This window comes from Lepus europaeus, chromosome 18 (assembly GCF_033115175.1).
Source record: "Lepus europaeus isolate LE1 chromosome 18, mLepTim1.pri, whole genome shotgun sequence".
Lineage (NCBI taxonomy): Eukaryota > Metazoa > Chordata > Mammalia > Lagomorpha > Leporidae > Lepus > Lepus europaeus.
This window is the reverse complement of record NC_084844.1, coordinates 45296726-45584046: the sequence shown is the minus strand read 5'-3', so window position 1 is coordinate 45584046 and position 287321 is coordinate 45296726. Positions and strand designations below refer to the sequence as shown.

General features: G+C 47.1%; 4 protein-coding genes and 1 non-coding gene across 7 annotated transcripts; 2 read left to right on the top strand and 3 right to left on the bottom strand.

Moving 5' to 3' along the window:
• The first annotated feature begins 68750 nt into the window (after positions 1 to 68750).
• Positions 68751 to 69476, top strand: BHLHA9 (basic helix-loop-helix family member a9). Its single transcript, XM_062175763.1, has one exon. It carries the CDS (start codon positions 68751 to 68753, stop codon positions 69474 to 69476), a length of 726 nt encoding a protein of 241 aa, XP_062031747.1.
• Positions 69477 to 74707: 5231 nt separating this feature from the next.
• Positions 74708 to 92938, top strand: TRARG1 (trafficking regulator of GLUT4 (SLC2A4) 1). Its single transcript, XM_062175095.1, has 4 exons — positions 74708 to 75091; positions 82291 to 82423; positions 89172 to 89263; positions 92600 to 92938. The coding sequence occupies exons 1-4, from the start codon at positions 74708 to 74710 to the stop codon at positions 92936 to 92938; spliced, it is 948 nt and encodes a 315-aa protein (XP_062031079.1).
• A 14664-nt stretch (positions 92939 to 107602) lies between these two features.
• On the bottom strand, positions 107603 to 159404 carry GOSR1 (golgi SNAP receptor complex member 1). Of its 3 annotated transcripts, none has more exons than XM_062175486.1 (9): positions 159304 to 159404; positions 155077 to 155197; positions 149220 to 149307; positions 148781 to 148888; positions 144857 to 144948; positions 144017 to 144091; positions 122982 to 123011; positions 115607 to 115689; positions 107603 to 111767 (listed from the first exon to the last, which is right to left on the bottom strand). In XM_062175486.1, exons 1-9 carry the CDS (start codon positions 159332 to 159334, stop codon positions 111643 to 111645), a joined length of 753 nt encoding a protein of 250 aa, XP_062031470.1. In that variant the 5' UTR covers positions 159335 to 159404; the 3' UTR covers positions 107603 to 111642. The 3 variants fall into 3 exon arrangements, with proteins under 3 accessions (XP_062031470.1, XP_062031471.1, XP_062031472.1); XM_062175487.1 differs by having other exon boundaries at positions 155083 to 155197; XM_062175488.1 differs by lacking the exons at positions 107603 to 111767; positions 115607 to 115689 and adding an exon at positions 121905 to 122010.
• Positions 114906 to 115070, bottom strand: LOC133747419 (U1 spliceosomal RNA). The gene has a single exon (XR_009864368.1). It is a non-coding gene; the product is annotated as a U1 spliceosomal RNA (small nuclear RNA).
• Positions 159405 to 170325: 10921 nt separating the features above from the next.
• Positions 170326 to 247467, bottom strand: CPD (carboxypeptidase D). The gene is made up of 21 exons (XM_062175423.1): positions 246700 to 247467; positions 241620 to 241867; positions 213772 to 213914; positions 212599 to 212768; positions 210779 to 211128; positions 210055 to 210246; positions 208499 to 208666; positions 202970 to 203079; positions 198731 to 198833; positions 196494 to 196636; positions 193611 to 193780; positions 191983 to 192306; positions 188344 to 188539; positions 183494 to 183629; positions 180919 to 181050; positions 180029 to 180124; positions 179869 to 179933; positions 176855 to 176986; positions 176125 to 176310; positions 175722 to 175821; positions 170326 to 174475 (listed from the first exon to the last, which is right to left on the bottom strand). The coding sequence occupies exons 1-21, from the start codon at positions 247446 to 247448 to the stop codon at positions 174249 to 174251; spliced, it is 4140 nt and encodes a 1379-aa protein (XP_062031407.1). The 5' UTR covers positions 247449 to 247467; the 3' UTR covers positions 170326 to 174248.
• Positions 247468 to 287321: the final 39854 nt, after the last annotated feature.

Below are 287321 nucleotides of genomic sequence, written 5' to 3'. Positions count from 1 at the left end.
TGCTTAAGCCACTTTTTCGGGGGGTTTTGCCATACGCAGCAAACCAATACCAGGTTCTGTGGAAAAGCCAGGCCTTAAAGGAAAGGTTGGCGTTGGGACTGGGGAAGAGGAGGTGGGAGGGCTTCTCCGGCACCAGAGGAGCACAGGACAGGACCCTGGCAGGAAGGCACCTTGGCTGCCAGCATGTCAGGGGAGAGAGGGCTTGGTGGGGGCAGGCCCAGGGACCACAAAGGAGCAAGAGAGCTGCTCTCCCAGAGGATCTGTGGGAAGAGGAGGGGAGGGTGCTTGGGAGCTTCCCGATGAGAAGAGAGGCCAACATGAGCGGCGGTCTGCTCCTCCAACTGGGGGTTCCTGGACCTGGAACAGTAACAGGCCTCACGCTGTCTGGGATGTATTCCACACCGTGCACCTGCAGCATTATCTCATTCAGGTGTCACACCAGGTCTGTGAGACAGTCCTCGTGCTTTCCCCCATTCTGCACACCAGGAACCTGAGGCACACAGAGGGGCGCTAAGTCACCCTGCAGAAGCCTCACAGGCTTCAGGCTGAGTGAGACCAAGCCCCTTTGCAGGGAAGGAAAACGCTCGCATGATTATTTCAAAGCCTGGAGAAAGGAGAAAGGCCCTGACTTTACAACATAAAGATCCACAGCCAAATGCAAAGTCTATGGCTTTGGGAATTAACCAGGGGACAACCAAAAGGAGACCATGGGGACAGAGTATTTTTTCAGGCGCCAGTGTTGCAGCGCAGCCAGTTAAGCCGCCACCTGCGATGACAGCGGCATCCCATACTGGAGTGGGGGTTCCTACTGCTCTACTTCCTATCCAGCGCCCTGCTAATGAGCCTGGGAAGGCAGCAGAAGGTGCTTGGGCCCCTGTCACCCACGTGGGAGACCCGGACAGAGTTCCTGGCTCCCAGCTTTGGCCTGGCCCAGCCTGTGATGTTGAGGCTATTTGGGGAGTGAACCAGCAGCTGGAAGATCTCCCTCTGTATCACTCTGCCTTTCAAATAAAAAAAGATTTTTTTTTTTTTTTTAAAAAACGACTTGGTTGCATTTACTACTTGTACAGGAGAGAGGAATTGTTAAACAAACCCACTTGCTACCCTCTGGCAGGCCATAAAGCGTTCACGAGGTGCAGATGGTGGGAGTGTGGTGGGGGAGGGGAAGGAAGGCAAACACGGAAGAGCAAAATCAACTCCAGTTACAGAGGAACCACAGCAAAGCTCCGGCTCGTATGTCTCAAATCGTTTTTTAATCTCTCTCCACAACAGGGTTTGAGAAATAATTATTCCATCACAGTGAAGGTTTAAAATTCAATACTTTGAGTTAAGCTATTCGGTCACATCCACCGAGCACAAGGAATTCTTCCTGGAGCAGCGATCTCATTATCACTGACCGGAAGGTGAAAATAAATCCGCCAGGTTACAAATGACCCAGGTAACGTGAGTACCCAGTTGGAAATGCATTTCCCATGAAGATGAAAATAAAATTCTCCTGGCAGCCTGGCAGAACCTGACGGTGGGGCCTCCCAAGGAGGAGAGAAACCTGGCATCCTACGTCTGACTCAGGACAGTTCCACAGGCTGGAAGCTCACAGGGTCGGCTTTGCAGACTGACCCGAGTCCACCACATGCTAACACGCATCACCCTGGGCAAGTTTCTTTACCTCTCTGAGTCTCAGCACCTGCACCTGTGAGACAGCATGAAGGGCAGGCATTTGGCGTAGAGGCTAAGATGCTGCTTGGGAGGACTGAATCCCATCTTGAAGTGCCTGGTTGGAGTCCTGGCTCTGCTTCTGATTCCAGCTTCCTGCTAATATGCACCCTGGGAGGCAGCATAAGAGGCTCAAGCATCTGTGTCCCTGCCACTCATGTGGGAGACCTGATGAGGTCCCGGGCTCCTGGCCACAGCCTGGGCCAGCTCCAACTATTATGGGGGTTTGGGGGAATAAACCAGCAGATGGGATCTCTTTGGATCTCTCTTTCTTTCTGTTGATCTACCTTTCAGATAAATAAATAAATAAAACTTTAAAAGCAAAATGTATTAACTCAAAGGAATGACACAAAAGCCAGGAAACGATGCTGTAAGGTTGCAGGAGACAACCTGCTGCTACTGTCACTGTGGCTGTGACAGCATTCACATCTTCAGTGTTCTCTGCTCCAAATCTCAGGAAAGAGGCCGTGGGACACAACGAAAACAGCCTAGATCCAGCGTCGAAGCCCCACTCTTGAGGGTCATGAGCATGTGGCCTGGAGGTTACTTCCAGGATTCCAGGGTCCCCAACTGGAATGCAGTGGCCTCACATTAACTCCAAGATTTCCTTCCACTGCTAGGCTCCTGAATGTCTGCGAGGTTCCAAATCATATTCATTTACTCCTCTCAGGATTTTTTAAAAAGATTTTATGTATTTAGGGGCCAGTGCTATGGCTTAGTGGGTAAGGCCATCATCTGTGGCACCAGCATCCCTTATGGGCACCAGTTCCAGTCCCAGCTGCTCCATTTCTGATCCAGCTCTCTGCTGTGGCCTGGGAAAGCAAAGGAAGATGGTGCAAGTGCTTGGGCCCCTGCACCTGTGTGGGAGACCCAGAACAAGCTCTGGCTCCTGGCTTCAGATTGGCCCAGCTCTGGCCATTGCAGCCATTTGGGGAGTGAACCAGTAGGCAGATCTCTCTCTCTGTAACTCTGCCTTTCAAATAAAATAAATAAATCTTCTCAAAAAAAAAAAAAAAAAAGGAGATATTTCATGTATTTGAAAAGCAGAGCAACACAGCAAGAGAGTGGGAAACAGAGAAAGAGATCTTCCACCCACTGTTACTCCCCAAATGGTCACAATGGCCAGGGCTGGGCCAGGCGGAAGCTAGAAGCTCAGAACTCCATATGGGTCTCCCTATGGGTGGCAGGTGCTCAAGCACTTGAGCTGTCTTCTGCTGCTTTCTCAGGCACATTATCCGGGAGCTGAATGGGAAGCAGGGAGCTGGGACTCTTAAACCATTGTTCCAATGTGGAATGCCAATGTTGCAAGTGGCTGCTTAACCCCCTGGGCCACCATGCCAGCCCCCTCATTTCAGGATTCAGTAAGTTGTTTCTTTATTTAAAAAAAACCATTGGGCCATCTTCCACTGCTTTCTCAGGACCATTGCAGGGAGCTGGATCAGAACTGGAGCAACCGGGACACGAACTGAAGCCCACATGGGATGACGGCATCACAGGCAGTGGCTAAACCCCCTACGCCACAACGCTGGCCCCTAAATCTATAGTTTTTTACCTTAAGGGCAAAGAATCTGGTGAGGGCCGGCGCCGTGGCTTAACAGGCTAATCCTCCGCCTTGCGGCGCTGGCACACTGGGTTCTAGTCCCGGTTGGGGCACCGGATTCTGTCCCAGTTGCCCCTCTTCCAGTCCAGCTCTCTGCTGTGGCCCGGGAAGGCAGTGGAGGATGGATGGCCCAAGTGCTTGGGCCCTGCACCTGCATGGGAGACCAGGAGAAGCACCTGGCTCCTGGCTTCGGATCAGCGAGATGCGCCGACCGCAGCGGCCATTGGTGGGTGAACCAATGGCAAAAAGGAAGACCTTTCTCTCTGTCTCTCTCTCTCTCACTATCCACTCTGCCTGTCAAAAAAAAAAAAAAAAAAAAATCTGGTGAGAACCCTGAAAGTGGGTGACCAACCTGTGCAGTCTTAGCCCTCAACATGACCTGGTATGATGTTAAGTCCTCAACAAATGCTTCCTGAGGAAGGCTGGATTCCAACACCAGCAAGCATAAGGAAAACATGTCGCCACTGAGCAAAGTTTAAAACAAGGAGTACGTGTTATCTGCAGTAGTGGCTCACACCATGGGTGCTTAGGAGGAGCCAGGACCTGTTTCAAGCCCTTCATAATAGTACCCCATGTGTTCCTTCCAACGACAGTGGAAGTAAGCAGTGCTTTCAGCCCCAGATGAGGACACTGAGACGCAGGAAAGTCAATAACTTCTCTCAAGGTCACACAAAGCAGCCTAGCTTCAGAGACCACAGCGCTAGTCAATGTTTTCAAGCCTTTTACCCAACCCATAGCAAGAAATACACTCTGCATCAGCACCCAGTGTACACACACACACACACACGTAGCTGTGACTGAAGCTTTAACACTGAAGAATACCATTTTGCACTCTGATATTTCCTCTTCTCTCCATCCCACTAAAAAATGTACCATTCAGCAGATATTTGTGGAACACTGCATATGCATTAGACACTGTTTGTAGGTGTTGAGGCCACGTCGGTGAATGAGACAGACAAGTCTCTCATCTCCTGGGGCTTGCATTTTACTGGAAAGAGAGAGTGAATCATGCTCCGAGAGGATAGTGTGTGAGATTGTAATCCGCTGTGCACGTGGAGAAAAAGAAAACAGTGCAGGCCGGGGAGGCCACGGAAAGCCTCAGAAGGCCTTCCCTGCCAGCCGCGCTGATCTGGGGGGATGGGGGGAAGAGCAGTCAGCCTCTGCATGAAGACCCCTGCCCAGAACCACCCCACTCCAGGTCTCCCTGTGTGTACACTGCCTGTCCACTCCCACTCACTTCCTCCCTGAGGAGGACTTGGAGACAGGAGGCAGGGCTCCGATATGCACCTGTGCAGGGGTTCCCTACACAAGCTGGCCCTGCAGAGGGGGCCTGGAATACAGCTTAGGTACCACTGGCCGGAGCCACGGGTGCCAGCCGTCTGCCCTGGCTACAGTCTTTAGTCCAGAGGAAGGAGAACCACTGGCACACCCAACCCCTTAGCTCAGGGGCAGTGCTGGCTAACAATCTGCTCGGGTTCCACTGATGGAGAGGAGACCATGCACAGAAGTAAAAATCATGCCCTGGGGAAAACACAGAGCACTGGGTACACCTGGGAGGTGACTGATGTGGGTCTCTGGGGAGGTGGCATTGCAGCCAGCTCTACCACTTGGGTAGCTTCCACCGAGGGCATCTGGAACTTGGCATGGGAGCAAAGCCTTCAGGCGCCTGCTTTAAGTTAAAGAGGCACATAAAAATGCTACTAGCATGGCAGCAAAGGCACTACCTATGGGAACTGCAGCCAATCTCTGCTAATGAATAAGTGTAATTGATCAAAACAGATGACTCGGAGGACCCTCCAAATGTGCTACTTTAGCAAAGTGGACAGTTTTTCATTCAAATGCAAACTTGTCCAGATCAGATCTAATAATGGAAATTTTGGAACAATCCCAGCACCAGTGATCTCTCTCTCTCTCTCTCTCTGTCTCTCTCCCTCGATCTCACTCTCACTCTCACTCTCGCTCTCCCTCCCTCCCTCCTTCACTGAGCAAGAAGGCATCTGAGGTTCCAGGCTGCAGCCTCACCCAGCCAGACACTAACATATGCTGCCCATGTGGCTGAGGGATCTCTGATGGGCCCCAGATGCAGCAAAGGCACAACCCCAGGCCACCCCACAACCCCTGCCTGACCCTGCTCTTCAGCCGCACTTCCACTCCTCAGCTTGGGAAGAGCTGCATGGACTTGGAACACCATCGACTTGGAACACGATCACCCGCCGACCTGGCCAAGCTCACTGAGCACTGACTACCTTCAAGGTACCTGGAGACCACCTCCAGGGGATTTAATGCTGCCTAAGACGGGCCCTGCCCACAGAAAGGACTTCAGATGTGAAGGCCAAGAGCAGCTGGCAGAGGCCCCGGGCCAGGTCTCAGCTCCCCCCCATGCCCGGAGCTTCAGTTTCCTCCTTTATCAGATGGAGGCACCTGGACTAGGCATGATCTCAGGGCACCGGGCCAGCTGAAAACAACAGGATCCCAAGCCTCCCAGGCAGCCAGCTGAGGGGTGCAGCTTTCTAGGAAGGGGAGAGTGGGCAGAAGGGAGGTGTGGGGGGTGAGGACCCTGTCCCTTTCTGGAGGGAAAGGCTGTTACATTTCAGCCTCAGCACATGGCACAGGCTGGAGATGATGAGTTCAGAAAATTAAGTGCAGGATTTAGACTTGCACACCAAAGAATGTGGGGGCAGTGTGGGGGCACTGGGGTTTGTGTAGAGAAGGATGCTCTCTGAGCGCACCTGCGGAGGGTGGCTTGGAGGGGTGGCACCGTGAGGGACATCGCAATAGAAGCCTGAAGTGAAAGGTTTTCCACATTTGACCCTGCTGCGGCCACGCTCCCAACGTTACCTCCATCAATTCGCCCAAGCCCCAAATCACTCCGCACTTTTTAGAGTGGCTTCAAGGTAAACAGGTGAATCTCAACCCCCTTCCTCCCAGGCGCTGAAGAGCAAACAGGACAACCTAGGTCTATCAAGCAGGGGGTGCTGGAAGGGCCACCAGCCCGGGCAGTGTGCGGGGCAGGGGTCTAGAACCCGACGCGCCTACCTGCAGAGGAGCCGTCCTCGTGGTCCGAGCTGTTGCGACTGCCGTCGCTGCCCCTCTCAGGCGAGCTGTGGCTGGGCGAATCCCGCTCGGGCACCCGCAGGAACCTCTTGCGTCGCCACGGGGGCAGGTGCTCGCGGGCCCCGCGTCTAAGGGGCTCATCCTCGGCCAGAGGTGAGCCCCGGCCGTCCTTGGCCTCTGCCTCCGCCTGCTCCAGGTCGCGGCTTTGGCGCTGCTGCCGCCGGCCCCCGGGGATCAGGTGCATCCAGCGGTGGGGGCTGCACGCCCGCGCCCGCTTCTCGGCCTCCTCGCGGGTCCCGAAACGGCAAGGGGCCATGAGCAAGTGGCCGAGGACAAATTTCTCGTTCAAATCTACCATCTCGAAGTCGTGGTCACTGCTGTCTCCCCACTCGTCAGCGCCCGAAGCGTCCGGCTCGCCCTCCTCCGAGCCCCGCCCCGCGCTGCTGCCGGAGGACCGCTGCTCTCCAGGGGCGCCCGCGCCCGAGCCATCGTGGCCGGGGGACGCGCTGTCCTCCCGCGGTTGGAACAGCAAGCGAGGCTGCAGCAGCTGCTGGTGGATGGCGGCGGTCAAGCTGCGCACCGCGCCCCCTGCGCCAGCCGCCCCGGGCCAGGCGGGGAGGTCCGGGAACGCGCGTGGGGGCGACTCGGGCGGCGCCGCCACCTCAGGGTCCGCGCGCGCAGGGCCTTGGGGTCCTCCGCCGCAGCGCGCTGCGCCCTCCTCCTCCTCCTCCTGGCGCGGCTCGGGCTCCGGCTCTGGCGCCCGGCCGGCCGGCTCTGGCTCTGGCTCCTCGGCCGGGGCGCCCCCGCTGCCACCCGCCGCGCGCTCACAGCCGAGGTCCGGCGTCTCCCCGGCCAGGGCGGCCTGCAGGTAGGAGACTTTGAACTTCTCCTCAGCCAACACCTGTTGCAGCCGCTTCAGGTTGAGTTTGCAGCGCTCCAGCTCCCGCTCCATGTCCAGGACCGAGTCCAGCTTCATGACTGGTGCCTCCTCCCCGGGGAACTCGGCCTGCCAGTGGCGCGCGAATTCCTGCGGGTCCCACATGCCTGGCGCCCCGTCGGGCCTCCGGGGCCGGGTCCTGAGCGCCTGCCCTTCGCCTCAGCCGCTGAAGAGAAAACGACAAAAAAATAAAGTTTTTCCCCTTCCGCTCCAGTGCCTTTTTTTTTTTTTTTTTTTTCCTCTTCTGCTTCTGGTTTTCGCCTTCCTGACGTCAGCAGCCACCCGCGGCTGAGGCGGACGCCCGGTGGCCCTGCGGCGGCCCCCCGGGCTGGACGCGGAGCCTGCAGGCTGCAAGCGCCCGCCGCCGTGCCTGGCGCCCCCTGGGCTGGGGCGTGCGGAGAGCCGCGGCGGGGCCGGCTCGCAGTTTCCCTGCTCCGCGGACTGCGCAGCTCCGGCAGCAGCAGCGCGAGGTCCGGCCCGCAGTTCCCTGCAGCCCAGCGCGGGGCGCGCGGCCGGCAGGAGGCGGGAGCCCCGGCGAGGGAGCGCGCGGGGGCGTCCTGGACCTGAGCCAAGCTCCGGCTCCCGGCTCGCCGCAGCCTCGCCTGGCCGGGCCCAGCGCCGCGCCCTGGACCGACGGGGAGAGGCAGGCGAAAGGACAGGTGTGGGACCTGCGGTTTTGCGCGTGGCCTGGGCGGGGACTTGCTGAGCGCCGTGAACTGACAAGTCCACGGCTGCAAAGCACTTTCGTCCACAGCTGCGGACAAAATTCGGGGGTTTTGCTTGTGTGGTCCCTTTAAACGTTTGTTCTGCCGCCTGCTCGCTGGAGCTTTTCCGGGAGAGCCACCGGCACAAGCGACCTCCAGGCTAAGGGATCGCCTGTGACTGAACTAAACCCCGGCCCGGGCGGCCTAGACCCAGGAGAGGCCCCGCACACCGCCGCTTCTGCACCCCACTTTGCTCTTCCCAGGGTTCTGGGTGAGCTCCCCCGGCCCCCCGCGGAGAAGCCCTGCGCCTCCCGCGCCTGCTGGGAGAGGGGCGGGGACCTTATCAGTGATTCGCGGTTCCTTCATTCTCGGGAGGAGGAAATTGATACTCCAACAGGCTGAGAGACTTGGCAGCCGGAAGTCCTTCCTTTGCCAGTGCCCTCTGGGGACTGGGGCACAACTCGATAACCCCCAGAGCCCCTGGCCCTCAGCGCTCCCCTCAGCCGCGCATCAGCCATCCGACCCCCCACTTTTCAATTCCGTTCATGCCAACCTCTAAGGCTGCAAGGAAGATGTTTCTTCACCGAACATGAGACAGCAGGGTGGAGTCCAGATCTCTGGGGTCCCTGGGGGATCCGCAGGAGGTCTCTGCCTGCCTGCCGACTCCCTGAGGTCCCCAGAGACCTGGCACCAGTTCTGCTTCCTTGAATTCTTGCTTCCCCTACAAACACACGGAGCTCCCTGCTGTCTGGGGTCTCAGCCCCAGAAGCGACTTTCAGCTCCTCCCCATCTTGTTTGCATCCTCACTGGGTCTTGTACCTGCCTGTATCACTTTTTCTCTTGTTCCACTTTTTTTGGTTATTACTGATGACTTGTTTCTCCTGCTGTCAGGACTCCTTCAAGGACAGTTACTCTATTCCACTTTTGTATTCTAGCTGCTCCATGCAGAGTGGGGTATAGACATGAGTGGTGTTTTTTTTTTTTTAAGTTTTATTTATTTATTGGAGAGATACATAAGAGTTCCCATCCACTGGTTCACTCCTCACAAACACTGGCAACCACAGGCTAGGAGCCAGGAATTCCATCCAGGTCTCCCACATGGGTGGCAGGGACCCAACTACTGGAGCCATTGTCGCTGCCTCCCACAGGCTGCATTAACAGGTAGCTGGAGTCCAGAGCTGGAAATTGAACCTAGGCTGCTCAGGGTGGGACACTTCACTGCAAGGCCAAGTGCCCACCCTGATGATAACGGTTGAAGGAATTCCTTACATGAGTGAATGAGCCAACATGAATGAATCCCATTCCTCGGCTTCTCCCATTGTGAATCACTCCGGACTGTGACACAAGTGCTTTCCTCTCAACTCTGGAAGTTTCTTGCCAAAGTCTGTGCTTACTCGTGTTACTAACACCCCTTCTTCCTTCTCATCTGCTTTTTTTTTTTTTTTTTTCAATTCCGTGTGCCACTGGCATGAATCATCAGCGCTTGTCTTCATGCCAGACTGCTGTGGGGGAACGGATCGTTTTTAAAATCCACAACTTCTGCATTCCCCAGTCTGAGCGATTCTCAACACTCCACCCAGCTCCTCAGCCGGCTTTCCCTCCCACTTGGCTTCATCCAGAGGCCACCAGAGTCTCATCTGTCCGGATGTCTACAACCAGCCAGTGTGGGTTGCTCTGTCCAAGTCCACAGGCACTTTGGCCTCTGTGAAGATGTCAGAAGGGGAGAGAACATGCAGCACCAGGGTGATGGATGACCCCGGGCCACTGCGTATCGATTGCACGATCTTTCAGTATGGGTATTTAAATGCACAAAGAGAAAGAAAATTATATGTTACTATAAACATCAATTTCAGAATGTGTAAGTTCCCTGAGAGGATAGTTTCAACTCTGTCCTTTAATTAAAGCCATAGCACGATTCCCTTCTGGCCCAAAGAAGTTGTTACCAAAACCACTAATTTTTTCCACCAGGACCAATATAGCTGGAAATGCCGGCATACATCTCTGTAAACAGATCCCAAGAGCCGCTTTGTTGTGCCTGGCTGGTGGATAGCTCAGCTTTATTGCTGGGCTCCAGGTTATTGTGGGGACAGGGGTGGGGTGGCTGACGTTTATTGAGTCCACAATTCTGGTTGCCATGTCTCTGATATCACCTAATTCCTCACACCAGCCTTTTAAAGAAGGTATCATTGTCACCACTTCAGAGAAGCAGGAGGCCAGAGAAGTCAGAGGTCGCACAGCCAGGCTGCTGGATTCTGAAACCCAGCAGCTTTGCAAGGATGTGGCCCAAGTGCATCTGTCATTGCAATTCACTCAATCAATACATATTTCTTGAGTATCTACTAGGTTCCAGGGCCTGGCAAAATAACTTTTTTTTTTTTTTTTTTTGGACAGGAAGAGTGAGCTGTGGCTCACTTGGCTAATCCTCTGCCTGTGGCACCAGCACCCCGGGTTCTAGTCCTGGTTGGGGCACCGGATTCTGTCCCAGTTGCTCCTCTTCCAGTCCAGCTCTCTGCGATGGCCCGGGAGGACCGTGGAGGATGGCCCAAGTGCTTGGGTCCCTGCACCCACATGGGAGACCGGGAGGAAGCACCCGGCTCCTGGCTTCAGATCGGCGCAGTGCCAGCTGTGGCGGCCATTAGGAGAGTGAACCAACGGAAGGAAGACCTTTCTTTCTGTCTCTCTCTCACTGTCTCTCTCTCTCTCTCAGATGGAAGACCTTTCTTTCTATCTCTCCCTCTCTCTGTAACTCTACCTCTCAAATAAATAAATGCATAAATCTTTAAAAAGAAATAAAGCAAATGCCTATTCCTAACCCTGGAGAAGGGAAGGAAGCAGATGTAAACATACTTAATGACTTAGAAGAGACTCAAAAACACTATGCTTAGTTTCAACATACAGCCACTCACTAAACATTACACACATTCATATAAACCTATAGAAAAGACACAAATGTAGTTGATGAAGTTGTAGAAAATGATCCCCATCAAGGGCTGGGAGTCAGGGTAACAGATTGGCTACAGAGGGGCAGGAGGAACTTCTTGCTGGGATAAAAACCTTCTACATCTTGATGGTTGTGGAGATCAAATGATTTTAAAAAAAAAGATGTATTTTATTTATTTGAAAGAGTTATGGGGGTGGGGGGTTATCTTCCATCCACTGGTTCACTCCCCAAATGGCCACAACAGCCTGAGCTGGGCCAATCCGAAGCCAGGAGCCTGAAACTTCTTTAGGGTCTCCCATGCAGGTGCAGGGGCCCAAGCACTTGGGCCATCTTCTGCTGCTTTTCCAGGCCACAGCAGAGAGATGGATTAGAAGAGGAGCATAGCTGGTGCTGAAGCTCACTAGGCTAATCCTCCACCTGTGGCACCAGCACACCGGGTTCTAGTCCCGGTCGGGGCACCAGATTCTGTCCTGGTTGCCCCTCTTCCAGTCCAGCTCTCTGCTGTGGCCCGGGAAGGCAGTGGAGGATGGCCCAGGTCCTTGGGCCCTGCACCCGCATGGGAGACCAGGAGGAAGCACCTGGCTCCTGGCTTCAGATCGGCACAGCGTGCCAGCCGCAACGCACCAGCTGTAGCGGCCACTTGGGGCATGAACCAACGGAAAAAGGAAGACCTTTCTCTCTGTCTCTCTCTCACTGTCTAATTCTGCCTGTCAAAAAAAAAAAAAAAAAAAAAGGAAGAAGAAGAAGAAGAGGGGCAGCCAGGACTAGAACTGGCACCCATGTGGGATGCCAGTGCTGCAAGCAGAAGCTTAGCACACTACGGCACAGCATCCGCCCTAGGTATGGACATTTTCATGTACTTTATTGCATTCAACTCTCATTAAAATTCTGTGACAGAATATCCTTGTCTTCATTTTGCAGATAAATAAATTGTGCTTTCATGAGATTAAGAATCACTAAAGCTTGCATAATACTTTCCTTTTTTAAAAAAATATTTTATTTATTTATTTATTTGAGAGGCAGAGCTACAGACAGTGAGAGGGAGAGAGATAGAGAAAGGGCTTTGATTCACTGGTTCACTCTCCAAATGGCTGCAAAAGCCAGAGCTGGGCCAATCCAAAGCCAAGAGCCAGGAACTTCTTTGGGGTCTCCCACGTGGGTACAGGGGCGCAGGGACTTGGGTCATCTTCTACTGCTTTCCCAGGACCATAGTAGAGAGCTGGATTGGAAGAGGAGCAGCCAGGACTAGAACTGGCACCCATATGGGATGCTGGTGCTGCAGGTGGAGGATTAACCTACTGTGCCACAGCGCTGGCTCCTCCTTTTAAATAAAAAAAAAAAATTATTTTGGGAGCCAGCTTCATGATGTAGTAGGTTAAGCCTCTGCCTGCAGTGCTGGCATTCCACATGGGCACCAGTTCGAGATCCAGCTGCTCTAGTTCTGATCCAGCTCCCTGCTAATGGCCTGGGAAAACAGCGGAGATGGCCCAAGTGCTTGGGCTCCTGCACCCATGTGGGAGACCATGAAGAAACTTGGGCCTCCTAGCTTTAGTCTGACCCAGCCCTGGGCATTGAGGCCATCTGAGGAGTGAACCAGCAGACAGAAGATCGATCTCTCTCTCTCTCTCTGAACTGCCTTTCAAATAAATAAAAAATAAGTCTTAAAAAAATTATTTGGACAGGCAAAGAGAGACAAAGATCTTCCATTCACTGGCTCACTCCCCAAATACCGAAGCTGGGAGCTGAGAACTCAATCCAGGTCTCCCATGTGGGAGGCAGAGACCCAACTCCATGAGTCGTCACCCACTGCCTCCCAGCAGGCAGTAGAATCAGGAGGGGAGCCAAGACTCAAGCCAGGAACCCCCAGGTGAGACATGGGGTCCCAAGCAGCATCTTAATTACTGAACCAAATGCCTGCTCCAGTTCTTTCCCTTTTATTGCTGAGAAGAGTTGCATCATTTGTAGACCTCTGTTTATCTTATTTTCCACTTGATGGTTATTCAAGTTCTCTTTGTGTGGATGAGTGTTCTCCATTCATCTCAAATAAAAAAGCATAGGAACAGGATTGCTAGGTCATAAGGCATTCCATTCTTGCCAACAATGTATGAGAGTCTCATTACTCACTTAGTATTGCAACACTTACTACTGTCATTTCTTCATTTTAGACATTTTAGTGGGTGTGTAACAAAATTTTTTTAAAGATTTATGTATTTACTTTAAAGGCAGTTACAGAGAGGAGGGAGAAACAGTGAGAGAGAGATCTTCCATCCACTGGTTCACTCCCCAAATGGCCACAACAGCCACTGCTGGACCAGGCCAAACCCAGGAGCCAGAAGTTTCATCCAGGTCCCCCATGTGGGTAGCAGGGGCCCAAACACTTGGACCATCTTCTGTATTTCCCTGGCCATTAGCAGGGAGCTAGATTGGAAGTGGAGCAGCCAGAAAACAAACCTGTGCCCATATGGGATGCCGACACTGCAGGTGCACCTGCTGTGGCACAATGCTGCCCCCCTTATTGTTGTTTCAGTTTGCATTTGCCTGATGATTAATGATGTAGAACATCTTTTCATTTATTTCTTGGCCATTGGGTATCATCTTCTGGGAAGTGTCTAAGTCTTGTCCATTTTTTTTTTTTTTTTGACAGGCAGAGTGGACAGTGAGAGAGAGAGAGACAGAGAGAAAGGTCTTCCTTTGCCGTTGGTTCACCCTCCAATGGCCACCGCGGTTGGCGCGCTGCGACAGGCGCACCACGCTGATCCGATGGCAGGAGCCAGGTGCTTCTCCTGGTCTCCCATGGGGTGCAGGGCCCAAGGACCTGGGCCATCCTCCACTGCACTCCCTGGCCACAGCAGAGAGCTGGCCTGGAAGAGGGGCAACCGGGACAGAATCCAGTGCCCCGACCGGGACTAGAACCCGGTGTGCCAGCGCCGCAAGGCAGAGGATTAGCCTAGTGAGCCGTGGCGCTGGCCAGTCTTGTCCATTTTTTAATTGGATGTTTGTGTTAAAAAAAAAAAAAAAGATTTATTTATTTGAAAGCCAGAGTTACAGAGAGGCAGAGAGAGGGAGAGGTCATTCTTCCATCTGCTGGTTCACTCCTCAGATGGCCACCACAGCTGGAGCTATGTCAATCTGAAGCTGGGAGCCAGGGGTTTCTTCCAGGTCTCCCACACAGGTGCAGGGGCCCAAGGATTTGGGCCATCTTTTACTGTTTTCCCAGGCCATGGCAGAGAACTGGATCAGAAGTGGAGCAGCCGGGACTTGAACTGGAGCCCATATGGGATGCCAGCACTGCAGGTGGCAGCTTTACCTGCTACACCACACGCCAGCCCCTGCTCCACTTCTGATGCAGCTCCCTATTAATGCCCTGGGAAAGCAGTGGAGGATGGCCCAAGTCCTTGGGCTCCTATACCTGAATGGGAGACCTGGAAGAAATTCCAGGCTCCTGGCTTTGTTTATTTTTTTTATTTTTATTTTTTTCCTTTTTTGACAGGCAGAGCTAGACAGTGAAAGAGAGACAAAGAGAAAGGTCTTCCTTCCGTTGGTTCACCCCGCCAAATGGCCGCTACGGCCGGCACGCTGCGTCGATCTGAAGCCAGGAGCCAGGTGCTTCCTCCTGGTCTCCCATGCGGGTGCAGGGCCCAAGCACTTGGACCATCCTCCACTGCCTTCCCAGGCCACAGCAGAGAGCTGGACTGGAAGAGGGGCAACTGGGACAGAATCCGGCGCCCCAATCAGGACTAGAACCCAGGGTGCCGGCGCCACAGGCAGAGGATTAGCCTAGTGAGCCGCAGCACTGGCCCAGGCTCCTGGCTTTGGATCAGCCCAGCTCCGGCCATTGTGGCCATTTGGGGAATGAACCAGTGGACAGAAGACCGTTCTCTCTGTCTCTCCCTTTGCCTGTAACTCTACCTTTCAAATAAATAAATAAAATCTTAAAAAGAGATATTTGCCTAATACAATGTCACAAAGATATCCTCCCGTGTTTTCTTCTAGAAGTTTAACAGTTTCAGGCCTCACATCCGGGTCTATAATTCATTTTTAGTTAATTGGGGGGTGTGGTGTGGAGTAAGGGTAGAGGTTTTTGGTTTGTTTTCCATGTGGATATCTAGTTTTAGCCACACATTTAGTAAACATACCATCTTCTCCCCTCCAAATTACTTTGGCAGCTTTGTCAAATGTCAACTAAGAACAGGAGTGTGGATCTATTTCTGGACCTGGTTCTGTCCCACTGATGTCTGTCCTCATGGCAACGCCATGCTGTCCTAGTGACTAAGGCCGTGGGAGGCCACAAATCAGGTAGTAGAAGTTCTCCATTTGTCTTACTCCTTAAAAATGGTTTTGGCTGGGGCCATTGTGGTGGTGCAGCAGGTTAAGCTGCCACTTTTCGACACTGGCATCCCACGTGAGAGTGCAGTTCAAGTCCCTGGCCTGACCCAGCCCTATCTGTTGCAGTCATATGGGAAGTGAACCAGCAGATGGAAGACCTCTCTCTCTCTCTCTCTCTCTGTCACTCTGCTTTTCAAATACGTGTCATCATTTTAAACATTGTGTGGCTGCTCCTAACTCCTCCTTCGAGACCCTTTGGAGGCCAGCTGCAAACAGTGTGCCCACAGCTCTGCCCGGGAGGCTGCAAGTCTGGGGTTCCCCTTCAGCTAGAGAATCCTCAAGAACCACTTGCAGACCTCAGAAAAGCACTCTTCTTACGATTACAACTACTACAAAGGAGACAAGCGAGCAGCTGGGTGAAGAGGTCCTAAGACAGGTCCCCAGGGGTCCGAGCACAGCAGCTTTGACCCTGCGGACTTGGGTTTCCCTGCTCCCCTGGCACGGGGATGTGTTCACCACCTGGAGGTCCTCGGAGCCCCTACCTGTGGGGACATCTGTGTGGGTCTCATGATGCAGGTGGCTGATCAGATCATGGCATTAGTCACTGGACTTGATCTCCAGCTCCTCTTCCTTCTCTGCAGGTAGTGTAGAGGGAACAGGGATGGGGCTCTGAAAATTCTGAACCTTTAAGCTCTTGCTCGGTGTTTCTGGCCACCAGCCCCCTTCCCCTGAGACATCTTATTAACCTACAATAAATAGTAAATTCCAAGGGGTTCAAGAACTAAAAACAGAGACAAAATATTTATTTTTTTATTATATAGGCTGGGATCTTCCTCATTTTTTAAAGGATTTATTTATTTGAAAGTCAGAGCTACAGAGAGAGATAGAGAGAGAGAGAGAGAAAGGTCTTCCATCTGCTGGTTCACTCCCCTAATGGCTACAAAGGCCAGAGCTGAACCGATCTGAAGCCAGGAGCCTCTTCTGGGTCTCTTGTGTGGGTGCAGGGCTCAAGCACTTTGGCTATCCTCTGGTGCTTTCCCAGGCACATTAGCAGGGAGCTGCATTCAAAGTGGAGCAACTGAGAATCAAATGGGCGCCCATATGGGATGCTGGCACTGCAGGCCAGGGCTTTAACTCACTGTACCATAGTGTCGGCCCCCCTTGTTCTTTCTAACAGCTTCATGGCTTCCATTGTACCATGATTTATGTTTTTAAAAAGATTTATTTATTTCTTATTTGAAAGATGGTATGACAGGGAAAGCGGGTGAAGTGGGGAGAGATCTTCCACTTGCTCTTTCACTCTCCAGATGGCCTCAATAGCCGAGCTAGGCCAAGCTGAAGCCAGGAGCCAGGAGCTCTATCTGGGTCTTCCATGTAGGCAGCAGTGGCTAAAGCACTTGGGCCATCTTCTGCTGCATTCCCAAGGTGTGTGTTATCAGGAAGATGGGTTGGAAATAGAGCCAGAACTTGAAACAGGTGCTCTGATACAGGATGGTGTGTGTGTGTGTGTGTGTGTGTCCCAAGCAGCAGCTTAACCACTGTGCTAAACACTTGCCCCCTAATACAGCAAATTTTAAAACATAACAAGGGCTGGCACAGCGGCTCAATAGGCTAATCCTCCGCCTGCAGCGCCGGCACCCCAGGTTCTAGTCCCGGTCAGGGCGCCGGATTCTGTCCCAGTTGCCCCTCTTCCAGTCCAGTTCTCTGCTGTGGCCCGGGAAGGCAGTGGAGGATGGCCCAAGTCCTTGGGCCCTGTACCCTATGGGAGACCAGGAGAAGCACCTGGCTCCTGGCTTCAGATCAGCGAGATGCGCCAGCCGCAGCGGCCATTGGAGGGTGAACCAATGGCAAAGGAAGACCTTTCTCTCTGTCTCTCTCTCACTGTCTAACTCTGCCTGTCAAAAAAAAAAAAAAAAAAAAAAAAATTAGTTCTCCTTCCATTCTCTCTCTCTCTCCCTCCTCTCCTCCCGCCCCTTGTAATTTGTTTACTGAAGAAATAAGACTGCTTTCTAGGCTGTCCCACAGTCAGAATTCCACTGACTGCAAACCCATGCTATCATCTGTTGTGTTCTCTGCACATTGTTGGTTGGATCTGCAGTCTTGACCAGTTTACCTTGGGAAGAGGTGAGACACTTAATCGGTGAAATTGTGTTCTATTTCTGTGATGTTGGCAGCCACTGGTGACCATTGCAAAACAGTGCAACTCCACCATTCTGTCCTCATTTAACAGCTGGTAAAGGTCCATGAAGATAAAGCTCACCTTCTCATCTATCCAGTTACCCAGAGGCATGGTTCATACGGGAAACACATGACTATTTGTATTCTCTACTTTTCAAAATAATGAGTTGGGGGCAGGCATTTGGCTAGCGGTTCCGACCCAGCTTGGGATACAGGCATGCCATGTTGGACTACCTGAGTCTGAGTGCTGACTCCGCTCCCCAATCCAGCTGCCTGCTCTCGCACACCCTGGGAGGTGGCAGGTGGCAGGTGATGGCCTAAGTCCTTGGTTTCCTCCCACTCATGAGGAACACCAGATTGAGTACTGGGCTCCTGGTTTCAGCCTGATCCAGCCTTGTCTGTTGTAAGTACTTGGGGAGTGAACCAGCAGTCAGAAGAGCTGTATCTCTGCCTTGATCTCTTTCTAAATAAATATATAAATAAATAAGCAGATTCCTTAGAGTCCTTGAAAGGTAACCACTGAGGTTTTCTTTTACTTTGAACTGTTTTCAGTTTGGGGATGTAAATCTATAAATGCCTTTTGTTTCATTGTGGTTTTATCTTTACTGATGTTCAAGTTGTCCCATCTTGGGCCAGTGAGAGGCTCTTTAGTTGGTTTTTGGTTTTCCAGGTTTTTGACATCAATCTAGTGGCCTCTGAGAGCTTTGCTGCTTGCTTTCTGGCTTGACAAGTTTTGACAAGGTGTTCTGGGCTTACCTTACATTCTTTCTGTACCAGACAGAATAGCAGCTGTTTCTCCAGGAAGCCTGATCCCTCTCAATGGGAAATGACATATTAGACCTCATTCAGGGCCTTAGAGACAATTATTTCTACTGTGTTGGTCACGGGTCTACGCATTATTCTTTTCAGTGGACACAGTTAGGAAATGTGTGTGTGTGTGTGTATACACTAAACCATGAGTTTATAAAGAATTCTCTAATACGCGGGGCAACATAATATACATATATTAAATATTTATTTATTTGAAAGGCAAAGTCAGAGAAAGAGATATCTTCCATCTACTGGTTCATTCTCCAAATATCTTCAATGGCTGGGCTGGGCCAGGCCAAAGCCAGGGGCCAGGAACTCCACTAAGGCCCATGTACTTGCTCCATCTTCTGATGCTTTTCTAGGTCTTGAACAGCTGCTCTGATATGGGATGCCAGCATTACAGCAGGCGGCTTAACCTGCTGCACCACCATGCTGGCCCCAATATTTTTTGTTTGAAAAGCAGAGAGAAGGGGCTGGCACTGTGGCATAGCGGGTAAAGCTGCCAACTGCAGTGCAGGCATCCTATATGGGCACCGGTTCAAGTCCCAGCTGCTCCACTTCCAATCCAGCTGCTCTCTGCTATAGCCTGGGAAAACAGTGGAAGATGGCCTAAATCCTTGGGCTCTTGTACCTGTGTGGGAAACCTGGAAGAAGTTCCTAGCTCCTGGTTTCAATCAGCGCAGCTCCAGCCATTGTGAAGAACTGGGTAGTGAACCAGTGGATGAAAGACCTCTCTCTTTCTCTCTCTGCCTCTCCTTCTCTCTGTGTGTAACTCTGACTTCTAAATAAAATAATTAAGTCTTAAAAAAAAAAAAAAAGAGAGAGAGAAAGAAAAGGATATGGAGATGGAGATGCTCCAGGGCCAGTGTTGTGGCACAATGGGTTAAGCTGCTGCTTGTGACACCTGAGGGCAGGTTTGAGTCCCAGCTGCTCCACTTCAGTCCAGCTTCCTGCTAATGCACTCGTAAGGCAACAGATGATGGCCCAAGTACTTGAATCTCTGCCACCCAAATGGCTGACCTTAATGGCGTTCCTAGCTCCTGGCTTCAGCCTGCTGAGCCCGGGTTGTTCTGGGTATTTGGAGAATGAACCAGTGGTTGAAAGATACCTCTCTCGCTCTCTCTCTTCCCCTTCCTTCCTCCCTGTTACTCTGCCTTTCAAATAAATAAATAGAGAGACAGAGACAGAGACAAGAGCAGGGATTGGAGCAGCCTGGAGTCAGGAACCCAGAACTCAGTCCAGGTCTCCTACATGGATGTCAGGAAGCCACGCTTGTGAACCATCCCCTGCTGGGTGCCTGTTAACAGAAGCTGCAGCATGAGTAGAGGAGCCAGGACCAGAATGCAGACATCCTAAGTGGTGTCTTACACACCTGCCCAGAACAGCATAATTTTCACTTAATCTCACTTGTCCCTCCTCCTTTATCCTGCTAAAAAAATAAAATAAAATAAAAAACAAAAACAAAAAGCCCCTGTTCTCCACAGCACACAGCCTGGTGGGATCTGTCGTTAATTTGCATGTCATCCAGGGACGGTGTTAAAACTCTCTGTGTTGCTCTAAATTTAGTACACGCACTGCCAAAGTGAGAACACGCTCCATAACCTTTACCAATCAGAGAGGCAGATGTTCTTAGCTCATCAAAAGCTACCCAACACTTAGTAAATGTGCACGACCCCGTCGCCCACGGCCATGCTAATCGTCTCTGTGGCTCAGTGTGTAAGCTGCTGACAGGAGCTCTCCTGGCAGTTTTATTCTGTATTTCCTTGGTAATTAATGAGGCTGGCGGTATCTCTTTGCACAGTGGGCAAGTCCTGATTTAAGCCTTTTCCCCCAAAGTGGGTGTGGTCTCCAGAACACTATTTCCCAAACTTCAGTCATCTGCATCGTATGTTTTCCGATCCACAAATCCCTCCTGCTATTACTGCATTTACTGAACATGTTTTTTATGTACAGAGCATCTCCTAAGCGGTCCTGTTCAAACATAATAGATTTGAGGTCTACTTAAATGCTTCTTTGGTTACTACATTAACATAAATATTTTACTCTTTTTTTTTTTTTTTTTTTTTTTGGACAGGCAGAGTGGACAGTGAGAGAGAGAGAGAAAGGTCTTCCTTTTTGCCGTTGGTTCACCCTCCAATGGCCGCCGCGGCTGGCGCACTGCAGCCAGCGCACCGCGCTGATCCGAAGGCAGGAGCCAGGTGCTTCTCCTGGTCTCCCATGGGGTGCAGGGCCCAAGCACTTGGGCCATCCTCCACTGCACTCCCTGGCCACAGCAGAGAGCTGGCCTGGAAGAGGGGCGACTGGGACTAGAACCCGGTGTGCCGGCGCTGCAAGGCGGAGGATTAGCCTAGTGAGCCGCGGCGCTGGCCATTTTACTCTTTTTTTAAACATTAGTGTATTTGTTTGAAAGGCAGAGTTACAGAGGGAGAAGGACAGATACAAGGGGAGAGAGAGAGACAGACAGACAGAGAGAGAGAGAGAGAGAGATTTTTATCAGCTGTTTCACTCCTCAAAGGGCCACACCAGCCAGGGTTGGGCCAGACTGAAGCCAGGAGCTTCTTCTAGGTCTCCCATGTGGGTGCAGGAGTCCAAGCACTTGGGCCATCTTCCACTGCTTTCCCAGGTACCTCAGCAGGGAGCTGGATTAGAAGTAGAGCAGCCGGGACTCAAACGGGTGCCCATGTGGGATGCTGGCAGTGCTGTCAGTAGCTTAACCCGCTGCACCACAATACTGGCCCCCAATATTTTACTCTTAAAATTTAAAAAGTGATTGGGTTGGCATTTGGCATAGAGGGTAAAGTCACCACCTGCAACATTGGCATCCCATATGCCAAGGGAGTCCCAGCTGCTCCACTTCTGACCCAGCTCCCTGCTAATGTGCCTGGGAAACCAGCGGAAGATGACCCAAGTCCCTGGGCCCTTGCACCCACATAGGAGACATGGAAGAAACTCCAGGCTCCTGGCTTTGGTCTGGACCAGCCCCAGCCACTGAGGCCATTTGGGGAGTAAACCAGTAGATGGAAGCACTCTCTCTCTATATATATATATAATTCTGCCTTTCAAATAAATAAATCTTTTTTTTTTTTTTTTTTTGACAGGCAGAGTGGATAGTGAGAGAGAGAGACAGAGAGAAAGGTCTTCCTTTTTGCCGTTGGTTCACCCTCCAATGGCTGCTGCGGCCGGCGCATCTCGCTGATCCGAAGGCAGGAGCCAGGTGCTTCTCCTGGTCTCCCATGCGGGTGCAGGGCCCAAGGACTTGGGCCATCCTCCACTGCCTTCCCGGGCCATAGCAGAGAGCTGGCCTGGAAGAGGGGCAACCGGGATAGAATCCGGTGCCCCAACTGGGACTAGAACCCAGTGTGCCGGCGCCGCAAGGCAGAGGATTAGCCTGTTAAGCCACGGCGCCAGCCCAAATAAATAAATCTTTTTGAAAAATTAAAAGTGAATGCACCCCAAGTCATCCTACCTTCTTGTGGAATTCTATAGCTGAAACACAGCGAGAGATGTCAGTCACTGCTCTGGGCTGGTGTCTCACAGGAAAGGCTATGTTCCAATGAAAGCCAAAGTGAGTCCACATCCTCACTTGGGGCAGGGGGCAGCTGTCCCACTTGACATGGAAGAGAGGACCTGGAACTTGCCGTGCTACTGTGAACCTGCCAAGCATCGTGGGGAAACCATACCACCTCTCTAGCCCTCGACTTCCTCATCCATACAATGGGGAAGTTGGGGTCCGTGACTTGTAACCTCTTCCAGGTTTGAAAGCAAGGTTTACAATCCCTTCCATCTTCATGCACTGAGAGGTCCCAGTTTAGAAGTGAGAACACTGGGGCTGTGTTGTGCAGTGAGTTAAGCCACTGCCTGTAATGCTGGCATCCCATATTGGAGTGCTAGTTCAAGTCCTGGTTGCCAATTCAGCTCCCTGCTAACATGCCTGGGAAAGCAGTGGAAGATGGCCAAAGTACTAGGGATCCTGCCACCCACGTGGGAGATAAAGAGGGAGTCCAGACTCCTGACTTCAGCCTGACCCAGCTCTGGTCCTTGTGGCCATTTGGGGAGCAAACTAGTAGATGAAAACCTTTCTCTTTTTGTCTTTGTCTCTCACCTTCCCCCACCTCCCCCCCGTGTGTATTTGTGTGTATGAGAGAGGATGGAGGCCAGCGCTGTGGCACAGTGGGTTAAAGCCCTGGCCTGAAGCATCAGCATCCCATATGGGCACTGGTTTGAGTCCTGGCTGCTCTACTTCCAATCCAGCTCTCTGCTATGGCCTGGGAAAGCAGTAGAAGATGGCCCAAGTTCTTGGGCCCCTGTACCCGAATGGGAGACCTGGAAGAAACTGTTGGCTCTTGGCTCCTGACTTCGGATCTGCTCAGCTTATTAACAAATAGAAGACCTCTCTTCCTCTCTCTGTCTCTCTGACTCTGTGTGTGTGTGTGTGTGTCTACCTCTCTCTGTAACTCTTTCAAATAAATAAAAATAAATCTTAAAAAAACCCATAAATACACGAATCTTAAAAATAAGAAAAAAAGAAGTGAGAACACCCCTCCCACCTAGCTACCCATTTTCCCTTATCTGGGACCCATGGCAGGCCTGGTGGCAGGGGCTCCAGTCCACAGCAGCAACCCCAGCTCTGGCATCACTGACACAGAACACAACAGATGCCAAGCACAGGAAGCAGCACAGGGCAGCTGAGGAGTCAAAGCAGCCCTGCCCAGTTCTGGCGGAGGAAGGCCAGGCCAGGGCTAGCTGTGTGTTTGTCACTAGAAGCTGGGACCTGCCACCAGGTAGGCCTGGACGGCCTGGGGCAGGGGCAGAGCCCAACAGGAAAGGACATTCTCAAGGCCAAAAGAGACCATTCCCACGACCCCAGAAGCCCTGATCTTCAAACACCCGACCTCCCTCCAGAAACCAGGTCCAGATCAGTGAAGATCGAGATGTATGTGTGTGGGGTGTGTGTGTGTGTGTGTGCTTGTATACGTATGTATGTTAGTATATACGTATACTGTGTATGTGTGTATTTATTTATGTGGGTATCTATGTGTGTGTTTGTAAAATGTTCAAAGAAGCAGAAAAACACAGTGGTTATAAACCAGAGACCCTGGGATGGAACCATCTTTGTTGACACTAACTATGTGGCCCTGGACCAGTCACTTCATAACTTGGGCCTCAGTTTCCTCGTCTGTAAAATGGGGATAACGATATTCCCAACTTCCTACAATGACGGTGATAAGGATTAAAAGGGTTAACATTTGAAAAACAGAGTGGCCACAAACATCAGTTTCTGTGTCTGGATCTTTCTGGGAGCTAGATCTGGATCAGTGAGGACCAGGGCCTGTGCATGTTATCATGGGCTGGAACACCTAGGAAAGCAAGTAAACACCTGGAGGCTGCCGTTGCTCAGAGTGATGCCTTCAGAGAAAGGCACAGATCGCTCTGGCACGGGGCCAGGTTGTCTACACAGTGTTAGGTTCAGTTCCAAATGGTCAGGGCTGGGACCCCTCCTCCCACAGCACCCTAAGATCAAGCAATGCTGCTGACCCTGGCAATGAAAATCTCTTCCAGATGCCATTCCTGGTGAAGATCCAGCTGTCCCCGATTGTACCATGTACTTAGAAGTTGCTTATTTATTGTCATTTTATGGGAAAGGTAGAGAGTACAAGAGTGCATCCATCTGCTGGTTTACTCCCCAAATACCTGCAGCAGCCAGGCTGGGCCAGGCCAACGCCAGGAGCCTGGAATTCAACCCAGGTTTCCCACACAGGGGTTGGGGGGGGGGGGGCTCACCTGCTGCCTCACAGGGTGCACATTAGCAAGAAGCTGGAAGTGAGAGCAGAGGTGAGACCCGAACCCAGGTCTGATAGGGGATGTGTGCGTCCCCAGGGATATCTTAAGAGAGAGAGAGAGAGAGAGAGAGAGAGAGAGAGAGAGGGCCTTCCTTCGTCCCTTTCCTCCAGTGCTGGAGAAGGTTTGGATCTGGACAACCCTCAGCTGTTTCTCTGGGATAGTTTACTGCCATGGGCACCCCCCTCAGAGCGTCCACCACCCCAGAAGGAAGGCACACATGTCCTACAGTCTCTTCAAAGCCTCAGGGGACATCAGGAAGTTGCTTTGGGAGGGGGCAGTGGGCGTGGCTGTTAGAATGCTGCTTACAGCACCCACATCCCACCTTGGGGTGCCACGGTTCTAATCTCAGCTACTCTGCTTTAGATCAGCTTCCTGCCAATGTGCTCCTGGGGATGCAACAGGTGCTGTCTCAAGTGTCTGTGCCCCTGAAACCCACATGGGAGACACGGATGTAGTGCTGGGCTCCTGGCTTCGGCCTGGCTCAGCCCTGGGTGTTGCAGACATTTGGGGAGTGAACCAGCAGATGGAAGATCTCTCTGTTAGTCTGTCTGTCTCTCTCTCTCTGCCTTTTTTTAAAGGTTTATTTTATTTACTTGAAGGGCAGGGTGGGGGAGAGAGAGATCTTCCATCTGCTGGTTCACTCGCAAATGGTGGCAATGGCCAGCGCTGGGCCAGGCTTAAGCCAGGAGCATGCATTCCATATCTGGGTACCTAGGTTCAAGTCCTGGCTCTGGTCCTGATGCCAGCTTCCTGCTAAAGCAAATCCTGGGAGGTAACAGGTGATGACCCAAGTGGTTGGGTCCCTGCTACTCATGTGGGAGACTCAGGTTGAATTTCTGGCTCCTGATTTCAGCCTGGCTTTGGAGAGTAAACTAGCAAGTGGGAGCTTCCTTGCTCTTTCTCTCCCCTTCTCCAAGTCATATATATATATATACACACACACCCACCTGCTGCCCAGGGTGAGTAAAAACAGGCCAGGACACCAGCAGGCAGAGCTCAGCGACATCTGGCCACAGTTGCCAGTGCCCCTGCTCAGAAGCCCTCGCAGAGGTCAGGGACAATCAGCAAACTACTGAGCTCCCAGGCTTTCTCAGGGGCACATTAGTGTCGCCACAGGCACCTGCACCGAGTGCCAAACACAAACACAAAAGCCCCACGTCAACCTGCGATGTTAACAGGCACAGCTCTGGTTAGTTTACCTATGAGCAGGTGGACACTGCAGGCCCATCTGTTCCTACAGGGGTGGGGCTGGTGAGGTGCCAGCTGGCCTTGAAGTCTGTGGGGCCCTGTATAAGCCTGGAGGTAGACACAAACACACAAACCCAACTGTGGATCCTTTGTGGAAACAAAGGAGAGGGATTAACCCCTGTGGCCCCTGGAAGGCCTCACCTTCCTGTTTCACTCTTCCACTTGTGATGAATTTACATCTGGAAGGCGCGAGGCTGTCTGCTGTTTCATTGTTTGTATTTTAACTTTCTTGCAAATTTTCCTCACAGTCAAGGTTCTTATCCAGTTAATCTTAGATTAATTTAACCTTAGAGGAATGTTGCTCTGGGTTAGTTTGGTTAGTTTAAAGCCAAAATTAGAGTAATTCTATTTCCAGCGTAAGTACCCAGGAGAGAGGTGGGTGTTGTGGTGCAGTGGGTTAAGCAGCTAGTTGGGCTGCCTGCTTCCCAAATCAGAGAGTCTGGTTTGAGGGCCAGTCCTCTGTTTCTGATCCACTCCCTGCTGACGCACTCTGGAAGTAGCAGGGTGGTGACTCTTGAGTTCTTCCCACCCAAGTAGGAGACCTGGATTGAGTTCCTGGCTCCTGGCTTCAGCTTGGCCCGGCCCAGCCCAGCTGTTATAGCCATTTAGGGAGTAAACTAGTGGATGAATGATCTGTCATTCTGCTTTTCAAACTTCCTGATATTTATTTATTTATTTATTTATTTATTTGAAAGGCAGAGTTAGAGGCAGAGGCAGAGGCAGAGAGAGAGAGAGGTCTTCTACCTGCTGGTTCACCCCCAACTGGCCACAACGGTCCCAGCTAGGCTGATCTAAAGCCAGGATCCAGCAGCTTCTTCCAGGTCTCCCACATGAGTGCAGGGGCCCAAGCACTTGGGCTATCTTCTACTGCTCCCCCGGGCCATAGCAGAAACTGGATTGGAAGTGGAGCAGCTGGGACTCAAACTAGTGCCCATTTGGGATGCCAGCACTGCAGGAGACAGGTTTACCCATTATGCCACAACACTGGCCTCAATAATAAATATTTTTTTAGATGTACCCATAGAGCCTGAAAGCAGGGACTCAAATACTTGTGCACCAAAATTCACACCAACAGCATTCACAATAGGCAAAAAATAGACAACCCAAAAGTCTGCCCATGGATGTATGAGTGAATAAATAAAATATGGTATATCCATACATATTCATTCAATGGGAGACTATTCAGACCTAAGAAGGAATGATGTTCTGCTACGCACTACGCCATGGATGAATTTTCAAAATGTTGTGTTAAAATGAAATAAGGGACCGGCGCTATGGTGTAACAGGCAAAGCCGCCACCTGCAGTGCCGGCATCCCATATGGGCGCCAGTTCAAATCCTAGCTGCTCCACTTCTGATCCAGCTCTCTGCTATGGCCTGGGAAAGCATTAGAAGATGGCCCAAGTCCTTGGGCCCCTGCACCCACGTGGGAGACCCGGAGGAAGCTCCTGGCTCCTGGCTTTGGATCAGCGCAGCTCCAGCCGTTGCGGCCATCTGGAGAGTGAATTAGTGGATGGAAGATGTCTTTCTTTCTCTCTCTCTCTGCCTCTCCTTCTCTCTCTGTGTAACTCTGACTTTTAATTAAATAAATCTTTTAAAAATGAAATAAGTCAGCAGCTGGCGCCGTGGCTCACTAGGCTAATCCTCCGCCTGTGGCGCCGGCACCCAGGGTTCTAGTTGGGGCGCCGGTTCTGTCCCGGTTGCTCCTCTTCCAGTCCAGCTCTCTGCTGTGACCCGGGAGTGCAGTGGAGGATGGCCCAAGTGCTTGGGTCCTGCACCCACATGGGAGACCGGGAGGAAAGCATGTGGCTCCTGGCTTTGGATCAGCGCGGTGCGCCAGCCACAGCGTGCCAGCTGCAGCGGCCATTGAGGGGGTGAACCAACGGAAAAGGAAGACCTTTCTCTCTGTCTCTCTCTCACTGTCCACTCTGCCTGTCCAAAAAAAAAAAAAAAAAAAAATGAAATAAGTCAGGCACAAGGGATGAATACTGAATGATTGTACTCGTGTGAGATACTAGAATAGTCAAATTCAGACAGGAAGTAGAGTGGTAGTTAGTAGGGACTGGATGGGGCAGGGAGAGGCATGGGGGCAAGAGCAGTGGCAAGTTACTGATCAAAGAGTTTCAGCATTGAATGATGAGAAAGTTCTAGGACAGGCATTGGGGTTGCCGGTTAAGACATGGCTTGGAATGCCTGCACCCCATATCAGAATGCCAGGGTGTGCGTCTCGACTGCACTTCCAAATCCAGCTTCCTGCTAATGCACACCCTGGGAAGCTGCAGGTGATGGCTCATGTGTTTGGGTCCTTGCCACTCACATTTGAGACCCAGATCGAGTTCCTGGCTCAGCCCCAACCGCTGGAAGTATTTGGCGGAATAAATCAGCAGATAGCAGATCTCTCCATCTCTGCCTTTCAAGAAAAGTAAACACACATACATACATAAATAAAAACGGTAAATTTTAGGATATAAGGTTGTGGTACTATGGGTTGAACCTCAGTTCATGGTGCTGGCATCTCATGTCTGAGTGCCAATGCCAGACCCAGTTGCTCTGCTTCCAACCAAGCTTCCTGCTAACACACTTGGAAAGGCAGCAGCAGATGGCCCAAGTACTTGGGTCCCTGCCATCCAGTGTGGGAGGCAAGGATGGAGTGCCTGGCTCCCGTCTTCAGCCTGTCTCAGAACTGGCTGTGCAGTCATTTGGGAGTGAAGCAGCAGATGGAAGATCTCTGTCACTTTGCTTTTCAAATAAATGAAGAATCTTTTCTAAAACGCCAAAAATTTTATTATATATATATATATATATATATATATATTTTACTGCAATTAACACACTTTTTAAAAAGTGCAAGTTCAGGGAAATATTTAAGCAGGGGACACTTAGGTCCATTCCGTCTCATAAATCATCCTGGCCCCCTCTGAAGCCCAGCTGGTGATTAGAAAATCAATGCCCTAGGGCCTGCGCTGTGGCGTAGCAAGGTATAGTGCCAACATTCTATATGGGCACTGGTTGGTATCCCGGCTGCTCCACTTCTGATCCAGCTCTCTGCTGTGGCCTGGGAAAGCAGTGGAAGATGGCCCAAGTCCTTGGACCCCTGCGCCCGTGTGGGAGACCAGAAGAAGCACCTGGCTCCTGGCTTCGGATTGGCGCAGCTCCGGCCGTTGCGGCCAAATGGGGAGTGAACCAGCGGATGGAAGACCTCTCTATCTCTACCTCTCTCTGTAACTCTGTCTTTCAAATAAATAAAATAAATCTTTAAAAAAAAAATACTTTTCCAGGTTTATCGTGTGTCTTTTCCTTTGCTGGCAATCTTCGTCTGGTCTGTGCTGCTGTTACAGAATGTCTGAGCCTGGATAACTTATGATGCACAGAGATCTGTTGGTTCACAGCCCTGGAGGCTGCAAGGATCCGGTCATCTCTGGTGAGGGCCTGGCCTCAGGCGCCTGGACGCTGCAGTCCCTACAGGGGAAGAACTCTGTTCCTTTCATGGCAGAAGAGGAAGAGGCAAAGGGGCCAGGACTAGTCCTCTCTTTTAAGATTTATTCATTTATTTGAAAGACAGAGTTACAGAGAGGCAGAGAGAGAGAGAGGTTTTCCATCTACAGGTTCACTCCCTAAATGGCCGCAATGGCCAGAGCTGTGCCAATCTGAAGCCAGGAGCCAGGAGCTTCCTCCAAGTCTCCCACATGGGTGCAGGGACCCAAGGACTTGGCCATTTTCTACTGCCTTCCCAGGCCACAGCAGAGATGTATCGGAAGTGGAGCAGCTGGGACTTGAACTGGCACCCACAAGGGATGCTGGCACTGAAGGTGGCAAATTTACCCACTACACCACAGTGCTGGCCCTTACTAATTCTTTCTAGAACAGCATTAATTCTCCCCATGAGGGCAGATGACTAACCTCTTTTTTTTTTTTTAGATTTTTTTCTTTATTTATTTGAGAGGTAGTTACTAACAGTGAGAGAGAGAGACAGAAAGGTTTTCCATCCATTGGTTCACTCCCCAGTGGCCGCAAAGGCCAAAGTTGCACCAATCTGAAGCCAGGAGCCAGGTACTTCTTGGTCTCCCATGTGGGTGCAGGGGCCCAAGGACTTGGGCCATCTTCTGTTTTCCCAGGCCATAGGAGAGAGCTGGATTGGAAGTAGAGCAGCTGGGACTAGAACTGGTGCCCACATGGGATGCTAGCCCTGCAGGTGGAGGACTAACCTACTGCGTCACAGTGCTGGCCCCCAGGGTGACTAACCTCTTTATATTGCTAAATGGCAATTAAATTTCACTATGAGTAAAACTACTACTCAAACAGCACTCTATACTTTGTGTGTCTGTGTGGGTACAATCTGTTGAAATCTTTACTTAGTATATACTAAGTTGATCTTCTGTATATAAAGATAATTGAAAATGAATCTTGATGAAGAATGGGATGGGAGAGGGCGTGGGAGATGGGATGGTTGCGGGTGGGAGGGAGGTTATGGGGGGAAAGCTGCTATAAGTCAAAAGTTTTTCTTTGGAAATTTATATTTATTAAATAGAAGTTGGAAAAAAATTTCACTATGAGTTTTGGAGGTGATGAACATTCGAATTATAATGCATATGTTATGATTTTCCTTGCAAATTTAAAGCAATTGTTTGTTTGAAAGGCAGACAGCCAGGGAGGCACACTTGTAGCAGCTGGGGCTAGATCAGGACAAAGCTGAAAGCCCGGAGCCCAGTCCAGGTCAACCACATGGCTGGCAGGGGCCCAAGTATCAGGTCACCACCTGTTGCCTCCAAGGGTGTGCATTAGCAGGAGGCTGCAATTGGAAGAAGAGTCAGGACTCGAACCCAGGCACTTGGCTGTGGAATGCTGTAACCAAATGCCTCCCAGACTTCTCCGTGTAGCCAAATTTATCCACTTCTTTTCAGTTACATTTAGCTTTTATGACATAATGAGAAAAGTCTTACTCTGAGGTTATAAAAGAATACATCCATATTTTCTTTCTGCCTTCCTTTTTTAACTTATTTAAGAGGCAAAGAGAGACAGAGAGAACACCCAAAGGCTGGTTCAGTACCAAATGCCTTCAATGGCTGAGGCTGGGCCAGGCTGAAGCCAGGAGTTGGGAATTAACCTGGGTCTCCCACATGGGTGGCAGGAGCTCTTGCACTTGAGCCATCACCTGCTGCCTTCCAGGGTGTACACTAGCACGCACTGGAGTCAGGAGTAGGTGTGGAACCCATGCACTCTGCAACGGGATGTGGGTTTGTTAATATTCGGCCAAATGCTCCATATTTTCTTCTGTTAATTTTGTGGTATTTAAAAAATTTTTATTGTAAACTGTGATGCAATTGGCATTTGTCCTGACATGCAGTGGGAAGTACGGCTCTTTGTTTTTCCAGTGGCCACATGGCTGTTTCAACACCATCCTTTGGGAAATCAATCTATCCCACCCCTCCCCGTACTGGTTTTAGGTTCTGTCTGTATTAAATACTAATGAGCTAGATAAACTTTCTATTTTTCCATCAGTCTATGTGTTCAATTCAATTATTCAACAAGTAATACTGACTGCCTTTCTGTATTAAATGGCATTCGAGGCACTGGGGATTTAGTGGTGAACAGAAGAGGGGAAAATCTCTACCCTGGTGGAGATTAGATTTTAGCGCAGAGAAATAGAGAAAAACAAGGTAAATCAATAAAATGTATGAGATGGGATAAGTGTTAAGGAGAACAAAGACACAGGGAGGAGAGGAGGAGAGAAGGGAAGGGGAGGGAGCAGAGAAGGGAGGGGCGAGGAGGGAGGGGCAGGAGAGGGGGGAGAGGAGGGAGGGGCAGGGGAAGGGGAGAGAAGGGGGGGAGGGAGGATAGAAGGGAGGGGAGGGAGGGAAGGGGGGGCAAGGAGGGAAGGGAGAAGGGAGGGGCAGGGGAGGTGGGAGAGAAGGGAGGGACAGGGGAGGCCTCTCTGGGAAGGTGCTGTTTGATTATGAGCCAAAGGCCCAGGGCTCCTAGGAGAGATCCCTGCAGGCAGGCAGAATGGAAATGCAGACGCCTGGAAGTCCAAGTGCAGCAGGCAGATTTGGGGAAGAGCAAGGGGGCCTGTTCGGCAGGAATGCAGAGGAAGGATCCTAGGGGCTCAGGTCTAGCAGGTGAGGGCGGCAGACCTGTCCTACACGGTGTCATTGTCATAGTGTTTTAGGTAACAAGGCTCAATTTTTATTTATTTATTTTTTGGAATTAATTTGAAAGGCAGATTGACAGACAGGGATAGACAGAGTAAGAGAGATCTTCCATGTGCTGGTTCGCTCCCCCAAGTGTCCCCAGTAGCCAGAGCTGGGCCAGGCCAAAACCAGGAGCTAGGAACTCCATTCAAGTCTCCAACACAGGTGGCAGGAGCCCAAGCACTTGAGCCCTCATCTCCTGCCTCCTAGAGCACATTGGCAGGAAGTCACATAGGAAGCAGAGCAGCTGGGCCTGGAACTCCACAATGGGATGCAGGTGTCAGAAGCAGAGACGCAACCTCAGTGCCCCAACAACACCCCCCTCCCCGCTCCCAGCTCAGGCTGGTTCTTGTCTTAGTTTGGGTTTCTCTGAAGCAGTCTGAGACAAAGACTGTCATCCAGGAGACTTGTTGAGTTCTTGCACCCAGGTAAGGGACAGGTGGAGGGAAGGTGGAGAATCTGGCCATGACTGCAAGCCGCTGACACTTGCACCTGTGGGACGCTTTGTGGCGCCGTATAAAAATGGGTCTCAGACTGCCTTGGTGACAAAACAGGGAAGGAAGGCTTTCTCCATGGGGGCCCTTCCCTCATCCATGAAGGCGGCAGCAGGGACATTGACCCTGCCAGCTCTCTTTGCCACTCTTCTCTTTCAGGTGTCTTGGATCATTTTATTTGTATAAATATTTTTTTAAAGATTTATTTATTTATTTCAAAGTCAGAGTTACACAGAGGAGAGAGGCAGAGAGGTCTTCCATCCAATGGTTCACTCCCTAGATGGCCTCAACGGCCGGAGCTGCGCCGATCCGAAGGCAGGAGCCAGGAGCTTCCTCCTGGTCTCCCACATGGGTGCAGGGGCCCAAGGACCTGGGCCATCCTCTACTGCTTTTCCAGGCCACAGCAGAGAGCTGGCCTAGAAGTGGAGCAGCCAGGTCTCGAACCGGTGCCCATATGGGATGCTGGCTCTTCAGGCCAGGGCGTTAACCCACTGCGCCACAGTGCCTGTCCTGTATAAATATATTTTTAATCATATGAACTTTGGATAGCCTCACTCTACAAAAAAAACGTTATAAGTGCTACTTAGCTGGGGCCGGTGTTGTAGAGTAGCAGGTAAAAGCATCCCATATCGGCACTGGTTCAAGTCTCAGCTGCTCCACTTACAATCCAGATCCCTGCTAATATACCTGGGAAAGCACCAGAAGATGGCCCAAGTGCTTGAGCCCCTGCACCCACATGGGAGACCAGGAAGAAACTCCTGGCTTCGGACCAGCCTAGCTTTGGTGCTGTAGCTTGGAGTTCACTAGGGAGTGAACCAGCAATGAAAGATCTGTCTTTCCCTCTCTTTCTCTGTAACCCTGCCTTTCAAATAAAATAAACAAATCTTTTTTTTTTTTTAAGTGCTACTTTTTGCCCATATAGGATGCCAGAGTTGCAAGCAGCGGCTTTACCTGCTGCACCACAGTTCTGGCCCCCAATTTCTGGTTTTTACACTTCTAGCCTCTCTTTGTCTACTGAATTAACTGCTACCTTTGATATATAATAGTGGTTGTCTTGTTCCTGATTCTTGTGGGGACGTTTCTTGTGTTTTCCTGTTAAGCATGATGTTGGCTTTCGGGGGTCAAGTGTTTGGCACAGTTGTCAAAATGCAACTCAGGACACCCACAACCTAGGTTCTAGTCCTGGCTCTGCCTCCAATCCAGCTTCTTGCTTTATGTGCAGCCTGGGAGGCAGCAGGTGATGAATCAAGTACTCGAGTCCCTGCCACCCCCGTGGGGGACTCTGATTAAGTCTTGGTCTTCTGGCTTCAGCCTGATCCAGCCCCAGCTCTGTGGGTGTTTGGGGAGTGAACCAGAAGATAGAAGATCTCTGTGTGGCTGTCTCTGTCCCTCTGCTTTTTTAGTAAAATAAAAATAATAAAGTTAATGCTTAAAAAAAAGTTTCATATATTCTACCTCTTTGCACCTTTATCAGGAGTAGATGCTGATTTTGTTAAATGCTTTCTCAGTATATATGAAAATAACTATATTTCTTTGAAGATCAATTTAATAAGAGAGTCTTTCTGTAGATTAGTCTGATTCTCTATTTTTGATCGGCTCCATCTATTTTTGATTTGCCTCTTTTGAGATTATGTTGGGTGCATACACTTTATAACCATATCTAGTAAATTGAATTTGTATCATTATCAACTCACTCCCCTTTTCTCCTTAACTTGTTTTGTTTTAAATTATATTTGGTCTGATAAGTTGTCTATGCCCACTAATGTTTTGTAAATGTATCTTTCTCCATTGTTTTAATCTTTGGTGTTTCTGAGTCCTTAGGTATTGTTAGGTAGGAAGTCAGAAATGAGCTTATGTGTATGACAAAGGCCTAAGGAATTGACATCTACAGAGGTATAGCATCCGCATCTCAAAGTCATCCCGATAACTTTCCAGGTACAGCCCAGTATCTGCCTGGATCCTGATGACCTTCCTGGGGGTCCTGCCCCTTCTACCTGATAAACATTCTTCCTCTAAGGCAGGGCGGCACCCGCCAGGCTACGCCTGTCTGGTAATTTCAATGGGAAAAACTCAGAAAGGAATTTTTTTGTATTTATATCCTTTGTTCCAGGAGGAGAAGAGGAGAGGGGGAGGGAGGAAAGGCAAGACCCATCCCTTTAAAAACTGCAGCCTAAATGTGAACTACTCTCTCTCAGGTGCTGTCTGGAGAGGCACCCATCCGTTCTTACGGATGTCCCGGCCCTAATAAACCTTGCTGTGTTGCTTTCCCCTGCTCTCTGTCTCACACCTGAATTCTTTCTTGCGCAAAGCAAGGACCCTTTGCTTCTCCAGTAACAGGTATAGGTCTATCTTTGGTAAATAGCATATAATTGAGATCTGTATTTTACTCCAGTTTGACAATATTTGTCTTTTAATTGGCCCATTCTTTTTTTTTTTTTTTTTTGACAGGCAGAGTGGATAGTGAGAGAGAGAGAGAGAGAGAGAAAGGTCTTCCTTTTTGCCATTGGTTCACCCTCCAATGGCCGCTGCAGCCGGCACATCTTGCTGATCTGAAGCCAGGAGCCAGGTGCTTCTCCTGGTCTCCCATGCAGGTGCAGGGGCCAAGCACTTGGGCCATCCTCCACTGCCTTCCCGGGCCATAGCAGAGAGCTGGCCTGGAAGAGGGGCAACCGGGATAGAATCCGGTGCCCCAACTGGGACTAGAACCCAGTGTGTTGGCTCCACAAGGCGGAGGATTAGCCTGTTAAGCCATGGCGCCAGCCCCCACTAATTTTTTAAAGATTTATTTATTTATTTGAAAGTCAGAGTTACACAGAGAGAAGGAGAGGTAGAGAGATGTCTTCCATCCACTGGTTCACTCTCCAACTGGCCACAATGGCCAGAGCTGTGCCGATCCAAAGCCAGGAGCCAGGAGCTTCTTCCTGGTCTCCCAAGCAGGTGCAGGGGCCCAAGGGTATGAGTCATCTTCCACTACTTTCCCAGGCCATAGCAGAGAACAGGATCTGAAGTGGAGCAGCCGGGACTTGAACTGGTGCCCATATGGGATGCCAGCACTGCAGGCAGTGCCTTACCCACTATGCCACAGCGTGCTGGCTCAGGTCCACTCATTTAATGTAATTGCTGATAAACTTTCAGATTTAAATCCATTTTACTATATATTTCCTACTTATTCCATTTATTTTTTCTTCTTTACTTCTTTAGATTTATTCCATTTTCCTGACCTATTAGCTTAGAAATTATGCACTCTTTTAATGTTATTGTATTCATTACCATAAAATGATACCATGCATATTTATTTCAGAGACAGAGACAGAGAAACAGCTCCCTCTGCTGGCTCACTTCCCAAATGCCTGGAGAGGCCAGATCAAAACTGGGAGCCAGGAGCTCAATCCAGATCTCCTACATGGGTGGCAGGGACCCAACTCAACCCATCGCTGTTGCCTTCCATGATGCCCATTAGCAGGTAGCTAGGATAGGGAGCAGAGCCAGGACTCAAGCCCAAGCATTCTGGTGTGGGGTCTGGACGTCTTAACTGCTCGGCCAAACCCTATCCCCACAATGCAGCTTTAACAGACCAAAGGCTAATAGTAATCAGTACTCTATGATATTAAATCAATACTTGTTATCACCTATTCCCTGTATATCTACATTTGAAACGCTTCAAGAAACCATTGTTATTGCTTTCCATAGTCAATGTTCAGTTAGATTTATCCTGTTTATCATTTTCATTGTTCTATATTGATTCTTGCATCTCTGGTACGAAATCCTCTCGTTTTGTTGTCTGAAAATGTCTACTTTCACCTTTGCAGGATGTTTTACTGGCTGAGGACTCTAACTTGGCAGTTATTTTCTTCCAGCACATTAGAGATAGCATCTCCCCAACATCTGACTTCTTTATCACTGTTGAGAAGTCCGTTGTCAGGCTTGGCCTTTGCCTCGTGGCCAAGACGCTGCTTGGGCTGCCTGAATCCCATGTCACAAGCCTAGGTTTGCATCCTAGCTCCAGTTCCTTTTCCAGCTTCCTGCTAACACACACCCTGGGAAGCAGGAGGTGATGACTCAAGTGCTAGGGCCCCTGTCACTCATATAGGAGATCCTGATTGAGTTCCAAGCTCCCAGCTTCAACCTAGCCCAGGCCTGGCTAAAGTTGCATGCCTTTTGGGAGTGAACCAGCAGAAAAGCTCTCTCGGTCTGTCTGTCTTTCAAAAAATAAAATTGACAATTCAATGTTGAAAAAAAAAAATCCCATTTGGGGTCTGCGCTGTGACGCATTGGGTTAAAGCCTCAGCGAACATCCCATATGGGTGCTGGTTCACAGCTGCTCCACTTCTGATCCAGCTCCCTACTAATGCACCTGGAAAAAAGCAGCAGGGGATGACCCAAGTGCTTGGGGCCCTCACCCATGTGGGAGACCCAGAAGAAGCCCCTGGCTCCTAGCTTTGGATTGGCTCAGCTCTGGCCATTGCAGCCATCTGGGGAGCGAAACAACAGATGAAACACCTCTCTCTCTCTCTCTCTCTCTCTCTTTCTCTGTAACTATTTCAAATAAGTAAGATAAAAAAAATTTTTTACATTTATTTGACAGGTAGCGTTACAGACAGTGAGAGAGAAAGAGAGAGAGAGACAGAAAGGTCTCCTTTCCATTGGTTCACCCCCCAAATGGCCACTATGGCCAGCGCTGTGCCGATCCAAAGCCAGGAGCCAGGTAATTCTTCCTGGTCTCCCATGCGGGTGCAGGGGCCCAAGCACTTGGGCCATCCTCCACTGCCTTCCCAGGCCACAGCAGAGAGCTGGACTGGAAGAGGAGCAACCAGGACTAGAACCCAGCGCCCATGTGGGATGCCAGCATCGCAGGTGGAGGATTAACCAAGTGAGCCACGGCGCCGGCCCATCATGCCATTTCTAAAGTCAAAGAATTGTAAGCTAGGATCTGCCTGTGTATCTCATGTCACCTCCGCTCTCTCCCATGTTTTCAATCCTTTCGTCTCTCTATGCTTCACTCTGAACATTTTTGACTTATTTTCTAGTTCATTTATTTTTTATTCTGTTGTGTCTGTTATCAAATCTTTCTGCTGAGTTTCAGATTTAATTGATTTTTCAGTTCTTGGATTTCTGTTTGGTTACTTTTGCATCTGCTAAGCTATGTGTATGGTTTCCAGGTCCACAGTGATATTTTAAAACTTGACTTCTACTGCTCTGAACACAGTAAGCCAAATTGTTTTAGAGCCATTGTCCAGTCATCCTGTCATCTGGACCTATGTGGTCCTGTTAACTGTGGTTTCATTGTTCCTAATATTGTTTTATTCTTCTTATGCCTAACTAGCTTTGATTTCATGTCATATTTTTTAAAATAATTATTTATGTATTTGAAAGGCAGAGTTACAGAGAGGCAGAGGCAGAGGCAGAGGCTGAGGCAGAGAAAAGTCTTCCATTCGCTGGTTCACTCCCCAAAGGGCCTCAAGGGCTAGAGCTGTGCCGATCCGAAGCCAGGAGCCAGGAGTTTCTTCTGGGTCTCCCACGTGGGTACAGGGGCCCAAGGACTTGGGCCATCTTCCACTGCTTTCCCAGGCCATAGCAGGGAGCTGGATCGGAAATGGAGCAGCCAGGACTCAAACTGGCACCCATATAGGATGCCAGCACTACAGGCAGCGGCTATACCCATTATGCCATAGCACCGGCCCCAATCAGTTATTATTTCTAAAAAATTATTTGTCAAACCATGTTGAGGCCCAGGATGTTATCTTCCTTCAGAGTGGCTCTTCCTCTGCCTCGGCCAGGTGTCTTGCACCTTCTGACACCAAGTTCAAGGTCTGAGATGTCCTGGGTTAGCCATATGACTGGGAGCAGCTGCAGTATGAGGGAAAGCTGGTTTGTTTTAGGATTATCTGTACTCTTCATCACTCGCTGCCCAGGCCACACCTAAAGCTTTGAGAAGGGGTGGTGTCTCACCACTCCAGCTTTGTCCCCCATCCCCTGTGGGACTGCCAAGCTCACATCTCAGATTCTTACTAAGTCTGGGAAAAGTGACCCCAAATGCTTTGCTTGCCAGTCTGAATTCCCATCTCTCCCAGATCTCATCTGGTAAGTGATCACTTTTTTTTTCTTTAATTATTTACTTGAAAGGCAGGGAGAAGGAGAAGAGGGAGCCGGATCTCCCATCCGCTGGTTCACTCGCCCAAATGCGGCTGGGAGGCTGAAGCCAGGAGCTGGCAGTTTAATCCAGGTCTCCCATGTGAATGGCAGGAATCCAGGTACTGGAGCCATCACTGCTGCCTCCAAGGGTTCTCATTAGAAGGAAACTGGAGTCAGGAGCCATTGCTGAGAACGAAACCCAGGTTCTCTGACATGAGGTGCAGGCATCCCGAGTGGCAACGTAATTACTGGGCCGGATTCTCACCCCTGTTAACTCTGTGATGCTTTAAAAATCCTGTTTGTTGTATTTTGTCCAGCTTTACGTTTTGTTTTCACACAAAGCCTGGCTGTAAACTGCCGTGGTCAGCAGTGCTACGACAGGGAGTCCTGGGACACGGCAGGGAGCCCCACACGATGAGCCACCTTCAAATTCTCTGTCAGCAGCGGTGATTCTGGTATGCTATATTCTGCTCATTAAACTTGCATTTGTCCTTTTTTGCATTTCTATTAGTGAAGTGGATCTATGTTTATATTTTTAATAACTTTTTATTGGGTTTGTTATAATCATGTGCTGATGTTTTTAAAAAGATTTTGGGGAGCCCGTGCTGTGGCAAAGTGGGTAATGCCGCAGCCTGCAGTGCTGGTATCCCATATAGGTTACTCCACTTCTGGTCCAGCTCTCTGCTATGGCCTGGGAAAGCAGTAGAAGATGGCCCAACTCCTTGGGTCCCTGCACCCATGTGGGAGACCCGGAAGAAGCTCCTGGCTCCTGGCTTTGGATCCACCCAGGAGTGAACCAGTGGATGGAAGACCTCTCTGAGTTATGGAGAAGCAGAGACAGAGAGAGAGGGGTCTTCTATCTGCTGTTTCACTCCCCAGTTGGCTGCAATGGGCGGAGCTGTGCCGATCTGAAGCCAGGAACCAGGAGCCTCTTCAGGGTCTCCTACGTGAGTACAGGGGCACAAGGACTTGGGCCATTTTCTTCTGTTTTCCCACACCATAGCAGGGAGCTGGACTGGAAGTGGAGCAGCCAAGACTCAAACTAGTGCCCATATGGGATGCCAGCACAGCAGGCAGTGGCCTTACCCACCATGCCACAGCACCGGCCCCAGTACATCTTTAACACAAAAAAATTTTGGAACTTTTCCTTCTTTTCCTACAGTCTGTAACAACTTAAACAGCCCTGGCATTGTCTTGTCTTGAAAGGTTTGGTAGAACCGCCCGCCTCCCACCCCCACATCGTGAAACCATTCAGCCCTGTGGCTTTAATCGTGCTCTAGGGGACCCTTGCTGGGGGCTGTGGAGGAAGAAGCACACTATAAATGACACACAGTATTTGATCCACACGAGTGCACACAGCTGTAGCTGGAGCAACTGTGTGATTAGAAAACACCAGGACAGCAACAAAATATCGAGGGCATTTTTAACACAAGAAATTATAAAGGTTAGACTTCCATTTTTGATTGATGCCACAGTAAAACAGCCTTAACGCCCCTTACTCATTGCATGGCCTAGCCTTTCTGAGACCAAAGTCTGTGCACTGAACCACGGCGAGAACATTTGTGCTGCCATCCAAGCTCTGGAAATGCATCTCCATCGCTCCGGGCCATCCCTCCCCTCCCCAAAGCTCATCCATAAAATTGGCATTTGCTCATCAGAAAAACAATTCCTGTTTCCCGGCTTCTTATCTCTGCTGCTGTCCCCCGTGGGGAGATTGCAGTCACTGTGATCCATGAAGCTCCTGGATGTTGAACGCAAGGGGAAGCAGAGCATCAATTCCAAACCCACACCTTGCAAAACAAACACACGCAAACCAACCCCGCTGACGCGGAAGCCCCGGACGCCTTTAGAACGCACTGCTTCCGGTTAGTGGCTGTTTTCTCAGCCGTCACTCGGTGTTCCTGACGCAAGCCGGGCTGGTTTCACAAGGGCTGGCGGACAGGGAGTGTGTGATCTGGGAAACAGCACCGGGCGCCGGCACTGGGACGCTCCTCGCCTCCCCGCCCCCACTGCTAAAGTCAGCCCAGCAGGAACACCATCCTAGCAGCTCACTGCAGCTGCTGTGGCCTCGTGGAGTCATCAGTCGGCCACTAACTTGGGGAAGCTGGGAATCCTGATCGCCTGGTTCCCATCTCTTACTGCAGAGACGGTTTTCTGACTCCATGGTGGCCGGCACCGCGCACGCTCAGCTCAGGAGAGCATGAGCTCGCCCAGACGGTGGTTTGCATAGCTGTAGCAATCCGGTCAGGCGTGGAGCCGCAAGCGCTACTGCGCTACTGGGTGCCCACCATCCGCGACCCTGCGGTCCCCAGCACAGGTGTGGCAGCCCCAGGGGCGGGAGGCACGAACCCATCCCACCTGCGAGGGGAAGGACCACAGCAGGGCTGGGGGTCCTGGGGGATTGCCCCGGATCCCGGGGCCTCTAAATTGCACTCCACATACATTCCCTCCACAGCGAGCAGCTCTGCTTGGGTGTACAAAGATGGATGGGTCATGTGACAGCCTGACAGCCCAAAGCACGGAGGCTGGGATCGGCCTGCCTGGGTCCTGTGGAAGACACAAGAGCCCAAAGGAGGCAGGAACGTCCCCGCTGCTGGATCCAGCGCCACGGCTTGGGCAGATGTCAGAGAGGTGCTCAGACCCAGGATCCCGGAAGGACCCTTCCACTGGCAGAAACCAAAGCCCCAAAGGCGCAAAATCTGCCAAGGTTGATTCCAGCACCTTGTTCCCATCTTCCTCATCTTCCAATGGGAACCAGGGAAACATCGGGAACCAGGGAAACACCAGCAGTCACATCTAGGGCACCCGCTGTGCTGGTCCAATATCCAGCGCCCCCTATCCCACCCAGTTCCGGTACTGGACCCACCCTGGGAAAAAAGTCTATGGACTAAGGCAAGACACCCCTCGCCCGCTCTTCCCAGGAGGACTAGGTTGGGGAGGGGTGTTTGTGCATCCCTCAGCTCACCCCTCCCCTGACAGCAGCTAACTGGATGATTTTCCTAAAAGAAAGGCTTTCACACCCTCAACTGATCTGCTCCAAACCGATAATTATAAATTCCAAACAAAAACTCAGAGGCCTACACGCCTCTCCGGCTTTTCATTTCCATAGATCCGCTAATTAAAAGCTCTAATTTAACAAATAATGACCTAAGCATCTCACTTTGAAATCAAACAGAAACCTACCACGGAAATGCTGGACCGGATAAGGATAATGGATCCAGGCACAGTCGGGCTCCTGCTGGGTCCGGGCTGGCGGCCTTCCAGCCGAGGGCCTGCTGCCTTTGATTAGCAGCAGTGGTTTTCCAAGCCATTTGGAGCAAGCCCGCCACAGGGAGGGTAAGTGAGCAATTTCTGCGGGGCTAAGTGCGTTTTTGGCCCCACTCCCACTGCTGATGGAGCTGGATGGAGAACTCGTCTCTCTTGTGCCTCCTTCATTGTCACTTGGTCAATTTCATTTTCTTCCCACCCCTCTTTGGCCCCTGGGAGAAGATGCTGTTGCAGGAAGGAATGAGAAACAGGAAACCAGGTAATGCTCACTCAGTGCATCCACACCCCACGTGGTAAATAAGATACTACAGGAGGGGACCGGCGCTGTGGCTTAGAAGGCTCCGCCTACAGCGCCGGCATCCCATATGGACACTGGTTCGTGTCCTGGCTGCTCCTCTTCTCATCCAGCTCTCTGCTGTGGTCTGGGAAAGCAAGATGACACAAGTGCTTGGGCCCTTGCACCTAGGTGGGAGACCAGGAAGAAGCTCCTGGCTTCAGATTGGCCCAGCTCTGGCCAATAGGACCATTTGGGGAGTGAACCAGTGGATGGAAGACTCACCTCTCTGGCTCTCCCTCTCTCTGTCTGTAACTCTACCCCTCAAATAAATAAAAATCTTTTTCAGAAAAAGATACTAAAGGGGGCTGGCGCTGTGGTGAAGTGGGTAAAGCCACCTCCTGCAGTGCTGGCATCTCACGTGGGCACCAGTTCGAGTCCCGGCTGCTCCACTTCCGATCCTGTCTTAGGATTGGCACAGCTCTAGCTGTTGTGGCCATTTGAGGAGTGAACCAGCGGATGGAAGACTCTCTCTCTGCCTCTCCTTCTCTCTCTGTGTAACTCTGACTTTCAAATAAATAAATAAATCTTTATATATATGTAAAAAAAAGATACTAAAGGAGGAAAGCAAAATCACTTCCCACCCTCCTGGCCCCCTCCCTCAGCTAGGAATTGGGCATCTGTGCCAGGCTAAAAATAGCCTAGAGTTCTGGAGCCTCCCCCACAGCCCAGCTCCCATTAGTCCCCTCTGAGTCCACCAGCTGCTCTGTGGGCACATGTATTCTGTGGATACAGGAGGACCTCAAATGCCTGCCTCTTGCCAGAGTCCTGGAATCCCGGGAAGAGACAGGGTGCTGAGGGACACCAGGGAGTAGTGCAGGGCTCCCTGTGGGCCCCAGGCAGGAGGGGCCGACACCAGGGGGAGACCCCAGGGCTGGGACACTGGACCTGCTGTGGCCTCACAGGAAGGAGCTTCAGGTGTGTGGAGCTCACGTTTCCGCCCGGAGACCTCAGCTGGGGCATTTACATCCCAGGGAGCTGCTCCTGCTTGGAAACCTTAGGCCCCAACTTCCCCCTTTCTGAAGCACAATTCCATCTTTCGATCTCCCTATCATCCCACCTGTAGCACTCTTGGCCTCAAACAGCCCTGCAGACCAGTACCAGCTATCATCATCGTGGTCGGCGTCCTCAGTGCTATCACACGTCAAGGGCTTCCTGCGTGCCCACCACGCTGCCGAGGGCCACGTGTGGACTGGTTCAGTGGATCCTCCTAGAATATGTAAGCAATGATAACAGATTTTTTTTTTTTAGCCTTTTCCCTCATTTTCTCCCAGGCTTCCTGGGTTCCTTTTCTAATCACTTGTACTGCACAAGCTGAAGAGTTTGAGTGCCTGCTACATTCTGGTTCCTCCTCTGAGGAAGGTGGTGACAGGCATCCCCTGTACGCATGGGGACTGCTTCCAAGAACCTTTGGGGACACCAAACCCTAGGATGCTCAAGTCTCATACAGATGGTGTAGTACTCACATGTAACCTACACGTCGCCTCCATATACTTGAAATTAGCTCTAGATGGCTTAGAACATGTAACATAACGTAAAAACTGTAAATCACCATTACATTGCATTGTTTAGGGAATCAGGGAGGAAAGTCTGTACATGGTTGGAACTTTTTAAAAAATATTTTCTGTCTGCCACTGTTTCAATCTGTGAATGCTTTTCTGGGAGCCGGGATTTCTCACATCACTTTGTGTCACATGACTGGTGCCATGTATCGGTCTGGGATGGGGGCCCAAGCCCAAACTGGCTACAGAAAGTGGCTACAGATGGACTGGACGTTACAATGACTGACACCAGGATGGAGCTGTGTGAGTCTGTGCAGTAGGCACGATCCACGCTGGATGCTGCTGGCATCAGCCAATCAGAAGCTCTCTGCAGGTGTGGCTGGAACACACAGCCAGGACAACGGAAGGGGATTTCCACAGAGACGGCAGCAGGATGTCAGACAACCGCAGGGCTGTTCCTCCCCACCCTATCCCACCCCCCTGCTGTGGGTGTTTGCCCCATGCCAGGTGCTGTGCTGAACGCTGCCCATGTCTTCTCCTGCTGACTTTTTCTGCAGTCACAACTCGGGTATTCCAAGCACCCCCATTTTAGAGATGAGAAAAGAGACTGAGGCAAGGGAATCAACCTGCCATAGGTCACACAGCCACGAGAAGAGGAAGATTCAAGCCAGGCACTGAGACGCAGGAAACTTTTCTTTTGAAAAAAAAATTTAAATGTTTATGTTTGGAAAGAAAGAGTCACATGGCCCAAATAGTTGTTTTTTTTTTTTTTTTAAGATTTAGTTATTTATTTGAAAGAGTGACACACAGAGAAGAGAGGCAGAGAGAGATAAAGAGAGATCTTCCATCCGCTGGTTCACTCCCCAGTTGGCTGCAACAGCTGTGCCAATCCTAAGCCAGGAACCAGGAGCCAGGAGCTTCTTCCTGGTCCTCTTGGGCCATCTTCTGCTGCTTTCCCAGGCCACAAGCAGAGAGCTGGATCAGAAGAGGAGCAGCTGGGACACAAACTGGTGCCCGTTTAGGATGCTGGTGCCACAGGCAGAAGCTTAGCCCATTATGCCACAGCACCAGCCCCTGCCAAATTACCCTTTCCAAAGGGGTAGCTTCCCGTCCTGGTGGCCAGGCCTGGCCCCTGCAGAGGGGGCCTGTCTCCTTTACCCTCTCCTTGCTGCTGCTCTGAGCCAGCCCCTCCACTGAGGCTGCCAACAAGGCATTGCTCTAGCTCTCCCTTGTCCCCGGCACCTTGTGGCTGCCAAAGGTGCTGGTTCTCACACATGGTATAGCACCACCTGGGAACCTGCTGGTAATGTGAATTCTCAGGTCCTCCCAACCCTGGACCCACCACATCACACTTGGGGGCTGGCCCCAGACCCATGTTTTACACAAACCCTGGCTGGTGCTGATGCATGCTCAAGTTGGAGAGCCACTGTCCTCAAGTACACTGGGTCCTTTCCTTGGTCCTGAAAGGCACCTCCCGGTCCAGCCGGTGGTCTTGCTCGGTGGCCCGGGGCCTGTGGCTCCCTCAGTGGCCCCTGCCACCGTCTTCACTGGTTTCCCTAAGGCTCCTCCCGTGCGTCCCTCCTTCAGCTTCCTCTCGGGGCTCCTCGTCGACTCTCACTACAGCGCTCTTAGTGACTCATTGGACATCCCTGTTCTTCTCACCCACGGGCTTGCCCTGGGCAGTTCCACCCACCCAGCAGGTCTGTCGGCTGCCAGCGCCTGCCGGCCATGCCCCACTCCTGCCCTGGAACTTCCTGCCTGTGGATGTCTCTGCACACCGCACAATTGCCTTGTCCTTTTCTTCTCCAGGCTCACTGCTCTTCCAGGGCTGCCGCGGCTATCCCTTCAGCCCCTACTCAAACATAAGGATATGGAAACAGACACAGTCCTGCACCACGTAACCACTCTGAAACCCTGGAGTTGCTCTAGACTCTTCCCTTGTCCCAGCTCTTCCACCCCATCCAGCACCAAGACTTTTGTCTACATGGGAATCAGTTCCTCTTCTCCATCCGTGCTTCCTCCCCAGGGTCCCATGGCAGATTCAGCCTGCCTCGTCAGTATCTTGTGCTTGAACTACTACAACAAGCCCTTTGTCTCCAGCTTTCTCCACTCACAGACAACACGGTTTTCAGAGTACGGTTCATATGACCACCTACCCCATTGCTTAAATGTCCTCAACAGTTCCCACCACTATCCTCTGGGATAAAGGCTGACCTTCCTGGCCTGGGCTCTGGGATGTGCGGCCTCATCTCTCCCTGTACCCAGCCTTGAGCTTCCCGTGGCAGGGCTCTGTACACTGCATGCCTACACTCCTGCACGCCTTTGTGCTGATCACTCTGCCCAGAATGCCCTCCTAGCCTTTCCCACGTGGCTCACCCCACTCATCTTTTTCTTTAAGATTTATTTACTTATTTGAAAGTCTGAGTTACAGAGAGGCATAGGCAGCAAGAGACAGAGATAAGTCTTCCATCTGCTGGGTTACTCCCCAAATGGCCATAATGACCGGAGCTGGGACCATCCAAAGCCAAACACCAGGAGCTTCTTCTAGCCTCCCACGTGGGTGCAGGGGCCCAAGGACTTGGGCCATCCCCCACTGCCCGCCCAGGCCATAGCAGAGAGCTGGAGAGGAAATGGAACAGCCGGGACTCAAACTGGCACCCATATGGGATGCTAGCACTGCAGGCGGTGGCTTTACCCACCACACCACAGTGCCCCCCCATCACTAAAAACTCATCTTTTGGGGCTGGCACTGCGGTGTGGTGGGTAAAGCTGCTGCCTGCAATGCCAGCATCCCATGTGGGTGCTGGTTTGAGTCCCGGCTGTTCCATTTCCTCTCCAGCTCTCTGCTATGGCCTGGGAAAGCAATAGAAGATGGCTCAAGTCCTTGGGCCCCTGCACCCATGTGGGAGACCCGGAAGAAGCTCCTGTCTCCTGGCTTTGGATCAGTGCAGCTCCAGTCATCATGGTCATCTGGGGAGTGAACCAGTAAATGGAAGGCCTCTCTCTCTACCTATTTATAACTCTTTCAAATAAATAAATAAAAATCTAAAAAAAAAAAAGAAAGCCTCACCTTTCTTGTCACCCCTTTAGCAAGGTTCCCCGAGCTCCCATTCTCTGCGCCCTGGAGCACTTGGTGCAACCTCCCTAACAACACTCTGCGCAGGCTGCGCAGGCCCTTCCCGTGGTCAGGAGTGCTCCTCTGCCTCACCACCCTTCAGCTCTCTGCTCAGAAGTCCTTGATCCTCCAGGCTGAGAACCACCATGGCACCTGTGCCTCTTTGTACCACCCACCCCGTATTTATACAGATTTTCCCCAGGAAAATATTCAGTCCTTGGAGGCAGGAGCTGTCTTGCTCACCACCAAGTACCCAAGGCTTGGTGCACAGAATCACTAAATATTTATCAATGCTGAATGATGAGCAGGTGAGCATGGGTTAGGTTTCTAGGGTTGCTTAAAAGACGTAAGTATTGTTCCACAGTTATGGGCGTGGCAAGTCCAAAATCAAGGTGTTGGCAAGACCACGTTTGTGGCGATCCTCGAGACCCCTTGTAGCCTGCAGATGCTCCCCACCAGGCACACGCCCCTCCCTGTGGGTCTTCACCTCCCCCTCCCCGGTGCAGGTCTGTCCTGGGGCCCCAGGCTCCCTTTTATAAGGACACCCGTTATGTCGGATCACAGCTCCCTGTAATAGCCTCGTGGTTTAACCTGACAACCTCCAGGCCCTACTTCCAAATAAGCTTCCGTCCTGAGGCTCTCAGGTTAGGGCTGCCACATACCTTTCAGAGGGCAGGAGTGTGGTGCAGTAGTTAAGATGCTGTGTGGGATAGCAGCATCCCCTATATCAGAGTGCATGGATGTGAAATCTGGTTCCAAGCCTGATTCCAGCTTCCGGCTACTGCACACCCTGGGAGGTGATGGCTCAAGTAGTCTTGTCCCTGGATTGAGTTCCTGGTTCCTGGCTGTGACCTGGCCTGGCCCAGTGCCAGCTACTGAGGGCATCTGGGGCGTGAGCCAGCAGGTGAATGATCTCTGTGCCTTCTTCTGTGTCTCTCTGCTTTTCAAGTAAAATAAATTTCTAAAAGCTTTTAAAAATCTTGTTGGGGAAACACCAATCAAAAGGAGTGGTCTTTTTTTTTATTTAACATTTTATTTATGTATTTGAGAAACAGAGTTACAGACAGTGAGAAGGAAAACAGAGAGAGAGGTCTTCCATCTGCTGGTTCACTCCCCAAATGGCCACAATGGCTGGAGCTGAGCCGATCTGAAGCCAGGAGCCAAGAACTTCTTCCTGGTCTCCCATGTGGCTACAGGGGCCCAAGAACTTGGACCATCTTCCACTGCTTTTCCAGGCCATAGCAGAGAGCTGGATCAGAAGTAGAGCAGCTGGGACTCGAACCGGCACCCATATGGGATGCCAGCACTGCAGGTAGTGGCTTTACCCACTACAACACCCCACCTACCCCCTCTTTTTTCAAATTTTCAACCCCCACGTGTTAGCACATGACTTTTTAAAAAAAATTTTAATTTTATTTGAAAGAGTTATAGAGAGAGGGAGAGATAGAGACAGTGACAGAGACAGAGAGAGAGATTCCATCTGCTGGTTCACTCCCCAGATGGCTGTAAATGGCTGGGACTGGGCTCAGGCTGAAGCCAGGACCTAAGAATTCCATCCTGGTCTCCCATGTGGGTGGCAGGGTCCCAACTACTTTGGCCATCTTCCGCTGCTTTGCCAGGCACAGTGCTGGATCCAAAGTGGAGCAGCCAGGACTCGAACTGGTGCCCATTTGGGATGTCACATCACAGGCAGCAGCCTAACTTGCTTACTTGCTCCGCCACAATGCCAGCCCCTGCATGTAGCCTTTTCTTTCTTTCCTTTTCTTTCTTTCTTTCTTTCTTCCTTTCTTTTTTTTTTTTTTTTTTTTTTTTTTTTTTTTTTTTGACAGGCAGAGTTAGACAGTGAGAGGGAGAGACAGAGAAAAAGGTCTTCCTTCCATTGGTTCACCCCCCAAATGGCCACTATGGCCGGCGCGCTGTGCCAATCCAAAGCCAGGAGCCAGGTGCCATCCTCCACTGCCTTCCTGGGTCACAGCAGAGAGCTAGACTGGAAGAAGAGCAACTGGAACAGAACCGGCACCCCAACCTGGACTAGAACCTGGGGTTCTGGCGCCGCAGGCGGAGGATTAGCCTAGTGAGCCGCGGCACTGGCCTGCATGTGGCTTTTTCAACCGTATTTGTCTTTCTTGTTATTAAGACCCAGAGCCCTGTAAGTAATGGTAGTTTTCTAAGTTGCTCAGATGTTTTCCAACACAAAAGGTTGGGAACCACCAGGCGGGTGAATATATTACCAGCTTCCCTCGGGTCACATATTCCAGGTGCACGGCAGGATGGACAGAACGCAGGCTGAATAGAACGTGACTGAGGGCTGGGACCAGGCATCAGCTTTGACCTCTTCAAGCAAATTCTGTGCCTCAAGTTCATTGTCCTTTCCCACCCTCCACAAACTGCCTGCAGCAGGCACCTCTCTGGGTCTGGCCCTTTTTCCTAATCAGGATCCTATCTGATGCTAGTTAACTGGCTGTCTGAAAGGGAGGGCTGGAGGGGGTGGGGAGGGATGGGGAGAGGCACAAAGAAAAGGGAAGGAAGGAGGCAAGCAGACCACCAATCTGTTGTTGAGCTCATGATGCAGGAACATGAGCAAAACTGTAGTGCTCAGGGATTCTAGCAACTATGTGACATTATTCTGTACACTCCAGCCAGGGGGAACATACCCCCACAGCCCTTATTTGATGTCTCCTCTTTTCATAGAGTGTTTCTAGGATAGAGAAACATCTGATCCCACGGAGCTGGAATTGTTTTTTGAGGCTGATTTTTTAAAAGATCAAGTCAGGTCAATCTACAATGACAGCTTGTCTTATGTCCTAACTGCCTCTGTTTGATCACACCAGGTGTCGGTTGTGGGTCGATGCATTTGATCGTGCTGTTTAGCAAGGTCAAATGTTGCAGCTTTTAGGTGCAAAATTGGAAGCTCCTTTAAAATAAAAAATAAAGCTTTGCTGACCACATTCAGTGATGTGGGATTTGAGTTTTCAAAGGGTGCTATATTGCTGACAGACACATTGATTTCCTGATCTCAAATCCTTAAAGCAAAATGATCAAATATTAATTCTTGGTAGCCCCTCCAGCAGTGACTGACCTGAGACAAGGCTACCAAGGGTGAGTCAACTAATTATAGGATCTGCAGGGTCCCTTCTTAGGAATATTTGCATTTCAAAACAGGCAGAGTTCAAGTTCAAGCCATCCCTGCATTCTTTCTTCCTCTTCTCCTGCAAAGGGGCTCTTTAAATACAGAATTTCATCATCTTTGTTTCTGTACCTCCCCAGCACCTCCTGCAAAGCCTGATGATCAAGAACTGGCCCAGGTGGGGGGTGGGGTGGGGAGGGAGCGGAGGGAGGCAGGAGACAGGGGACACTGGTGCACTGGGCTAGGCCACAGCCTGTATCCTATATGAGCACTGGTTCAAGCGCTGGCTGCTCCACATCTAATCAGCTCCCTGTTAATGTGCCTGGAAAGGCATCAGATGATGGTTCAAGTCCATCCTTGTGGCAGGATGGAGTTTCAGGCTCCTGGCTTTGGCCTGGCCCAGCCCTGGCCATTGCGGCCATTTGGGGAGTGAACCAGCAGATGGAAGATCTCTCTGCTTCTCTCTCTCTCCCTCTCTGTAACTCTATCAAAAGAAGCGAGAGAGAGAGAGAGAGAGAGAGAGAGCGAGCTATTAGGGCAGGCATTTGGCAGGCATTTGGTAGTCATTGAGGCCACTCAGGAGCTGCATCCCACATTGGAGTGCCTGGTCCAAGTCCTGGCTCTGCTTCCAGTTCTAGCTTCCTGCTAATGCAACTGGGGAGGCGGCAGGTGATGGCTCAAGTACCTGGGTTCCCATCACCCACTGGGGAGACCTGGATTGAGTTCCTAGCTTCTGGTTTCAGCCTGGCCCAGCCATGGCAGCTGTGGCCATCTGAGGAGTGAACCAGTGGGTGGAAGACATCTGTCTGTCACCTGCGTGCTCTCTGTAAGGCTGCCACAAAACACACCAAACACGGGAGTTAGAAGAAAGGTTTACTGTTGGGTCGGGGAAACCAGACGAGCCAGGGGAGAGGGCGAGAGAGTAGGAGAGAGGGCCCGCGTGCAGGGAGCAGGTCCTATGATACCTTTGCAAGGGGCAGGGAAATAGGAGCAGCAAATTCCGTTAGGATGGGGGTGGAGCTGACACCTGTGGCTGGGCCACATGGTCACCTAGCTTCTAGCAATGGCGGCGAGGGCTAGAGCTGAGGATGGTGTCCAGGGCGTAGATCGCGCCACAGATAAGACTGTGACATTTTATTAGCACACACTCTCTCTCTGTCATTCTGCCTCTCAAATACAACTAAAACAAAGTTTTTTTTTTCCTTAAAATACCCATTAAATGGAATCTGTATTCACAAGACTTCACACATCACAAACAACAACGAACACAACAGCTAAATACACTGCTAAAATAATAGAGAATACAAGGGGACTTCAAAAAGTCCATAGAATTGAAAGATAATTGTATTTGGGTGCAAAAATTTTGAAATCCACATGTACAAGAGGTCTTTGAAAACCTCAGGATAATGTGTATTAGGAAAAAAAAAACTACATATAGATCTCAAAAATGTTTGCACCCAAATAAACTTACCTCTTAACTCCATTCTTGCATGAGCTGTTTGAAGTTCCTTCCTAGTTCCTAGCTCTGTTTCGGTACTGGCTCCATTCTCCGGCCTGCCCTCCCCATCACAGCTTCCAGATGAAAACGGCCAGTTCCCAGAGCTTGAGCCTCGCTCCTGGGGGTCCAGCAGGTGAGAGTCTATTCGGGCTGTTTCCACCCAGAGGGAGGCCAGGGATGCTGGCTGCAGCTCCCGGGACACAAGGAGAAAGCCTCCGGCCACGGCTGTGGCTGCTGTGCGGTGCAGCTCCAAGTTGGGAGCAGCGTTTCCTTCTGGGCTTCTTGGTCCCTGCTGACTGCCACAGCTCCAGGTGGGACAGTCGGGGCTCACATGGCCCTAGGTCCCCCACTGCTGTCTCTCTCTCCCCTGTCCCAGAGGCAGCTTTGGTGTCTTGGATAATATCCACCTGCCACAATTCCAAGCACATGGGGAAAGTTAACTGATTCCTTGCAGGCCTGGGGCTCATTTGCCTACTTTGGAAATTTCTGTAGCACTTCCTGAATAAAGAGCCGAGGCTTCATTCCTGCTCAGTGAGGCTCCACCACTGAGACACCGGGGCTCGTGGCAAAGGCACAGGAAGGCCGGCACAAATGGCATCCAAGCAAGGGAGATGAAATAGAGGTGGCAACCCAGGGCAGTGCCTGTCTGACACCGGATCAGGTGGAGGAAATGTGTGGCTGTGGGGGTGGCGTTAAGCCTGGTGGGTAAGACAGTCATTAGGATACCACATCCCACACCAAGTCCCAAACTCTCATTCCCAGCTCTGGCTGCTGATACCAGCTTCCTGCTAATGTGGCCCGTGGGGAAGCAACAGTGATGGCTCATTGCCATCCACGTGGGATTTCTGGTGCCTGATTTCCACCGAGCCCATTCTTGGCTGTTTCGGTCAAATGCAGGGTTTATCAGTCGATGGGAGCACTCTGTCTCTTGGCCTCCCAATTTTTAAAATTCACTTTATTTATTTGAAATGCAGAGATACAGAGAGGGAGGGAAAGAGAGATTGTCAGTCCTCTGGTTCACTCCCCAAATGGTTGCAATGGCTGGGGCTGGGCCAGGCCAAAGCCAGGAGCCTAGAACTCTATCTGGGTCTCCCATATGGGTGCAGGGGCCCAAATACTTGGGCTGTCCTCTGCTGCTCTCCCAAGCCATTAGCAGGGAGCTGGATTGGAAGTGGAGCAGCTGGTATTCGAACCAGTGCCCATATGGCATGCCAACGTTGCAGGTGGTGGCTTTACCCACTACACGACAACACTGGCCCTGGTATAGTGGTTCTGGCAACTTATACTGAGATTACGTAAGAGAATGTCTTTATTCTTAGGAAATACACACTGAAATTTTCAGGAGGAAAGGAGTGTGATATGTACAATTTTAGAATTGCTCAAGAAAAGTGTCCACTTACCCAAAGAACAAATGGTGATAATGCAAATAGGACAAAGTGTTCCTCACTGGTGGATCTGGGTAAAGGTTACAGCAGGCCTAACTGCCCGGGTTTGAATCCCGCCTCCTCTGATTGCTAGCTAGCTCTAAACGTAGCCTCTCAAGGCCTCACGTTTCCTGTCTGTAAAATGGAGTGACAGTAGCACCCACCCCATAGGTTTTGAGGGAGGAATCAATGTAATAATCGATGGAAAGAGCTTAGCACAGGATCTGGCTCAAGGTAAAAGCCTAATAAATATTAGCTATTTGGAGGGCTGGTATTGTGGTACAGTGGGTTAAGCTGCTGCCTGCTATACCAGCATCCCATATGGGTACCAGTTCAATTCCCGGCTGCTTCAGTTCCAGCCCCCTGCTAATGCACTTCGGAAGGCAGTGGAAGATCATCCAAGTATTTGGGCCCCTGCCACCCACATGGGAGGCCTGAAAGAAGCTCCTGGCTCCCAGCTTCAGTCCAGCCCAGGCCACTGTGGCTATTTGGGGAGTGAACCAGAGGATGGAAGATCTCGATCTCTGTCTCTCCTTCTCTTTGACTTTCAAATGAATCAGCCTTTTAAAAGTTAGCTACTTATTATTATTATTATTGCTATCCCACACTTCTCACAGGGCCTGGGACAAAGAGGTATAAATAGAAACTATTCCTTCTGGGATCACAGCTGGGGCTACATTTGGAAAAGCCTGGATTGGGGCCGATGTTGTAGCATACCAGGTAAAGTCACGGCCTGCCCCATACCCATATGGTGCCAGTTCGTGTCCCACCTGCTCCCCTTCCAAATCCAGCTCCCGGCTAATGGCCTGGGAAGGCAGAAGATGGCCCAAGTGTTTGGGTCCCTGCTACCCATGTGTGTGACCTGGATGAAGCTCCTGGCTTCAGCTTGGCTCAGCCCTGGCTGTTGTGACCATCTGGGGAGTGAATTAGCACATGGAAGATCTCTCTCTTCCCCCTCTCTGTGACTCTTTCAAATAAATAAATAAATCTTTTTTTTTTTTTTATTTGACAGAGTTAGACAATGAGAAAGAGAGAGACAGAGAGAAAGGTCTTCCCTCCATTGGTTCACCCCCAAATTGGCCACTACAGCCGGAGCTACGCCAATCCGAAGCCAGGAGCCAGGAGCTTCTTCCTGGTCTCCCATGAGGGTGCAGGGGCCCAAGGGCTTGGGCCATCTTCCACTGCCCTCCGGGGCCACAGCAGAGAGCTGGACTGGAAGAGGAGCAACCAGGACTAGAACCCAGCGCCCATATGGGATGCTGGTGCCACAGGCAGAGGATTAACCAAGTGAGCCACGGCACCAGCCCCTCAAATAAATAAATAAATCTTTCAAAAAGAAGAAGAAGAAGAAGAAAAGCCTGGATCAAACCTCACACTTTGTTTACAGATGGTAATACGCTTGCTGTGTTTTTCTGCAACTTGCCTTTTTCATTCAGCACACATTCTTGGAGATCTTTCTATAATAACACCAATAATCGTTAACATTCATTATTATTGAATAATAGTCACAAATAATAAAGGCCCTGAAGCTCTGCACAGTCCTGAGTGCTTTGCATGTATTATTTAATCCTCACAACAATCTGGCGAGATCGATTCTCTTGCAGACACCTTGTTATGGACAAGGAAACAGAGCCCCAGAGCCCTTAAGAAACGTAGCCAAGGTCACAGCACCAGCCCTTGAACTCAGCCGGTCTCCAGAACCCGTGGTCTTTATCCCAGTATCTTCCCATGTCAGAATGCAAATACTGCCCTCCCCGACACACAGCTGGTAGGGGGCAGAGGGGAGCCACCCAGTATCCCACACAGTGGTTACACCAAAGCCCATTTAGCTGCTGCACCTCCAGGTTATCCTATCTAAAACAATGCTGCAACAGGTATCCCTGAGCGGGCCTTGCTCATGGTGTGACGGGTATGAAACCAAAGAGCTGGTTAAAATTATTGGAGAACAATTTGAGCAACCAAATCAATATAGTTGTGGATTCTAACTGAAAATTATATTAAACTTACATGAAATAAACACCCGTGAGTCCATAGCGATATCTACACAGATGCAGCTAGGTGACTGAATAAGTCGACAAAGGCGGAGAAGAGGCAAATCGCCAATGCGGAATTGCAGGCCATTGCTATGGCTCCCTGCCGCCAGAGGGTGCAGTGTCAGCGAGGGCTCTGCCAGGCGCAGCAGAAGGAGCGAGCCTGCCGCAGGGAACCGGGCAGGGCCATCAGCAGTGATGGGCGGTGCAGACAGCATGCACTCTGGGAACGCCACTATGAAAACAACGCCTCGTCCCCGTGGTCTCTTCCCCCAACACCAGGAAAATCAAGAAAAAGAAAAAAAGTTCCAAGAGTGGAGCCAACACTTTTCCATGGTGACAAGATCATGAAAAACAAGGGAAGTCTGAGAAATCGTCACGGCCAGGAGTCCCAGGGGACAAGACGGCTAAATGTAGTGTGATGTCTTGGATGGAAGCTTGGCCACCTGGATAAGGAGGTCTGAATAAGCGAATGATGATGTGTCCGTATTGTAGCAACTGTGCTGAAGTCGCCGGCTGTGTTTAATGAGGGAAACTGGGTTCAGGGTACAAGGGAGCTCTGTACTGGCCTCTCAAATCTCTTTCTTGTTAAGCCACCAGCTATGAAGCAGGCGTCCCATATGGGCTCTAGCTGCTCCACTTCCGTCCCAGCCCCCCGCTAATGCACCTGGGAAAGCAGCAAAAGATGACCCAAGTGATTAGGCCCCTGCCACCCACATAGGAGACCTGGAAGAAGCTCCTGGCTTCAGTCTGGCCCAGCCCCAGCTGTTGCAGCTACTGGGGGAGTGAACCAGTGATGGAAGATCTCTCTTTCTGTCTGTCTCTCCTTCTCTCTCTATCACTCTGCCTTTCAAGTAAATAATTAAAAAATTATTTGAGAGCAAGAGTGAATGAGAGAATCACAGCAAGACAAAGCTCCCCTCCCCTCCACCCAAATGCTTGCAACGACCCACAGTCCAGATCTTCCATATGGGCGGCAGAAGCCCACCCACTTGGGCCATCACCTGCAGCCTCCCAGGGTCTGCGTTGGAGTCAGGAGCTGGAACTGGGTAATGAGCCGTGTTCTGTGACGGGGACAGGGGCATGCTAAGTAGCACCTTACCCATCACACCGCACGCCACCCCGGCCTCACAGCTCTTCTGCATTTCTAAAACCATTCCAATACATAAAGCCTATTTTAAGGAGCAAAAATTAAAAAGAAAAAACCACGGGAGGCGGGGAACAGAGGCCAGCTCGGGAAAGGGAGGCAGCGGCACAGTGGGCGCAGGCAGGGAGCTGGGGGTCTGCGGCCGGCCACGCAGTATCCGCCGTGACTGCGAGGCGGCTACAGGCCAGGGCGGGAGGCCTCTGACCAGAGCCAACAGCTAGCACTTTGCTCCAAGACCACCGCTCAGCGGCCCTGCAGCACGGCCCAGCCCCGGGGACCAGCGCCTCGGAGTTCCGCCGCCCGGCCAGCAGAGGGCGCGAGGGCACCGCGCCTCTCGGCCGCGTCTCCACACCCCAGAATTCTCTTGCCGCCGGGTGGAAAGCGTTCTTTTCTGAGGTAGCCTTGTTTGGGGGACGAGAAAGCCCTTGAAAACAGTCCAAAGCAACACGGTGGGATCGAGCTGGTTTCCGCCTTTCCCTTTCGTGAGCCGGCCCTGGAGAGAAGGCGGCCTCCATGACAGCACCTCCCGGTGTGCGGCGGGTTGGTCCCTGGGCTGTCTCAGGTGGTCTCCACGACCACCTCTGGGGTAGTCGTTAGCATCACCTCCATCTTACAGACCGGTAGGCAGAGCCTCACCGACAGACAAGGAGTTACCCAGACAGCGCCTGGCGGAGAAGCGTCTGGGCTGTTTGGTCCCGGCCATTAACTACAAATACCCAGCAGGTGCGGTGGGCCACACCTGTCCCCGGAGGTGCCCGCCAGTCTGCACAGCACTGCAGACCATCGCCGATCCTGAGAGAAGGCAAGGAGTCAGGGAGCAAACTCATTGTTTCCCAAATCTCCCATAGGGCCCAACAGGGGAACGCCATGAGAGGGAGAGCAGGAGACTGGAGAGCGACCAGGATGTACAGGCGACAGCTGTGGGGGCTTGGGGTTGGGCATCCGAGGGAGGTGGCAGCCGAGGGTGGGAGGCCTGTGTAACGCATTCTGGGTTCCTGGCTGAACCCACCGAGTAAACGAGGGGTTGTTTATTTGCTCATCTTGTTGAGAGGGGAGTCTTAGGTTGAGGGGTCTGCAGACCCCTGGAAATGAGGAGACTTGGACAGGGGCTGACAGGGAAGGGGTTGGTGGAAGAGGAATGGGAAGGAACCCGGAGGGAGAGAGCCCAGTTCTGGAAGCACTGGCCGGTGGCTCCCGAGTTGTGGGCTGAGAGAGGAGGTGGAAACGGAAGGAGGGCACTGCAGCGGCAGGTTGCTGAGGGAGCAAGGCCGAGCCTGGATGACTTGGGGGGGGGGGGGTCAAAGAGCAGGGGTTGGAGGAGGCAGGAGGGGGTTCCTCGGGTGAAGCGGGATCAGAGGGATTCAGGACTGGACACTTGAGCCAAAGGTCACCCCTGCAGTGCCACCACGCAAGACCTGGAGCCCATTCGCGTCCCCTTCCATCTGCACGGCCTTGCCGCTTGCTCTGCCTGCTCAGTTGGCAGAGTGATACATTAGTTGACTTCTCATCTCATAGCAGAATGCCTGGGAGGGGCTGCTCGGGAAGGAACGAGGTTGCTTTTGGCTCATGGTTTTGGAGGCTCGGAGAGCAAGATCGGGCAGGCCCATGGTTTCAGTGGTCTGGTGAGGCTGGAGGAAGGTGCTGGCATGGAACACGCGCGGAGGGAGGACCGCTTCGTGAGCCACAAAAGAAGCGGTAGCCGCTGGGCAGAGCTCTTACAACCCAGCCTCTCGAGGAACCACCTCTGGGGCACACCCCCGATGACCTAAGGACCTCCCCTAGGCCCATCTCCTAGAAAGCATGTTTGGATTAAATTTCCGCCATCTTGGGGGTCGGCACTGTGGCACAGTAGGTTAATCCTCCGCCTGCGTGCCAGCATCCCCTGTGGGTGCTTGGGAGACCCGGAAGAAGCTCCTGGCTTGACCAGTGCAGCGCTTTGGAATTCCAATGGCCATTTGGGGAGTGAACCGGCAGACAGAAGACCTTTTTCTCTCCCTCTTACTGCAACTCTACCTCTCAAATAAGTAAATAAAATCTTTTTTTTAAAAAAATTCAAACCCTGGCAGAGGTTACAACTTGTGCTTCCTCCCCTTGGAAGCCCAGGCTGTCCCGCTGGAGGGAGGCCCTCAGGGTAGGAGGCCGCATGACCAGACGGGCTTCCTGGGCTGTCCGGCTTCAGCACGTGGGCAGACAGGAGAGAGCCAGGCCCTGGCAGAGGGGACATCACTGATGGGAGGGTGGTTTCCAGGAGGCTGCAGGATGGCCTGGTGGTGGGGAGGCAGCCTCTGCCTCCGACTTCAAAACAAGGAGACGAGGAGTCTGGATGGTTGGCGCTGTGATGGGGACAAAACAGGAGCACACAGGGCGCCTGCTGGACTCGGCAGCCCTCGGGTCAGTGGTGCGGTAGACAGGGTGACAACGGGAAGTGGGAGATTCTGGTTCAAGTCCTCGCTGATCCCCCTTTTAGGGGGATTGGACTAGATTAATGACCCTTAGCCTGGAATTCCCTCCTCCCCTGATATAAGCCCACAGATGTAAATTTCAGACACAAGACACTGTCTCTCTGCACTCACTGGAGGGTGAATCGTCACGGTGGCAGGGGTTTGTGTGTATTTTAAAATTTGTTCTTAAGGATTTACTTATTTATTTGATGGGGCAGAGAGACAGAGAGATCTTCCATCCTCTGGTTCGCTCCCCAAATGGCAGCAATGGCCAGGGCTGGTCCAGGGTGAATCACGGGCTGAAGAGGCCTCAGTGCTCGGGTCGTCCTCTGCTGCCTTCCCAGGTGCACTAGCAGGGAGCAGGCAGGATTCAGCCAGCCCTCTGCTATGGGATGCTGCCGTTGTAAGTGCTGGCTTAACCTGCTGCCCCACAGCGCTGGCCCCGTTTTGTCTGTTTTGTTCACTGCCATCAACTAATACAGTGCCAGGGACACAGCAGCTGCTCCACACCCCATAACACAAGTGAATGGAATGGGGGAGGGTTCAGAGCCACACACTAAGCCCCAGTTCTGAGTCCTGGAATAACACACCATCTTCCATCCCAAGTCCCAACATAGGCCCTAAAGTTCACTCTCGCAAGAGCACAAATGGAAGATGTTTGTTCTGCAGCTCCTGGGCGCAAGGTGGGCGGAGTTGTCTAAAACGCAGTCCCCACTTGACCTTATTTAACCGCCACACCACCCTAAGAGGAGGATTTTGCTACCCCATTTTTTTTTTTTTTCTTCAAACGGAGAAGCCAAGGTTTGCAGAGGTTGAGTAACTTGCCTAAAATTTCTCAGCCGCTCAGAGGATTCCAGGATTCCAGCCCGAGTCTGGCCGGCACAAAACCCACTGAGAGGGCTTCTTTCCGCACCCCACGACCCCGAGGGGAGGGTCACACTCATTCCTCCCGGTTCGAGGAGAGCCGGCCCCCCTGGGTGGCCAGAGCCCCCAGGCATCTCCCCAGGTAGGCTCAGCTCTGCTCCCTACAGGCCTTCCCCTACCAGCAGCGCACACCAGGCCACCTACAGCCGCTTCGCCCCTGGGCGGTGCTGTCTTCAGGCCTGTGAAATGGGCCGAGCAATGCTCTGGGGGAAGAGTTTGTCCCCACTGGAGCCAAGTGAGGCTTCTGCAGGGTCCGGGGAAGCGCCAGGAGCCGGGGGGTCTGCGAGGCCGACTTGTAGCAGCGTCTACGCAGGTGACGCCCCGTGTTTCTCGCCTCAGGGTGTCGCATCGCTGCCTGCACCTCCGCAGCTCCCGGTCTTAGCTCGTAAATCTCCTTCACACAGAGGGCCATAAATCAGGGGGCCTGCGGAGGGACCCCCCAGCTCCCGGGCCCTCCCTTCCCTTCTGAGAGGGCGGGAGCGCAGGAAGCCCCTGGGACCCCCCCCCCCCCCACGGCTGCTTAATTACAGGTCCCGGGCTGATTTACTGCGGCTTGGCCCCAGCGGCTGCGGGCGAGGTGGTGGGGGCTGGGCACGTCTCCATGGGAGCCTAGAGTGGGGGTCGGTGCGAATCCAGAGGCCCCAAACGCTTGGGCCCCGATGAAATGACAATCTCAATAGCAACAAGCTGTAGTGTGTTAACACACATGGGAAACATAAACCTAACAAGGACAACAGCTAACATTGGTTCCGACTGTGCCCGACTAACCCTTCATTAACTTGTTATCAAACAATTACTGAATTCGGGGCCAGCCATCTTGCACCCTTGGTCCCTTGCACTTTCCTCAAACAGCTCTCGAGGTTGGCAGTTAGGGTTCCCACCTCGTTGATGGAGAGAGGCCTGTTGCAGGGAGTGGCTTCTGCTCCTGCCTGGCCTCCAGGCTTACACTTGTTGCCTCCGTCACCCTGCCTCTTTGCTGTCACTGGCTGCCCCATCTTCCTGCTCCACTCAAGAGCTGTGCCACCTCCCCACGCTCCTCGGCCTGAGCCTCAGCTCTCCCCACTGGCTAAAGAGCACAGGGCCCTGCCTTCCTCACCAGTGTTAGGAGGAATCAGGTGTACAGGAAGCTAATCAAAGTGCTTTTAAAACTGAGCTGTAGGGGCCAGTGCTGCCATGGGGCCGGTAAAGCCCTCCACTTGTCATCTGCAAAATGGGGACCCAGGAGAGATAGCAAACAAAAATGTAGGAGGCCAGCACTGTGGTGTAGTGGGTAAAGCCGCCGCCTGCAGTGCCGGCATCCCATATGGGTGCCGGTTCTAGTCCCTGCTGCTCCTCTTCCAATCCACCTATCTGCTATGGCCTGGGAAAGCAGTAGAAGATGGCCCAAGTCCTTGGGCCCCTGCACTCGTGCAGGAGACCCAGAAGAAGCTCCTGGCTCTTGGCTTCGGATTGGCCCAGCACCAGCTGTTGCGGCCATTTAGGGAGTGAACCAGCAGATGGAAGACCTTTCTCTCTGTCTCGCCCTTTCACTGTCTGTAACTCTACCTCTCCAATAAATAAAACCTTAAAAAGAAGAAACCCTGGGGGGTTGAACAAGTTTTCCAGAAAGACACTGACAACAGTGGAGTGTGAAACACCTACTATGTGCCAAGTACCGTGCCAAGGGCGCCCTGTTCTGGTGTCAGAAGCTCTCCCACCTCCCTGAGGCACAGCTCCCACTCCACTTGGCAGACAGCAAAGCAAGGGCCAGGCAGGTGCTCTCGGAGCCGCTAAGCGGCAGGTGCAGGGGACTGGTCTGGGAAGAGGAAGGTCGCGGACTCCGTGTTGTCAGGATTCCCGTTTGTAAACAAGACCCAACCGTGATCACTTAAGGGGAGGAGGGAGCTAGAGGGCGGCTGAGGTCACCCACAAATCAATGGAAAGAAAGGCTGGGGAATTAGGCCGGGGAAACTCACAGGGCTTACAGGAAACTGAGCGGCTGCAAGACAGCCTGGCCTGCAGCCACCTCTGGGTGTGCCCCGGGCACACTGATGGCCACCGGCCGTGGTCCTGGCAGAGCCGCTTCCCCACTGCTGCCTGTTTCTTTGGAACACCTGTTCCACATTCAAGTCAAGGAGTCAAGTGCCTGGACTCTCTTATCTGTCCCACCTGCCAGGAGCCTGTGCCACTCCACCCCAGAGGCGCCCCTCCACCCAGGCAGAAAGGCTGATGCAATGCCACCTAGCAGGGACCCACAGTGGCACAGGGGTTAAGCTGTCTGTGACGCCGGCATCCCCTATGAGCATCGGCTTGACTCCTGGCTGCTCTGCCTCCAATCCAGCTCCCTGCAAATGCTCCTGGCAAAGTAGCAGAAGATGGTTCAAGTGCTTGGGCCCTTGATACTCATATGGGGCACCCAGACGGAGTTCCAGGATCCTGGCTTCAGCCTGGCCCATTCTCTGGCTGTCGTAGCCATTTGGGGAGTGAACCAATGGATGGAAGAGCTTTCTGTCTCTCCAAATAAATACATCTTTAAAAACAGCAAACAACAGTAACAAAGCCCCCCTTCCCTCCTGGACCCTCACCTCATAGCAGGATTCGGTCTCAGACCCGTTCTTCATACTGCTCGGGGGAGCTCTCCCTGCAATTCAGAGAGGAGCGTGTCACTGCTCAGCTTAATGGCCTTTTGTGCTACTCAGCTACCTCATGGATGAAACAACCTCACAAGCTTTGGGGCTGATGCCTCGTGAGCCCTGGCCTCATCCCTCCTCACTCCCTGCTCTCACATTTCAAGGTCTGGCAAAGCCAATTTACTATATACTTTTTGCATCATTCTACAGTGGTTACAGGTTCCAGCCTTGACACATGCCGTTCCCTGTCTTCAGTGCCCTTCCACTCTGTGATTGGCAAACTCCTATGCAAACTTTTGAACCTGGTTAAGCTATAGTCTCCCCTGTAAGATGTACCCTGGCCCTCTAGACAAATTCCTACTCCCTTCTGTGTCCCTTCCAAACCTCAAACATACTTTTTACTTTAATTGACACGATGGTCTTCCCGACCAGAGGTGAAGTTCCATGGGGCAGGAGCCACATCAGTTCTGTTCATCATTATCTAACCCAAAAACTGGCAAACACGAGGTGCTCGATAAAGATGTAACTTAATTGACTAGACAAAGCTTACTGAGGTCACAGGGGATGAATAACTGGAAGAGAGTTTACCTTTCTCTCTGTCTCTCCCTCCCTCTGCCATTCTGCCTCTTAAATAAGTTAATCCTTTTCTAAAATGGGCCTGGTGGTGTGGCATAGCAGGGTAAGTCACCGCATGTGATGACGTCAGCCTATGTGAGCATGGGTTCAAGTCCTGGCTGCTCCACTTCTGATCCAGCTCTCTGCTAATGTGCCTGGGAAAGCAGTGGAAGGTGGCCCACGTCCTCGGGTCTCTGCCACCCACTTGGGAGACCCAGATGGAGTTTCTGGCTCCTGGTCTCAGCCTGGCTCAGCCACGGCCATTGTAGAGTTTCGGGAGTAAACCAGAGGATGGAATATCTGTCTTTCACTCTGCCTTTCAAATAAATAAATACGAAAAAAAAAAAATAGAGCTTCAGGGGCTGGCGCTGTGGTATAGTGGGTAAAGCTGCCACCTGCAGTGCTGGCATCCCATATGGGCGCTGGTTCGAGTCCCAGCTGCTCCACTTCCCATCCAGCTCTCTGCTATGGCCTGGGAAGGCAGCAGAAGATGGCTCAAGTCCTCACCCGCATGGGAGACCTGGAAGAAGCTCCTGGCTTCAGATCAGCACAGCTCTGGCCATTGCAGCCAATTGAGGAGTGAACCACAGGATGGAAGATTGATCTCTCTGTCTCTCCTTCTCTCTGTGTAACTCTGACTTTCAAATAAATAAATAAATCTTAAAAAAAAAAAAATAGAGCTCCAGTAGCCAGGGCAGGGAGGGGTAGGGCGGAGGTGGGGGTAGGCAGAGCCAGACTTGAGGGGTGAGACGTGGGGCGGGAGAGGAAAGAAAGGAGGAGGCACAGTGCCAGAGCGCAGGGAAAGACTGACAGTGGGTGACTAACAGAGCACGTGTGTCCCCAACGAAGGAGGCAGTGGGAGGGAGAGCTGTCAGACCTGGGAGAGAGGCAGTGCAGGCAGACCCCAGAGCACGGGTGGGGGACAGGAGAGGAGGCAGGACACTGAGACAGAAGGGGGTGCTGCCTGCGGAGGGGGGGAGGGCTCCTCATGCAGCAGTCAGAGGAAGCAGCCGCAGCAGGGATTTAAGATCCATGAAGCGAGGCAGGAAAGACGTCAAGGGCTCCCCTCTTTTGCCAGATGCTGCAAGGGCCCACAGGACCACACAACGCAAAGCCACCAATCCGACCAGACCTCCTACTCAGTCCCAGCCACGCGGGGCATCTTGCTGTCCCTGCAACTTGTAGAAGGGACTTCTAGGCCGGCGCCGCGGCTCACTAGGCTAATCCTCCGCCTTACACCGCCGGCACACCGGGTTCTAGTCCCGGTCGGGGCACCGATCCTGTCCCGGTTGCCCCTCTTCCAGGCCAGCTCTCTGCTGTGGCCCGGGAGTGCAGTGGAGGATGGCCCAAGTGTTTGGGCTCTGCACCCCATGGGAGACCAAGAGAAGCACCTGGCTCCTGCCATCGGATCAGCACGGTGGCCATTGGAGGGTGAACCAACGGCAAAAGGAAGACCTTTCTCTCTGTCTCTCTCTCACTATCCACCCTGCCTGTCAAAAATTTAAAAAAAAAAAAAAAAAAAGAAGGGACTTCCAAGAGTCTGTGGAAAAATGAAATCAAAAGATAAGCTTCTTTTGGCACAAGAGACTTAGAAATCCGTGCACAGGTTTTGTCATACATCTTCCGTGAACTTTCTGAAGACGGCCTCAGGCCCTTGGCCCTTGCTGCCCCCTCTGCCTAGGCGGTCTCCCCCAAGTTAGCTGCATGCCTTGGTCTCCTTCCCAGCCCTGCTCAGGGTCAGCGCTTGGGTGGGCTCTCCCCAACCCCTCCCCCCTTATCCCATGCAAGCATACCCAGACATTCCAGCTTTATGGTGTCTGATTTTCCTGTAGTTTTATCATTGTCTAATATGCTTTTTTTTTAAAGACACCTTTTTTAAAATAGAAGACAGTGGGTTTTTTTTTTTTTTTTGGTTTGTTTGTTTTTGTTTTTTTTTTTTTTCAGGTTTTTTTTTTTTTTCAGTTTTTTTTTTTTTTTTATTTGAAAGGCAGAGAGAAAGAATCTTCCTTCAATCTCTGGTTCACTCCCCAAATGTCAGCGAAGCCAGAGTTAGATCATACAGAAGCCAGCAGCTCCATGTGGGTCTCCCATGTACCATCGCCTGTGCCTTAACAGGAAGCTGGATCTGAACGGGGAGCGGGGAGCCCAAGCAGCCCCTAGATGGCTGGGCAGTGAGTGCGGGCAAGGGCAGAGCCTGGAACCGAGCCCACGTCCGCCGGCTCCAAGTCCCGGCCTTGCTCTCCAGGGTGAGACGTGTGCGCTCCCTCGGGGCGGCGACACCGGAACTCGCCGAGGAAGAGCAGGAATTTCTGAAATCCAGGCCGGGGCGCGGTAATAGGTACCTTCGCGGCCGCCGGCGGAACCGCCCGGCCCTAAATCACGGCCGCTGCCCCTGCGCGCCCAGCCCGGCTCGCGGGCGAGGGCGGACCCCGCCGCCGCAGGTGCCGCGGAAATGCCAGCGCGCTCGCCTTTGAAGTGAGGCCGGCGGACATGCGCGGGGTCCCGGTGTTTTGAATCTGGGGTCGTGGCCGATTCCTGTCCTGCGCAGGGCAGGGCGCGGGAGCCCGGGAGGAAGAGCTGAGTGGGAGGCTGGGCCGGGGCCAGCACCGGACACCTCCTCGTGAGGTTGATTTGAGGGCTCCTGTGAGGGGCCCGGCGCAAAAAAACGTGCGGCTCAATTTCACTTTGTTCCCACGGATTTTCTATTCCTGTCGTTCCTTCTGAGCCCCACAGCGGTCTACTTCCCTTCTGCCCGAGGCACGGCTGGGGATCGAAAGCCAGTTGGCAGCTAGGAAACCGTACCCCAGAATCACCCTGAGATGACAGCAGGCGGGGCCTCAAGTATTTAACCCGCAACGGTGTTTTGCATGCAGGCTAAAATGTGGTCATCACTGAGCCAGGCTGCAAAATGTTCCTGCACAAGCAGAATTCAAAAACAACTTGCATTTGGGGGCAGGGTTTAGCCTCGTGGTTGAGACGCTAGGGTTCGGAGTGCCTGGGCTGGACGCCTGGCTCCAGCTCCTGACTCCTAGTGCCTGCTAATGCAGACCTGGGAGGCAGAGGTGATGGATGAACTGGGTTCCTGCCACCCACTTGGGAGACCCAGATGGAGTTCCAGAGGGAGACCTGGATTGAGTTCCTGGCTCCCACTTCTGCCCAGCCCAGTCTGGGCCTTTATGGGCCTTTGGGGAGTGAACCAGCACATGGGAGCTCTCAGTTCCTACATCTCTCTTAAAAAGAAAGATAATATGCATTTCCTAGGATTGCTCCGAAAACCACGCCCCCACCGTGTGTGTGTGAGTGCATGTGCACTGTACATCTTTGTGGGCGTTCAAACCATGTTGCCATTAAGACAGGCTTGGATCAGTAGATCCGGTGTGGAGCTCAAGAAGTTCTTGCCTGATACTGCTGCCCCTAAGACCACAGCTTTGAGACAATGACCGAATTTCCCCCAGCTGACGGCGCGGCTGGGGAATGCTGAAGCATCTCTAGTTTGGCTGCAGGTTTTACCTCCTTTTTTTTTTTTTTTTTTTTTTTTGACAGGCAGAGTGGATAGTCAGAGAGAAAGGTCTTCCTTTTTGCCGTTGGTTCACCCTCCAATGGCTGCTGTGGCCGGCGCATTGCGCTGATCCGAAGCCAGGAGCCAGGTGCTTCTCCTGGTCTCCCATGCGGGTGCAGGGCCCAAGCACTTGAACCATCCTCCACTGCACTCCCGGGCCATAGCAGAGAGCTGGCCTGGAAGAGGGGCAACCGGGACAGAACCCGGCGCCCCGACCGGGACTAGAACCCGGTGTGCCAGTGCTGCAAGGTGGAGGATTAGCCTGTTAAGCCACAGCGCCGGCCAACCTCCTTCTATTTGAATACCGGCTTCATCCATGTATCTGCGGTCCCGCACCAGGCACTGTGCTAGGTCCAGAGGTGACACAGGGCTCTGGCTGGGACATGCAAGTGCAACGTGCCCCAAGCTGAAGCAGAGACGTGGAGGAGCCGTGTTGTGGTGCAGCCAGTTAAGGTGCCGCTTGTGACCCTGGCATCCCATATCTGGGTGCAGGTTTGAGTCCTGGCTGCTCGGCTTCAGAGCCAGCATTTCTGCTGAGCGCCTGGGAAGGCAGCCGACGTTGGCCCAAGCACTTAGGCCCTTTCCACTCATGTGGGAGACTGGGATGGAGTTCTTGGCTCCTGGCTTCGGTCTGGCACAGAGATGGCTGTTGTGGCCACTTAGGGGCGTGAACCAGCCAATGTTCCTCCCCTACCCCCCTGTTGTCCCTTTTAAATCAGTAAATAATCTTGCTGTCAGAAAGCACAGACAGGGCACCTGGGGGCGAGGCCTCAAGGCGGGCTTCACAGAGGAGAGGTGACAAGCAGCTGAGGCTGTGACCCACCTGAACTCAATCCGGGACTCCGGCGGAGATGGGCCTGGCACCTGCCCAGCAGTTGCAGCTGATCCCCAATCCCCTAAGAGCCTCTGGCCTACAGTGGCCTTGCTCACCTGCTGCAGAGGCCAGAGGCTGGGCCCCACCCGTCACTTCTGCTCTCTGGTGCTTTCCTAGGGGCCCAGAGGTCATCACTTCCAGCCAGGGTCAGAGTTGGAGCCCCTAGGTGCGAGTCTCAGTCCCAGGAGGCTGGCACGTGGCTGCTCAGGCCCCCTCCTCTATCTCCACCTGCCCCTGCCTTCCAGATTTGCCACCAATCAGCCCTCTGTATTTCTCATGCCTGGCTGAAACTACCTAACCATTTTGATGTGTTTGTCTCCCAGGGCAGGTGCCAGGCCTCTAGTAGCTGCAGGTGCGCTCAGCAGGGGCTTTGGGCACTGAAAATGCAGGCTCAGGCCAGAGGGGCTTCGAGGAGCTCCCCAGGGGATTTAGAATCCTGGCTCAGCCACAGCTTACCCCTCTGCCTTGGGGTAAGTCACTCAGTTCCGAGTCTCAGTTTCCGGCCTGTAAAATGGGTATTACAGCAATGGGCCCTGCAGCTTGGGCTGGTGTGAGGCTAAGCTAATGCATGCTTACAGCACTCAGGAGGAGCCAGCACCCATACTATTAAGGTTGCTATTGCTAAGCGGCACCGTGCCAGCGCTGGACCCCGGAGTGCTGGGGCCCTGGAAGCAGCCTGCCCATCCCCCACAGGCATCCTCCCCACACCCTCAGTGAGCCTGCCCCGGAGGTCATCGAGGAAGGAAGGCTTCCTTGGACGGGTCACCTCCACCCTCCTATGGAGATGGGGGGTGCTCTGGGCTTGCCCGTCTACTGCCTCCTGCTCCTGGGCCAGGGGCTCCCTGGAACCCCCCCCCCCCGACATGTGAGGGCGCTCCCCTGGGTGGAGAGGTGCAGCATTTTGTGAGGTCTCCAGCCTTTGTGGCCATTTGGGGAGTGAACCAGAGGATGGAAGACCTCCCTCTCTCTCTCTCTGCCTCTGTCTCTCTAACTCTGCCTTTCAAATAAGTAAATAAATCTTTTTTCTTTTTTTTTAAAAATGACAATAACGCGATGACCTCAATGACGCAAGTAAACACACTGCTTCTGTTCCCTAGTGCCCTGTTCTTTTCCTCTACAGAGAAATCCACAGGGTGAAACAAAGGGGTTACAGTCGTGCTTTTTTGGGAGAGGGGTGTGAACTGCGTACCCATGTGGACTGCTGTCACAATGGGCGGTGGCGTTGGGAGGTATCTGGATGGTGGCCAGGCACAGATGGACCCAGGGTACTCCCAATAATGCACCCCTGGGCTCCTGACGTTTCACTGGGGTCTGTCTCTCCCAGTCAGCCCTGTTCTCCCCTGAGACTCAAATTCAACTCCCAGGCAGGGCCATGGGGAAGTTGTTTGCTGAGTTCCAAGCGCTATGTGGGGAGATAGGGCTGCCCCAGAGTCCCTGACACCAAAAGACTCCACCCACCCACCCCTGGCCCAAACCTGCTCTGCTTGCAGAAGGGGAGCCAAAGGGAGGGAGTGGGAGTCAGGGCCAGTGGAGACCCAAACCCAAACCCAGCCAGCCTCTCTCTGGTAGCCAAAAAGGCCCCAAGCTCCGGGTTGGCCTTCCCTGGCAGCCCGGCTGAGCCCCATCTGCCCCCCCCCCAATCCTGCCCCGACGCTCAGCCCCATCCCCAGGGGCACCTCAGGGGCCGCCCCAGGACTGGGCAAGAACTTTCTCGGGTCTTCACAGGCACGCAGTCCACCACCGCGTCCCTTGGGAGCCTGAGAGCTCGCCAGCCCCCCGTCAGCGGCCCAGGAGTGAGGCAGCACCGGTCCCAGTGGTGTGGCGGCTGGAGCACTGCCCCAGGCGTGGCTGGGCTGCCTCGTTGGTCCCCATGCAAGAATCTGCACGCTTTCTTCCTCACTTCCTTCCTCCGGTTCCTCCCTCGCCAACCTACCTGGGGGCAGGTAATAAAGAGGCGCAGGGAGATGGATGGGGAGGGCGGGGAACCACGTGGGGCCATAAAGCCCAGCGGCAGAGGGCCGGTCCCGGGAGTGTCCAGCCTGCAGGAGCCGCTGCGCGCAGAGGCTGGCCCGTGGGCCTGGCGAGCCAGAGCCGGAGCAGCCGGGCCCGGGAGAAGGCCATGCTCCGAGGTGCGCCAGGACTAGGCCTCAGGGGCCTGAAGGGGGCCGAGGGCTCTGTGGAGGCCCCAGGGGGCTCTTACCCGGAGGCCGGCAGGAATTTTGGGGTGCTGAGGGAGAACGGCGCCCCACGCAGCCTGGGTGACGCAGAGGAGGCGACGGGCCGAAAGCGCGCACGACCGGCGCGGTCCAAGGCGCGGCGCATGGCGGCCAACGTGCGAGAGCGCAAGCGCATCCTGGACTACAACGAGGCCTTCAACGCTCTGCGCCGCGCGCTGCGCCACGACCTGGGCGGCAAGAGGCTCTCCAAGATCGCCACGCTGCGCAGGGCCATCCACCGCATCGCCGCGCTCTCGCTAGTGCTGCGCGCCAGCCCCGCACCCCGCTGGCCCTGCGGCCACCGGGAGTGCCACGGCCAGGCCGCTCGCGCCGCCGGGAGCGCAGGGAACGCGGGTGCCAGCCCTCCGAGGCCCGTGTCGCCGCCCGCAGGGCTCGGCCTGACTCGCTGGGACGCCGTCGGCCCCTTCGTGCCGCCCGCACCGCGCTGCGCCTCGTGCATCCCGCACGCGCAGCTGGGACGGCCCCGCACCGTGGTCCAGGCGCCCTGCCTGGCCCAGGCTTCCGGAGGAGGCTGGCGCCGGTGCCCGGGGGCTCCCTCTACCGGGTCGCTTCTCTGGCCGCGGGACCACCTGCCAGCGGGCGCGGGACTGGGCTACCAGCCCTCTTGACCCTGGCGGAGCGCACCCGCGGGCCTGCAGGGAGGCCGGGCGGCCCGATGCCAGCGACAGAGGAGGCGAGCACACCGCCCTGGACAGAGCCCAGCAGAATGGGCTGGGACCCGAGAGGGAAGGACTCTGGGATCCGGGGCCGCTCGGGGGAAGGCAGCAGGACTTTGCTCGGCTCTTCCGCCCGCCCGGACTTGCTGGACTCCTCCTGCGCGGAGGCCTTTGCGATCCTGGGCGATCGATTCCTGTTTTTCTCTGGCGGCTGTTAGGAGAGCCAGGGCTTTTGGACTGAGGACTGGTGGGTGGGAGTGTGGGTGGGCGCCCGGCGCGGTCTGATGGCAGCCTGTGGGGTCCTCTCGCCCCCTGCCTGTGCCGCTCCTCCGCGTCAGATCCGGGAGAGGCCGCTGGGAGCAGCCAAATAAAAGGGAAAACTCTATCTGTCCGCTACCAGGCTCCGCGGGACCCTGCGTCCCAGCGAGGCAGGATAGCCTGCGGGCCCGGCGCTCAGCTTGGAATGCTGGGCCCAGCCTGCACCCTGCGGGAGGCAGCTGGGGCGCTGGTTCAGGCTTCAGAGGGGAATGGCGCCACCTCCCTGCAGAGCTGCTGTGTGTGGGACCCCAGTGAGGGCTGCCGGGAGGGGAGTCTGGACCAGGCTCTGGGAGGCTGGATCAAGGGTTGGGGTCACTCAGTCCTGCTAGACTGGAGCTCCCGGGTAGAGGGGCCAGGGTCCCTGTAAAGAGGAACAGGCTCACTTGGGGAGGATGCCTCGGGGGGAGGGCCTGGAGGCACAACCAGCTCGCTGTCCCTGAGAATTCTGGGGGGCTGCCCTGACGCTCAGATGAGCTGGTGCCTGGCCTGGCTCAGGCTGACGGGAGCAACGTGGCAGGTGCTGCTTTCGGGGACAAGGACCCACGTGTGCCAGGGTGTGGCCGAGGGCTTTCTGATCTCCTGGGAGAGCTGGGCTCTTGCCAGTCGAGGGGAGGGTTCCACACAGCCAGCTGAGAACGGGGGACCCACAGAAGCCAGAAGCCCTTAGGCCAGGGCGGAGTGAGGCCTCCCCCAGCAGGCGAGGCGGGACTCAGGACTTAATTAAAGGTGCCTGTGCTCTGGGCAAGCCCTGACACCAGCTGGCACCCTTGGCGTGCACACGAAGGCCAGGAGCAGAATGTGGGGCTGTGGCCCCAGCCCAGCCCACCGAGCCTGACAGTGGAAAGGAAAGGGCCAGACTGCTCCCGATCCAGCCCCTGCCCCCAACAAGGATGAGGATTCCCCCTGAGGGGGGCGGGGAGTCACATTGGTTAGGGTTGCTGCAGCATCCTTTATGATCTGGGCTGCAGCGTTGTCTGAGCCCCAGGTGTTTACTCCCTGGAAACCTAAAGGGATTGGTGTCCTGCTTTCCTGAATTCCAGGATCCAACGACATATGGGTTCTGGCCCAGACCCCCTCTGAGCCCAGGACCAGCGAGGGCATCTCTGCAGACATACGGGTTCTGGCCCAGACCCCCTCTGAGCCCAGGACCAGCGAGGGCATCTCTGCAGACATACGGGTTCTGGCCCAGACCCCCTCTGAGCCCAGGACCAGCGAGGGCATCTCTGGCAGACGGAGGCCTGCTGAACTCAGCAGGCGGATGTAACTCGCCAGCTGAGTGTCCTTGGGCAATTCACCTAGGCTCTTTGAGCCTTGATGTTCCCATCCATAGATTGGAACAAAATAAGTACTTCCACGACGGGCTGTTGTGCAGACTGAATGCGATAATGCATTTGAAACACTTTGGACAGTGCCCAGTCACTTGCTGAGTGGAAGCTATTAAGGCATAGTCTAGTCACCAAGTTGTTATTAGGAGACAATGCATGGGAAGGTGTTTTATAAATTGTAATGTTTGCAGTATGGTAGTAATTATTGTTTTCTAAGGGCTATGCATTTGGGGACACACATCCGGAATCAGACGATCCTTGATTTTTGCTGGGGTCACTTTTTGATAAATCCATCATCAAGTTGAAATATTGTACATTTAAAGTGCATTTGCTGAGCATATCCCATCGAGCATTGCAGGTGCCAGCGGCTTCCCCTGGTGATCATGTGGCTGCCTGGGAGCTGCGGCTCAAGCCGGATGAGAGGTGGCTGTGCTGCACATAGCCCGGAAAAGCCCCAAACTCAAAATTGGGAGTCTGATTTCTTACGAGTGTGGAGAACTGTACCATTGTAAAGTCGGAGGCCGTCCGTGTGTGCTCCCAGATAAGTGTTTGTCTGGCATTCTGAGATGTTTTGACCTGCCCACATTAGATGCATGTTTCTACAGGTGTGTAGGTGTCACGGGAACCTAACAGATACCCCTTGGTCTCCCTGGTTCCCCGATGCTTTAGGGACTGCCAGGCCACAATAGCCTAAGTCATGTCCCTTGTCTTCCAGGTTTCTTCCCTGCCCCAAAGGACCCCAGTGTGCAAACCCCCTCCTCCCCACTAACCCCTAACCTCTCTCAGCATCCCTCATGCTTAGGGTCCGTGGTGAGCAGAGGAGTTAGTGTCAGAGTGGACACGGCCTGGGCACTGGCTTGGTGCTTTCTTCTTCCTGTGGGCCATACAGCCTGGCTCACCTGGCAGCTTGGTCCTGGGCTAGGGAGCCGGGGGTACACCTGCCCCTTCCAGAGTTCACAGCCCTGCGGGAAAGAGCCAAAGAGAAAGGCCTACCATCTCCAATCCCCTGTGTCCACGGCAGACAGCAGCAAAGCCAGCCAGCTGCGGGGCAGCAAGGTGAAGCCCTGTCTAGCTAGGTGGGCTCCCTCTCAGCCCCCCACCCCCACCCCTGCCGCCAATCCCCGCCCATTCAGGCAATTCACAGCAACAGCTGGCTTGCTTTCGGCAGGAGATTGGCTCAGGTTTCCCAGATCTCCTTAAATCCTGAGTTTCATGTTAAATGAATTTTTAAAAAACATGTATTGGGGCTGGTTTTGTGGCACAGGGGCTTAAGCGGCCACCTGCAATACTGCAATCCCATTCTGGCGATGGTTGGAGTCCCAGCTGCTCCAGTTCCCATCCAACTGCCTGCTGATCTACCTGGGAAAGAAGCTGAGATGGCCCAAGTGCTTGGCCCCTGTCACCCAGGTGGGAGACCCAGATGGAGCTCCTGGCTCCTTGCTTCTGACTGCGAGTGAGCCAGCAGGTGCGCTCTCTCTCCCTCCCTCTCTGTAACTCTGCTTTTCAAGTTAATTCATTAATTAATCTAAAAATACATTCCAGATTTATTGTATCAACACTGAGCAAACCAAACCCACCCAGCAGGATGAATACTGTGGTGGGTCTGTGTGCGTGACCTAGATGGGGAACAGGAGCCCTGGCTGGGTTGGGCTCACCAGCCTCGGCTGCTTCTCCCTCCTTCCCCACTAGGTGGCGGTGCAAAACCAGCATTTTGGCGGAGCAAATCTGGGTCCCCAACCCCAGCCCATAGAGGCAACTTCCCTCCCACTTACTACTCAGGGGACTTCTTGGATTTTTTTGTCTCTCTTTTTATTAAGTCAACAAAGCCTGTTTATGTCCGGTTTATTCTTTCTCGCCAGTGTGCTGTGGTCTTCAGACCATGTGTCAAGAGTGTGCATTATCTTAGTTCCATGAACCTCCTAAAACGTGAGTCACGTTTTTCCTTTTGAATTTTCTACTAACTGCCCTTTTTTTGAGCTTTAAAAGAAACAGTTGAGATTAATTTCAATGATGTTTTATCTAGCCCAATAGATCTCAAATGCTATCCTCTTATGATACCATCCATATAAAAGTGGGAACGAGATGTTTAGCATTCTGCCTTTTGGTACCAAGTCTTCCAACTCCTGTGTGTTTTAGACTGGACAGCACATCACACCTGCGTGAACCATACTTCAAGGGCTCCACAGCCATGTGTGGCTGAGGCTACGGAATTGGCCCCAACACCTGTTTAGCCCCAGAGAAGGCCTGAGCCCCTCCTGCCTGGGGTCAGCTCCCAGGTGGCAAGGTGGAGTTCTGTCCAGCATGGAGCCCAGGGGTCTTGGGGACTGGACTTGCCACGCTCGGAGGGGTTTCCTTGTTTATAAAGGCCATGATGTATTTCAAACAGCCAGCATCATGACCCTGGATTGAAAATTACTTTATGCACACGCCTCATCCTGATAAAACAACGAGAGGAGAGAGGAGGAGAGAAGAGAGAGGAGAGAGGTGAGAGGCGCAGAGAGCAAGAGATGCCAAGAAGAGAGAAGGAGGTAGAAATGGGGGCGGAGAGAATTGGAGCACACGGGCAGGTCCTATGGAGGCACCTGCCCCTGGAGCAGCCGATCACGGGGCTCTTGGCTGCCGGTCTTCAGCCTGGGGAAAAGCTCTAATGGGCATGAAGTGGGACTAACACTTCCTGGGACCACTTCCCCACCTGCTGCTCAGCTGCTCGGAAACAGTCCCAGGGCCCTGCTGGTCCAGGCAGGTTCTCCAGAGGCCACACAGGTGCCCATGTCCCCCTTCCCTCCTGGAGCCGGAGGCCCTGGGCACCTCTAGGGGCTGGGACCAGAGTCTGAGTGGGACGAGATAGCCCCAGGGCCGGGAGCACAGGCCCTCGCTACGGAAGAGAAGCCGCTTGAGCAGAGTCCCCGGGACGGCTGCTGACACAGCCCCATGGGACCCACCGGGTTTTTTTCCCATCTAGAACCCCCCGGCCCAGAGGGGCAGATCTTGGGGCTGTGATGGAAACCAGAGACTGGCCTGAGTCCCTGTGGGCTGGGCTGGGCTGGGGCAGAATGCACTGGGGTGGCTCTCTGGGGAAGGGGGGAATTGAAAAGGAAGTGCGTCTCTGAGGAGGGCGGAGAGGGAGGGAGGCTGTGTGGAGCACACGCGCATACACACACACACACACACACACACGCCCTGCTCTCGCCTAAGCCTCACTGGGAAGAGGCGCATTCTCCTCTCCACTCTCCGTTGCTTCCCCGCCCATCTGTGCTGTCAGCAGCGCCAGCAAAGTTGGCCTTGAACTTGAACGGAGCTGAAGGCTCCGGCTTCCTTCGAGCTCTGCCGGGGCAACTGCAGGCCGCAGCCTCTGACCTCAGCTGGCCTTGAGAAGCCCACCAGAGCCAGCTCCACGCCCAGCTGGCCCCCGGGGGCTCCCAAGGCATGCGTCTGCCCCGGCCCTGAAGCCCCCGTGCTGGGCTGGGTCATGGTGTGCTGACGTCCCTCTAGAGTCCCTCATCTGCACCAGGAGCCGGAGCAGCCCAAGGCCCAGCCAGCATGGCCAACCCCGTGCAGCCTCAGTTTCCCCTTGTGCAGGAGGCGGGCTCCACCTCACCCTTGGAGCTGCCGGAGATGGAGAAGCTCCTCACCAAGGTGGCGGACAAGGACGACAAGGCTCTGGGTCTGTCCAGGTCCCTCTCAGGGGCTCTGGACTTGGAGAATGGCCACAGCCTGCCCTTCAAGGTGATCTCGGAGAGGCACCGGGAGGCCTCCCTGCCCCGCTCCCCTTCCCGGGCCAGCTCCCGGAGGGCATCCTCCATCGCCACCACCTCCTACGCCCAGGACCAAGAAGTCCCCAAAGATTACCTCATCCTCGCCATCGCCTCCTGCTTCTGCCCGGTCTGGCCCCTCAACCTCATCCCTCTTATCTTTTCTATCATGGTAAGCACTGTTCCTTGTTCCGGGGGCAAGGGCTGGCCTGGGGTGAGTGGCACCGACCTCACTGCCCAGGGTGCAGAGGAGAGAGCCGGGTGCTGGGTGCTTGGGAGAAGACTCACTTTCTTGGCTGTCCTCCTGCTTCCCCTTGGAGATGGGGGCCAGGGCCCCAGAGAGCTTCTGTCTGCTCTCCTCGTGGCTCCCTGTGCCTGGCAGTCACAGCATGACTTGCACCTGCTCTTGCTGGGGTAAAGGGACCCAGGAGACCCCCGGAACGACATCCTGCAGGGCACCAAGCCAACCTGGGGTCTGCCTGCTTGTGAGGTGGAGTGGCTTCTCAGAGAGTCATTCCTAGGAGTAGGCAGAGGCTGCTTCCAGAAGGGGGTCCCAGGAGGAGAGCGGGGCCTCCCGGGCCACCTGGGCATTCTACCAGCCTCTGGTTTCCAGGAGCTGACAGCGGCTTCCCTGCTGTGCGCCAAGGGCCGGGTGTGGCTCCCTTGGGGCACCCGAGGAGTCTGCAGGCTGTTCCTGGGGGAAGGAGTGTGTGGGGTTGGGGGGGGTGGTTCTTGTTGGCACCCCTGACCTTGGTGGTTGCAGTGACTCCAGGGTCTCTTCAAGGCAGGGGAGACACTTTTTCCCAATGTTAGAGTCAGGGGCGCGGTCAGCCTTGCCAAGGGGGCTGTGTGGCTGAGTCTGCCCCTTTGTTGTGTTCGAGTGATTTGTCCCCACCCATGCCATCTGGCTGGAGACACTTTCAGGGGATCTCACAGCAACTGTTGGTGAATTCTGAGAAAGGAGAGACATTGAAAGACTGGGTATGGCAATGACTTTGGGGATGAGGTTTGGAGCAGGTAGGCATGGACTGCTGGCCCCAGGCTGGTCAGGGCCAGGACATGGGGCATGGGATTGGGGACATTGCCTGCTTCCCGCTAAGGGCCCCACTGCTGATTCAGCCACTGCCAAGCCCCTGGAGCGGGGGTCGTCCCACAATGTGTCCCCCCGGGAAAGCTCATTTTTCCTCAAACATCTCTGTCCGCTTCATTGAGGACTGGTGGCCAGCGAGAAAGTCTGCCCTGCCCCCAGCAAATCCAGGGCCGCCTGCTAGGACTTCAGGGGGCGCGGGCAGCAGTCCTGACTCCCCGGGACTTGGCATGGGCTCCAAAGCCAGGGTGGGGCAGGGCCCAGGGCAGGGCCTTCTGAGGAGCTTCCTGTGCTGCCCACTGCACCCAGGGACAGTTGGCGGTGGGAGGGGGCAGAGCCAGGCCCCAGGGTGCAGCCAGTGGTTCTGGACGGGCGGCCAGGAGGGGAGGCAGGCCCTGGGGAGGGAAGGCACAGGCGGGCTCAGGAGAAAACAGTTGCTGGAATCCATGGTGGGGGCGGGAGGTGAGGGCAGGCTGGGAAGGAGTTGCCTTTGTTATGGGCCTGAGACTGGGAGAAGGCCACCCCCCCCACCCCCCCCACCCCCCCCCCCCCGCGCAATTCCACAGCCTTCCCAGGCTCCTGAGTCTGGTCTGACAGTTGCTGGGCTGGGCACAGGGAGAGCAGTGGCCAGGCCAGACCCCACCCCCAGTTCCCATGAGCCTCCAGAGCGTGAACAGGCCCTTACAAGATATTCCAAGAAGTGCCCATGCTACACAAGGGAGTAATGGTGGCCTTGGACAAGTGGCTCAGATCTCTCTTTTCAGTATTACTGTCTACAAAATGGGTATGACCATCCTGCCTACATTAGAGGGTTGTGAGAGCGTGAGAAGACATGAGCCACACACAGCACTTGAGAACAGCGTTCGGCACTGCCTGGGTGCTGCTTCGTGGTCTCAGTCACTTGGCAGCGCTGGGAGTCTCCCCAGTGCGCCATGGGGTCACCATGGGTCTTTCTAAACAGCTAACTGAGTTCTAAGCCATACACCATAGAGCTCACCCAGCTACGGTGTACACTGGTTTTCAGGACACTCAGACACATGCGACCTGACCCCAGTCCATCTTAGAACATTTGCTTCCTCTCCCAGAGACCCTGGCCCCTTTACCTGGCCCCCACCCCCACCCCCAGCCCTGAATCCCTCAGTCTCTAGGGCTTGGAGCCCAGAGGAGGGTATCAGATTTCAGTCTTGGGAGCCCAGCTTGGTGCAGGTGACATGGAGGGGCTGACGGGGCTGGGACTGACCATCAGAGAGGGGCCTGGATGGGAGGTCTGGACCAGGTCACGGCAAGCACAGAGGGGGCTTCTGGAACCTTGTTAGAGTTTTTCACTCATCTTCCAGGTGTCGTGAATGGCAGGCTGTCCTTCTGAGGGATGAGAGTAGAGGGTGACCAGGCCCGTGTAAGTGAGAACGCTTCTCTCCGACCTGGCACTCAAGGCGCTGATAGATGAGAGGCGTGGATGATGTGCCTGGCGGGGCAGAAGGTGCGGGTCTGGAACAGGGAGGGAGGGAGGCGGCTCCCTCCAGGAAGCTAAGTCCTATGCTAGCAGCTCTGAGAAGCCCTCAAAGGCGTGAGCAGACTCAAGATGGGGGAAGTCTGTGTTCTAGAACCAGAGTCGGCGTGGGCGTGTGGCCTGGTGGTGGAGCCACTGGCTGGGACCAGAACATCCCATATCAGAGCGTCTGGTTCCCTTACCAGCTCCTGGGTCCAGCTTCTGGCTAACGCAGACCCCAGGAGGCAGTGGTGATGGCTCAAATGGTTGGGTCCTATGTGAGAGGTCTGGATTGAGTTCCTAGCTCCTGGTTGTGGCCTGGCACAGACTTGGCCACTGTGGGCATTTGGGGATTGTACTGGTGGAGGGCAGCTCTCTGTCTGTCCCTCAAATAATAAAAATAATTTAAAAAAATCCTCCATCACATTGTAGGAAATGGTCTAGAACAGGGAGACCGCAGGGGTGGTGCAGGTATGAACCCAGCAATGGGCTCGGAAGGCAGGGCACTGCTAGGGGCTGTGGGGGTGGGGCTGAGCTGGCCTCGGGCTCCCGGCCGTCCACAGTGCTCCAGGGCGGTCAGCAGGAAGTGGGCAGAGGAGGGTTCTCGAAGTGAGATTCGAGGAGGGTCTGAGTAAGCAGGGAGAAGTCAGGGGCTGGAGAGAGGGTGGGGGTGTCCCCTGGCTTGGCCACTTGTACAGTCCTGGTCCCCTAGGAACATAGAGGCCCAGGCAGGGTCCCTGAAGAGGAGGAGATGATGTCTGGGCATGAGAAGGATCCGCTCCCGGGTAGAGGCAGGCAGGCAGTGGAGTGGGGCTGTTTGGCCTGCATACCCCTGAGCATGGGCAGGGCAGGGTCACTGAGACACAGGGGCTGGGGGCAGAGGGGAGGGGATCTGGGAACAGGCAGGTCAGGGGTAGTCCACAGCCTGTGTGATGCTGGGAGCGCCACCCCTGGAGCTGCGGATGGCACACATGGGCGCCGGGTCAACCAGGACAGGGCCACAGTGAGATCAGGACCAGGTAGTTCAGAAGATGCTGGTGAGGGCCGCTGAGGGGCTGTACTGAAGGCCTGGGCTGGACTGGGGCGGGGGTGGGGACTGGGCCTGGGGAGGTGGTCACAGCTGGGGCTCAGGGAATCCTAGGGCAGGTGCAGCACGAGGGGGAGACTGAGATGCTGGGGAAGAACTTTCTGAGGAGGAGCCGCATGGGGCGAGGCCAAGGGCTGGGGTGCAGCTGTGGAGGTGAGTTTAAAGGGGACTTCAGGGCCCAGGAAAAGGAAACGGCAGGGCACCCAGGGCGTGCGGTGTGGAGGGTCCATGGGTCCACGTTGCCAACCATCACCAAGCGCCTGCCGCATGTGAGGCCCAGAATTTTTTTTGCCCCGAATTTCTCATCTAGTCCTGAAGGAGCCCCCATGGATCTGGGCATTGTTGTCACCTGCATTTTCCAGCTTTAAAAAAACCTGAAGCGTGCACGAACAGAGTCTGGTGCGTAGTAAGTGTCTAAGAAGCGGAAGGGGCTGCTGTCGCTATCATTAGCGCGAAGCGCAAGTTTGCAATGTCAGAGGGAGGGGTGAGTCCCCAGTTCCGTTTGGGGTCGTCCCACCTCTCAGGGCGCCCCCTGGGTGTAGTGGGCAGGTAGGGGACTCAGAGCGGCATGTTGTTCCAACAACATGTGGGAACTGGGAACACTTAGCGGCTTTGACGCGTCCTTCCCTAGGTGTTTTTGGATGGCCTGATTATGTAAGATGTGTTGAAGAGGGTGCGTTTTTGTCACACTCCCGTTCATTTACATATCCTCTCACTCAGCAGGTGCCAGGTCCCAGCCAGCGGCACATGCCGCTAACTCTGGCGTCTCTGGGGCTCGAAAGCACACAGGTGTCTGAGATGTGAGGACGCAGCCCTGTGCATAAAGAAGAGAGTGGACTTGGACTTTCTTTCCCTCGCCCCTCCCTGCTCTCCTAGCCAAGTCAGTGTGCCTCTCTCCATGGTCCTGAATCACCATGCCACCTGCAACTGCTTCTCTGGCAGGTGCGGGGAGGCCCCATCCAAGTCCTGCTCCTCCCCCTGCACGCCTGGCTCACAGCCGAGGGTCCCCGGGGGGGACTGATTCAAGGCAGCCCCAGGACATCGAGAGCTGAACTTGTGAGAAACCCCTGAAGGCTTTCTCTTTTTGTCCCCTCTTCCTCCTGATGCCTGGTCATTGATTTCCTGAGTTCCGTGCCCCAGGCTGGCGATGCAGGGAGCTGGAGGTGGTGTCCGATAGTGGGTGGGCAAACCCACATGCCAGGTATCTTTCCAGTGGGGCCCACTGCCCTTACTTCTTTGCTGAGTCTTCTATGAGCTGTGAACTTTCCACTGGCTAAAGCAGTGTTTCTTCTCATTCTTTCCCCCCTCTTTTTTTCCTCTTCTTCCTCAAGCATGTATCGAGAACCTGCTGAGGCCTGGCCCCAGGTTGATGTGGGGGATACCAAGATGGGGTTCATGGTCCCTGCCCTCAGGAGGTCCCTGTCTAGGGAAGGAGAGTGAAATAGGAGAAACAATGACGGGGGGGCATTCGGTCAAGTGCAGCAGCTTAACTCACTGCTTGTGATGCAAACATTCCATATTGGGGTGCCTGGTCTGAGTGCCCGTTACTTTGCTTCCAATGCAGTTTCCTGCTAATGCACACCCTGGGAGGCAGCAGGTGATGGCTCAAGTCCTTGGGCCCCTGCCACCCACGTGGGAGACCTGGGTGGAGTTCCTGACTGCTGGCTTCAGTCCAGCTCTGGCTGTTGTAGGCATCTGGGGAGTGAGGCAATGGATGGAAGATTTCTCTCTCTCTTCTCTCTGCCTTTCAAATAAAAATGAAAAAAGGAGAAGGAAGCAATGACACAAAGTGGTAAGGGAGCAGGGGGCTGGCTAGTTGCTATGGGAACCCAGGGAGGTTCTTCCGCAGGTGACTCTTGAGGGATGAGGAGCTCAAGGAGGCGACGTGGTGACGAACCCTATGTGCACAGGCACTGGGGCGTAACGTGCACCCCTCTCAGGGGGTCTCATGACTGGGTTGGCCCAGGGACAAGGCTGTGAGATCGTGCAATGAGACAAGTGGAGGGCATGGGCTAGGGCAGGGGAGGTGGGCACAGACATGAGGGACATTAGAGAGGTGGTCAGGAGCTCACACTTGACTGTATTTGCAGGTGGGGGGGACAGAGATGAGGCCAGGAGGGGAGATGCAAGGACTCTCTCCTGGGCATGGGAGCTGCAGGGAAGAGGCCTGGGGTTCCCACTGGAGCGGACAGCCTTACTCCTGGCTGAGGCTGGGGTCAGCGGTGAGGATGTGGGAAGCACAGTGCTCCAAGGGGACATGGACACCAGGGGCCTCCCACGTCCCCCTCTTCCATTGCTGCCACATCGAGTGGGCAAGAGGGCAGAGGAGGAGGAGGGAGGACAGAGAAAGGTGGTGTAGTGGCTTCCTGGACATAGAGTGAACTTGTGACTGACAGCCCACCTGGGGCGCCTCCGACAGTGCCAGGGACACCATTGTAATCTCACCAGGACTTACCAGACACGGTCCCCTCTGGGGTCGATGCCTTGTGCTTCTCTCCCTTCTCGGACCCAAAGCGGGGAAGAGACTCCCCTGATAGGATACGGACACGATGCTGCAGCACTCGCTGGAGGCTTAGCCCCCATCGTAAGCTCTGCCGTATCCCTCAACCGCCCCAGAAAGTGGTGCTGTTGTCATGCTAATCACACAGACAAGGAACCCCAGGCACTGGAAAGGTGAGCCACTCCTCCAGGGTGGCGCAGCTAGGGACCCACGGTGGCCTGGCCGCAGAACCTCTGCTCCACTCCAGGCGGCTCTGCCGGGAGCTGGCGGCCACACCTGCTCACGCGTCCAGGTGGGCTTGGGAGCCTCAGGATGGGCTGTCGCACCAGTCCTCAGGCCAGACCCACCTTCTCCCTCCTCCCTGTTGACGACATTGGTCCCGGAGGCATGAACATGGACAGCTCCCTGCCCAGAGGCACCTGCAGGCCTGTCGCGGTATGAGTGTGAGCCCGCCTGCACCTCCTTGTAGCCAGTCCCCCTCCTGTCCACACGCCCCCTGGGGGCTCGGGTCCAGGCCTCGCCCCGCCTCTCTGCCACCCCAGCCACTGTGGCACCCATCACTCCTTGGCCTCGACCCCTCCCCTCCCTCTCAGCTGGATCCTTCCCTCCCCCATCAGGAAGAACCACCGGCCGCAGCTACTCCGTCATCACCTCCGCCATCCACAGCCACACTTCTCACAGCCGCCTCTACCCGCTGCTAAAGTTCCTCACCACGACCTGGTCCTCACCCGCCCCTCTGCCCCCTGCCTTGCACCCGAGCTCACTCACCAAGGACACGCACGTGGCCTCCCTGCATGAGATGGTACCATGGGCCGCTCCTTCCTTCTCTTTAAAAACTTCTATGTATTTAAATCCCCTTATTCTTCTTGCACTGTGTGGATTTGGCCCAGGGCCTCAGGCCAGGCGATGGTTATTTTCTGATTATTTGAGACCCCTGCGACAACGATGTGTTATTGAGCCCTTACTTTGTGCCAGGCTCTGTTTCCAGCTGTGCTTGCTGTAGGCTTGCTGAGGGGCCCCCACAAGAGGCCAGGCCATTGCTCTGGGAGGAGTTCTCTCCTCCTGCCCGAGGAGGGCTGCTGGTGTGGGGGCTGCACTGGGGACAGGGCGTGTTGGGGGGCCCAGGCGAGGGGCCGCTGCAGGGCTGCCGAGGCCCCTGTGCCCGATGGACAGCCGTCCTGAGGTCCCCGCCTTTCCTCTCTCTGCAGTCTCGAAGCAGCGTGCAGCAGGGGGACCTGGACGGGGCCCGGAGGCTGGGCCGCATGGCCCGGCTGCTCAGCATCACCTTCATCATCATGGGGATCATCATCATCATCGTGGCGGTGACTGTGAACCTCACAGGTGAGCCCCCTACCTGCGGCAGAGGCAGGCAGCTTGCCCAGTGTGAGCAGCCAGGGGTAGCCTGGCCCCCCGGGGTGGGGAAGCGTAAGAGCCCCTGTGGGGACCACAGCCCTATCCCCTCACTTCAGAGAAGGGACCCCAGGGGGTCCCTTCTGCCTGGCAAGGGAATCAACAGGAAAGGCTATGGGGAAAGCACAGGACGGGTGCCCGGGGCCCACGTCCGGCCTGGCTGAGCCTCAGGGTTTTAACCCAGGCAGTGGCAGGAAGAAGGCTCCCGCCTAGGGGCCAGTGTGAGCATCTCTAGGGCAGCGAGGTCACTGTGCCGTGTAAAGTGTGGCTGGACCTGCCAGAGCACCACGCATGGTGGGGATGGCGGGGAGGAATGTGTCTGTGTCACCCTGGTGACGCCACGCAGGCAGAGGATCCCATGCTTGCTTCGCTTTTTTTTTTTTTTTTTTTTTTTTTTTTTTGTGACAGGCAGAGTGGACAGTGAGAGAGACAGAGAGAAAGGTCTTCCTTTTCCATTGGTTCACCCCCCAATGGCCGCTGCGGCTGGTGCGCTGTGGCTGGTGCGCTGTGGCCAGCGCACCACGCTGATCCAAAGCCAGGAGCCAAGTGCTTCCTCCTGGTCTCCCATAAGGGTGCAGGGCCCAAGCACGTGGGCCATCCTCCACTGCCCTTCTGGGCCACAGCAGAGAGCTGGACTGGAAGAGGGGCAACTGGGACAGAATCCAGCGGCCCTGCTGGGACTAGAACCCGGTGAGCCTATCAAAAAAAAAAAAAAAAAGATTTTGCTCCATGGGGGCAGGTGCTTGGCATAGCATTTAAGACTACTGCAGTGCCAGCATCCCATATGGGCACTGGTTCGAATCCTGGCTGCTCCACTTCTGATCCAGCTCTCTGCTATGGCCTGGGAAAGCAGTGGAAGATGACCCAGGTCCTTGGGCCCTTGCACCTGCATGGGAGACCCGGAAGAAACTCCTGGCTCTTGGCTTCAGATTAGCTCATTGCAGACATCTGGGGAATGAACCAGCAGATGGAAGACCTCTCTCTCCCTCTCCGTAACTCTGCCTTTCAAACAAACAAAAAATAAATAAATAAATCTTAGAAAAAAAATACTACTTGGGACACCTGCCTCCCAAGTCAGAGTGCCTGAGTTCAAGTCCCAGCTCTGCTCCTGGTTCCAGCTCCCTGCTAATGTGCACCTTGGGAGGCAGCAGGTTCAAGTGGTTGGGTCTTCTGCCATGCATACGAGTGACCTGAGTGAGTTTTAGGCTTCTGGCTTTGGCCTGGCTCAGCCCTGAGCTGTTTTGTGCATTTGGGGAGTGAGCCAGTGGACTGAAGATCCATCTCTCTCTCTCTCTCTTTCTGCTTTTTAAATAAAATAAAGAAAACTCGCTCCATGGATGCACCAGGGGCCTCACCCGGGATCCTGTCAGAAAGGCAGAGCCTCAGGACTCCGTCCTTCCCGTCAGGGAGGCACTGGTCTCCAGTGCTCAGAGGGCGGGAGAAAACCTGGGATTCAGCACTGGGACCAAGGGCAACCTTGGCCACTTGGGAGAGAGAGAAGGGTCCGGGTTTGTCATCAGCCTGCCTGGTTTCACAACCCGGGTCCTCTGCTTTCTTGCTGTGCGGAGTGAGGTTGTTCCATAAGCTCTCCGAGCCTCAGCTCCTCCTGCCAGCAGCGTGTGGTTGGCGTGCAGAGAGGCTGCAGCTCACGGGCCCAGGGCAGGGGCCTCGGGTTCCTTCGTCCTGCTGCTGCTTGTCAGCTTAGCCAGGGTTCTTTGGATGGCAGGTGACTGACACTGAACCAACCACTGAACTCAAATTGAGCTGCACCCAGGTGCTCACGCCACGGCGACAGGACTCTGTTGGGGTGGCTCAGGCCTGGGCAGGGTGGCCACCGGCAGCTCTAACAGTGGCCCTGACAGTGGCACACATTTTAATCAGCCCAGAGACTAAGCAGGAAAGAGAAATACCTTTTTGTTAAAATGGTACTGCAAATGTCCCAGGGCTGATTCTGATTGGCCCCATTAGGGTCACAGGCCCACCTCTGAGCCAATCACCAAGCTGCAGTTCTCTCACTGGCTGCAGTTCAGTTCCTCTTTGGTTTGAACTCTCCCCTCCCCCAGCCTGTACCTTATCTCTGTTATCATTTCTCACTAGGAAACAAAAACCCAAATCCTTCAGCCAGGGACTTGACGCAGTGTTCTGAGCTCTGTTTCTTTTCTCTGCAGTTCATAAGAAACAAAACTAAGCAGGCGCCATGTTAGCAGAGGCAGGCCCTGGCCAGCTGCAGCCTCTGACCCTACGCACCCCCCACACCGCAAGAGGACAGCACGGTGACTGCCAAGTGACTGTCCCCAAGCTCCAGAGCACACACTCGGAGGGACACCCCCAAGTCACCCCACTGCCAGCCCACATCAGATGGGAAGATCTGGAGGAAGAAGGGAGGGAAGGAAGGAAGGGAAACGGACCGTGCGGCCAGCGCACCTGCTGGCTCAATCTCCTGGACACTCCGCAGCGTCTCGACCCCAGTGCCTCGGCTTGTTGCTCATCCCCACAGTTTCCTGGAATCAACCACGAAGCCTCAACTGCCACAAAGAGGGGAAACCAGCCCCTACCCCCACAAGACCGCTGGGGTGGGGAAGGGCACAGAGCAGCTCCTCCCCCGGCTGCGGGCCTGGAGCCAACACCGGGGACTTCATCTTTTGTATTTTCCTGGAGAGGGGAAGAGCAGACAGTTTGTGTCTGCTGATCTCAGCCAGTGCCTGGAACTCAGAGGCGGGGACGGAGGCGACAGCCCCTCCTAAGTCCTCCATGGCATGAGGGACACAGAAGCATCTCTGCCAAGGACGCTGACCCCGGCGTGGGCCCCTGGCACGAGCCAGTCAGCTTCTGCTTCCCACCTGCGCTGGAGCCTGGGACCCAACCTGGCCAAGTGGGAAGGGGAGGTCCCTCCACAGCCTGGGGACAAGTCAGTGAGCCCACCCAGAATGGCACAGGGCCTGGCTCAGGTGGACACAGCTTCAGGCCCCAGGTCAGCCCCGTCGGAGGCTCTGTGTGTGGCCTGGTGTCCCTGGCTGTCCACTAATGCCAAAGGCTTCCCCTGGAGGATGCTTTGGGTCCACCCCCAGGGACCTCTCATGGGCTCCCGGGCCCTTAGGGGCATCTGTGTTGCCTGCTGAGAATTGGGCTGGCGCTCTTAGGAAAGTTTGCTGTTTCTTGGGTCTGGAGAGCCCCGAGAGAGAGCAAGGGCTTGGCTGAAGGGTCCCCGGGTTTGGGCCTCCGCCCCAGTGCCTGCAAGCAGGGTCTAGGTGCCGGGATCTCTGTCTCAGGGCCCAGGGGACAGCTGAGCAGAGCCTGGGCCTCCCCCTGGTTTTCAGCCCCTCAACACCTGTCTACAGGGGTGCTGGCGGGGATCTCTCTGGGCTGAGGGGTCTGTGTCAGTGCCCAGGCCCCGGGGGGCAAACACCAACATCCCCTGTTCCTGAAGCAGGGCCTGGCTAGGTTTGTTTGCCAGGAGCTTGGGACCAGAATACAGACCCTCGTGTCTCACGTGACCTTGGGGTGTACTTGTCACTTGTGAGCTCCCTGGGCTCTGGCAGGAGGGGCCCTGAGCAGTGGCTTCAGCAACCCAGGGACAAACCCTTATGATTCAGGGATGGTCACACAGGGAAACAAGGCAGGCCCGTCTGCAGCCGCCTTCCCTCGCCACAGTCCACCCACACATTAGGCACCCCTGGGTATGCCCTCCCCTCCACAGTTGGCACCACTGGATACACCCTCCCCCCAACACTTCACTCTCAAGACTCCTGCTTGGGTAAAAGCACCCGACAGGCACCCCAGGGAGTGCTCAGCTGGAACCTTCTCCCACTCAGCAGAAGCAACCCAGAGGCCCCGGCCTGCGTGGAGGAGAGAGGAGCAGAGGGAGGCAGGGGCCTGCTGCCCTCAGGCCTCACCAGAGCTGGGAAGGACAGTGGCCCAGCTGCCAGCTGCATGAACACAGGGGTCCCTGGCCCAGGGCACTATCCCCTCCCCCCCCGCCCCCATCACCCCAGTGACTCTGCATTTCGTGGCATGGAGAGAAATAAAGCTGCACATACATGCTCACTTCCGGCCTGTGTCTGTGCTGTGGGGTTCAGGGGCCCGGGGTCAGGCTGGGAGGCACGCACTGGGGAGCCAGGCACACGGGAGCCACAGCCCACCCAGGCATTCCTCTGGCCAAGGCACTCCTCCTGTCCGGGCCTCGGTTTCCCCAACTGTAAGATGCGTGGGTAACACCAGTCCCATCTTCTCTCAGTTGTCCTTTCTATGTATGAGCGTCCTCCAAAAAGTTCATGGCAAATGGAGTTAAGTCTCTTTGGGTGCAAACAATTTTGTGGGGAGGGTGTTTAACACAGCAGTTAAGATGCCACAGCCCATACTGGAGGGCCTGGGTTCAAGTCCCAGCTCCGCCGCCGATTCCAGCTCCCTGCTAGTGTGCTCCCTGGGAGGCAGCAGGGAGGGACGTCGTTGAGTCTCTGCCTCCCAGCCTCAGCCTGACCCAGCCCCAGTTACTGCAGGCATTTGGGGAGCTCTGTCTTGAACATAAATTTTTAAAAAATGTGAAAACCACACATCTAAGGGATCTTCAAAAAGTTCGTGGGAAATGTGTATCACAAAACTCTATGCTTGTATTTCAAAAGTTGTTGCACCAGATTAAGTTTCTCTCTCTTTTTAAAAAAATTATTTATTTCATTTGAAAGGCAGAATTGGAAGAGGGGGAAGAGGAGGAAGAGAAGAAGGAGGAGCTGGAGGAGGAGGAGAGGTCTTCCATCTGCTGGTTCACTCCTCAGATGGCTGCAATGGCTGGGGCTGGGTCAGGCCAAAGCCAGGAGCCAGGAGCTTCTTCCATGTCTCCCACATGGGTGTAGGGGCCCAAGCACTTGGGCCATCTTCTACTGCTATCCCAGGCACATTAGCAGGGAGATGGATCAGAAGTGAAGCAGCTGGGACATGAACAGACACCCATATGGGATGCTGGCACTACAAGTAGCAGTTCAACCCACTGCACCACAATGCTGGCCCCAAGCTTATCTTTTAATTCCATTTCCATGAACCTTTTGCAGCCCCGTTATATGAACAACCATCTTAGGCCTGGAGAGAGCAAGGCAGGAAAGCACCCTGGCTGCCTGTACACGCTCTGGGCACGTCCCACACGGATGAATCCACTCGCTGTTCTCTGGGGCGAGCAGGGTCTTCACCCTGGGTTCACACCAGTGAACTGAGGCTGAGGCAGGCTCAGGCGCTGTCCAGGGACACAGCATGGCCCGGAACGCAGAACGGGCTGAGCCAGGGATGGGGAACTGCCCTGGCCCCTACACCTCCGACCCCAAAGTGGACTTGTGGCCAGCACACCAGGGGAGGAAGTGGGGCCCGTTCTGCAGCCCACAGAGAGGAGGGCGGGCTGAGAGGCTGTGGGCAGCACGAGGGCAAGAGGCTGGGATGGGGCGCAGGGCAGGGTGGACATGGGCGGTCAGCTTGGGAGCTGGGACACACTGCTTGGGTTCCAGTCCTGCCTGGCCACTTTAGCTGAGCCCCCTTGGGCAAGCTCCTTGCCCTCTCTGTGCCTCCCTAGATCTGAACGTGAGGCTGGGATGAGGCCACCCAGGTAGCTCTCCACCCCCAGTTCAGCTGTCGACTCTGACCCACTTCCCTCTGTGGCCGGGGAAGACGTGGGGCTGATGCAGGAGGGTCACAGAGACAATGGCTCGGTCAAGCCTGGGTGCCTCTGCTCCCTGCTCCTCACCCAGCACTGGTCTGGCTGCCAAGGCTGAGCCCCTCCCTCCCGGTCCGACCACGTATGGTGCCGCAACTCTGGGCCTGCCTCCTCAGCTTGCACACACGGCCCGACAGGTCTGGGGGAAACTTGGCCCACTGCTGCCCCCACCCCCACCCCCGGAACCCAGTCCTCAGGACCTGACTGGCCACTGTGGCCCTGGCTTTGCCAGCTACGTAGGGTTAAGGGGGGCAGCAGCACCTGGTTGCCCCTCTGAAAGGTCAGGAGGTGACCATGAGCACAGCCGTCCCCTCTCCTGAGCCTGATCCACAGCACCCTCGCTGCACAGTCCCTGCTCTCCTCGTTCCCGGCCCTCCTGCCTGCTTCCCACCCCCGACCCATGCCGGGGACAAGCCCGCGTGCCCAGGAAGGCAGATCACCCTCCCCGCCCCAAGCCTCTCACACACCGGCTATGTGGTCTTGGGCAGGTTTGTTCCCTGGACTTCAGTCTCTGCACAGCAGGAGTGAGCCGGCCCAGAGGAGGCTGTGCACCTGCCACACACAAGGACCACCTGAGCTTTACAAACCCCACATCTGGGGCCGGCGATCGGCAGTGGTTATGGTGCTGCCTGGGATACCTGCCTCCGGTATCACAGTGCCTGGGTTCGAGTCCCACATGTGGCTCCATTCCAGCTCCCTGCTATCGCGCACCCTGGGAAGCAGCAGTGTTGGCTCAAGTCGTTGGGTCCCTGTGACCCACGTAGGAGAGCTGGGTTGAGTTCCCGGCTCCTGACTTTGACCTGGCCCAGCTCCAGCTATTGCAGGCGTGTGAGGAGTGAACCAGTGAGTGTCTGTCGTCTGACTGTCCCTTTCTCAAAGAAAAACCGAAACCAAGCAGCTCCAGAGAGCAGCACTTTGGGCCCTGCCCTCTCCAGTGGGTCTCTGCCCTTGACACAGAATGATTTGCCTTCCTCTCTTTCCTTCAAGGGTTTCCTGTAACAGACAGAAACTCCGGATGTCTTGCCTTTCGGCAACCCTCCTTGAATGAGAAGCAGAGGGAGAGGACGCAAGCAACCCAGGTAAGTCGGTGCGGGTGGGGCGTCTCGCAGACAGGCCTACACTTACTTTTTTAAAATTTCATTTATTTGAAAGGCAGAGTTAGAGAGAGGGAGCGACAGAGATGCCCCACCCACTGGTTCACTCCCCAGATGGCCAGGGTGAAGCCAGAACCCAAGAGCTTCTTCTGGGTCTCCCACGCGGGTGCAGGGGCCCAAGCACTTGGGCCATCTTCTGCTGCTTTCCCAGGCCATAGCAGAGAGCTGGATTGGCAGTGGAGCACCCAGGACCAGAACCGGCATGCATGTGGGATGCTGCCACCAACTGTGACCCGAGGCCTGCACTTTCTAGCACGTTCTCTCATGAGGCCGAGGCCCAGGCCCAGGGGAGAAGGCAGCCCTAGTCTGGACAGGAGGAAGTTGGAGGGTCACAGTGGGTGTGTCCCTAAAGTGCAACTTCTGAGGAATCGTGGACCTTCTGGAACCTTCCGAGGGATGGAGCAAAGCCAAGCAGGTGTGTCAGAGCTGCGTGGATGGGAGCTTCTACTCAAAACCAAAATGAACACCGGGGGCTCCTCTGGGTCCCCATCCCCCGGACCCCAGGCCTGGAGGAGGAAGGAACCCGGAGAAGCTGCGATGTCTCTTGCTGTCCTGTCCTGGGGCAGGGACTCCTCCGTCCACAGCCAGCCCAGCTTCAGACGTGGGCTGAGGAGGTGCAGAAACCACAAGAAGCCCCCTTTCCTTAGGGGTGTGCGCGGCCTCGGCACCCAGCCCGGGGCCGGCAGCTGGCTGCCCCAGGCACAGCCCGAGTGCATGCCGCGGGGCTCCAGGAGGGCTGCAGGCAGCCAGGACCTGCCAGGGCTTCAGCCGCCTGCATTATTCATCTGCTGCCTGGCCGTGGGCGTGAATAATTCATGGGGGGAAGGAAGCTCCGAGCATTGCAGGAGGCCTCCGGCTCCTCCCCAGCCCCGCTCTCAGCCTTTCCTCCTTTTTGCTTAATGGGCTTCCCCTGCTCAGGGCCCGGCAGGCCCAGGAAAGACCTCACAGGTCTGGAGCTGCAGGCAGCCCCGGGGCCCAGGGTGCCCCTCCCCCAGCCCAGGCTTCTGGTCATCTGGGACCCTAAGTCCAGACGCCCCTGGGTTGGGTGGCTGGCTCATTTACCCGCTCTGGGCCTCCACTGGGGGGCCTAGGATTAGGAGGCATGAGAAGGACCTGGCACTATTCTGACAGGCAGCGTGCACTCAACAAACACCGGCTGCTGTTTTTGAGGATATTTATAATACATGAAGGCTCCCTCACTGCTGTTGAGGGCCTTGGGAGGAGCGGACGCACCTGTCTGTGCGTGGTCAGAGCTTCAGAGGAGTGGGGGCAGGCGAGGGTGAGTCAGGCTCCAGCCGGGGCCTCTGTGTGTGGGGCTGGCAGGGAAGGAGGACGTTGAAAGAACGATCCAGAATCCTACACGGACTCCTGATTAGCTGATTCCTTGATGCTGTGCATCTGGTTGAACTGCTACTTACTACTCGGCACCCACTTACACCTTCTTCCTCCTAGAACCTGGGTTTTCCTTGGGGCATCCGTGTTTGCGGCTCACAAGGCTGTTTCCCAGGCTCCCTTGCAGCGAGGGGATGGTCACGGGACACAGCTGTGGTGGAAGCAGGTTCAGCTGAGTATCCCCAGCAGCCTCCTGCAAGCTGTCTACACAGCGCCAAGGGCAGAGGGGTGTCAGCACGCCGTGGGGGGGGGGTGTCTAAGAAAGAGGAGCAGGGGGTGCTGGCATCTCCTGGACTGAGTGGGCAGCCAAGCCCCTGCTTAAAGGGCCATTTTCTTGTAGACCGCCTGCCACGCACTGCTTTTTTTTTTTTTTTATTTTTGACAGGCAGAGTGGACAGAGAGAGAGAGAGAGAGAGAAAGGTCTCTCTAGTCCCGGTCGGGGCACCGATCCTGTCCCGGTTGCCCCTCTTCCAGGCTAGCTCTCTGCTGTGGCCAAGGAGTGCAGTGGAGGATGGCCCAAGTGCTTGGGCCCTGCACCCCATGGGAGACCAGGAGAAGCACCTGGCTCCTGCCATCGGATCAGCACAGTGCGCCGGCCGCAGCACGCCTACCGCGGCGGCCATTGGAGGGTGAACCAACAGCAAAAGGAAGACCTTTCTCTCTGTCTCTCTCTCACTGTCCACTCTGCCTGTCAAAAAAAAAAAAAAAAAAAAAAAAAAAAAAAAAGAAAGGTCTTCCTTTGCCGTTGGTTCACCCTCCAATGGCCGCCGCGGCTGGCGCGCTGCAGCCGGCACACCGCGCTGATCCAAAGGCAGGAGCCAGGTGCTTCTCCTGGTCTCCCACGGGGTGCAGGGCCCAAGCACTTGGGCCATCCTCCACTGCACTCCCTGGCCACAGCAGAGAGCTGGCCTGGAAGAGGGGCAACCGGGACAGAATCTGGAGCCCCAACCGGGACTAGAACCCGGTGTGCCGGCGCCGCATGTGGAGGATTAGCCTGTTGAGCCACGGAGCCGGCCATGCTGTGCATTTCTAAAACTCCGTGTGAACTCCATTTGCAATGGCTGCACACCATGACTCCTCCCACTGCTGGGGATCTAGGTGTCCAGTTTGCCCTCTAAGTTTCACTGGCTGTAACTTTAAAAATTATTTATCTGAAAGACAGACACACATACACACACACACACACACACACCTTCCATGCACTGGTTCACTCCCCAGATGCTCACAACAGCCAGGTCCGGGCCAGGCTGAGGCCAAGGTCTGGGTTTCCCTCATAGGTAGCAGGGACCTGAGTTCTTGGCAGGAAGCTGGAATCAGAAACGGAGCCGGAGCCGGGACAGCAGTGTGGGATGCAAGCTTCCCAGGTGGCGGCTTAATTGCTGTGCCAAACGCCAAGGCCTGGCTGAGCGCTAGGGTGGCGGATTCTGATCGGGCTGTGGGAGCAGCTCTTGCTGCTGAGGCCCTGCTGGGCTCTGTGACTCCCTGAACCAGACCCTGTCCCCAACAGGGTCAGCTGACTAGGTCGCCGTGGCAACCACGTAGGTCTGGACCAGGGAGGCTGCTCGTGGATGGGCTAGAAGGGCAGTACCAGGGCCCAGCGTCCGGGAGCCTGGAGCGCTGAGGCTGACCTGACCTAGGTCCCCAAGGACAGCCAGGGCCCCACACCATCTTTGCTTTCTTCAAAGCCCCAGGGGCTGTCAAGCACCAGGCTGCCAGGGGGCTCTGCTGGGGTGGGGGGAGGGGGTTGGTGGGGGAAGGTCAGGCTGGAAGCTGGGAGGCGAGGGAGAGACCCCCTCCATTCTGGTCTCAGTGTGTGCCACACGTCCAGAGGTTCTCGTTTTTTTCACCGCATGGAGAATTTTCTTCTAGAAATTTCTCAGTTTGGTCTGGGTTCCTCAAGGAAGCTGTAGCAAGGATTCCGAAGCTTCTGGGAGAGAGGAGGCCCTGGTGCCCTCAGGGCACTCCTGGGCAGACCCTGGCGTGGGGACCAGTGCCCCTGAGGCCCCTAACAGCTCAACGCTCGCCCTGGCTCTGGCTGCCCTCGCCCGGCCGTGTGCAAGTCATCCTTCAAACCCCAGTGAGTTACAGGCACTGTGCTCTGCGTCGTCGCCCGCGGGCTGGGGAGCCGGGGATGGAGGTGATGGAGGCAGCCTTTCGGCTTCTATTCCGTATGCCCTGTATCGCTGGAATCTCACAACAAACATTTAGGTCCGCATTACTTTTATAACTTAATTTTAAAAAATAGATAAATGTATGAGGGGGGAAAAAATTATTCCCCGTAATCCATTAGCTGAGACAATCAATGTGAATATCTGAGCATTTTGCTTCCAGGCTTTTAAAAAGCAGTTTGTTTTGAATATACGGCTGCAGGCGCTTTATAGTAAAAGGTTTGCCTAAGTGCTCCTTGCATGGCAGCTGGATGCTGCGAAGCTGTTCCGTGGAGGGCCCTGGGCAGTAGGCCCTCCAGTCTCCCTGGGACCTGGCCCTTCAGACACACCAGCCTCTCCTGCCCGTGCAGCCGAAAAGCCCAGAGCAGCTCTTAGCTCCGCCCCCCTTCCCAAAGAGCTCCTGCCCTGTGCACCACCTCCAGGGAGCTCCCAAGGGTAGGAATGGATACTCCAGTCTGGCTCTTGTCTCCAGAGTCTCCCTCAACACCCCCCCCCCCCCCATTAAGGGCTGGTGGGAGGTGGGATCTGCTCTCACCCCTAAAACCAGACCCCCACAGTCCTCCCCAAACTCATCCCTTGGCTGGGGGCTCTGGGAGGCCCCAGGGCACAGAGGCCCCAGCTGGCTCCCTCTGGCTCATTGGCTGGTAGAGACTCCTTAGGGTCTCAGGATGTCCCACGAGAGGCAGGCGGGGCTGCCCTCCCAGAGGATCAAGCTCATGTTTTGCTCACGGCCTGGGGGAGCTGTCCTTGGCTGGTTGAACAGGGAGGAGGTAAACATACTCCAGGCGACCAGGCCTGCTGCTCTGGCTCCAGCTCCGGCTCGTCTCCAGCTCCGGGCTTCTGCATAAACCCACCACCATGACAACAGGACAGAAAACAGGGGAAACAGGTGGGGGCATCTCCCTCCAGCCTCTACATTTCCAGTGCCTGGTGGGGACCTGCTTGCTGCAGGGTGGCTCTCCCCAGGATGTGAAGGGCTGTTGTTCCCTCTTGATTTCATTCTAATCACGACTTCAATCTGGCAAGCTTGGAAAATGCAAAAAGCATACAGAAAAAAACCAAAAATCTCCCCAGGGCCACTCAAAGCAGCCATATTTCCATCACAGCACTGCCAGCAGGAGAGCCCACGCTGACTGATTTACTGATTGTTTCTCCTCCATCACAATCCTTTTTTTTTTTTTTTTTAAGATTTATTTATTTGAAAGACGGAGTTACAAAGAGAGAGAGAGAGTGTGTGTGAGAAACAGAAAGAGAGAGAGAGAAAGAGAGAGAGAGAGAGAGATCTTCCACCGTCTGGTTCACTCCCCGAATGGCTGCAACAGCTGGAGCTTCATCCGGGTCTCCCACGTGGGTGCAGGGGCCCAAGCACTTGGCCATCTTCCACTGCTTTCTCAGGCGCATTAGCAGGGAGCTGGATCAGAAATGGAGCAGCTGGGACTTGACTCGGTTCCCAGAGGGGATGGCAGCATTGCAGGTGGCGGCTTAACCCACTATACCACAACATGGGCCCGCCATCGAAACTTAAATCCCAGGAAAGCAGGGCCCTTGTCTGTCTGTACACACTTAAGGCCCTGGCCCAGGACAGGGCCGGGCACACAGTAGTGCTTTGCTGCATGTTTGCTACCAGGTGGATGCAGTGCTGTGTGTACTGGGCTGTGATCACCTGGTTCCTGCTGTTTCACACACCGATTTCTATACCTGAAATGTGCCAGGTGGGGCTGATACGGGGCAGGGAGGGAGTGGAGAGGTGGGGGAGGGCAAGGGACAGGCACAGAGACGGCAGATCCCGTGAGGATGACATTAGAGTCACACAGCGCTGCTGAAGGGGACAGAGCGAGGAAGAGGAAGGGCTCTCAGGTCGGGCCCCCACCCCGTGGACATGACATCCTGCTGACACCTGGGGCTGTGGTACGCAGGACCTGGCAGCTGCTGGCAGCTGAGTTAGAACGACAACTGCAGATACAGCCACAGGAGCTTCCTCCTCCAGAAAAGCATCCAGTCAGAAACACAGTGACTTTTAAAAAAAATTATTTTATTTGAAAGGCAGAGTTACAGAGAGGCAGAGAGAGGGAGAGAGGTCTTCCATCGCTGGTTCACTCCCCAGATGGCCACAATGGTCGGAGCTGCGCCGATCCAAAGCCAGGAGCCAGGAGCCAGGGGTTTCTTCCAGGTCTCCCATGTGGGTGCAGGGGCCCAAGGACCTGGGCCATCTTCCACTGCTTTCCCAGGCCACAGTAGAGAGCTGGATCGGAAGTGGAATAGCCGGGATGCAAACCAGCGCCCATATGGGATGCCAGCACTGCAGGCGGTGGCTTTATCTGCTACACCACAGCGCTCGTGTGACACAGTGACATTATCAGGTTTTCAATGCGCCACATCTTGGGGAACCTAAGGGTCCTTTTCATTTGGAAACTGTTCTAAAAAAAGTTTTCCTCTGTGCTGGTAGGAAGACAGATTTCACAGGATTGGCTTCAACAAAGAGACTTGGCTGGTGATGGAGGAACTGAGGCACAAATCTCCTGGGAGCACAGACCTGGACAGCCATTCTCACTCAACACAGGGAGACAAGGACTCTTGCTGCCCAACTGGTTTAACAGTGGAGCTCACCTTTATCCATCAGAAATGTACAGGAGGGCCGGCGCTGTGGTGCAGCAGGTAAAGCCTTTGCCTGCAGTGCTGGCACTCCATACGGGCACCAGTTTGAGTCCCGGCTGCTCCACTTCTGATCCAGCTCCCTGCTAATGTGCCTGGGAAAGCAGTGGAAGATGGCCTAAGTCCCTAGGCCCCTGCACCTATGTGGGAGACCCAGAAGAAGCTCCTGGCTCCTGGCTTTGGCCTGGCCCAGACAAGGCCATTGTGGCTGTTTGGGAAGTGAACCAACGGATGGAAGATCTCCCCCACCTCCCCCATGCCTCTGCCTCTTTCTACTCTGCCTTTCAAATAAATAAATAAATCTTTTTTAAAAAAATTAATTGTAGTAAAATATGTATAAGTTAAAACATAGTTTTTTTTTAAAAAGAACAAAAATGTTAGCCATAGATATTTACCCAACAAAGGAAAGTTGATTAGAAAAAGACAGATAGTCCCAATTAATAGTTATGCAAAAGCTTGCAGGGGCATTCCCTGAAAGAGACCATGCTGATAGTGAGCACAGGAAACCTCTCACCCTCATGAGTCATCAGGGAAATGAAACACCAAGTGCTGGTGAGGACGTGAAGGAACTGGAACACTCACCCACCGCTGGTGGGAATGGAAATTGGCACACTTTGGAACACTGTTTGGCAGTGTAACCTAAAACTGAATATTTGCATGACCTATACACCAACAACCTTACTGCTAGGTATATAAACCACCAGAACAGTGTCCATATGAGTGTATGTCCCCAGACCCATGTTCAAGAATGTTCAGAGCAACCCAATCTATGATATTATCCAACTAAAGATGAACGTTATCCATCTATAACAGACTGTCTAGTTGGAATGTGGTCATGCATACAGAGGAACACCACAGATAGTGGATCTCAAACTTCAGCATGCTACAGAACCACCTGGGAGGCCTGAGAGACTTCTCATTGCTGGGCTCCCCATCTGCACATCCACACGGAACATCTTCCCCCTTAGCTACCCTTGTGATTGGAGACGACTGCTGCTCAGCTCTTGAGAGCTCTAGGGCACTAAGGAGGCATCAGAGCCTTGGTTTCCAGATGCTAACACAACACACAACTCTGTTACGTCAAGTCAGTCCTGCAACCCTAACTTGGTGGATGGATACTTAAGAGCACTCCCGCACAACCCTGACAACACAGCTAGGGCACACCCACGGCACCACGTCGTAGAGAAGGAATCAATCACTCGCTGGATTAGCTGCAAAGTCACACTTCTAGGCAAAGTGGAGAGGAGATTCTAATCCACACTCTGACCCTGGGCCTGATACTCCTGCCTCCTGGGCTGGTGAGCTCTCCAGGATCCAGGCATGGCTTGTCCCTGTTCTCCACCCAGCCAGGTACTACCAAGCTCCACTTCCAAGGTGAGGCGCCCTTTCTCCTGAAACTGAATACTGCCACCCAGAAAGATGAGCTGTTGGTCTGATGTGAATATAATTTAGCTACACAGTGTGTTTCTGGGCCTTTTAGGTGGTGTCTGCTGTTGCTCCGGCTAATTGGCTGTCTGGGGGGCAGCTGCAGCGAAATGCTGATCTTTTAGCCTAACCACTTGGAGAGAGCTGGGAAACCCTGTACCTCCAGGCATCAGCATTTCTGAAAGAGCTGCCCAGGGCTTTGGCAGAGTCAGGTGGGAAGTGAGGCTGCTTTGTGAGCAGCCCCGTGGGCTGAAGATATTCAGCACCAAGGCCAGAGACTCTGGTGGGGCTGGAGGCTAAGAAGTCACAACGGAGAGGTTCTCTATCAGTCTTGGCTGCACTTTGGAATCATCTAGAAGGCTTAAAAACAATTCCAATGTCTGGGCTCCATCCTAGCCTAATCAGATCAGAACCTCAGGGAATAGATTCTGGCACTATTGTTGATGTTTTTTAAACCCCACTTTTGCAAGTGATTCCAATAGGCAACAAGGATTGAGGCCAACTGCAGTAATGAATCTACACACAGGGGCTGGGCTGTTCTAAAGAACAGACGGCACTGGGTTGCAAGGAAGCTTGCAGGAGGTCATTTAGTTCTGGCCCCTCAGCACACCTTGTTTGCTGGCTCACTCTACATGAATGAGAGCCTCTCTCTCTACTCTGGGGTCATCCTCCTTGGCTGCCATTCTTTGTATGGCCACAAGTCTCAGAAATGCCCAAATATCCCTCTTGGCAAATTGGAAAGTTCAGCTAGGTCTGATTACAAAGCAAACAGGAAAACACCATCCAGAAGGGAACCATGAGGCTACAGACCCAGAATGCAAAATGCTGCCAGAATGCATCTTGCTTGCAAATTTGTAGAAAGAAAAATTCAGTATTGCTTGGTTATTTATAATGGGATAAAAATTAAAAACTACACTTAAAAATAGGGTGTTAGTTATTTTTGTAAATAGAAAAATTCAGTATTGCTTATTTATAATGGGATAAGAATTAGAAACTAGACTTAAAAATAGGGTGTTGGCTTTATCTGAACAATTAATCAATCAGAGGTTGGACATCTTCATAGTGAAATTCAATGCAGACACTGCACAGCATGACAACCCAATGACACGAGAAGTTATGCTGCATTCCGTGAAAAAACCGGGTCACAAGACAGCATGTACCACATGATCTTGATTTTGTACAAAGATATGCATGTGTTTCAATGTTTGATGAATGAAAAATATGCAAAGTGATAACAGCCATTATAGAGTGTTGAGGAAATAAGTAATATAATCTTAAAAGTTGAAAAGCTGAAACAGTGGACTGGGTCATAAAAATCTACAATCTTCAACAGAGAAATGGAGGGAGTTTTAGGCCAAAACAAAGTTTTAGGCTTTAACCGATGATATCCAAATTATGACAGTATAGATCCTTCCCTGGAATAAAGAATTCCTTTAAGGCAAATGCCCATTCTTCTTGGGAATTAAATATTAATTTGATGGAATTCAGTCTAGGAGATACATTTGCATTTATGTGAAAATTTTATGAACTAATTAATGAGTTGGATCAAAGAACAGGACCAGAATAGGGTCACAAGGGGGTCTTAGAAGAGAAAGCACTTCTTATTAATTCTTTACAGCTTTCTTAAAAGGACATGGACTTGGATGAGACAGTCTCTTGCGCAAGGTCTGCAACACAACACTTACAAACTTTGCTATGTCACAGGTGGAAGCAGTGCTGGAAGCTTCCAGAAGGCAAGAAAGAAGAAGGAAAATTAACCAAACCTTTATAAAAGACAAGCTGGGAGTCCCCTTCTGCAGGGAAGAAGCAGTGAACAGTGTTCACTCAAGCATAAGCACCAAATCCTCTTGTCTCAGAGTGGCTACGGCCCTACAGCATCACCGCCATCCGTGCACTGCCATAAAAGATTGAGTGTGGAATGATGTACAATGTTCACAGTTCCATTAACGGATCGGTGCTCCGATTTCCTACCAGTGCGGAGTTTCTGAAGTGCTCTTGGCTAAACAGAACAGTCTCCATCTATCCATTAAGAAATATGCTTTCAATGCTGATGTTTTCAAAACCTATTTCTCTCTTTACAAATAAAATTTAAATGATTGAAACACGCAGCCTACACAGAGTGAAAACCAAGGACCTTCCTCGTCTCTGAGCCCCCGTGGGCTTCCCCCAGGCACCTGCTCGCACCATTTTCTTGAATCTCTTTCCCAACATTCTACATATAAACAGCCTATAAAACACGAGAAAGATATGTGAACAGACATTTCACCGAGAAAAATGCAGGGATGACAAATCAACACCTGAAAAGGTGCTCACCCTCATTAATCTTCGGGAAAATGAAAACCACACTATCATTACGGTTCTAACGGGATGGCTGAGACCTAGGGGACTTGTGTCAAATGCTGAGGTCACAGAGTGGCACATAGGCAAACAGCTTGGCATTTTCTTAAGGATTTAAACATACACCTGCCAAAGGAACCAGTCATTCCACCTGCTGGCATTTGGCAAGGAGGAAAGGAAACAGATGTCTACCTTTGGAGTGACAGAGAAGTTCACTACTTTGGTTATGTGATGCTTTCATGGTGCACACATAATCTCATGTGATACTGTCACCTTGTTCACTTAAAATATCTGCATTTACTGCATGTTAATCACACCTCAACAAAACTGTTTTTTAAAAAAATCATGTGTATTTTTTTTAGATTTATTCATTTATTTGAAAGTCACAGTTACACAGAGAGAGAATGAGAGGTAGAGAGAGAGAGAGGTCTTCCATCCGCCAGTTTACTCCCCAATTAGCCACAATGGCCTGTACTGCGCCGATGCGAAGTCAGAAGCCAGGAGCTTTCTTCTGGGTTTCCCACATGGGTACAGGGGCCCAAGGACTTGGACCATCTTATACTGCTTTCCCAGGCCATAGCAGAGAGCTGGATCGGAAGTGGAGCAGCTGGGACTTGAACCGGTGCTCATATGGGATGCTGGCACTGCAGGCAGCAGCTTTACCCGCTACGCCACAGCACTGGCCCCAAGCGTGTGTATTTGTGGCACACAGAGATCATCTCCACACCTAACCGCTTATCTCAGAGAACATTCCACGTAAGTACATAGCACGTTTACCTTCCTATGTAACAGCTGCGTGTTGCTCCGTGATATAGACTTCAATTACTTAGCTACCCTCCCACTGATGGACAGTTTTTTCTTCCTAATCATTGCTGCTATGACAGCACTTGGCGTTACACCTTTTTGTGTCTGCAAAGTAAATCCCTCGACGTGGAATCGCTCTGACAGAGGTTACGTTCGGTTACGATTTACACAGGTGCTGTGCGGCTGCCCTGTCTTTCTCTGAGTCCAGGCTGCTCTGCAATGGGAGGGATGGTCTCCCAAGGCCTAAAGGGCCCGCCCCGCAGCCATCTCAGCTCACAGATGAGCATTTCCTTGGTGGTCTCTCTCCTGGGAGCCCACGGTGCGGTCCTGGTTTGCAGTCCCTCGTTGCTTCCGAAGTGAATACATGTTGAAGCCCCAACCCCCAGATGGGTATGCAGAGGCAGGTGCTCTGAGAGGTAGTTAGGGCAGGTGGGTGGGGCCTTCGGGAAGGAACGGGTGCTCTGGGAAGAGGGGCTAAGACAGGAGCTGCTTCTGTACTCTGCTATGTGGAAATAGGGGATGCACCCTCACCAGGCGCCGGCTCTGCCAGCACCTTAACCCATGACGTCCGAGCCTCCAGAAGCGAGACATACATGCTTGTTCCTTAGCCCAGGCTGTGGTAATCTGTTATAGCTGCTCAAACTACGACAGGTTCAACTTTTCTTTAAACTGATGCGAAGTTCACATGACATAAAATTAACTATTCTTAAAATTTAAAGTATTTTTACTTATTTGAAATAGAAATAGAAAGACAGATACACACACACAGACAGACAGAGAGAGAGAGATTGAGACTCCTCCATCTGCTGGTTCACTCCTCAAATACTTGGAACAGTCAGGGCTGTGCCAGACCAAAGCCAGGAACATGGAACTCCATCTGGGTCTCCCCCAAGAGTGGCAGGGACCCAAGCACTTGAGCCATCACCTGTTGCCTCCCAGGGTACACACTGGCAAGAAGCTGGATCAGAAGTGGAGCAGGGACTAGAACGCAGGCACTCTGATATGGTATGTGAATATCCCAGAGGGTGATTAAACCAAATGCCAGCTCGCAAAATCAATCATTTGAAAGTATACGACTCGGGGGGCTTTTCTGCACTCACCGTCACGGTGCAGCCGCCACCCCCGTGTGGTTCCCAGTGTCTCGTCACCCGGAAGACAACTCCACCCTCTTTAAGCAGTGCCCCCCCACAGCTAGCGTCTAAAAACCAGGAGGCAGCGTTCACACAGCCAGGCTCGGAAGGAAGGCCATTCCAGGAAAGGACGTTTACAAAGGCCTGGGGACATCAGGGCCCTGGGCAGGGGCTGTGGGGGTAGAGGGGATGGGATGAGGCAGGAGGGAAGGGCAGGGCAAGGGTGGTGGGGACCACCAGTGCCGGCTTGGTCCGAGGCAGCATGAGCTGGTCCACGGAGTTCAGGAGCTCAGGAGGAGTAGGGCCATGGAAGGAGCCTCCAGCCCTGGAGAGATACAGTCCGCTTTCAGAGACTTCGGTCTCAGCCAGGGCCTTATCGACCTCTCGGGTGGAAGCTGCTCCACGGTGGGGCCCTGTTCTGTGCATGGCAGGGTCTGGAGCAACATCCTGGCCCCTGCCCAGGACATGCTGCTGATGGCCACCCCGCCTCAGGCTGGCCTCCCCCAGGAGTTTCCGGACATGGCTGAGTGTCCTGGGAGAGGTGGCCCCGGTGAGACCCCTGGAAGGACTCTGACCTCATGCTCCCTAGTTCTGAGGAAGAGGGTGCAGCACATGGGGCTGTGGGAGGTATCCCCCCTCCCACCCCAAACTCCAGGGAGACAACAGGACGTGGGATGGGATCCCTCTGAGGGCGGGCGTCGGGTCCCAGCCTTACCAACACAAGCACACTGGGCTGAAACGCTGTGGACTCTTCCCTTGTTCCTTCCTCTGGTCCTTCAGCAACCACCGAGTGCAATCTCACCACCGGAAACCTGACCTTCCCATTCCCACAAAGGAGGTGTCAACGCTAAGAACACAGTGGTTCCTGCTGGAAGGAGGAGGGGGGAGCCCGAGGGAGCGGCACTGGGGGAGGAGGGGCTGTGGCGCCAGCCTGTGCCTTGCTCTCTGCTGGTGTCCCATGCTCTTGCAGAGCCCCTGGGAGTGGCAGCATCAGGGGCCATGGCTGAGTGCTGGGCAGCATCCAGGAACCTAGGCCCAGGGGCTCCTCAGGGCCCAAGGGTGGCACACGAGCAGGGGGACTGACAGCTTCAAGGGACTACATTGCTCCAGACTGGAGCAGATCAGTGGGTCCCCCGTGGACCTGAGCATCTGCCCCTAATGTTCTGGACTGTGAAAGACTCTTGGGAGCTTTGCACAATCCGAAAGGCAAAGAGGAGACACCGGCTTGATCAAGATCAATTTGTTCTCTTTGCCAGTCTAGTAGGACAGAGGCTCTGAGTCTGATTTCGTTGGATATAAGACCTGCGCGACGGTTTCTGCATCAGGTTCACAGGCACATGAAGCGAAGGGCACACTGCTCGGCTCTCGGGGACCTGCAGTCTGATCGAAGCCCCCCTCCTTTGTCCCGTTGTTTCCTGAGAACACGCTGAGGAATTCTGCCCATTCAATCCCTACCACTGCACGCAGGGCCAAGAGTCCATTTTATAGATAAGCAAACAGAATGGAGACTTGCCATGACCCGAGAGGCTGGGACCCAGTGCTCCAAGCCTGGTTCTTTGCTCAGCATCAGGCGCAAGCCCTGTTTCTGGTTCATAAGGGATGAGGAAGCCTTGGCCAAAGGGCAGCCAGATGCTGAGCAAAGCGCCTCACCCCTGGGGCTAGCTTGCTGGTCTGCACGAGGTGGTGCTGTGTCTTGTGCATGGACAGCCGCAGCCAAGGGCTGGGCATCCATCCGTGGGTTTGCGCGCCCCAACACTCTGACAGGAAAGGCGGGAGCTCTGGGTATTCCTGACCACCTGTGATATAAGTTTGCTCGGAAGGGAAGCCCACAGGCAGCTCTGAGCCGAGTGGTTCGAAGAGGTAGGAAGCAATGGAGGCCCTGCTCATGGGACGAGCCCTGAGCACGGGCGGGAGAGGGGGAGCACCCAGGGTCCAAGGTGAAAACAAAAAGTGCCGTTTCATTTAAAGGCGAGAGGGCACTTTGGGAGGGGTGGGGAATGACGGTGTCTGAACCACGCCCTCTCAGCCGGAATTAAAAGCAGCTGCCAAGCTATTAGCCTGCTTTCCCTCAAGCTGTAAATAATTCCCATAAAAGACATATTTGAAGATCTCTAAGAGGAATACAGGCGTGAAGAGAAAGTGTCAGTTTCCTAAAAGCTTTGTTCCTTAAAGAAGAGAAACACAGTGTCAAGGCTCAGGATGAGATCAAAAGCTAACAGCTGGGGCTGGCGCTGTGGCTCACTTGGTTAATCCTCCGACTGTGGTGCCGGCATCTCATGTGGGCACCGGGTTCTAGTCCTGGTTGCTCCTCTTCCACTCCAGCTCTCTGCTGTGGCCCAGGAGTGCAGTGGAGGATGGCCCAGGTGCTTGGGCCCCTGCACCCACATGGGAGACCAGGAGGAGGCACCTGGCTCCTGGCTTCGGATCGAGGTAACTCCGGCTGTTGCAGCCATTTGGGGAGTGAACCAACGGAAGGAAGACCTTTCTCTCTGTCTCTACCTCTCACTGTCTGTAACTCTGCCTGTCAAATAAATAAATAAAAATCTTAAAAAAACAAAAAAAAAACAAAAAAAAAAAACCCTGGCTGGCACCGCGGCTCACTAGGCTAATCCTCTGCCTTGCGGCGCCGGCACACCAGGTTCTAGTCCCGGTCGGGGCACCGATCCTGTCCCGGTTGCCCCTCTTCCAGGCCAGCTCTCTGCTGTGGCCAGGGAGTGCAGTGGAGGATGGCCCAAGTGCTTGGGCCCTGCACCTGCATGGGAGACCAGGATGAGCACCTGGCTCCTGCCATCGGATCAGGAGTGCGCCGGCCGCAGCGCGCCTACCGCGGCGGCCATTGGAGGGTGAACCAATGGCAAAAGGAAGACCTTTCTCTCTGTCTCTCTCTCACTGTCCACTCTGCCTGTCCAAAAAAAAAAAAAAAAAAAATCCTAACAGCTGGAGGGTGAAGAGGGCTCAGTGACCTTGGGCGCTTTCCTCAGTGAAGGGCAGACACGGTGGCACCTGCCTTCTTAGCTCCTGTGTGCGTTCGAGGGTCACAGAAAACGGAACCAGCAGCTCTCCCAGGTGGGCAACCTTAGCTGCCGGGGAGCAGCCCCAGCCCCTCCCTTCCAGGAGTCAGCCTCTGAGGAGCTGGCTCTTCAGCAGGAAGAGACTTGCTCTTCTCTTGACCCGTGCTTCGGGGCGTCCTCCACTCCTCCAGCCAGCTGCTGTTTCTGCTTCCAGGAATCTGCGGTCCCAGAGTGCAGTGGGGCAGATCCCACGGGAGCGGCTGCCCAGCAACGCCAGTCCCCCAGGCAGGGCAAGGCAAGGCCCCCGGCGCCTTCGTTTGGATGGCACCGAGGACCTGTGGTGACGGGTGCTGCCAGGCCCGGCCCTCTCCAGGGAGACCTCTGAGGTCCCAAACTAGAGGCAGAAAGAGACGGGCAGTGAATTTCGTTCAAACTAAAGGCACTTAAACATCTACAATTCCAATACATTAGTCCCCTAGTCTCCGAATATGACTTCTAAGTCCTCTTTATTGAACACTTGTCGAACAGCACTCCTTGGCTTTGAGTCTACATGATGACCTTTGTAAGTGAGCCAAAAGCAGCGATTTTATTGTATAGCTTCTCTAATGATGCAGCATGGGTTAAAATACACTTTGTGGAATCAGCACAAAAGCTGTCATTGGAGAGCCCTCAGAGTTCACACCTTTCATCATTCACTCTGATTCTGGACACATTTCTTAAACTCTCTGGACTTCTTTCTTGTCTGTAAAGTGGGAGGGCTACTCCTAAGAGGTGCAGGACTTAACATACGTCTATGCAAGCAGGCGTCCCTGAGGCTGCCCGGTCAAGGTCAGGATCCCTACGGAAGAGGTGGCACTTGAGAAGTCATGTCGGGGGGCTGGCGCCGTGGCGTGCAGTGGGTTAATCTTCTGCCTGCGGCACGGCATCCCATATGGGCGCCGGTTCAAGTCCTGGCTGTTCCTCTTACAATCCAGCTCTCTGCTGTAGCCTGGGAAAGCAGTGGAAGATGGCCCAAGTGCTTGGGCCCCCGCACCTGCGTAGCAGACCAGGAGGAAGCTCCTGGCTCTCCTGGCTTCAGATGGGCCCAGCTCTGGCCATTGTGGCCATCTGGGGAGTAAACCATTGGATGGAAGACCTCTCCCTCTCTCTCCCTCTGCCTTTCTGTAACTCTGCCTTTCAAACAAATAAATCTTTAAAAATAAAAAAAGTCACCGGCGCCACGGATCACTAGGCTAATCCTCCGCCTTGCGGCGCCGGCACACCGGGTTCTAGTCCCGGTCGGGGCACCGATCCTGTCCCGGTTGCCCCTCTTCCAGGCCAGCTCTCTGCTGTGGCCAGGGAGTGCAGTGGAGGATGGCCCAAGTCCTTGGGCCCTGCACCCCATGGGAGACCAGGATGAGCACCTGGCTCCTGCCATTGATCAGCACGGTGCGCCGGCCGCAGCGCGCCTACCGCGGCGGCCATTGGAGGGTGAACCAACGGCAAAAGGAAGACCTTTCTCTCTGTCTCTCTCTCACTGTCCACTCTGCCTGTCAAAAAGAAAAAATAAAAAAATAAAAAAAGTCACGTTGGTAGCTGGGAGGAAGCAGCTGGGGTGCTGAGAAAGGGAGGACAGCATGGTCAAATAAAAAGGGTGAAGAAGGAAATAAAAGCAACTACCAATGGGCACAGGTTTCCCTTCGGGGTAATGAAAATGTTCTGCAGCGAGGACAATCGTGCTGGCTGCACAACTAACATACTAAAACCATCAGTACACTTGAAAAGGGTGAATTTTGTGGGTTCTGGGTTCTGAATTACATCTGAATTACACTATTATTTTAAAAAGGGACACAGGGGCACGCACTTGGGGGCAGTGGTTAAGATGCTGCTTTGGGGGCTGGTGCTGTGGCATAGTGGGTAAAGCCACCGCATCCATATGGGCACTGGTTTGAGACCTGGCTGCTCTACTTCCAATCCAGCTCTCTGCTATGGCCTGGGAAAGCAGTGAAGATGGCCAAATCCTTAGGCCACTGCACCCGTGTGGAGACCTAGAAGCAGCTCCTGGCTCCTGGTTCAGGATGGGCACAGCTCCAGTCGTGGCCATCTGGGGAGTAAACCAGCAGAGGAAGACCTCTCTCTTTCTGCCTCTCTTTAACTCTTTTTTTTTTTTTAATTAATTAATTAATTAATTTGAAAGGCAGAGTTACACAGAGAGAGGAGAGGCAAAGAGAGAGGGAGGGGTCTTCCATCTGCTGGTTCACTCCCCAGATGGCCGCAATGGCCGGAGCTGCGCTGATCTGAAGCCAGGAGCCAGGTGCTTCTTCCAGGTCCTCCGCGCAGGTGCAGGGGCCTAAGGACTTGGGCCATCTTCCACTGCTATCCGAGGCCATAGCAGAGAGCTGGATAGGAAGTGGAGCTGCCGGGTCTCAAACTGGCACCCATATGGGATGCTGGTGCTTCAGGCCAGGCCGTTAACCTGCTGCGCCACAGCACCAGCTCCAAACTTTGCCTTTCAAATAAATAATCTTCAGGAAAAAAAAAAAAATGTTGTTTTGGGGGTTGGCACTGTGGTGGCAGGTTAGGTTAGGCTGTCACCTGTGATGCTGGCATTCCATATTGGCTCCGGTTCGTGTCCCAGATGCTCCACTTCTGATCCAGCTCTCCGCTACCACCTGGGAAAGCAGCAAAAGATGGCCCAAGTGCTTGGGTTCCTGCCACTGACGTGGGTGAGACTCTGAAGAAGTTCCTGGCTCTGGCTTGGCCCAGCCCTGGCTATTGTAGCCATTTAGGGAGTGAACCAGCAGATGGAAGATCTCTCTGTCTCTGTAACTCCGCCTTTTGAATCAATCTTTTTTTTTTTTTTTTTTTTGACAGGTAGAGTTATAGACAGTGAGAGAGAGAGAGAGAGAGAAAGGTCTTCCTTCCGTTGGTTCACCCCCCAAATGGCCACAACAGCTGGAGCTGCGCCGATCCGAAGCCAGGTGCTTCTTCCTGGTCTCCCATGCAGGTGCAGGGGCCCAAGCACCTGGGCCATCCTCCACTGCCCTCCCGGGCCACAGCAGAAAGCTGGACTGGAAGAGGAACAACTGGGACTAGAACCCAGCACCCACATAGGATGCCGGCGCCGCAGGCGGAGGATTAACCAAGCGAGCCATGGCGCCGGCCCCCCCCCCCCCCTTTAAAATAGACATTTCTCATCATTTCTTCAGATAAAGTATTAGTGGACTGTTCAAATAATGTTTTGTGGTCAACAGGTGACAGCCTTTTCATCCTGGGTTTTAGAACATCATGAGATAGATAGTAAAGACTTCATATTCCCGAACTGCCTCAAGGGTTACTGTTCCAATATAAACAACCACAGGCATGACCATTTAGACTTTTAATTTATTATTAAATTACATAACAAAGCTTCTTCTATACAGTCAGAAAATGCACATTTAGATGAGAACAAAAATTAAGTACAAATACAATAAAATCAGTTCCAATAAGCTATTTTAAAAGCAAAAAAGTAGAAAGTGCATTTGGAAAAGAATAGATTTTAAAAAATCTGTATTGGCGCTTTTCATGAGGAAATACCTTCCATCATAGTAAGTGTGATTGGAATTGATTTTCCTCCTCTAAGAGCTAACAGGATAGGAATGAATGCAAATAATCTGATACTACAGTGAGATCTTAGGTACAAAGAAAATGAAGAATACTCCTCAAGACACGGCTCAGCTTTGTCTCAGCTGCTCATCCAATAAACGCTCTTAAGACTCACTTGTTCCACTGCATTTTCTTTTTCCCTCTGAAACTGAAGGGTATGTAAGTGTATAAAGGAACAAAAAAGGTTAGTTTATTAAGACCATGATCAAAGTTCTACATCTTTTTGGAACCCAGGCTCAACAATTCCCAACCTAAGAAGAAATGAACACAACCACTGTATACTGAGTAGAATCCATGTTCTTTAGTTACATTACCACAAAATCCAGCCTAACACCAGGCATGGCCATTCACCTCCAACAGCTTTATACCACAAGTTAAAAAACTCAAATAAAAAAAAAATCACATCTGGATAATGACCAAGCATGAGGTACTAGAGACCAGAAGGGTTAGTCCAGTTGTTTACAGTCATTTTGCCCAGGCTGAGATCACTAACGGTGGGAACGCAAACCCAAGGTGCCTCAGTCCCACAGAGGCCGAGTCACCGCACCCACAGGCTCACTAAGCGCATTTCTCCATCCTGATGTACTTACACCCACCGTGAAAGAACTAAAGGAAATATTTGGTTCCAAGTACAAAAGTGCCCTCAGGGTACCTCCTCTTGTTATCTGTCTCTACTCCCAGGCCTGACCTGAGCACCGAGCAGTGTGGAGAAAGGCATTCTCCACAGAAGGGAGTCTCGATTGGGAGGACAGAGGGACAGTAGAGAAGGCCAGCCCTTCCTAACGGGAGAGAAGTAGGGGATGAGCACGCCGGGGACCGCGAGGCCTTCGGCATCAGCAGTGGTGATGACGATACAGACTGCCAGGAGGCATAAAACCCAAGTCCTGGGACATCTGGGTAACAGATTTAACATTTTTACTAAGGTCACCAGGGCATGCTAAACAGAATCTCAGAAATACGCCACTTGGAATTTTCTGCCCTTTTGTTGCTACAGTTTTTCATATTCTTTAGTGAAATGGAAAGTTTTGAATGGTTACTAAAAAGACTCAAGAAGGAGAGACTCGGCCGGCACCACGGCTCACTAGGCTAATCCTCTGCCTGCGGCGACGGCACACCGGGTTCTAGTCCCGGTTGCTCCTTTTCCAGTCCAGCTCTCTGCTGTGGCCGGGAAGGCAGTGGAGGATGGCCTAAGTGCTTGGACCCTGCACCCATGTGGGAGACCAGGAGGAAGTACCTGGCTCCTGGCTTCAGATTGGCGCAGCTCACCAGCCATAGCAGCTAGTTGGGGGGTGAACCAATGGAAAAAATGAAGACCTTTCTCTCTCTCTCTAACCCTGTCAAAAAAAAAAAAAAAAAAAAGGAGAGACCCATCATATAAGATAATGGTTGAGGGAGCGTAACTTCCCCTAGGAGGCAACCTTTATTTGGGACCAGAAATAGAAAATCCCTTCTAATCTCCATGCTCTGACTGATGACCTCTAGCTCTCACTGGTTGGCCCTGAGCCTAGCAACCAGTTTGCAAGGGGGAGAAAAACAAGAGGGATCAAGAGGAAAAGTGAAATGGCATGAATACGACGTTCAGATCAGTTACTGGGGATCCAAACGGTGCCCCTTCCTGAAAATGGCCTACTTCTAGTTTCTCACGAGGGCCTCCCTCTGCCAACAAAGGAACTGAAGGAACCATCAACAGGACGGGAGGAGCCCTCTCCAAACCCCCTGCGGCACCTCCCTGTTTGACAGCAACACCTGTACTAAGCTTCTTCAACTTCCTTGGAAGAAATGGCGTCTTTATTTCCACAAAGAGAATCACCACCCTGATCGTATCACTTCATGCAAGCATAACTCTGATGACAGGCTCATCAGCCATCAGCATTGTTTGCTGAACTGCAGCGAGAACAGCTGGTGCCTGACTTTTCTCTCACGCAATCACCTCTGATGAATGAATAAAATAACCAGACCAGTAAGAAAGACTGGTAGTATAATTAAATAAATAACTTTATTTATGATACTTCAGATTTTATAAATGCCAACTATATAGCAAACAAAGTCCCACACATTCCAGCTGAGGCACAACCACCAATCAAGGCCCTTTGAAAAATCAAAGATAATAAAGTGTCAGGGGAGAGAAGTTTTGTTCTCTCAACAGAGAATTTAATAAATGAACTTACTTCCCTGATCATTTAAAGTTCACACTGGGAAAACCTAATTTTCTTCTAAGGGCATCCCATTAACAAACTGATCAATCAACCTGTATTTAGAAAAATAAACCCTAGTTAAGCAAAATCTATCAAATGCCCTTCATACATACCCAGAGCGTATTAAGTCTGACACCAGAGTGATAAACCCGGTGTCTGTACCAGGTCTGAAGTCTACAGTTGGCCTGTATGTCAGGTTCACCTGCACACCAGCACCTCCACACTGTGAAGTAGTTAAGAACTACCTGCAAGTCTCATTTTAGTCCCTGTGTCAGTCTGAAGTCAATGCTCTCAATTCCGCTGGCGAAGAGCAGCCCTCTCTCCCAGCGAGGAAGGTACATACCGGAAATCTTTAAATTATGCTCAGCAGAACAAGTAATGAGTTTGCAGAAACTGAGAAATGGTTAAATTTGAAAAGGACTCTGTTGAGCTGTTTAGAACTCTGTCACTGCCAGGGGAGGCACAGAAGATGGGTGCCGAGAGCGACAGATTTCTGTCATCACAGCCTTAGCTCTGCAGGTCTGGCAAATCTGCACAGATCTGGAATGAGGAACTTTCACGGACACAGAACTCCGGCTGCCTCAGGAGTAGTTCTGAGACTTCTGCTCTGAAGTCGGGAAGCGTTTCCCGACAGGATTATCTGGACAGTGCCTTCCAAGATGGCCATGTGTCCGTGCCTTGTTGAACAGACGTCACAGAAAACGAGTCCTCTCCGTTGCCAGGACGGGGAACAGTGCAGGGCGCTGGCAGACACTGGCTGTTTGTTCCTTCTGTCATGGGAGAACTGAGATTTCCATCTTCTGGTAGCAAATATTAACCCAAAGAAAGAAATAAACAAAAAAGTCAAGATAATCACTGGCTCCTTAAAAAAAAAAAAAAGGCCCGCCATCTTGATGTTTTTCCAGCAACATACTTAAAACCAGTGTACCCACAATTTTAAGAAGGAAAGACAAAAAGCTTTATTTTTTTTTGCAGTGTTCTCCATTTTAGACAACCTCAAACATACTTGAAGTTGGCCTATCTGCATCTGTGAAAAAAGTGTGAAAAAAGGAATTTTCCTTGAATACCAAAAGAACTGGGGACTCAGAGTAGAAATCTATAGCACAGATGATCAAGAAAGGACTTGTGATTTCTCATCATTAGTGTAAAATAAAAGGACAAAATTACTTTTATTCACAACCCAATCCGGTGGCTAAAAGAAAAGCGGTCTTTGGATACAGAGAAGCCTGGCTTCCCGAGGAATCCGGCCTGGCCTGTCATCAGGCCTCACCCGTTCACTGAAGTACAGAACTGCGGGGCTGGATCAGCTTGCTTGCGTCCTAGGGAGACAAAAGCAACTGAAGTCCCCTCCCCCCTTTTTGTTTTTTTGTTTTACTAAAAACAAGGAAATGTGTATTAGAAAAGATAGCACAGGAACACTGCTGCTTCAGCTCATCCTGACCACAGAGCCCAAGGCAGTCGGTCTTGAAATCATTCTGCTGATCAGGCTAATGACCAGGACAGACAGCTTCTTCCTACTTTTCCTTATTCCAGATCGAGCCATCCAGAGTCCCGGCAGGTGTCCCGTCAGTGGAATGCATAGAGCAGCAGGAGGATGGTGCAGATGCCAATCACAGCGCCCAGGATGAGTGAGTCACGCCGCTTCCGAAGGTTGATCCTCTGGATCAGGCTGTTCACAGCAGGAAAACGATCTTGGGGAAATCTTTATTAAGGTCACATTTGGAAGAAGTCCTGTTAGTGAAAAGTCAGGGGACTCCAGAGCTCCGTGGAGTTCAAACATTGTTAAGTGATGAGAAGAAACAAAGAAACAAAGAAAACCATAGCCAGGGAGTCTTCAGCAAACACACATTTCCACACAACTGTTCTATATCCCAAACAAATTCTAGTCTCCCAGTCCTGTGTGTAGTACACAGGGAAGAACAGAAGAAAAAAAAAACTAAAAGACAGGAAGGGAGAAGAAAATACTAACTGTTCTCACGCACTGAGCGACTACTGCCAAGCTTCAGGTCAGGGTGCCAGCCAGTGAGGGCAGGCAAGGAGGCACTGGCACAGTCGGCCACGGCCATCTTCACCCCCATTCCATTTCCCTCCTTCTGTTTCTCCCCAATCCCCCTTCTCAGGAGACCTCGAGGTTCTGCCTAACGGTCTGAAGCAATCCCTGATCCTCTCCCCATAGGATAACAATCTCCCATGGATTCAGAACAAACTCTAGGGTCTAGACAATCAGGCACTGCTGAATTATTTAAATTTTAAAATTCATTTTGTAGCAGTGGGCAGGATATAGTTAGGAAACTGGGTTAAACTGTTCTAGCTGTTCTATTTAGGGAACATAAAAAACTATATTTTACTTAGTATTTAAAAATATCTGCACACTCTTGTTTATATGTTGTAGATCAAAACACCTATACTGCTGTGTATTTCTGGCTATGTATCCAACAATACACTTGCATGTGCACCCTTTTATTAACGGAGGTATGATGAAAATCAGGAAAGCCTATGACAAAACCCACCTAGGATACTAGTGAATTAGAATAATCCCACTCCTTGTGAATCCTCATTGCATTTTCTTGCAGCAAGATGACTCTGAGCAGGGACCACATGTATTTGTGTACTTCTATATTCTACACATTATATGACGAAGACCATCCCTCTTGTAATCTTGAGTTCCCTTCTACGTGTGAGCTTTACATACTGGAGGCATTAATGTGTTTTTGCATTACCAAAGGAAAATAAAACCAGGGCAATTTGCAGGAACAGTTCTAAAAATGTGGAAAAGGAAGTATGTATTGAATTAATGGACAAAAACTTCTACAAGGTAAAAATTTCATATAGAGAAAATGATTTTGCTTTTTTAAGTAAAAGGATAAACAAACTCACTAGGAGTATGTAATTTCTGGCATCAGGAAACCTTGTCTACAATGGACACAGTTTTGTCCAGTTTACTGTTAGGGACCCACCTGTCCCCTCCCACACTAATCCAGTCCAGTCTGTGGAACAGGGTAGGGCTGACCTTGTCCTCTGCCATCACATCAACTCAGGACTGGCAGCAAGAACATTCTCTGGGTTAGAAACCTGGACAGTAACTCAAGCTGGACCAATCCCGGTTCTCTTGGGAATTCTAACAGTGACAGGGCACCCTTTCCCATGGGGGGTCTTTGAGCTGGTATTGTAGTCACATTTATCACCATGAGGAGAATGCGTGCCTGAGCCATGTGGCTAACACTGAGGAGAGCTACGAGACAGGGAAGGAAGCAGGAAAAAAGAGATGAAAAGCAGACTCTGATAAAAATCTGTCTCCGAACACAGTCATGCGTTACACAACCCAAATTAGCTTTCTGTTACTCCCCCCACCCCATATATATTTAGATTTGTTGCACATCCTTGTGGAATTGTAAACTTCCTGAGCAACTAATCTTATACTGGGTCCTGGAATACTGCTTTAAGAGAAATAAAGTTTACTAGGGGAAATACATCCAGAGCAAAGAAGAGGGCATCAGGAGGAGTGGCAACAAATTCTAATGGACGACTGAGAAAGCCTTCAGTCTTAGCCCTGCCATCCAATTCCTACTTGTATGTCAAAGTCTTAAGGGTTCTGCTAAACACAAAACCTTTTTGTATTCACTATGTAGACTCTGCTCTTGTGGGTAACCAAGTTCATAGCTGAAGAAAGCATGATTTCATGGACAAAGCAATAGGAACTTGAAATCTGAATCTTTAATTTGCTGCTTCCTAGCTATGAACCTGGGCTAAGCCACTTCTCTGAGCCTAACTCTTCATCTGTAAAACAACTGTAATTTTTACGGTCTATCTTTTGTGGTAATGAAGTGAGTTATTGTATATAAAACAACTGTGTAAACGTTTTAGCCCTATGTAAAACAGAAGTGATTCTGGATGTGTGGTCACTCAGGTTGAAAGCTAAAAGCAAAATTCATAAAAGACTGGAAAATACTAACAAACTTCAAGATAAACCTTTTCCTCAGGCAAATAGAAGTCATACTAAAAGTGACCTTAAATTATCCAGGATCAAAACAAGAACTCAACGTTTTTGAATTATGGTTCCTTTTTCCCCATAACAGTTGAGGAAGAAAGCTCCCCCCCCCCCCCCAAAGACCTGTCTTCTCAGAGAGGAAATAAAATGCTTTACAGTGGCAGACATTTATACTGGGTTTGATGGAAGTATTGGTAATCATCATTGAAAAACTACACCATGGAGGACAATAACAATGTGTAGAGAATCTACCCTACAATTCAGCTTGTACAGTCACAGTACCCTACCAGCAGTTACACCTTGTCTAGGCATATGGCTGTCTCCCTCCTTCCCCTCCCAAGCATCTGCCACTGACTGACTCCAAACTGGAAAAAGAAAAAGCATGACTTATGATGTTTAGGTAAGAGCAATGTATACTATAATGTTCTAATGCGTGTCAAAGAGCTCTGAAAACGTGACGTAGGGAGGGGCACTTAGCCTAGGAGTCAAGACTCCAGCATCTCAATCCAGCTCCTGATTCCAGTTTCCTGCAAATGCAGATCCTAGAAGGAAGTAGTGATGGCTTAAGTAACTGGGTTCCTGTCACCCATGTGGGAGACTGAATTGAGTTTCTGGCTCCTGGCTTTGACCTGGCCCAGTTCTAGACACTGAGGACATCCAGGTAAGTGAACCAGTGGATGCGGGACTCTGTCTCTCAAATAAATTTTAAAAAATAATAAAATAAAAAATACAATGCAAAATGATTTTGTAAATAAATTTTAAATTCATGTATTTTTTTGAAACCTACTAGTATTAAACTTCTGGTGTGTAGTTTTTTTTTTTTCTTTTTCTTTTTCTTTTTCAGGGGAAAGCACGAATGCAGTCCCTCACTACCACAAATCATGCAGTCGAGTTTCCCACATTTGGGGAAATCGCAAGGGTCAGCACATCTGGAATGCAATGGATAAGCCTTGCCCTGGGAAAACCACCTTCGTGATCATGGTATCTTCCCCAGCCAGGTAAATATAGGGTGTGTAATCTTTATTTATTTTCATCTACTTGAAAGACAGAGCGACAGAGACAGAGGGAGAGATATGCAGAGATCCTCTATGCACTGGTTCACCTCTCAAATGCCTGCAACACTTGGGGCTGGCGCAGGCTGAAGTCAGGAGCCTAGAACTCCATTCCTTCTGGGCCTTCCATGTGAGCAGCAGGAGACCAAGCAATTGAGCCATCCTGTTATCTCCCAGGATGCATTAGCAGGAAGTCAGATAGGAAGTGAAGTAGCCAGGACTTGAACTGGCATTCTGATATGGGACGCAAGCACCCAAGCCATAGCTTAGCCTGCTTTTCTACAATGCTTGTCCTGGTGTGCAATCCTTTAGAAATGGTACTCAGCAGTATGAAATGCACGGTATATTCCTATAATGTAGCTGACAGGCATTACTGAAATTGATGATGCCAACAAAAAACAAAACAAAACAAAATAAGTACATTTCCCTATCCCCAACCCCCATCTCCATCCCCTGATCCCCAAAGATTTTGAGCTTCCAGAAAGGATACTGGCCAAAGTGTTCATTTTGCTGTGAATTGATTTCAACATTCCTCTCTGTGAAGTCATATTTTCTTTTGTTGCCATAGCAATGCTTCAAGGGGCAAAAAGAGATAACAATTAAATTGGCATAAGATTATCCTGCATAAGTCCAACATACCTTTAAAAATGAACAGAAAATTATAGTGAGCAACAGTATCTTGAGCAGGAAAATGGGAGTGGAGGTGGGGATCACTTTCCATTGTTCTTTCTCTGAATGACCCCACTGCCATCCAAAGATTTTTTTTCTTTAATTCAAGGCAGTAAAGCATTTCCTATGTTTTCTTCAAAGTAACAAATGAAATAAGACATTAACAGACAAATAACATTACAATGCCTCTTAAAATGGTTTCAGAAGGGGCCAACTACAAAATAGTCTTAATCAGGAAAAATCGCTGAGAGGGAAGTAGAGAATTACAGCCATAAAAATAGAACCAGAAGTGTCTACTCAATTTCTGAAGAGATTATGTCACAAATTTCCACTTGGGTACCAACGAGGCTGACTCTGGGACCCATGCAGCACTGCGCTGAGTTTCCAAGCAAGTAAACAAAGGTGACAGATTCATTAAACATAACTGAGAAAGCTGAAAAACTCATGATTTGTGGAATACATTGTCTTCCATGTGACTACTTTGATGTTTTGTTTAAAAGAATCTGTTTTGCTGTCGCTTCCAGAATTATTTATTTCCCATAGTCTTATGTCTCTTAGTAGAATCCTAGAGGGCAGAGTCAGTGTCCATTCTGATATCTAACACTCTGTGGGGTGGAGGGGGCTTCAGATACTGACATTATAAAAAGCTACAGGAAATGCCATTAAGTAATTATGAGAATACCTGGAACACTAAAAAGGGGCGGCGGGGGGGGGGGGAAGCAACAGAGATTAAGAATGTGGAAAGATGGGAGTCGGAGTCAGAGTCAGAGTCAGAGTGACCTCACCTTTGACCCATTTCCCTCATGGAGTAACCCAAAAATAGAACCAGACAAACCAGGGAGGGTCCAGCTGAGGTACCAAGTTCCTGAGAACTCTAGGAAAGAAAGCCAGGTGAAGGGGTTGCATTCTCTCAAATGAGAAGAGAACAGTGAATTGAGGGCAGGGAAATATAGATTTTCCTTCAGCTCTGAGGTAAAGACCCAAGTCTCACTGTTTCCTTTGGAACCCAGATAGCAGAAGACTATAGGTCTGCATGCTCCCAGTTCCTGCAGGTGGCAAAGGACTACTACGCAGAGAGACTGACAAGCAGAGAGCTCCCAGTCCAGCAGCTTATGGCACGATGCTCAGCCCTTGCAGGGAAAAACTGCTGGGCCACCTATCACTACCTGATATGCCATTGTCCCAGTCTCTAAGCCATGCCTATCCAGGAGCTGAGTGCACACGTTTCGGGACAGGCAAGTCGTCAGAGAATAAATTCCCAGGTATCTTATTGAAATGAGATGCTGGAGGGAATATTTTCAATTTTAAGCCTTGCAAAGGCAAAGAAGAAACAAAAGTGTGCTGAAGATAAAACACCCAGAAATTTGAACTATACAATATAATTATGCTATGAAACAGTATTTTGGGGGCTGGTGCTGTGGCACAGTGGGGAAAGCAGTGCTGGCATCCCATATGGGTGCCAGTTTGAGTCCTGGCTGCTCCACTTCTGATCCAGCTCTCTGCTATGGCCTTGGAAAGCAGTGGGAGATGGCCAAGTGCTTGAGCCCCAGAACCCGCGTGGGGGACCCGGAGGAAGCTCCTGGCTCCTGGCTTCGGATTGGCGCAGCTCTGGCTGTTGTGGCCAATTGGGGAGTAAACCAGCAGATGGAAGACCTCTCTCTCTCTCTCTCTCAGCACCTCTCCTTCTCTCTGTGTAACTCTGGCTATTAAAAAAGGAGTTAGTATTATTTCTATTAACTCAGAGGGATGTGTATGCTATATTGAGTGTTTAAAACAAGTCAAAGAATGTGTTATTTTCAGTAACAACCATCCTTACATCCTCTTATTTCCAGTAACAAACATCCTTACAAATGCTTATATGATAGTGAGAAAGATTAACGGAAAGAAATCCAACTATCAGCTTCAAGGGGTAAGAATGGAGGGGTCCCAGCAGATTAACTTTCTCTTTATACATTTCAGTATTATTTAAATTGTTACAATAATACTGTACTTTGTTTGTGGGTTGGGAGGCGGAGGGATAGATATCAATCATCCATTTGATGGTTTGCTTCCCAAATGCCTGCAACAGCTAGGGTTGGGACAGGCTGAAGCCAGGAATCAAAAACTCAATCCAGTGTCTCCCACGTGGCTGGCAGGGACCCAAATACTTGTGCCATCAACTCTGCCTTCCAAGTGGGAAGCAGGATTGGAAATGGATCCCACTCTGATACAGGGTGTGTTTGTCCCAACTGGTGGCTTAGTCATGGTAGCAAATGCCTGCCTCCAACCCTTAAGTATATATGCATATGTAAAAAACAGTTGCAAAGGAAATTGGAGGAACTCTACCTGAGTGATTATAAAAGGTTAATAATAATAATAACATCAGCAGGTATAAATTCGTTACTCTTACTCATCTCAGTTCCGGTATAAGTAACGATTGGTAAGTTTTCCACAGATCTTAGAAAAGCTCAAGAATTAAAAGGGTCAGGTATCTCTGAAGGCAGTAAAGTTGAGCAGCACCGAAAATGAAGATTAATGGAAATCTGTACAAGGGGTTGCCAGAACTCTAAACTGCCTTCCCTAACTCATAAGCCTGGTGACTGTCCCCTGTCCAGCAGGAAACCTAGCCCAGAAGAAACCAGAGACAGCAACAATCTGAAGTCCCCAGGGAAGCAGCAAGATCCCTGACTGATCACGTATTCTGAAGCTGACCGCTCAGTGTTCAACAAGTCCCACTATCCACCCACACAGAATGAGCTTCTATCACGGAATTCCAAAGTCATACCCTCAGACACAAAGAGTCAATGACTGCCAGACTTTTAAGGGCAGCCCCTAACATAAAAGAGATCTAACCCAATCATCCAGGGAACAGAAAAGGGAGTGTGAGCAAACAGAGGTAATAAGGGAAGCTCAGGAAACTCTACAACAGGGGCAGGCATTTGGCTCAGGGAGCAGGATGTGGCGAGGGACACCCAGATCCCATACTGGAGTACCTGGACCAAATTCCAGCTACTCTGCTTCCAATCTAGCTTCTGGGTAATATGCACACTAGGAGGCAACAGGTAATGGCTCTACTGCGGGAGTCTCCATCACCCATGTGGGAGACCAGGACTGAGTTCTAGCCTCCTGGCTTAGGCCCAGCCCAGCCCTGGCATTTGGGGAGTGAACCAACAGAGGGAAGATCTCTATCTCTTTCTCTCTCAGCCTTTCAAATAAAATGAAAATAAATAATTTTAAAAGGAAACTCTAAAATAAAATTGTATTTTATGTATTCAGAGAAAGAAAAGATTTAGATATTCCACCCACTGGTTCACTTTCCAATTTCCTGCAACAGTCAGGGCTGAGCCACGCCCAAGTTAGGAGTCCAGAACTCAATCTGGGTCCCCACATGAAGGAAGTAATTAAAAAGAAACAACAGAGAAGAAGGGAAGAAGATTTCCTAGAACTGGAGATGAGTTTCCAGATTTTCTAGATTGTAAGAGATCATCCAGTGCCCCGTACAATGGACTGAAACAGTTGCATACTAAGCTCATAATGGTGAAAACTGAAATAAAAAAAGTCAGGAAAAAGAACTGATCCTAAACATTTCCAGAGAGGGTAGTGGTGGGAACATATAATATACCAAGAATCAGAGATTTTAATTGGCACTGGACTTCACAAGTAATACTGGAAACAAGGCCTTTGAATGTTCAAAGTTATTTCTATCCAAGAATTCTTGTCTTAAACAACGAATCAAGACTGGGTAGAATAAAGAATTTTTAGATGTGGGCAGTCTCCTAAATTTACCTCTTGTTATTTCCCAGAAATCAACTAAAGGATATGGTCCAGCATAATGAGGGAAGAAACTAAGGAAGTGGAAGACTTAAACCCAAGGAATAGGTGACCCACTAAAAAAGAGATCACTTTTGGATAACAGAGAAAGGACATCCCAGCATCAGAACAGTATGACAGCCTGTATATCAAACAGTCTGGATTAGAGCAGGAGAAGGGCAACGTCAACTTTATAATACTTTGTTTTAGATACCCCTCCCCACCCCAGAGGAGTCAAACTAACAATTTTGCATTATTATCTATAATTTTTCAGTTTAGGTGCATATCTATGACAATGATATATTTAAAATGTGGTTGCTTTAAAATAAATTTACTTTAGAAAGTATTTAAAAACACATATTATGGGGAGGGGGCCAGTGTGGTGGCACAGCAGGTTAAGCTGCCACCTGAGATACCAGCATCCCATATGGTTGCTAGTTCGAGTCCCAGCTGTCCACTTTTGATCCAGCTCCCTGCTAAAGGCCTGGGGAAAGCAGTGAAGGATGCCCCAAGTGCTTGGGCCCCTGCCAACTACATGGGAGTCCTGGAGGAAGCTCCTGGCTTCAGCCTGGCCCACCCCTGACTGCTGTGGCCATCTGGGGAGTTGAACCAGCAGATAGAAAGTCTGTCTGTCTCTTTCTCTATGTATATATATATATTTCTCCTTCTCTCTAACTCTGAATTTCAAACAGGTAAGCAGATCTTTAAAACAAAAACACACATATTACGGTTTTGAATAAAGTAACAGAAAACTAGGCTGAGCAATCTGAGGTCCATCTTTAGATCATATATGCCTCTGTCACCGTTGCCTGTATACTCTGACTCACAAGTGGATAAAGGTTAAAAAATAATTTCCACAAAGCACTTTGCTTTCCTTGGGAAATGGATTTTTTTTTTTTTTAATTTTTGACAGGCAGAGTGGACAGTGAGAGAGAGAGAGAGAGAGAGAGAGAGAGAGAGAGAGAAAGGTCTTCCTTTGCCGTTGGTTCACCCTCCAATGGCCGCCATGGCCAGCGCGCTGCGGCCGGCGCACCGCGCTGATCTGAAGGCAGGAGCCAGGTGCTTCTCCTGGTCTCCCATGGGATGCAGGACCCAAGCACTTGGGCCACCGCAGAGAGCTGGCCTGGAAGAGGGGCAACTGGGACAGAATCCAGCGCCCCGACCGGGACTAGAACCCGGTGTACCAGCGCCGCTAGGCGGAGGATTAGCCTGTTGAGCCACGGTGCCGGCCGGAAAATGGATATTATCACCATACATTATGCTATTATCTTGTTGAATATGCATGATTTCCAGTATCACATAAAGTATATCCAGATACACTTTCCCATCTCATTCTATCATTTGAAGTCATGCTAAGTGAAATCTGGGCTGTTGTTATTTCAAGGCCCAAATACTCAGAGGTAAAATATAAGCTTCAAATAAAATACAATGCTTTTAAAATGATAAATCATTGATATATGCTTACTGGAAGTAAAACTATCTTACCTGAGTTAGTGACATTTTTTTCAACAACAGATAAGACAAGTTACACATTTAAATAAGCTAAAGAAGCTTACAAATATTAAAAATATTAGTCCTTTTCAAATAAATTGATGTCAAAGTCTCTAATCGGTTTTGTACACATTTTAAAAATGTCTTCAAAAGGAAAAGGTACTTACATATGGAATATGTGAAAAATTTTTTAATCCATAAGTAATCATAACTAGCTTTGTATTCCATGAAATTTCACCTGTAATATCTATCATATTTTAAAACAAAAGTGAATGCTGAAATAAAAGATCTCCAAATAGCATGTTTTTAAAGTATCAAAATAAAAGTAGCAGTTATTCAATGGTTCTCAGATGTTTGTAATCTAAGAGGTACCCCAAACTTTTATCCCCATATTCTCAGCCTTTAAACAGGCCAGTGCTGAACTGAAAAGCTTAATTAAGGTAGTCTAACCTACAAGATCAGGTAGAAAATAAGGGGAAATAAAAGAATAAAAGGAAAGGACTATAAGGAAACTTTACGTAAATAAAATGTAAAATATGATCATTCTTATGTGCCGATGAAAGTGAAGGCGTTACAAGGGGGTATTTCAGCTGAAAATCAGGCAATTCTGTGAAAACTTTGCTTAGACATGAGATATAGTACATCAATTTAACAAAAAATTCACAATGGCAAAAATGTATTATAAAAGGTTATAATGTATTGGGATTACTAACTAATGATGGGAACATGTTATAACCTCTTGAATAAAATACATGATTCCATATCAATATAAATATTTAGGAAATAAACATTGAAACATTTAGGAGTAAAGAGCATCATGTCTGCAATTTATTTCCAAGTAGTTAAAAAAATTATTAAAAAGGTTATGTAGCAAAATGTTAACTTCTGTAGAACTTAGTAGAATGTGTATATGACTTCTCTGTACTATTGGAACTTTCCTGAAATCTGAAATGGTACCAAAACAAAAAGTAAAAAAAAAAAAAAAGTCTGAGTATTCATAATATGATTACCATTTACAGGTTACCTAGTATAACCCAGGCATTGTACTAAGCATTTTTCTCTCATTATCTTTAAGCTTCACAATAATCTTGCAGGCTAGGTATTAACATTAATTTGAAGAAAACAAAGGCTTCCAGAAGTTGAAGAAACTTATCTAGCAGAGATCTAGTAACAAACAGGTTTCAAGTCAAATCCCTCTTCAAAGTTTATACTCTTCCTACAAGGTGGTAAATGTAGTAATGGTTTAGACAGAGCTCAAGAGTGTCGAGTTAGCAGACTCGGATTTGAAGGTCTGAATCCTAAAACTATGTATCAGTCATGATCACTGACAAGTTATTTATCTTGATTTATTTTTTGTTCTAGATATAGCACCCAATGATTATGTGTATCTCATGGGTTACTGAGAAGATTCAAGGAAACAATGCCGGCAAAGCACGTTAGAACAGAATCAAGATCCATGGGAAGCATACTTCACTCTAACTACCCTGAAAATCAGTGCTGGACACACTGGTGCCATGTGAGATGCAGACACTTCGTTAAGATGCTTTTGTTACTGTTACAGTATAGATATGAAATATAACTGCAGAATATTTTCTATAGCTGCCATAGCAGAAACCAAGTTGACACACATGGTATAAAGAAGACATTAATCAAATCACATAAGATTGTTTTCCATTAAAAAAGGAGGAATTAAAAGACTGAGGCTGTAATCTCAAAGGTGAATTAGAAAAGTTAATGTAAATAAAACAGTCTAACCTCAATAACTCTGGAAATAATGGGCTTTAAAGGCCTCTTGGAAGGACAAAATACAAATTCTTTTAGTGAAATTCTCATCTTTATACAGGATGGGTTAACCTGATCTGCTCATTAAATTTATATGCAGATAAAAAAAAAGTAAAACCGAAAATCATTCTTACCTTATTGTCTCTTCTATCAGACGATCTGAGCTGTAAATAAAACAAAATTTCAAAATCTGGGATCACTAAATGAACATTTAAAATGTGTACTTATTTTATCCACATTTATGAATAAACTTTTCAGTCATTTATGTATACCGAATATCCAGATTTTTGAAAGCATCAGCAGAAAATTTTGGGATCCCAAACAAACTAATCCATATATATAAAATTTATCTTTTATTTGCTAGATTAAATTTATTTTTTCCACAGAGATACCTGATATTTAAAGTCAGAACAGTTTTAATTACAGCATAAAGAAATAAAACTTCTTTAATCCAGATAGAGTTGTCACCACCATCTACTCAAAACCTAAGAATTACAACCAACTTGTTAAGACAGGATAGGCAAATTCAGTTAGGCTGTTTGCAAGTAGTAATTACATATACCTCAGATGTCCTTCCTTTTTTGGGAACGCCTTTTTTTTTTTTTTTTTTTTTTTTTTTTAGCTAAACCTAATTGCAGCTTACTAAACTTCAGAAGTCAAGAATTTGAATAAAGACACCAAATATGTACCACTAATCTGTAAAGTATTTGCTTGTATGAAACAAAGAGAGAAAGGAAGAAAAGGAAACAGCCATTTTAGGGAGGAGCTTAAAGGTAGGTAAGTTTGATAAGGGAGAAACTTTACAACAGAAATAAGGAAAATAAATTCCAGACATCTATACCTATTTGGTACAATGCAAGATACACAGCAGGCAATCAAATACTTGCATATTTTTTCCAACTACTTCTTTCCAAAAGAATTTCTAATGAAATAGTAAGTTAAGATTTCATTATAAAGTGGTAGAGGTTACTGCATGAATTAGGGAACAAAGACAAACTTTAACCTGTGTAAATATCTTATGTAAATTTGTATAAGAATTTCAAAAATTACAAAGATGGTAGGTAAAAGCCACATCACGTGGCTGTTTAAGATGTAGTTATTTAAAAGGCAGAGTGATGAGGTAGGGGTGGGGATCTTGCATCACCTGGCTCACTCCCCAGATGGCTACAACAGACAGGGCTGGGCCAGGTTGAAGCCAAGAACCCAGAACTCCTTCTGGGTCTTTGATACGGTGTCAGAGGCCCAAGTATTTGGGCCATCATCCACTGCTTCCAGTTACATTAGCAGGGAGCTGGACTGGAAGCGGAGAAACTGATTCTCAAAAAGGCACTTCAGTATGGGATGCTGGCATGTCAAGTGATAGCTTAACCTGCTGCACTACAATGCCAGGCCTTGAATGGCTGTTTAAATGCTGGTTCTGGGGCCGGCCAGCAGGTTAAAGTCCCAGTCTGCAGTGCCGACATCCCATATGGGCGCCTGTTCAAGTCCCAGCTGCTCTACTTCCGATCCAGCTCTCTGCTATGGCCTGGGAAAGCAAAAGATGGGACGCTGCACCCATGTGGGAGACCTGGAAGACGCTTCTGGCTCTTGGCTTTGGATCAGCTCAGCTCTGGCCGTTGCAGTCATTTGGAGAGTGAACCGGGGGGATGGAAGACCTCTCTCTCTGGCTCTACCACTCTCTTTAACTCTTTCAAATAAACAAAATAATATTTTTAAAAAATAAATGCTGGTTCCACCATTCATTAGCTATCTGATGTCAGACAAGTGTCGCTGAAGTTCTGTTTTCTCAGCTGAAGAATCAAAGGAGCTTACATCTGTAATGATTAGGTCAGTACTTCACACAGTGGGCACTATTCCTTGCTGTATTAAAACACTTTACCACAACTACAGATCGATTCTATATCTAAGCATAAAGTCGATGTAAATTCCCATATAAATCCACTATTCTAGTGAAATCTATGGACTATCAAGCATGCATTTTTTCTTTCAAGATTTATTTATTTATTTGAAAGGCAGAGTTACAGAAGTAGAGGCAGAGAGAGACAGCGAGGTTTTCCATCCACTGGTTCACTCTTTCTCTCTTTTTTTTTTTTAAGACTTATTTATTTATTTGAAAGAGTTACACACAGAGAAAAGGAGAGGCAGAGAGAGAGGGAGAGAGAGAGTCTTCCATCCGCTGGTTCACTCCCCAGTTGGCCGCAATCGTTGGAGCTGCGCCAATCCGAAGCCAGGAGCTTCTTCTGGGTCTCTCATGCGGATGCAGGGGCCCAAGGACTTGGGCCATCTCCTACTGCTTTCCCAGGCCATAGCAGAGAGCTGGATCAGGAGTAGAGCAGCCAGGACCTGAACTGGCATCCAGATGGGATGCCAGCACTGCAGGTGGTGCCTTTACCCACTATGCCACAGCACTGCCCCCCATTTATTCTTGTAACAAATGCATATAGAAGTGGCCCTGGAAGGTACTGGGTCAGACTATAAAGATAAGACACTAAACTCTATAGATTTCACAGTGGAAACAAATAATATAAGTCAACAAGGCTTCTTGGTCCAGTGACTACAAGGTCACAAAAAAAGAAAGTGGTTAACTTGGGTTAATACTTCCTTTTTCTTTTTCTTCTTCTTCTTTTTTTTTTTTTTTTTTTTTTGACAGGCAGAGTGGACAGTGAGAGAGAGAGACAGAGAGAAAGGTCTTCCTTTTGCCGTTGGTTCACCCTCCAATGGCCGCTGCGGCTGGCGCGCTGTGGCCGGCGCACCGCGCTGATCCGATGGCAGGAGCCAGGTGCTTCTCCTGGTCTCCCATGGGGTGCAGGGCCCAAGCACTTGGGCCATCCTCCACTGCACTCCCTGGCCACAGCAGAGAGCTGGGCTGGAAGAGGGGCAACCGGGACAGGATCGGTGCCCCAACCGGGACTAGAACCCTGTGTGCCGGCGCCGCAAGGCGGAGGATTAGCCTAGTGAGCCGCGGCGCCGGCCAATATTTCCTTTTTCAATACAGTAGCCTGGCTAAAAGAAAAAAGAGAAAGAAAGCCATTTTGGGGTCCTCTCCAATCAGGTCTGCAAAATAACAGACAATATAAACTGAAAATAAATAATTCTAGTGAGTGCACAAGAACACAGCTAATTTTGTTAAGAATAATGAGAGCTAATACTTGTGGTAAATTATAAGCCATGTCCTGTCCTAAAATGCCTCAGATGTTTTAACTTCATCCTTACAAAAATCCTATAGGATTGATCCTATCATTCTCTTCAGATACAAATAAAAACTGAGGCAAAGAGCGGGCTAGGATTTAACCTTGAGCAGTCTGACTTCACAGATCTGGCTCTCACAGTCTCAAATATCAGCTCTTCCTCTCTCCCACAGTCAGTCTGAATTTTCACCTACTTCTAGACTGTCTCTCACCTACTCCAGCAAAAATCTATACTCTGGGGTCCATTCTCTCTCTCTCCTTCCCCTCCTCTCTCCTCTGGTAACCCTCGGGTCACTGGAGATCTCCTTACTCCAAATGTGAAGACAATGTAGACAAACAGCAACAGGGCAAAGACACAGTAGACACTCCTTGACCCTTTCACTCTAAATAATGAACTCAGTTTCTTTAGCTTCTCTCACATTTGGTCACTTCTCTCCTTATCCAGAATCATGAGTCAATTTTAGTCTTAATGAGTAGGCAGAGGGCTCCTTAAAAAGTTCCTGGGACAAATAAAGTTAATTTGTATAAGGATTTAAGAGAAAGTCTATTTCTTCTACTCTCTACTGTCAGCCGCTCAACACTTCTGCTATCAGTGATAACAATTTTGAAATGTTCTGAATAAAGTTACACAGGAAGTATGGGAAGAAAGAAGAGATATAAACAGGAGTGTATATCACATCGACAGCTCTGGCTAAACCAACAAAGAAAAGGAAAGTGCTCCGCATTCCTCCCCTGTATGCTGAGGCACAGCTGGCAAAATGATGTTGCATCTCACACACAGAACCAAAACCCACCAAAGCACAGCAGGCACCTACCTCTCTGTATGGACTGATCTCCTTTCCCAGGATTCTGCTCGTTTTGTGTTGTCCCGCCCTTCTTATCAAGTGCCAATGCAGGTTCAATGTTAGCAATTTATGTTTTCTTCCCCAAACTTTCATTAAAAAACATCCTGGCTGTTTACAGACACTGGACATTTTTCCAATGCTATTTACCACACTGCTGCAGATCAGCGAATTTGTCTCATGACTGAGACAAGCAATCAATCAGTCCTGCGGTGGACACCAACTTGGTGTTCTCTAACTCAATTCAGTCTGACACAATCTCCCTGGAGATACTCAGTTCCCAGAAGACTGCCCTCACTTCCAAGGCACACTGCAAATCCCAGGTTGTTTTACTTTCAACTATAAATCAGGGCTCCCAAAACCTCAACCTTGTGTTCAGCAAACTATTAGAGCATCTCACAGAACTCAGAGAAACAAATTCCTCACACTGACTGGTTTATTATAAAGGATATTACAAAAGACAGAGATGAAGAGATACATCAGGCAAGTGCATGAGATGGGACATGGAGCTTCCATGTTCTCTGAACGTGCCATATTCCTCATTCGTTCAATGACCCAGCAGCTCCCAGAACCCAGTCCTTTGTGATTGTATGAAAGTTTCATTACATAAGTACAATTAATTAAATCACTAACCACTGGTGATCAGCTTAATCTTGGGATTCCTCTACCCTCTCAAGAGCTTTGAACAGAAAAGCCCCAGTCCTTTAATAGTGCCTTGTTCTTGTGACTGGCCCGCACTCTGCTGTCACTGCATTAGCATATGAAAGAAACTTTCTCTTCAGAGACTATGGATTTTAGGAGCTACAAGTCAGTAAACTAGAAGAAAAGCAAATATTTCAAGTATCTCAACTTGCTGCTCCTGACTTCTAAAAACTTAAAATAGTAATAGATAAAAATGATGACTAAGGGGCTGGTGCTGTGGAGTAATAGGCCTGCAGCAACAGCATCCCATATGGACGCTGGTTTGTGTCCTGGCTGCTCCTCTTTTGATTCAGCTCCCTGCTAATGCACCTGGGAAAAAATTCCCCCAGAGAGATTTAAGAACCACAACTTAAACGTTCTCAGATATTGCCACACTCTGCAGACTACTGTATCAGAATAAATAAACCAGAGATCCCTTATAATTTACTGTAAGAAATGTGTAGGATTGGGGCCGGCACTGTGACAGAGTGCGGGTTCGAGTCCCAGCTGTTCTACTGCTGATCCAGCTCCCTATTAATGTGCCTGAGAAAGCAGTAGAAGATGGCCCAAGTCCTTGGCCCCTTTAACTACGTGGGAGATCCAGAAGAAACTCAAGGCTCCTGGTTTTAGATCAGCTCAGCTCAGTTCTGGCCATTGCAGCCATTTGGGTAGTGAAGCAGCAGACGGAAGACCTCTCTCCGTCTCTTCCTCTTTTTCTCTGTAACTCTACTTCTCAAATAAATAAATAAAATCTTTTAAAAAAATACGATGGCCAAATCTGCATAGGATGGAACATAAAAACACAAAGCCACCCATACCATACAAATAATCAGGAAGCCAGCCAAATATACTTCTTTACTATCATTATCTGCTTCTATAAACCAGCCTAACTGCTAGTCTGTCGTTAGAGAATATAAAGTCATTATATTTTGTATTCATAGACAATGCTCCTGAAGCAGTGGGGTTGAAATGGTCAGGAAGGAATACATAAAAGAAAGTCTGATGTTTATGGCACACAAGTACAATCCTTGTTTTATGTAATGAGTAGTTTTGCTTGAAAGATGTGCTCTCTGAAAATAACATTTTAGCCAATTTAAATATTTTAAATGTAATAAAATAACTTTATTTACACAAAACAAAGTCTTTTAAAAAACAAAGTCTTGTAAAGCACATACTTATGCCTACATTTATTTTCCATTTTCTTTGGTATAAAATCAGACTTTCATATAACAGGTTTTCTTAAAATTTCACTGATGGGTCATTTTATATATTTGAGGTAGATTATTATCGTTAGATTATGGTAATTTCACAACACATCTGAAACTCCAGAAAAAGAAAAAAGAATATTCACTGGAATTATCTTAAAAGGAAACCAACTCAAAGAAAATCTAAAACTATGATTGTGAATACCCTACCCTACAGAGGAAGAAGTTTTTCCTCCTTTTAAATTCCTTTAAATGTTAAACACCTTTATTTTACTAAATGTCCTAAAATGCAGAATAAAGCATGTTCAAAATCTAACACGTGAATATCCAGAAGCTGTGCTCACAGCATGGATCTCCATTTTATAGGCCAACACTAGCTTACCCATGTGCTTGGCATGTCAGAGAATTATAGTAAGTCATACACTGGTATTCCACAGATCTCTGGTTCCAACCCCATCATCCTTACTTTGTATGGAAGTATAAACAGAGGAAGGCCAGTAATTTTCAAATTTCTTCTCAAATTGCCAAAGTCTCCAAGTCCTTCCTCATTTGGCTAGGACCACATAAACTGAATAAACTGCATTCATTAAAAAGCATCCTAGACATGGAGGATACAACTCAACAACAGAGTGGCTCCGCAAAAATAGAATAATCTCATAAAAATTCAATTTAAAATTGCTTTCCTTTGGGACATAAAATATATAAAGTGAAATTATCCTTCTTAAGCAAGTACTCCATAACAGCCCAGAGGCATTCCATCGAGGGCCTGTAATTAAGCAATGCATTTCTGTTTCTTTCAAGACCTATTTAAACCAGCAGAAAACAATGCACTAAATTTCATCACCAATTACTGTATCCAGGAATTATGAAAGTCACATCTGGATAATTCTTTTAAAAGTATAATTCATTTCTGCTAACACACACATAGTGCAAGTGGCATAAGTTTCAAGAATAAAAATGCAATTTCATGTATATATTTAAAAAATTAAAACTAATAAAATGTAAGAACTTGGCAAAATCACTTAGCTAATACCTAATTAGATTCCTCTTTAAAAGAATAGATGACTAAGTGGATAATCAACAAGCAAGTAAATAAGAAAACAAGAACTATAATACTAATATTGTGTGTAAAATTAACGTGTCCTCACAGTCAGGGTGGACAAAGGTATACCTTTGTTTTTGTTTGTGATTTTATTTAGTAAAAAATTTTGTTTACAATCACATGACGTTATTCAGAGACAAAAAGCTAAGCACTTCACAGAGTTCTACCCACTTCAAGGAAAAAGAGAAAAATAAAGCTGAACCATTAGCAGCGAGATTCTGGAAAGTCACTTTTCCTATTTTTTTTAAGTAGGTTTATTTTTAAGACTAGCTTTATGTTTACAGAACTACTCAGCAGAAAGTACAGAGTTTTCATGTACCCATGTTCCACTATTACCACCTAGCATTAGCGGAGTGCATTCATTACAACTGAATGACCAATACTGAGATGTTATAAGTCCATAGGTTTTTCAATTTTTTCACTGTATAGCTCTATAGGTTTTGACAAACACATAATGTAACATAACCTCTGTGTAAAACAGTTTCATTGCTTTAAATATCCCCTGTGCTCCATCTATTCATTTTTCCCTCTTGTTCTTATCCTGAACCCCTTGTAGTTGTTGATCTTTGTATTGTCTCTAAAGTTTAGTCATAAACAGATAGTTGGGATTATACAGTATGTGACCTTTTCAGATTGTCTTTTATGCATCTGAAGTTCCTCCATGTCTTTTTTGGACTTGATAGCATATTTCTGAATCATATTTTACTTTATAGATATAATAGTTTTTTTTTTATCAATTATGAACACAGCTGTTAGAAACATGTACAAGTTTTTGTGTAGACATAAATTTTCAACTCACTTAGGTAAATAATTAGCAGAACTGTTGGAATGTATGGTGAGGCTACACTCAGCTTTATAAGAAAAATGTCAGTGTCTTTTAAAAAAATTTTGTGTATTTCATTGGGGGGGGGGGGGTCGGGTGGGGGAGAGACTCTCCCACCCACTGGATCAGGAATTGAACCCTGGCACTCTGACATGGGATATGGCCATCTCAACAGGACTCCTAACTGCGAGGCCAAATGCTGGCCCCACTTTTGTGAATCTTACAACACTCATTATGTTCTGCTTTATACAAAATTCCTCTCAGTTTTCAAGGCCCTTCCATGTGTATAGTCTCAGCAACTCTGTGAAGCAGATACCTAAGATCATCTTGGACCGGCAGAACAGTACTGCAGAAGCAACACCAGCAGAGGACCTGGGCTTGAATCCCAATGTTTACTAGCTTTATGATGTCAGGAACATTTGGCGAAAACCACAGAACAAATACAAAGTGAAGACATTTTTACCAGTTTTTCAATGTATACCTAAAGTATTTCTGTAGCTCTAAGTTTGGATCATGCAAATGACAAAGCTAGTACATTGCAAAAATTCAAAATATTGGGGGGAGGCGGTGCTGTGGCGCAGCGGGTTAACGCCCTGGCCTGAAGCGCCAGCATCTCATATGGGCACAGGTTCGAGTCCCGACTGCTCCACTTCCAATCCAACTCTCTGCTATGGCCTGGGAAAGCAGTAGAAGATGGCCCAAGTCCTTGGCCCCTGCACCCGCGTGGGAGACTTGGAGGAAGCTCCTGACTCCTGGCTTCAGATTGGCACAGCTCCAGCCATTGCGGCCAACTGGGGAGTGAACCATCGGATGGAAGACCCCCTCTCTCTCTTTCTCTCTGCCTCTCCTCTCTCTGTGTAACTCTGACTTTCAAATAAATAAATTAATTAATTTAAAAAAATATATTGGGGCCTGTGCTGTGGCACAGTAGGTTAAGCCTCTGCCTGTGGTGCTGGCATCCCACATGGACCAGTTTGTGTCCTGGCTGCTCTCCTTCCAATCTAGCTCTCTGCTTATGGCCTGGGAAACAGTGGAAGATGGCCCAAGTGCTTGAGCCCCAGAACTCACGTAGGATACCTGGAGAAGCTCCTGGCTCCTGGCTTTGGAATGGCCCAGCTACAGCTGTTGTGGCCATTTGGGGAGTGAACCAGTGGAGGGAAGACTGCTCTGTCTCTCCTTTTGTGTGTAACTCTGCCTCTCATATACATAAAAAAATTTTAAAAACAAATTCAAAATACCAAAAGTCTAAACACAGCCTAAAAATATAACAAAAGAGTAGATAAAAGGTAAAGCTCCATCTGAGAAATATAATCTGCTATTTGTTTTAAAGATGCATTTATTTATTTGAAAGGCAGAGCTAGAGAGGAGGCAGAGGCAGAGAGAGAGAGAGACAGACAGACAGACAGACAGACACGTTTTCCATCAGCTGGTTCACTCCCCAAAAGGCAGCAACAGCCAGAGCTGGGTCTATCCAAAGCCAGGAGCCAGAAACTTCTCCTGGGTCTCCGACGAGGGTGCAGGGGCCCAAACACTTGGGCCATCTTCCACTGCTTTCCCAGGCTATAGCAGAGAGCTGGATCAGAAGATGAGCAGCTGAGACTCAAACCAGCACCCATATGGGAAACCAGCACTGCAGGTGGCAGCTTTATCCGTTACGCCATAGCACTGGCCCCTATAATCTGCTTTTTCATCAGCAAAGTATACGGTTATAAAACTAACAGAAAGTCTGTATTCTGAGATAACCTACTCATATCTGATAAATAGTCAATAAAATGAAAACAAAATAACACTATAAACAATCCTGTTTAACTGTAACTTGCTTTATCTAAGTTTTATATTTATAAGTTTTTTTGTACTTTTAAAGAGCTTTTAATTTTATAAAATGGATTAACTCTATAGTCATTCACCCTTAAAATGATGTAACACGGGGAAAGCTATTAATCCTGTTTTCAAGACTTTAAAAAAAAAAAAAAGAGAAAGAGAGGTAAAGTCACTTGCTTTTGAGAGGTAAAAAGCAACTGGTTTCTCAAGTCTCAGTAATATTATGCCATGCTGGTTCCTAAATACAATGACAATAAAATTTTAAAGAAGCAAACTACAGGAAAGGCAGTATAATGTGGGACAAAAATGGAAATGGGTTTGGAAATGTGCATTTAGTAAGAGTTGTACTATTAAATAGTTATGAGACCTTGACCTATATCCTCTTTGAATCTGGTTTCCTAATTTGTTATAAACAAGAGAAATGCTTGCTGAAAATTTTTACATACAATATGAAGGTCAGCAAAAATCTATGGAACATAGAATTGAGAGATATTTACTTTAATGTATAAACATTTGAAATCCATGCACACAAGGGGTCTTCAGAAAGTTCAAAGGAAATGCATATTATGTAAAAACTATGCAGATTTAAAACTTAGGGTACAATGTGCATGAAACCAAAACAAATAACTTCTACTTTATCTATTTATTCATACAATAAAGATCAAGTGTCTACTACAGCATAACAAGAATTGGAGATCCAACACCACCAACTAGACTAATTAGGTCTATATAAACTATAAAACTTCTGGAAGAAACCATAACAAAATATTTGCCACTGTAAGATAGGCCAAGGTTTTTTACACAAGCCAAAAATAAACAAATCATGCTGTCTGAATTTGTTTACACGAACTACTGAAAAGGTAAAACTAATCTATAACAGTACAAAGCAGGGAAGTAGCTGCCTGGTTTTGTGAAAAATTTGCGTCTTGACTTTGGTGGCAGTTCCAAGAATATATACAACAGACCCGCACTATAGCATAGCAGGTAAAGCTGCTGCCTGCAGTGCCAGTATCCCGCATGGGCAGCGGTTTGAGTCCTGGTTGCTCCACTTCTGATCCAGCTCTTTGCTATGGCCTGGGAAAGCAGTGGAAAATGACCCAAGTTGTTGGACCCCTGCACCTGTCTGGGAGACCCAGAAGAGGGTCTTCTGGCTTCTGATTTCCTTGGCCCAGCCTTGACCATTGCGGCCATTTGGGGAGTGAATCAGTGGATGGAAGACCTCTCTCTGTAACTCTACCTCTCAAATAAATAAATAAAATCTTTTTTTAAGATATGCCAGTTTAGTGGTAATCATGGCATGCACAGGAATCACTACTTCTCTCTATGAGTCTCCAAGTTTGGATGAAACTCCTGTTTAACTTCTTAGCTAGTTTTATACAATTTAAAAATGCATGCTTCTTTCTTCAACTCTTTATTAATTGTATTATTCTTCTCAATAACAAAAACCTTACCGATTGCTCTCCTTATAAATTTGTGAAAGAAACTGTTCATTTCTCTTTGGTAGGCCTTATTCTTAGCTGCCATCTCTGGGAAGGAGGAAGTGTTGTTTAATGGTGTGTTAAAGACAAACACTGAGCTAAAATGTAAGAGTAGAAGGCAAGTAATTTGCAGCTTGTGGACTAACTACATCTAACTTCTACCTGGAGCACAGATGCCTCCCTGCATCTGGAGAAACTCAGCAAGGAAACAAGGGTCAGTGGATCACCAGTGAACTGCAGTGTCCTGTAACCCTTTTTTTCTTTTTTTTAAGATTTATTTATTAATTTGAAAGTCAGAGTTACACAGAGACAGAAGGAGAGGCAGAGAGAGAGAGAAGTCCTCCATCTGCTGGTTTACTCCCCAGTTGGCTGCCATTGCTGGAGCTGTGCTGATCCAAAGCCAGGAGCCAGGAGATTGCTCCGAATCTGCCACATGGGTGCAGGGGTCCAAGGACTTGGGCCATTTTCTACTGCTTTCCCAGGCCATAGCAGAGAGCTGGATCGGAAGAGGAGCAGCCGAGACTTGAACCGGCGGTCACATGGGATGCTGACACTGCAGGCAGCGGCTTTACCCATTATGCCACAGCGATGGCCCCCAACCGCAGGTTTTAAGGGGAAGTGATTACAGCATCAAACAAGGTAGCACCAAACAGGGGACAATGTCCATGAGATTTGCCATTCAGGAGAACACTGATTTGCACTAATGTGACAATACAGTCAATAGAGTCGTGAAGGGAAGTGCACAGGCCAAAGAAGAAATGAGTGTATAGACAGAGCTGGTACACAAAAGGATTTAGAGTGAATTACTTACAGGCACATAAGGATAGAGGAAAGTGCTAGAGGGATGCACTGGCCTTACAGGAGAAACACCTCATCCTCTAAAAATATAACAAAGGGATAGAGAGGGAAGCTCTACAGGTTAGCTTTTAGTATAAGAGTAAAAAGTTTAAAAAGTTCAATGAAGAAGGAGGTAAGCAACTTTGTTTTTGGGCAAAAAGACAGGAAGGTCAAGAGGGGAAATGAGAAGATTGGGCAAAGCTCTTGAAGAGGATGAGAGCAAGAACTAAACAGACAAGATTGGAAATAATTTTAAAACGGGTTAATGTATTTGACTAGGTACTTTTTCTCTCTCCAAAGTAGAACAGTAAACTATAGATTAGGTTGGCATTCTACAGAGGTGCAGGCAAGGCCAGATATTGGGAGTATATCAATCAATTCACTAAGAGAGGGGTTGGCACTGTGGCTTAACAGGTAAAGCCGCCACCTATAATGCTGGCATCCCATGTGTGTGCTGGTTCAAGTCCTGGCTGTTCCATTTCCAATCCAGCTCTCTGCTATGGCCTGGGAAAGTAGTAGAAGACAGTCCAAATCCGTGGGCCCCTGCACCCATGTGGGAGACCCAGAAGAAGCTCCTGGCTCCTGGCTTCGGATCGGCTTAGCTCCAGCTGTTACGGCCATCTGGGGAGCCAATCAGCGAATGGAAGACCCCTCTCTTTCTCTCTCTCTGCCTCTCAAATAAATAAATATTTAAAAAAAAAATTCACTATGAGATCCAAGCTATCAAGAGTAGGAACATAGGTTATGAGGAGAAAAATATAGACAAGCTAGTGGTACTCTAAAGAAAGATAAGAAGTATTAGTCACAGAGAGATGTTGGGGTTGGAGATTTCTGAGGTGGTTTACTTAAAGATGAGGTTAGAATGCAGCTATGGAACAAGGTACTGATCTTCAACCAGATGAGATCATCACTGACATTAAAGAAGCCTGGGAACAGATGAGGCCCTTTCTATTTCAGTACACTGATTTCCTAATCCAAGGTTCTCATCACCACTGAAAATCTCTACAAGTTGTCACCTTGATTATGGTACATGTGGAGGACATGTTGTATTCAAATGACAGAATGCTTCTAGAGAAAATAAGGACAAAGGCCTGCTCCGGAACTGAATGCAAGACTTGGGACAAATCATGGTCTTTCAAGATTCGATGTAATCTAGTCTTTCCTCTTCTCTCCTTACCTTCCTAACTGTAAGCTGGTGACACAGTCAGACTTGTATCCTAAGTAAATATGAAGAGACAAGATGATGAATTCTTTTGGGAGGGTTGTTAGAATTTTAAAATACAGTATTAACTCAGATACTTCTTTCAAAAAGAAAAATATCAGAGTATTCAAAGAACTATTATATAAAGAAAGGGGAATTAATCTAAATAGCAATTGAAAAGGCCCACAAGGATACAGTGGGCCTGTGAAAAAGAAATAGCTAAAAACGTGACAATAATTCAAGGTTTGTATTCTCCTCTGCTTGACAGACTCAGAAAAAGACAAATCAAAATAGGAACTGGTGCTTTGGTATAGAAGGTTAACCTGATGACTACAATGCTGGCATCTCATGTGAGTGCTGGTTTGAGTCCCAGCTGCTCCACTTCTGGACCAGCTACCTGCTAATGGCCTGGGAAAGCAGCAGAAGATGGCCCAAGTCCTTGGGCCCCTGCACTCAGAGACCCAGAAAGACCTCCTGGTTCCTGGCTTCAGATTTGCCCAGCTCCAGCCATTGTGGCCACTTGGAGAGTGAACCAGCAGATGAAAGATCTCTCTCTCAATCTGTAACTCTGCCTTTCAAAAAAATAAGTCTTACACAAAAAAAAGAAGATATATTCCTTATAAAACAAAACCACTGTCTGAAAAGTTTTACCTCTGTCATTGGCATGAATTAAGAAAAAAAATCTAGGGTGTGTGTTTGCCTAGCAGTTAAGATGCTGGTTAAGATGCCTAGGTCCCATGTTGCAGTCCTGCATCTGATTCCAGGTCCATCTCCTAAATCCAGCTTCCTTCTCTCTCTGTGTAACTCTGACTTTCAAGCAAATAAATAAAATCTTAAAAAAAAAAAAAAGAAAAAAAGATTTAGTTATTTGAAAGGCAGAGAGAGAGAGAGAGGGAGGTCTTCCACCCTCTGGCTCAATCCCCAAATGGCCTCAACAGCCGCAGCTGGATCATTCCGAAATCAGGAGCTTCTTCTGGGTCTCCCATCTTCTGCTGTTTCCCAGGCCATAGCAGAGAGTTGGATCAGAAGAGAAGCAGCCAGGACTCAAACTGGCGCCCATTTGGGATGCTGGCACTGCAGGCGGCAGCTTTACCTGCTTCGCCACAGTGCCAGCCCCACCCTACATGTTTTAATAGTAACCCTCAGGCCAGCACTGTGACATAGTGGGCTAAACCTCTGCCTGCAGCACTGGTATTCCACATAGGTGTTGGTTTGAGTCCTGGCTGCTCCACTTCTGATCCAGGGAGGCAGTGGTGATGGCTCAAGTGAATGGGTTCAGGCTACCTCTGCAGGAGACCAGGACTGAGTTCCAAGCTCACTGCTTTGAACCCAGCCATTGTGGGCATTTGGACAGTGTATCAAGAGATGAGAGCTCTTTCTCTCTCAAATAAAGTAAAAATTAAAAAAAAAAATTGAGTTATTGAGGACATTAAACATAGAATACGCAATTAATGAAATGATAAAGTAGCATGCCTTTAGAAGGAAATTTGATAATACTGTATCAAAAGACTTTTTTTTTTTTTTTATAAATGACTTATTTATTTATTTGAAAGGCAAAGTTACAGACAGAGAGAGATCTCCCACCCCATAGTTCACTTCTCAAATGGCCTCAATGGCCAGGGTTGTGCCAGGAGCTTCTTCTGGGTCCCCCAGATGGGTGCAGCGGCCCAGGGACTTGGACCATCTTTGGCTATTTTCCCAGGTGCATTAACAGGGAGCTGGATAGGAAATGGAGCAGCCAGGACTCGAAACAGCGCCCAAATGGGATGCTGGCACTGTAGGTAGTGGCTTAACCCACTGAACTACAGCGTCAATCCCTCAAAAATTTTTAAAATGATTATATTTTGTGATCCTGCAATTCTAATTCTAGTAAACTAAACTATTTTAAGGAAATAATTATGGAAACATATCTGTAAAAAATTCACTACTTAGAATAGTAAAAAATAGAGCCGGCGCCGCGGCTCACTAGGCTAATCCTCCGCCTTGCGGCGCCGGCACACAGGGTTCTAGTCCCTGTCGGGGCACCGATCCTGTCCCGGTTGTCCCTCTTCCAGGCCAGCTCTCTGCTGTGGCCAGGGAGTGCAGTGGAGGATGGCCATGGTCCTTGGGCACTGCACCCCATGGGAGACCAGGAGAAGCACCTGGCTCCTGCCGTCGGATCAGCGCGGTGCGCCAGCCACAGCGCGCCTACCGTGGCGGCCATTGGAGGGTGAACCAACGGCAAAAGGAAGACCTTTCTGTCTCTCTTTCTCACTGTCCACTCTGCCTGTCAAAAAAAAAAAAAAGAATAGTAAAAAATAAAAATAATCTAAAGGCCAACATTAGTGAAATGCTTATATGACTTATAGTTTACCTAAATTATGGAATATAGGCACTACATGACTCAAAACCAAAACTATCAAATAACACGAGAAGGCCCACAATCTGTTTATAAGTAAAAAATATTACAGACTCTATATACATAATTTATTTAAATCTTTTAAGTATTTATTTACTTGAAAAGCAGTTGGATAAAGATAGAGAGATAGAGAGAGAGAGAGAGAATATAATGAAACTGATCTTCCATTCACTGGTTCACTATCCAAATGGCCGAAATGGCAGGGCCCAGCCAGGCTGAAGCCAAAACTATCATACTCCATCTGGGTGACAGAGGCCTAAGCACTTTGACCATTTTGTGGTCAACTGGGGAGTGAACCAGCAGATAGGAGATCTGTTTGTCCTCTCTGTAACTCTTGATTTTCAAATAAATAAATAAATCTTTAAAAAACAAGGACAAAAAAAACAGAAAAAGTTTGCTATTTTGTCAACATAATATTCAGTCATTTTATTATATAGCAAATATTTGTAATTTATACAAAAATACAGACTGAAATTGTTTTTATTAGTTTGAGAGGCAGGTAAAGACAGATAGACAGAAGCAGTTACCTGCTGGTTCACTCCCCGAATGCCCATAATGGTGGGGGTGGGATAGAGTGGAAAATTCAATACAGGCTTCAACACAAGTGAGAAGAACCCAATTACTTTAGCCACAGAGGCTGCCTCCCAGGGAGGCATTAGCAGGAAGCCAGAGTCAGGAGCCAGTGCCAGGCGCCAGAGCCAGGCATTAAACTCAGGCACTTCGATTTGAGATGCCAGCATCTTAACCATCTGCAAGCTATGTGAAATGTCTTTCTGCCCCAAGATCAATTATTTAAAAAGGTATCTGGAAGCTTTGTGTTCTAATACCGAGATCAGCTGCTAAGGCCTTGCTTTCAGTCTCACAATTCCTCTAATTCATCAGAACTCATTACATTCAACTTTATCCTGCTTCAGTAACTCTGCGTACAGAATGAACAAATTTATTCACAAGGCTAAAAGGAAAAATATAAATTATCTATAAAATGTCTGAGACACTATAATCAAAAACATAAAAATATCTTTTGATTTCCAACTTGAACATTTTTATAACCCTAAACAAATTTATTAAAGATGCATTACTTGCATTGTTTCATTTTTTCCTATGTAAAATGAACAACAGTGGGGGGTAGCACTGTAGCATAGTGTAATGAGTTAAGCTGCCACCTGCCATGCCGGCATCTCATATGCACAACAGTTTGAGATCAAAGTTCGAGATCCAGCTGCTCTACTTCTGATTCAGCCTCCTGCTAATGAAGCATCTAGGACAGAGGTGGAAGATGGTCCAAGTGTTTGGGCCCCTGCACACACATTGGAGACCTGGAAAACTCTCCTGGGTCCTGGCTTTAGACTGGCCCAGCTCCAACCATCGTGGCCACTGGGGAATGAACCAGCAGATGGAATATCTCTGCCTCTCCCTCTCTGTAATTCTGCCTTTCAGATAAATAAGTAAGTCTGGGGACTGGCACTGTGGCACAGTGGGTAAAGCCACCGCCTGCAGTGCTGACATCCCATATGGAAAGAGGCAGCCCCCAAAGAAGGATGTACTTTTCTCTGAAGGGAGGAGAGATCTTCCACTTTGCTTATGGCCTTGTCGAGCTAGTGGATCCAAAAGGCTTCCATAGCCAAGGCAGCTCATGTCAAGAGCCTTGGGTGATCACTGACATCATACATAAGAGTGTTATTTATTAAATAAACAACAAGAGTCACTGTGCACTAATTTTCCATGAAGGGCCTCTGTCCCCAAAGAATTGTACCATGAGACTTAATAGTAAAACTAATTTTTATGGGGCCGGCACTGTGGTGTAGTGAGTAAAGCCATCACCTGCAGTACCAGCATCCCATGGCACCAGTTCAAGTTTCAGCTGCTCCACTTCCAATCCAGCTCTCTGCTATGGCCTGGGAAAACAGAGGACAATGGCTCAAGTCCTTGGGCCCCTGCACCTGCATGGGAGACCTGGAGGAGGTTCCTGGCTCCTGGCTTTGGATTGGCGCAGCTCCGGCCATTGCAGCCAATTGGGGAGTAAACTACTGGATGGAGGACCTCTCTCTCTCTCTCTCTCTCTTCTTCTGCCTCTCCTTCTCTCTCTGTGTAATTCTTTCAAATAGATAAATAAATCTTTTTTTTTAAACTATTTTTATAAAGAATCACTTCCTTTTAGTGTATTAAATGGACGGTTTTATTATGTCTCATAAGTTATAGTATGTCTAAGAGCTCGTAAAAAATGTATCATTCTAGGGTTCTTTAAAGATAATCAAGTTCCTGAAAGTAAAGAAGGGAAAGGACGGAAGGGAAAAGAGAAAGGGAGGATAAAAAAATGGAACCACCTCTGAGAAGCAGTAACATTGAACAGCCCTTGTCTAGACTGTTGAGGAATAGTTTTTACTTTTTTTCTTTTTTCTTTCTAAGGCTAAACAGGAGAGGGAGGGAGAAGAGGAGAGGGAGAGTGGGTGGGAGGGTGGGTATGGTGGGAAGAATTACCATGTTTCTTATGTTGTATTTATGAGATACAAATAAAAAAATAAACTGCTGTATTTCTCCTTAATTTGAGGCAATAAAAGCAAAAACACTGATATAATCTTTTATTATCCCTTAAATTACTCCATACCCTTAAAATATAGTAACATAGTTTTGGGTAAATGCAAAATTCTGTTTATGATATTTTTTATCAAATACAAAAACATGACGAAAGCCAAGAATGACTATAAACTACACATACTGCAAGAGAGACTGCCCCCTTGTGTCATTCTGTAACTAGCAACAGATTAAGAAAAAACATGTGTAACTGTTTAACACTAAGGCATCCAAGTTTCTAAATAGATCTTGATTATTCAGTGTTTTGATTTCAACAGCTTATATTTCAAGTTATGATCTTTAAAGAAAAATAAATTGAATGGAACATTAAGCTCTTATGATTAACATTCGACACTGAGTAGCAAATACTAATGTAATTCCTAATATTTAATTATCATAGATACAAAAGCTGCTCGACTGTTTACAAGCTGAGTTCAGAGATAAATAATTTTTTGGTCCTTAAGTTCTACAACAAAAAAAGAGAAAAACAAAGAAAAGAGTACATTTAGGAGAAAAACAGATGAAGCAGGAATAGAGTATGATGATTTGTTTTAAAATGAATAGCACAACCAAATTCTCAGGTGTTTTACTCTGATATTTTTGAAAATAAAACATTAAAAAATTTTGATACATGGGGGGCTGGTGCTGTGGTGTAGTGGGTAAAGCTGCTGCTTGCAGTGGCAGCATCCCATATGGGTACTGGTTCGAGTCCTGGCTGCTCCACTTCCAATCTAGCTCTCTGCTGTGGCATGGGAAAGCAGCAGAGAATGGCTCAAGTCCTTGGGCCCCTACACCCATGTGGGAGACTAGGAAGAAGCTCTGGGCTCCTGGCTTCGGATCAGCCCAGCTCTGGCTATTGTGGCCATTTGGGGAGTGAGCAAATGGATGGAAGACTTCTCCTCTCTCTCTGCCTTTCAAATAAATAAATACATCTTTAAAAAAAATTTTTTTTTTTTTTTTAATTTTTTGACAGGCAGAGTGGACAGTGAGAGAGAGACAGAGAGAAAGGTCTTCCTTTTGCCGTTGGTTCACCCTCCAATGGCCGCCGCGGTAGCGCGCTGCGGCCGGCGCACCGTGCTGATCCGATGGCAGGAGCCAGGTGCTTATCCTGGTCTCCCATGGTGTGCAGGGCCCAAGGACTTGGGCCATCCTCCACTGCACTCCCGGGCCACAGCAGAGAGCTGGCCTGGAAGAGGGGCAACCGGGACAGGATTGGTGCCCCGACCGGGACTAGAACCCGGTGTGCCGGCGCCGCAGGTGGAGGATTAGCCTTGTGAGCCACGGCGCTGGCCTTAAAAAAATATTTTTTGACACATGGTCTAAGTATCCTTTATAAAGCTTCTTTCCATATAAGTGTTAATAGGCCATTCAAACCTAAGTCTTCATGAGTATTATTATTACTAATAACCTATAATAGTGCACAAAAGTACAAAGCAATAGACTTGATAAAAGAAAAACACACTAAAGTAGTAAGAAAACATTTCTGGGGACTGGCACTATGGCACAAGGGCAAAGCTGCCACCTGTGATACCTGGCATCCCATATGGGCACCAATTTGAGTCCTGACAGCTCCACTTTTTTTTTTTTTTTTTTTATTTGACATGCAGAGTTAGACAGTGAGAGAGAGTGAGAGGGAGAGGGAGAGAGAGAGAAAGGTCTTCCTTCTGTTGGTTCACTCCCCAAACGGCCGCTACGACCGGTGCGCTGCGCCAATCCGAAGCCAGGAGCCAGATGCTTCCTCCTGGTCTCCCATGCGGGTGCAGAGCCCAAGCACTTGGGCCATCATCCTCCACTGCCTTCCCGGGCCACAGCAGAGAGCTGGACTGGAAGAGGAGCAGCCAGGACAGAATCTGGCACCCCAACTGGGACTAGAACCCAGGGTTCCAGCGCCACAAGCAGAGGATTAGCCTAGTGAGCTGTGGTGCCGGCCATGCTCTACTTTTTTTTTTTTTGACAGGCAGAGTGGACAGTGAGAGAGAGAGACAGAGAGAAAGGTCTTCCTTTACTGTTGGTTCACCCTCCAATGGCTGCTGCGGCCAGCGCACCGCGCTGATCAGAAGCCAGGAGCCAGGTGCTTATCCTGGTCTCCCATGAGGGTGCTGGGCCCAAGCACTTGGGCCATCCTCCACTGCACTCCTGGGCCACAGCAGAGAACCGGCCTGGAAGAGGAGCAACCGGGACAGAATCCGGTGCCCCGACCAGGACTAGAATCCAGGGTGCTGGCGCCGCAGGTGGAGGATTAGCCTATTGAGCTGTGGCACTGGCCCAAGCTCCACTTTTTTTTAAGATTTTATTTTATATATTTGAGAGGTAGAATTACAGACAGTGAGAGGGAGGGAGAGAGAGAAAGGTCATCCATCCATTAGTTCACTCCTCAAATGACAACAGTCAGTAATGGGCCAATCCAAAGCCAGGAGCCAGGAGCTTCTTTTCACGCAGATGCAAGAGCCCAAGTGCTTGGGCCATCTTCTACTGCTTATGAAGAAGCAGGCCATAGCAGAGCTAGATCAGAAGAGGAATATCTGGGACTAGAACTGGCGCCCATATGGGATGCTGGCGCCACAGGCATAGGATTAACCTACTGTACCACAATGCTGGCTCTGCTGCTCCATTTTGATTCAGCTCCCTACTAATGTGCCTGGGAAAGCAGCAAAAGACAGAAGACTCAGATGAAGCTCTTGGCTCCGGGCTTTGGTCTGGCCCAACTATGGCCATTGTGGTCATTTGGGGGAGTGAATCAGTAGATGGAAGCTCTCTCTCTCTCTTAATTTCAAATAAATAAATCTTAAAAAAAAAAAAAATTCAGTTAACAATTAAATGACAAAGAATTAACAGCACAGTTTTTTCTTCTAATTCCAGTTGAGCAGTTGCAATTCTAGTTCTATCAAATTGAATATTTAGAAGAATAAAATGAACTATAATTGACAGGATACTTGGTATAATAAAAAGCATAAGATATTTTATAGATAAGTAAGTAAATTAGGAAACAGGGAAAAATGGTGCACGAACACTAAATACTTACTTTCGAAGGTGATCATGTTCTTTCAAAAACAGTTCAGTTCTTCTGTTGTTGACTCCAGACCCACTTTTATATGACCTAGAACAGAGAAAAGAACAGATACCGCAAAATCATATTAAGTGACTAATTCCAATGATATTCAAAGTAGACAAATTGAGTGGCTTCATGGTTTTGAATGAACAATTAAAATATGTAACCTTTTCCACTTCCCACTAAGAATGATATAAAGAAATACGAATGTTTCTCTAATTTATTTATTTGAAAGGTAGAGAGACAGGTACAGGGGAGAGGGGAAGGGAGGGAATTATCTTCCATCTGCTGGTTCACTCAGCTCCCCAAATGACCACATCAGGAATGATATCAGTACAAAAATGTTAGCAGTCCTTTAATAATTTCATGTGAGGCTATGAAACTGTATTAAATCTGGGAAGATTTCAATATTCCAAAAAAAATAAGTAATGCTATGATAATAGCTACCTGAAAATATAATTAATGGGCAGGAGATACATAACAATCAGGAAGTGAGACATAGAAAACTTCAGTTATTGATAATGTAATTCTTAGGGTGGGCGGTAAGAAATCAGAGAAGAATTCATGAAGAGATCATCTAAGCTGAACTTTGAACTAAGACAGTAAAGTCAGGGTTGACAGAAGTCAAGAGATATAACTGATACAATACAAGGTAGATTAGGACCATGTTGTTGTTACAATGTTCAAAGACAAAGAAATGGGAATTAGAGATTCTGAAATCTAAATCATGGTTTTCCGACTCATTTGAAATTAATCACAGACACATTCTAAAGCTAAATCTGAATGTCCTACAAAATATAAAAGGTAACTTACTCAATATCCTTTCGCACTGATCCCATGAGATTCTCCCTTTCCCGTATTGCTACAAAATTTGCTTTCGTTTTATGGAATTCATGCGTATAATCCTGCAATAAACCAATATCCAGTCTCAACATAAGCTAGTTACGCACTGCTATTTCCATTTGATTGAATCAGTTATGCATTGTTATCGTATTGTGAATGTCTATCAAGAAAACTGCTATTTAAGAAATTAAATTATCAAAAGGTGAAAATAACTTTTTAATTACTTTCCTAAAGAGTGACTAACTTCTTTCAAATGAAAATAATTCATGGGTTATCAGTGTCATTTAAAATTCCTGTGCTCCAGATCTTCCAGCACCTTTGTCTTATGAGATAGAATTAGAAAAAAATCTAAGATAAAATGATTAAAACAGCCTAGGATAAAAGTTGGGAGGTTCTTTCTATTCGATTGTACATCCATGGGCTTATTTTCTTTCAGAGAATTAACTGTATCCGGACAGTTAATTTCCTAAATTAATCAAAAGAACAGAGAACTGTAAAGAACAAAACAATCATTAAATATTTTATTTTTATATGGCTATTTTAAAAAGATTTAAGGAATATTGTTTTTAAAATTCAGAAAAGCAGATAAAGTTCAAAATCAAAATCTCATCTCTCAGAAAGTACATGTTAACCTTCTGAAAACAAAAACAACCATGATCCTGGGGAGAATATGAAAAGAACATCAAAAGGAATAAAGATAAAAACAAACACCCTGCCTTACAGCTCACAACTGTCAATACATTCTTGGGTTTTCTTTTAGGAAGTATATTTTACATGTACAAGCTCATCTGTTATTTCTTTCATTTTTTTCTAAAGAAATAATTACTATCCACTCTAACGTATACCTTGTTTCTGTACATCATAAAATGTCAAGCAATCTTTCCATATCAGCAACTAGAAACTTACATAATCTTAACAGCTGAACAAAATAAATATTATTACCTTATGACTCTAATTTAATAAATTCCCTACTGATAAACATTTTAATTTTTTTTTGCTATTAAAAAATGCTGCAGAGGCACGCATGTAGAGCAACGGGTGAAGCAGCTGTTTGCTACACCAGCATCCCATATGAAAGCACTCATTCAAGTCTCATCTACTCTACTTTCAATCCAGCTCCCTGCTAATGCACCTGGGAAGGCAGTAGAAGATGGCCCAAGTACTTGGGCTTCTGCCACCCACATGGGAGACCAGGATGAAGTTCTAGGTTCCTGGCTTCAGAAAGGGCCAGACCTGGCTATTGTGTCCTTGTATTTTTGTCTTTGTCACTTTGCCTTTCAAATAAATACCCCCCCCCTTTTTTTTTTTTTTAGATTTTATGTATTTCTTTGAGAGGCAGAGTGACAGACAAGAGAGAAAGAGAAAGGTCTTCCATCTGCTGGTCTACTCTCCAAATGGCTACAACAGCTGGAGCTGAGCCAGGAGCTTCCTCTGTCCCCAACATGGGTGCGGGGGCCCAAGCACTTGGGCCACCCTCCCCTGCTTTCCCAGGCCATAAGCAGAGAGCTGGATTGGAAGTGGAGCAGCTGGGACATGAACTGGCACCCATATGGGATGCCGGCGTTGCAGGCAGAGGCTTAGCCTACTATGCCACAGCGCTAGCCCTCAAACAAATCAATCTTAACAACAGCAGCAACAAAAAGCAGCAGGGAGGGTTTTGAGCCTAGTAGTTAAGACGCCAATAGTTGGGTTCCTACCATCCATGCAGTAGACTTGTCTTGAGTTCCCAATTCTCACCCTTGGCCAAGCCCAGCCCTGCACTGACTGTTGAAGGCATTTGGAGGACTGAACCCAGGGATGGAAGTGCTCGCTCTCGCAAATAAATTAAAAAAAAAAAAAGTTTCAGCTGCAATAGTCTTTCATATTTATTTTACTGTACCCTTTTCTTCAACCCTGCACCAATTTATGTTCCCACCAATAACATACAAGTGTCTAGTATTCTATAATTTTGCCAGTAATGGGAGATAAGTTTCAATACTTACTAATCTGACCAGTAAAAATCATACATCTTTTTATGATTTTGGTCATTCTTGGGGTCAGTGCTGTGGTATAGTGGGCTAATCCTCCTTCTTGCAGCACCAGCATCCCATATGGGCACTGGTTTGAGTCCTAGCTGCTCTCTTCCTATCCAGCTCCCTGCTATGTCCTGGGAAAGCAGTAGAAGATGGCCCAAGTGCTTGGGTCCCTGAACCCTCATGGGAGACCTGGAAGAAGCTCCTGGCTTCAGATTGACCCAGCTCCAGCCGTTGTGGCCATTTGGGGAGTGAACTAGAAGACAGAAGACCTCTCTTTCTGTCTGTCCCTCTCTCCTGTAACTCTGTCACTCAAATAAATAAAATCTTAAAATAAATAAATAAAAAAGAAATCTCATAGGTGAAATTAAATAAAAATAAATATAATAATAAATAAATAAAATAATAAAATAAATAAATGTCACAGGTGAAATAAAATGAGATTTTGGTCATTCTTTTTTTGTAAGGAAGTTCATATTCTTTGTCCATTTTCGTATTAAATTGTCTTTTTCTGTTAATTTCTATAATTTCTCTGTATATTTCATGAATTTGTCCATTTAGAAGTTTCCTGAATTAGGTCTTGAACTGTACCACCCAAAATTAATAAATTTCATTCATGCATTACTCTGAACTTCCAATGGTTTCTTTTTCAACATTAAAATTTTTAATCCACTTGGAATATATTCTGGGTATGAGAACTGAAAGAGAGACTGAAATTAGCTGGCGCCGTGGCTCAACAGGCTAATCCTCCGCCTTGTGGCGCCAGCACACCGGGTTCTAGTCCCTGTCGGGGCACCGGATTCTGTCCCGGTTGCCCCTCTTCCAGGCCAGCTCTCTGCTGTGGCCCGGGAAGGCAGTGGAGGATGGCCCAAGTGCTTGGGCCCTGCACCCCATGGGAGACCAGGAGAAGCACCTGGCTCCTGCCTTCGGATCAGCGCTGTGCGCCGGCTGCAGCGCGCCAGCCGCGGCGGCCATTGGAGGGTGAACCAAAGGCAAAGGAAGACTTTTCTCTCTGTCTCTCTCTCTTACTATCCACTCTGCCTGTCAAAAATAAAAAAAAAATAAAAAGAGAGACTGAAATTGCTATCATTCATATCCCCCCAATTAGTCAATTGTTACAGTCTGTTTATAATTTCACTTCACCCCACTGATTTAAAACACAACCCTTATCAGAAACTAAATTTCCATGCATATTTGCATCTATCCATGAATTTTGTATTATACTATATTGAAAGTTTTTTTTCTCAAGAATCAAACTATCTTTACTCTAGTTTTTAAGTTTTTTGTGTGTTTTTTTTTTTTTTTTTTAGAGATTTATTTATTTATTTGAAAGTCAGAGTTACATAGAGGAGAGAGAGAGAGAGAGGTATTCCATCGGTTGGCTCACTTCCCAATTGGCCGCAACGGCCAGAGCTGCGCCAATTGAAGCCAGGAGCAAGGAGCTTCTTCTGTGTCTCCCATGCGGGTGCAGGAGGGGGAGAGGGGAGAGAGGGAGAGAAAGAGAAAAAGAAAGAGAGAGGGGGGTGGGGGGGGTCTTCCATCTGCTGGTTCACTGCCCAACTGGCCACAGAGGCCACAGCTATGCTGATCCGAAGCCAGGAGCCAAGAGTTTTCTCCAGGTCTCCCATGCAGGTGCAGGGGTCCAAGGACTTGGGCCATCCTCCACTGCTTTCCCAGGCCATAGCAGAGAGCTGGACCAGAAGTAGAGCAGCTAAGACTCAAACTGGCGCCCATATGGGATGCCCGCATTGCAGGTGGGAGCTTTACCCACTATCCCACAGCACCGGCCCCCCTCTTTGCTCTTTAAAATACATGAATACACATCCTATTCAGTGATATAGAAAAAAACCCTCTTGCCCAAGTCTCAAGCCCAAGATATTACCTGCAATATGTCTCTGTGTCGCTGTAGTGTGTGCATCAGAGCTGCGTTCAATGAGGGAACACCTGCACTATTGGTATATTCTGCCATTTTATCATTCACTCCTGTAAGCTAGAAAGAAAGAAAGAAGAAAACAAAAATAATTTAGAAAGCACTAATAACAGCTAACAGAAAACTGTCTATATGCTCTTTTGGCTGACAGCAGAAACACCACACAAGACAATAGGTAAGGATTCGGCATTTCCTCCCCATTCCCTAATTGCTAGAACACCACCTATACAACATGGGAATGGCTTTCACTGAAATTCGAGTGGCCTGGTGAGACACATATCTTGAACAAATGGGTGCTTTCAATAAACATGTCTGCATTAACATAATCCTGGATCATATCTAACAAGTATACAGATATTAGCAAAACAGTAAATCAACAGAAAGCACTTACTCTTGCCAAAAGCTGTTCAATCTCAATGGCCATTGTTTCAAACATTCTGTCTTGACTTGATCCGTTTAAAAGGGGTGTTGTGTCAGAACTAGAGAAGTTCAATGAAAGGGAATCCATTACTCACATAGTCCTTTAAAATCCACTTAAAACAATAAAGAATTCTTAAAGAGGTCAAATAGAATCTCTGAGACATAAAAATCAGAAATTATTTTTATAGAAGTTCTCCTATAATGATTACTGAGTATTTTATTTCAGCATAAAATATCATCAAATACAAGATCTTCCCAAGCATTAATAGCTCCAATCTCTAATAATGTAAAGAAATTCCAAATGCTTGTTTACTGTTTCCCAAATGATAGGAATTAACTTAATCTAATGGCAATGCCCAATTTTGAATCTGAGAACAAATTATGTGAAATGAAACTGTAGCACTAAGAGATACAGCATGTAAGAGGAGTTATACAATGTATTGTGCTACAGGGTCTATGAGGAATAATCTTAAAAATTCTACCCCAAAGGCCGGCGCCGCGGCTCACTAGGCTAATCCTCTGCCTTGCGGCGCCGGCACACCGGGTTCTAGTCCCGGTCGGGGCACCGATCCTGTCCCGGTTGCCCCTCTTCCAGGCCAGCTCTCTGCTGTGGCCAGGGAGTGCAGTGGAGGATGGCCCAAGTGCTTGGGCCCTGCACCCCATGGGAGACCAGGAGAAGCACCTGGCTCCTGCCATCGGATCAGCGCAGTGCGCCGGCCGCAGCGCGCTACCGCGGCGGCCATTGGAGGGTGAACCAACGGCAAAGGAAGACCTTTCTCTCTGTCTCTCTCTCTCACTGTCCACTCTGCCTGTCAAAAAAAAAAAAAAAAAAAAAAAAAAAATTCTACCCCAAAGAAGTTATGGTTCATTAGACTTTTTTTTTTTTTTTTTAATTTGACAGGCAGAGTTAGACAGTGAGAGAGAGACAGAGAGAAAGGTCTTCCTTTGTTGGTTCACTCCCCAAATGGCCTCTATGGCCGGCGCTATGGCCGGTACTGCAGCCGGCGCTGCACCAATCTGAAGCCAGGAGCCAGGTGCTTCTTCCTGGTCTCCCATGCGGGTGCAGGAGCCCAAATACTTGTGCCATCCTCCACTGCCCTCCAGGGCCACAGCAGAGAGCTGGACTGGAAGAGGGGGAGCAGGGACTAGAACCCGGCACCTATATGGGATGCTGGCGTCGCAGGCGGAGAATTAACCAAGTGAGCCACAGCGCCGGCCCTCATTAGACTTAAATTTAAACAATCCATAGATCGGATAACCAGTTACTGAATAATCAGGAATTGGCTAAAACACAGACAGCCATGCATTTTTAAATTTTTTTAAAGATTTATTTGATGGGGCCGGCACTGTGGTGTAGCGGGTAAAACCGCCGTCTGCAGTGTCGGCATCCCATAATGGCTGCTCCACTTCTGATCCAGCTACGTCCTGGGGAAGCAGTAGAAGCTGGCCCAAGTCCTTGGGCCCCTGCACCTGTGTAGGAAACCTGGAGGAAGCGCCTGGCTTCAGATAAGGGCAACTCATGCTGGCTGTTATGGTCAATTGGGGAGTGAGCCAGCAGATGGAAGACCTCTCTCTCTGCCTCTCCTCCTCTCTCTGTGTAACTCTGACTTTCAAGCAAATAAATAAAATCTTAAAAAAAAAAAAAAAAAAAAAAAAAAGAGGCGGTGCCGTGGTTAACAGGCTAATCCCCCACCTTGCGGTGCCGGCACACCGGGTTCTAGTCCCGGTCAGGGTGCCGGATTCTATCCCGGTTGCCCCTCTTCCAGGCCAGCTCTCTGCTATGGCCTGGAAAGGCAGTGGAGGATGGCCCAAGTCCTTGGGCCCTGCACCCGCATGGGAGACCAGGAGAAGCACCTGGCTCCTGGCTTCGGATCAGCAAGATGCGCCGGCCACAGCGGCCATTGGAGGGTGAACCAATGGCAAAAAGGAAGACCTTTCTCTCTGTCTCTCTCTCTCTCACTATCCACTCTGCCTGTCAAAAAAAAAAAAAAAAAAAAAAAGATTTAGTTATTTGAAAGGCAGAGAGAGAGAGAGAGTCTTCCATCCTCTGGCTCAATCCCCAAATGGCCTCAACAGCCGCAGCTGGATCATTCCGAAATCAGGAGCTTCTTCTGGGTCTCCCATCTTCTGCTGTTTCCCAGGCCATAGCAGAGAGTTGGATCAGAAGAGAAGCAGCCAGGACTCAAACTGGCGCCCATTTGGGATGCTGGCACTGCAGGCGGCAGCTTCGCCACAGTGCCAGCCCCACCCTGCATGTTTTAATAGTAACCCTCAGGCTGGCGCTGTGACATAGTGGGCTAAACCTCTGCCTGCAGCATTGGTATCCCACATAGGTGCCGGTGTGAGTCCTGGCTGCTCCACTTCCGATCCAGCTCTCTGCTATGGTCAGGAAAAGCAATGGAAGATGGCTGAAGTCCTTGGGCTCCTGCACCTGCATGGGAGGCCCAGAAGAAGCTCCTGGCTCCTGGCTTCGGATCTTCCCAGCTCCGGCTGTTGCGGCTGTTTGGAGGGTGAACCAGCAGATGGAAGACCTTTCTGTCTGTAACTCTACCTCTCAAATAAATTAATAAAATCTTAAAAACAAAAAAAAAAGTAACCCTCTGTATTTATGTTTATAAGACACATGATCTGGGGCCGGCATTGTGGCTGCCACCTGCAGTGCTGGCATCCCATGTGGGTGCAGGTTTGAGTCCAGGATGCTCCACTTCCGATCCAGCTCTCTGCTGTGGCCTGGGAAAGCAATGGAGAATGGCCCAAGTCCTTGGGTCCCTGAACCAGCATGCAAGATCCAAAAGAGGCTCTAGGCTCCTGGATCCTGGCTTTGGATCAGTGCAGCTCTAACCATTACAGCCATCTGGGGAGTGAACCAGCAGATGGAAACCACCCCCCACCACATCTCTCTCTCTCTCTCTCTGCCTCTGCCTCTCTGTGAGTTTTTCAAATAAAACAAATAAATCTTTTTTTGTTTTTTTAAAGATTTACTTATTTGAAAGTCAGAGTTACACAGAGAGAGGAGAGGCAGAGAAAGAGAGGTCTTCTATCTGCTAGTTCACTCTTCATTGGCCGCAACAACCAGAGATGCGCTGATCTGAAGCCAGGAGCCTCTTCCAGGTCTTCCATACGGGTGCAGGGGCCCAAGGACTTAGGCCATCTTCCACTGCTTTCCAGGCCATAGCAGAGAGTTTGACCGAAAGTAGAACAGCCAGGAATCAAACCGGCGCCCTTATGGGATGCCGGCACTGCAGGAGATGGCTTTACCCACTACACCACAATGCTGGCCCCAGATTCAAATTATAAAACCACATGTCTGAAAAGTTTCTTTTGCCTCTTCTGAAAAACCACTAACTCGCCTCAGGCCCCAGGTGGTATGTACTACTAAATGAGCAGCTTGGGACCAGCACTGTGGCACAGCAGGTAAAGCTGCCACCTGCAGAGCTGGCATCCCATATGGGCGCTGGTTCGAGTCCCAACTGCTCCACTTCCAATCCAGCTCTCTGCCATGGCCTGGAAAAGCAGTAAAGGATGACACAAGTCTTTGGGCCCCTGCACCTGCATGGGAGACCCGGAGGAGGCTCCTGGCTCCTGGCTTCGGATCAGCACAGCTCCGACCGTGGCGGCCAATTGGAGAGAGAACCATCGGATGAAAGACCTCTCTCTCTTTTTCCCCTCTCCTTCTCTCTCTGTGTAACTCTGACTTTCAAACAAAATAAATAAATCTTAAAAAAAAAAAAAAAAGTCATATAAAAGAACAGTCCTCATTCTTTTCACTTGGTACATAAAGGTAAACCCAAAGCAACACACTGCTATAAAATCTATATTACATGTTGATAAATCAATTTAAGGTCCTAGGGTAAACACGTTGGCTCTGCTCTTTACTAGCAATGTATCCTTACTAAAAGAAACAATACTTTGGCTACAGTGTGGAAATGAGCCTTTTGTTGGAACGTGAATACAGTAGGATTTAGAATGTGTGTTCTGGAAGTGGAAAGACCTTGGTTCAAATCCAAGCTGAGTTTTTGTTGTCTTTATAATTAGCTGAAAAATACCCCACATATTACTAACCTTTGGAAAAGCATGTTAAGTAAGAGTAGATTAACAACTAACAACTTTGATACCAGGAATTTCACTGCTAGGAATATAGGAACATTCTGTTTAAAATATTTCCAGCAGGATTTACATAAAACTCTTAGAACAGTACCTGAGATATGATGAATATTCTCTGTCAGCTTCTTTTTTTTTTTTTTGGTGACAGGCAGAGTGGACAGTGAGAGAGACAGAGTGAAAGGTCTTCCTTTCCGTTGGTTCACCCCCCAGTGGCTGCTGTGGCTGGCGCGCTGCGGCCAGCGCACCGCGCTGATCTGAAGTCAGGAGCCAGGTGCTTCTCCTGGTCTCCCATCCAGGTGCAAGGCCCAAGGACTTGGGCCATCCTCCACTGCACTCCCGGACCACAGCAAAGAGCTGGCCTGGAGGAGGGGCAACCAGGACAGAATCCGGCGCCCCGACTGGGACTAGAACCTGGGGTGCCAGCGCCGCAGGCAGAGGATTAGCCTATTTAGCCGCAGCACCAGCCTGTCAGCTTTTCAAATTATTTTTATTGCTAATTAGCAAGAATGAGAAACAACATCCATCCATCAACTGTTTAAACTACATACACAGTATACCACCATATATAGCAAATGCATATACTAGTTACAGATCCATAGCTGAATCTAAAAAGATAATATTAAACAAAAATGCAAATTGCAAATTATATAACAATAACAGAATACCATGAATTGCTTAGAAATATAAACACAGATAGTGAAAAATACATGATTATGAAGAGAAAGAATGCTGGACATCACCAGGGGTTCAAGTGAACTGATAATGATCACTGTTTAAACTGGCAGATAGGCACCGAGGGTCCACTATATTCTTCCTTATAATTTTCTAAGTGTCCTAAATATTTCCCAATTTTAAAAGTCTGACTAAAAGTGAGCATAAGATTCAAAGATAACACATTTTCCATATATTCAATATGGTAATAACTTGATTTCTCCAAAAAGTACCAAAATTAAAAATAGCTTCAACAATTTGAGGCTGCACACTGCATTAGAGTCTAATAGAATAAATACTAGAACAGCAGGAATACTTGGCATTGGGGCACTTCCTCAGATCTATTTAGCAATTAGAAAACAAAAAATATCATGTGAGTAAATCAGTCAAATTTTCTTACACTAGCTGTACTAAAAATTCTTGTTTTTGATACAAACTCATTCTTAAGTCCTAGCAGTCTCCCCAACACTGTCACAATCTTTGTCTAAGGATTCCAAATAAATGCTGTCCCAAGAATTAGGAAGAATTGGGGCTGGTGCTGTGGTGCAGAGGGTTAACGCCCTGGCCTGAAGCGCCGGCATCCCACATGGGCGCCACTTAGAGACCCAGTTGCTCCACTTCCCATCCAGCTCTCTGCTATGGCCTGAGAAAGCAGTAGAGGATGGCCCAGGCCCTGGGCCCCTGCACCTGTGTGGGAGACGGGGAAGAAGCTCCTGGCTCCTGGCTTCGGATAGCCACAGCTCCAGCTGCTGTGGCCAGCTGGAGAGTACGCCAACGGATGGAAGACCTCTCTTTCTCTCTCTGTGTAACTCTGAGTTTCAAATATATTAATAAATCTTAAAAGAAAGAATTAGGAAGAATTTAGTAAGTCACAAAAATAAAGCAATTGGTGACAGAGAAAAAGAAACATGAAAAGTTGAACCGACCAAGTTACAGAGGTTATATATTTTAGTTTAACTTTGAATGCTTTAAAAACATTATACAGTTTAAGGCATAAGAGAATCTGGTAGTACCTATACCTGTCGCGTCTTCCATCTCGGGCACTGCTGTGACTGTAACTTGTACACAGTTTACTGAAGGAAACTAGCTTCAGGTCAAGTTCATTTTCCAGCTGTCTCGCCTGCTTCCTGAGATCTTAAACAAAATCATAAGAGCAAATAATTAGACCCCAAAAGACCATCAACAGACATGAAAATCACAAGACTACTCCTTTTTTTAAAAAAAATATTTGAAAGGCAGAGAGAAATCTTCCAGTCACTTGCTTACTCCTCAAATGCTTGCAACACCTGTGGCTGATCCAGGCCGAAGCCAGGAGCCTAGAGCACAATCCAAGTCTCCCCTGTGTTTGGCAGGGTTCCAATTACTTGAGCCCTCACCAGCTGCCTCCCAGCGCATGCATTAGCAGGAAGCTGGACTCAGAAGCGGAGCTGGGACAGGGACTTGACTCTGATATGGGCTTCCCAAGTGGTGTCTTAACTGCTGAGCCAAACACCTGCCCAGCACAAGGCTACTGTGAAGAAAGCAAACTGTGAAAAATGAGGAGATACTGATCTAGTCCCCCCAATCCCCAATAAAAGAGAAAACTGAAGACTTATCCAGGAAAGTAAATTAGTCATATACTTTTTTTCAACTTCAGATGGATGGAGCAAGAAACCAAATAGCAATAAAAGAGGCAGATTTATTCCAAAGACAGCTAGACAACAAATGTTGTTCTAATATCCCTGAAATTATTTCTATACCAATAACTAAATTTCTGTAACTCATGAGAATACAAATTACAAAGAAACTGAACAGAGTTTACAATCAATATATCAATTTGCCAGCTAAATTTATAAGAGTTTGTTTTTGTCAGGGATTTTTGCTGTCTTTTTATGTTCCAAAGCATTATTAGGCTTAAGAAATTCTTTTGGGGCTGGCACTGTGATGTAGCAGGTAAGGCCAAAGCCTGTGGTACCGGCATCCCATATGGGCACTGGTTCGGGTCCTGGCTGCTCCACTTCCGATCTGGCTCTCTGCTGTGGCCTAGGAATGCAGTAGAAGATGGTCCGGGTCCTTGAGCCCCTGCACCCACATGGGAGACCTGGAAGAAGCTCCTGGCTCCTGATCACCACAGCTCCAGCTGTTGCAGCCAATTGGGGAGTGAACCAATGGATGGAGGACCTCTCTCTCTGTTACTCTTTCAAATAAATAAATAAATCTTTTTAAAAAGAAATTATTTTAATAATAGTAAAATGAAAACAAAATAAATTATCATTACAAGAATTAAAATCTGCTTTTTAATAAACTTACCTAAAGAATCTGGAGAGGCTCAAAGCAATAATAAACAATATGCTATCAGTAAGATCAAATACAAGCCAGAAATCAAAACGTTAAGTTCTTTTTTAAAAATTTATTTATTTACTTGAAGTTAGAGTTACACAGAGAGAGAAGAAGAGGCAGAGAGAGAGAGAGAGAGAGAGAGAGATCTTCCATCTGATGGTTCAATTCCTAGTTGGCCGCAAGGGCCGGAGCTGCGCCGATCTGAAGCCAGGAGCCAGGAGATTCTTCCGAGTCTTCCATGCAGGTGCAGAGGCCCAAGGACTTGGGCCATCTTTTACTGCTTTCCCAGGGCCACAGCAGAGAGCTGGATCGGAAGTGGAGCAGCTGGGCTCAAACCGGTGCCCATATGGGATGCTGCCACTGCAGACAGTGGCTTTACTTGCTATGCTACAGCGCCGGCCCCCATGCATAGCTTTTCATAATATGCATTTTCACAAACTTAAAAATTTTTTCTCCTGGCCGGCACTGTGGCTCACTAGGCTAATCCTCCGTCTACGGCGTTGGCACCCCGGGTTCTAGTCCCGGTTGGGGTGCCGGTTCTGTCCCAGTTGCTCCTCTTCCAGTCCAGCTCTCTGCTGTGGCCCGGGAAGGCAGTGGAGGATGGCCCAGGTCCTTGGGCCCTGCACCCGCATGGGAGACCAGGAGAAGCACCTGGCTCCTGGCTTTGGATCAGCACAGCACACCAGTCGTAGCGGCTACTTGGGGGGTGAACCAATGGAAAAAGGAAGACCTTTCTCTCTCTCACTGTCCACTCTGCCTGTCAAAAAAATATTAAAAAAATAAAGTTTTTTTTTTTCCTTTAAATTTGAGAGGCAGAGAGAATGTGCATGTGCACACCCATGAGTGCGACAGAGTGAGCAAGAGAGAGACAGGCAAGCAGGGGGCTCCATCTGCTGGTTCATGTCCCTAATATCTGCAAGATCCGGGGCTGGGCCAAGCAGAAGCTGAGAGCCAGAAACTCCATCCAGACCCCCCACTAAGTGGCAAGAATCCAATTACTTGCACCATCACTGCTGGCTCCTAGGGCCTGCAGCAGCAGGAAGCTGGAGTAGGCAAGAAGCCCAGCAGCGAATCCAGGCACTTGGATGGAGGAGTCAGAACTGCTAGGCAAAAGGTGCCCACAAACATTTTGAAGACCTGGCATATGCATGGATTCCAAAACAAATTTTTAAAGTTTTATTTGAAAGAGGCAGAAGTGAGGGGGGAGTACTTCCATCCACTGGTTTACTCTCCAAAAGCCCCAACAGCTGGGATGGAGCCAGGTCAAAGCCAGGAATCCAAGCAGTCAAGCTACTGTCAGCTGCCTCCCAGAGTGTACACTGGTAGGAAGCTGAGTTGGGACTCAAACCCAGGCACTCTGATATGGGATGCAGGCTTAACCGCTATGCCCCGACATCCACCCCACCTCACACTTTTAATTCCATTTTCCCCACAAACTTTTTGAAATGAAAGAATGGTATAAGAATATCTTTTTCCAGGGATAAGGGATACAAAACATATTTTTCAATACACTTTGCAACCAGAAGTAGGAAGAACAATATGGTGGAGCATATAAGCCAGGGACCAAACCCCATTTCAAATCTCAGCTCAGGTACTCACTGGCTCGGATTTACATCTCCTCGGCCTATGAATCTCAGCTGTTTTTTCAACCCTTACCTTCACCTAAAGCACCTGGCACAGAGTAGGCTGTCGATAATGAGCTGCTATAAACAGTACAGTATGGTGCTTCCAAAAACCAGAGCCTACTGACCAGTATTACAGGTATCAGTAGCCGTTTGTACATAATTTTAAAATTCTTTCTAGCTAGTCCGCATTATTTCAAATACAGCACACCTGTCTGTAGTTTTAGTAATTGTCTTCTCCAAAAAAAAAAAATTTTCAAGTAAAAGCGTTCTGAAAGAGGGGCTACCCTAAGGCACCCTTTCCCGCCCTGTGTCCTCACCCCAATAAAAACAAATCCACAAACAACAACAACAAACAAGTAAGAAAGGCAAGAAAGAGTAAACTTAAAACTGAGTTTCTTGGACCAAGTGGCTGGCAGCGGCGACACTGATTTCTACACGCTTCGGGGCGTAGCAACAGGCAACAGTGCAAAAGGGGAATGGGATTCGGAGGGCAGGTTCTTAGTCTAGGAGAAGACAAGCGAAAGGGAAAGCCGAGCGTTCTCCGATCCCCGTCGAGCGCCAAGCTCTGCACTGCGCTGTGAGTGACTTCACTTTATCGGACCACAGTTTCAGGAAGTGCATAAACGCAGCTGTCAAGTCACAAGGTTTTCTTTGGTGCAAGAGGTACCGCCAATGTAGTCACAACTCGCCAATGTAGTCACAACTCGCAAAGGCTCTCTCAACTTTCTCTTCTGTAAGAAAACCGATCCTAGGCGCCAGAGCGGAACGCAAAGTTTGCCTCTCTGCCTCCAAGCACGCAGTCCTCCAAGTCCCAGACGGAAGCTGCCGTGGGGGCCCGGCAGAGGCCGTCCTGCCCTCGCTCCCCCTGGGCACTGGGACTGACAAGTTCCTCCTTCCTCGTTCCCCACTCAGTCTTCTAGCAGTGCCCGCAACTCCAAGGCGCCGACTCCTCCAGCCTCCGGGCTCGGCGCTTTCTCGCTCGACGCTCGGCTCCCGCCTTCACACAGCAGCCACCACCCTTCGGCCGGATCACACCTGGAGCTGGGGGCCCCTCCGCCCCGCCAGGACGGCTCCGTCCCCGGCGCCAAGCCCTGCCCCGGGTCCCATTCAGCCCGCCGAGTCAGCCGGACCGTTGGGTCTCCTCAGTCCACAGGCCCCAGGGCTCCCGCGGCGCAGGTCCCGCCCCCAGCTCGGCCGCTCCGGAGATCCGGCTCTCTCCTCTGCTGCCTCCCCCAAGACGCGCCCTCCCTCAGTCCCCTGCCCCTCGCAGGACCCACCCGGAGGCCTCGCCCTCACCTTCCCAGTAATTGCTGGTTCCTGCCGCCATCTTTGTTGTCCAACGTCAGTCGGGGTAGGAGAGTAGAGACGGTGCGAGCCAGAGAGTCCCCTCCACGCCTTCTTCCGCTCTGGGCGCCGGGGCCGATGGGATACAAGAACCTCCCAGAGCCCGCCACATGGTGGCCCGCTCGTGATTTCGCAGTTTTTGAATCACGGGACTGAAAACTTGAGTTCCTGATATTCGCAGAGTGTCGGTGGTGTTCGGGTGTTCAGACTCGCTTTCCGGCCCCAAGCCGTGCTCTTCTCCCTCCTGTGGACTTCTCCCTTCTCTCCGAGAGCCGCCCTCACACAGAACTCCCTCCATTTCCCTCAACTCTCAGCCGGCCTCTTCCTTTCTTAGAGCCAGAGACTTTTCTCCCCGAAGCCCGTCCTTCAGGATCCTGTGCTCCGCCACGCAGCCTTCTCCCCGCTGGCGGCTCGCTCAGAGTCTCAGCCCTCTCTCCTGTCCGGAGAGTGCTTGCTAACTGCTCCCACGGGCTCTCTTCCAAACCCACCCTTACAGCTACTCCTACCGACCTTGTTCCGGCTCTGGTCAGGTGTAGAAACCACCTGTGATGTTCCCCCCGCCTGTTAATAATGCCTCTAGTATTTCCTCGACACCCGGCGAGAACCACATCAGACAATGTTGTGATTGTTAACTGTCAAACGCAATGTGCAGAATTCTGGGGCAGACGAAAGCCTACTCAGTTTACCTATATTTTATGCTTTCCATTGTTTGTTCTTCCACATGTCTCAAGATTCCTTTTCTTTTTAAGATTTATTTATTTGAAAGTAAAAATTACAGACAGGAAGAGATAGAAAGAGGCAGAGGTCTTCCATCCATTGGTCCTTCCCCAAATGGCCGCAGTAGCTGGAGCTGGGGTTGATCTGAATTCAGGAGCCAGGAGCTTCTTCCTGGTCTCCCACGTGAGTGACAAGGGCCCAAGCACCTGAGCCATGTTCCACTGCTTTCCCAGGCTCATTAGCAGGGAGCTGGATTGCAAATGGAGCAGCCAGGACACAAACCAGTGCTCATATGGGATGCTGGCTTTGCAGACGGTGGCTTAACCCACTACGCCACAGCGCCAGCCCAACAAGGTTCCTTTTCTATCATTTCCTGTTTCAAGAATGTCCTTCAGTCGTTTTGTTCTAGAGATTGTATTTATGTATTTGAAAGGCAGAGATCTTGTTGCCACTGGGCAGCTGAGGAGCCCTGGCCCCCCAGCTTTGCTGTCCTTGACACCACCCAGGCTAAGGGCCTGGTGGAGGCCGAGGCAGTCTAGGCTCCGCACTCAGCCTCTGCTGGTAGCAGGTTTTTTTCCTGTGGCGTTTGTCTGGAGTAGTGCAATATTACTGTTGTAACTTTTAGTATGCTGTCCTGCTAGGCTGCTTGTTTCCTGGTCCTTTGGACAGAGAAGAATTTCCTTTGGGCTTTTCTTATCTGCATCCGTTGGCATTTCTGCACCCATTATGGGATGTACGAAGTGACGAGAGTGTTCAGGGCACTCGCTCCCACATTGTTCTCCACATCCTGCGGCCCTAGCCACTCTGCGTTCTTTCTGCTCTAAGTCTTATTATTTTTGTTTCACTTACAGTGTATGAAGGTTTTGTTGTCCTTGGTGGGAAAAATACAAACACATCCCCTCCATTCTGCCCAGAACTAAAATTTTCCATTTACATTTTGGACAGATTTTAATTCTCTGCTAAATTTCTTCATCTTGTCTTAATTTATTTATAATCATTTTTTAAAAAAAGATTTATTTATTTATTTGAGAAAGAGATCTTCCATCTGCTGGTTCACTCTCAAAATGACTGTAAGCCAGGAACTCCATCCTGGTCTTTCCCGTGGATCGCAGAAGCGCAAGTACTTGAACCATCTTCCTCTACCTTCCCAGGCACATTAGCAGGAAGCCAGATCAGAAATGGAGCAGCCAGGACTTGAACCAACTCTCCAGTGTGGGACACCACCATCACAAACAGCAGCACAGTGCCAGCCCCCAACCATTCTTTTAAACTTTCTGTTTAACAACTGACAAATCTGAACCTCCAATGGGACTGATTCTATTTTTTGCCTTCATCACTTGACCTTATCTTTTAAAAAAAGATTTATTTATTTATTTATTTGAGAGAGAGAGACAGAGAATCTTCTATCTATTGGTTCAGTGAACTCCATCTGAGTTTCCCATGTGAGTTGGCAGGAACCCAAGGACTTGGGCCATCCTTTGTTGCCTTCCCAGGTGCAATAGCAGGAAGCTGACTCAGAAGTGCAGGAGGCATAGTGACACTCGGATATGGAATGCAGTTGTCACAAGCCACAGCTTAATCTTTTATGCAACAATCCTGGCCCTTGAGCTTATCTTTTGATAGAGGCACCTTTGGGCCGGTGCCGTGGCTTAACAGGCTAATCCTCCACCTTGCAGTGCCGGCACCCCAGGTTCTAGTCCCGGTTGGGGTGCCGGATTCTATCCAGGTTGCCCCTCTTCCAGGCCAGCTCTCTGCTATGGCCCGGGAAGGCAGTGGAGGATGGCTCAAGTGCTTGGGCCCTGCACCCGCATGGGAGACCAGGAGAAGCCCCTGGCTCCTGGCTTCGGATCAGCGAGATGCGCCGGCCGCAGCGGCCATTGGAGGGTGAAGCAATGGCAAAAGGAAGACCTTTCTCTCGTCTTTCTCTCTCTCACTATCCACTCTGCCTGTCAAAAGAAAAAAAAAAAAAGCACCTTTGAGTGGATGCTATTATAAATATTTGTAGTACTTGGATACCGCACTGTGGTGGAGTAGACTAGGCCACCGCCTGCAGTGCCAGCATCCCATATGGGTGCCGGTTTGAGTCCTGGCTGCTCCACTTCCAATCCAGCTCCCTGCTATGGCCTGGGGAAGCAGTGGAAGATGGCCCAAGTCACTGGGCCCCTGCACCCATGTGGTAGATCTGGAAGAAGCTCCTGGCTCCTGGCTCCTGGCTTCAGATCAGCTCAGCTCCAGCTGTTTTGGCCATTTCAGAAGTGAACCAGCAAATGGAAGACCTTTCTCTCTGTCTCTCCCTTTCTCTGTAACTCTACCTCTCAAATAAATAAATAAAATATTTAAAAATATATATTTGTAGTAATCATGCAAGGCTCTAGATTATATTACCATCCTCCAGAGACATTTACTGCTGCTGCTTTTTTTTTTTTTTTTTTTTTGACAGGCAGAGTGGATAGTGAGAGAGAAAGAGACAGAGAGAAAGGTCTTCCTTTTTGCCATTGGTTCACCCTCCAATGGCCGCTGTGGCCGGCGCATCTCGCTGATCCGAAGGCAGGAGCCAGGTGCTTCTCCTGGTCTCCCATGCGGGTGCAGGGCCCAAGGACTTGGGCCATCCTCCACTGCCTTTCCAGGCCATAGCAGAGAGCTGGCCTGGAAGAGGGGCAACCTCTTGTAGTTCAGGCAGGGGCAGATCAGCCCAATCCAGTATGGAGTGAAAGTAATACCATGAGGGAATCCATATTTGTTGGTCTATTTTTAGTTAACCTTTATGTCTTCTTCTCCTCCTCCTTCTTTTTCTAAGATTTATTTCTTTCTTTAAAAGCCAGAGTTACAGAGAGAGAAGGAGAGATCTTCCATCTACTGGTTCACTCCCCAAATAGCTGCAATGGCTGGGGCTGGGCTAGGCTGAAGACAGGAGCCTAGAACTCCATCTGGGTCTCCCATGTGGGTGGCAGGGGCTCAGTGTTTTGGGCCATTTTCTACTGCTTTCCCAGGTACATTATTAGGGAGCTGGATCAGAAGTAGACCAGCTGGGTCTTGAACTGGTGCTCATAGGGAATGCCAATGTTGCTGGCAGCAGCTTAACCTGCTATGCCACAACCTTTACTTCTAACGTGTATATCCATTCAAAGTTTCCTAATTGAAAACTCATTAGTCAATGCCCTCTTCCGTAATAGGTTCTGAACTTGCACTTCCTCCATTCAGTGAGACTATGTAAAGTTTCTGCCCGGTTTCTGTCCCTTGCCTCACTTGCTGCTAATGTCTCTAATTCTTATTCTCCATTTACAAATCAAAAAATGTTGCATGGAAAAAATTTCATTATTATGTTTACTCTCAACTCCATTTGCTCAAGAATCTTTATCCCGTAAATCTTTTTACTTCAGTAGTTTTCCAATCCTTCAACCAGTTTTGTTTTGTTTTTCTTTTAAAGATTTATTTATTTGAAAGTCAGAGTTGCATAGAGAGAGAAGGAGAGGCAGAGAGAGAGAGAGAGAGAGGTCTTCCATCTGCTGGTTCACTCCTCAAGTGGCCACAACAGCTGGAGCTGTGTCAATCCGAAGCCAGGAGCCAGTAGCTTCTTCCAGGTCTCCCACACGAGGGCAGGGGCCCAAGGACTTGGGCCATCTTCTACTACTTTCCTAGGCCATAGCAGAGAGCTGGATTGGAAGTAGAGCAGCCAGGACTCGAACAGGTGCCCATATGGGACGCTGGCACTGCACGTGGCAGCTTTTACCTGCTAGACGACAGCACCAGACCCCTTGATTGTTTGCAAATCCAGTTTTTCTAATTATTCCTGAGGAAGTATTTTTGTTCCTTTATTTATTTATTTATTTGAAAGGCATAGTGAGAGAGAGAGAGAGAGAGAGACCTTCCATCTGCTGGTTTACTCCCCAAATGACTATAATAACCAGGGCTGGGCCAGGCTGAAGCCAGGAGCCAGGAACTCCATCTGGGCCTCCCCCATGTGTGGCAAATCTTTGGCTGCTTTCCCAGGCATATTTTCAGGGAGATAGATGGGAAGTGGAACAGCTGGGACTTAAGCCATATTCTTTTTTTTTTTTTTAAAGATTTATTTGTTTATTTGAAAGGCAGAGTTACAGAGAGGCAGAGGCAGAGGCGGAGAGGGAGAGGGAGAGAGAGAGAGAGAGAGAGAGAGAGAGAGTCTTCTATCCACTGATTCACTCCTCAGATGGCCGCAACGGCTGGAGCTCTGCTGATCTGAAGCCAGGAGCTGGAAGATTCTCCCAGGTCTCCTATGCGGGTACAGGGGCCCAAGGATTTGGGCCATCTTCCACTGCTTTCCCTGGCCACAGCAGAGAGCTGGATTGGAAGTGGAGCAGCCAGGACTTAAACCGGCACTCATATGGGATGCTGGCACTGCAGGTGGCAACTTTACCCACTACACCACAGCGCCGGCCCCTTAACACATATTCTAATATGAAATGCCAGTGTTGCAAGCAGCAGCTTAACCTGCTGCAACACAATGTTGGCCCCAGTGTTTCTGCTTCAAGTTTGTGCTCTGATCTGCTTGGGTTCAGGTGGATTCCGGATTCAGACCAGTCAGGACATTTTGCCTCTTGCTGAGATCCCTTTTGGTCATCTCTGAGGTCCGTCTATACCTGCCTGTGCTTCACAAGGCCTGCAGTGGAGTGAGGTTGGGTGGCAGCAATGCACTGAGATTTGGTGATTTCTCTCTTTATTCCATCTGAAGTTTCAAAATTCTCTGACCTCAAATATTTCTGAGTGTGATTTCTGAATAAATTTACTTTTTCCTTTTTATGTTTTGCATTTTTAAAAATTTATTTTTATGAGAACAAAAATATTTTTTCACTAAAAAAAGTATTTGGGGGGCTGGCATTGTGGTTTAGCAGGTTCTGCAGTGCCGGCATCCCATACAGGTGCCAGTTCGAGTCTCAGCTACTCCACTTCCTATCCAGCTCCCTGCTAAAGGCCTGAGAAATCAGCAGAAGATGGCCCAAGTGCTTGGGCCCCTGCACCCACGTGGGAAACCCAGAAGTTCCTGACTCCTAGCTTCTTCCTGGCCCAGCTCTGGCCCTTGCGACCATTTGGGGAGTGAACCAGCAGATGGAGGATCTCTCTCTCTCTCTTGCTCTCTCTGTGTAACTCTGACTCTGAAATAAATAAATAAATCTTAGGGGGAAAAAAAAGCATATGGAACACGTAAGATAAAGCAACATGGATTCTTTCTTCTCACCTTCAGGCATGGGCTCTGTTGGTGGCTCCTCCACCGTCCGAGCCAGCGCCACATGCACCGTTCTCTCCCCTGCCCTGGGGAGCGGACATGCCTTCACCGTCCTGTCCGTCCGTCCTCTGGTTGCTCCCAGGTGTGTCTCCTCTGTCTGCGTCAGAACGCTCTTGGCCTCTTCCTCTTCCTCCACTTCGTTTGCCACCTGCTCCTCCCCAGAGTGATCCCGTTGTGCGTGTGCTCAGCGCACTCTACCGCCTGCCCCTGCCTTCCCTCCTGCCTCTCGCAGGCCTGTTCTCTGCCTGTGCAGCTTCAGCGGCAGCTTTCTCCATATCCGCGTCTACCTTCAGACTGCAGCGTCTTTGAAGTTTGAATGCGCTTCCCAGGACCTTGCCGCTCTTTTCGTGGTGTCATTCCTCTATCTGAAGAAGTTCAGCTTCTAGGTTTTGCTGCTGAACCGTTAGGGACTGGGTGTGCTCCTCTCATGAGCTGCATTCTAGCTGTTGTGACAGCCGACGGAACACAGGGCACGACGCTCTCGCTATGCCTTTGCAGGTTCATTGTGCGCTCTCTTTTCTGTCCATGTTCACTTAAGTATTCTTTGCCCTTCATCAGTGAGATCTCGCTAAGGGCCTATGGAGTCTTACTAACCTCCCACAACTCTGAGTCTGGGCTGGAGGCCTTTGTTTGGTCCCAGAGCATTCTGCTCTGCCTCATGTAGGCCAGCAGCGACTTAACTGGTGGCCTGGAGGGCTTTGCAGTGATAATACCCAAGGATGCTGGGGCCTGCTCTGGGTGCCTGAGTCCCCCCAGCCTGTGGTTTCAGGCGACATGACTGTAGGGATTGTAGCTCACGGGCCCAGTGTGCTGGCTGGGCATCAGTGTGCAGGGACTTGTGTGGGAGATGGGGCATAGGAGGTGTTTTTGACATTTTGGAAGATAAAGCTCTCAGTTCCTTTAGAATGAATATCAACTTGCAGGCAGAAAAAGCCACCAACATTTTCAGCCACCTGAAGTTCACTTTCATTCTCGAAAGATACATTTAATACAGAATTCTATGCTGAAGCGACTTCATGTTTACCCAGCACTTTCTCACCTCAGTGTACGTTGGGAATGAGTCTAATCTCAGTCTGACTGCTTTCTCTGAATTTCTTTTCTTTGCATTTTTTGTCTTTGTTTCACTGATATGTCTAAGTAGGGATGGTTACTTTTTCTTGCTTGGATTAAGTTTCTTTATTCTATAAATCGATAACTTATCAATATAGGAAAATTCCCAGTTGTTGTCTCTTAAGGTTTCCTATGCTCCATTCTTTGTCTTCTTTATTTTAGAACCTCAAACATGCATCAGTCTAATGCTAAATCCACATTTTTTTCACCCTCATTCATACATACACTTGTTTTTTCTGTGCCACTTAAATTTTTACAGATCTTCTACTTCATTATTTCTCTGTGTCCACCTGCCATTATAACTATCTACATTATTTTAGTTTCTATATTTTCATTTCCAGAAGTACTGATATGACTTTATAGCTCCCTGTGATAGTCTCAAGTTTATCTTTTATTTCTTTGAAAACAGTAAGTATACTTATTTTGATAATGTCAACACCTGAAAACTGTATAGAACTTTTTCTTATTTGATACCAGTGGTAAAAAAAAAATGCTGACGTCTCCTCCCACTGTAGGGGGGAGACACCTTCCAGAGAGATCTCACTCAGTCACCTAGAAGCAGTATCACATGGTTAACACCTGGAACACCCAACCTAGGCACAGATGGCTAGGTTCTAGATTTGGTATTTCTTTTTTTTTAAGTCTTTTTATTTATTTATTTATTTTATTTTTGTCAGGCAGAGTGGATAGTGAGACAGAAAGGTCTTCCTTTGCCGTTGGCTCACCTTCCAATGGCCGCCGCGGCCAGTGCGCTGTGGCCGGTGCACCGCGCTGATCCAAAGGCAGGAGCCAGGTGCTTCTCCTGGTCTCCCATGGGGTGCAGGGCCCAAGCACTTGGGCCATCCTCCACTGCACTCCCTGGCCACAGCAGAGAGCTGGCCTGGAAGAGGGGCAACCAGGACAGAATCCAGTGCCCCGACTGGGACTAGAACCCGGTGTGCTGGCGCTGCAAGGCGGAGGATTAGCCTGTTGAGCCATGGTGCCGGCCTAGATTTGGTATTTCTTAAGCCCAGTCCCATTCAAGTCTCACTAAATAGAAAATGGTACAATCCGTCCATTTTGACTTAACACTCATATCCTCCAAATACAAATCCAGCAGCCAACTCTGTATTATCTTTGCAACTTTTCTGTGAGTCTAAGGCTACAGTATCGTACCCTGCCCACTCCCCTTCTATTCTATACCCTGTCTTCATGATCAATTCTTTTGGGCACCTCACATTTTCATGCACTAAATATTAAAACCTTTCTGGTTCTGAAAAACTTTCCTAGGGAGCAAATGATACATAAGTAACAATAATTGTAAGTCCTGGAAAAATGTCAAATATTAGAAATAAGCAATAGTTCAGATTTTGCAATCTAGACTCTCCTCAATCACTTTGGCTCAACCTCAATGACAATCACATAACATAATCTATGTTTTCCTAGCTATTTCTACCTAATCACTGAATTTTCTACATGTTCCATCTTAATTTTCTTTTTTTTTTTTTTTAAAAAAAAGATTTATTTATTTGAAAGTGAGAGTTACACAGAGAGGAGAGGCAGAGAGAGAGTCTTCCATCCGCTGGCTCACTCCCCAACTGGCCGCAATGGCTGGAACTGCCAGGAGTCAGGAGATTCCTCTGGGTCTCCCACGTGGGTGCAGGGGCCCAAGGACTTGGGCCATCCTCTACTGCTTTCCCAGGCCATAGCAGAGAGTTGGATTGGAAGTGGACCAGCCGGGACTCGAACCAGCACCCATATGGGGTGCCGGCGCTTCGGGCCAGGGCATTAACCCGCTGCACCACAGCGCCGGCCCCATCCATCTTAATTTTCTCCTACAGCTTTTATTTTCCACCTACAGCCTTGACTTTGTCACTGCCTCTTCTGTTGCTCCTAATTGAATCAATAAATCATCCTTACTGAATTTGAGTCACCATGTCAACAAGCTCTCACTTCCAATTACTGCAACTTCAATCGCGTCAAGTACATCTTTTCGTCTTGTCTTCAATCTTCTTCCAGCTGGCCTCTCACCTTGAATACCTTTCTACTCAACCTATTCTTGCTCACCATGTCTACATTAGTTTACACAGCAACAAGGAATAGAATTCTATTTGGCCTTGGCCAAAGGTGCCTAAGAAATAGCATGTTTACTTTTAACATTCTACTGGTTAATGTAGGCAAAACTGTAATACTGAAGTTAAGCTTTGGAGGAAGGTGTTGCGGTGCTGTGGTTTAAACTGCTATATGGGACATCTGAATCCTTTATCAGAGTACCTGGAATTGAGTGTTCTTCAGCTTCTGATCTGGCTTCCTGCTAATGTGCACACTGGGAAGCAGCAGGTGATGGCAAGAGCACTTCAGTCCCTACTTCCTGTGGGGGAGACCTGGGTGAAGTCCCTGGCTCCAGCCCTGGTGTTGCAGGCTTTTGGGGGAGTAAACCAGTGGATGGAAGTTCTCTCTCTGCCTTTCAAATAAGTAAAAACAAATACACATTTAAAAAGGTTAAAATTGGGTTTCATCTGCTTTAGTTACCATTAAAATTGTGGGCAATAATAGTGTATTTATGAGATTTGCAGTAAATAACATGGAATCAGTTGGCATCTGAACTGCATGTGAGAATAACAAGATGTTAGCTAATCATAGCTGAGTATAGTGCTAGCGTTGACCACCAGGTCAGCTTTGTTGAGAACAAACCCGAGGGGCTGAACACAACTGGTAGATTGTTTCTGAAACAAGCCACATGGATTCTTGATTTGGGTATGAGAACGCCTGAGAAAAAATTCATGAAAACCTTTCAAACATTGAGGAGAAAAACAATTATCACTGTTCAGACTTCCTGAAGCAATTAAGGTTGTTTTCACTGAAGTAGCATGCAATCTCCTTTTATTTCAAAACAAATATTAAACATCTGGCACAATTAAAACTTTATTGCCAGCCTTATGACAACCTACTGAACAGGGGAAGGGAGAGTTTCATAGCTTTTTTTCTTTTGGTATTCATGGATACTAAAATTTAGGAATTTCTTCTAAATTAAAAAGACCGCCTATAAAAAAGATCTTTATTCATATATTTGATAAAATAACTTTCTTTCAAAGGGATCAGAAAACAGCAAATGAAGGAAAATGATTCTTGTTATGGGAATTCAGTTGAGTCAAATATTAGGTTGGGCCCTTTTTTAACATTAGTTAATTCTCACTAAAGCCCTTAGCCAGTAGAGAAACTGCAAACTCAGAGGCTGTTAACGAGGCTTGCGTGATACAGGTTCACATGGGAAGCAAGTGGCAAAGACAAGACTCAGTCATAAACTGCCCACCCCCAACGTCCACATTGGAACCTCTCTGTTCCACTCTCTCCACAGCAGAGGCTTTCTTTGTAGAGGAACCAATCACTGCCAAAGTACAGTTATTTCCCTATTTATTTCTCTGGTCTCACTTTCAGTAGTGCCTATGTTTCTTATATAACATTGCTTTCCCAGTATCAGTAAACTGTTCCTAATGAAAACAGGATACTGAATTCATCACCACCATGCCTGCGAGTGACAGGGCACATTATTCCAACAAGGCCTCCCCTGGAAAAGTGCCACAATTTTAAGGAGTTTAAAATGGGTACATAACCTTTCAGTTTTGTGGGGGTCACGGTGGAATGGTTAAAGACACATCATCTAGCTGAGCCACAAACAGAAAAGAGGACTGTAGCCATGATATGAGGTGATCACTTTGGAAATAAATCCTTTTTAAGTTAATTCATAAAGACAGAAACAATCTGTAGGTGACACCCTGCATTCCAACCCTGGCACTATGTTCTCCAGCGTAAGTAAAAAACTATGTAACTTTCAAACTGGAACTATAACTTATGGTCTATTGCTTTAGAAAAATGATTATAAGACAAAACACAAAGGAAGACAAACATCATAAAATAACTTTTATACAGGGTTAGATCCGTTTACATATAAAAAACAGAAAAGACCTCATTACAGTTAGATTTCACATAAATTACACAGATTGACTTTAAAACTACTATTCAACTTCATTTATAGTCCCTTTTAAAAATTTCATTTTGAAGGCACAGTGCATGAAATAAACCAAAGACTGAAGCACTTGAGATGAATGGGGTATTGGGCACCTCATATAATTAGTTATGGAGTATTCTGGAGCTGGGGAGTATCATTCTGAAAAAATGGAAAAGTGGAAAGGTGATTTTCTATCTGAGCATAAAAATACCACTATGTCCAACCTCCAGAAATTCTGCAGCATGGCTGGCATAGAATGTAGTCAATACACTCATGTTCTGCCGTTTATAAAAGTCATAATCATACATATTTACATAATTTATATCAAATTGCCTCAAAATGGTAACCTACATTCAAATTTAATAATGTATTCTGTCAAAACAAAATCAACCAGGACAATATTCTGAAAGTCAAGTGGAATCATTAATGGGTTCTTGCTAAAAATAAGAGAAACGAGTGTTGGGAGAAATTTTTTCATGAACTAGAAATCCAAGTTCAGCTGACATTAACCAAGGACCCTAATGACTCCTCCCAAATTTGCTTTAATTAAAACAAATCAGAAAACCAAAGAGTTAGCAAAAAGTTGCTAGATAGAAAATCACTGAACATCAACCACAGTGGGATTTTCAGCAATAACAATAAAGCAAAAACACAGGGAGAAATTTTGGGTTGTTACTATTAGAACAATTCCACCAGAGATCCATAACACAGGGCACGTTTACAGCATTCATAGGCAAGCTTTTAATACAGCAGGGACAAAACCTGGCACAAGTGCATTTCTGTCAACAAAATAAAAATATGTAATGCTGAGAATAAATGGAAACAGAGGAGCACGTCATGGTTACTGACTAACCTTGTGTTAGCTCAGAAACACAAGAAGCTCAGACATAAGCACTACCTTTTATTTATTTTTAAACTCATAATTAGTTTTAAAGTCAATATTCATTAATTCAGCAAATCCCATTCAGACGAAAGGTAACAAAGATTAATCAATCAATCACACTGGGCCAAAAATACAGTATGTTTTGTTTTCCTTCTGGAAGATGACAAAGTCCCAAATCAAATTCCCTTCCATGAGAACTGCAAGCATTCCTCAACTGGATGGGATTCTACTCACTACCCAAGTGTTCCACAAAAAAACACCAAAATCAACGGGTCTTTCCTTCTGAAATTCCAAGGGCTCATCTTACTGCACTATACAATCAGCACAAGTACATTTACACAGGCAGACACCTTAAACTTTACCTACTCAATCATTTTGCTTTGATTAAGGAGCTGGGAAGAGAGAAGGCTTACAAATTCATCACCAAGACAAAAACAATGCCTTGTGAGTAAAGAAAGGCACAACTCAGATGTGGGCCAACTTCTCAACACTGTGATACTTACTTGCCTCCATGACTCCAAGGAAATGGAAAGTCTCTAGGAGGAACACTGAAGAAATGCATTCCCCACCCCATATGGCTTCAATGCCTTAAGCTGTTAGTGTGGTCTAATACTAGATGAGAGCCACAGATAAAAAACAGAGCAGGGCTGCGAACACAGTTGCAGCAGTCGAAGATCTTGTACACTCGCATTCAGAGGAAACGTGGGCTGAGAAGGCCTTATCTTCCAGCTAAATGCATTATTCAGGAGTTCATTAAAGAGTCAAGATGTATAGCAGAATTTGGTTTTCCTTTTAGGAAAAATCAGTAAAAGAACTATTTGTATGTTCATGTCTTAAATAATTTTACACATGCTTAAAAGGCATGGCCTCCAGCCACTACAATGTAAAGTTAGAGAGGCATGTTTAATTCAGGAAAGTAAATGTAAAAAGTGCCCTCTAGAGAAGATCAATGCTAATAAAGCAAAGGCAGCCACATCAACCTTCATTTCTAGTTGCAATGTTGCAAGCAGGCCCAGACACTCGTAGGCCCTTTGTTGGTTTTCTGATTTTGCACTCTAAAAAATAAAGCTAAAAAAGAGCAATATGCTGTATCTTCAAAGAAATTGTAATGATTATCAGAAAAAATTAACTCATGTATCTATATTTCATTAATTACTAGCATCCCACAAGCTCTGTTCTGTTTATGTGGTGGGATGAGAGGGAGGTGGCAGAGTCTGAGTGGCTAATACCAGGATTAATAGCAGAATGGCTTAACCTTCAACCACCCAAATTTATCACAGATACTTATTAACAAATGTCATGAGCTCATTATTCCTAATAGACTAAATATTTTATAAAGCTACTTTGGATGCATTCCTTTACAAACCTGGCTGGACGACCCAGGTGGGTGGTAAACTACTTCACAGGAAAGCTTTGGGATGAAGGATACATTTATGAATATAGAATACAATTTAGAAGATGAGAGTAAGCTTTTTGATCCCCTGATTTAGTACAAGTTCAGCAGCAACTTGGCCATTAAAACATTCAAAGGTATTAAACCATTAGATCATTGGCAGGACACACACTTATAAAAAGCAATTTCCACTAAATAGCAGATAAGACACAATAAAATGCAAATCGTCTCACTCTGTGCCTGACTGGCAGCGGATGACACTGTCACACTACAGTGTTATATCACACAAGCAGCCATAGTCTACTTTTTTTTTTTTTTTTAATGGAGGCAGCATATTTGAAAGCTTTCCACTAAAATTTTAACAAAGTTGGTCAAAAAAAAAGACTGTCATGTGAAACATTAGGACAAAGAACCCAATCGCTTGCAGAGGCCTGTATGAACAAGACTGGCCAAGTTAGTTCAACCATAGTCTACTATTTCATGGTGTAGGCTCAGGCTGGAGTATGAAGTGTAGATATTTTTTGTTCCAAATAGGTTAAGAATGCACAAGTAGGTCTCTTCCATACTTCCTGATAATTTCAGTAGAATTCAGATCTCGTAGATGGTTGGGTCATCTGAAAACCATAAGTGTACAACATAGAAAAAGTTCAATTTTAGGAAATGTTACAGAATTAGGCATTCCTAGAATAAACTAGTTCTTCACAGATAAAAGCAGCAGCACCTGTGGGTTTTTACCAAGTTAAAAGGTAGGCAACAGGAGTTTCAGCTTTTGCCAAGTCTCCCTCTCAGCTCCAGTCAAGTGCGCATTTAGATCTTTCACAACAGTCAGTCAGTTCTTGCTTAAAACGGGGGCTATTTAGAACTTTGCTAAACCTTACAAGAGAGGTAGTGAAATCCCGCTTAGAGCACAGCCCACCAGTTTTGATCTAGCCTGGGAACAGGTAGAAAGACAAATGCAGAAGCCCATTTATTCATTTCCTAACATTATATATGCTTAAAAATCAATTCAACCTCCATTAAACCTGAATAAGAGAAACTCCAGCTATTTAATAACTAGAGAGAAGTACTCCTCAGTAGGTTGAGAAAACATTGAGTTTTTAAAGCTTTATGTCAGAGTCTGACTGCTGTCCCTGCCTTAATGTTTCTGGATTCTTTTGGCCATTTAAAAATAAAGGAAAAAAAAAAGCTAAAGCCACTAGTAAACACCTGATGTGCAAAATACAACATCCACTAGTTGGCTTTATGCTGTTATTACATAAACTCCAAAAAGCTCATCTTAAATTAAAAAATAAAAACAAAGAGGCTGTCCCATCTCTGCTGCATAAATAGAAATCAGATTTCTTTTTTTTTTTTTTTTGAAGGGTTACGAGTACGTTAAGGAAGGGAAGTTCAAAACTGCCAGTGAAATTCACAGAGAATATAAATTTAGCAAGTTAACTTCCCAAAGCTCTTTGAAGAAGCAAGAGAGTCTTCTTAATGCAGTGTCTCCCAAGAGGAACTGTAATGTTGCTTGATACTTATGCTGGGAGAATGCGAAATGTGTTTTTCAATGTTTGCTAGAATATAATGTTTCCTCTTCAGTGTCCGTTTCATCCTGGAACTCATGGCTTAGAAGGGACTTCTTGGAGCCTGTTGACATCATGCGAATTTCATCTTCATACTCGTCATGGTGCTGCCTGAGCCGATGGAAGCCATCCTTGTGCCTGTTAGACTTGATTGAGCAGATGCACCAAATGATGCAAGCCGTCAGGATCAATGCCGACATGGTGGCTCCTGCCAAACAAAAACCGCCACATGGGGTATTATACTTCTAGTAGCTACTTACAATGGCACTTTTCCTAACACACCCTTCATTTATTTTCTTTTTATTCCATTCACTTAAGAACAGCCTTTTATTATTACAGAAGCAGTACTTGTTGTGGTTGCAAAATTAGAAAATACAGATAAGCGAAAATAACAAAACCCCCACATCGTTATGTTTCTACTACCCTGAGACCATTTTTATTACCTTAGTGCCTATTTTTCCAGACCCATTTTTATGCATGTCTATGCACATGTACTATTTCCTTTTACCACAATGAAGGAACACTGGTTATTGTCCTGCAACCTACTTTTTATCAATCAACAACTTCTATGTTTCCTTTCAGTAAATTTTTATTCATCCCAAATCCATAATTTATTTCGGATTTGTATACAGGTTACTAACATAAGAGTCTTAGTAAAGTAACAAAAAATTCATTCACAACTAATGGGTGGCAGACCCAGATCTAAACCATTGACGGCATTCTGTCCCCTGCATTTTTAACCACTAAGGTACTTGAATTTAATCTGGTTCAAACTTGATTGGACCGTGTTTCTAACATGCTCCTTTTTCTCAACTAAGGATCTTCCCCCACACATACCCTGTAGTAGCAGACGGTCATTTTACCCCAAGTTCAAACTGCACTTAGAAATAAACCAAGTTTCTTTGTGTCAAACACAAGAGTATTTATTTTGCCACATATTTTCTTTCTTTCTATCCTTTCATTAATTCAATCCTGGAGAAAAGAAACATTTACTGTTTGCTGGATCTTGAAAACCAGAACTAATATGTCAAAGCCCAAGGAATTCATGAACTTTTGAAGCCAAACCTTCATTCATTCAACAGCTCTCCATGAAGACTTACTGCATGCCAAGCATGGCTCTGGGCTTGCAGATAAACTCCCTGCTCTCTCAGAGATTATGTGTTAGAGGGAGATTGCATACAGATAAGTAAGTGGGGGGAAGTGGGGTAGATAGAGTGAGAGGGGCCCTAGTGTGACCAGGGAAGGGCTCTGTGGAGGGACAGTTGAACACAGAACTAAAAAAGTGAGGCAATAAGCCCTCACATGGGAGGAGAGGTTCAGGAAAATGATCCCGGGAAAAGGGGACGTCAGAAGAAAAGGGAGTAGTGTCTGGAGCTTATGGAGATGATCCATCTTAAAACTGAAATGTCAAGACTGCTTTTAACTTCAATTACTAAAAATTAAAATTTCTTTACCTGATACAGTTACCACAAGCTCTCTTGGCAAACCAAATATCCGATTATCTGTGTCAAAGACAATCACCACAGAGCTAGCCGCATCATGATGCACAAAGACCTAGAAGGAAAAAGCATATGAATTATGAAAAGGTTTACTCAAGGTATGCAGTAACCCTGTTATGTTCTTAGGGATTTTATGCAAACCAAGGAGATGATTCACTACCATCTAATGTGCATGAAATGCTATAAGAATTTCCCTTTTGTTGTCAAGGAACAGAAAGATAACAAGCTAATACTAATCAAGAGGTGGCCATACTTCTAATCTCTCTATTCCCCTCAGGCTTTCTAACAGTAGTTTCAAAGATGAAGTCTGAGGAGGAGTTGAGAATTTACATAACACTACTCAATCTGTGTTTCTTACCTGGGAATGTTGTTGCTGGTACCCATCAGCAATGGCATTGATGTTATGGACCCCTGGCGCTAACAGTACATGGAAATAACCTCCCTCTTTTGTGTGTACTTTTATTCCTTCATTGAGTACAATGACTGCTTTAGAGATTGGTTTTCCAGTCTTATCTTTAACAAATCCATGCACTCCCTTGTGAACCTGAAAAAAATGTTGAAGACATAGATTTGTTTTCATAATGTCTAGAGGCAATAATTTGAGGCATGACCAAAACCAAACAGAAAGCAATCTCTGTCTCTCTTACACATACAAACACACAGAGCAAGCCTGACCTAGTCCCCCTCCCCAGTGTCTCTGACCTTGCTTGCTTCTCAGTCAGTGCTTCAGAGTCACAGAGATGAAGATAAGAGAAAGAGAACTCTGAAACAGTCAAAGCCTGAAGCATCAGATCCCAATCTTCTAATAGCCTGAATGATTTCCTTGCCACCAGGATACACTAGCTCCAGTAACTGTGTGATTTTCAGATTAAAGATCCTGCAGCATCTCAAAGGTCAAATTAACTAAATTATAGCAGATTCCAGATACATGAATGCATGGCTTCTATTTAGGCAACACAAACTGAACAAAATTCCTCTTTCAATATAAATTTAAAATAAAAATATGAATTTTTGGTGAAAGATTAAGACAAGGTTTTAATAAAGGTTTGCATTGAAGATATTCCTGGGAGCTTGACAGAAAGATTTACCTCCACCAACATGCTAAGGAGAGATCTTTTATTTTCTGCCCACAAGGAAGGGAGTTGTGCTGCACTGGGGAAGTAACAGCAGCTTGTATACACTGTGATTTCTGGGCAATGGCCATAGGTGACGCTATAATCCTGGAATAGAAAATTAAAAATCAAATGTAAGAAAATTTATAAGCAAATTAAGGCTGAAGCTTTGTAACACAACAAATGGAATCAACAGATTAAAAAGAAAATGAGGTTATGTAAACGAGGTGATGTAAACAAAGATTCTGTAAACATTTTACAGCAAATATAAATAAGCCAGTCTGTACTTAATCAGTCACAAACACAATGGCTCCTAAGAGAGCCTTTGAGGACAGGGACTATGTCTAAATGTTAGGGTTTAATGTATGAAGAAATGAATGAGTACGTGCAGAGGGTCAGCTTCCCTCTACACCCTGAAACTGTACTGATGTTCACAGAGGTCTGGAGGTAGAAGAAGAAGAACTTGACTTCTGATCTCCTCAACCTGGAGCCTACAGGTGACAACAAGCCACCACCTGTAAGTAGCATTTATCCAGGCACAGGAACTGCCCATGTACAGGTTCAAAAATGTATCTTACCACATTCCCCTCCCCCCAAAACCTGTTCTTTTTCCTAATTCAATTAATTATATTAACTCATTTTCTCTTATGTCTGTGAAATCTTTTTGTCTCTGACTTCTTCATTTTACTATCATCCATAATTGGCCAATTCCTGTCAATTCCTTCTCAGCAATATCTCAAACTCAATCCCTTGACTTCACTACTATGGCCACTCTCTAATCTGGCTAGACTATTTTTTTTTTTTTTAAGATTTATTTACTTATTTGAAAGGCAGAGTTACAGAGAGGCAGAGGCAGAGAAAAAGAGAGAACTCTTCCATCCCCTGGTTCACTCCCCAGAAGATGGGATGCCAGCATAACAGCGCTTGCCCCTGGCTAGACTATTCTAAACCAGTCTCCTGCATCTGGTTCTCTTTCCTCCAGACTATCTTAACCCATCATTAAGACATTAGTTCTCTAAAAAATTTTTTCAAAGATTTATTTGAAATGCAGAGTGACAGAAATAAAGGGAGAGAAAGAGACATTCTATCTGCTGGTTTATTCTCCAAATGGCTGCAATGGTGGGGCTAGGCCAGGCTGAAGCCAGGAGCCTGGAACTCTATACTAGTCTCCCATATGGGTGGCAGGGACCCAGGTATTTGGGTCATCTTCTGCTGATTTCCCAAGCGCATTATTAGAGACCTGGATCAGAAATGGAGCAGCTGGGACTCAAACTGGCACTCAGATGTGGGATACTGATGTCCAAGTGGTGGCTTAACCAGATGCATCACAATGCCATCCCCAAGATTTATTTTCTAGTAGCACAGCTTCAACCACGTCACTATATCCTTGCTCAAAACCTAGCCTAAATATTTAAAATGTTGTCAGAAGGAATTTAAAGAACCAAATAAATGGAAAGACATACCATGTTCATGGACAGAAAGACAATATTTTAGAGTTATCAATACTACTCAAAGTGATCTATAGATTCAACACAAGTCCTAATAAAATTCTAATACCCTTTTTCTTTGCAGAAAAAGAAAGGCCAATACCCAAAGTCACTGCAGTCTTTGAAAGGAACAGAATTGGATTTGGCAATGGATTCTTATATATGATAACAAAAGCACGAGCAACAAAATGATAAACTGGACTTCATCAAAATTTTAAAAGTCTTGTGCATAAAAGGATATGATAAAGAAAATAAAAATACAATCTAATGAATGAATGCAAGTTATATATTTGATAAAGATTTAACATTGTGAATATATGAAGAACTACAGCTCAACAACAAAAAAGGAAACGATTTAAAAATGGGTAGTGACTCATCAGATATTTCTTCACAGAAGATACGTAAATGGCCACTAAGCACATGAAAATATGCTCAACATCACTGGCCATAAAAGAAATACAATCAAAATTATAATGAGACACTATTTCATACCTACTAGGATGGCTACAATTTAAAGAAAGGCACTGTGGCATAGTGCGCAAAGCTATCACCTGTGGTACTGGCATCCCATATGGGCACCGTTCATGTCCCAGCTGCTCTACTTCCGATCCAGCTCCTTGCTAGTGAGTCTGGGAATGCAGTAGAAGATGGCCCAAGTCCTTGGGCCCCTGCACCCACATAGGAAACCTGGAAGAAGCTCCTGGCTCCTGGCTTCACACAGGCCCAGCTCAGGCCATTGTAGCCACTTGGGATTGAACCAGTGGATGGAAGATCTCTCTCTCTCTCTCTGTCTCTCTCTCTCTCTGTAATTCTGCCTTTCAAATAAATAAATAAATCTTAAAAAACAAAAAAGAACCACATATGCACCAGAAATTCCACTTCTAGGAATACATCTGACAGAACTGAAGACAGAAGTGCAAAGAGATATCTGTAGGTCAGTGTTCATTACATCATTATTTGTAATAGGTAAAAGCAGAAACAACCTAAGTGTCCATCAACATATGAATCAATAAACAAAATGTGGTACATACATATAGCAGATTATTATTCGGCCTGAAAAAGGAATGAAGTGTTGATACATGCTACAAGATTATGTTGAAAGAAGCCAGATACAAAAAGATAAATATAGTATTATAGCAGTTTCATGAAGTATTAAGAATAGCAAAATTCAGAGACAGAAAATGAGTTAGAGGCTACCAGAGGCTATGGGAAGAGGGGCATAGAGAGTCATTCCTGATTGGGAATAGAGTTTCTATTTGGAGCAATGAGAAAGCTTTAGAAATATACATGGTGAAGGTTGTATGACATTGTAAATGCAATTAATATCACTGAATTATACAACTAAAAATAGTTAAAGTAAGAAAAAAATTATTGTTACGTTAATTTAAGACCTATCCATGACCAAAAAGCCAGGAAACAGGTGCTGTTCACTATGTTGTATCAGAAAAGTTTTCAACTCTCTAGCTCAATGACCGATACTCATAATTGCATTCTGAGGCATACCTTCATGCTGCCCAGGTGACTGTGCCATTCTGCTCCACGCATTACTCCTCCTGGAATATTCTCATCTACAAAGACATTGAGATGCAATGCCAGTGAGACCAATAGGTGAAAAACTCCTCCCCTACAAAAGCAATAGCAACAAAGTACAGAAAACACTTGCCTGACTTATTTGGGCAGCTGGGCTGACCCATGTGCATTGATGGATGATTGTTTGCATAGAGTGATGCCAAATGCTTCAGAGTCTCCTTGTTTTCCACTACAAAAAGAAAAAGTCAGTCAGCAGAGAAATCCAAAAAACTTTTCTCTAAGTTCAGCATCATAGATACAGGTCTTCTCCTTCTAGCAAATCTTGCAACCAACTAAAGTTTACTGAGAAGTTGTTATAATTCACTGTATGCCTTAGTTTAGCCCAAGATACTCAGATTTAGACAATCATCTAGGTATTAATGAGGAGTTTTTTACTATAGAACCATATAAAATACAAACTTGTTTTGGTATGTTTTACTACATTTCAGGGATGTGCTGGCCTAATAACAACAGTGCTCATAGTCTGAACTGAATACAACCCAAACTATCTCTACATACTACACCCCCTAAAGATTTAACAAGCCAACTGCTTAACTCACCACAAGGTATAACCAGCCAAACTTTAAAGAAAGTAAGGATAACTCTGTACTGTTAATATTTGGTTACCTATAATAGGAGTTTTTTGAGGCAGGCACTGTGTCTCATATTTGCTTTTGTATTCCCAGTATCTACAGACATAATGATTGTTCAATAAGTGCTTATGAACTAAACTGAACAGATGTGCCAACATGGCTAGTCTCATTAAAGCTAGGATGCATTAGATCTAACCTCTCTTCTACAAGTAATTGCTTGAACTCTTGATGTGTGTACAATCTTCTTAGGTCATTATTTGCTTATGAAGTATGTTCAAATGTTCACCATTTAAAAAAATTTAGAAGGGACACTACTGACTTGAAATTTCTTATGTAACTTTCAGTAGTGTGTGTGTGTGTGTGTGTTTTATTATAATGTCATTCAACCCACCTGTCTGTACTGGCTTGTCATATGGGTATGTGACCAACACAGAACCACCATCCAAGGCAACAGAAAGACTGAAGTCCTGTTTCTGAATCAAATTTTCAATGATGGCTTTTGTCTCAGGCTGGGAAGCATTATCTAAGTAAGAGTCAAATACAAAATAGCAAATTTTAGTGTGACATTTTAGAAAATTCTTCACTTGAACACCATCAAAATGCCAGCTTACACAATTCATAAATACTTTATTTCCCCATAAACCACTATTTCAAGTAACAAAGATATCTTCTAGAAAGTAGGTTATTCTGAGTTTTATATACTATATAATGACATGTATACATTAATGGCTCTAAACAAGCTTAAGAAAAAAAATTTTTTTAAAGATTTATTTGAAAGTCAGAGATATATAGAGGGAGAGATAGAAATATAGGTCTTCCATCTACTGGCTCACTCTCTAAAGGGCAGCAACAGCAGGGGCTGTACAAGGCCAAAGCCCGGAGCCCAGAGCTGCTTCTGGGTCTCTCATGTGGGTAACAGGGCCCAAAGACTTAGGCCATCCTCTGCTGCTCCCAGATGCATCAGCAGGGAGCTGGATTGGAAATGCAGCAGCCAGGACTCAAACTGGTGCCCATATGGGATGTCAGCACCACAGGCAACAGTGTTAACTGCTATGTCACAATACTGGCCCCTAAGAATATTCTTAAAGGAAAAAATAAAGATGATATACCCACTTTAAAAAATAATTTAAGGGAACATATAACCTATTTTTAATATATTTTTTAAAAAATTTGTTGTTTTTTTTTAATTTTTTTTTTTTTTTTTTGACAGGCAGAGTGGACAGTGAGAGAGAGACAGAGAGAAAGGTCTTCCTTTTGCCATTGGTTCACCCTCCAATGGCCGCCGCGGTAGGCGCGCTGCGGCCGGCAAACCGCGCTGATCCGATGGCAGGAGCCAGGTGTTTCTCCTGGTCTCCCATGCGGGTGCACGGCCCAAGCACTTGGGCCATCCTCCACTGCATTCCCGGGCCACAGCAGAGAGCTGGCCTGGAAGAGGGGCAACCGGGACAGGATCGGTGCCCCGACCGGGACTAGAACCCGGTGTGCCGGCGCCGCAAGGCGGAGGATTAGCCTAGTGAGCCGCGGCGCTGGCCAAAAATTTGGTTTTGTATCAAAGCCAGAGAGAGAGGGAGAGGGGGAGAGGGAGGGAGAAGGAAGAGAAGATGCAACATCTGGGGTTGGGCCAGGCCAAGTCTAGGAGTCCAGAATTCAATTCCAGTCTCTCACATGGGTGCCATGGATCTAAGTGCTTTGAGCCATCATCTGCTGCCTGTCAGGGTACACATTTGCAGGAAGCTAGAACCAGAAGTAGAGCAAGGACTTAAACCTAGGCATTCTGACATGTGATGTGAGTATCTCAACCAGAATATGTGCCAAATAGCTGACCCAATTTCACGATATAACCTATCTTTGAAAGAAAATAAGATTTCCAGGAAGCAGAGTATTTTCTGCAGCATTGTTTGCAAGAATTAAAAAAAAAAAAAACACCCAGAAACAAATTAAATGTCCATCAGCATAAGGCAGAGCAGTGTATATATAAAGACATCATTAAAGGGGCTGGTGCTTTGATGTAGTAGGTAAAAGCCACCGCCTGCAGTGCCAGCATCCCATATGGGCACCAGTTTGAGTTAACCGTTGCAGCCAACTGAAGAGTGAACCAGTGGATGGAAGACCTTTTTCTCTCTCTGCCTCTGCTTCTCTGTAACTCTGCCTTTCAAAAAAATAAATAAATCTTAAAAAAAAAGATGTCATTAGATCTAAAAGTACTGAAATGGAAAGTTGTTAATGACACAATGAAAAAATTTACAAAATTATATGAATAGTTGATGATCCTATTTAAATAAGAAACAAACCCCTCTAAATCAACATACATATATATCATATGTGAGTTCATATGGTGAAAGAATTCATATATCTATTCAACTAGTGACAGAACATCCCAATATTATTGATTGAATTTCTGCAAGAAAAACGAATTGTTTTTACAAATGAAAAAGGAGAACACTTTTAAAAGTTTTCTGGATATCTGCATTCATTTATCCATCATTTATAATAAGAAAAGAAACTAACACATATTCATCTACAAAATAAGACCAACTGATCCTCTAGCAAAGAGAAAATAATCTCTCAAGTACTTAAGTGGCTTAAAAATATTAGACTTTCTGGGCTGGCATTGTGGAGTAGCAGGTTAAGCTACTACCTGCAACACTGACATCCCATACAGGCACTGGTTCATGTCCCAGTTGCTCCATTTCTGATCCAGCTCCCTGCTAATGTGCCTGGAAAGGCAGCTCAAGATGACCCAAGCGCTTGGGCCCCTGCGAGCCACATGGGAGACCTGGATGAAGCTCTAGGCCTGGCACAGTGGTGACCGTTGTGGCCACCTGGGGAGATCTCTCTCTCTCTGTCTTTCAAATAAATAAATCCTTTACAGAAAGGGAGAAAGATACGGAGGGAGGGAGGGAGGGAGGGAAGAAAGGAGAAAGGGAGGGAGGGAGGGAGGGAGGGAGGGAGGAAACTGGTCTGACTTGTGAAGTCTGTATCCAGGTCTTTGCCACGAGCATTTGTTCGTCCCATCTTTGAAGTACAGTCTTTCTCTTGTGCTCTTTCTCGTCCATCTGGATTCAGAGAAGGGACAATCACAATCCTAGTCCTGTCAACTAACTGAAACAGAAACAAAAATCAATGGGTTATCAGTTCCCTCCTATGCCTCAGACATAAAATTTTCCTCAGACGGAAAATCTTTACATTTTACTTTAAACACAGTTAAAAGGCAGAACTAAAATAAATAAATAAACAAACAAACAAACAAACAAACAAACTATTCTCTTGTTCCAAATAAATTTAAAAGAAATAAAAAACTGCTGTATAACTAATGTTCCCAGAGTCCTCCTGGTGACTTAAGGCAAGGGTCAGAAACCACTACCTGTAGGCAAAATCCAGTCTGTTGCCTGCTACTGCATGTAAAGCTTTATGGGAACCTGGCCATCCCCATTTGTAACTGTTCTGGTGCTGTAACAGCAGAGTTGAGCAGTTACAACCCAGAGCATCCGCCCCACAAGGCCTTTATACAAGTTTGCTGACTATTGGCTGAGATCAATAATGATGATGAGACACTTCCCTGGATTAAAAATTATAATGTCTAATCTGACAGATACTAATGAACATCTGGAAACAAAGAGAAAGAAGACTGAAATCATGCCAGAAAAAAACAAAAGACGTGAGACAGTTATCTTATCCATAATAATTTATCTTGCAAGTAACTGATAAGTATGAATACTGACAAATGTGGTATGAACTGATTTCTATTTCATCCTATGTATTTTTTCAAAAGATTTATTATTTGAGGGGCTGGTGCTATGGCACAGTGGATTAAAGGCCCAGCCTGCAGTGCTGGCATCCCACGTGGGTACCAGTTCAATTCCTGGCTGCTCCACTTCCAATCCAGCTTCCTGCAAATGTGCCTGGGAAGGCAGTGGAAGATGGCCCAAGTCCTTGGGCCCCTGCACACACGTGGGAGATCTGGAAAAAGCTCCTGGCTCCTCCTGACTTTGGATCAGCGCAGCTCCAGCTGTTGTGGACAACTGGGGAGTGAATCAGCGGATGGAACACCTCTCTCGGTGTCTCTTACTCTCTGTTATTCTTTCAAATAAATAAAAATAAATCTTTTAAAAAAATAGCCATTTTGTTAAAAAAAAAAAAAAGACTTACTATTTGAAAGGCAGAGTTACAGAGAGGCAGAGGCAGAGGCAGAGAGAGAGAGAGAGAGAGAAAGAGGGCTTCCATCTGCCGGTTCACTCCCTAATTGGCCACAATGGCTAGAGCAGAAACGATCTGAAGCCAGGAGCCTGGAGCTTCTTCCAGGTCTCCTACATGGGTGCAGGGGCCAAGGACTTGGGCTATCTTCCACTGCCTTCCCAGGCACATTAGCAGGGAGCTAGATCAGAAGTGGAGCAGATGAGACTCAAACCAGCACCATATGAAATGCTGGCACTGTAGATGGTGGCTTTACCTGCTACATCACAACACCATCTACAATCCTATGTATTTCTTACAATAAATCATAAGGGATCCCTTGTTTATTCATTCTGATAAAATAGTTTGTACAGATTGCAGCAATATCTGAGAGCCTTTAAATTGTGGCTCTTGAATCTCTCCTCTGGGGGAATTTTTTTCTAAGGTATAATCACAGGCCTACTTAATCAGAATCTCTGAGATGGGGTCTCTGGGCATGTGTGTATTTCCTTTTAACTTCCTGGATAGTACTTATCCTTAGCTCAAAACAAATGGCAATCTAAGATCATTTAGGTCTTAATTTAGGCTCAATTAAACAAGTGGGCAAATCCTCATAAACAAGGACTTCTGAAATTCCTGTTAGTTGCTTTATCTGGGATATGTAGTCTCTTATAACCATAAGACCAGTAGGTTGCAAATCTGGACAAAAAAAAAAAAATTTTTTTTTTTTTGACAGGCAGAGTGGACAGTGAGAGAGAGAGACAGAGAGAAAGGTCTTCCTTTTGCCGTTGGTTCACCCTCCAATGGCTGCTGCGGCCGGCGCACCGCGCTGATCCGAAGCCAGGAGCCAGGTGCTTATCCTGGTCTCCCATGGGGTGCAGGGCCCAAGCACTTGGGCCATCCTCCACTGCACTCCCAGGCCACAGCAGAGAGCTGGTCTGGAAGAGGGGCAACCGGGACAGATTCTGGCGCCCCGACCAGGACTAGAACCTGGTGTGCCGGGGCTACAGGCGGAGGATTAGCCTATTGAGCCACGGCGCCAGCCAATCTGGACAAATATTAGAATAACCTAAAGATGGGGGCCAGTGCTGTGGCATAGCAGGTAAAGCCTCAGCCTGCAGTGCTGGCATCCCATATGGGCATTGATTCAAGTCCCGGCTGCTCCACTTCCGAAGATCCAGTTTTCTGTGGTGGCCTGGGAAAGCAGTAGAGGATGGCCCGAGTCCTTGGGCCCCTGCGCCCACGTGGGAGACCCAGAAGAAGCTCTTGGCTCCTGACTCTGGATTGGCACAGCTCTGGCTGTTGCAGCCAACTGGGGAGTGAACCAGCAGATGGAAGACTTCTCTCTCTCTCTCTCACACACTCCTTCTCTCTCTGTTTAACTCTGACTTTCCAATAAATAAATCTTTTTAAAAAAATAACCTAAAGATCTTTTTTTATAAAGATGTATTTATTTGAAAGTTATACAGAGTTACACAGAGAGAGGAGAGGCAGAAAGAGAGAGAGAGAGAGAGAGAGAGAGAGAGGTCTTCCATCTGCTGGTTTACTCCCCAATTGGCTGCAATGGCCTGAGCTGTGCCAATCCGAAGCAAGGAACCAGGAGCTTCTTCCGGGTCTCCCATGTGGGCGCAGGGGCCCAAGGACTCGGGCAATTTTCTGCTGCTTTCCAAGGCACATTAGCAGGAAGCCAGATTGGAAATGGAGCAGTGGAGACTCAAACTGGTATCCATATGGGATGCTGGCACTGTAGGCAGTGGCTTTACCCATTATGCCACAGTGCCGGACCTAGCACTGATGTTTTTAAAAGCTTCTTAGGTGTTTCTAATGTAGACCGATTGTGGAGAACGATTGTCCTCAATACTGTCCCATTTTAAAAGACAAGCAAAAGTGTCATGGAGATACTACATGAGAAGTCAGTGGAAACTGCTTTGCTAAAGATGGCAAAATAATTTTCAGTTAAGTCAAATTTGTCATCTCATCTAATCACACAGGTTCATTTTGATCCTACTCATGACATCAATTCTTCCCAAATTTCTTTTATCGGGAGGCAGTACAATATAACAAAACTGTAGCGGCTTTACACTGAGGCATACTTGGGTTTAAACTCCAGTTTCAGGAGTTACTACTAGCTGTGAGACTTCCTATAAGGTAACAGAGATTTCTCTGCCTCAGTGTCTATATCTATGAAGTAGACATAATTATTATTACAGAGTTGAGGATTAAACAGGTCTCCTGTCTCAGATAATTAATTGGCACTGTTTCAGATATTGTCTGCTGGTTGTTAACGGTGTAAGTAAAGCACTTGGTATGATACCTGGCACACAGTAGGTATTTACAGATATGAGTTCTTTTCTCCTCGACAGTGCCAATTAGTGCTGGAGAAGGACGTGTTCTTTCCTTTCTTTCCTTGAGACAGCACAGAACTGCTGCTGAAGCACACGTGACCTAGACTCCAGCTCAAAGTTCTCTTTTGTAGTTCCTAGCTCAAGTAGACAAAGCCACATTGCTCTGTCTAAAATCTGTTAGCTGAGGCTGGTGCTGTGGTGTAGTAGGTTGAACCTCTGCCTGTGGCGGTGGCATCCCTTTTGGGCACAGGTTCAAGTCCCAGTTGCTCCACTTCTGATCCAGCTCTCTGCTATGGCCTGGGAAGGTGGAAGAAGATGGCCTGAGTGCTTGGGCCCCAGCACCGGCACGGGGACCTGGAGGAAGCTCCTGACTCCTGACTCCTGGCTTCAGACCAGCCCAGCTCCGGCTGTTGTGGCCATTTGGGGAGTGAACTATTGGGTGGAAGACCTTTCTCTCTGTCTCCCCTTCTGTCTGTAACTCTGCCTTTCAAGTAATAAATATATATATATATATATATATATTTTTTTTTTTTTTACAGGCAGAGTGGACAGTGAGAGAGAGAGACAGAGAGAAAGGTCTTCCTTTTGCCGTTGGTTCACCCTCCAATGGCTGCTGCGGCCGGCGCACCGCGCTGATCCGAAGCCAGGAGCCAGGTGCTTATCCTGGTCTCCCATGGGGTGCAGGGCCCAAGCACTTGGGCCATCCTCCACTGCACTCCCTGGCCACAGCAGAGAGCTGGCCTGGAAGAGGGGCAACCAGGACAGAATCCGGTTCCCCGACTGGGACTAGAACCCGGTGTGCCGGCGCCGCTAGGCGGAGGATTAGCCTGTTGAGCCACGGTGCCGGCCAAAAAAAAATATATATATATATATTTAAAAATCTCTTAGCACCCAAGATGTCCAGTATGTTTTAATGTATCATATGAAAAGAAAAACTATACAGCTTTCACTATATTTTAAAATGCCGTGTCCTAGTTATAAGTAATTGAAAACATTAGTTCCCCAAGTTAGAATGTCGAGAACTGTAAATAAAGATTGGAAGGGGAGCTTGGCTATTAAATAAATAAGCTGAAGCAAATCTTTAGTATGTTTTCCTGTATGACCTCTTAGTACTTACAAAGAAATATAACAGAAGGACAATACTAACAATGAATATATACAAAAAATAGTTTATAAAGTACTGAAAGTGCCTCAGTGTAAAATCTAACAAAAACTACTGATCTTTACATGGTGCCCTGATGTTAATGTGTCACTGATCCTTTTCCTTATAAGCATGTCAGAATAGGCTCTTCTCTTACCTGGGTAACAGCTGTGTTCTTTTTGTAGTGCAGACAGAGAAATTCTGCCAGAGCCAAAAGCAGCTCAGTTCCAACTGGAGCATTGCCATGGATACCAGCAACAAAACGAATCTTTGGTTCTTCGGGCTCAGATACATTTGGCTTATTGGAGATTTCCAGGGACCAAATGTGACGATATTCAGCACTCTGTCCCAAACTTTCAAAAGGCAGAAACAAAACGTTAGCAAGTAATCAAGCATTATGTTAATGCTGACTTAGGAGCTTTAAAAGAAAAAAAAGAAAAAACTGTAAAGTCTTTAAGAACGAATCATTGTGTCAGAAAACTTGAAGAAAATCAATATACCTTGACCAAAAAAGCCAGATTTTAGATAGCATCAGATTTAGGAAAAGTGATAATTTAGTTCAGCATCCCTCCCAATTTATCATTCATACTCTATCTGCACAATATTTGTCCTCTCTTCTATAATTTACACTACTATTTAACTAGTGCATATCTTTTAAATTCTTAAAATTTTTCTTATGGAAATATTTAAATATTAATGAATGTGGAGAACCTCCCTTTTTCAACCCAAATTAATCTATATAAACATTTTACTATAAATATAATATCAGTTTCATAGTAAAGATTCTTTATTAAAAACAAAACAATGGTCAAATGCTCTGCTTATCCAAGAGTTCTGAGTGTAATGCTCTTTACTATAAAGAGAAATTTATAGGGCTAGCATTGTGGTATAGCAGGTAAAGCCACCACCTGAAGCGTGGGCATCCCACATGGGCGCCAGTTCGAGTCCCGGCTGCTCCACTTCTGATCCAACTCTCTTCTGATCCCTATGGCCTGGGAAAGCAGTAGAAGATGGCCCAAGTCCTTGGGCCCCTGCACCCATGTGGGAGACTATGGATCAGCGCAGCTCCAGCCGTTGTGGCCAATAGGGGAATGAATCAGCGAATGGAAGATCGATCTCTCTCTCTCTACCTCTCCTCTCTTCTGTGTAACTCTGACTTTCAAATAAAATAAATAAATCTTTAAAAAATTTTTAAAAAATAAATTTACAAAAGTTAAAAAGAAAAGAAAGTCAGTGACTGGTGATATGGTGTAGCTGGTTAAGCACTTGCCTACAGTGCTGACATGCCATATAGGTGCCAGTTCGAGTTCTGGCTGCTCCATTTCTGATTCAGCTCCCTGCTAATATGTCTGGCAAAGCAGCAGCAGATGGCCTAAGTGCTTGGGTTCCTGAACCCATGTGGGAGGCCTGGAAGAAGCTCCTGGATTCAGCCCAGTGTAGCCCTGGCTGTTGAGGCCATTAGGGGAGTGAACAGGTGGATGGAAGGTCTCTTTGTCTCTCTCTCAAATTCTTTCAAAAATAAATATCTTTAAAAAGTAAAATAAAATATAATAAAAAATAAAACATTAGGTGGCAAGCAGAATTTTAAGGAAAATCATCATTAAACTGAGAAAGTTTAATAGAATAAAGACTGCTTTCTCATGATGCTGTTCAAGGATACCTAGTGTGTGTTGTACCACCTAACTGGGTGGATCCTCACAAAAAGCAGGTGTGCTATATTTTGGCAAATAGTTAACTATAAAGTATATCTTGAAATAAAGAGTTAAAAAAGTTAAATGAACTAAGTAAACAGACAGCAAAATAATGTCCTATTTTTAGTTTATTTTAAAATTAGAGTATAAACTTTATATGGCTAAGCTAGGCAAATATTTGAGAATCAGTTGAGGAAGAGAGGTAACTAGTATTGCTAAAGTAAATATCATTCTTTGCATCTATTTAACATTATAAATCAGAATTTGGAAGCTAAATTTTCTGGTAAAATTTTCTTTTTAGATTTATTTTTTTGAAAGACAGTTACAGAGAGGCAAAGGCAGAGAGACAGAGAAGACAGAGAGAGGTCTTCATCCACTGGTTCACTCCCCAGATGGCGGCAACAGCTGAAGCTGGGCTGCTTCAAAGCTAGGAGCCAGCAGCCAGGAGCTTCTTCCAGGTCTCCCATGCAGGTGCAGGGGCCCAAGGACTTGGGCCATCTCCTACTGCTTTCCCAGGGCATAATAGAGAGCTGGATCAGAAGTGGAGCAGCCAAGACTGGAACTGACACCCATATGGGATGCCAGCACTGCAGGCGGTGGCTTTACCTGCTATGCCACAGTGTTGGCCTCTCTGGTAAAATTAAAAGGACCAATGAAGAAAGGCAAAGTAAAAACATAGGGTAGGGTTTGGCATTGTGGTATAGTCGGTTAAGCCATCATCTGCAATGCTGGCATCTCTAATACAGGTGCTGGTTGCTGTCCTAGCTGCTCCATTTCCTAATCAGCTTCCAGATAATGGCCTGGGAAAAGCAGCAATGGCTCAGGAATTTGGCCCTTGCCAACCACGTGGGAGACCCAGATGAAATTCCTGGCTCCTGGCTTCAACTTGGCCCAGTGACTGCTCTTGGTGGTATTTGGGAAGTGAACCAATAAATAGAAGATCTTTCTCTGTCTTACTGTCTCTTTGCCTTTCAAATTAAAAATAAATAAATAGAAACGGCTAGACAATGTTCATTAGATACGCAATAGAGAACTATGAGGTCAGGGAAATGTAAAGACTGTATCTACAACAGGCAAATCACAGGAATCAACTAATTAAAGCAATGACTTTGGAGTAACTGGAATGAGAGTTCAAGAGGATTTATATATAATGCATCAGTTAAAGTGAGCTAGAGAAGCTCCAAAAAGTGAAGGAAAAAGTTGTCTCAGCCATCAGTTTTATTCTGCCTGAGATCCTTAATCACACAAACACCAAGAGCTTCTGGTAACAGAGACTGTGATAAAGGCTACAGAAAAAGAAAGAACAGCAACCAGGCTTCATTTTCTAATGTGAAAAAAAAGGTTACACATGATCCCTGACAAGTGAGCTCATAGTTCCAAATTTCTCCCTTGCCTTCAACACAACAAAACATACTAGACAATACTTAGTCAGAACATGACTCCGCAGCTGAGAAGTGCAAAGGAGTCTGCAATCATTAAAGTGAGCATTAGGAAGACTAATTGTACATTTCCAGAGGCTCAAGCTGTCTATTGCTGATGTGACAAGTAATTCTCCAATGGTCCTCATAAATGTTCCCAAGATTCATTGCTGTTTCTTTTTTAAAGATTTATTTTAGCTTTTTGGAAGGCAAAGTTAACAGAGAGAGAGTGAAAAACAGAGATCTATCTGTTGGTTTACTCCCCAAATGGCCACAACAGCTAGGTCTGGGCCAGGCCAAAGCTAAGAGCCTGGAACTCCATCCAGGTTTCCCATGTGGGTGGCAGAGGTCCAAGTAGTTGGGCCATCATTGGCTGCTTTCCCAGACACATTAACGGGGAGCTGGATTGGAAGTGGAGCAGCCAGGATTTGAACCAGTGCTCACGTGGGATGGCACTGTTGCATGAAGCAGCTTAACCTGCTGTGCCATGACACTGGTCCTGAGATTCATTGTTAGATCTCCAAGCAAATATCTGTGGCAAAATAAGTAAACTCCAATTCTCTATACATTCAGCTCCCAAATATTTCTAAATAAATTACAAGAATCGCTTAACGTGTCTAATATTAAATGTACTTTCTTAAAAAAAAAAAAAACAGAGAAAAAAGTCAATCAAGTGGTGACACTTACTTGGTAAGATTTGTGATGTGTGGATAGTTCATTACAAGTCCTCTTAAAAACTCTGATAAGTCTTTGTATGAATGATACCGATAAAGAGCCAGATTTGAGGAAGAGCTTAACATGAGGTTTTCCAAACCATTCTCAGCCGAAAGGTCTTTAATTAAAGCTTCAAATTCCTTAGTAGTTGGATCAGTGGAATAATCAGTGCTGGTGCTATCCCCCTTTCCTTTCTTTGATTCATTGTTTGAATCTGTTGAGGATCGAACAAGTGTGAAGTTGACCTGAATAGCACCGTCACTCTTCACGGTCACATTCTTGGTAACTGGATTATACCTACAATAAAGGAGACAGCTCAGAGCCACACTTCTCCGACTGCAGGACCCAAGCCTTGGGAACACAGAGCTGTGCAGACAATGTGTGAATCACTGGGCCAAATGTGGTGCATCTTCTAGAGTCAAACTTTTAATTCTGAGGTAATTTGCAATTTTTAAAAACATTGATTAACAAAGAACAGACATGTGCATACTGTAAAATATGAGTGTATTTTAATGATTAAATAAATGACTTCAAAAACAAGTCTGTGCTTGCAGTGGATAATCCCATGTGTCCTCAATCTGAGTTCATTTGTCTGCCATCAGGTGATCTGGGGAGCAAAATTTGAAATGCACTAATAGGACATTCTCCACCAAAACACCATTCTTGCCCATGTTTTTCAGACAATGTGCACTTTAGTTTACCTACTACTCTGCTAAATGGGAAAAAAAAAAAAAAGGAGAAACTCATTATTCATTAGTGTTAACTCTTGTGTATATGGCCCATGAGATATTTGAAAATATTTTTTTTTAAAAAAAGTAAAAATCGTAAACTTTCCATGTACTTATCCTTCCTTCAAAAAGTTTCATTAACTCTTCAGACATAGTTAGTAGGGGGAGGGGAAAATATTTTGTCATAACACACTTTTCAAAACATAAGAAAAAACTACAAGAATGTAAAAATGATGTTTCATATAAAACAGTCAAGTGGTTCCAATTCCAAGCTATTTGTAAAAGGAGAAGATAAAGAAAATGTAAGGTTTTTTTTTTTTTTTTTTTTAAAGAAAGGACACAAGTTCATTTGCTCTTTTCAAATAAACAAACCTTTGTAGAAAGAAAACTTGTGAAAGAGATGAAAATGGCCATAAGGCACATATACACTAGTGAAAAAAAGAGTATCTGTGAGAGAGCTTTGACAGGGTAGATTAGTGGCAACTACTGGACAACACAACTAGAGGTAGACAGCTGAACAGGAGAATTTTTTTTTTTCTTTGAAGAAATAGTTACTTCCAGGAATTGTTAGCAATGGTGAAGGCAGTTACCCAGGGAAGCTTTTATATCAGGACAGGGGCCAGCCAGGTGATCAGAGAGCAGCAGGGTAAACACAGCCACTGTTCAGAGTGCATACTCCATAGACTTGCACCTGGCAGTTCCTATGCTCCCTCTGCCCCAAGAGGAGGGTGGAAGGTGTAACCAGATCAGAACCTCCCAGCACTGGACTCAAGGTTGCGTAGCAGGTTCTTGACTTTCTGGTGATAATCTTCCAGAAACGCATCATATCTATCTTATCCCCAAGCCCTCAATTTTAAAACATTCATCACTCACCCTCGAGCAGATGCTGTGATTTTATAAGTTCCTGGAACCAAGAGACGCCAATAATCTCCAGTTTTGTACGTAGTCACTGGGTGATTAATTTCAGCAACACTGATGGTGGCGTTTAATATACCTCTGCCATCTGTGGCATCTAGCACAAATCCTTTGACACCTTGATGAACCTGAATAAAGTGTAAGGACACCCAGATTTCAATTAGATTATCATATCCAAAATAACAGAATGTTAACAATCTAAACAGAACAAACAGAAATTTAACAGTTCAAAGCAAAGCCAAATGGAAATGCCCATTAAACAAAGTATTTTAGTTTCTGAAGACTACTTTTTCATAGGCTAAGCTATCTTTATCATTAAGAATATGGTCTATAAGGGGCCTGTGCTATGGCGTAGTGAGTAAAGCTGCTGCCTGCAATGCTGGCATCTCATATAGGCACCAGTTCAAGTCCCGGATACTCCACTTACAATCCAGCTCCCTGCTGAAGCACCTGGGAAAGCAGCAGAGGATGGCCCAAGTGCTTGGGTCCCTGCATCCATATAGGAGACCCAGAAGAAGCACCTGACTCCTGGCTTCAGACCGGCCTAGCTCCAGCTTTGTGGCCATCTGGGGAGTGAACCACCAGATGGAAGAGCTCTCTATTATCCCTCTCTCTCTCTGTAACTCTGCCTTTCAAATAAATAAATATTTGTAGGGAAAACAGAAAGCAAATGGCTACGTTTAAAAAAAAAAAAAAAACAGTATGTTTGGGTTGGCACTGTGGCGCAGCAGGTTAATGCCCTGGCCTGAAGTGCTGGCATCCCATATGGGCGCCTGTTCGAGACCCCGCTGCTCCACTTCCAATCCAGCTCTCTGCTGTGGTCTCTCAGTCTCTCTCCCTCTCCTCTCTCTCTCTATCTCTGCCTCTCTCTCTCTCTGCCTCTCGTCTCTCTGTGTAATTCTTTCAAATAAATAAATAAATCTAAAAAAAAAAAAACCAAAAAACAGTATGTTCTACAAAATGTAAACTTTAGCATAATCTGAATATTTCAGAATACAGAACATTCTGCAAGAAAACAGGGCTGGACTCTTCAAAAATGAAATGGTGTTTTTTAAACAATGCAAAGACTATTTATTTAAAGAGTAAAGAGATACAATAATCAAATGTAATACACAGTGGTTAAGTCACTATTTGGGATGCCTACATCCTACATCAGAGCTCCAGATCCTCTGCTTCAGATCCAGCATCCTGCTAAAGTGCAACCCAGGAGGCAACAGATGGATCAAGTACTTCGGTCCCTGCCATCCATGAGGGAGATTTGGAGGAGTTCTGGGCTCCTAGCTCCTAGCTTCAGCCTTGCCCATCCTTGGTTGTTGCAGGTATTTAGCACGTACCAGCAGATGGAAGATAGATCTCTGTCTGCCTGCCTCCCTCTCAATCTGCCTTTCAAATAAAATGAAAATTTTTAAAAAGGAAAGATTAAAAGAAAAATTTTTTTAAAAAAATGCAGTTTGGGGCCAGTGCTGCGGTACACACATTTTGACTAGATTTTATTTTTAAAGATATAGCTTTAAATCTACATTTTGAGGACAATTTTGAAAATTTGAATATAGACCAGGTGTTAGGTAATATTAGAGAATTACTATTCATTTTCTTAATTAGATAATGGTATTTAGACACAACTTGTAGGAGAACATCCTTGTTTTTCACAGATGCTGAAATATGTATATAAATGTAATAGCATAATACCTACATTTATATTGAGATGGCTTAGCCAAAATATATTATAAATATTATACATATAAATACAGCAAATACAGCAAAAATATTAAAAACTGTTTAATCTAAGTATATGAATAAAAGTGTTTACTATAGCGCCGGCACACCGGGTTCTAGTCCCGGTCGGGGCACCGATCCTGTCCCGGTTGCCCCTCTTCCAGGCCAGCTCTCTGCTGTGGCCAGGGAGTGCAGTGGAGGATGGCCCAGGTCCTTGGGCCCTGCACCCCATGGGAGAGCAGGAGAAGCACCTGGCTCCTGCCATCGGATCAGCGCGGTGCGCCGGCCGCAGCGCGCTACCGCGGCGGCCATTGGAGGGTGAACCAACGGCAAAGGAAGACCTTTCTCTCTGTCTCTCTCTCTCACTGTCCACTCTGCCTGTCAAAAAAAAAAAAAAAAAAAGTGTTTACTATACTAAAAAAAGAGATTTATTTATTTATTTGAAAGGCACAGTTACAGAGGAAGAAAGGGAGAGATAGAGAAAGATCTTCCATCTGCTGGTTCACTCCCCAGCCCCTATTGTATTAATCTTAAAACTTTTTCTGTATATTTAACATTTTTCAGGATAAAATATTTGTAAACATAAGTAAACTCATGGCCTTTATACCACACTACTCAGAAAGAAGATAAAGTCAAAAGTACTGGTACAAACTATTAGATTGCCCTAACTATCCATAAGCATGTTTCATATATCTTTACCTATTGGCCACCTTGCATAGTCAAAAAAAAGGAAATTAACTTATTCCCAGTAAATTATGGGCAATAAGAAAAAGAATAAAAGCACTTATTCCACAGCCCTTCTTTCAATCACCTGACAAATGCTTAGGTATGTATCCAACTTACATTGGCATTTTATAAAGACAGAGCAAAAAGTGGCCAGTAACCATCAGGAGCAAAACATCACTACGCTGATTTACCATTTTCTTCAACTCTTCCTAAGACATAGAAACAAATCAACTTGTATACAAGAGTTTTCTAAATAAATACATTCAACAAATTGGAATACACAAATGGAACAAATCTAGAACTTTAGAATGTATTCTAAAGTTACTGCAGGAAAAGTATATGTATACACAAAAATGTTGTTCTTAGGAAAAATTTCATACTTCACTCCTGAATAGTCACCTGTTTCATAAACTGGATTAGAGATCTTCGATTCTGTTCCCAAAACTTTGGCAAATCTTTCTCAAGTGGGTATTTCACACAACCCAGCTCGATGGTCACTTCAAAGCAGTTTGTTTGCAAGTAGTTCCAGTCCTGCATTCCACCTGAAGGATAAAAGCTTAAAATACGTCACCCTGAAGAAGTTCTAAATAACTCAGATCCTGAAAGATAAACAAAATTCCTAGTAAAAGCCAAATTCATCTTGCATCATTGTTGGTCAAAAAACAATACTACTTTGACTTGAGAGCTCTTTGATGCTTGTGGTATGGGCAAAGCACCTACACTTTCACTTCAAGAAGAATCCAAGTATAGCTTACATTCCTCCTATTAGCATATATAAAGTTCTTTGTAATAGCCAGAAATAAAATGTAACACTTGCATCAAATTTTAATGCATTACTTTCATTCAAAACTCAAATTGCGGGTGCCAGTGCTGTGGCATAGCGAGTAAAGATTCAGCCTGCAATGCCAGCAAGCCATATGGCGCTGGTTTGTGTCCTGGCTGCTCCACTTCTGATCCAGCTCCCTACTAATGGCCTAAGAAAAGTAGCAGAAGATGGCTCAAGGCCTTGGGCCCCTTCTACCCATGTCAGAGATCTGGATGAAGCTCCTGGCTCTTGATTTTGGCCTGGCCTAGCTCCAGACACTGTGGCCATCTGGGGGGTGAACCAACAGATGGAAAATCTCCCTCCCTCTATAACTCTCTCAAATAAACAAATAAATAAATGTTTTTAAGGATTTATTGTATTTATTTGAAAGAGTTACAGAGAGAGGTAGAAAAAGACAGAGAGGGAGAGAGAGAGAGAGAGACAGAGAGGTTTTATCTTATATTTTTTAAGATTTTTTTTTTTTTATTTGAAAGAATTACAGAGAGGCAGAGGCAGAGAGAGAAGGGGTTTCCATCTGCTGTTTTACTCCCTAGAAGGCCATAACAGCTGGAGCTTTGCCAATCCAAAGCCAGGAGCCAGGAGCTTCTTCTGGGTCTCCTATATAGATGCAGGGGCCCAAGGATTTGGGCCATCTTCTACTGCTTTCCCAGGCCATAGCAGAGACTTGGATTTGAAGTGGAGCAGCCAGAACTCGAACTGGCACCCATGAGATGCCAGCACTGCAGGAGGTGGCTTTACGTACTATGCCACAGCCACTGGTCCCAAGAGAGGTCTTCCATCTGCTAGTTCACTCCCCAAAATGGCGCAACAGCCAGAGTTGAGCCGATCCAAAACCAGGAGTCAAGAATTCTTCCAGGTCTCTAACATGGGTGCAGGGGCCCAAGAACTTGGGCCATCCTCCGCTGCTTTCCCAGGCACGTTAGCAGGGAGCTGGATCAGAAGTGGAATAGCTGGGAAGTGAACTGGTGCCCATATGGGATACTGGTACTGCAGGCCATTGCTTTAACCTGCTGCACCACAGCACTGGCCCAAATAAATAAATCTTAGGAAAAAAAAAGCCTCAAACTGTACCTACTGTAAAAACAGTTAAAATATTACATGACTTTTTAAAAAATATGTAAATATTTTAAAAAGAATGATCCTTTCGGAGTTGGTGCTGTGGCATGACAGGTTAAACTGCTGCCTGCAATGTTGGCATCGCATATGGCTGCAGGTTCAAGTTCCAGAAGAAGCTCCTGCCTCTGGCATGGCCCAGCTCTGTTTGTTGTGGCCATTTGGGGAGAGAACCAGTGGATGGAGGGTCTCTTTTTGTGTCTCTCCCTGTCTCTCTGTAACTCTGCCTTTCAAATAAATAAAATAAACCTTTAAAAAAAAATGACCCTGTGCCAGCACTGTGGTGTGGTGGGTAAAGCTGCCTCCTGCAGTGCTGGCATCCCATATGGGTGCTGGTTCGAGTCCTGGCTGCTCTACTTCTGATCCAGATCTCTGCTATGAACTGGGAAAGCAGAACATGGTCCAAGTCCTTGGGCCCCTGCACCCATGTGGAGACCTGGAAGAATTCTTGACTCCTGGCTTTGGACTGGCATAGCTCTGGCCGTTACTGCCATCTGAGGAGTAAATCGGGGATGGAGGACCTCTCTCTCTTTCTTTCTCTGCCTCTGCCTCTCTGTGACTCTGCCTTTTAAATGAATGGATAAATCTTTAAAAAAAAAGACCCTTTCCCAAAATTAATAGGTTACTAACAAGCAGAACCATCCAGGAGAGTAGAAAATCTGGAAGGGTGTAAGGCCTGGATATTAAATAATCTCACCTGGGACATTATACCAACTAGCCCCATTTGTTATTCCATGAGGAAAATATTCATTAGGGTACATATTCTTGCATGGTCTACCTTGAAACATCTGGGAATTTTCCTGAAAAACAAGTAAAGCGTCTGCATCAAAAACACTAGAAAGGAAAATAATAAAAGTGATTACTAACAGAGTATGTTAAGGAGGTGGGGGTGGGGATGTGGTGGATGGAACCATGGGAGGCAGTAAGAGTTTTTCCATGTGCTATTTTTTGATTATGTCAATTTATTATCTATTTTTAAGAATAAGGTTTGAATGTGTTCTGTAAGAAAATACTGATGACGTCATGTATGAGATTCAGTTACAAATAATATAAAACCTAACCTAAACCCTCTCTAAAAACAAAATTCTGCTCGTACTTTCATTTCAGGCTTTGAAGGAGTGTGAAGTTCAGAAAAATGATGCACATACACATGGAGTGAGCGTTAAGCAGCTTTCCCCAACTTCTGAGGGACTGAGCTTTGTACCATGTACAACAATGATCTTATCCTATGACTGCTGGCTGCATCCTTTTCTTCCTTGAATACAATACTCCTTTGAAATGGTTTGTTTTCAGCATGTAGCCTTGTGTCCAGCACACAGCACATGTGGAATTGCTTACTCAAGGAAGGCCAAGAAATACTGCTATGGAGGCATGAACAAATGTTATTGGAATCCAGAGGTGAGAAAGTTTGTTTCTGACTAGCATGGCAGAAGTTTCCCTGAAGAGATAAGCTTTGAAAGATAGTCAAAACTTCATTTCTCTCTTTAGAAAATGAAAAAGTAAGTATAGAAAAGTACTGAAGAGAAAAACAATGGTTTCCCAGTTCCCTACCCCTGAGAATTAACCATTTCACTTAAAAAAAAATCTAGAAGCTGGAGCAGGTGTTTGCCTGCGTGGTTAGGATTTGCCTTGGGATGGCTGCATCCCGTACTGGAGTGCCAGGTTCGAGCCACTAAATTCCTCTCTGTTTTTTCCCCATTTCTGTTTTCATTTTTTTAATTCAGTTAAAATGGTTTGTCATACTTTCAATGCATGTTTCATTTTTCTTCTGCTTCATAATTATTTTTGGTGGTGATAAGGTTTCCCTGGTTCATAAGTATAAAATTTCATCTCCTGGTTTTCTGCCACTCTTACCCTTGGAATTTATTTTTCTCTTGTGCATTTTTATAGTACTGTGCTGTTTTATATGATTCCGAGGTTAATGGTGCCATTTTCTGTCAGTCTAGCGGAGGACAGGTGTCTCAGTGCTGTCATTCTGTGGCTTGCTTGGCAGTGGGGTGGAGTTAGGAGAGCTCTGATTTTATAGCTCTTTTCCCGCTCTTAGAAGTCTATTCTACCTCCTTTTTTATTCTTTCCCCCTTTATTCTCTAATTGCCAAAGAATACTTATGTGTTTCCTTTTGTCTTGCTTTTCCCTCTCCCAGATGCTATGGGTTTGGAAGATTTCCTTTTAAACCCACCTGTCCTTTAAAATTGTATTTATCTCCTTAAATCACACCAGATCCTTTAAGTCATGGGCATTTTGAAATCTCTTCCCTGTACTGCAGTGCTCTTATTTGCCCAGTGACCTTTCAGTACTTTTGGACTTGGGTTGTGTATAATGTCTGGTCCTCCCAAATCACCTTCAGGCCTGTCCTTCACTGGCCTCCTCTGTGGTCTTCTCCTTGGGTTTTGTTAGTCAGCCTTTCTTCCCCATACAGCCTTGTGGTGAGGCAAAGGTGGGCTGGGTACACAAGAGATCATGCCGGGATTTCTTTTTCTTTTTACTCAGTTATTCTGCAGTTTCAAGATTTTCTGTAATGCCAAAGGTGTGCTTTGTTTACAATTTTGGCAGTTGTAAAGTAATTTTGTGTTGTTTGGGGAAAAATTTTTGGAAGGTTGCTTACTACATAGTCAGCAATATCTTTGGCTACTCAGAAGTCTCTCAAGACTATTTACTTTTGAGAAATTTGGAAGCATAAAGATTAAAAACAAAAATAACCAACAATTTAGAATGGTAGCTTTATGAAGGTCAAAGACCTTATTTTAGGCAAGTTGCTTGCTGACCATAAAAAGCAGACTATGAGTTAAAAATGAGGCTTTTAACGATTACCTTTCCCAGCTATAAAAAAAGATAAAGAGACACAGGTTCAGAGGCAGAATGCAGTGGGACTACTAAAACTGAGGAGAATATGGGTAAGACACAAATAAAAAGTACTGAGAAGCCAGAATCTGAACAAGATCACATCAGATTACTCAAAGTTCACTTTAGTTTAATGCAAAGTAATCTCATGAAAACAAGAGGAGTAGAACTGAGATCAGGGGGCTCAGGAGAAGATAAAGTCTTCGAATCACCATGGTGGGAAATGAGCCAGGGAGTCAAGTTGCAGAACACGAAATACTGCTAACCAGGACCCAGGGCTCAGCTGAGGTAGGCAGGCATGCATAGGAAGTGTATGGCCACGAATGGCCACTACTCTGTGAGTATTCTAGGTTCTGCATGTGGTACTGGGATGGAAAAGAAAGATGGTATTAATTACTGAGGACTGGTCATTGGCAAGGTAGATATGTCAAGAGGGTGTTAAAGATCCTTAGGGGTATCACTGAAAACGTGTGGCTGCCCATGGCTCCAGGCTAGGTAGAAAGGTAAATCAAATCAAAAGGATTAATGGGCTAAGAAAATCAAAAGAAGCTAAGGAACTAGAAGTCACTATGAGGGTGAAAAGCAGAACCATGAGAATCAGCAGACTGTGTAATGGGAATATATGAATATCTGATCACTTAATTTTCATTTGGATGGTTGGTATACTGTATCCATTCTCCTGTTATTACTCCATGTATGCCCCATTAAAAACAAGTATGCTCAGGCCAGCGCCGTGGCTTAAAAGGCTAATCCTCTGCCATGCGGCGCCGGCACACCGGGTTCTAGTCCCGGTTGGGGCGCCGGATTCTATCCCGGTTGCCCCTCTTCCAGGCCAGCTCTCTGCTATGGCCCGGGAAGGCAGTGGAGGATGGCCCAAGTGCTCGGGCCCTGCACCTGCATGGGAGACCAGGAGAAGCCCCTGGCTCCTGGCTTCAGATCGGCGCGATACACCAGCCGCAGCGGCCATTGGAGGGTGAACCAACGACAAAAAGGAAGACCTTTCTCTCTGTCTCTCTCTCTCACTATCCACTCTGCCTGTCAAAAAAAAAAAAAAAAAAAAAAAAAAAAAAAAACAAGTATGCTCAAACAAAAGCCAATAATTCTTTAAGGTAAAATCAACACCTGTGCCCTTAAGAGCTCTGAGCAATAATCTCACTTGGAAGGTCCATTTGTAGAGAATGAGAGAGTAGGAAAAGTGCAATGATAGGAGGCTGATTACAGAGCTGAGTTGCAGTAATAACCTACATTATCCGTAACCACTAAAGTCACAAACTGAGTCAGTACTAAGACTAGAATGGAAACAAACAATCTAGTTCCCAAGTCTTAATAATTTTAAATAAAAATTTCACACACACACACACACACACATACGTTAACTTTTCTGATTGTAAATGTAATTCACATTCATTTTAGCAAGTTTAGCAAACACAAAAATTCCTAACTTATTTTCTTTGCTACAGGTTATTCTACAACCTCAAACACCTGAGAGCAGGGGTTGGCCAAGTTTTTACTATCTGTAAAAGGCCAGACGGTAAAACTTCTTGGCTTTATAAATATGGGCATCTTTGTTGCAACTACTCAATTCTGCCCTTTGCATCTCTAAATACCAAGAGAACTACAGGTTTTTTCTTCCTTAGTTTGTTACTATGGGGAATTACATTGTTATTTTCCAATGTTGAAAGAGAAGACAGATACAGACAAACATGGCCATACATATGTAAAAGAACGGCTATGGCTATGTGTCAATAAAACTTAATGTACAGAAACAGTTGGTGGTCATCAATCACTAGTTTCAGTCTATTTTAATAGATTTATAACTTAAGTATTTCTCAAAGGAAATAAACTAGCATGCTAAAGTATTTGTATTTGGTTATGCTAAAATCACAGGTGAAAAGATATTGCTTTCGTTTAGAAAGACTGAGTACTCCGATGTCCAAAAGTCAGGTGTGCAACAGAGAAAAAGTCGCACAGCTGCCGGAAAGGAGTCATGGAAAGCCACCACGTAGCTGACCCAGGTACTGTGGGATTTGTTTTAAGACCTTTTTTAAGTGCAAGAATGAACTTTATAGCTTCTTTAGTTCAAACATAAGCTTACCTTGGAATAAGAAAGTGCTATTTGTTGAAACACAGCATCATCCGGTGATTTGCTGTATGTGGCAAGTCCCTGTTCATCATCATCAAAAGGGTAGTTAACCACCAAAGAACCTACGAGGGGAAAAGGAAAATGTATCATGTTATCTATTTCAAGATGGATCAGCAACATAAAGTAAACTTTCCATAATATTGCCTGAGTAGGGAAATCAATAAAATTTGCTAAGGCTAATTTCCTTAACAGAAATGAGAAATATACTTATTTCCTCAACAGAAAATCAAAATGGGTAAATGAGAGAATGAATAGCTATCCGAGACACCTAAAGGTTGTCTTAACTAGAAAAACCCTGGGAATTTGCCTGAATTTACAGGTGCAACATACATGTCAGAACTGCAAACAGAAGTATATATGTATAATTTAAATAATTTTACTTTTATGAAAATTTAGGATCAGAAAAATCAAATGAAATTTGACTTTTTCAGTAAAACTGATTTTTTTTTTTCACAGGCAGAGTTAGAGAGTGAGAAAGAGAGAGACAGAGAGAAAGGTCTTCCTTTCCATTGGTTCACCCCCGCAAATGGCCGCTGCGCCAATCCAAAGCCAGGAGCCAGGTGCTTCCTCCTGGTCTCCCATGCGGGTGCAGGGCCCAAGCACTTGGGTCATCCTCCACTGCCTTCCTGGGCCACAGCAGAGAGCTGGACTGGAAGAGGAGCAATCGGGACAGAATCTGGCACCCCAATTGGGACTAGAACCCGGGGTGCCGGCGCCGTAGGCGGAGGATTAGCCAAGTGAGCCACAGTGCCAGCCAAAACTGATATTTTTAAAGTCATGTAATTTTAAAACAAGAGACCCTTGAGGTACAAGCAATTCATCCTGTTTATCTTGAAGATATGTAATCTAAAACAGAGAGATTAAATAAATCATGGATTTCAAACCAGTCTTGACCCACATTCAGAAAAAAAAAAGCTAAAAATTTCTCATAGTTATATGAGAAATCATTTAATTAAAGTTAAGTCATAAGACTTTTCATGATGTAAGGTAAAGAAAGTGATGCATTAAAACATATGTAGGGGCAACAATTGAGGCATAGTGAGTTATGTCACTGCCCGTAGCGCCAGGGTCCCATATGGGTGTTGGTTTGAGTCCCAGCTGCTCCATTTCCTATTCAACTCCCTGCTGATACACTTGGGAAGGCCGGGAAAGATGGCACCCATATGGCAGACTCAGCGAAAACTCTTGGCTTCTGGCTTCTGTTTGGCCCAGCCCCAGCCATCACACCATTTTGGGAGTGAACCAGTGGATGGAAGATCTCTCTCTCTCTCTCTCTCTCTCTCTCTGTCTCTCCCTCTCTATGACTTTGCCTTTCAAATGAATAAAATAGAGGGCTGGCACTGTGGCATAGTGGGCTAAGCCTCTATCTGTGGCACTGGCATCCCATATTAGTGCCAGTTCTAGTCCCGGCTGTTCCTCTTCCAATTCAGCTTTCTACTATGGTCTAGGAAAGCAGAAGATGGCCCAAGTGTTTATAGACTCCTGCACCTGCGTGGGAGACCTGGAAGAAGCTCCTGGCTCCTGGCTTTGGGTTAAGCCCAGCTACGGCCATTGTGGCCATTTGGGGAGTGAACCAGCAGATGGTTCACATTGTCTCTTCCTCTGTAACTCTGCCTCTCAAGTAAATAAATCTTTAAAAAAATAATAAAAAAAAAAAAGAATTTGAGAAAACAAAATGTGTCATGGAGAGAAGCATGTCTCATGATTGAAGATGCCTACTTCTCACCATGCCAAGTCTTCATATGACATCTTGCAAAGTTGTGGCTTATTTTCCTTGGACTGTAGCTACTAAGTTTTCAGATTCAGCCAACATAAAATTTTACCTATTCCGAGACTATTTTTTGTAAAGATTTATTCTATTTTGTTGAAAGACAGAGTTACAGAGAATGAAAGGGAGAGACAGAGGTCTTCCATCTGCTGGTTCACTACCCAAATGGCCATATTGGCCAGGATTATGCTAGGCCAAAATCAGGAGCCAGGAGCTTACTCCAGGTCTGGCACTACAAGTGGAAGCTTAACCTGATATGCCATAATGCTGGCTCCAAGAACATCTTTTTTTAAAGATTTATTTATTGGCCAGCGCCGTGGCTTAACAGGCTAATCCTCTGCCTTGCGGCGCTGGCACATCGGGTTCTAGTCCCGGTCGGGGTGCTGGATTCTATCCTGGTTGCCCCTCTTCCAGGCCAGCTCTCTGCTATGGCCCGGGAAGGCAGTGGAGGATGGCCCAAATGCTTGGGCCCTGCACCCCATGGGAGACCAGGAGAAGCACCTGGCTCCTGGCTTCGGATCAGCGAGATGCTCCGGCCGCAGCAGCCATTGGAGGGTGAACCAACAGCAAAAAGGAAGACCTTTCTCTCTGTCTCTCTCTCTCTCACTATCCACTCTACCTGTCAAATAAAAAAAAAAAAAAAAAAAAAAAGATTTATTTATTTATTTGAAAGGCAGAGTTACAGAGAGGCAGAGACAGAGAAAGAGAGAGAGGTCTTCCACCTGCTGGGCTAATCCGAAGCCAGGAGCCAGGAACTTCTTCCAAGTCTCACACGTGGGTACAGAGGCCCAAAGACTTGGGCCATCTTCTACTGTCTTCCCAGGCTGTAGCAGAGAGCTGGATCAGAAGAGGAGCAGCCAGGACTTGAACCAGCACGCATTTAGCATGCCAGCACTGCAGGTGGCGGCTCTTACCCACTATGCCACAGCGTTGGTCCTCCAAGAATATTTTTAAGAGCTCAAAATGAAAAATATTTTCTATCAAACATAAAATAGTTTAAAAAGGAAAGAAAAAATCATTTTCTAACCAGGGTACAACGTCTTAATTACTGTATGGCTCTTTGAGAACATTCCTTGATTACCAACTATAGAAGTATTTTTCCACTACTAGAAAGCATTCATAGCAATTTTTGGAGAAGCTCAATTTACTTTCTCAATCTAAATACCCGTAAGTATATATCATCCTTCTAAAATTGCAGGCTGCTTATCTATGCAATCAAATCTCAACAGAGATACTTCTTTGGGCCACTCTAATAAATGTTGACATTACATTTTTTAGCCATTTTTTGTTCACTGTTAATATTTTCACTCATTTTTAAAAAAACAGCTTTATGGTCATATAGTTCACATATTATTTAAAGTGGTCCAGCCCTGGCCATTGCAACCATCTGGGGAGTGAACCAGCAGATGGAAGATCTTTCTTTCCCCACCTCCCTGCCTCTCTCCTTCTCTCTGTCACTTTGCCTTTCAAACAAATAAACAAATCTTTTTAAAAAAACTTATGTGGGGCTGGTGCCGTGGCTCAACAGGCTAATCCTCCGCCTTGCGGCGCCGGCACACCGGGTTCTAGTCCCGGTTGGGGCGCCGGATTCTGTCCCGGTTGCCCCTCTTCCAGGCCAGCTCTCTGCTGTGGCCCGGAAGTGCAGTGGAGGATGGCCCAAGTGCTTGGGCCCTGCACCCCATGGGAGACCAGGATAAGCACCTGGCTCCTGCCTTGGGATCAGCGCAGTGCGCTGGCCGCAGTGCGCCGGCTGCAGCGGCCATTGGAGGGTGAACCAATGGCAAAGGAAGACCTTTCTCTCTGTCTCTCTCTCTCACTATCCACTCTGCCTGTCAAAAACAAAACAAAACAAAACAAAACAAAAACAAAAAACAAAAAAAAAACCAAAAAAACAAAACAAAAACAAAAAAAACTTATGTGTAGGGGCTGGTGTGGCGTAGAGTCGCCGCCTGCAGTGCTGGCATCCCATATGGGCACCAGTTCAATTCCCAGCTGCTCCATTTCCGATCCAGCTCTCTGCTATGGCCTGGGAAAGCAGTGGAAGATGGCCCAAGTCCTTGGGCCTCTGCCTCCACATCGGAGACCTGGAAGAAGCTCCTGGCTCCTGGCTCCTGGCTTTGTATCGGCGCAGCTCCAGCAATTGTGGCCAATTGGGGAGTGAACCAGAGGATGGAAGACCTTTCTCTCTTTGCCTCTCCATCTCTCTCTGTATAACTCTGACTTTCAAGTAAATAAATAAATCTTTTTTAAAAATCACATGTGGACATGTTTTTATTTTGAGCAACACCTTCACTCTTACTCACTTTGACTTTTCACTTTTCAACTGATCCATTACTGCTTAATAACATGGAAGTATGTAAGTTCAGATACTACACAACAATGAGGTCACTGTGCTGCAGTTACAACTATACCAAGCAGGAACAAACTCTGCCATGCAATGGGTTAAGCTGCCACTTGAGGCACCCGCATCCCCTATTACAGGGCTGGTTTGAGTCCTGGCCACCCCTTTCCATCCGTCTCTGCTGATTCACCTGGGAAGCAGTAGATTATAGCTCAAGTACTTGGGTTCCTGTCACCCACATGGAATTCTGCATTCCTGGCTTCAGGCAGGCTCAGCTCTGGCTGTTGCCAGTATTTGGGGGAGTTAACCAGCAGATGGAAGATCTCTCTTTCTTTTTTGGGAAGTGATTTAACGGGTGGAAGATCTGTCTCTCTGTTACTCTGCCTTTGGAATAAACAAATACTCTTAAAAAAAAAAAAGAATATACCAACTAAAAGATAAGAGAATGTTCCTAAATATAAACTTACATAAAGTTTACTGAACTTTAGGAAGAAGTATGCAGAAAAAAAAAGAGAGTTGGAAAACACCCAGGAAACTGTCATAGCAATGAGAAAAGATGTTTATTGTTGTTTGCCATAAAAAAAAAAGGGTACTCATTTTAAAGAAGCACAAGACTAAAGGCTGGCATTTGGCATTTAAAATACCTGTATCCCAAATGGGAATGTCTAGTTTTAAGTCCCAGCACCACTCCCAATTCCAGCTTCCTGCTTAGCAATGCAGACCCTGTAGGCAGCAGTGATGGCTTCAGCAATTGGGTTCCTGCTGCCCATGTGGGAGACCCAGATTGAGTTTCTGGCTCCTAGAATCAGCCCCGCCTAGCTGCTGCCATTGCAGACATTTGGAGAGTGAACCAGCAGTTAGGAGCTCTCTTTTAGGGCTGGCGCTCTGGCCCAGTGGGTTAAGTAGCTGCCTATAGTGTCAGCATTCCATATGGGTGCCAGTTCGAGTCCCGGCTGCCCCACTTTTGACCCAGCTAATGTGCCTGGGAAAGCAGTAGAATGGTGGTCCAAGTCTTGGGGCTCCTGCACCCACATGGGAGACCCAGAAGAAGCTCTTTGCTCCTGGATTCAGCCTGGCCCATCCCTGGGCACTGTGGCCATTTGAGGAGTAAACCAGCAGATGGAAGACCTTTCTCTCTCTCTCTCTGTCTCTCTCCCTCCCTCCCTCCCTGTAACTGTCTTCAAAATAAATAAATAAATCTTTAAAAAAAAAAAAAAAAAGAAGCTCTTTCTTTTTCCCTCTCCTCTCACATGAATGAATGGATGAATAAATGAATATTCTTTAAAAACAAAGACTATAAACAAATAAAATTCCACAGGATTTTCAGATGCTTTCAGTTAGAATTAATAAGTGGAATATAAAGTTGCTGTACCTCCATGTAGGTTTGCTGACAGCACAAACGGATAGGCCTTCATCCAGCTCATTACAGCAATGGTTTCTGGTTGGGCAGGGTCTGTGATCTGAACAAACTGGTCTGGGAAATTTCGGTTCAGGTCAAAGTTGTTGCTGTTATTTCTTCCAATTACACTTACTGAATCTCCTGTAAGAAAAAGACTCACATTTAAGTTGTTTCACTTATGTTTTAACCTGATACATACTACTACTTTGGCAATCTTACCTGTGACTTTGGCATAACAGGCTTTATGATTATTACTCACATCGGGATTCTAAAGTTGCTTTTCACACTGAGTATTACTTTTAAACAAAGAGGTAAACCATTACCCTTTCATTTTTGCCCTTTGGTCACACTTTGAGAGGAAAAAACTCAGTTATACAAATGATATTAAAACACCACTCAGGGGACTGGGATTGTGATATAGGTTAAGCCACAGCTTGCTGTGCCGAAATTCCACATCAGAGTGCCGGTTTGAGTTCTAGCTGCTTCACTGCCAAACCAGCTTCCTGCTAATGTGCCTGGGAAGCTAAAAAAGATGGGCCCATGCCACCCATGTGAAAGACCCGGATGGAATTACTGGATCCTGGCTTTAGCTTGGCCCAGCCCAGGCTGTTGTGGCCACTTGGGGAAAGAATCTCTCTGTGTCTCTCCCCCTCTCTCTGTAACTCTTTCAAATAAATAAATACGTCTTTAAAAACAAAATCAGGCCGGCGCCGTGGCTTAACAGGCTAATCCTCCACTTTGCAGTGCCGGCACACCGGGTTCTGGTCCCGGTTGGGGCACCGGATTCTATCCCGGTTGCCCCTCTTCCAGGCCAGCTCTCTATTATGGCCCGGGGAAGGCAGTGGAGGATGGCCCAAGTGCTTGGGCCCTGCACCCGCATGGGAGACCAGGAGAAGCACCTGGCTCCTGGCTTCGGATCAGCGAGATGCCCGGCCGCAGCGGCCACTGGAGAGTGAACCAATGACAAAAGGAAGACCTTTCTCTCTGTCTCTCTCTCTCTCACTATCCACTCTGCCTGTCAAAAAAAAAAAAAAAAAAAAATCAAAACAAAACAAAACTTTGCTCAGGGGTGAGCTTTATGGCAGAGCATGTTAAGCCACTGCTTGATACACCCACATCCCTTATTAGAGAGCTGATTTGAGTCCCAACTCCTTTATTTCCCATCTAATTTCCTGCTAATGCATTCTACAAACAGCAGATGACGGCCCAAGTGCTTGGTTCCCTGCCACCCATGTGGGAGACCTGCATGGCATTTTGAGCTCCTGGCTTCAACCTAGCCCTGCCCTGGCTGTTGAGGATATCTAGGGAGTGATTCACTAGTGGAAGAGCATAACCAAAATAGAAGGAGCTATTAAATATAAAGTTGGTCATATAATTATTGAATGGACTGGCCTATCTTACAAAAATACATGAGCTAAAACCAATTATAAATGATAAGAATAAAGTAGGCAGACAACCGGTTCAAATTCTCTCCTATCCACAGCAATCATGCCATAAGATTTAAGCATGAAAAGACAGCTATTCTTTACCTTCCTGGGACTTTTCATATCCATCAGGATTCATGGATGGCATAATATGAATTCTAGTGCTGCGAACCAGATCTGTGACTTCAGAATCTAGTCCAAAGTTCTTACACAGGTACTCAATGAGGTTCAATAGCAGTTCTCTTCCTACCACTTCATTTCCATGCATATTTCCAATATATTTAAATTCTGGTTCACCTGTAAACAAAATAATTACACAGAAGATGTTTTTTCCTTTTCAGTTGCCATGGACTCTGTTTTTTTTCCCCAAGATACAGAAAAACCCTGAACCAAAAGCCTAAGAAAACACGTATTTTTGGCAAAGGAAGCAAAGAAAAACCTTCATAAACATCTTATAAAGCAGCTCCCTTACTAATACTCATCTGCTTGAGTAGGCTCAAAGCACATCTATTCATGAGAAAGCTTCGAAAAGTCCATGGAAAATGCACATTATCTTTCAATTCCATTTTTCCAAGGAAATTTTGAAGCTCCAGCATATTTGCTATATAATATGAAAAATAAAAGTACTATTAGTAGAAGGAATCTAAACTACCATGCCTAATATAGACTGCCAAACAGTCTTCTCTTTTTTGGGAAAAGGCTGGTTACATTTCCTTTTTTCTTTCTTTTTTTAAATAATGTCTTCTTAATTCTAGTTATATATATCATAAGTAACTTTTTTGGATGAAGCACATCAAAACAGTACAGAGTGAAAAACCACACCAATTACCTGGTTCATGGACACCTGGATTATCTGATATCTCCATCACATAAAGTTCTCTTGACTCTACTGATTTTCCCAATGAATAAAGCCTGGTGATATTAGGATACTCATTGGCAAACCTTCTCAAGAAGATTTCCATATCAGGGAAATGATGGTGGCGAAAGTCCTTTGGCTGAATTGGCTGGTGGGAGGATGATGTACCAGGAGGAATATTAGGTACAGCAACTGTGCTAGCAGTTACTACAGATTCCGTTGTGTCAGCATTTACCGAAGCCACAGTTGGCCGAAGGGAAAAATCCACTTCTGTGGCTGGTCCTTCTTTCACCACTATGTTATTAACAGTCAATGGCATATACCTGAAAAAATATTTGAAAAAGATTTGAAAAAGTAGTTAGCTTGGTTTAAGAAACACAATGCTTGGGGCTGGCGTTGTGGCACAGTGATTAAAGCTGTTGCATGCAGTGCCGGCATCCCATATGGGTGCCAGTTCCATTCCCAGCTGCTCTACTTCCAATCCAGCTCTCTGCTATGGCCTGGGAAAGCAGTCGAAAATGGCCCAAGTCCTTGTGCCCCTGCACCTGCATCGGAGACCCGGAAGAAGCTCCTGGCTCCTGATCGGCACAGCTTCAGCCGTTGCAGCCATTTGAGGAGTGAACCAGCAGATGGACCCCTCTCTCTGCCTCTCCTTCTCTCTCTGTGTAACTCTGACTTTCAAATAAATAAATAAATCTTAAAAAAAAAAAAAAAAGAAACACAATGCTTTACATTACAAAAGTACAAAAGTATGGTAGCCTCTTCACACTCTTTAACTTAGTGGTTTATGAATATGCAAATTAAATATAGAAGTGTAAATTTAAGAGTTTTAAGATATGTCACAGAGGATTTTAGATTAATTCCTCTCTTCTCAGGCACCACACTCTAGAAGCCTTACAAAATATTACATTCAAAGGAAAGAATATACTCCAAAGCTGAGGTTGTTACTTCTTTTTTTTTTTTTTTTTTACAGGCAGAGTGGACAGTGAGAGAGAGAGACAGAGAGAAAGGTCTTCCTTTTGTCGTTGGTTCACCCTCCAACGGCCGCTGTGGCCGGCGCATCTCACTGATCTGAAGCCAGGAGCCAGGTGCTTCTCCTGGTCTCCCATGCGGGTGCAGGGCCCAAGGACTTGGGCCATCCTCCACTGCCTTCCCGGGCCATAGCAGAGAGCTGGACTGGAAGAGGGGCAACCAGGACAAAAATCCAGCGCTCCAACCGGGACTAGAACCCGGTGTGCCGGCGCCACAGGCGAAGGATTAGCCTATTGAGCCGCAGCGCCAGCCTGTTACTTCATTACATCCAATACTACAATACTCAAAAAAGAAATAAATTATTCAACTTTTTGCACTGTTTATCAGACTGTCATCCAACTTCTTTCCCAAGCAAGAATGTTCAAAATTACATAAAAAGTTACCAACTAAACCCTTTTCAAAGTGAGCTTCCAAAGGATTTCCAGAGGAGGTGGGAAATCACTCATTTAATATACCAGAAAGCTGTTAACAAGACAGTTCTTCAAAATGTCATTTACAGAGGCCTGGGTTTCTTACGCTCCAATATTCAATTAGCCATCATGCAATGCTTTATACAGCTGGGCATCTTTCAAGCTTCACCTTCGGTTGTGCTGTTAGACTATGTGACAAAAAACTGCACAATAGTATTTTCTCATTACAAAAGGAAAAAAATAACAAGAAAAATAAAAGCTAAATGAAGTGAATAATATTCACTAGACTACACTTCTGTCTTAGATACACAACAGAGGCTTGACAACTTAATTAAAAGTCTAAATTCTTACCCAGTTAAGACTACTGTAAGGTTATAAGTTCCAGGAACAAGTAATCTATGGAAATCACCAAATCTGCCTGTCGTGATATTATGATTAATACCAGTCACTGAGATGGTTGCATTTTCCAAACCAGATCCTGTTACTGAATCTTTAACAAATCCTTTAATTCCAATGTGAACCTTAAAAAATAAAATAAAATAAAACAAGAATCAAAGCTCAGAGACAATCAATTTGGAAGGTAAAACAGCATAATTTTACTCTGCATTGATGATGGAAATTCTAAAGTATAAGCTTACCCCTCTATATCATATCCCTAAAACATTTGTCAGTCCCTTGAAGTTGAATTAAAATATAGATAAAAATATTAATCCTTAAACTTAAGTCCTGTGTGTCTGAACCCAATACTAGAGAGCTGCTTTTGAAATTCCCTGTGCTCCAGGTGGTGTTGTGGCACAGCAGGTTAAGTTACCACCTGTGATGCCAGCATCCCACAAGACGTCCCAGTTTGAGTCCCAGATGATCTGCTTCCCATCCAGTTCCTGGCTAATGCATCTGGGAAAGCAGTGGAATATGGCCATAGCACTTGGACTGCTACCACCCATTTGGGTGACCCAGATGGGGTTCTTGGCTCCTGGCTTCAGTCTGGCCCAGGTTTGGCTGTTGTGGCCATTTGAGGAGTAAAAACAGTGGATGGAAGATCAATCAATTGTTACCTCTCTGTCTCTCTCTATCTGTAACTGCCTTTCAAATAAATAAATAAGCCTTAAAAAAAAATTCCCTATCCTTAAAACCAGACTACTAGTTTTCTCAACAAGATATAATTTCTGGTATATCCAATAGTTGTAATAGCCTGTTTGATGTTTAAACTGTTGTCCATGGATCACATAAAAGCACTGTAGCAAAAAATGACCACATGACATTATAAGAATCTGGTAGTACAATTTTAGCTACTTATTTCAGTTTGAAAGTGTTCCAAGACAGGCAAAGGGAGCCCTCTGGAGCAGAGAGCTAGGGGTGCAGGGCAGAGCAAGAATATGTTTCAGTAGGTTAACCTACAATCTTTATTTTAAAAAAGAGATACATAAAAGACATCTAATATAAACTGTCATTCAAATGCACCTGGGTTTCCCCCTCTTTTGATCCACTATTTCCACACCCCACACTTCCAGCCAGCGACTTTACCTTCTCAATCAATGTGATCAGAGACTCCCGATTATTCTCCCATTCTTGTCGAAGCTGTGAAGCAGGTGGGTACTTGCAACAAGAGAGTTCTAATGTGATCTCAAAACAGTTGGCCCATACATAATTGTAGTCTTGCATGCCACCTGTAACATGAAGGGAAAAATAAGTTCACTTGAAGAATTCCACCCTCTGAAAGACTGAAGGGACTAAATCAGCCATTCATGCATGTATAAATTTTTTTCATTAAGTTGTCTGAAATTGCAGAAGACTCTCGAATTATAGAGGAGACTTATAAGGAATATAAGGAAATACAGATCAGTTAATAACAACACTTGAGTACTATATGCCACACTTGTTCTAAGAGTTTTATGTATATTAATAATCTTTTAAATTTTTTTTATTTATTTGACAGGTAGAGTTACAGACAGTGAGAGACAGAGAGAAAGGTCTTCCTTCCATTGGTTCACTCCCCAAATGGCCGCAACAGCCAGAGCTGCGACGATCTGAAGCCAGGAGCCGGGTGCTTCCTCCTGGTCTCCCATGTGGATGCAGGGGCCTAAGCACTTGGACCATCTTCTACTGCTTTTCCAGGCCACAGCAGAGAGCTGGACTGAAAGAGGAGCAACCGGGACTAGAACTGGCGCCCATATGGGATGCTGGCGCTGTAGGTGGAGGATTAACCTAGTGTGCCACGGCGCCGGCCCCTATATTTAATCTTTACAACAAATATATAAGATGGGTATTACTATTTTGCTCATTTTGCCAATGTGAGAATTGAGGCACAAAGCAGTTCAAATGTATAACAATGAAAATGAAGGGTATATATGATCTCAAATTTGTGAAACACACTCATGCCAAGGCATTATTACAGACCTACTATTCCAACTGTACTGTACCCTTTATTAAGAAGGTGGCAAGAAAAAAAATACAGACCTACTATTCCAACTGTACTGTACCCTTTATTAAGAAGGGTGGCACAGCTAAACAAATCAGGGAAAAATAAAAGACAAAACAAACTCTTTAAAAAAGTGTTTAATGCAACACAGAATTCATACGCATTCCTGGTCAACTACCTTCACCATTTTTATACCTATAAAAGCCAGCACACTCATTCTGTAGAAAATCTATTATACTATTATTCCTGTAATTTGCTTTCTCACTTCTCGTTTACAGTGGATAAAGACTAAAACATAGAGCACAGAGGGAACATAACTTCTCCATGATCCCACCTTGCTTCTGAAATATAAGTAGGCAAATATTTATAATGTCAGACATTGACCACAGCCCACTTTCTACATGTGAAATGAGCCCTGACCTTAGCCACTTCCTTCCGTTACCCCTGACATGCCTCAAAAGACAGGGTTTAGATGAATTCATGTCCACTATTCACCAAACCAATCTTCTCCAAAAGGGCATTTCCCCCTCTGACGAGGCAAACTACAAATGTGGGTTTTAAGAGTCTTATTCTCTAGCCCCCATGCATCCCAGATGAAGTTATACAGGATCCTTCAGCTGAGAAAGGAGGAGAATAATTTCCCTTTCACGGACAGCACCAACAGGCACAGGATGCTTGAGTCATAGATTCTTCTGCCATTTACTGGCTGAGAGCCTTTTGGCATTAACACAAGTCTTTATTTATTTATCTGCAAAGTGAGCATTAGATGATAACAAAGGACCAGGCTAACTCCCTGGATTCTGTATTTAAAAATACATGATGATTTGATTTTAAAATGCAGGGAAAGAACACCTGGAAAAAAGACAATTCTAAACTTACTTCCAGAGAAAATGAATGGCAATTTAAAGTACAATTTTTTTAGGTGTTCATTAAAGAACTAGGCTTAGAAAATACTGAAAAATGCCAACAACATAGCAAAATTAGCAAAGATGTGACAGAAAGAAAATAGCAATGTGATTCTGTTGCGTTTTCATTATGTGTTTTGAGGTATATCCAGTTCTTAAAATATGCCTATCTCATCTAACACAATTTGCTTTTGTTTCATTGGAAAAGTCATAGAATAAATATTTCTAATGCATTAAGAATCTGAGCAAAGAAACTTCAAAAAAGAAATTCAGGGCTCTGGATTGTTGTTCTGGAAAACAAACAAAGAAAGCAGCTGAACACAATCCCAAAATTATCCAAGCAGGATCACACCAATTCTAGTGACACACCACCTAATCTCAGGATACATAAAGGAGATCATCACACTTTCTCCAGGTTCATCCATGTTAATTCAAGCACTTATAAATAAAGCCAAGATTTTGTTTACAATCTAGAGAAGAATTCCGCATTTATAAATAATTAATGTAATACAGTAAGACAGGACAGTGGTGATGGTTGTACAACAATGTAAACATACTTAATGCCACTTAAAATGATTAAAATGATGAATTTTATGTTATGTATATTTTACCACAATAAAAACAGTAATGGTGATACAGTGAGCCTATGACACCAGTCCTAATTTTTAAGATGTTTATTTCTGTACCTCAAAGGCAGAGTGGAGGAGAGCGTGCACAGTCAGAGGAAATGGCTTTGTGAAGGTGCAGGCTAAGAGTGCTATGAGGCGGCTAAGGCCACGCGATCAGGGCAGAACTGCAGTGCTGCTGAGAGGTAGTGAAAGGTCAGGCTGGAAATGTAAGCAGGATCTAAAAAAGGCTGCGGATAAAGGCCTCCTTGTCTTTCCAAAACACAGCAAACATGACCGTCTTCTGTTGGCTTGAATAGAAAAGTGGCACGATGGATAGAAGGTGGTATGGTCTGTACAGGAGACAGATTGGAAGCAAAAGGCTCACTCAGGCAGCTTTTACAGTAGTCTAAGGGAAAGTAATTAGGCCCCAAATGAGCTGGTGCCAACTGTGTGGAAGGGAAAGGAAACAACGCAAGATAAAATACTGATGGGATCTGATAAATGACAGGAGTTGAGGAAAACAAAAGAATCAAAAAGGGCCTGTGGCCTGATTAACTGGGCTAATGATGATGCCGTCAACAGTGAGAAGCAGCAAGATTTGTAAGAGTAACAGCTAAGGAGGGCATGACAAGTTTTGCCTGGAGTATCTTGGGTTTGAAATATTTACAGAACATTTAGACAGACACACCCAGAAGGAATTCTTAAGTGCAAGTTTGGGGTTTGTGGTAAAGGGTAGTCCTTCTCAAGAAATTATCACTTAAGACTAGGGAGTTCAATTTTCATTTAACAAACATTAATTGGGCACTTGCTGTATGCCAGGCACTATTCTATTGGTGACAGAGTGACAAAATAGAGAAGGTCCCTGATCTTTCAAAACTTAAATTCTTATAGTGAGAGGCAGACAGTAAATATAAACAACAACAACAACAAAAATCAGACAGTAAGAAGTGCTATGCAGAGAAGTTTAATAGAGTAACATGATCACTAGTAACTGGTAGCAAGTAGATTAGTCAGGAAAAGTCTTTTTTGAGAAAGCTTACCAATTTTGGAAAATGTTTATTTCTTTTCATTTTATTTCAAAGGCAGGGACAAACAGATCTAGCGAGATCTTCCATCTACTGGTTCATTCCCCAAATGCCCACAAAAGCTGGGTGTGGGATAGGCTGAACCCAAGAGCCTGAAAATCAATCTAGGTCTCCCACATGAATGGTAAGAGGTCAACTACCTGAACCATCACCTAATGCTTCCCACAATGTGCATAAACAGGAAGCTGGAATTGAAAGATGTGCTGGGACTTGAACTCAGGCATTCTGATATGGAGTTGTCTTAAACACTGAACCAAACACCAGCCCTCCCTCGTCATCCCAGAAAGAGGGTTTGTAAAGAGTTGATATTCAGCCAAGATCTGAAAAACAAGACGGAGTCAGCCTGTTAAAAGTCAGAGAGAAGAGCACTCCAAGTAGAGGGGAAAAGCTTAGTGAGTCTGAATGGAAAGGCTACCATGGCTGGAGTAGGTGGGTCAAGCCACTGTCTGCAATGCTACCATTCCATATTGGGGGTGGTTCATGTCATGTCTGCTCCACTTCTAATCCAGCTCCCTGCTAATGTGTCTGGGAAAGAGAGGAAGGCAGCTCAAGTAGTTGGGCTCTTGTTCCCACATGTGAGACCCCCACGAAGCTCCTGGATTTGATCTGGCCTGGCCTTGGCCAATGCGGCCATTTTGAGAATGAACCAAGAAATGAAAGCTCGCTCTCTCTCTTTCAAACAAATAAATAAATTTTAATCTTTAAGAGAAATTTACCATCTTAATCATTTTAAGCATACAGTAGTGTTAACTATATTCATATTGTTATTGTGTAACAGACTTTTAGAACTTTTTCAGCTTGCATTGAACAACTTTTCTTTCTCCCTTCCCTCTAGCCACTGGCAACCAGCGTTCTACTTTCTGAGATTGTGACTACTTTAGATACCTCATATAAGTATCTAATACTGTAATCATACAGTATTTTATCTTTTTATGGCTGACTTATTTCACTTAGTATAATAATGTCTTTAAGGTCCATCTATGTTGTACTGTACAAAAGGATTTCATTCCGCTTTAAGGCTCAATATTTCCTTTTATCTATATAACCACATTTTGTTTATCCACTCATCTGTCAATTGACATTTAGTTGCTTCCACCTCTTGGCAATTGTGAATAATGCTGTCATGAATATGGCCTAAATTCTGTTTTCAATTCTTTTGGGCATATGCCCAGAAGTGAGATTGCTGGAACATACAGTAATTCTATTTTTAAGCTTTGAAGGAATCTCCATACCACTTTTCTTACTAAATCATTTTAAATTCTCACCAACAGCACACAGAGGTTCCGATTTTCTGTATCCTTGCCAAGACTTGTAGTTTCAGGGTTATTTGTTTTATTTTTGACTGTGGTCCTCTCAATGGGTATGAAGTGATATATTATGGTTTTAATTTACATTTCCCTGATTACTATTGATGCTGAACATCCTTTCAAATGCTATTGGCTATTTCTACCTCTTCTTTGGAGAAAACGTCTATTCAAGTCCTCTGCTCATTTTAAATTAGATTACTTGGTTTTTATTATTGACACATATTTATTCTGGGTATTAACCCCTTAATAGATATGATTTGCCAATTTTTTTTCCCATTCCATGGGTTGCTCTTTCACTTTGCGGACTGTTTCAAGTCTGACAATTTTCACATTGATTCACAATATTGCTGTGAGGAACACTGGAGGTTTTGATATGATCTGAGTTACCCTTTGAGATCATTCTGACTACTAGGTAGAAAATGACCACATAGGGGCAAAAAGGGAGGTCGGGAGATGAATTAGATAGTGGTGGCTTGTATTAGGTTAGTGGTAGTGGAAGTCAAGAGGGCAGATTGGGATACAGGAAGTACTCCTTTATATGAATCAAGGATGAATTCTGGACTCTCAGATTGAGAAAGCAGGGAGAGAGGCATGCCATTCACGGGAAGTTGGGGGAAACACATGTGGTGTGCCTCAAGCCCTGTCTCAGATCCTCTTCTCTGACTTCACTATTTCTTTGGTGTCTCATTCAGCTCCGTGGTTTTACATAATACCTTCAGGGTGACAACCCTCAAATTTCTATCTGTGTCCTAGATTTCTTTCCCAAACTCCAGACTTGTACATTCAATTGCCAATTCAATATCTCTACTTGGATATCACAAACAACATGTCCAAACCTGAACTTCTCTTCCCCAGTCTTGCTCCGTCTTTCCCATTGCAGTGAGTGGCACTTCCATCCTAATTGCTCAGGCCACAAAGCCTTGGAATCACATTCCATATCCAAGTTTCATTACATTATGCTAGAGCTAATATCAAAATACAGCGAGAATCCAAAGATTCCTTCTTACCACTGCTGCAGCCTGGAACCAGCCAACACGAGGTCTGCAAGGACTACTAACACCTTTCCTCATTTCTGACCGTGCCTTTCTACATTCTTTTCTCAACACAGATGCCAGAGTAATTCTGTTAAAATGTAACTCTAATGTTATTCCTCTTTTCAAAATAGTAATGACTCCTGTATTTCATTCAACTCAAAGCTTTTTTTTTTGGCCAGGCAGAGTTAGCGAGCGAGCGAGAGACAGAGAGAAAGGTCTTCCTTCCATTGGTTTATTCCCCTAACGGCCGCTAAGGCCGGCGCTGCACCCATCCAAAGCCAGGAGCCGGGTACTTCCTCCCGGTCTCCCATGCTGGTGCAGAGACCCAAGCACTTGGGCCATCCTCTGCTGCCCTCCCGGGCCACAGCAGAGCCCAGGAGGGCTCTGGACTGGAAGAGGAGGAACCGGGACTAGTACCCGGCACCCCAACCAGGACCAGAACTTGGGGTGCCTGCGCCGCAGGTGGGGGATTAGCCTAGTGAGCCACGGCACCGGCCCAAAGCTTTAGTCTTTACTGTGTAAAGTTTGTACGAGATTTGCTCTAGTTCCCCCACAGCACCCTCCTTCCCTTGTTAATCTCCTTTTATACTTTCCCCATCACTGGCCTCTTTGATGTTCAGTGGATACACCAGGTTCTTGACTTTGGGATTTGGCTCCATGTGTTCCCTCTGCTTAGAACGTTCTTCTTCCAGGGATCCCTACTTCACTACCTCCCTTACCTCCACCTCTTTGTTCCAATTTCAACTTGACAATGAGGTCGGGTCATCCTGACCTCCCATTTAAAGTTACTACTTACTTCTCCCCATAACTATGGCCAAGCCCATCCTACTAGAACATCCAATTCCTCTTATCCATTTTTACTGTTCTTTTTCTGATAACACTTAACAATTAAACTATTATGTTTCTCCTTGCAACACGAGGGCAGAGATCTCTGTTACGCCCACTGATGAATATTCCACGCACTAAGGCAGGACCTGGAACCTAGTAGTCCTTCAATAAATATTCATTGAATCAATGAAAAGAAGCTGTGGCAGTGGGAAGTTAAGATGTCTGTTTTAAATGTATGGAGAGGCCCACTGAACGTTCATATGGAAACAGCAGACACTTTGTCTTCCCAAAACGCATGGAGGTTTATAACCACCACAGGCTCAGTTGTAACTTGCCTGACTAGGCTTACTTTGGTCTTAACCTTTCCTCTTAGAAAGCAAGACTATCTTTTAGCTTTCTCTTATCTTCTACCATCCTGGCATTCCCTTTGGGTCTGGCATGAAACTGGCAGTACACTGATTTTCATATCCTTACTAAGTCATATTTATTCATTAGGTCATCAGTCACCTATAGCAACTGCTGATCCATTGTTCTGTGCCTATGTTTGACAACTCTCACTTGAATACATACATGTGAACACATACATGCTCTTTATTATACTGATAATAAGAAATCTTTTCCAATTTTTACTACTATATTTGTCACAACACAGCAGTCATATATAAGAAACTATATTGATTATTGGGATTTATAAATAAAAGACATGTTTCCACAGAAGCAGCAAAACAGAACACATAAAACACATTTCAGAGCAATAAAAATGTGCACTGATCTTTGTTTGCATATGTAAAATTTAATACCTATATTAAATTGTAAAAATGGCCAACTCACACTTTAATTATGCCAGAAGGCAGTGAAGTAGACTACTTATAACACTATAATCACTAGGCATGATTCCTTTTGTTTGTCCCTTAATTATTTTACTTCAATAGCAATTTAAGAAATACTAGCTAAGAGGCAGCAAGAAGACAAAGCTTACAACATTTTAAAGTGTTACCTAATCAAGTTTCTGAAATTTTTTTTTTTTTTGACAGGCAGAGTGGATCATGAGAGAGAGAGACAGAGAGAAAGGTCTTCCTTTTGCTGTTGGTTCACCCTCCAATGGCCGCTGTGGCCGGCACGTCTCGCTGATCCGAAGCCAGGAACCAGGTGCTTCTCCTGGTCTCCCATGGGGGGCAGGGCCCAAGCACTTGGGCCATCCTCCACTGCCTTCCCGGGCCATAACAGAGAGCTGGCCTGGAAGAGGGGCAACCGGGACAGAATCCGGTGCCCCAACTGGGACTAGACCCTGTGTGCCGGCACCGCAAGGCAGAGGATTAGCCTGTTAAGCCACGGCGCCTACCTAAAGTAGTTCATTTTAGATACCAACATACATAGACCAACAAAACAAACCAGAAATTATAGCAACAGAAAAAAGTATTTGGAATTTGATAAAGGACAGAAAAATCAGTAACTGTTAACATAGCTAAAACTGGTTAACTAAGTGGTAAAAAATGCAAGGGGGGAATTGACTTCTTATCAGACCAAATAAACTCTTTAATCCTTATGGAATTTAATGTAAAAATAAAACCATAAGCAAAGCTAGAGATCAACATATGTATTTTTGTACTCTCAGGATGAGGAGAGCCTTTGTATTTTTTTTTTTTAAAGATTTTCTATTTATTTATTTGAGAGGTAGAGTTACAGTAGGAGAGACAGAGAGAAAGGTCTTCCATCTGCTGGTTCACTCCCCAAAAGGCTGCAAAGGCCAGAGCTGAGTTGATCCAAAGCCAGGAGCTAGGAGCTTCCTCTGGGTCTCTCACATGGGTGCAGGGGCCCAAGGACTTTGGCCATGCTCTACTGCTCTCCCAGGCCATAGCAGAGAGCTGGATTGGAAGAGAACAGCCAGGACAGGAACTGGCACTCATATAGAATGGTGGCATTGCAGACGGAGGCTTAGCTTACTATGCCACAGCACCGTCCCCAAGCCTTTCTAAATATGATGTCATGAGGCAGTGTTGTAGCCTACAGGATTAAGCCACTGCCCACAAAGGCCAGCATCCCATATGGGCACTGTTTCAAGTCCTTGCTGCTCCACATCCAATTCAACTCCCTGTTAAGGGCCTGGGAAGACAGCTCAAGTACTTTGGCCCCTGCCACCTATATGGAAAACCAGATGAAGCTCCTGGCTCCTGGGTCTAGTATTGCACAGCCCAGGCCACTGAGGTCATCTAGAGAGTGAACCAGAGGATGGATGTTCTCTGTGTAACTCTGAATGTCAAATACATAGATAAATCTTTATAAATAAATAAGACATCAAAGTAGTCTGACACCAGATTTAACTACCTAAAAACTTAAAAGTATCTATGGTCCAAAATCCTATCATAAAAATTATAAAGAAAATGAAAGAGGAATAAAAAAACAGACTACAAAACATTTCTGGATAGCAATTTAGTGAGATGGATATAAAATCTTTAAAATAGGTATAATCTTTTTAAAATTTATTAATTTATTTTTTTGACAGGCAGAGTGGACAGTGAGAGAGAGAGAGACAGAGACAGAGAGAAAGGTCTTCCTTTTGCCGTTGGTTCACCCTCCAATGGCTGCCATGGCCAGCATGCTGCGGCCAGTGCATCGCACTGATCAAAGCCAGGAGCCAGGTGCTTCTCCTGGTCTCCCATGCAGGTACAGGGCCCAAGCACTTGGGCCATCCTCCACTGCACTCCCGGGCCATAGCAGAGAGCTGGCCTGGAAGAGGGGCAACCGGGACAGAATCCAGTGCCCTGACTGGGACTAGAACCCGGGGTTCCGGCACCGCAGGCGGAGAATTAGCCTATTGAGCCATGGCGCCGGCCAAAATAGGTATAATCTTAACACAGAAATTTCTTTTCCAGGAATTCATTCTAAGATAATAACTATAAGGAGGAAAACTCTGGTGTTTAAATTGAAGAAGAATAAAACTGGGAACAACCTAAATGCCAAAAATAGAGGAGGACAAGTTTAGTAAATTATGATATAAAATGTGCTATCATGCAATCATACATTTACTATCATTATACTTACCACACATTAAGCAAAAAAAGTTATGGAACAATATATATGACAAATGTTCTTGTATTCTAAATTATTTTTCTTTAAAGCATAAAGAGTTTCTCAAACACTCTTTATTCAAATGTGAAGTAACTGATTAAAAACTTTTAAAAAAGATTTCTTTATTTATTTGAAAGACAGAGTTAGAGAGAGAGGTAGAGACAGAGATAGAGAGAGGTCTTCCATCTGTTGGTTCACTCCCCAGATGGCTGCAATGGCTGGAGCTGGGCCAATCTGAAGCCAGGAGCCAGGAGCTTCTTCTGGGTCTTCCACAGATGCAGGGGCCCAAGGACTTGGGATATCTTCCACTTCTTTCCCAGGCACATTAGCAGGGAACTGGATTGGAAGTGGAGCAGCCAGTACTGAAACCTGTGTCCATATGGGATGCCAGTGTGTAGTCAGGGCTTTAATCCACTGTGCCACAGTGCTGGCCCCCAAAACACTTTTGACAAATATCCTTAATCAACATACTGCTTCATAGCTCTTTTAAAAATCGGTTTATGGGGGTATAATTTAACATATTATTAAATTCATCACATTTAAGTGTACAGTGCAATGTATAACTCATAATGAATCAACATATAAAACACTGGTCCCACCCAGAAAGTCCTGTATCCCCATTTCCCAGGACCTAGGCAATCATTAGTGTAATCTTTCTTCTAATATATTTCTGCCCTCCCCAAAATGTCATATAAACAGAGTCATACAGTGGACAGAGGCTTTTGTATCAGGCTTCTTTTACTCACCATAATGCTTCTGAGATTCATTCAAATTGTTGCACACAAAAATAGTCCCTTTTATTACTAAGCATCCGAGTGTATGGAATGCAGTACAGTTTGCTTATCCATTCACTGTGTAATGGATATTTTAGTTGTTTTCAATATTCTGGTTATTCTGAATAAAATTATGCATAGATCTTAGCATTGACATACATTTTCACATCTTCTGGGTATACATCTAGAAGTAGCACAGTGGAATCATAGGGGAGTTTAAGTTTACCTTTACAAGAACTCTATTTCTAAAGTGATTGTACCATTTGTGCATTCTCATCAGCAATGTATGATGGCACTCAAGAAACTAGTCAGTCTTTAAAATTTTAAGTATTCTTATAGGTATGTATAGTATTTCACTGAGGTCTAAGATTGTATTTTCCTGACAATTAATAATATTGAGCATCCTTTCTTTCCCATGAAAAGATACCTTTCCAGGCCAGGGTTGTGGCATAGCAGGTTAAACCTCTGCCTAGATGCTGGCAACTCATATGGGCACCAGTTTGAGACCTGGCTGGCTGCTCCACTTCCAATCCAGCTGTTAATGCACCTGGGAGAGCAGCAGAAGATGGCAAAAGTCCTTGGGCCCATGCACTTACAAGGGAGAGCCAGAAGAAGCTCCAGGCCCCTAGCTTCAGCCTGGCCCAGCCCCAGCTATTGCAGCCATTTAAGGAATGAACCAGCAGATAGAAGATCTCTCTCTTTGTAACTCTTCCTTTCAAAAAAAAAAAAAAAAAAAAAAGATACCAAGATAGCTTTCATATGGTCTTAATTATCATCTATAATAGGAGAGCTTGTAAGTCTGAGATTCGGCAAGATGGGAGATATCAAGGGAGTTGGTGAAACAGATCCCAAAAAGTTGTCTATGAACTCCTGATCACCCACAAAGTACACACATGTGAGTCTGACCTCAAGCAGCATATCAAAGCTTCGAGAACTGATCTACAGAACAGGCCACTACACAGGTCCCAGACCAGTTCCTGAACTCCTGGTATGCACACAAGATAGATCTGAACAGCACTGCAAAGGTTCTGAAAACAGCACTGACACTAGACTCACAGCCCACATAAGGTGAGTTAAAACTTGCAGCTGAACCTAACTGGGTCACTCCATGCTTGAACAACTATATAAAAAATACCATTTTTATATGATTTAAACAAGATCCGTATTTCATAATGTAAGATTCAAACTGTCAAGGATAAAATTCAAAGTTATCTGACATTTAGGGTCAAGTATTTGGCACAGCAGTTGTTGCCACAGGAGATGCCCCGGTTGTTGTAGCACCTGGAGAGTGAACCAGTAGATGGGAGTGAACCAGTAGATCTGTGTTTCTCTGCCTTTCAAATAAATAAGTGAACATTAAAAAAGCATGACATTCATGTCTCACTTTGTGTTTCTATGTGGGTGCAAACTGTTGAAATCTTTACTTAATATATACTAAATTGATCTTCTGTATATAAAGAGAATTGAAAATGAACCTTGATGTGAATGGAAGGGGAGAGGGAGCGGGAGATGGGAGGGTTGCGGGTGGGAGGGAAGTTATGGGAGGGGGGAGCCATTGTAATCCAAAAGCTGTACTTTGGAAATTTATATTCATTAAATAAGAGTTAAAAAAAAAAAAAAAAGCATGACATTCAAATAACCACTAAAATCCCAACAAATTGCAAGGAAAAACTGACATCAGCTTTGAGATGACCCATAAATTAGAAATATCAGACTAACCTTAAGGCAGTTTTTATAGCTATGGACCAAAGAAGCAAGATTAAACATTGTTAAAACAAAGAGAAAGAAAGAAAACAGAACAGAGGCCAGCAATGTGGCACAGCAGGTTAGGCCACTACCTGCAAAGCCAGCATCCCGTATGAGAGCACCAGTTCAAGTCTCAGTGGCTCTCCTTCCAATCCAGCTCCCAGGTAATGTGCCAGGGAAAGCAGCAAAAGATAACCCAAGTTCTTGGGCTCCCGCCACCCACATGGGAGACCTGGATGCTGCTCCTGGCCCAGACCTGACTGCTGTAGCCATTTGGGAAATGAAGTGAATCAGCAGGTGCAAGAGCTCTTTCTGTCTCTGTCACTCTGCCTTGTAAATACATAAAAATAATTCTTAAAAAAAAAAGAATTCATAAAAAAGAACAAGTGGAAATTTCAGAACTGAAAAATATAACAGCCAAATCTTAAAGTTTACTGGAATGGAAATGACAAAGAATAAGAGTGAGCTACCCTGAGGATAGATAAGTAGATATGACCTCATCTGAAGAAGAAAGGAAAAAAACCAAGATTAAAAAACCCCACAATTTTAAGAACAATTCTAAAATGTCTAACAGTAAGGTCTCTGTAGTATCAGTGGGAGAGGAGAGAGTGCCATGTTTAAAAAAAAAAGTTGAAGAAATAACAGCTGAAAACTTCACAAATGGGTACTTAATAATCATGTTGATGCAAACCTAAAACAAAGAAAATCTTGAAAGTAGCCAGAGGAAAAATAATGCATTTATACAAGAGAAAACAGTTTAAATGACTGTGGATTCCTAAGCAGAAACCATGAAGGCCAGAAGGCAATGGAACAAAGTTTTTTAAGTGCTTCAACAAACAACAAAGCTGTCAATCTAGAATTATGGGTTTTACGTACAGTGAAAATATCCTTCAGGAATGAAAGCAAAACAGATGTTCTCAGTGAAGGAAAATCAAAAGAATCCATTATAAGTAGATTTGCTTTAAAAGAAATGCTGAAGAAAATTCTGCAGGCAGGGCCGGCACCCCGGGTTCTAGTCCCGGTTGCTCCTCTTCCAGTCCAGCTCTCTGCTGTGGCCCAGGAAGGCAGTGGAGGATGGCCCAAGTGCTGGGCCCTGCACCTGCATGGGAGATGAGGAGGAAGCACCTGGCTGCTGGCTTTGGATCGGCGCAATGCGCCTGCTGTAGTAGCCAAGGTGAACCAACAGAAGGAAAACCTTTCTCTCTGTCTTTCTCTCTCTCACTGTCTAACTCTGCCTGTCAAAAAAAAAAAAAAAAAAATTCTTCAGGCAGGAAGAAAACATCAGAAAAAAGTTGGAAGCTTGGGGGTGGGAGCCGTGGTGCAGTAGGTTGATCCTCCGCCTGCGGCACCAGCATCCCACATGGGCGCCAGTTCTAGTCCCAGCTGCTCCTCTTCCAATCGGGCTCTCTGCTGTGGTCTGGGAAGGCAGTGGAAAATGGCTCAAGTCCTTGGGCCCCTGCACCCACGTGGGAGACCAAGAGGAAGCACCTAGATCCTGGCTTCAGATCGGAGCAGCTCCAGCCGTTGCAGTCATTTGGGAAGTGAACCAACAGAAGGAAGATCTTTCTGTCTCTTCCTCTCACTGCCTGTAACTCTACCTCTCAAATAAATAAATAAAATCTTTTTTTTTAAAAAAAGTGTAGCTCGGGAAAGAAAGAAAAACAGAAATGGTTAAGTTTCAGGATAAATATATTATTTCTCTTAGGTTCTTTAGTCTATGTTAAAAGTAAAAATAACAGCACTGTCTCATGGGGTTTTCTCTTTAATTTTTTTTAAGACTTATTTATTTATTTGAAAAGCAGAGTTACAGAGAGGCAGAAGTGGAGACAGAAAGAGATCTTCCATCTGCTGGTTCACTCCCCCGAAGGCCGCAACAGCCAGAGCTGCACCAGTCTGAATCCAGGAGCCAGGAGACTCCCCCATGTGGGTGCAGGGGCCCAAGGACCTAGGAAATCCTCCACTGCCCTCCCAGGCCATATCAGAGAGCTGGATCAGAAGAGGAGCACCCAGGTCTTGAACCGACGCCCATATGGGACGCTGGCACTGCAGGCAGTGGCCCTAACTGCTAAGCCACAGCTCTGGCCCCCGGGGTTTTCAATATAGAGACACAACATATATGACAAGTACAACATAAACGGTTTTGGCGGTCAGTTTATACCTTTTTCTTGAAGCAATGAAACATTATGTCGAGGGAGAACTGTGAAAAGTTAAGTATGTAACTGCTACAGCAATCACCAAAACAAACTAAACAGAGATAAAGCTGACAACACAATAGGCAAATTTAAATGAAATATAAAACAACATTCAAATAATCCAAAAGAAGGCAGGAAAGGGGAAGAAGAGGAATAAAAAACAGAGGGACAAACAGAAAAATAATTTAAAAATCAATCAAAATCCAGATCCAAAAAACCCACTATATTTAGTGAAAGTGTTACAACCACACCAACTAAAAGATGGAAACTGTCAACTGAACAAGAAGACTCTGTGCCACATACAAGAAATTCACTGTAAATATAATAGGTCAGTTAAAAGTCAAAGAAAGGAAAAAATATACCGTGCCAACACAGCCAATTGAAAGACAGAGTAGCTATATTATTATAAAGGAAAAACGCCAGAGTGATAAACATTACATAATGATAAAAGGGTCAATCCATCAAGATGACAGAATTCCAAACGTATACATACCTAACTTCAAAATACAAGCCAACAAACTGATAGAAAAGGAAAAACAGACGAGTCTACAGTATTGTAAAATTCAACATTTTTCTCTCAGTAACCAACAGAGCAAGTAGACAGAAAACCAGCAGGGTATAGAGAATTCAGTAACACCATCAATTAACTAGATCTAAACATTTAAACTGCATGTGACCCACCACCAGCAGCACACACATGCTTTTCAAGTACACACGAAATACAAAGACATGCCATATTTTGAATCATAAAACAACAAATTTAAAAGAACTGAAATCATACATAGTATGTTCTGATACTGATGGAATTAAGTAGAAATCAGTAAAGAAAACTATCTACTAAGTATTCTCCTCTTAAAGCATATTTTCTCCAGGTCTATGATAATAAGCTATATTAAGAAGGCAGTTAATAATGGTGATACCTTAATTTCTTTTTCTAAATTTGTAGGAGTCAATATTAGAAAAATAGCAAATTAACTTTTATTTCACAAAACTTCTTTAAAAACATAAACTTATCCTAGCTTTGAATATCAAAAAGTCTATTCATCAACTTCAGGTTTTAATTTAGAAATCACTTTTTAAAAATTATCTAAAAACTTGGAAACTGAGTTATAAATAATTTAAGAATTTCTGTAATATGATATAAATAGGCACTATTTGCCATCTATGTTTAACTTAACATTTATTTTTCCAATATTAAACGTCAAAGACAGTATAAGAAGTAATTTTAACTAAGCAGCTGACTCAGATTTATTGTCCTGATCGTTTTCCTCACTACAGAACTTACGTAAGGACAGAGTTCAATATAACAGGGAAAAGCCAGTGGTCTGTACATTGGCCTAAGAGCTGCAGCTCCTGCCAGATTCAGCTAACAGATCCATTTTGTTTGTTTTTAAGCTGATATGTCATTTGAACCAACACAGGCTAAAGTAGAAATGTCAGGTTTCAGAAAAATATCTTTATCCAGTCAAGGAAACTTTTTTATTTTAGGAGTGAAGCATTCAGTTAAGGGCATACCTCTAAGCAATAGAGCATTTTACTGATATAATAAAAGTCCTGCTATTTATCCTCTTGTTAACTATCATAAATAAGCAAGCTTCTACTACTTGTTAGTCTCTAAGGAGGTTAACTAATAATTTTTGATTTGCTCACACTAAATACTTAAAAATTATGCAACACTTCATATATTTTTAAGTTGGTATTCAAAAGTTTTAATCTTGAGATTAAACAGTTGTAAACAAAGTAACATCTGCATAAGTCATTTTAAAATTTTATTTTTTTAAAGATTTATTTATTTATTTGAAAGTCAGAGTTACACAGAGAGACGGAGAGACAGAGAGAGGGATCCTCCATTTGCTAGTTCACTCCCTACACGGTCCCAATGGCCTGGGCTGGGCCAGGCCAAACAGAGGAGCCAGGAGCTTCTTCTGGGTCTCTCACATGGGTGCAGCAACTCAAGCACGTGGGCCATCTTCCGCTGCTTTTCCAGGCCATCAGCAGAGAGCGGGATCAGAAAGGGAGCAGCCAGGACATGAACTGGTGCTCATATGGGATGCTGGTGTCAAAGGTAGCAGCTTTACCCACAATGACAGTCCCATAATATTCCTTTTAAACATTTACATTATGTAATGTATCCAAGTAAATAAAAGCATCATAGATATTTGGTTTCTAGACTCATCTTTCTATAAACTGCAAGCACATACCTCTTTAATAGTAGGGATTTCGCATTTTCTTTGTTGCATTAAAATTTTTCCCATTCTACTTCCTCCATAGAATGTTGTTTGAACGTGATATACCTGGCATTCTTGAAACTCTTTCACATACCCTACATATTTCAATCCAGAATACATATGTATGTGTATTTGAATTTTTCTTAATTTCCAATGACCATAATTGCCCTGAATAGTAAATTCTGCCTTCTAGATTGAAAAACTGAAATAGCTACTGGCATCTAATTTTTCAAAAAGCCATAGTTTATTATAAACTTTGATAAATAACAGAAAATAATTACTAAAATATATCCTTTTTAAAGAAATATTTATTTGAAAGGCAGAGTGACAGGGAAAGACAGAAAGATCTTCCATCCACTGGATCACTCCCCAAATTGCTGCAACAAGCCAGGAATCCACTGTGATCTCCACAGTCTTTTTGCACCATACTAATCCTTATGACAATGTGAAGTAATACAATACCTATGCCATGAGATGAAGTGAGATGAATGAAACAGGCACTATTATGCAGAGTTGGGCTACTACTTAAGGGCTTGATCACAAGCACTCGGGCCACCTTCCACTGCTTTCCCTGGTGCGTACACAGAGAATCAGATCAGAAGTGGAGCAGCTGGGACTCAAACCAGCACTCAAATGGGATGCGGGTGTTTCAGGTAGCAGCTTAACTTGCTATACCATAACACTAGCTCTTGTTAATAATTTCTTTACAATATATTAAGTGATAATTTCATATTCCCTGAGATATTTTTAAGAGCTAATGAGAGGCAGGTGATTAGCATAGTGGTTAAGATACCACTTGGGGGGCTGACGCTATGGCTCATTGAGAAAAGGAACCAGGATATGCAGCCAAGAATCCTGACCCCAGAGCCTGCAGTACTGGCATCCTATATGGGTGCCGATTTGGGTCCCAGCTGCTCCTCTTCTGATCCAACTCTCTGCTATGGCCTGAGAAGGCATTGGAGGATGGCCCAGGTGCTTGGGCCCCTGCACCTGCATGGGAGACCTGAAAGAAGCTCCTGGTTCCTGATCAGCACAGCTCTGGCCAATGCGGACATCTGGGGAGTGAATCAGTGGATGGAAGACCTCTCTCTGCAACTCCGCCTTTCAAATGAATAAATAAATCTTAAAAATAAATATTAAAAAAAAGACACCGCTTGGGACACTCACATCCGATACTGAAGTACCTGGTTCAAGTTCTAGCTATACTTCTGATTCAGCTTTCTGCTAATATGCACCCTGGAAGGCAGCAGGTGATGGATCAAGTAATTGGGTCCCTGCCACCCATGTGAGACTCAGATTCAGTTCCCAGTTTCCAGCTTTAGCCTGGCCCAGTCCTGGCTATTGGGGACATCTGGGGAGTAAATAGCAGATGGAACTCCTCTCTATGTCTGACTCTGACAGTCTCTCTCCCTTTCAAATAAAACCAATGTTCTTAAAAAACCTAATGAGCATGATGTTCATGAAAAAATTTTAAGTGGAAAGTCTGAGATAACTGAATGAATAAAACAGAGGCTGCCCTTAAAAATAGCTCCAAATTGTTAATCTTTAAATAGGGGTTCAAGTTGACCGAAACTTAACTGAAGTACGTCTTTGTATTCTGAACAACTTATCTTGTAAAAATCTATTTCCTTCACCACTCCCACTGAATATATATTTGCCAATGATATGATTCTACAAAGTAAAACTAAGTTACACAGTCCTGCATCTGTTTTTAGTTCTAACTTAGTCAACACTATCTCACACAGCTCTCTGAACTTCATTTTCCTTTTCTTTTTTAAAGTAGTCTCCCATTGCTACCACCTGAGTTACACAGAAAAGACAAGAGTGAGACATATGTAATTTATGGCCATTGAATTCAAAGATGTGGAGGCCAAGTCCTAAAGCAAGCTTTGGTTCTCAGCCTTCGTGTGGGACTATTATCACATCACTAAGTAAACAAGGGCACTACTCCTCCAGGTCAGATTTTATATTAGGTTTTATTTCAGTCTACTAAAGCAAACATGTGACTCAATGAGAAGCAACTATTGTACTTGAATATTGTTTTACCTTTTTCTTTTCCTTTTAAATTAGACAGCACTCAGATTTAAAAAAAAAAAAAAAAAAAGATGAAAGAGATTCAACCAGGTAACACCCAAAGCACTTTACTAATGCACAGTTGATTATCAACTGTGCTCTTAGAACATGAACAGGCTGAGAATTATTATCTGTTATGACAGCATTCCTTGAAAAAAAAATTCCTAGTACGAAATGCCAGAGGTGCATTCACTTTGGAGGTGAAAAGGCACCCATCTGTTCATTGATATCTATGTTCTAGTTTAATTTCTGGCTGCAGACAACTAAATTATGCCAGAAAACAATATCAATTCAGGTTTCAAAATCATGTAAACTGCCACATGCTTTCCAAATGTCTCATAACTCAGTCTTTTTCTCATATCCACCTCTCTCTCTGTTTGAAGATTTATTTATTTGAAAGGCAGAGTTACAGAGAGGTTTACTCTGGTTTACTCCCCAAATGGCTGCAATGGCCGGAGCTGGGCCAATCCAAGGCCAGGAACCAGGAGCTTCTTTCTTTCCAGGTCTCCCACGTGGGTGCAGGGGCCTAAGCACTTGGGTCATTTTCCACTGCATTCCCAAGTGCATTAGCAGGGAGCTGGATCAGTATAGCATCCGGGACTTGAACCAGTGCCTATATGGGATGCTGGAGGTGCAGGCAGCAGCTTTACTGGCTAAGCCACACTGCTGACCCCATCTCCATCTCTCTTCCAAGCTCCAGAATCTATTTCCTAACACTCTGAGTACTTATGCCAGTAAACCAAGTACCACCTCCAATTTTAACTCTGTTCCTGTCAAAGCAAACACACAAGCACACGCATACATGTACATTTTCCTCCAATTAGTTTTCTTATTATCATTCTCTTTCTTACCTGTCCAGGCTCAAAATCTTCAGTCATTACCTTTGGGCCCTTCCTCTCCTTGACATTCTGTCTTACCATTTGACTAAGGGTCAATCTGAATTTTTCTTGCACAAGTCCTTATATTTCTTATATTTACATTCACATTCTCTTTTCATTCCCATGCATCCTAGTAGATAAAGGTAGATTGCACTCCAAATGAAAACCTTCCTTCATCTCCTCTGGTCTAGGACACTGTCCCTGCCAATACATTTTATACAAAGACAACTCCAAATTGAACAGCACCACATTGTCCTTATTACCAAAGAATTTCCACTCTAACAGGAGACACAAAACACTACCAACAGCCTACACGGGTAAGTATTATACTGATGGTAACAACAAAAAAGCACCAGGAAGGTACAAGATTGAGACTTATTTCAGGGGAGGTTATGGTTAAACTGAAGAAAAGCATTCCAGACATGGAACAGCACACGTGTGAAGGTGCACATTTCTGGGGGAAACGATGAGTAGTCCAATGGCAGGGAAGAAGTGAGATACAAGCCTGAGGCAGACTGAGGTAACTTCAATGTCACACTAAAAAGTTTAGATTTGATCCTATTAAAACGTGAAACCAGCAGACACAAGAACCCATTAGGTTTTGCTATGTTTGTTGCATTGTTTTAAATAGATAATTTGATGAAGTAACACAGGCACCAATAGAACCAGACACATTTTCTGTAAGTGTGACAACTGGTAAATTACTTAGTCATCAACACCTCAGATTAGTAAACAGATGGCAGGAAAAATCAGACATGACTACAGTACTCTGTACGTGCCCCATGTTCTACACATGCTCCTTAGATCTCATTGGCCTGTTAACATTATTCAGATCCACTGAATCTTTATCCAAATGTTTGTCTTAATGATCTAACAGTAAGAGGTATGCTTTACTTTTCCTACTATATTTACGGGTTTATCTATTTCTTAGTATTAGAGTTTTTTTTTTTTTTCAGTTGACACACTGTTCATTTCTTTTTTTTTTTAGATTCCAATATTTTGATATTATACAGGTTAATTCATAACCTCCCATTTAAAAAAAATTTTAGACATTTATTTTATTTATTTGAAAGAGAGAGGGAGAGAGAGAGAGAGATCTTCTATCCTCTAGTTCACTCCCCAAATGGCTACAATGGCTGGAGCTGAGCCAATCTGAAGCCAGGAGCCAGGAGCTTCTTGCAGGTCTCCCACATGGGAGCAGGGGCCCAAGGACTTGGGCCACTGCATTAGCAGGGAGCTGGACTGGAAGTAGAGAAGCTGGGATGTGAACCAGTGCCCATATGGGATGCTGGTGCTGCAGGCTGTGGCTTTAACCTACTGCACCACAGCATCAGCCCCATAACCTCCCCCTTTTTTTTTTTTTTTTTTGACAGAGTTAATGAGAGAGAGAAAGGTCTTCCTTTCCATTGGTTCACCCCCAAAATGGCCGCTGTGGCCGGCATGCTACGCCGATCCAAAGCCAACAGCCAGGTGCTTCCTCCTGGTCTCCCATGCAGGTGCAGGGCCCAAGCACTTGGGCCATCTCCACTGCCTTCCTGGGCCACAGCAGAGATGTGGACTGGAAGAGGAGCAACTGGGACAGAACCAGTGTCCCAACCGGGACTAGAACCCAGAGTGCCAGTGCCACAGGCGGAGGATTAGCCTAGTAAACCATGGGGCTGGCCATAACCTCCCATTTAACAACACAAAAAAACACTCTAAGAATAAGCTTTTGGGCCCATTTTTGCACCAAACCTACCCTTTTATGCTGTTGAGAAGTTTGGTCAATGTTCTTTCCATGTTCTTCCATGCTCTTTCCCTTCCATCAGCACTCTATTTCCAGTCAAATGCACCATACCACTTAGAGTACATTAGTGCTGCTCAGTCTGACCTCCACTTTAGGGGAAGATGATTGCCAACATGATCAAAGGAGTTTATGGTCACAAAAAGGCTGAACTGGTTACATTATATGCTACTGGTCACATTTTTCATAACACTGCTCACGGTATTAAAGGAGAGGGGAAAAAGCTTGTTAAATCTATAGAACACTAAGGAATAAAAAGAAATCATAATGATCAGGTTAATAGGCAAGTGTATGGCCTAGTGGTTGAGACAACATTTGGGCAATCATGTTACATACGGGGAAACCTGGATTCAGTCTTTGGCTCTAACTCTTCATTCTAGCTTCCTCTTAATGTAGACTATGAGAGGCAGCAGCGATGAGTCAAGTGGATAGGTTCCTACCACTCACATGGAGACCTGGTCTAAGTTCTCAGCTCCTGGCTTTGGTCCTGCCAGGCCTCTGCAGATATCTGCGGAATGAACCAGAGGATGGGAGCTATCTCTCTCCGTGTCTCTCAAACAAAACAAAACCTTCAGCCCTAAGTTAGTAGTGGCTTCAGAAGACACAAATATAAAGCATTATGGTGGTGTTCCTAATTAATCATAGAATGCACAGATTGACATAAGCAATAAGTAGAGGTGACAACTTCTGACCAATTGCCCATCTCAATATTCATTTACATTATGGGAAAGGCAATCTAAAATTACATCATCTATAAGATAAATATTTGTGGTTCAGTCCTCCTGGAACAATGGAGATATATTAACAAGCCAGGGCAAAAAAAAAAAAAAAATCACACGCAACTTACAAGGTGTTTTGTTCCGACTTCAAATTTTAAATTACATCAATTCTACCACGGGGTGACCAAGAACAGTGTTTTTTCAAACCACAGGTCATAACTTATCACTGGGTTGTAAACTATATTAATAGGTTCACACACACTTTATTTTTAATAAAAGAAAACAGACTAGAAAAAATAATACCAGACTATATTATAAATGTTGCTGCATGAAATTGTTTCTTTTATGTACACATACAGAAATGAATGTGAATAAGTAGCTAAAAGGTATTTCATACCATAGGTCATAACCACAAATAAAGTTTGAAAACTACTGATCAAAAATCTACCAGTAAGGCAAGATATTTTCTCATGATAGAAGCAAACCTAGGAAGAATATCTTTAAATTTTTCTAAGATTGTCTGAAGGTCATTTATTTAAGATTTTAAATAACTATGCACTTAGAGAAGGCATTTGGCATAGTTTAGATGCCACTTGGATGCCAGCATCCCGTATCAAATTTCCTGGGTTTGTGTCTGCTCCCAGTTCTGCTCCTAATTCTAGCATCCTGCTAATGCACACCCTGGGAGAAGGCAGGTAATGGCTCATGTAGTTGTGCCCCTGCAACCCGCATGGAGACCTGGATTGAATCACCAGCCACCAGTTTCAGCCTGGCCCAGCCTGGCTGCTGTAGACATTTGGGGTGTGAACCAGTGAACCAGCTCACTCTCTTTTTCTCTCTCTCTCTCTAAATTAAGTAAAACAAATAAACTTTAAATAACTATGTACTCATTTTTGAAATGGTAAGAATTCATTTATTCAAAAAGTCATAATATAGACCATGCATGGTTCTATGTACTGGAAACAGAAAATGCAGTAAGACAAGAGTACCTATCTTATTGAAGTTTAAACTCTAATGCAAATAAGTAGCCATAATGCCAAAGGCCAGGATAAGAACTTTATATACATTCTTACTTGAGCCTCATAATCCTACAAGCTAGACGGAATAATTATTTTCATGCTACATATGTGAGAATTGAGATTTAGAGAAATTCATGAACTTACCCAAGATGGTTCTCTATTACACACATACACACATGCACACACACATAGAGACAGAGCTAGTAAAAAGAATTGGGGCCGGGGCTGTGGAGTAGCAGATAAGATCACCACCTGCAGTGGCATCCCATATGGGTGCCAGTTCAAGTCCCAGTCACTCCACATCTAATCAAGCTCTCTGCTATGGCCTGGGAAAGCAGTGGAGGATGGCCCAAGTCCTTGAGTCCCTATACCATGTGGGAGACCTGGGGAAGGCTCCTGGCTTCGGATTGGTGCAGCTCCAGCTGTTGCAGCCAATTGGGGAGTGAACTAGCAGATGAAAGACCTCTCTCTCTCTCTCTCTCTCTCTCTTTCTCCTTCTCTCTCCCTTTCTGTATAACTCTGACTTTCAAATAAATAAATACATCTTTAAAAAAAGAGAGAGAGAGAATTGAGACTCAAACTCAAGGTGGTGGCATCCCAAAGCTCTGCTCCTAACCTCCTGCATAACCAAAAATATCAAAAACAATGTTCAGCCTGAGAAAATTTTAAAAGTTTCAAAAAACTGTGACCCTTGATCAAATAATTTGAATTATTGTTAGTCTGCAGTTACCTGCTCATTCTTAAATTTTGTGAAGTAGGAAGAAGGCAATTGTTTTTAAATTTTATCTATTTGAGAGACAGAAAAAGACACAGGAAGGGACAGCTCTGATCCACTGGTTCATTCTTCAAATGCACATAATGGTCAGGGCTGAGCAAGGCCAGAGCTGAGAGCTGGGAACTCAATTCAGGTTCCCCATTCAGGTGATAGGAACCCAATTACTTTTTTTTTTTTTTTTTGACAGGCAGTTAGTGAGAGAGACAGAGAGAAAGGTCTTCCTTCCATTGGTTCACCCCCCAAATGGCCGCCACAGCAGGCGCTACGCCGATCTGAAGCCAGGAGCCAGGTGCCTCCTCCTGGTCTCCCATGTGGGTGCAGGGCCCAAGCACTTGGGCCATCCTCCACTGCCTTCCCGGACCACAGCAGAGAGCTGGACTGGAAGAGGAGCAACCAGGACAGAACCGGCACCCTAACCGGGACTAGAACCCAGAGTGCTGGTGCCGCAGATGGAGAATTAGCCTAGTGAGCCGTGGCGCCGGCCGGAACCCAATTACTTGAGTCATCACTGTTGCCTCTCAGGGTCTGCATTAGCAGGAAAAGGTGTCAGAAGCAGGATCTGGGGATCAAACCCAGGTAGTCTGATGTGGGATGCACACATTTTAACCATTAGGTTAAATGCCCACTCATAAAGAGGGCAATTCTTAAAAGCTGAACTACACCTCAGGTTCATTAAATTTGCTTTGGAATAAACACATTAAACCATCAGCTGATTTTTAAAATGTCTTCAAAGCTGTGGAGAAACAATGGTAGCCAACAGACATAAAAATCAGCAATTTCTGGTTAAAAAAAAAGCGCCCCTTCCTACTGTGTGAACAAGTCCAGCTTTAGCTCTCACGGTAACCAGGCTCTAGCAGGTGAGCATGACAGTGTACAGGTCTTGTTAGGATAGTCATTCCCTGGTTGGATCCTGCAGCTCTGAGAGACATGTTGAGAGAAGCAAGGCCCAACCTCTTGGGCAGCTAGATTTGCTGAGTCAGCCCAGACCATAAAGGTAAAGGTGTTTTAAAGGCAGGATCACACCACATTCCACAATGCAAATACACTCCCTGATTCTTGACACCATGAATCGTTTCTATTTTGCTCCCACTGTATTCCTATTACCCAATACGGCATATGGGACATGACAGGTACTCAGCAAATATTTGAGTAAATTACATTTCACAAGCAACTTCCTTCCTCAGACCTTGATTTTCTGCAAGGCAAAAGGGCTGGAATAAATCATCTATTCACTTTCAGCTCTAAAAGTCTATACTTCTTTGAGCTAGCATTCCTAAATACGTCATCACAAAGTGCATTAGTAAAATAACTCCAGGACATCCGGGTTTGAATATACGCCTAGTCACAAGGTTTCACAACATCTTACTCACTGCAGTCCTACAAAAGTTAAACAAAATGAATCTGTCCCGATGAAACTGCTGGAACCATCACAGCCTCCTCCTCAATTATCTGTTGAGGTAGGAAAAGAAATCAAGCTGGCGATTATAGAAATTTATGGGTCGATGTGGCTTGACTTTAGAAGTCAAGGAACATGGGGCAGGTGTTATGGTGTAGTGGGTAAAAGTATTAAAAAAAAAAAGTATTTGGGGGCTGGTGCTTTGGCATAGTGGGTAAAGCTGCTACCTGCAGGATACCAGCTTGATTCCCTGCTGCTCCATTTCTGAGCCAGCTCCATGTTAATTCACCTGGGAAAGCAGCAGAAGATGGCCCAAGTACTTGGGTCCCTGCACCCATGTGGGAGACCTGGAAGAAGCTCCTGGCTCCTAGTTCGGATCAGCCCAGCTTCAGCTGTTGTGGCTATTTGGGAGTGAGCCAGCAGATAGAAGAGCTCTCTCTCGCGCTCTCTCTTTCTGTAACTCTGGCTTTCAAATAAATAAATAAATCTTTTTTTTAATAATAAAAAATAAAAAAGACTACTTGGGAACCATAAAGAGGAATGTACTTTTGATGAATGTACAAAATGGATGAACCCAGAAAACACTATGCTAAGTGAAGTAAGTCAGGAATTGTAGGATTCCAGTTTTTAAAATATCTAGAATAGGTAAATTCACAGAAATACAAAGTAGATGAGAAGTTACAAGTGGCTGTGGAGGAGAGAATGGAACAGGAACTACTACTTAAGGGTTACAGAGTTTCTGTTTAGGGTTATGAAAAAGTTCTTGAAATAGATAATGGTGATGACTGCTCAAAAATGTAATGTAAACTGAATTCTACGCTTAAAGATGGTTAAAATGGGGCAGATATTGTGGCTCAGTGGGTTAACCTGTCACTGTGACACCTGCATCCATATCGAAGCAACAGTTCAAGTCTCAGCTGCTCTACTTTGGGCTTCTGAACCAGCTCCCTACTAATGAACCTGGGAAGCAATCAATGGTGGTTCAAGTACTTGAGTTCCTGTCACCCATGTGGCAGACTCAGATGGAATTTCTGACTATTGGCTACAGCCTGGCCCACCCCTAGCTGTTGCAGCAATTTTGGAAGTAAACCCAAGGATGCAAGATATCTCTGTCTCCCTCTCTGTTACTCTGCCTTTCAGATAATCTTTTTTTAAATGGTGAATTTAAAAAATAATGGTTAAAATGGCAAACAAATGTGTATGTGTGTTTGCATACGTACACATATATCCACAATTATCCACAATTTAAAACACAGCATTCCATGATTACTCCACAGATGAAAATACACTAGGAAAATGTGCCTATATATAAAGGGAAGAGATCTGGTTAGTGGTGAGCATATTAACCAAGCTATTGAACTTGCCCACTTGCAGCATAACATTATGTGCCTCCTGATATGATGTGATGTGGTCTAAATAATGGTGGTGGTGATAAATTCTACCTGACCCTTATTATGAGGGAAATGACAAATCCAGAATATGGAATATTTCATGGAAATGGTATATGGTTATACAGAACAATTTCCCTATATTGGGAACAACATATTGAGGAAATTAGAGTTGGACTATCATGCAATCTAAAACCTACTTTTGGATGGTTTGGCAAAAGGTTTTTGGGGAGGAGGTGAGGGTAGGGGAGAAAAGCATCTGGAGTAAGATAACAGTAGATGAATTTAAATGAAAGACAGAGGAGCAGACGTTGGGCCTAGTAGTTAAAATGCTAGCTGGAGGGGCTAGCGCTGTGACACAGCAGGTTAACGCCCTAGCCTGAAGTGCTGGCATCCCATATGGGCACCGGTTCTAGTCCTGGCTGCCCCTCTTCCGATCCAGCTCCCTGCTATGGCCTAGAAAAGCAGTTAGAAGATGGCCCAAGTCCTTGGGCCCCTGCACCCGTGTGGGAGACCTGGAAGAAGCTCCTGGCTCCTGGCTTTGGATCGGCGCAGCTCTGGTCATTGCTGCCAGTTGGGGAGTGAACCATCGGATAAGGATCTCTCTCTCCCTCTCTGCTTCTCCTCTCTCTATGTATAACTCTGACTTTCAAATAAATAAATATTTTTTTTAAAAAAATGCTAGTTGGAGCACCTGCATCCCACATCAAAGTGCCTGGGTTCAGTATCCAGTCTTGGTTACTGTTTCTAGCTTCCTGCTAATGTGGACCCTGGAAGGCAGAGATGACAGCTCAAGTGGTTGGGTTCCTGCCACCCACATGAGAGACCTGGATTGAACTCCCTGCTCCCAAATTGAGCCTGACCCAGCCTCAGCTCTTGCAGGCATCTGGGGAATCAGCCAGCAACAGGAGCTCTCTCCTCAAATAAAGTAATTTATAATTAATTTTAAAAAGAGAAAAGAAATGAAGGACCTATAGATGTTCATGGGGTCTTCTTTCAATTTCCCCATGGGTTTGCAAATTTCAAAATAAAAAGAAGTAAGATTTTTCAAAATTAGAACTCTGCAGTTTCCTCATTTCCATCAAAATATACTTAAGAAAGCTAAGTGAACAAGGAGGGAAAACAGCCAGTTCAGTGCTTTGCATACCTTCCACATCATACCAGTGTGCTCCGTTTGTGATTCCATCTTTGAACGTCTCATCTTCATCTCCTGGACAATGAGGTTCACCAGTTTTCATTATAGGGTGGTTTGATGCATAAGCTTTTGCCAAGTATTTAAAGACTTCATCATCTGAGGTTTTGCTATAGATTCCAGTGGCCTTATGTTCTGGAGAATCATCAAAAGGATAGCTTGCTACCACTGAGCCACCATGCAGATTTCCAGAAAGCACAAATCTTTGAAAACACAACCAAATCATATCACTTTAGAAAGGCATTTGCATTTAAAATTTCCACATCATCTTTCAAAAACGAACTCACATATCTCTTGGAGACCTAGACAACCACCACCTCTATTATAAGCAGACCACTCCTAACAGCAACAGAAAAGAAAATGGAAAGAAAGTATTATCAATTTAAAATGTTATTCAAACAGCATTCATCATTCAGGATAGCCTCAAGGAACTTTAGAATTTTCCATACCTGAAAAAGTAACTGAAGAACACAACATAAATTAGTGCGTCAGGAAATGTCTTAAAGAATCCCAAATTCATGTATTAGATTGAACCAATGAACTTGTCCATATTTAACTGTTTTCTGCTCTACAAAAATAACAATTTCATATAGCTCAATCTAATACTTGCATTTTATAATATGTCAATTTCATAGAAATTGTGGCTCATATAAATAAATATTTGTTGAATACATGGGTTAGGTTAATAACCTTTATTATTTAAGATAGACAGTTAATGTAAAACAGGATGTATTTTGTTTCATTCCAGTTTCACACTACACCCATACTAAATTCACATTTTCAAAAGAGAAGCCACAGTTGAGAAGATTTAGGGGGAAACAATAAAAACAAAAAAACCTGAAACAGTGAGCTGCTTTCAGAAAAAAACAAACCCAGCCAATCAAAGACTAGCTCTCAGTGGCTCCAAGTTTTCTGATTGAGTCATTAATGAGCTGATGTGGAATCAGGCTTCTCAATTTATATAAATTCTCAATTTATAAGTTGATCAAATTTACGGATATAGAAATACCAAAGAACTGCTTTTATGGTGTAAGCTAAAGACAAAAAACAGGCTTAAGACCTACTTTTGCATCTTTCCCTTATGTAATAATGCAAAGCTCCACTTGTAAGTAAAGATGAAATACTGTTTTCTTTATACTCTAAAGTGGATTTTCTTGCTTATGCCCACCTGTAGTTGAAATTAACTGACCCATAGAAAATCAAAGAACTATTTCTGTTTGCTTGAAAGAAAATTAAATCTATCATCTGTCAAATATGAAAGGTTATTTTAAGCATGATCAGTACTATCCTAGAGGAAGATTGAACAATGAAAAGTACTTGTAACACAAAATCTGTTCATCAGAAGATAGAATTTAGCCAATAATAATGGTGATTAAATGCTGGACTAGATTATGAAGAGACCAGTTAAAAACTAATATAATTAGCATCCTTCCAGACACCAGAGAATGCCATTTGGTGTAGCAGCAACAGCACAGGCTTTGGAGCCAGGCAAATATAGCTATAAGAACATTTGGTTTCCCAGATCTGTTGCTCACCAGTAATATGACCAGAAGTCACTGTCTATAAAATAGCGGACCCTCAGTTTCCAACTCATCTGTAAAACGGGGATTAATGCCATCCGATTCTCAGAGTCCTTGTGAAAATTAAAAAACACACATGAAACATCTTTTAGCACAAAAACTGTGTGACAGCTTCTGTTCAACAGAAGTCCATTTCTTTGGAGATCTCTGGCATCCTGTTTCGGATATCAGTGCCTTACAAACTTCCACTCTCTCCCTACTTCCAAGACATCGTCTTTTTCTTTTTTAAGTGGTAAATATACTAGCAACATTCGGTGAAGAGAAATAACGAAGAGTACACCTGACAGAGCAGGTGGGCATCTCAGGAAAGAACTCCTCCTAGCCACATCTCCCCCTTACCTAAGGTATTAACAATTTATTTTCTGTTTTTTTTTCCTAAAGTAACTTAAGTCCTTTTTTTTTTTCTCCCTCTACTGACTTTGAGATAGTTATGAAAAGGCTGGCACCGCTCAGGCAATCCATTCAGCAACAGAATTCTTGAGTATCAATTATGTGCTGAACATTCTAAATAATTGAAGCAAGCTTCTTTAATTATACATTTTTATTAAAATTTTGAAATCCAAGGGTCTATACTAAATGCTATGTTTCACTTTGTTTGATATTTCTTGCAACATTTCTCAAAAATGTTGTTAAAATGGCCTAACCAAATACTTATAGAACAATGAAATATTTGCAATCTACTTGAGTTGCAAACTTCAATTAGATTTTTTTACTCTAATCACGTATCTATTAAAGTACCAATGCCACTCTAATAATAAGGATTTCAAAAGAAAGTGACACATATCATAGTGGCTATGAGGTTACTCCTTTGATTTTTTGAAATAATCAACTTTGCATCTCATCTCCAATCTTATTTGAAAAGTATTTTCTGGTTTCATTTCAAATCAATTCTCACAACTGTTCCTCACACTTGACTTCAGTATCATATGTCATTCCTTACATAAGATTTAAAGTAGCTGCTAAATATATTATTAAAAAGCCTATAAATATTAAACTGTTAATCTCTAAACCTATAATGCTCTCCAGGTAACTCTCAAAAACTATGGAGAAGTTGATATTTGATGAACCAAATCTCAAAGATTTAGAAAATTGTAGATAGTTATATACAAGTACCCCCAAAACAATCCATAGGTACCCAAACACTATAACGCTTTTCACAAACATATCAGAAGACTATTTACAAGTAGATGCTAACCACTTATTAAAGTTCAAGCAGGTATATTTACCTAAAAATGTCATGTACTAAATCTTTATTTTAGTAATGGAGTTAAAATATTTTATATTCTCCTAAATATTTGTCTCAGTTATCAATATTATAAAAACACCCACTGGATAAAGTATAAAGTGAAATAACAAAAACTTCATTTTCCTAAGAAGTCTTAAAATTTTACTTATTCAAAATAAAAATCTATTCCTAACACAGATAAGGAAATAGAATATCAAGAAATCACTCAAAATTGTTAATTTCTCAAAATATACTGAAAAGGTAATTTTGCCATATAGGCTAGTATTTGTGATAGGAAAATATCCTACGCAAAAACCGACTCTGTTTAATTAGGTATGAGTCTCAAATTTGTGTGTGCTTGTGGCTTCAATTTTATTCACGCATGTGCCCTTTGTTACTAATTATTAAAGAACATGCACTTTGAGTTAATATTTGAAAACTAAGGAAAGGTAGACATACTCTTCACCCTGATAATTGACTTTACCGTTTATTAGAGTTACACGTTTGAAAAATGGTTGTACCGTTAGGGTAGCCACAGGCTAGAGCATCTCTCTGTGTAGTAACAACCAACACCCGTGAGCTTTTACGATCTTCAGAAGCTCCTATCATTGAGCTCACTAGCCCAGACCATAACTTAAAATCATTACATACTGGTGATGTGAGAGAGATAAGCAGAGAATGAACGTGTGGTTCCAGATTTAAGCTTTCAGTATAGTGTCAAGGTGACTCATTTTTGGTCACAGCAGAGCTAATGCAAAAGACAAAAATCTAGTCACAGAATTTACACCCTGCAAGGGTCCTGACAGGGCATTTTAAACATTTAAGCAATGCATATAGTGCACTTGACATATCATCTCTGAAAAGCCCCAGCCACCTCAGCTTTTGACACACAGGCGAAATGTCAAAGCCAAATTTGCGCAGCTATTCAAAGGTGACAACATGGTCATCTTTGAAAGGAAAAATCTCCCAAGAAAGTGTATGTGAAATTAAGTGTCTACAAGGGCATTTAGAAAGGGGAGTAAAATGAAAGGCAGCAGATAAAAAGAACTTGGAATGGTCACAATGCCTATGAATTTTTGAGATCTGTTCTATGAGTGTGACTGAAATCCTATAGAATCTCCCAGAAAAACTTCCTTGTTCATTATCTTTATTGTACCTGTCACTCAGAAATCACCTTCAGTCAAGACGGGAAGATTACCAACTACTTCTAAAGCCTTATGAAGACAAAAAAAAATGGGGATGTGGTGACAAAGCTGACACTTGGAAAAGGTGATGAGGTACATTCGCACTGCAGACACTGTTCCATTCGCGGGAAGCCCCCCCTCCTTCATTCTTCTCCTTTTTTGCTGTGAGTTCTACCCACCTCCCAGTTCAAGTTCTACCCCTTCCATAGAAAGGATCCCTGTTACTGCAGCCCAGGCACCTTTTGCCAGTGGGAACAGGTGTACCTGGGCACACGCACACCCCGCAGATAGGCGTATTTACAGTACTCTTGTTATAGACTAATTTCTTGAGGTCTTCCTGCTTTCTGGTTCCGTAAGGCCCACCCAGCGCGTGATAACGCTCAGGGCGTGTGCTAAGTGTGACAATCCACCGTTGTGCTCAGGCCTAGTAATACCGGGGTGCGAAATCAAACAGCTGGGGGCTGTGTGAGACCTCCAGCCAGGTGCATCCGCTGCTTGGCTGTGAGACAGGTAAACTGGAGGAGAACCAGTCTCTGTCAAGTAACCAAAAGGAACACGGGTGTGGGTGTGTGGGTGCGTCATTTCTGGGCTGCACTCTCCGCACCGGCGTCGTCAGATGGCCTGTCTAGGTCCCTGCTACACGCCACACTTTGTAAAATCAGTTAACCAACCTGTCCCTCGATGCAAAACAGGGCCACTACCTATGACTTGTCACCAGCCTGTGGCCAACATCAATCGGGAGAAGGCAGTCACAGTAAGTGCAGAGTGCCTACCTTCCTAACAGAGCAACACGGACAGGGCTCCGGCTACGCGGTGAGGCCGGGGCGGGGGGCTGGCTTACCTTCAAGGTAGCACAGTTGTGGTCCCGTGAGAGCGAGCGCCAGAGCACCAGTCTCCAGGACAATCAACGGGACGGGAGGCCAAGCGTCCTGGCCCCTGGCCCTGTTCCAGGGTGTGCAACACTACCCCACCCCCGGGGCCAGCGAACGTTGTCTGAGCGCCTACAGGGTGCGGGAGCCGGCCGGGGTAGGGGGGGCGACACTCACTTGTTCCTGCGGATCCAGTCGATGAGGGCGCGCACCTCCGGCACCTCGTCCAGCGCCGGGGGCTCGCCGGTGCTGAACTGGTCCGGGAAGCTGCGATTGAGGTCGCGGCCGCGGCTGTTGTCCCGGCCGCTGGCCCCGGGCGGGCCGCCGTCGCCGAGGCCGCAGTCGCCCTCGCGCGCGCGCTCGAAGCCGTCGGGGTTGAGGCTGGGCAGCACGTACACGTCGGTGGTGTTGAGCAGGCGGACGAGGCGCGGGTCCCCGCGGCGGTAGCCGGCCGCCAGCTCGCGGGCCAGGTAGACCAGCACCTGGCGCGACACGGTCTCGTCGCCGTGCATGTTGCCCACCAGCTTCACCTGCGGCCGGCCGGGCAGCAGCGGGCCCCCCGCGTCGGGCCCCTCGGCCAAGGGCGCCGCGTCTCCGTCAGGGAGCAGCGACCCCAGGCCGGCCGTGAGGCGCAGCACCCACAGCGGCCGGCCCTCCACCGAGCGGCCGATGCTGAAGAGGCGGGCCAGGCCGGGGGGCCCCGCGGCCGCCGCCTCCCTCAGCGCCGTGCCCAGCTCCTCTTCGTGATAGTAGCGGTCGAACTGGCCCTCGGCCGCCGGGGCGCCGGCGCTCGTCGTCGTCGTGGTCGCCTCCGCCTTCTTGATGTGCGCCGCCCGGCCCGGGCTCCTCAGCAGCAGAAGGCACAGCAGCAGCGGCGGGAGGCGCCCCGGCCGCCACGGCGGCCGCGCGTCCGCGCCGCTCGCCATCTTCCAGCCGCGCCGCTCACCCCGGCTCCGTTCCCGCAGCTCCGCGCTCCGGGCAGCCGGGGCCCGCCGGATCCCCTCCGCGCCTAGCAACCCCATCCCGCCCTCCGGCTGCAGCCAATCGCGCGCGGGCCTGCGGCGGCGTCACGCCAGGGGGCGGGGCTTCCCTTAAAGCGGCCGATTCCCTCAGGGCGCGTCTTCCCCGCGCCGGCCGCCTCCCGAGTGTGGTCCCTCTCCTTTGCTGAGGCTCCTCTCGCTCTCCTCCCCGCCTCCCAGTTTCCTCTTCGGCGTTCTGCGCTCTCAGCCTCTTCTCTGGGCCTGTCGCCCCCTTTCTCTTTGAGTCCCCTCCCTGGCTCCCTCCCACCTTTGTTGCAGCTTTCCTCCGAGGCGCTTTAACGCTTAGCGCCCAGAATCGACAAGAATCCAAGGACTCGAAAAGATCTATAGGTTCGAAGGAATCTACGTTCGAAGAGTCCGAGGGCGGCCTCCTGGACCCCATCTCCTCGCACTGCCTCCTCGGGGCTCGCCCTGCGCGCTGTGGAAGAGAAGGGGACCCCGGAGGAGGGCGGGCTCGCCTGCATGCTTGTGTGGAAGCTCGGGGTCCCCCTTGGGTGCAGAAGTCCGCTTCGCAGAGGCCCCCTTCGGGCTAAGGTCACCTACTTCTCAAGGATCCACGTTGTCGCGCTGCAAAGTCAATCCCTGTGTGTGCCGCCAAGAGCCCTCCTCCCGGCAGATTTCCCCTCGCGACTCCCGAACCCACCTCTCGCACCGCTTCTACAGATAATGAGAAATAGATGTTCATCACTACGGCCCCAGAATGGCATTTTTTCTGTAGCAGGTTTGACATTTCTGGAAACACTTGCTTGGTGGGTGTAATTCCTGAACTCCCAAGCGTTCATCCTAAACTGGCAGATCCAGTGTCTAATCAAAGTCCAGAGAAACGGTCTTTTAAACTGGCCTTTCAAGTAGCAAGCGCTCGTTACTGTAGCTTGAAGAAACACAACTTGACAATCCCTTTATCTTGTGTGAACATCTCCCTGTCCAACAACATAATGGCAATAACTGATATAAAGTTCCTTCTTCCAGAGCCAGATACTATAAGATATTCTTGAACTCTGAACTCTCATATGGCTGGTAGACTTTAATCATTTATTTATCAAATATTTATTGAGCAACTACTGTGTGCCAAAGCTAGGTGCTAGGAAGCAGCCCGTTGCTCTGCCCAGTGAGAGAGCCAATGCAGTTTATGATAAATGTTAGGGTAGATGTTTGGGGGCACAGATGAGGGAACCCTGAGGAGAGAAGCCTCCAGGGAAGGGGGGTATTCCAAGCAGGAGGAGCAAGCGCTGCAGCTGCAAGGTTTGAGAGTGTATACTGGATGTGCTGGGAACTGCAAGCGGGTCAGGACTGCCGGAATGCAAGGGCTCACAAGCTGTAGCGGTGACAGGACACAAGCTGGAGAAGCGGGCTTGGCAAACCAGGATCCAGGGAGCGCACTTAACACAGATCATGGATAGCCCCGAAGATCATGGATAACTAAGAAAAAGCTCCCTGACAGTAACATGGAGAATGGAACGCGAGGCCTAGCACTTGAGGCTGAAAGATCTTTAAGGAAGACATGAGGCGAGAAGACTTGAGGAGGGCCTGAAGGAGGGCAGTGCCAGTGGGAGTTGAAAGAAGAAAATGGTAGCAAAGCACACAGGATCCAGGCTGACTCCACGTTACAGGCTATGCAACCTGGCAGGTATGGGATGAGGGGCAGGACAGAAGAGCGCGCAGGTGCAGGTGAAGACCAGTGCTGTGTCCTGGGAGCAAGCCCCGTGGGCGTGGACCTGGGATCCCTTCTTCTGCATGCCCGATTTGGTCTGGTCCTGGCTCACAGCAGCTGCAGCTCCTCACAAACAAAGCCCCAACTCTGTGTAGAGCCCACTCCTCCTCTGGGAGTGCTTAATCAGTACACAGAGCACTGGACCTTCGCCCCAGTCAAAGCAGCCCCAGGGGACATGTTAACGGCTAATCAGATATTTCCTTTTCTACCATTTTCACTCTCCTCTGAAGCCTCTTCCTGGCCCCTCCTCGCATGCTGGGCAGGCGGCTGAAAAGTAAATAAACAAGCTTGAGGGCTGTGGGAGAGTGTGATGTAACCTGAGCCCCAGCCCTCCGAGAATGTCTGCCTCCCGCAGAGCAGCGCCTCCGAGGCCGGTCTGGAGGCCTCTCAGCAGGTACATTGTCCCTGTCCCTGCTCGCTGGAGGGGAAAAGGAGGCCGGGAAGGCTGGGTTTCAGGTTTACTTCCAGCTGAATGCCTCCACCTGTGTCGGAAGGCGAGCACCTCCCACCCATAAACGAGTAGGGAGCTTGCAGAAGGCTTGAAGTTAAAAAAGGCTTCCTGTTCACAGGAGCAGCGTGGCAATCACCTGGTTTTTAAAAACAGGGCAGAAGCTGTTGAATGGCCAGCCTGGTTCAGTAATTACTTTCTTAAAAAAGACTCATAATGTGGTCAGTGTTTTGGCAGAGCAGGTTAAGCCACTCTCCCACCCTATGTCAGAGTGCCTGGTAGTAACTGGTGCTCCTCCATTTTTGATTCAGCTTCCTGCTAATGTGCCTGGGAGGCAGCAGATGATGGCCTAGGTACTTGGTTTCTTGCCTCCAGCATGGGAGACCAGGATGGAGTTCCTAGCTCCTGGCTGTTGTAGGCATTTAGAGAGTTAACCAGTGGACAAAAAGTCTCTTTCTTTCTCTCTCTCTCTCTCTCTCTGTTACACTGCCTTTCAAATAAACAAATAGTTTTTTAAGCAATTAAGTAATTAAAGGGCAGCTTATGTCATGAACTTGCAAGTGTCTCAAACACCCACAGGTGTGCACCTTGTAACGAAAGTGCTTCTGCCCTAGGTGCGGGAGGATTGGAAGATGCAGAGGGAGATCCCCCCCTCCCACAGCCCAGGATCCAGTGAGGGTCCACAGAACACAGACAGCAAAGGACAGGATGGGTCTGTGGCATCGGAGCTGTGGAACAGGCACTGTGCTAATCTCTTTCACAACGGTGGCCCCACTTAATCCTCACAAGGATCCTCTGAGGTAGCTGCTAGCCTCAGCCCCCTTCACAGGTGAGGAAATTGAGACACAAGGTCACACACTGGCAAGCCACTGATTCAGGACTCAAATTCAGTGTTTGGGTTCCTAGTCTGTGCAGTTAACCTGTGTAGTAGAATTGCTTCCACGGAGTGAATAGAAAAACAAGAACAGAATCCTGCCTTTGGAACACAAAAGAAAAAGCAACGGTAATAAAGAGTCAGGAAATTTCACCCATGCATTTAGATCCTGAGCCGTTTTATCTCATTTAATTCTCGGAAAAAAGAAATAGCTGGGGCAGGTTGTTTCTGAGAAGTAAGGAAGGTCCTCACCGTGGTTTGAATAAGATATGGCTCCCCGGACTGCTGCAGATGTTTAAACCCCGAAGTCCTAGGTCACACTAATATGTGGAACTTAACCCAAGTAGGTCGCTGGGACAGGTCTTCAGCAGGTACCCCTCACAGTCTGGTTTGGTATAAAACCTCAATCAGGCCCAGCCTCTCTCTCGGCTTTCTTTTTGTCTAAATATTTAATTTATTTTATTTGAGAGGTAGAGTTACTGAGGGGGGGAGGGGGAGAAAAGTCTTCTATCTGTTGGTTCATTCCCCAAATGGCCATAACAGCCAGAGCTGGACTGTTCTGAAGCCAGGAGCTTCTTCTCTTTTTTTTTTTTTTTGACAGGCAGAGTGGATAGTGAGAGAGAGACAGAGAGAAAGGTCTTCCTTTGGCGTTGGGTCACCCTCCAATGGCTGGTGCGCTGTGGCCAGCGCACCGCGCGGATCCCATGGCAGGAGCCAGGTGCTTCTGGTCTCCCATGGGGTGCAGGGCCCAAGCACTTGGGCCATCCTCCACTGCACTCCCGGGCCACAGCAGAGGGCTGGCCTGGAAGGGGGGCAACCGGGACAGAATCCGGCACCCTGACCAGGACTAGAACCTGGTGTGCCGGCGCCGTAAGGCGGAGGATTAGCCCATTGAGCCGCGGCGCCGGCCCGGGAACTTCTAGGTCTCTCAGTTGGGCCAACTTCTACTGCTTTCCCAGGCTATTAGCAGGGAGCTGAATTGAAAGGGGAGCAGCTGGGAACAAACCAGCATCCATATGGGATGCTCATGTGCAGGCAGAGGCCCAGCCTACTACACCACAGCGCCAGCTCCTCCCCTCCATTTTTCTTTTAATAATAAATCTTTTTTTAAAAAATATTTATTTATCTGAAAGTCAGAGTTACACACAGAGAGAAGAGGCAGAGAGAGAGAGAGAGAGAGAGAGAGAGAGAGAGAGAGAGGTCTTCCATCTGCTGGTTCACTCCCCAAATGACTGTAACAGTCGGAGCTTTGCCAATCCTTTCGCTTAGCCAAAGCCAGGAGCCAGGAGCTTCTTCTGGGTCTCCCACGTGGGCACAGAGGCCCAAGGACTTGGGCCATCTTCTGCTGCTTTCCCAGGTCACAGCAAAGAGCTGGATCAGAAGTGGAGCAGCCAGGACTTAAACCTGCGCCCATATGGGATGCCGGCACTACAGGCAGCAACTTTACCTGCTACTCCACAGCACCAGCCCCTTAATAATAATTCTGAGGGACCAGCGCTGTGGCGCAGCAGGTTAACACCCCTGAAGTGCCGGCATCCCATATAGCCGCCAGTTCTAGTCCCGGCTGCTCCTCTTCTGATCCAGCTCTCTGCTATGGCCTGGGAAAGCAGAAGATGGCCCAAGTCCTTGGGCCCCTGTGCCTACGTGGGAGACCCAGAAGAAGCTCCTGGCTCCTAGCTTCAAATCAGCGCCACTCTGGCCATTGCAGCATCTGGGGAGTGAACCAGGGGATGGAAGATCTCTCTCTCTCTCTCTCTCTCTCTCTCTCTCTCTCTGTCTTTACCTCTCTCTGTAACTCTTTCAAATAAATAAAATAAATCTTAAAAAAAAAAAAAAGGAGCCCAACCAGACTCAGCAAAAAAAATATCTTAATAATAATTCTGAAACAGAAACAAACAAACAAACAAACAAACAAAAACAGAGAAAAGAGTGCTTCAGGCAGAAAGACCAGCATGAAAATAGGTGTGTGCTGGCTGGAAGGTGAGACATGTTGGGAGGGGCAGCAGGAAGCAAAGCCTAAGGTTAAGATGATGCCAGGTGATGAGGATCTGAAGCCCATCCAGGAGATTCTGCTCACTACATCACAGATGGGAAGCCGGCAGAGCCTTCTGTGAGGAAGGATTGTATGGAGCACGCTGTGTTTCAGACTCCACACAGAATCCCAGGGTTGCAGGGAGTAGGCTAAAGAGCAGTTGCCTGGCATGGCAGGTAAGGTCGCCGCCTGCAGTGCCGGCATCCCATATGGGTGCCGGTTTGAGTCATGGCTGCTCCACTTCCCATCTAGCTCTCTGCTATGGCCTGGGAAAGCAGTAGAGGATGTTCTGAGTCCTTGGGCCCCTGCACCCACTTGGGAGACCCGAGGAAGCTCCTGGCTCCTGGCTTCAGATCGGCGCAGCTCTGGCCGTTGCAGCCATCTGAGGAGCGAACCAGCACATGGAAGATCTCTCTCTCTATGCCTCTCCTTCTCTCTCTCTGTAACTCTGACTTTCAAGTAAATAAATAAATTTAAAAAAAAAAAAAAGAGCAGTTGCCATCAATCAGATAAGACCTGCTTCTGGAAAATTCAGTGACAACAGAAAAAGAACATAAACTTGAGAGATGTTTAGGTTACTGAACTAAGATTTAGCAACTTTGGGTAAGAGAGAAGAGGTACAAGCTGATGTCCCAAACTAATGAGGATGATCAGGTAGGTGGTTTTGCCTTTGCCCGAGACAAGGAAGGCAGAAGAAAAGAAGGTGAATGGGGAGGGTTTGGGGTGTGTGGGGATATAGATTAAGTATTGGGTCTGGGATCTTTTAAGTGTGAGATACCCGTGTGAAATAAAGAAGCAGATATGTGCAGCAAGCAGGATGAAGGTTTCTGATACAACATCCCTGGAGGCCGCTCCAGGTGAGTGGACCAGGCAAGGGGCTGTGCCACCTCTATAGGTGAAGAGATGCAGACAGGCCTGGCTGGTCCCAGTAGCTTCCTCACAGGTCAGAAATTTGACTGTTAGAGAGTCCTAGTCTTCAAATTTAGACTTTGCATCTCTCAGAGTTCTCTATTTTTTAAAAAAAGATTTATTGATTTATTTGAAAGAATTGAGAGAGAGGTGGAGCAACAGAGAGATAGAGATAAAGAGATCTTCCATCTGCTGGTTCACTTCCCAAATGGCTCCAAAGGTCTGGGCTGAGCCAGGCTGATGCCAGGATCCTGGAACTCCCTCCAGTCTCCCATGTGGGTGCAAGGGCCCAAGCACTTGGGCCATCTTCTGTTGCTTTCCCAGGTGCATTAGCAGGGAGCTGGATAGGGAAGTAGAACATCTAGAACTCAAACTGGCACCCATATGGGAAAACCACACCACAGCTTAACCCACTGAGCCCCAGAGTTCTCAATTTAAATATGAACATACTTTGTTCATCTATTCAATATATGTTAATTATGCCATTATAGACGTCAGACACTATTCATAAGAATAAACAAAACAAGAAAACTCCCTCCTTCAGGACACTTTACATTTTCCTAAGAGAAGACAGTAAACGAATATTCAAAATTAATTGGGCTTTCAGTGCTAATAAGTACTAAGGTGAAAAATAAAGCAGAGAGAGGAAAGAGAGTGCATGGTGATTTTAAGTAGGGTCATCAGGGAAGATTCTCTGAAGAGAAGGCCGCTCAAGACCTGAGGGAGGGTCAGCACCATGGCTCACCCGGCACCCTGGGTTCTAGTCCTGGTTGGGGCACCAGATTCTGTCCCAGTTGCTCCTCTTCCAGTCCAGCTCTCTGCTGTGGCCCTGGAGGGCAGTGGAGGGTGGCCCAGGTGCTTGGGCCCTGTACCCTCATGGGAGACCAGGAGAAGCACCTGGCTCCTTACCAACGGAAAAAGGAGGACCTTTTTCTCTGTCTCTCACTGTCTAACTCTGCCTGTCAAAAAAAGAGAGAGAGAGAGAGAGAGAGAGAGAGTGCTTTGAGAAAGTTAGCCAGAGCCTTAGCAGAAAAACGCCCAGGAAAGCCTCACCAGTAAGTCCTCCACCCCAGTAACGCTCCTGCGCATTGCTCTCATCAAACAAGGGCCACTTTGCGGGAGCCTCAATAGGAAATCTTTAGGTATGCACCTTACAAAACTGATTTCCCTCCTTCTGGCTTCTTTTTTTCCCCCTAATTCAAACAAGTCTTTAAAGGGCATACATTTTTCTTCCTTTCTTCCTTCCTTCCTTTCTTTCTTTTTTTTACAAGCAGAGTTAGTGAGAGAGACAGAGAGAAAGGTCTTCCTTTTTCCGTTGGTTCACCCCCCCAAGTGGCCACTACGGCCAGCGTGCTGCGCTGATCCAAAGCCAGCAGCCAGGTGCTTCCTCCTCATCTCCCATGCGGGTGCAGGGCCCAGCACTTGGGCCATCCTCCACTGCCTTCCCGGGCCACAGCAGAGAGCTGGACTGGAAGAGGAGCAACCGGGACCAGAACTGGCACCCATGTGGGATGCCGGTGCCTCAGGCGGAGGATTAACCAAGTGAGCCACAGCACCGGCCCCGATCCCATTTCTTTAACATTTCCACTGAAATCTGCTTTTGTCTGCAGCTGAGCTGGGTGCAAGAGTTTTGGCACCCATTGAGCAGAGAGTTTGTGCCACTCTAATTTTTTTATCAGAATTACATAAATTGAGCTGATTGAGATGTCTTGGTGTTGGCTGTTGTTTCCGCTGTTAGTCATCAGTCCTCTTCAATTAGGGCATTAACAAGATTAATTTATTCCCTCACAAATTAATGTGCCACTGCAGATTTCATCTCCAATACCATCTCATCCCCTCTTAAAATGAGTTATCCATTCGTAAACTGTTGATTTCTTTGGGGACATGGTCCCCATCAGCTTTTTGTAAAGCATCAATGATTTCACCACCCAAGTTTACCATAAATTGGATATTTGTTCTTTTTTTAAAGATTTTATTTTATTTATTTGAAAGGCAAAGTACAGACAGAGGGAGAGACAGAGAGGTCTTCCATCAGCTGGTTCACTCCTCAAATGGCCACAATGGCTGATCCAAAGCCAGGAGCCAGGAGCTTCTTCCAGGTCTCCCACATGGGTGCAGGGGCCCAAGCACTTGGGCCATCTTCCGCTGCTTTCCTAGGCCATAAGCAGAGAGCTGGATTGGAAGTGGTGCAGCCGGGACATGAACCGGCACCCATATGGGCTGCTGGCATTGCAGAGGGAGGCTTAGCCTACTACACCACAGCATCGGCCCCTGGACATTTGTTCTTGCTTCAATTTTAGCAGTACAAGATGGCCCAAGTGCTTGAGCCCCTGCACCCACAGGTAGTAAGATGGTGAAAAGTTGTTGGATTCTGGATATATTTTGAAGGCAGAGCTTACAAAGTTAGCAGAACTATTAGAAAGAATGAGAGAAACAGAAGAATCAAGGACAAACCCTGGATTTGATCTAATCAGCCAGAAGAAGGGAGGTGCCATTTACCTTATGAGGATTTCTGGAGAGCAGTTTTATGGGGAAATATCGTTAGTTCAATTTCAGAGATGACTTTTAGACATGCCGGTAGTAAAGCAGGCCATTGGCTAGATGGTACAAATGGGTAGATGTAGGAGTGTGCTGACGGTAACAGTTGAAGAGTGAAGGATACATGAACCTGGATCACCAAAGGGGTAAGAAAGGAAAGAGGCAGAGACCAAGGTCAGAAGACTAAATCCTGAACCCCGGGGACACTCAACATATAGAGGTAGGGAATAGGAGGAGGAATGAGCAAAGAGACTGAGAAAGAGGGACCAGTGAGCTGGGAGAAAAAAATCAAGAGAGCATGAGCTCTTGGAGGCCACATGAAGAACACTTCTCAAGCAAGGGAAAGTAATCCATTACATTAATACTGCTCGGCGGGCAAGTAAGATGAGGACCAAATCAAGTCAATCATTTGATTTAGCAATGCAGATTATTGATGACCTTTATATGACTAGTTTTGGTGGATTAGTGTAGGGAGAGTCTTTTATTATTATTATTATTATTTGACAGAGTTAGACAGTGAGAGAGACAGAGAGAAAGATCTTCCTTCTGTTGGTTCACCTCCCAAATGGCCGCTACGGCCGGAACTACACTGATCCAAAGCCAGGAGCCAGGTGCTTCCTCCTGGTCTCCCATGTGAGTGCAGGGGCCCAAGCACTTGGGCCATCCTCCACTGCCCTCCCGGGCCACAGCAGAGAGCTGGACTGGAGGAGGAGCAACCAGGACTAGAACCCGGTGCCCACAAGGAATGCCGATGCCACAGGTGGAGGATTAACCAAGTGAGCCATGGTGCCGCCCCCCTCCATCCCTCCCCCTTATTAAAAATTTTTATTTATTTGAAAGGCAGAGTTACAGAGAGGCAGAGAGAGAGAAAAAAATAATTTCCATCTGCTGGTTCATTCCCCAAATGTCCACAATGGCTGGAGCTGTGCCAATCTGAAGCCAGGAGCCAGGAGCTTCTTCCAGATCTCCTACGGGGGTGCAGGGACCCGAGAACTTGGGCCATTTTCTACTGTTTTCCCAGTCCATGGCAGAGAGCTGGATCAGAAGTGGAGCAGCCAGGACTCGAACGGATGCCCAAATGGGATGTTGGCACTGCAGGCAGTTTTACCCACTACACCACAGCATCGGCCCCCACAGGGAAATTCTGAATGGGAATTCAAGACAGAACATAATGTGGTAAAGTAGGATAAGTCTTTGGAGGAGAATAATTAAAGAGGAGTAGAAATATGGAAAAGCTGTAAGGTAATATAAGGTCAACAGAGAGTTTACAAAATGGGACAAAGGGAATATAAGGCCAAGAGAGACCTTGGTCTCTTGGTTTGTTTGTTTGTTTTTTAAGGTGGGAGAAATTACAGGTTGTTTGTGTACTGATGGGGATGATTTAGTAAAGAGGGAGAATTTGATGATGCAATGGAGAGAAGGGAGAATTGTTAGAGCCATGTCCTTGGCTATGAGAAGCTGAGAATGGACGGGATCTAATTCACCTGTGGAGGGATTAGTCTTAGGTTTGAGAGAAAACACTTCATTCACAGGCACAAATGCAAAGGCAGAATGCACGGATGTTAAGTGGGCAGGTGAGGTGTTGGGAGCGGTGAGTGTTCTCCCATGACTGCTTTTCTTTTCTTCATGAGATGGGAAGAAAGGATGTAGGCGTAGGTGTGAGAGGTTTGTGGAAAGAGAAAGCTGTGGAGTGGTTATTCTGCAGAGTGGGAGAGATAAGGGTGAGTAATGACAGTTTTCAGCCATTGGCCATGGGAGCCAGCGGCTGCCTAAATGTGATCTTGAGCTGAAAGCTAATGGGGCGTAAAATAGAAAGTTTTTGGTTTTGTTTTGCTTGTTTCATGTCTCCAGAGATGAAAAGTGTGGTTACGGTTCAAGAACTGATTCTGAAACTCCAGCAGCTACCTGAGAGGATGGGAGGACCTTGAGAAAGTGAACCTAGAAAAGACGAAAGACTGGCTCACAGTGAAAACCTCCATTTCAGTTCTCCTGCAGGTGGGAATCTGTCTAGCGTCACCTCCCCCTGACAAGCAGCCACAGCAGGACGAAGTCAAATCCTAGCAATTCGCAGGCCAAGAAACACCGGTAGCAGTGAAGTCATCTCAGAACACAAGAGGAAACCACCTGAAAGCAAATTTGGTGCGAGAAAGGTGAGTGTCATGTCAACCACAGTCTATACAGCACCCCTTACTTCTACATGTGCTTTTGTGTGTGTTGTCTTACCCAGTGCTCACTACTCTGGGGGCTCCCAGACAACCTGGACAGGTGACAGTTTTGTTTTTTTTTTTAAACGGGTGACAGTTTTTAAGGTGCCACTAACTAGCTCAGCCAAGTCACGCAGAGAGAGAGACACAGCGCAGCTGGGAACTTCAGCCCAGCAGCGTACTTCAAAAAGTTTATGGAAAAGTGAAATTAAGAGATAAGTGTGTGTTGATGCAAAAAAATTTTCAATCCTTGGGGTCAGCGTTGTGGCACAGCAGGTAAAGCCACTGCCTGCAACACCAGCTGGTTCTGTCTCCTGGCTGCTCCACTTCTGATCCAGCTTACTGCTAACGGCCTGAGGAAAGCAGTGGCAGATGGCCCAAGTGTTTATGCCCCTGCCACCCATGTGGGAGACCTGGAAGAAGCTCCTGGCTTCAGCCTGTGCAGCCCTGGCCGCTGTGGCCATTTGGGAAGTGAACCAGTAGATGGACAATCTCTCTCTCCGCCCTCTGTAACTCTGCCTTTCAAATAAATTAATTTAAAAAAAAAAAAAAAAAACAAAAAACAGCCAGATAGGATATAACTCTGCCCTCTGTAGCTTAGCTGGAGAGCACTTTGCTTTTTTTTTTTTTTTCTTTATATTTTGCTGTTGTTTGGGTTTGGATGGTTTTATTTTGTTTGTTTTTTACATTAAAAGGAAAGCCAGAGTTTCTTCTTGATTCCTTGGAATCTTCATTTTTCTAGGCCCAAGAGAAGTGAACAATGTCTGTGGAAAGTTCTTTTAAAGCTTGCCCTTGGTTGGGCAGACCTCTTGTACTTCATTTTAAATTTTGGTTAGGCCTACTTTCCAGGATGTACATGTGCTGCTTACCAAGCATGAGGTCATGACTGTGATGTTGATCTGTTTCAGCCAGCACCAAATGGACAGCGATTCATGAGGCAGGGAGGGAGGGAAGCAGGTAACAGACACTTTCAATTGTACACATCAGAAAATCTGACTCATTCCAGCCTGAATAATAAATGGAATTTATTGGCTCATATAACTGAGAAGTCCAAAAGAGAAGTCTGGATCCAGGCATAGCTTATCCTGTGGCTAAATGGCCACCAAGCACCTGATTTCCTTTTTGTTCTTGACCCTGCCTCCCACAGTGTTCACTTTATTCTAAGTCTGACTCCCCTTGTGATTCTAAGAGGGCTGCCAGGAGCTTCCAAAGCCACGTGCTTTCTCATCACACACAGAAAAAGAAAAAAAAAAAAAAAAACAGAGGATGCCCTTGTCCTAGCAAAATTGTAAGTTTCATTCAGATTGGAGCAGCCAAGAGCCTATCCCAGAACAGATCACTATGCTCAGGGAGGTGGCATGTGCTGCTTGGCTTAGTTTAGGCGATGTGCTCCATTGCTAGGGCCAGGGATCCGGTCTGATTCTCATGAACAATGTGGATCCCCAAACGGAAATCCAATGCGCCCTGACCTGGGCTGCGGAGTGTATTACTGTGCCCTAGACAGAAGAGAAAAGAAAGGCAACAAGTAGAGGACGTGCTGCAATGCAGTGAACCAAGCAATAGGATGAACAAGGCGCTGCTAACCAACAGCTGCCCGGCACTTCAGAGTTTACGCTCTGCTTTCCGTACAGTTTGTCTCATTAATCCCTACTATCCAAACAGGAACATCTGCCCTTATTTTTGGATGTTCAGCATCTGCAAACCCCTCCCTTCATTTGGGGAGCCCTTTGCCTTTGGAGTCTTCATGGAAGGCCGGGAGGGCCTTCTCCTACTGCACAGGCTGAAAATGCAGGTCCTCACTCTGCCAGGACACTGGCACACAGCCCAGGTTTGCCCAATCAGATGAACCTGTGTCAGGCCTTCAGTTGGGAGCCAGTGACACAAAGAGGCAGAGGCTGTGGATAATTCTGGCCAGGGTCAGATGGAAACGGCAGAACATACTCACTTCACATGGTTTATGGGGTGACAGAGCAAACAGGACATCTCTCCCAGCACCAGTAGTGCTGGAGGACAAGCTGCAGCAGCTGGAGCTTGGTGACAGCAGGCCAGTGTCCTAAGTTCTGCCACTTGCTCTGGGGCATCGTTCCAACCCTCCTAGCCATTCTGTGGGCTAACCAATAGCCTCTTTTTTTTTTTAAGATTTATTTATTTATTTATTTGAAGGCAGAGTTACACAGAGAGAGAAGGACAGGCAGAGAGAGACAGAGAGGAAGGTCTTCCATCCACTGGTTCACTCCCCAATTGGCCACAACGGCCGCAGCTATGCCAATCTGAAGCCAGGAGCCAGGAGCTTCTTTCAGGTCTCTGATGTGGGTGCAGGGGCCCAAGAACTTGGGCCATCCTCCACTGCTTTCCCAGGCCATAGCAGAGAGCTGGATCGGAAGTGGAGCAGCCGGGACTTGAACCGACACTCAAATGGGCTGTTGGCATTGCAGGTGGCAGCTTTACCCGCTGTGCCACAGCGCCGACCCCACTATCTACTGCTATTGAAAGAGAAACACTCCAGAGATCGAGAGTGTGTCAGCTGACACTTAGGGTTGAGGTGGGAAAGGTGGGACTCTTATCTTAAAGCGGACTGACTTAACAGACTGCTCTGGGAACAAGGGCCCATGAGAGCGGAATACACAGAGCGTGGGCATGGAAGAGAGAGAAAACTAGTAAAGGAGGAGGAATCAGGATGCCAACTCCAGTGGTTCCTCTGGGACTGCCGCAGAAACCGCAGCTTGCCCTCACATTTCTAAAGGGGAGCTTTGGCTTGGCTGCTGTAGCGTCTGGATAGGGCAGAGCTTTAAGCAGAGGAAGCACAGGGAGGACGGGATTGCTTGACACCGACGGTCTCAGCCTTGGCAGCTCTGCAGAATCAGCCAGGGACTGAAGTATGGGGGATGTGGATCGGCTGCCTAATGGGCACGGTCTTTCCTTTTGGGGTGATAAAGATGCTAAACAAGGCTGTGAATATACCAAGTGCCACTGACTGTACATGTTTTTCATCTTAATATTTTATTTTCTGTTTTGAGATAACATATTTTTAATTTGCTTTATAGTCAAAGGCTTACTGTATAAAAGTTAAAGGCTACTATATAAAAAGTCCAACAAATAAAAAGTTACAAGACCATAGTCCAGCGGCAAGGACCAAAACAATAACCAAATGAGGCCGGCGCCGTGGCTCACTAGGCTAATCCTCCGCCTTGCGGCACCGGCACACCGGGTTCTAGTCCCGGTCGGGGCACCGATCCTGTCCCGGTTGCCCCTCTTCCAGGCCAGCTCTCTGCTGTGGCCAGGGAGTGCAGTGGAGGATGGCCCAAGTCCTTGGGCCCTGCACCCCATGGGAGACCAGGATAAGCCCCTGGCTCCTGCCATCGGATCAGCGCGGTGCGCTGGCTGCAGCGCGCTACCGCGGCGGCCATTGGAGGGTGAACCAATGGCAAAAGGAAGACCTTTCTCTCTGTCTCTCTCTCTCACTGTCCACTCTGCCTGTCAAAAAAAATTAAAAAAAAAAAATTAAAAAAAATAACCAAATGAAAAGACATTCATCTTCACTTATGTAAATTTAAAAATATTAACAAAATTATTAAAATAATAGTATTATATAACATCAATCTGGCAAAAATTTTTTTTAAAGATTTCATTTATTTACATGAAAGAGAGAGAGAATTACAGAGAGAGGGAGAGACAGAGAGAAAGGTCTTCCATCCATGGGCTCACTCCCCAAATGGCCACAATGGCCACAGCTGGTCCAATCCAAAGCCAGGAGCCAGGAGCTTCTTTCGGGTCTCTGATGTGGGTGCAGGGGCTCAAGGACTTGGAACATCTTCTGCTGCTTTCCCAGGCACATAAGTGGGGAGCTGGATTGGAAGTGGAGCAGCTGGGACTCGAACCAGCATCCATATAGGATGCTGGCACTGCTGTCCAGGGCTTTAACCTGCTGCGCCATAGTGCTGGCCCCCAGCAAAATTTTTTTAAAAAGTTGACAAAACACTGTATTTGCCATAAAACTAATACTCATAAGCATTTCTTTTTTTAGTTTTAATTTTAGCTCCCACATACATGGAGAAGATGTACTATTTGTCTTTTACATTATGTGAATTTTGCCATGAACAAACAAACTGGCTCCCTTCATTCTTTTCATTCTCAGAGAGGGGAGAGCATGATAAAAGGCATACATGTGGGTGGAGGAGTTTTAGAGAGAAAAGGAAGGTTGGAAGCAGCTCTTGAGAAAAGTGAGACTTTAGTGGGACATGATCTGCTGGGTGATGGGCTTAGTAATTTCCTTCTAGATGCCCTCAAGATAACTTCAGCAAAGAGTTCCCATACTTGACTTTTCAAGGTTTTTATAGGAGTTAGATGTGGGTTTCTTTTGGGTGTGACTGTGCTGAGACAGGGCTAAATATAGCTTAGTTTTACTTGCGTTGTACCTCATACCTATGTTACAGGCTTGTCCAAGCTGGCCCTAGATTTTAGCAACAAATTCAAATGCGACTAAGTACTCTCTTGCCCAGATGTAGTACAATATTCATAGATGCAAAGATATCCCTCCTATAGGAATGGCCTACTGTTGTATTCTTGCATAAGAAGCCCCAAGTGCCTCTCACACTCCCTAACTAGAAAAACATTCCGTTACCAGGGATAATCTGACAGCTAGCAATTTCAGCCTCTGATTTTGATGAAAATACTTGCTGGGACTGAACTGGCATAAACAAAGCACGTTCACACCCAGCCAGCTGGACTTCATCTCAAGAGTACAAGCCGAAGCTCCAGAAGGCGGGGGAGAGTGCTGCTATTTATGGCAAGAATCTGCAGTCATCTCTCTGGTACAGGTCTGGGTGGAAAACGATGCCAAAGGAATTACAGCGCTGGAGAAAGCAGCTACCGAAATGCTGCAAGCCCACACAAGACCCAAACTCCCTCGGAGGCCCTGAGTGCCAGAGACACAGGATAGGAGAGTGGGTTTGCAGCTTCTCCAGCACCTATTATGGGATACAGAGAGCAAAGAGAGAGCCCAGGGAACTCACTTCCATGTTATTCTTCACGTCCTGGGGTCTGTAGCCCATCTGCCTCCTCCCCACCTTTCCAAGGCTTCTTGGAACATAATGACTTTCAACTTAGAATGGATTAAATTAACTCGTACTTGTAATACTATATAGAAATATAGAAATTGAGAGGGAATATCCCCCCAACCATAAAGGTACAATTCTAGCAAATGTGGCCTTGTTCGCCATAAATTTTTTAAAGATTTATTTATTTGAAAGATAGAATGAAACAGAGAGAAGAAGGGGGAGAGATCTCCCCTGTTCCCCAAATGCCTGCTGTGGCTGGGGCCAGGCCAGCTCAGGCCAGCCATATCCAGGAACTTCAGGTGTCCTCCACGGGTGGTAGGGGCTCAAGTTCTTGAGCCATTCTCTGCTACCTTCAGTGTGCTAGCAGGAAGCTGGATCAGAAGCAGACTAGCCAGTACTTGAACCAGGCACTTTGCTATGGGATGCAGGCCTACCAACTGCTGGCTTAACCCACGGTGCCACAACGCCTGGCATTCACCATATTCTTGAACATTAGAGGTCACTTATTAAAACTGAATTTCAGGTAGCATGGGATCTGGAGGAAGCCGGGGGATAATGTTAAACGAGGGGAGACTTGGTAGCTGGCAGGTCTAGAGGAAAGCAGTATAGGAGTGAGTCAGGACCAGGAAGGAAAAGAGAGTTCCCCAAATGGCTTCCAATAGCCAAAGTAATTAGAATTACAGAATATAGAAATGTTACAAAATTAAAAATTGGGCAATGGAAGAAAAGTTCAAAGACAATGATTTACTGAACAAAGTTAGGTTTCAGAAGGATTAAATATCCAAAGAAGAACATGGAAAAAGGGAGAATACCACATGTGAGCAGGATGGGACAGGCCTGTTAGGGGCACTAGAGTGGATTTTGGTGACTGGGTCCAACAAAATGCTGCTTGAAAGTGGTTCTCTGGCCAGCACCACGGCTCAATAGGCTAATCCTCCGCCTGCGGCGGCAGCACACCGGGTTCTAGTCCCGGTCGGGGCACCGGATTCTGTCCCGGTTGCCCCTCTTCCAGGCCAGCTCTCTGCTGTGGCCAGGGAGTGCAGTGGAGGATGGCCCAAGTGCTTGGGCCCTGCACCCCATGGGAGAGCAGGAGAAGCACCTGGCTCCTGGCTTCGGATCAGCGTGGTGCGCCGGCCGCAGCGGCCATTGGGGGGTGACCCAACGGCAAAGGAAGACCTTTCTCTCTGTCTCTCTCTCTCACTGTCCACTCTGCCTGTCAAAAAAAAAGTGGTTCTCTGCTTCCAGTTCTTAAGTTAGCCTCAGAGATCACACCCACCAAAACCTAAATAGGATGGGTTCATGGATGGCTTAAACAAATTCATAGCAGAGCGATGCACAAGTTCAGAGGTGATAAGCGTTTGGGCTGTAACCTCATTTATGGACTGAAGAACAGGGATTCCAAGACTTTTGGGTTTTATGGAAATACATTTTTTTCTCAAAGATTAGGAAGACTATGTAGACATTTGTTCTTTTACCTGCCTCAAGGAGTCCTCTACTTACTCAAGAACTACCCTTTCCCCACTCCAAGCATAGTTCTTGGCAGGGTTGCCCAGTCACAGTTTCTCTAATCTCCAGCTACGGGATGGACACTCAACCAGGTTGGTCTCCACCCCAAACGTGGTGATTGGCTCAAGGATGGCATGGAAGATTGTGTGGCTAAAAGCCTGGGCTTGCCTGAAGACACAGTTTCAGTTTAGTGGGGATGACTGACCTGTGGGAATGAAGCCAGTGTACAGAGAGAAGCCGAGAGGAGGGACAGAGCTATGGGGGGGCCCACACATGGTGCCAGTCACTCCTGACAGCAGTCCTTCTTCTCCTCTCTAAGGTCTGGTTACAGCAAACAACCAGTTCTGTGCTGTACTTAGGTTGGTTTATGTTGTGCTTCTTCTTCTTCTTCTTTTTAAGATTTATTTTTTTTTATTTGAAAGTCAGAGCTAGAGAGACAGGGAGAGGCAGAGAGAGAGAGAGAGAGAGAGAGAGAGAGAGAGAGAGAGATCTTCCATTCACTGGCCCACTTCTCAGATGACCACAATGGCGGGGGCTGAGCCAGACTGAAGCCAGGAGCCAGGAGCTTCTGCTGGGTATCCCACATGGGTGCAGGGGCTCAAGCATTTGGGCCATCCTCCTCTGCTTTTCCCAGGCCATTACCAGGAAGCTGGATGGGAAATGGAGCAGCTGGGACACAAACCAGTGCCCATATGGGATGCTAACATTGCAGATGGCAGCTTTACCCACTATGTCCCAACACTGTGTTTCTTCAACTTTTATCCAAAGAGTTATATCCTAGTAAAGCCATCTAGAAATATTCCCTGAAATAACTGACTGGGGAAAGTTATAGAAAATTGCCCAGGTTACTTGTTTTAAAATTGATGACATCAAATGGTGAGGATGTGGAAGAACCAGTGCTCCCACACATTGTTTGGGGGAAGAGTAAAATGACAAAAACGAAAGACTTTGAAAAACTGGCGTTTTAAAATAAAGTTATACATGCAACTCTCTGATGAGAGTAATTCCACTCCTAGGCATTTATCTAAGAGAGATGAAAATATATGTCCACAGAAAGATATATAAGAATGATCATAGCAGCTTTATTCAAAGTAGCCCCAATGAGAAGAAAACCAAATGAGAATGGATAAACAAATTGTGATATAGTCACACAATGGCATAACACTTAGCAATAAAAATGAGTGAATTACAACACTGATGCCGGACTCCAAAAACATTATACAAGAAAAACAAAAACAACAAAAGCTAGACACAAAGGATTCCATATTGTATGATTCCATTTTTATTAAGTAGAACAAGTAAAGCTAATTTATGATGGTAAACATCAAAACAGTAGTTTGGGAGTAGAGAGTGACTGAAAGGAGGCCAAGGGAACTTTCTGGGGGTAATAAGAGTGTTCTGCATTTTGATTAGGGTGGCAATTACATTGACCGATTTCCCTGTCAAAATTCATCAAATGGGGATGGGTGTTTAGCCTAGTGGTTAAGATGTCAGTTAAGACTCCTGTATTCTGGGGCCAGTGCTGTGGTGAAGTCACTGCCTGCAACACTGGCATCCCATGTGGGCACAGGTTCAAGTCCCATCTACTCCACCTCCAATCCAGCTCTCTGCTGGTGCACCTGGGAAAGCAGCAAAAGATGGCCTCACTAATTGGGCCCCTGCACCCATGTGGGAGACTCGGAGGAAGCTCCTGGCTCCTGACTTGGATTGGCCCAGCTCCAGTCATTGTGGCCATTTGAAGAGTGAACCAACAAATGGAAGATCTCTCTTCTCTTCTCTTCTCTTCTCTTCTCTTCTCTTCTCTTCTCTCTCTCTCTCTCTCTGACTCTGCCTTTCAAATAAATAAAATAAATCTTTAAAAAGAAAAAAGATTCCTGTGTTCCACATTGGAGTACATGGGTTTGATACTCCAGCTCCTGTTAATGCAGACCCTGGGAGAGTGGTGATGGCTCAAGCAGTTGGGTTTCTACCAACCATGTGCAAGTCCTGGATCCCATTCCCAGTCTTGGCTCTGTGGCTATTATGGGCATTTGGGGAGTGAACCAGTGGATGGTATCTCTCACACTTTTTATCTCTCAAATAAATAAATTTCAAAAATACTTGTAAGAAACCTCATCACCTGGCTTACTTAAAAATCTGTGTATTTTTAAAAGAAAATGGTATTTGCACACACGTTCTTAGCAGATTTCCACAGTATTTGTCAAAAAGTGGAGACAGCTCAAGTGACAGAAGAATAGATAAACAAAATGCGGTAAAGACATACAATGAAATACTTCCCTTTTTTTCCACCCTCAAAAGGGAAGAGAATTCTTACATATGCGCAACAGGCATGAAGCTTGAGGACATTATATAAATGAAATAAGCCCATTACAAAAAGACAAATAATGCACCATTCCACTTATGTACAGTATTAGAGTCATCAAATTCATGGAGATGGGGAGTAGAACGGTGGCTGCCAGGGGCTGGGGAGGATGGAAGAAGGGGATGATGTTTAAGGGGAGAGGAGCTCTGGAGATGAAGTTGTACAACAATGTGAATGTACTTAGCACCACTGAACTGTATACTTAAGAATGGTTAAGATGGTACATTAAAGTAATGTGTATTTTGTCACCAATTTTTTTTTAAAAAAAGAGATTATTGAAAGCAATTGCATAGGCACTGACATGAGGTTGTACACATTTTACTTTGCCAAGTAAGGATACTGAAAATCAACAACCTGCCATCTACTATGATTACCTGCATTGCATAAAAAACAAGAATTTAAAGAAAAAAGGTTTGTTTGTTTATTTTCCTGTCTACTGGTTCACTCCTGAAATGCCTGCCACAACCGGTGTTGGGCTAAATGAATGCCAGGAGCCAGAAACTCCTCTGGCTCTCCTATGTGGGTGGCAGCAACCCAAGCACTTGAGCTGTCATTTGCTGCTCCCTGCATTAGCAGTGAGCTGGACTGGAAGTGCAGTGCAGCTGGGACTTGGACTAGCACTGCAGTACGGGATGTGGGCGTCTCAAGTGTAGGCTTAACCGGTTGTATTATAACATCTGCCCCAGGAAACAAAAAATATATGGACATAGTCTTAGAATAAAAAAAAGTTATTTCCCCCAAAGCGACATCTGAACGTGTTCTCCCACATTATTCTAATTCTTTTGGTTTCATCATAAACAAGAAAAAAATTCTTTCCCTATCAGCACCAGTTTGGAGACCAGAGTGTGGAATCACAATCAACAGATAATGCAGAGACAAGGCGTTGAGGTGCAGTGAGTTAAGTACCACCTGTGATGCTGGCATGATGCTGGCATCCCACATAGGTATTGTTTTGAGTCCGGGCGGCTCCACTTCTGATCCGGCAGCCTGGGAAGGCAGTGGAAGATGGCCCAAGTGCTTGGGCCCCTGCCTCCCAGGTGGGAGATTCAGTTGGGATTCCGGGTTCCTAGTTTTGACCTGGCCCAGCCCTGGCCATTGTGGCCACATGGGGAGTGAACTAGTGGAATGAAGATCTCTCTTTGTCTCTCTATTTCTCCCTCTAACGCTTTCAAACAAATAAACAAATCTTTTTTTTTTTTAAAGATAATATAAAGTGGGTTAATGGGACTACCCTGACAAAATCCTTAGCCTACTGAACCAAGATTCTGACCCAGTGTGATATGTCTTGTGCCCTGAGAACACAGTTTCATCCATATACATAACAAAATCATGCAAAAATGTGCCCAAAGAGCTACTGGGGGTTGGAAGACCAGAGAGGCCTCTCCACCAGAGGACGAATGAGAGCCAGGCAGACATGATGTTCTCACACTGACACTCCTGGCCCTCCTGCACATTCTAATTTTTGCACCTTTTAATGTGATGTCGGCTTCTGCAGCAATAGGTCTTGCAGCTGTGGCTTCTCAGAAGGCAGGAAATGAAGAAACCCAAGCTTGAGGCAGCCGGGAGGCTGAGTCTGATGGGCGGTGGCGAGGTGAGAAGAAAATGCAACAAGTGTGAAACCACAAAGATACTGGGATCTGGCACCAGGGTTCAACGTTTGCAGCAGAGCCCCAGAAAATTCTAAATCTACTCAGTGACCAAGCTTCATGTGGCTGCTTCGGCAGTGGTGAGGAAAGAGGGAAGGGGACATTGCAAATGGAGGTGGTCTAAGAGTTCTCAGGATCTACACATGGTCGATCCACTTCATCGTCTTTAAACGGCATTAAAATGCTTTGTTAGGTGCAGGCAGTAAGCCTAGCGGTTCAGATGTCTGCGTCCCATGTCCGAATGCCTAGGTTTCATATCTGGCTCTGACGTTGGATTCCAGCTTCCTGCTAATACAGACCCTGGGAGGCAGTGAGTTATGGCTTGAGTAGCTGGGTCCTTGCCATTCACAGAGGGACGTGGATTGAGCTCCCAGCTTTGGCCTGGCCCAGCTCTGGCATCTGGGGAGTGAATCAGTGGATGGGAGCTTGCTGACTCTGCTTCTCAGGTACATTAAAAAGATGTATTTATCTATTTAAAAGGTGAAGAAACAGGGAGAGAGAGAGAGAGAAAGTCTTTGATCCACTGAGTCACTCACCAAATGCTTACAACAGCTGGGGCTGGGCCAGGCTGAAGCCATGAGCTAGGAATTCCATCTGGATCTTCTACATAGTTGGCAGGCACCCAAGTACAAGGCCCTCATATGCTGCCTCCTAGGTACATTAACAGGAAGCTGTATTGGAAATGGAGGCAGCACTCAGTCCTAGGCACTCTGATATGATATGATATGCATACATCCTCAGAGGTAGCTTATCCCACGGCACCCCAAGGCTTGCCCCCCCCAAATTTTTAAAAAAGGTTTTATTAAATTAGTGTGACAAAGTTCCTTAATGTTACATCCAGAATTACCCATCAGAAAAACAAGACAATTATGCGGCGCCGGCACACCGGGTTCTAGTCCCGCTCGGGGCGCCGGATTCTGTCCCGGTTGCCCCTCTTCCAGGCCAGCTCTCTGCTATGGCCCAGGAGTGCAGTGGAGGATGGCCCAAGTGCTTGGGCCCTGCCCCCCATGGGAGACCAGGAGAAGCACCTGGCTCCTGCCTTGGGATCAAGCGCGGTGCACTGGCCGCTGCGCGCCGGCCGCAGCAGCCATTGGAAAGTGAACCAACGGCAAAGGAAGACCTTTCTCTCTGTCTCTCTCTCTCTCTCTCACTGTCCACTCTGCCTGTCAAAAAAAAAAAAAAAAAACCAAGACAATTGGTGTGAATTACGTGCTCCGTGATGAATACAATCCTCCCAGCATCTATATGCACATACATCAAATAACTATATATATTTTCTGTGTCATTTCCCCCAGATAATAATCTGTAATATCAGTGGAAACCTCTGATATGCTAAGGCACATTTTTAAAAACTATCTTGTACTTTCAGAAAAATGGAAATTACATACAGGCTGGTGCTGCGGCTCAACAGGCTAATCCTCCGCCTTGTGTCGCCGGCACACCGGGGTCTAGTCCCGGTTGGGGCACCGGATTCTGTCCCTGTTGCTCCTCTTCCAGGCCAGCTCTCTGCTGTGGCCAGGGAGTGCAGTGGAGGATGGCCCAAGTGCTTGGGCCCTGCACCCCATGGGAGAGCAGGAGAAGCACCTGGCTCCTGCCTTCGGATCAGCACGGTGCGCCAGCCGCAGTGGCCTTTGGAGGGTGAACCAATGGCAAAAAGGAAGACCTTTCTCTCTGTCTCTCTCTCTCTCACTGTCCACTCTGCTTGTTAAAAAAGAAAGAAAGAAAGAAAGAAAGAAAGAGAGAGAGAGAGAGAGAGAGAGAGAGAGAGAGAAAGGAAGGAAGGAAGGAAGGAAGGAAGGAAGGAAGGAAGGAAGGAAGGAAGGAAGGAAGAAAAGAAAAAGAAATTACATACAAAACACTTCTCTGTGCTCCTCCTCGGGGAACCCTCTTACACTGCTCAAGCTCTTTCACCCTGTGCCAGGCTATACACCCACGTGGGAGCCCTACTCATCCTCCTTGGGTTCTGAAGCCTTCACCAGCTCTCTCCCATGCATGGACACCTTCCTTATTTGGCTGAGACTCTGACACTCTGAAGTCAGCCATCCCCACCCCATATGGACCCCTCCTCACCCTTCATGGGCTCCTGTCTATTGCACCTAAGCAGCCCTCCCACTGAGTCCCTTGCTCAGCTTCTGGTGCTCCACACTGGGCTGGTCCCCTGCGTGGATGCCCCTTTGCCCTACGGAGGCTCTGTCACCCTGGGCTGAACCACTACGTGGATTCCACCCCATTTTGCTGGGCACCTCTTCATCCTGGCTTTCTTTGAATGTATTTATTCTCCATTTGCTCTGCTTTCTATCTCAGGGAACCAAGTATATTTATGGTAGATTTCTGTTGTTTTATCAATGTATATAATTCTGTGACTGCAGAATTCTATACAGATGTGTATATAATTATGATAGCTATGATCCAAATATGTGGATTTTTGTTTTTCTCAGTTTAGGTCTCAGGAATAAAAATTTGTGAATGATCTCTATTCTGTGTGTATGTGCATGTGAATGTGCAGAAGAGATGTAGTAGGCTGGGGTAAAAGATAACAGCAGGGGCCGGCGCTGTGGCACAGCAGGTTAAAGCCCTGGCCTGAAGCGCCGGCACCCCATATGAGTGTCGGTTCTAGTCCCAGATGCTCCTCTTCCAATCCAGCTCTCTGTTATGGCCTGGGAAAGCAGTAGAAGATGACCCAAGTCCTTGGGCCCCTGCACCCACATGGGAAACCTGGAAGAAGCTCCAGGCTCCTGGATTCAGATCGGCACAGCTCCGGCCATTGCAGCCATCTGGGGAGTGAACCAGCGGATGGAAGACCTCTGTCTGTCCCTACCTCTCTCTATAACTGTCTTTCAAATAAATAAAATAAATCTTTAAAAAAAAAACACACACACACACAGCAGTCAACTTGTTTTCCAAGAACTACTGTGACCAGATGTAATTAGAACTAATGCTTATTTTAATGCTTAACTGTACAACGCAAAGACATAAGCAATTTACACATATTAGCTCATTTAATTATTATAACTATATAAAATATTAAACTTATATTTTAAAATGAGGGACATCTCTCTCTCCCTCTCTTCAAATAAATTAATTAAAACATTTTAGGCAGGCATTTGGCACAGCAGCTAAGATGCCACTCAGTATGCCTACATCACATAACAGAGCAACGGCTGGAGCTGGGCCAATCTGAAAGCCAGGAGCCAGGAGCTTCTGGGTTTCTCACATGAGTGCAGGGGCGCAAAGACTAAGCCATCCTCTGCTATTTTCCTAAGTGCATAGCAGGAAGCTGGATCAGAAGTGGAGCAGCTGGAACTTGAATAGGCACCCATATGGGAAGCTGGCACTGCAGGCCAGAGCTTTAACCTAGTGCGCCACAGTGCTAGACCCCTGGCTCCACTTCTGATTCCAGCTTCCTGCTAATGCTCACTGGGTGGGGCAGCCAGTGATGGCTCAAGTACTCGGGTCCTTCCCACCTTTGTGGTAGACCTGGATTGAGTTGCTAGCTCCCACGTTTGGCCTGGTCCACCTGAGCTCTTATGAGCATGTGGGGAGTGAACCAGAAGTGAGATTTCTCTTCCTCTAATTCTCATTTCCTCTCTCTCTCTCTCTCTCTCTCTCTTTGCCTTTCAAATCAATCAATATTTTTTTAGTTTAAAAAGATATATAATGAAGGCCCTAAGCCTTAGAAGGATTACATGACCTCCTGAGTTGCATTAACACTAAATGGTGGAATGGGTTTGAAACCCGAGCTTCCCAACGAGCGGTGCTCAGATTAATGCACTGTCTTCTCTCCCACCCAGTTCTGCCGCAGTGGGAAGTCCTGGGGGGAATACAAGGACGCATATCACCAAGGGCATAAGGGCGTTCACATTTTAAGAAGTCAAATCTAGTTCCCATGAACGTGTCTGACTTGTACAGTAACTTACGTTAGAATTCTAAAACACAAGGACTGGAAAACTTCTCTACAAAGTTAATTTTTAGCCACTGTCACTCAGTTTCTTTTTCAACTCCTCCTTGGTCCTTTCACTATGGCCACAAAAGTGCTTAAGGTCAACATATTTAAAACAAAATCCATTCTTTTATCACCCAATAACCTTTTCTTCCTCCCAGTTCTGTCATTGGCACCTCCCTCTCCATTGCATTCTTTTTTTTTTAACTTTTATTTAATGAATATAAATTTCCAAAGTACAGCTTATGGATTACAATGGCTTCCCCTCTCATAACTTCCCTCCCACCCACAACCCTCCCATCTCCTGCTCCCTCTCCCATTCCATTCACATCAAGATTCATTTTCAATTCTCTTTATATACAGAAAATCAGTTTAGTATATATTAAGTAAAGATTTCAACAGTTTGCACCCACACCGAAACACAAAGTGTAAAGTACTGTTTGAGTACTAGTTATAGCATTAATTCACATTGTACAACACATTAAGGACAGAGATCCTACATGAGGAGTAAGTGCACAGTGACTCCTGTTGTTGACTTAACAAATTGACACTCTTGTTTATGGCGTCAGTAATCACCCTAGGCTCTTGTCATGAGTTGCCAAGGCTATGGAAGTCTTTTGAGTTTGCCGACTCCGATCTTATTTAGACAAGGTCATAGTCAAAGTGGAAGTTCTCTCCTCCCTTCAGAGAAAGGTACCTCCTTCTTTGATTGCCCGTTCTTTCCACTCCTCCATTGCATTTTATGTGCTATTAGCTGTCAGCACTTAGTGCTTCTGTCTTCTCCTTGCCTCACTGTCTTCAACAGTTTCCTTTCCATTTAAAGTGCCGCCACTCTAAGCTAGCCTCTTATTACCACTGACCTGGGATACTGCCCTGCAGAGGTGACTCACATCCTCCATCCTCTCATCTCTCTGCCCTTTCCCTTTTATCTCACTCAAAGGCTCAGACATCTCTTTCTTTTTTCTTTTTTTGACAGGCAGAGTGGACAGTGAGAGAGAGAGAGAGACAGAGAGAAAGGTCTTCCTTTGCCGTTGGTTCACCCTCCAATGGCCGCCGTGGCCGACGCACCGCACTGATCCGATGGCAGGAGCCATGTGCTTCTCCTGGTCTCCCATGCGGGTGCAGGGCCCAAGCACTTGGGCCATCCTCCACTGCATTCCCTGGCCACAGCAGAGAGCTGGCCTGGAAGGGGGGCAACCAGGACAGAATCTGGTGCCCCGACCGGGACTAGAACCTGGGGTGCCGGCGCCGCTAGGCGGAGGATTAGCCTATTGAGCCGCGGCGCTGGCCACCAAACATCTCTTTCTAAAGCAGCCGCCTCCAAACTGTTTGGGAGGCACCTCCTGTCAATAAAGATTGTTTGAGAATCAAGCCTTAGTATATATACTTTGTCTAAATGACCTACACATATAACTAAACATATAGGCACACTGTTAAATGAACATAAATGTAGAAATTACAAAGGAAATAGGAAATGGATATTTTCAATTTAAATTCTTGATATCTTAGAAGTACAAAAACATTTTTGTTCTCCCTATATCTGAATTAATCCCACTTTTTTTTAAAAAAAAATTGATTAAGGGGCTAGCTCTGTGGCACAGTGGGTAAACTTGTTGCCTGTACTGGTTCAAGATCCAACTGCTGCACCTCCAATCCAGCTCATTGTTAATGTGCCTGGGAAAGCAGTGGATGGATGACCCAAGTACTTACACCCCTGCACCTGTGTGATGTGGAAGACCCAGAAGCGGCTCCTGGCTCCTGGCTTCAGATCAGTCTAGCTCTGGCTGTTGTGGCCATCTGGGGAGTGAACCAGCAGATGGAAGATCTCTCTCTCTCTGTCTCTCCATCTCTCAATAAATAAATAAATCTTAAAAAAAATTGGCTTAACCATTTGTGATGCAGTGGTTCACAGTAATATTTCTAATTTGTTTATTTTGAAAATATTTTAATTGCCATCACAGCTGAAAAAAATATATTCATAAGTTACACAGTACTAAATGTCCCAAAATGCATTATTAAATGTTTTTTTAAAGATTTATTTATTCCACTTGAAGGAATTACACACAGAGAGAAAGAGAGGCAGAAAAAGAGCGAGAGAGAGAGCTCCTCCATCCACTGGTTCACTCCCCTGTTGGCCACAATGGCTGAAGTTGAGCCAATCCGAAGCCAGGAGCCAGGAGCTTCCTCCAGGTCTCCTATGTGGGTGCAGGGACCCAAGGACTTGGGCTATCTTCCACTGCTTTCCCAGGCCACAGCAGAGAGCTGGATCGGAAGTGGAGCAGCTGCATCTCGAACCAGCGCTCATATGGGATGCCGGCACTGCAAGTGGTGGCTTTACCCACTACGCTACAGCATCAGCCCTGCATTATTAAATCTTAATATTCATTTTTATGCAGCCAATTATGTAAAGTTTTATTGAAATTCAGCCAACTAATTTACTGATTTTGAAGAACTATTCTTTTTTTTTTTTAATAATTACTTTTATTTATTTGAAAGACAGACTTACAGAGAGGTAGAGCCAGAGAGAGAGGTTCACTCCCCAAATGACCATAATGGTCAAAGCTGAGCTTATCTGAAGCCAGGCACCAAGAGCTTCTTCTGGGTCTCCTATGCAGGTGCAGGGGCCCAAAGACTTGGGCCATCTTCTACCACTTTCCCAGGCCATAGCAGAAAGCTGGATTGGAAGAGGAGCAGCCAGGACTTGAACCGGGGCTCATATAATATGCCAGCACTGCAGGCTAAGACTTTAACCCACTGCGCCACAGCGCCAGCCCCAAAGAATTATTCTTGCACACTCCTTTAAAGGTATTATAAATCTACGTCTGGAATATTAGGTTACAGACTGTTTCCAATTTTTTAAAGCATGTAGATATAAATGTTTCATGGTTAATGATACAGTTCAATCATTTTCAGAAATTAAATAGCAATGGAGACATCTCCAGACATTCATTTTCAAAATGTTCTCTCAATAACATGTTTCACAGCAGAAGCAATTACTTTTACACTTATTGTTAAACACAGTTTCCTTAAATCCACTGATTAAATGTGTCTGTTATCTTAACAATGACTAGTAGCCTAGTTTTGAGTCATTTGTTTTAACAGAAAAGGTCAGAAATGTTGGAACATTAGTCTTTTTGTAAGACAAAAAATGTGTAGTTTCATCTTCACACTGAAAATTCATTTAAGTCCTTTACCTCCAAATGGCCTGTGTACCCGTTTCTTCATTGATGTTTATGGTCACTTGTGAAAACCCTACTGTTTAAAGGTTTGGGGCTGTGTGTGTGTATGAATAGTCTCACTGACACCTTGTAGCACACAAATACCCCTCAGGAGAACTTTATGTGTGACACTTGACTCATGTACAGACAAGTGTGGCTGCCAGAATCAATCCACATAGGAGGCATCAGTAAAGTTTACAATTCTGCTTCTGTGGCCATTTAGGGAGTGAACCAGTGGATGGAAGACCTCTTTCTCTCGCTGTCTTTCCCACTCTCTGTCACTCTGCCTGTTGAGTAAATACAATAATTTTTTAAAGATTATTTATTTAAAAGGTAGAGTTAGAAGAGACAAAGAAAAACAGAGAGAGAGAGAGAGAGAGAATCTTCTACCCGCTGGTTCACTCCCTATATGGCCGCAATATTCAAGCTGCCAAGAGCTTCTTCCAGGTCTCTCATGGGGGTGCAGGGGCCCAGGGACTTGGGCCCAAATGCCCATAACAACCTGATTCTGGGCCAAGCTGAAGGCAGGAGGCTGGAACTCCATCTGGATTTCCCAAATGGTGGCAGGGACTCAAGTACTTGGGCCATCCTCTGCTGCTTTTCCAGGCTCATTAATGGGGAGCTGGATCAGAAGCAGAGCAGCTGGGACTCAAAATGGCACTCTGATTATGGGATGTTGGCATCACACTTGTGATTCAAATTTCTTGCTAATGTATTTCCTGGCAAGCAGCAACTGATGGCTCAAGTACTTGGGTTCCTGCTACCCATGTGAGGGACTCAGATAGAGTTCTAGGCTCCTGGTTTCAGCCTTGGCCAGCCCTGGCTATTGCCAGCATTTGGGAGGCAATCAGCAGATGGGAGATCTCTGTCTCTCTCTCTCTGTCTTTCAAACAAATAATAAGTAAATAAATAAATGTTTTAAATGAGAAAAAGATTTGTCTATGTATTTTTCCAATATACAAAAGGCCAATAAACATGTGAAAATATTTCCAACATTATTACTCATTAGGAAAATACAAATGAAAACCTCAGTGAGATTGCTAAAGGGTATGGTGTGTCTTTTGAGGGAGTGTGATGAAAATGTTCTAAAGTTGGTGATGATTGCACAAGTGTGAATGCACTAAAAATCATGGAACTGTACATTTTACATGGGTGAACACATGCAGGTCAATTATGTCGCAATAAAATGATTACAAAAAAAAAAGGCCCACAGTGATACTGCACTTTATACCTGTTGAAATAGAAAAGAGATAGTTGGGCTGTTCCATATGGGTACCAGTTCAAGTCCTGGCTGCTCCACTTGTGATCCAGCTCTCTGCTATGGCCTGGGAAAGCAGCAGAAGATGGCCCAAGTCCTTGGGCCCCTGCACCCGCGTGAGAGACCCGGAAGAAGCTCCTGGCTCCTGGCTTTGGATGGTCCCAGCTCTGGCCATTGTGGCCAATTGGGGAGTAAACCAGCAGATGGAAGACCTTTCTCTCTCTCTGTCTCTCTGTAACTCTGTCCTTCAGATAAATAAATAAATCTTAAAAAGGGAGAGAGAGAGAGAGAGAGAGATAATAACAAGTACTGATGACTATGTTAGAAAAACTGCAGCCCTCACATGTTACTAGAGTGATTGTAAAGTGTTGCAGTTGTTTTGGACAAAAGGTTGGTAGTTCTTCAAAAGTTTAAACATGGGGTTGCCACAGGGCCCAGCCACGGCACTTGCAAGGTAGACCCCCCAAGAAATGAAACCATGTACACACAACAGCTTGTATATGGATGTGCATGGTGGTAGGATTCATGATAGCCCCAAAGCAGGAATAATCCAGATGTTCCCGGACGGATGAATGCATAAACAAAATGTGTCGTATCCGTACAGTGAGCATTATCTGGCATTACGAAGGCATGAAGTTGTAGGCAACATAAGTGAATCTTGAAAGCATGAGCCAAAGTGGAAGGGGTCAGATACAAAGGCCCATATATTGTGTCATTACACTTGAATGAAATGTCCAGAAGGAGCAAATCCATAGCAGCAGAAAGTAGACGAAGGGTTTTCAGGGGCTGGAAGGCTGCGAGGGAATAGGGAGTGACTGCTAAGGGGCATAGGACTTCTTTCTGTGGTGGTGAAAATGATCTAAAACTAGTGATGCTTGTACCTCTGTGATATACTAAACACCATGGACTTGTACATTTAAGAGGGCAAATTCTGTGTTCTAGATCAATAACCCATTATTAAATTTTTGAAATCATGAACATAATAGTGTAAGTACTACAAATTAGAATAGCAGCAATTAAAGTTAAATAGTGTGGGGCCAGCGCTGTGGCGTAGCAGGTAAAGCTGCTGCCTGCAGCACCTACATCCCATATGGGCACTGGTTCAAGTCCCCACTGCTCCATTTCTGATTCAGCTCTCTGCCATGGCTTGGGAAGTCCTTGGGCCCCTGTACCTGTGTGGGAGACCCAGAAGAAGCTCCTGGCTTCAGATCGGCGCAGCTCTGGCTATTGCAGCCAATTGGGGGGTGAACCAGCGGATGGAAGACCTCTCTCTGCCTCTCCTCTCTGTGTAATTCTGACTTTAAAATAAATAATAAAATAAATCTTAAAAAAATTAAATAGCATATGGGTCTCTAGTTAAAATAGAATATGGCTTTGTATAAGATAAGCATCTGAATTGGAATTATTTTGGACAAGCTGCCAAAAAAATGTGTAGTGCAAATAGTAAAATGGAGGCGCGTCTGAAGTTGGATTTTATTGTGTGTGATGGTTAATTTTCTGTGTCAGCTGACTGAGCTAACGAATGCACAAATAGCCGGGAAAACATCACTTTTGGGTGTGTCTGCGAAGGCGCTTCTGGAGGAGGTTAGCCTTTGCACCAGTAGGTTGGGTAAAGAACTGTCCCCCTCCCCCGACTTGAGCATCAGACATTCCATTGAGAGCTCACATAGAACAAAAAGGTGGAGGAAGGGCGAATTCCCTCTCTGAGCTGGGGCATCCATCTTCTCCTGTCTTTGGACATCAGCACTCCCGGTTCTTGGGCCTTTGGACCCAGATCAGGACTTAAACCATTGGCTCGTTGGTTCTGTTTCTCAGGAGTGCCCTGACAGGTACATGGGGATAGCAATTTATTGATCTCTATGCCTCAGTGCATTGTTTATTATGAGCATGTTTGCATATTAGCATAAAACCATCAGTGCTTTTGCAGTGTTATTTTCAAACAACACAAGGACATCTCTGGAAAATAAACAACTTTTTTTTCTAGAATAAGAACAAAATGAATATTTTCCAAACTGATGAATTTTTTTTTTCTCAAGACAGAGAAAACAACAAAACGAGTCCAACATCACTGTTATCTATACTTCTTTGGTGAGACACGGCTGTGAATCACTCTCTTGCCACAAAAGGTAAGCTAATGACACTCTTACGTGTGGAGAGAAAGCAAACATAAGTCCTGTATCTAGTGTCCATCTAGACTGTGGCAAAAATTCAACAGGACACAATATGAAAGAGTCTGAGAATGTATAGGAAAAGGCTAACCTCAGCAATCCAAACAGAAGGCCTCTGTGACCCATGTGTGTGGCCTTTCGCTGAACACCACGCAAGCAATTACTTCTGCAGCAGATACCAGCTGCGTGTTCTCCAGTTCAACTCAGTTCTGAGTCTGTCTACTCGGACACGGTGTCGGATCCCACAGGCCGAGAGCTTGGTCCCCAAGGCTGCTCCCCTCCCTCAACTTCGAAAGCCAGCCACAGCCCCAGATTGTCCCAGCTGTGCTTCTGAGCCACCGGCAGCACATCATGGTTCCCACAACACTTTCTTTGGCCCACAGAACCCCAGGAAACACGTTAAAGGATGCTGATGAATGCCAGATCAAGAGATGAATAGGGCAAGGCGTGGGGGGAGGGATACAGAGGCTACAGGTGTAGCTCCCACCCCGCCCACTGTCCCAGAACCTCCATGTGTTTAGCTAGCCAGAAGCTCATCCAAACTCTGTCCTTATCGGCGTTTATGGAGATGTCATTATGCAGGCTTGATCGATTCAATCTCTGGCCTTGGTGAGAGCCTCTCCTGTCTCCTCTCCAGAAGTTAGGGGAGGTTGGGACTGACAACTGCCTTGGCCTTTCCTGTGACCAGCCCCCAGCTTGGAGCTGCCTGGGGACTGCCAAGCAGCAATCATCTCACTGTGTCTGACACTGACACTAAAACTCCAAAGAGTTTAGGAGTTATATACCAGAAAGCAGGCACAAAGACCAAAACGGCATTTCACAATATCAGAAAGAGTAACTGCTCTCATGCGTAGATCCTAGAAGCTATTTGCCTGGAAGCTATTGCACAGCTGAGTGTAAACCAGGCTTTGGTATTGCTGAGCCACATGGATGAGGGGAAAGCAGACAATGATGTTTCATTCTATTCATCCCCGCAGACGCATGCTGCAGAACAGATATTTTTTATCTATAATAATGATTTTGTGAGAAAAATGTGCGTTGGGATCAGTACTGGTGAAAATCTGGCCACGTGTGAGAAGTGTGTTACTGTAGGAATAAGACGTTGCACCTGCATGCCAATACACACGTTGCTGTCCTCATAGGCAATGAGTTAGCAGACAACATACACCTGGACCTTGAGTCGGGGCTGAAGGTTGCAAACGAGATCGGGGTATGACTGCTGAATGTCTTTACAGTGTGTTGCAAGTAGAAACGGGCAGGCAGCACAAGTCTTCCCTTTTCATGTTGAAGGTGTGCTGCCTACCAGGGCACTCTGAATTTTCTTGAAATAGAGGAAGTGATTCATAGCATTTGTTGACACTTGTAATGCCTGCAGAGACGTTTCTCTATTTTCAAGTGGATTATCTCAGCTCTGTGTTCACATTCTTATGTGGCCTGATCCTGTTCCTGCAGGACTGACAAAGCTAAGGAAGCCACATCACAACATCTGTATACTCTTTTTCCTCTTAGCTGTCTGTTAATCTGATAATCTAAAATTATTGAAACCTCAGAGGGATGGCCATGTGGCCTAGTGGTTAAGCCACCAGCTGGGATGCCTGCATTCTATAATGGAGCACTTACAGTTGAGTCCTGGCTCCACTCCCAATTCCAGTTTCCCAGCGATGCACACCCTGGGAGGCAGCAGGTGATGGTTCAAGGGATTGGGTCCCTGCTACCCACATGGGAGACCCAGATGGAGTTCCTGGCTCCTGTCTTCAATCTAGGCCAGCTCTGGCTATTGTGGGCATTTTGGAGGTAAACCAGCAGGTAGGAGGAGCTCTGTCTCTCAAACAAAACCCAAAAACCTTCCCTCATCATGAGTAGCAGGAAGCAGGGACCATGGGGGTTCTCTCAAGGGTGGCCTGCCTCGGTGTCCATAAACTTCTGTGGGTACAACACAATTCACATGCCTTGGCCAGTGCAGCTCTCCAGGGATTTTCCGTGTGGCGTGGCCTGCGTTCTCGTTGCTATCTCAGCAGTAGGCACAACTTGTTGAGCTATGTTAGGTGTTGGAGATGGGTACATGGTCGAAGTAAGTTAGATCCTGATTTAAAAGTCTGGTGTCCTCGGATACATGTCTATTATACAGGCTATAAGTTTCCTGCTGTCACCTTGACCTGGCATAGCTCCTTGGTGGGACTGGTATTAAGCCTGTTACTGTTCTCTCCCATGACAGGAACAAAAGCTGCTATTACCAGTCCTGGGCTGACTATCTCTGGCTAGTTCTTAAGGATGTGCAAGAAAGTAAGTTGGTATTTTTATTTAAGCTGTTTCCAGATTGTTCTGAGATTCCTAATTGATTCTAATCCTGCCTAACGATGTGGCTTTGTTTAAGTTCCAATCCTAAATATATGCATATTCGATTGTAATCTTGCCGTGGCCTAGCTGCCCCACTACTTCCTACTGGACATACTTTCAGTGGGAGGTGTCACCTGGAAGGAACAGTAACACTGCCAGGTTCCTGCTGGTAATGAGAAAGGACCTAGAACATGCTGACCAGCCTGCTGTGTCCAGAGTGGGTGGCAGCCTGCGGAGAGCTGGGTGCCCTGCTGAGCCACAGAATGGGGCTAGGGCATGGCCCGGTCTGCTCCTTGGGGTTCTGGCAGGTAGCAGGGCCAGCAGGAGGCTGTGGGGCTCTGAACCAGATTGACCTGTCATCGGCCCTGGATGCTGCCCAAGTCCAAAGGCCTGCCAGGTGCAAGACTTGTAGATCAAATTCCTTAGATCCACAGAGCCAGCAGGCACCTTAAAGAACAAGGAGTGGGTGTGAGCTGGGAGGAGGAAGTGCAGATAAAAGACAAGTGAAGCTGTTCTCTGGAAGTAGGCAGGGAAAGGATACAATAGGAAGTCTGTCTAAGGCACCAACGTGGACAGTGTTTGCGCTGTGAGTGCAGTGCCAGCCAGAGGCTTCTGGAAAACAAAGGCCGTGACTGTTTTCTTTTCATGGCCTCCACTCCCGGTGTCAGTGACTTTCTCTGGCTGACGCCAGGGCCGTGCTCGGCTCCCCTGCTCGTCCTGCCCAGGGAGACGTCCATGGAGGCACAGTGAGGCAGTGAGAGCAGTGGAGAGCGCAGGGTACCCCGTGTCTTAGGTCCAAAGTATCCCTGTTGGGATATATGAAGTCCTGGGCAGCTTAGGGAACAGGAGACTGTCGGCAAAAATCAGCTTGGATACTTTCCCAAATGCTTCTGAATTAAACTTAGCTTTAATTTGAACACAAGCTAGGACTCACTCCATTACCGTCTGTTCTCCCTTGATCTATGCCTCTTGTTCCAAATCCATTTCCCAGTGCCTAGTTTTTAAAAATATATTCCCCCGAATTAGGCAGAGGGACACAGGTCTGGAGAAATCAGTGTGAAGTAGAAGGGCGTGACCTACCTGGGAATAGAGATTCCCACACCGGGGTCCAGAGGTGTTATCTGTGGTTGTGGATGGAGAAGCCAAGGAACTAGAAGTGCTGATAGGAGCTCAATGGGAAACAGCTGGGGAGGTAAAGGGGCTACGCTGTGAGCACACGACATCCTCATCTGAAAACAGGAGATTGATTAAAACATCAAGAAGTGGTGGTATTGTTTTCAACAAATACTTATGATGTGCCAAGCGCTGTTCTAGGCATTGAGGATACAGTCATAAAACGAACGAAGCAAAGTCATTGTACTTATACATCTGCTGCTTGAAGACAGTATGGTCACACCTGAATAAATAGGTAAGAGTTTAAAAAAGTTGCCCTGGGGAGCAGGTTTAGAACAAGGGAGGGCAGGAGAGATATAAGGCTAATATTTGTTTTTTCTGACAAGCCCTGTTATTTGATTTTTCCAAAAGGTTTTTTTTTTAGATTTATTTATTTATTTGAAAGGCAGAGTTACAGAGAGGCAGTGAGAGAGAGAGAGAGAGAGAGGTCTTCCATCCATTGGTTTACTTTCCAAATGATTGTGATGGCTGCAGCTGGGCCAATCTGAAGCCAGGAGCCAAGAGCTTCATCTGGGTCTCTGATGTGGGTACAGGGGCCCAAGTACTTGGGCCATCTTCCACTGCCTTCTCAAGTCACTAGCAGGGAGTTGGATCATAAGTGAAACAGCCAGGACTCGAACTGGCACCCATAGGAGGTGCTGACACTGAAGGTGGCTTTACCCACTACGCTGCAGTGCCGGCCCCCTAAAAGGTTTTTATTTAAATTATTAACAAAATACTTCCCTGTTTACTGGGTGTATATCCTTAAACAGAGTGCTTAAATTCCTTGGCCTCAGTTCTTTCTTCTGGAAATTATGGGTAAGACTGTCTCCTGCAAAGACTATTTGTTGTAATAGTAGCATGAAGTAGGCATGCAAATATCAGTCACCTCCTTATGTCTCCCATGTAATATAATTTTTATTTAAAAATTTTTTTAAATATTTATTTATTTGAAAGGCACAGTTATGGGGACAGGGAGAGAGATAGAGGTAGAGACAGAGAGAGAGGTCTTCCATCCACTGGTTCACTCCCCAGATGGCCACAAGGCAAGGGCTGGGCGACAGAAGCCAGGAGCCAGAAGCTTTATCCAGGTCTCTCACATGGATGGCAGGGGGACAAACACTTGAGTCATCTTGTGCTGCTTTCCCAGGCTCATTAACAAGGAGCTGGATCATAGGTGGAGCAGCTGGAACTCAAAATGGTTCCCACATGGGACACTTGCACTGCAGGTGGCAGCTTTACCCACTATGCCCCAGCACCGGCCCCTCCAGTGTAATATTTCACAGCTCAAGATTTTCAGGCCAAGAAGTAACATCCATTGTTGGATCTGACCCAAGCAAGTCACATGACTTCTTTGCCTGTTTCTACCCATCTCACAGGTAGAGGCTCAAGTTTCTTCCCATACTAGAGGAACAGGGAGTAAGAACTCCAGAGTATCGAGTTTCCTATGAGAACATAATGGGGAAGGTATGTGGCCCAGTGGCTAAGACGACTGCAGCCCACATCAGCGTGGGTTTGATACCCAGCTCTGGCTCCTGACTCCAGCTTCCTGTTACTGAAGACCCTGGGATACAGAGATGAAGGCTCTGGTGACTGGGTTCCAACCACCCACATAGGAGACCTGGATTGGTTGCCTGGCTTCAGCCTGGCTATCCCTGTTTATTGTAGACACTGGGTAGTGAGCCAACATATGGGAGTTATTTCTTTCTTTGCATCCAAAAAAAACCACAAAAAACAAAAAACCCACACACACTCAAATCTTAACAGGGTTTCCATTTGGATGACACTGCCCTGTTGTTGATAGCATCTTTGCTGCTCACTTGTGGACAGGCAGGGTAACCTGCTGTTCAACCGTGTTATTGCTTCAGAAGGTTTCACAGTTGGTTACTTAACCCCTGAGTCATTGAAAGCCTCATGATGTAAGGGAGGGAACAATTGTGAATTCAAGAGATCACTCTGGGACCAGGATGTGATTAGGAAAGAAACACTAAAGATGTCAGCATGACCGAGCAAGGAGTTCTGCTGAAATCCAAGCTGGCCTCAGAGAGGAAAGGGTACACGTGTGCTTCCTTGCGTGTTTATGTGCACATAAATACACAGGAAGAGAGCTGGCAGGGCGTGTGTGCGGTGCTGGCAATGAATTGGTAGTAAATGTTTCACAGCCAGTCGTGGAGAAGAGAGACCTGATTTTTAGTGATTGACAATTTCAATGGTATAAATGCTCCTACCATGGCTGCCTGCAAGCTACCAAGTTGAGGTCACTGAATGCAGAATTGGGAAGAGATACATACAGCCACGTCTTGCCAGTCAGAGCCCACAGGTTTCCAGCCACGCTCGCTTTCAGAAAACCTCACAGCTTCTCACACTCAACTGCATCTAAGGCTGTGGATCCCAGAATCCATCCCTCTCTCCCAAACATAAGCGTTCATTGCACTCTGATCCTCTATCCCTGTGTCAAGTTCATCACTCACCACAACTCACAGCAGTTCTGGAACTGAAGCTGCCCCTGCTCTCCTCCAAGTCTACACAATGGTTGGCAAGACCACTTGTTTATTCAGAAAGCACCAACAGGATGCCACAGGCTTGTCAGGGAGCCACACTGTGCCTACAGGTTTGGTAAACTCTTACCAAAGGAAAGTGCTGAGCTGGCTAGGAGAGGAGGGGAGGGGATGAGAGGAAGGGGGAGGAGGAGGGGAAGGAAAGGGAGGAAGGAGAGGAGGGGAGGGAAGGGGAGGAGAGACCCTCACCTTTGTTGGCCCTGGAGCACCTGTGCCCTTTGGCAGGCAAGTGGCTGCCTGGTCCTTTGGCACTTGTGTGTCTCTCTTCCTCATCCTACAGGAAACCCTCTCTTATTAGCCTCCAGGGAGGGTTTCCTTTTGAAAACACCACCCCCAGATTCTTCTCCTCTGGAATCCTATGTCCTGGAGCCAGGCGGGGCCAGATCCACACCCACGGGGCTTGGGGCTTCGAGTTTATGTCCTGGAGGTCGGGCAGAACTTCTTTAAGGAAAAGAACACAACATTACAATTACAATGTGACCTGGACCAGGGCCTTTAGAAGGGGCTTCTGCAGAGGGTCCCTGAAGCTGCAGCTTTCTTTGCTTCCAGTAAACACGCCCCTGGAGCCAGACTACACTCGGAAGGAAATTGGTTGTTTGCCTAGCAACAGTGGAACATCCTGTGTGTGTGTGTGTTTTCTTTTGGATGAGGAAGAAGCTTTAGTTCCTGTTCCCACTTAAGAGTTCTGCTTTTAAGACTGATGATGAAGAAGGAGGTACCTTTCTCTGAAGGGAGGAGAGAACTTCCACTTTGACTATGACCCCGTCGGAATAAGATCGAAGTCGGCGAACTCTAAAGGCTTCCATAGCCTTGGCAACTCATGACTAGAGCCTAGGGAGATTACTGACACCATGAACAGGAGTGTCAAATTGTTAAGTCAACAACAGGAGTCACTGTGTACTTTCGTCTCATGTGGGATCTGTCCTTAATGTGTTGTCCAATGTGAAGTGATGCTATAACTAGTACTCAAACAGCATTTTTACACTTTGTGTTTCTCTGTGGGTGCAAACTGATGAAATCCTTACTTAGTATATACTGAATCGATCTTCCGTATATAAAGATAATTGAAAATGAAAAAAAAAACCTTGGTTTTAAATTGGAAATTGCATAGAAAATTAATCAATTTTTTAAAAATATCATGTAGGATCTCTGTCCTTAATGTGCTGTACATTGTGATTTAATGCTAACTAGTACTCCAACAGTATTTTTCACTTTGTGTTACTATGTGGGGGCAAACTGTTGAAATCTTTACTTAATATATACTAAACTGATCTTCTGTATATGAAGAGAATTGAAAATGAATCTTGATGTGAATGGAAGGGGAGAGGGAGCGGGAAAGGGGAGGGTTGCGGGTGGGAGGGAAGTTATGGGGGGGGGGAGCCATTGTAATCCATAAGCTGTACTTTGGAAATTTATATTCATTAAATAAAAGTTTAAAAAAAGGCTGATGATGGAGGACATTATCCACCTGCTTGTGAAGAAGCCATTTAATTCCCCATCCGTCCTGCAGGACCGCGTGGTATGGAACAGACCAGCTATGCCGGGAACAGGCAGAAAGCTGCTCCAACGAGAACCGTCTCAGCCCGTAGCAAAGCCTGACACCAGACTCACTGCAGACGACAAGGGACCTCTAGTGGCAATAGTAAAGGCCACATCACTGCCACCTCCTTCCTAGTCTCTGAAAGCTTACCTAACCCCATTAACTCCAGGCCAGCTGCTCCTAGAGATGGAGGAAGCTGAGGATACAAAAACCCACCGATGGCTTCCCACTCGCTACCAGTGTGGAGGCAGGGACTTTGCGGCATGGGGCATAGGTTCTGGAAGCTCGCACACTCAGGTTA

Excerpts from the sequence above, each read along its gene's own strand:
- BHLHA9 (XM_062175763.1), top strand. The coding sequence starts at position 68,751 with ATGCTCCGAGGTGCGCCAGGACTAGGCCTCAGGGGCCTGAAGGGGGCC.
- TRARG1 (XM_062175095.1), top strand. The coding sequence starts at position 74,708 with ATGGCCAACCCCGTGCAGCCTCAGTTTCCCCTTGTGCAGGAGGCGGGC. Across the intron at positions 75,092-82,290 it reads CTCTTATCTTTTCTATCATG|TCTCGAAGCAGCGTGCAGCA; the intron begins GTAAGCACTGTT and ends CTCTCTCTGCAG. Across the intron at positions 89,264-92,599 it reads AGAGGACGCAAGCAACCCAG|AAATTTCTCAGTTTGGTCTG; the intron begins GTAAGTCGGTGC and ends ATTTTCTTCTAG.
- CPD (XM_062175423.1), bottom strand. The coding sequence starts at position 247,448 with ATGGCGAGCGGCGCGGACGCGCGGCCGCCGTGGCGGCCGGGGCGCCTC. Across the intron at positions 196,637-198,730 it reads TAGTTGGTATAATGTCCCAG|GTGGAATGCAGGACTGGAAC; the intron begins GTGAGATTATTT and ends TTTATCCTTCAG. Across the intron at positions 176,311-176,854 it reads TCCTTAGCATGTTGGTGGAG|GTTCACAAGGGAGTGCATGG; the intron begins GTAAATCTTTCT and ends CATTTTTTTCAG.
- GOSR1 (XM_062175486.1), bottom strand. The coding sequence starts at position 159,334 with ATGGCGGCAGGAACCAGCAATTACTGGGAAG. Across the intron at positions 149,308-155,076 it reads GGAAGACGCGACAGGTATAG|TTCTGACACAACACCCCTTT; the intron begins GTACTACCAGAT and ends GAACTTCTCTAG. Across the intron at positions 123,012-144,016 it reads GAACATGATCACCTTCGAAA|CTCAGATCGTCTGATAGAAG; the intron begins GTAAGTATTTAG and ends TTTTATTTACAG.